The 225,000-nt window shown below is 37.0% G+C and overlaps 1 protein-coding gene and 18 long non-coding RNA genes across 43 annotated transcripts in view; 17 read left to right on the top strand and 2 right to left on the bottom strand.

Annotated features, from left to right (window-relative positions):
- add1 (adducin 1 (alpha)) overlaps positions 1-26,153 on the bottom strand; it is a 37,784-nt gene extending 11,631 nt beyond the window's left edge. For 2 of the 17 annotated variants that reach the window (XR_007927286.1, XM_051878476.1), the window contains exons 1-13: positions 25,949-26,153; positions 13,773-13,974; positions 12,831-12,993; positions 11,611-11,762; positions 11,436-11,516; positions 11,096-11,245; positions 10,633-10,776; positions 10,414-10,512; positions 9,909-10,082; positions 8,217-8,564; positions 2,868-2,963; positions 2,675-2,764; positions 2,546-2,563 (exon numbers count right to left, since the gene is read on the bottom strand). Coding sequence is in view for 16 of the 17 variants with exons in the window: in XM_051878476.1 (XP_051734436.1) it covers positions 2,546-2,563; positions 2,675-2,764; positions 2,868-2,963; positions 8,217-8,564; positions 9,909-10,082; positions 10,414-10,512; positions 10,633-10,776; positions 11,096-11,245; positions 11,436-11,516; positions 11,611-11,762; positions 12,831-12,993; positions 13,773-13,967 (1,710 nt within the window). In the remaining variant the exon portion in view is untranslated. The remainder of the gene's footprint in view (positions 1-2,545; positions 2,564-2,674; positions 2,765-2,867; positions 2,964-8,216; positions 8,565-9,908; positions 10,083-10,413; positions 10,513-10,632; positions 10,777-11,095; positions 11,246-11,435; positions 11,517-11,610; positions 11,763-12,830; positions 12,994-13,772; positions 13,975-25,948) is intronic. The other 15 variants (XM_051878477.1, XM_051878478.1, XM_051878471.1 and 12 more) reach the window with 12 other exon arrangements.
- A 2,185-nt stretch (positions 26,154-28,338) lies between these two features.
- Positions 28,339-31,679, top strand: LOC127503728 (uncharacterized). The gene is made up of 5 exons (XR_007927173.1): positions 28,339-28,622; positions 28,720-28,764; positions 28,963-29,178; positions 30,945-31,006; positions 31,081-31,679. It is a non-coding gene; the product is annotated as an uncharacterized LOC127503728 (long non-coding RNA).
- A 5,585-nt stretch (positions 31,680-37,264) lies between these two features.
- Positions 37,265-166,332, top strand: LOC127503639 (uncharacterized). 4 transcript variants are annotated; one of them, XR_007927151.1, is made up of 6 exons: positions 37,265-37,466; positions 38,134-38,867; positions 50,034-50,103; positions 50,905-51,084; positions 51,203-52,042; positions 165,870-166,332. It is a non-coding gene; the product is annotated as an uncharacterized LOC127503639 (long non-coding RNA). The 4 variants fall into 4 exon arrangements; XR_007927150.1 differs by having other exon boundaries at positions 51,203-52,106; positions 165,927-166,332; XR_007927149.1 differs by having other exon boundaries at positions 51,203-52,216; positions 166,037-166,332.
- LOC127503638 (uncharacterized) lies at positions 41,806-45,804 on the bottom strand. The gene is made up of 5 exons (XR_007927147.1): positions 44,680-45,804; positions 44,536-44,569; positions 44,135-44,282; positions 43,883-43,967; positions 41,806-42,695 (listed from the first exon to the last, which is right to left on the bottom strand). It is a non-coding gene; the product is annotated as an uncharacterized LOC127503638 (long non-coding RNA).
- Positions 56,207-57,946, top strand: LOC127503644 (uncharacterized). Its single transcript, XR_007927157.1, has 3 exons — positions 56,207-56,267; positions 56,671-56,862; positions 56,958-57,946. It is a non-coding gene; the product is annotated as an uncharacterized LOC127503644 (long non-coding RNA).
- LOC127503631 (uncharacterized) lies at positions 58,341-60,158 on the top strand. Its single transcript, XR_007927135.1, has 4 exons — positions 58,341-58,492; positions 58,635-58,769; positions 58,858-58,910; positions 59,006-60,158. It is a non-coding gene; the product is annotated as an uncharacterized LOC127503631 (long non-coding RNA).
- On the top strand, positions 77,590-83,149 carry LOC127503633 (uncharacterized). Of its 4 annotated transcripts, XR_007927139.1 has the most exons (5): positions 77,590-77,704; positions 77,887-78,098; positions 78,484-82,023; positions 82,154-82,207; positions 82,315-83,149. It is a non-coding gene; the product is annotated as an uncharacterized LOC127503633 (long non-coding RNA). The 4 variants fall into 4 exon arrangements; XR_007927138.1 differs by having other exon boundaries at positions 82,154-83,149; XR_007927140.1 differs by having other exon boundaries at positions 78,484-82,207; positions 82,871-83,149.
- Positions 89,700-93,390, top strand: LOC127503632 (uncharacterized). The gene is made up of 4 exons (XR_007927136.1): positions 89,700-89,793; positions 89,935-90,111; positions 90,484-90,530; positions 92,735-93,390. It is a non-coding gene; the product is annotated as an uncharacterized LOC127503632 (long non-coding RNA).
- Positions 99,733-101,965, top strand: LOC127503637 (uncharacterized). 2 transcript variants are annotated; one of them, XR_007927146.1, is made up of 4 exons: positions 99,733-100,994; positions 101,167-101,352; positions 101,473-101,515; positions 101,614-101,965. It is a non-coding gene; the product is annotated as an uncharacterized LOC127503637 (long non-coding RNA). The 2 variants fall into 2 exon arrangements; XR_007927145.1 differs by having other exon boundaries at positions 99,866-100,994; positions 101,640-101,965.
- LOC127503649 (uncharacterized) lies at positions 109,409-112,688 on the top strand. Its single transcript, XR_007927162.1, has 4 exons — positions 109,409-109,493; positions 109,881-110,076; positions 110,161-110,225; positions 110,314-112,688. It is a non-coding gene; the product is annotated as an uncharacterized LOC127503649 (long non-coding RNA).
- On the top strand, positions 113,233-114,347 carry LOC127503640 (uncharacterized). The gene is made up of 4 exons (XR_007927152.1): positions 113,233-113,355; positions 113,530-113,741; positions 113,936-113,982; positions 114,113-114,347. It is a non-coding gene; the product is annotated as an uncharacterized LOC127503640 (long non-coding RNA).
- Positions 131,678-135,806, top strand: LOC127503635 (uncharacterized). Its single transcript, XR_007927142.1, has 4 exons — positions 131,678-131,752; positions 131,906-132,103; positions 132,999-133,037; positions 135,360-135,806. It is a non-coding gene; the product is annotated as an uncharacterized LOC127503635 (long non-coding RNA).
- Positions 154,868-157,370, top strand: LOC127503653 (uncharacterized). The gene is made up of 2 exons (XR_007927166.1): positions 154,868-154,975; positions 155,143-157,370. It is a non-coding gene; the product is annotated as an uncharacterized LOC127503653 (long non-coding RNA).
- An 8,902-nt stretch (positions 166,333-175,234) lies between the features above and the next one.
- LOC127503647 (uncharacterized) lies at positions 175,235-178,767 on the top strand. Its single transcript, XR_007927160.1, has 4 exons — positions 175,235-175,365; positions 175,579-175,673; positions 175,880-176,060; positions 176,505-178,767. It is a non-coding gene; the product is annotated as an uncharacterized LOC127503647 (long non-coding RNA).
- A 7,480-nt stretch (positions 178,768-186,247) lies between these two features.
- On the top strand, positions 186,248-193,008 carry LOC127503652 (uncharacterized). The gene is made up of 3 exons (XR_007927165.1): positions 186,248-186,377; positions 190,814-190,994; positions 191,235-193,008. It is a non-coding gene; the product is annotated as an uncharacterized LOC127503652 (long non-coding RNA).
- A 6,045-nt stretch (positions 193,009-199,053) lies between these two features.
- Positions 199,054-200,170, top strand: LOC127503641 (uncharacterized). 2 transcript variants are annotated; one of them, XR_007927153.1, is made up of 3 exons: positions 199,054-199,120; positions 199,648-199,830; positions 199,926-200,170. It is a non-coding gene; the product is annotated as an uncharacterized LOC127503641 (long non-coding RNA). The 2 variants fall into 2 exon arrangements; XR_007927154.1 differs by having other exon boundaries at positions 199,074-199,120; positions 199,651-199,830.
- Positions 200,171-205,448: 5,278 nt separating this feature from the next.
- Positions 205,449-208,706, top strand: LOC127503648 (uncharacterized). The gene is made up of 3 exons (XR_007927161.1): positions 205,449-205,525; positions 205,672-207,090; positions 207,893-208,706. It is a non-coding gene; the product is annotated as an uncharacterized LOC127503648 (long non-coding RNA).
- A 1,515-nt stretch (positions 208,707-210,221) lies between these two features.
- Positions 210,222-212,600, top strand: LOC127503651 (uncharacterized). The gene is made up of 4 exons (XR_007927164.1): positions 210,222-210,278; positions 211,535-211,664; positions 211,909-212,098; positions 212,224-212,600. It is a non-coding gene; the product is annotated as an uncharacterized LOC127503651 (long non-coding RNA).
- An 8,240-nt stretch (positions 212,601-220,840) lies between these two features.
- LOC127503642 (uncharacterized) lies at positions 220,841-222,719 on the top strand. The gene is made up of 3 exons (XR_007927155.1): positions 220,841-220,966; positions 221,428-221,594; positions 222,006-222,719. It is a non-coding gene; the product is annotated as an uncharacterized LOC127503642 (long non-coding RNA).
- The last annotated feature ends 2,281 nt before the right edge of the window (positions 222,720-225,000 follow it).

Below are 225,000 nucleotides of genomic sequence, written 5' to 3'. Positions count from 1 at the left end.
AATCCTGAAGGCATTGATTAGCTGGTTCAGGTGTGTTTGATTAGGGTTGGAGCTAAACTCTGCAGGGCAGTGGCCCTCCAGGACCGAGTTTGCCCATCCCTGTTCTATATGAATGCAATCCAGACATGCTATATTTGCCATTTTGGCACTGCAATGTAAATTGTGTTGCTTCCATGCAATTTACAAGTCCTCTTCCAAGGCCTCATGGGATAGTAAAGTGTCTTTGTATGTATGTAAAGGCCTTTGCACACTGAGTCCGGAATTTTCACATGCATTTTTTCGTATTCGTGATCCTAAAAATTCGTCACGCACAGAGACCTTGCACACTGAGTGCGATGTGTATAATGAATCCGTTGCAAAAAAAACAAACAAAAAAACCTAAAATGAAGTCTTTAAGCAGTGAGCATGATTTAGTTGTCCTCTCTCTTCTTAAAAAGACAAAAAGAAAGAGGAAATACTGGGTACATCCAATCCTGAGATTGTGTAGAGATGAAGGAGAGTTCACCTCATCAAGGAGCTGCGTGATTATCTCGAGCGATTCAAAGTTTACTTCTGGATGTCAGTGCCTCAGTTTGATGCTTTGTTAGCAATACTGGCACATTCTATCTTTATATTCGGTCTCTTTCCACACTTTGTTTGTCATACAGTGCTACTGCTTTGTGCTGTAGACGACGTGGATCATCTGTCAGATGGCATTCGGGATTTTGGCATTCGCATACGGTGGCTCTGAATTGTCAAAACGTCTCTCAAAATACATGCCACGGATGCGAAAAAAAACACAGAAAATCGAACCTGATCCAAATTTTTTTTAATGACGGACGAAAGTTTCGGAGGCAGCGTGCAAACGCGATTGACATGACGCGAGGTCGTATTTATTTTTTAACGTGCGAAAATTTTGCATGCGAATTTGCAAAGGCCTTAACACTCACTTTTCATTGCCCAATCAGTTCCTTTCCACTTTACACAAAATAAAATACTGTATAAATGTATGTGTGAGTAACATTTATGAAATTGTATTTTAAATTCCATAGTTTTTACTATGTCTGCTTGAGGAAAAAAATAAAACAAATATCCCCATGGACATCCTCATAATCCACTCTTAGATGACCCTATTGTCACACTTCAGTTCCTACCATCTGGCTATTTTCACCCTTTACAGACATATCAACCGTACGGTCACGCATAGTTTTGGAAAGTCATGGCAAACGTGTTTCTGTATTTCTCTTATACTTCGCCGTATTTCTATTGTTTAGACTCTACCCTACTAACTACAACATTGTGGTTTGATTCCCTCCTTAACTGATACCATGTTTGACCCTATTATTCGCTGACCGATCAGCAACTTCATTCTTTCGTGTGACCGACTGAAACTGATGCTGTCACCTGAAAACTGAAAAGTTTTCAGTGCAGACAGTGGGGTGGGACAATAGAGCTATGGAAGATTTTTGTCTCATCTCCTCCTTTTGACTGATTTTTTTCACACTCAAAGTAAGGTCTACCGTACGGTTAAGAAATCACACACACATTCACACTCACACACACACACTTCATGCACACACACGCACGCTTCAAGCACACACACGCTCAAGCACACGCACACGATCCAGACATGCACAAAACATTTCCTAAAGAAGCGTATGGGCAGGCTGATGTCATGGCTCAGTCATGCACTGCAACACCAGAAACCAAACATATGTGTGCTAGTCAAACCACACACAGATTCATACTGCTGCTCCCATAATAACAACACGACCATGTGACTGGTCAGGAGAGATAGATATAAATTTATAAATGTTCAATATACGTGTTCTGCTGAAACCATATTCTACAGCCTGAAGATTTCTGGTTTGTAATAGTGTTGCTGCACTCGAGTGGTTTAGATGAATGATGGTTAGTGGCAAACACACACTTCTGCATCTGTAACACTCTTTTAAAGCATTTTAAAATGACTCCCACAGGGTATAAATGCAACCTCCACATGTATAAACATGTAAATTATTCAAGACAGATCTATCATGAACTCTGATGTTGTTGAGCGATGGTTTATGCTTCCGTTAAAACAGTCAGATATTATAATAGCTAACTAGAGTTAATATGGGATGTTAAATAATATCAGCATGTCAGACAGTGGTGTTTTTTGATAATTAAATGCATTGAAAGAAGACTTTTCAAATTGTTTTGAATTTTAAAAGAAATTCAACAGGAAAAATGCTTCCAAAAAAATAATGTGAATTACCAATAAATTAATGAATTATCTTGTAGTAAAATTAAAGATTTATTAAAGTAATATAAAAATATAATACGTAAAATAGTACACTACACAGACCAGACTAATAAATTAACTGGTCTAGATTAGCAGCACGGCAAACGTCATGTGAGACATGCAGAATTATTATTGCACGCGTGACAACAGTATCATCCTGTATAGTTTACAGTCAATGAACCAAACAAAATGAAAGAAAAAGGGCAAACATGGCACTGCAAACCAATCAAACCAAAAGAAAATGGACACAGCTCTGGCTTGCTGGTCATGTGATTTACTTACGTGCCATATAGTCACTCTCTGGGGTCAAAAGACACAATTAAACGTTACACACACTGAATTATAACGGTGGGAACAGAATATGTTGGATCTAATGGGAGGAACAGAAGTATGCAGATGAGAGAGACTCACCTGGACGAACGAACGGTCCACCATGGAACCTGTGAGCACCTGCGACTGAGGACCTGCCGTCTTTTTGTCCTGCAGATTCTGCTCACGGATCTGACGGAAGCAAAATCACTGACATCACGACAGCTGAAATGTGATAAAGTCACAGTACATTTAGGGAGTTGTTGCTCCCTCATCATTGAAAAAAGGTTCAGACCTTGTTGCGCATCTCTTGGACCTCTTTGGGGTTGGTGTTCATCGGGACAAACTGATTGGCCACAGCAGCCTGTCGGAGACTGTCCTCCTTAGTCCACTGAAATTATCAAAGCAAAGCCATTCAAATAAACCAAAACTTAAAATAAATATCCAAATTAAATATTTAAAAAAAAAAAAAAAAAAGAAGTTTAAATCATGCCTCTCAAACAATACGAAATAAACACAAAGCAGATCTGAAACATTACTGGTCAAATTATAATTGTCCACTGAGCAACGAACCAATGATGATGAACGTTTTGAAGAACTCTTAAGAATTCTAAAAATTCGAAATTTAAAATTCCTCTAATCCTCTGCGCACAAAAAGTAACTTTAGCAATGTAACATAATATTATACATTTCACCACAATAAATATGATTCTAAATCAGTTTACATCAGTGCAGGGCAGCCACGGCCCCCATCATCATTGATACTGCTGTTGGGCGTATAGTAAGGACAGAAAATGCTAAAAAAGGAAAGAAAAGAGCACAGACAGAAAAACAGAAGATTTAGGAGGATGAAAGACCACGAGGGAGGCAGGTGTGAGGTGGGGTGGTGAGGCAGAAGCTGGGTTTGTGTTTAGGCAGTGGACAGAGGCGTGAGTGGACAGCCAGAAAATCCCTTCAGCTACTGTAACACGACACACACACACACACACACACACACGGTTCAACATTAATGCTGTTCAGGACTACCACAAAAGCAAACCTGGACAACTGAAAATGTCAAATGAAGTTGCAGGCAAATATAGTAAGTCCCCCTGTAGTCAATAATTTTATGCCTTAAAACTAATCTTTGATCACCAAAATGAAAAAAATGTCTTCATGCCTTAAAATAGCTTGAATGTAACTCTACACCCTTGCCTCATTTAATATACGTGGATCAATGAATATGCAAATTAGCCCCGCCTCCACTCACACCCACCATCTTAGAGATCCACTCGGTCAACTTACTGAGGTAAACGCAGCATAATGGTATCGTTCTTCACAACATCGGACACATAATTAATATGATTAGCATTTGGCTTGACTATGTTATCAAACAGTTAATAACGTGTTGATAATGTTACACAAACCATGTTCTCGTTCGTGAGTCAGGCAGCTGTCTTCTAACAATCAGTATCCTTACAAACGCTTTAACAACTCAGAACGTCAGTGGAGAAAGACAGTTCATCATAACATCATACACCCGCCATATTGCTAAATCTACACGATTTTTCATATCAATAGAAAAATATCCCGGGATAACCTGGCTTCTCTCGAGACTCCCCTGCTGGTTTGCTGTTAATGATATGCTGAAGCCCGCCGGCATGGTGACGTGATTGGTTACAAGGTAGTTTGTGACGTCACAGACACCATCGATTTCAAACCGCGGGTCTTTTTTTCACTGCAGTTTTAAGGGGAAAATAATCAGCAATGGTGTTGACTTATGAATTTGCACATGGTTTGTCTTAAAGAATAACACCACGTAGACATATAAACAACATTAAAAACTTGATTTTCACCACAGGAACTGCTAAATCCTATTTAAGACATTTAGGACTTTAAGACTGAGTATTTTCTCCTTAAAACGACAGAGAGCCAAAGACAGTCTCAAATGTAGTTTGAAATCGCTGGTGTTTCTTGTAACCAATCATGTCAACGTGTGATCGTCAAGGAGTTCATCTCTGAGCTGCAGCGAGTGAGTGGAGGCGGGGCTAATTTGCATATTCATAGAACCATGTATATTAAATGAGGCAAGGATGTAGAATTACATTCAAGCTATTTCAAGGCATAAAGAATAGTTTTACCAAAGAAAAAATTTAAATGAGTAATTTTGGTGATCAAAGATGAGTTTAAAGAAATACAATTGTTGACTACAGGGGACTTTAAGCTGGTTTGAGACAATATGCATTGTGTGAAATATTTTTTTTTACAATCACTGAGACACATTTCTCAATATTTGGGTCACTTTTTTACTCCTAAGCAGTAAATTTCACATCTAAAGTGCACTTCATACATGTCACCCAAACAAACACACTTTGTTAAACACACTCATAAAACAATGACCTAAAGCACAAGAATGACACCTTTCCATTTATAATTCACTGTTACACAATGATCCATGTTTACATTACAGTACAAAATTATTCCTTAGTTTCCCCTGTTGTATAGCTGGTAATGAAACTGAAAGACTAACATCTGTGTAGGTTTCAGTTATATCCATTTGTTTTCATAGCATTTAATTTTTTAGATTTGGAATATATTTCAATATGGTTTTACTGTAGAAATGTAACAAATTGCTGTATTATTCAGAAAAAAGTATGCAAACATTGCCCTAAAGTTTCATAAAGTTTTTGTTGGTTGTGTTTGATGAGAAAATAATTTAATGTAATTTGAAAGATGTCATCATTTTAATGTATTTTGTGCCAAAGCAATAAAAATGATCCACGGTTTAGCCACAAAGACTGTGTGAAAAGTTTTGAAAAGTGACCCAAGTATTTAGAAATGTGTCCTAGCGATTGTAAAAAATACTATAAATATATTTATATAGTACTTTTCACAATGCACTTTGTCTCAAAGCAGCTTTAGGGAAAAATATAGCAGTAATAATGTCCTAAATAGGTCAACATTTAAACAACGATGTACTGATTGTAAACTTGACTTCTAAGATAACACAAGTAAATAAATTTGCAACTAAACAACAATTACACTGGTACACTTAAGTAACCGTGTCATAAATGTTTGATCTTGAACACTGAAAAAGTGACTTAATAATACACATTGGTTCTGCAAAGTTATTTTTGAGTAATTAAATAGTGATTGTATATGATTTGAGGAATCATTCATGTTGCTGCAGGTACTTGAGGTTTGATCAAAAGCGTAAGCAATAGAAAATGATCTGTTGTGTTTGTCTGAAGGGCAAGTACCTGTAAGATTAATGTCAAACCCTGCACACACACTTTAAGAGGAAGAAAACACTCATACACACACACAGACATGCGCACACACAGACACGCACACACACAGACACGCACACACACACAGACACGCAGACACGCACACACACACAGACACGCACACACACACAGACACGCACACACACACAGACACGCACACACACACAGACACGCACACACACACAGACACGCACACACACACACAGACACGCACACGCACACACAGACACACACTCTGTGAGGAAGGACAGAATTACGCCCAACTTTTCTTAAAACGTACAAAATAAACTTCAGTTTATGAAGTTTCAGCTTAAAGTTTCAGAGGTTTACTCCAAAAGCTCTGATACATGGATTCAAATAAAGATGAAGAGCAAGTACTAAATATTTCTGAAGCAAAGATAGTTAGCGTTTGGCCTGGGTAAGAATGGCATGAGTAGCCAATGAGTTACTTGCTTTTACCAAAATGAAATAAATGCTTTCAGCACGGAACCAAAAGTCATGAGGAAGGGTTTCCGTATGGGCGCTGGAGAAACGGGGCACATGGGATGAACACGTAAACATGAAATACTCACTGATCACGTTTAGAGCCCCACAACACAACACGCTCTCCCCCAACTAGAGACAATCGTTCGGAGAGTTAACAACCACTCATGAACCAATGTTTTTGCTTTCTTTTCTTTTTTGGATGAATTTGAAATTTGAAAGTTAAAATACACTCATGCGCAGGTGTTCAGGAAAAGGTAAATCCAATTCAGAAAGGAGGAAACTCACAAAAACAGAAAAGAAAAATTAAAAAGCCAACACAAATGTTTTTAAGCAGTTTTAAGGAAGGAAAGAACATGGAGTCATCAAACAGCAAGCCACGACTCCATAAATGTAAGCAGCCGAGCTTTTTCTCCCACAGAATGTGCGGCAAAATTCTGCTTTTTCTCTGATATTTCCAAAATTTCCTTTTCTTGGAAGCATTTTCATTTTCATTCTAGGTGAAAACTGTCAAAAAAAAAAAACCCTGAAGTAGTCATATTTCACCCAAACATTGAAAGTTAGTGATTTGAAGTCATTTTGACAGATTAAAATGTAACAAAAATATGAAAAGAATTTATATATTATATATATATATATATATATATATATAGAGAGAGAGAGAGAGAGATTACCTTTAATTTAAAAAAATCTAAATCTGGCCTTACACCATTAAAAATCTTTTCACATCAGTAAACAACTGGGGAAAAAGAGTCCTGGAGGAGTTGAAAACCATAAAAACCCATTAAAATATGACTTAAAGATATAATACCATTTTTTAATTATGACATTATATTCATGGCAATTAAGCACATTTGCCTAATTGCAAGTAGCCAACAAAATTAGGCTTAAATGTCATGAAAATAATGTCACAATGCAAAAATTAATGCATCTTAATGGTCCTAAAAGAAGGCTTTATTTTCTCTAAGCAAAACAGAATTTTATATTTTCCGTGATATTATGTTTTTGATGAAATATGACCATTTTTTGGTGAGATTCACCCGTCTGTTCACTCCAAAGATTTCCGATGCTTTTAGCTAAAGGTCATTTAACATACTACAAGTATTCGCGCTGTCTTCATCTAAGTGCACAGCAAGTACACAAATGGCTCTCTTCAAGGCTTTCTGTAATAGTTACTCGGTTTGCTCTGAGAACCGTTCATGTGGAGTAATGGCTCCATTAACACACAAACATTACAAGAGGTGCGAAATAAAGCAATAAATGAAACAAACAACAACAGAAACGGGAGGAAAATCCATAGCAGCAGTAAGGATTAGCCACACCCACTTTGCGCACATGCCACACCCTCCTGGTCCCCCAGGAGAACATCCACAATGCATCTGATCAATCATGCAACACAGCATGCACTGAGCAGCCGGAGAGAACCCTGACACCCCTTCGACCAATCGTGAGAGAGGGGGAGGAGCTTGCCACTGTGATTGACAGAGAGAAATCAGAGGAAGCAATGGAGAGATTTGCTTCCCACAGATCAGAACAGGTTATGATTAATAGGTTAGTTAAATTAAATAAGTGCAACCAAGCGATCAACTAGGGAAGTAGGGTGATATCTATTAGTTAATGTTTTTCTTTATTCACCTGTAGTGCCTTGTCTTAAGAGGTTAAAGGGAAAAAGTCAGCTGAGAGAGAAAAAAGCTGTATGTTTACAGGACGAAATGAGTCTAAATGACAATTTGCATTGGTTGTCAAACACTTTACTCGAAGAATAAGGCAGTCACGCCCAAAACCTCTTGGGTAAGGGGTGTTTTTGCCCTGTGTCGGGGTGCTAACCAGCTGCCCTCTCTAGCTCTGTAGCAGTACGTTTCTAAACTATGAACAATAAGGTTGGCACAGACCAAGCAGTTGGTAATACAGCTTGGCACGCAGACACCGGACGAGAGAGACTGCAGCAAGGGTTTCACGTGATCGTGTGTTATGTTCGTCCACACCTTAGTCTTCGCCTTGGGGCTACCGCTGCCGTCCTGCCCTTCCTCTGCCGATTCGTCGGGCCGCCCGGCGGCTAGCCAGCGGGTCTTATCCCGCTGCTGCCGCTGAAAGCTGTGCTTTAACGGGGAGCGCGCACCCGAGTCACTGTCGTCTGCGTATGAGTAGCCCGTGGCTGAAGGGGGAATCTCAACGTCACTGTATTTTTTAGCTTTATCACGCAGCGCCGGGCAACGGTACGGATAACCAGTCCTGTAGCCCTGTGGAGAGAGAGGTAGAGACACCCAATCAGGTTATAAGTCAAATATGTTCACAATAAACATTGTTTCAAAGCAGATTTACAGAAAATCATGATGTTGATATTTATAATATCTTCATGCTTGTTTCTGCCATGGAATAAAACAATTTAAAAGATAACTGCGACTTTTTCTCTCACAATTCTGCCTTTTCCCCTCACAATTGTGAGTTATAAAGTCAGAATTAAGAGATTTAAACAATTGCAAGTTATAAAGTCAGAATTTTGTGATATAAACTCCCAATTCTGAGAAAAAAAGTTTTTTTTTTTCCTCATAATTGGACTTTATAACTTGTAATTGCGAATTTATATCTCAGAATCGCAAGAAAAATGTCAGAATTGCGAGATATAAACTTGCAATTGCGAGATATAAACCCAATTGCGAGTTATAAAGTCAGAATTGCAAAATATAAATGCGCAATTGCGAGATATAAAGTCAGAATTGTGAGATATAAATGTGCAATTGCGAGTTATAAAGTCAGAAGTGAGAGTTATAAAGTCCAATTCTGAGGAATTTTTTTTCCCCCTCAGAATTGTAAGTTTATATCATGCAATTCTGAGAAAAAAAGTCAGCATTTTTATTTTTTATTCAGTGACAGAAACAAGCTTCCATATTCATCAGATTAGAGCTGGAAGATAATATAGTTACCTTTTGCAATGATATAAACAATCAAGCAGTTGAGATTTACTATACAGTATATATTGCTTTACATGAGTATATACTGTATGTATGGAGATATAGTTGGACATACTTATATATCAAACTTAATATAAAAGAGTTCTGTGATGATAATTACATTATGCAGCAAAATAAAAGTATATATAGCTTCATGTAAGTGTACTGTATATATGCAGATAAAGTTGGATATAATACATTTCCAACTTTATATATAGAGCTGTAATACAGTTTTTATTTCTTGCAATTTTGTGACGATATAAACAATCATGCAGCTGAGATTTGCTATATATTGCTCTATGCAGTGTTTCCCCACAGGACTTTTTGAGAGTAAAATAAATGAAAATAAATAATTCATAACTATTTTATTTTAATTTAAACTACAATAGGGAAATTACACTGCTTTTGATTAATTTCTTTACTTGTCAGAAGATAAACCCTTAAGCTTTTATTTTGGAGGAAAACTGCAGTTGAGCTTTTATTTTGGCGGAAAACACAGTATAAGCTAGTGAATGCTGTACATGCTGTCTGCAGATCCTTGCACCATTGTTGCGTTATTAAAAACCAAAGAAAAAGAAAAAAATTGGACAAACAATTATAAAGTAATAACAAAGAGTTTGTTCTCTCGCCTACCAGATTATCCAGCATCCTCATCAAGGCCTCAAACTCCTGCTCCCCGATCTGCCACTTCGGGTGCGAGCTCGACCCGTCTCCAGCCGGCTCCAGGTGGCGTGGGCGGGATTTATACTTGCCTGGGTCTAACATAACCAGGTTATCAGGACCACCCGCACTGGCAAGGGTGCGGACCTGGAATTTCAGACCGGAAAAACAGACATGGAATATTAACCCTATAAGGCCCACTGTATCTATAAATGATTAAAACTTTGTCGCACACAATCTCCTACAGTCCTTTTGTTGTCTGATTGATAGTTTATACCGTTTTAGCAAGTAAAAAACCTTTTAACATATTGTTCAAACGTCCACCTTCAGCTCGTGCTTCAAGTGTGTAATCAATAAACTATTCCATTTCAAAAAATTTAATTTTTCTGACTATATTGTTATGTCAAGCTTTACAGGGTTAAAGCCCAGCTGGAAACACAATCATTTCACACATAAAAAATGCTTAATTGTCGGCTACCTGAATCTCACAGGCTGTGACCAGGTTGTGAATGTAGTAAAACGCCTCTTCAACTGTTTCTCCAACAGACACCAGACCGTGATTCCTCAAAATCAACACCTGAACACACAAGCAATGATTTCAGTGCACACATTTACAGAACATAAAACTGGATAAACCTGAAGTTTGAACCCACACAGAAACTGATATAGCCGTGTAATCTGTGCGTGTATGAGGTACCTTGCTCTTGGGACCCAGGTTCTTCTGTATGAGGACGTTCTCCTCCTCGTCCACCAGGATACCGTGGTAATCGTGGTACGCCACCTCGCCCAGCGCCAGAGCCTCGGGTGAAATGGGCAGAAGACCACATTTCATAGCAGAAACCTGGAGGTTGAATTATTTGAATGATTAATATGAGGGTATATAACAGATAAATATAGCATGAAATAAATTTATCATAAAATATTGCAATGAAATGAGAGCATAAATAATGCAAAATGCATTTAATCATGATTTTTTTATTACAATCTATTAAAACGACATGAAACGCACCTCAAAATATAATGAAATGTTGCAATTTGGAAATTAAAATGGAACACAAATAAGATGCATGTAATTCTTCACAAATAAAAGCATTTTGACTGCATTGCAGTTGTTTTAGAAAAGTTTATTGTGAGATGATTTTTCATGAAACAGCTCGTACCGCGGCGCCAGCGGGCGTGTGAATATGCACTATGCACTTGACGTCAGGCCGGGCAGCATAGATGGCAGAGTGGAGGGTGAAGCCAGCCTGATTTACGCCCAGATTAGTGCTGCCGCGGTCTACGATCTCACCCTGCAGGTTGATCTTCACCTGAGGACACATTCAATGCTGTTAAATACACGTTACACAAATCACAGTCCAATTGCTACTACTAACTCAACTCTAACAACTTCATTTTCCTACAAGTATTATAATAATATCTGTAAGCATTTATAGTCTGATGCCAGTCACGTTTTGAGAGCCAATCAGATGGCTGAGGAAAAAACAAAGGCAGGGTTACCAGACTGGAGGCAGTGACTTCACTGTACAGAAGTCCAAAAGGGACAATCAGGAAACGCTCCTGTTCAGAGTTTAGCCGGACCTGAAGAGAAGGGAGAGAGATTTGAATGAATTCCCACATATCAAATGTCCTGCTGAGATGTGTTGTATATATATATATATTGTGACACACTCACAGTCAGGTGGTTGTAGATGAGCTGAGACCAGCCGAAAAGGTCGGCCAGGCGGTAAAACGCAGCAAGTTTACAGCGCAAGAGCTTCTCTCCCTTATCATAAGCGATGGAGTCTGAACCTCTCAGGTCATTGACCGGAGTCACCATCCCCAAACCTGAAAACACACACGTACGTTAGGACTGTTCCGCCATTACTACATAAACATATATAGGTGTAGCTTTCTTTAAAACATTAAAGTTGATGTTTAATGTAGTATTTTACTTTCAGTGAGGAACACCAGGGTTATTTTCATTAATTAAAACTAAAACCATAAAAAAAACATTTTTGTTACTTGAAATAAAAATAAACTAACTGAAATAAAAAAAAAAAAGTTATTTCTAATTTTCATTTAGTTTAACTTACTAAAAAGTACTAAAATGGCTAAAATTAATAAAAACAATATAAACAAATAAACAAAAACTAATACAAATGACAAAAACACACAGAATTACTAAAATGAACTAAAATAAAAATGGAAAATATAAAAATATATTTTTTAAATATTAGTACTAAGTATTAAAATTACTAAAACTAAAGAATTAATAAAAACAATATATACATATATTTTAAAAAAATAAAAATGACACAAACAACAAAATTACTAAAAACTAACTAAAATAATACAAAAAAATACAAATAAAAATTCCTAAAATGAACAAAAAAGGAAAATATAAAAATATTTATATTTTTTGAATATTAGTACTAATTATGAAAATGACTAAAACTGAAAAAATAAAACAATATATACATATTAAAAAAAAAAAAAAGACAAAAACAACAAAATTACTAAAACTATTAATAAAATATAAAAAACTAAAAATATTAGTACTAAGTACTAAAATAAAACTGTAAATATAATAAAAATGAAATATACTTATTTAAAAAAAAAAACGAATAAAAAAAATGACAGACATCAAAATGACAAAATTAAAACAGAAAAAAATAAAAATTAAATATTAATAAAAACTGTACTAGTATATTAATGAATAGACGGTCGATACATCAAGGCGTGACCTCTTAGCTTAATTAAAAAAAAAAACGCCTTTTTTTGCAGTAACGTGGAGTAGATTGTATATTTTTACTTTTTGGATTTATTATTATTTGTTGGATTTATGTTTATTAAAAAAAAGACACCTAAGAGTGTGAAATTTAGCAGCTTAATGCAGGACATTCCCATACTCACTCATGTTAAGGGCAGCCATGCCTCCCTGTGGGGCGGCGGGGTACATGGTGGGGACGCTGGTGGTCATGAAGTCAGCGATCTGCTGCAGGGCAAGCAAACTGGTGGGAGTTTTTCCCTTCTTCATCTGATCCTGGATCAGAGACTCCAGCTCATCACAGAACGCCTGAAACACAGGAAAACACACACACAATTACAGCCAGAACTATTCTGGATATGACTTGATGAATAATTTGTGTCTGGAGCACAAACAGTGTGGGACGAGTTACACACTGGAACATAATTATGATGCTTGGTGGTTAGTTCACCCAAAAATGAAATTTCTGTCATTAATTATTCACCCTCATGTCGATCCACACCCATAAGACTCAGATTTCATCAAAAATATCTTAATTTGTGTTCTGAAGATGAACGAAGGTCTTACGGGTGTGGAACGACATGAGGGTGAGTAATTAATGACAGAATTTTCATTGAACTAACCCTTGAATCTTGCACTTAAAGAGATTTGCTGAATGCTGATTTAAAATATTAGAGGGAACACTGACAGTGACTTCTTGATTGAAGAAGGTACTTGGCCAAAAAAGTATGAGAGCAGCAGGTTTCTCTCATTCCTTCAAGCACAGAGGACATTAAGAGAAAAGAAGGGGTAAAAATCAGCTGCCTTTCAATCGCTCCCTCGATTTCTGCCTGGATAAAGAGCATCTTTATTCTTCCCATGACTGTCTGCTTGCATAAACAGAATCCCCTCTGTGTTTACACACACATTCAGATGGACATATGATTGCTGGGCAGTCACGAGGGGGTTTACTGAGAGCTGAATGAACTTCCACCAGAAATATGAAGACGCCTTTCAACCTTTCAACCCAATCCAACCTTCTGACCAGTAGTGTACATGCTCATACATTATCATTTATGTATTTATATAAATGTGTGTTGTGTCCTCACTGGACTCTGTAGGATCATGGAGACTCTCTTCCGCTGCTCCATCATGTTGAAGTCCTGCCGCAGGTCCGGCGCCATGTTCCTCTCTCTCTGGTACTCCGGGCTGCTCTCGTCCACACGGTCGAAATAACGCTCCTTATGAGGGGGGTTGGTGGGAGGGGGGGCCGTCACCACCCCTGCACCTGAGTCTCCGTTCATCACACACCTGCAACAGAGGTCAAAGTTCAGAGGGGAATTCGAATACTTCAACTATGCACTAAAAACGAAAGTACATACTTACAAAAATGCTCTAGTTTTACTTTAAAATTACTCCATGAGACTTCTTTTGTAACAGTGTATTAATCGTCTTCCAAACTGTGTTTTTCTTTACCCTAAATCACTATGGTAAGCATATGGTAATAATCATTCGTCCATTCGTATTTACTGTAAGTAAAACAAAAAAGGTCAGTCTAATACTGTATACTCAAATTAAATACTCGAACCGAAAAGAATTTGCAAAAAGGTAAAGCAACAGAACCTGTAATAAAACATGAATCAACATAATTTGCATAGAATCACATTTTCTGTTCACAAAACAAACAAAATCTCTAAACAATTTACATCTTTGGACTACTTGCCTATAAACCGCCTTGTTAAGTTATAGTTTCCACTGTTATATAATATGAATAGCAATTATGTCTGATGTCAGCACTGCCAAACCTTTGCAGCACTCGTTAAAATAAAAATCTCAACAAGTCAAAACAATAGTGGCATATAAGCTACTTAACTGCTCATAAGATCCAAAATTATGTTTTTTTTTTTTTTGTTTGTTTTTTTTTTCAGATATCCGTCCGTGTTTTATTTTTGGGGGTGTTTTGATGTCATAAGTGACATTCGCACTGATAAGGCGATCATCTGATTAGATGATCATCGCCTGAAGCGATGATTACCAAAACAATGTTTCTCTTCAAGTAACTTGCAGTTTTATGCTTCAGCCACTAGAGAAACAAAAGTTTCATAGTGTAGCTTTAAAAAATGCATATTTTTTCCCCATTTGATTTTGAGGTGAAATACAATCTGGACATGAGATTGACCCGCTGAGAGCCTTTTTAAAACAAGGGCATGGGAGACAGAATGCTGCACAGCGGGAGTGTGTGAGTGGTCATAACGGGCCATTTACTATCGAGTGCTCTGGACATAATGTGCTTTCTTCGTCCATTAAGCAGAGTCAAGATGAACCTGCATTTAGCTCCAAAACTGATATGCAATTACCTGCACAAACTCCTTGTCAGCAATAAGACTTTATTTATGGTGAGAAGAAAGAATAACAAAAATCTATACAAAACATTTAAGATTAAAACAAGATAAAAATTCTAAAATATGTTTAGGTTTATGATTAGAAAGCCTTTAGTGTCGTGTACATATGCTCAAGAGTATCTGCAGGAGAATCAATGACACTGTAGGGCACAGAGAGAGAAGGAAAGGGAGTCAGCCTGTCTGACTCAGCATTATTGATCGTCTAATGTCGTTTGTGCGTCTAAGTGGTTTGTTGCTGATTGTAAGCTGATGTTTCTTAGCCACATGAACATGTACCCGCTGCTATGGAACATTTCTGTGTTCTACCTTAAACCAGAGCAGAACCTACAACACAACCTGCCCAATGCAGCACAGTATTACAGCATGAAGTCAACACTCACAGGCGGCTCATTTCAGCCCAGCACAGGAAATAACTGCAGCATTGAGTAATGAAACTCTGGAGCTCCGGACAGCTGCTCTGCTCTCAATCTGCAGACACTCCAGAGCCAGAAGATTCATTCGTCTTCTGCAATCCACTTATTTCAGTTTAAGCACCCTAAATGAGCCATTTTAATCAGTACAGAGGCAGAACTGTTAAGACATGTAAATGTGTTTCTCTGCATCTTAATGCCGGTTGATTTAAAATGAATGGAGAAAAGAAAGTGCATTTCATGCATTCTGACAGCAAGAATTCAATGCACTGATCACAGACTTTAATAGTTTTAACAATTACATTTGACTATTTTTGGGCTTTTTGTCTTTATTATAGTTAGAACTGTTTTAAAGGGGGATCAAAAGCGACAGATGAAGAAAAGGTGTGGCAGGGCTGCAAGATTTGGGGGGTAAAAATCTAATTGTAATTTTTCTGAAAAAATTTGATTTAAAATGTGATTTAAAAACTCCAGGTTTGCTGTGCTTGTTTGTAGGGCTGCACAATTATTATTATTACTATTAAAAATATTAAACAAAATAAGAAATGTTGCTACTGTAATATTGTACTGTAATAAATAAAAATTAAACCATGATTTTTCTGATAATTTCATTAAAATGCGACAAAAAACCCCCCTGAAAAAAATCAAGTCATGATCTTTCTGATAGAAATTGTGATAAATGCAAAAAAAAAAACAAAAAAACAAAACAAAAAACTGCTGTGCTTGTTTGTAGGAATGCACAATTATTAATAATATTAATATTATTATTATTATTAATATTACTACTACTACTACTACTACTACTATTAAAAATATTAAACAAAATAAGAAATGTTGCTACTGTAATATTTCGCTGTAAATTAAATAAAAAAAAAAAACATGATTTTTCTGATAAAAATTGTGATAAAATGCAATTTAAAAAAACTGCTGTGCTTGTTTGTAGGGCTTCACAATTATTGTTATTATTATTAAAAATAAACAAAATAAGAAATGTTACTACCGCAATATTTCGCTGCAAAATAAATAAAAATTAAACCATGATTTTTCTGGTAAAAATTTCATTAAAATGCAATAAAAAAAAATGCTGTGCTTGTTTGTAGGGCTGCACAATTTTTATTATTATTATTATTAAAAATATCAAACAAAATAAGAAGTGTTACTACTGTAATATTTCACTATAAAAAAAAATAAATAAAAAAAAATCAAGTCATGATCTTTCTGATAGAAATTGTGATAAAATGCAATAAAAAAAAAACTGCTGTGCTTGTTTATAGGGATGCAATTATTATTATTATTATTACTACTACTATTAAAAATATTAAACAAAATAAGAAATGTTGCTACTGTAATATTTCGCTGCAAAAGAAAAAAAAAAAAAAAATCCAAACCATGATTTTTTTTTTGATAGAAATTGTGATAAAATGCAGAAAAAAGCTGCTGTTTGTTGCGCTGCACAATTATTTATTGTTATTATTATTATTACTATTAGTATTAGAACAAAAGAAGTTAAACAAAATAAGAAATGTTGCTACTGTAATAAAATTCTCATTACAAGTTTGAGAAGATGGTTGGCACATGTTGCGTTCACAATCGCACATTATAAGTGCCCCAAACTCTCAGCACAAGCAGAGATGAGTTTGTGTGGAGCAGCATTTACTGCAAACCTCAAATGTCATTTAGAAATAGTGCTTAATACACCACAGCATCTGTCTCTCTCTCTCTCCAGAGTTTCCTCCCACTCTCTTTCAGAATGTGAATTACAGCGCAGCAGCGCAGCCCTTCTATGTTCATCTCCTTGGTAACTGCGCCGACACTGAGAGATGCTTTATTTTCCACCGTGATCACATAAAGGCCTCGGACGTGTTCAGATACAGAAGCCTCTTCATGCATAATTCTGAATAAACACTGGGATTTCGAGCACAAATAAAAGTCATCAGAGAATAAAGAACGCTATTTTTCCTGCACTCTGTCACTTCCTGATGAGAAAAGAAATACAATGACACCCCTCACAGAGAACAGACAATGATTGGAAACCCCTCCTGCTTCTGTTTGAACCAAAATACTCTCATTATCTCGGACTTCTGATAATATCCTGTGACTATCAACACTGAACTTTCCATGAAAATCCAACCAGTATTTCCCCTGCCAACTGGAACATAGTGCACCGATTGGTTTTCCGTTAGGCTTTTGATTGATTTTAGCATTAGTTGCAGACAAATGCAGTGACCCTTTAGGACCGAACAAAGCTTTTATCCCTAAATGACTCACAGTACAATCAGAATCGGTCCAGACACATGGAAGGAACATCTCCAATACGTATAAAGCGTGACACACCAAGCCGACGTCAAAAAACTAGCGGACATATTCACACATAATCATGTCGAGATGCCAGTATTGACGCTTATCCGCGTAAACATAGTCGGTTATGTCTTAAGTGAACCAAAACAGTTGAGAAATAAAACGCATGTGTAACAGTATATTGGATCCGTGCAGCTCTTAAAGTGACAGCAGCCTAATATTCCTGCTGCTGTCCGTTTTATTAATGTTAATCTACGAAAAAAAACAAAAAAACAAAAAAAAAAAACTACTCACTGCTCTTGACTGAATAACTTTTGTAACTTTAATAAGGATTAATCTATATTTAAAGGGTTAGTTCACACAAAAATGAAAATTTCTGACATTAATTACTAACACCCGTAAGACCTTCGTTCATCTTCAGAACACAAATTAAGATATTTTGATGAACTCCAAGAGTTTTTCTTTTATTCTCCCATAGAAAGCAACGAAATTACCATTTTCAAGTAGGGCTGCTCAATCGAATTTGTAATCGTGATTACAATTACGGATGCCACAATTATGTAATCATTCAAAGGCGCAATTACAAAAAAAAAGTCCACTTACATTATTCTGTGCTTAAGATATGTTTTGTTTTTTTTCTACAGGTTATCTTAATGGTTTTTCCCCATTGTTTTAATTTTAGTTTTAGTATAACATTATAATACCATACATATTTTTACTTTTTTTTTTTTTTTAAAGAAGAAACCAAACCAATGTATATTGATAATGAATAATGAATTAGCATAATGAATTAGCGTGTCGAATCCGCAGTTCGGAGCGCCAAAGTCACGTGATTTCAGCAGTTTGGCGGTTTGACACGTGATCCGAATCATGATTCGACACGCTGATTCATAACGCTCCGAAGCTTCATGAAGCAGTGTTTTGAAATCGGCCATCACTAAATAAGTCGTTATTTTGTTTTTTTTGGTGCACCAAAAATATTCTCGTGGCTTTATAATATTAATATTGAACCACTGTACTCACATGAACTGATTTAAATATGTTTTTAGTACCTTTATGGATCTTGAGAGAGGAAATGTCATTGCTGGCTATGCAGGCCTCAATGAGCCATCGGATTTCATCAAAAATATCTTAATTTGTGTTCCGAAGATTAACGAAGGTCTTACGGGTGTAAAACGGCACGAGGGTGAGTAATTAATGACAGAATTTTCATTTTTGGGTGAACTAACCCTTTAATGTTATAAAGGGACGAGAATACTTTTTGTGCACAAAAACAAAATAAAAATAAAAGACTTTATCGTTATTTTCCTTATATGTAAGGATTATTCAATTCAATTTGATGGAATTTTACTATTAATTGAAATAAGTAAATATTATTTAAAAGTGCATATTCTATTAATTTCCTATTGAGTTTTTTTAATAAATAATTTTATTTATTAAATGTTAGAATGTGTTTTAAATTAAAAATGATTAAACAAGCATGGTTTAATCAAAACCACAACTGTACCGACAATAAAAGTGCAATTATAATAAATAAAAGATCAAATGTACGTGCTATTTCTTCAGGAAATAGAAGGCTATTATTCTTCGAAAAATGCAAATGCATACATTTTTAGGATATTTAACATTTTGTGCATGCACTGTTGCAAATTTGCATTTTCTGGTTGTGCAACTTCCACAGTTGTGCAGATTGAATCTCATCATATTTAAAATAGCTTGTTTTTTTCCTTTCCCTGAAAATGCCATGAAATGCAGTCTTCCCCCAAAAACTGTGGAAAAACACGCCATTTTATGGCATTTTCGAGTAAAAGAAAACCAGTAGACAAACTTTTGGTGCATCCCTACATAAAGCTTGACCTCTTAAATCATTTTGCAGAGCTCATTTAACAGTAAAATGTTATCATAGCAGACAGAAGTGATGTTTATAGCTCAGAGATTTATAATATGGTGTTATATTAAGCTTGCGTATGTGTTAAGAGCACAGAGATGTGTAGGCATGACTGTAGTCGCTATGGAAACAAAATACATTTCCATGGAAACCTGTAGGATTATGTAATAGTATACGGTGACTCGTGGTCCTGTTTTCTGCCCACTCACTGAAACACTCACTCCTGAACACGCCGCATGATCAACATCTACAGTTTTATTATCTTTGACTCTTTACGGCCTCTCAGCCCCCGCGGTCATTTTATCTTTCGTTTTCCCTCTGGCCACATTTTAAGATTGAACTCTGGAAACATCTGGAAAGTTTCATTCATCGAGCAGGCAAACAGTCAGCAATATCGATTGCAAAATCGTCTAAACAATTGTGTTTCCCTTAAAATTCCAACAAATTCCATGGAGAAAATAAGAAAACTCCAACTGGAAAGTCCTGTAAAGCCACTGTAAATGAGCCAGATCTCGCTGCATGAATTTCCTGCGTCAATAATGGCTTCTTGACAGTTTCTAAATGGCAGTCAAATCCATCTCAGCCCACCAGCAGGCTCAGATGAAGGCCAAAGCCCATCCGAAAACCCGTTCCAGAACTCCCTGGCAGCCGTTAAACCGGACAGCAGGCGAACAGAGAGAGTCTGTCGTGGCTGAAAGCAGCCAAACAAACCAAGATCAGTTTATAAATGCATATATGACTGGAACACCTGCAGAGTTGGAGGAAGAGTGTGTCTTTCATATGGAGACAGAAAGACAGTGAAGACAGAAAACGTAAAAAACGTTGGAGGTTCTCAGAGGTCTGAACTACAAAATAAAATCTTAATTGCAGCAGGCACTGTTTAAAGGGTTAGTTCACCCAAAAATGAAAATAATGTCATGTATTACTCACCCTCATGCTGTTCCACACCCGTAAGACCTTCGTTCATCTACAGAACACAAATTAAGATATTTTTGATGAAATCTGATGGCTCAGTGAGGCCTGCATAGCCAGCAATGACATTTCCTCTCTCAAGATCCATTAATGTACTAAAAACATATTTAAATCAGTTCATGTGAGTACAGTGGTTCAATATTAATATTATAAAGCCACGAGAATATTTTTGGTGCGCCAAAAAAACAAAATAACGACTTATATAGTGATGGCTGATTTCAAAACACTGCTTCATGAAGCTTCGGAGCGTTATGAATCAGCGTGTCGAATCATGATTCAGATCGCGTGTCAAACCGCCAAACTGCTGAAATCACGTGAACCGCTGATTCGACACGCTGATTCATAACGCTCCGAAGCTTCATGAAGCAGTGTTTTGAAATCGGCCATCACTAAATAAGTCGTTATTTTGTTTTTTTGGCACACCAACAATATTCTCGTCGCTTTATAATATTAATATTGAACCACTGTACTCACATGAACTGATTTAAATATGCTTTTAGTACATTAATGGATCTTGAGAGAGGAAATGTCATTGCTGGCTATGCAGGCCTCACTGAGCCATCGGATTTCAACAAAAATATCTTAATTTGTGTTCTGTAGATGAACGAAGGTCTTACGGGTGTGGAACGGCATGAGGGTGAGTAATACATGACATTATTTTCATTTTTGGGTGAACTAACCCTTTAAGTTTGCCAGATTCACATCATTAGAGCATATCAAAAATAAAATAGAGGCCAGTGAACTACAACACTACCACAGTCTAAAGTGTCATGACCCCGTTTTATCACACTTCAGATTTGAAAAATATTTAAAAAACGGGGTCCAAAGTGTAGAGGGTGAGAAGAGGAGAGAAAACAAACAATAAAACACGAAATTAAAATCAAACGTCACTCAATTTTAGGATCAGGTGGGCTTTCTGTATCTTGTAAAAGTCTTGAATCTTTCTTTAAGCTGGTTCAACTGCACAAATTTGCATCTTATCACCAGCTCATAAGGAACTTCCTCATTGACCTAGTTTCCAGAAGAGAAGTGTGTGAATTATCTCACCCGTAACACTACACAGATGTGAGGGAGGGCGTGGAGCAGTGATCATGTGTGTGTGTGTGTGTGGGTGTGATCATATCATGTTTGGAGAGTGACGTTTCGTTTTAAAATTCAAAGATTCAAAACATGAAGATTTCCATTCTACAGTCAGTTCTTTGCTTGGTCAATGTCTGTTATTAGGCTGTAAGAACCTTAGAAATAATTGAGATCATTTGGCGAAGTGATATAACTGTAGCTGCCTGGAACTACTTTCAAGCATTTAACAGCCCTGTAATATAATCAACAATTACCCCCTACAAGCCACACTTCAGTACTGCACAATATGAATAACATTATGGCCATAATAATAACAGGCATAACATTATGACCACCTTCCTAATATTGTGTTGGTCCCCCTTTTGCTGCCAGAACAGCCCTGACCCGTCGAGGCATGGACTCCTCTAGTGAAAACGTGATTCATCAGACCAGGCCACCTTCTTCCATTGCTCCGTGGTCCAGTTCTGATGCTCACGTGTCCACTGTTGGCTCTTTCGGCGGTGGACAGGGGTCAGCATGGACACCTTGACTGGTCTGTGGCTATGCAGCTCCATACGCAACAAACTGATGCACTGTGTATTCTGACACCTTTCTATCAGAACCAGCATTAACTTCTTGAGCAATTTGAGCTACAGTAGCTCGTCTGCTGGATCGGACCACACGGATCAGCCTTCACTGAGCCTCGGCCGCCCATGACCCTGTCGCCGGTTCACAACTGTTCCTTCCTTGGAGCACTTTTGATGGATACTGACCACTGCAGACCAGGAACACCCCACAATCGCTGCAGTTTTGGAGATGCTCTGACCCAGTCGTCTAGCCATCACAATGTGTCCCTTGTCAAACTCGCTCAAATCCTTACGCTTGCACATTTTTCTGCTTCTAACTTTGAGGACAAAATGTTCACTTGCTGCCTAATATATCCACCCACTAACAGGTGCCGTGATGAAGAGATAATCAGTGTTATTCACTTCACCTGTCAGTGCTCATAATGTTGCGATATGCAATATTGCGACAATTCAGAGAGCTGCGAACTACCCGAACTAACTTGCCCTGAAATGTTTCTATCTGTACATTAATAAAGTTTGCCTATGTCTGAAAACTGTAACCACAGCACACACCAGCTGTTTAACATCTTAAATCACATGTTGTGTAATTTGTGGAATGTCATGGCACTGTCCGTCTGCATTATTCCTGGCACACAGCGGGGTCTAAATGTGGCCGTGGACCAGTAGATCTGAATAGTTCACATGAACTACATAACTCACATACACCAAACACAGAGAGATGGACTCCTACAAACAATCTTCCTTACGCTCTGCAAATATTTCAAATAACACCAATGGCCTGCTAAAATGAAATAAAGCTCTGATAACAGATTCTACAGCTCTGAAATCACTTTAGAAATAAAGCACATTGAAAATCCCCCATATACTTATGAATTATCAACTATAAACATATGAGCTGTGTTCCAGTACTTAGTGAGAAGCCTTGCTGTCTACATAGACCGCACCCTTTACACTCTACATACTGACAATAAATTATACTTTTATTTATCTGCCAATAAGTAATACTTTTCTGGTATTGAATGAATTAGAAGTATTTTGATAATCAACATTTCTCTGCGGTTTGTCACAATGCATTACAGGATTTCTTTCTCTGCAAACATTTCAAATAGCATTTTTTGATCAGGATCGCGCTTTAAACTGCTGCCCATGGAGGTTTAGTCTTTGAAAGAGAGCCGTGTTTTACTCTAGATGTTCTCCAACAGTTTAGCTCAAACGCTTAGCAAACAGCTGCACAAGCTACACAAACTATTTCCTGTTTAAGGCAACACAGCATTGCACATATGAAAATTTGAGTAACAGAAAGGGAGGAGAAAGGAAGAGGGGAAAAAGTTAAACAACATGAGATGAAAATGAGAAACACATTTTCGTGCCTCTAGAGGGTCGCGGGCGAGAGAACGAGTGTGCTGACTCACTGCTCACTCAATCCGCGGTTTCACCATCACACCTCTGAAACAAAAGTAATTGATAAAACTGATCACTTTAACACTAAACTCCTGATTGAATGAGCCACCATTATAATACGTCAACAAACACACACCTGTGAGCGCCCATTCTACAGTAAAGAGCTCCTATGCTATTTTTAAGGGGTGGTTGATTATGATTTATATGAGTTAAAAAAAAAAACTAAAGTATTTTCAACTTTAGTTAGTGTGTAATGTTGCTGTTTGAGCATAAACAACACCTGCAAAGTTACGACGCTCAAAGTTCAATGCAAAGAGAGATATTTTCTTTTACAGAAATCGCTGGTAGGGACTACAACAAGCTTCTTCCCGGGTTAGTGACATCACTAACCATAAAATTTACATAAACCCCGCCCCCGAGAACACACAACAAAGGGGGTGAGGCCATGTTGGGCTGCTTTAGAGAAGAGGAAGAGTTGTTGTAGTAGAGTGTTGTTGTCATGCCGTCATTTTACGTCGGACTGCTTCACAAACGAGGGTCAATTCAACACAAAAGATTAACATGACGGCACATTCAACTCCACAGCAACTACATAAATTTATCCACTAACCATTCAGAAACGTCTAAAAGTTGTAACTTCTTCCTGAGTCTCTCCATCAGTGTCGACTCCGGTTTGAACAATGTAAGGCTGAACACCGTTACTGACAATCCTCATTTTGGCTGCGTGAGATTCTCCAGCTTTGTTGTTGTTGAGCAACCGAAGCGTGAGCTGTTAAAGCTCCGCCCTCTTCTGGAAAGGGGGCCGGGAGCAGCAGCTCATTTGCATTTAAAGGGACACACACAAAAACGGTGTGTTTTTGCTCACACCCAAAAAGGGTCAAATTTGACAAGCTATAATAAATGATCTGTGGGGGATTTTGAGCTGAAACTTCACAGACACATTCTGGAGACACCAGAGATTTATGTTACATCTTGTGAAAGGGGCGTTATAGGTCCTCTTTAAAGGTTGCTAATTTTGTTTTGGAGTCTCCTACAATAGATTTAAATGCATTCAAGGTCAAAAACACTTTAATTTTCTCATAATATACATTGCACATCACCTCATTTCTCATGGAGTCTAAAACGGTTCGTTCGAAGATTCATTCTCTATAAACCCCGCCTTACCGAGAGCCTGCTCTGCTCTGATTGGTCAGACAGCCCAGTCTGTTCTGATTGGTGCATGTCAGAAACGAAATGCCTACTATCATATCTGAATTTCAGCTCTTCCTCAGCACTTAATATGCAGTGATACAAACAGTAAATATGGCGTTGGTTTTATTGTATCAAAAAAAAAAAAGCATATAGGCAAGTTTCAACAACTTTTGGCAATCGAAAAAAATACTAAAGAACTATATTAATCGGCTATATTAACTGAACTGCTTATTGATTAATGGCATTATTTATCATATTGATATTGCCACGGTTTTATAAAAGCACTAAGCTACTAGAAACACTGCAGCCCTACAGATCTGTAATGCCCTTATGGTACAAACCCTCAGACAGACGCTTCAGTCTTTCTGTTTCTCTGACTGACAGACTGTCAGAACACCAGAGACACATGCACGAGCCCAATCTGTGACCAGCACAAAAATACACACGTCCCACAACACAAGAGGCCTTATGATAATTAGTGATTAACCGATGATAAACTGATATATCAGACAGGCACGGCCTATAACTGTCTGGATGGCCACTTAGTGTCCATTCCAAGTTGAAAATGCGCTTTTTCATTTCTCAAAAGGAATAAAAAACTTCCTGATATGAATTTAATATTGCAGATGACATAACAAATATCACTTTAAAGTCAATGAAAATAAGCTGCGTTATCGACGCTCTTTCTAAAGTCAAAGAAATGCAACAAGAATTACCACATTGTGCAGAACACAAAATATTTCCAAATTTCAAAAGTGACTTTCAGTATTTTCATTTGTGCGCGTGCAGAGTTGCAGTGGCCCTCACGCGACTGTCCTGTCCAGAGCTCCCGGGTGCGCGCGCGTCCGTTCTCCTCTTTCTACACATAATAAACGTTACCGAGAGTCTCGATCATGGCAGAAAACGGTCAAATGACCTCCAAAACACAAAAAATGTCAAAACAGACACGATAAACGCGTATGTCCTGCAGAAAGCGAACGTTAACGCCACTAGCTCGCGCGCTAACGTTGAGGCCGCGCGACTAAACCCTGAGGAGAATAATCCAGAGAGAGAAAGGAAAGTAGAAAACAAACTTACGCTTATGTTGGGTCTAAATGTGCGGCTGGAATGCACAGCGACTCGGGGACAGGCGGGGAGCTTGAGGTTTTTCTCCGTGAGCGGGATTGTGTCCAGTATTTCTTTCTGCAACCGTTTGTTTCTGTCGGTGCGCGTCTCACAGACTGGGGCGCGGCGCTCTGGACTCGCTGAGGCGAAGAGGCTTCTGATTGGTCAGCGTCACTCGACGTTCCGCCCACCGCCTCAAAACAGAGCGTTTGATGTGAGCCGCCTACATACGTGATGGGCGGGGCCTGTCCGTCGCTTAAAAACAGTGAGCTCGGCGTGTGTAATCTGGTGTTGTGTGAGACTGCTGGGTGGGGTGTAGTTTAGCAGCCTATATGTTTTCCAGAATATCAGTATTTTTTTTAAACTGCACATCTATTATAGCTTATACTTATTAAGCTGAACCTTTATATTCTGTAATACATATATAAGTATGTACTAATTGTTTAAAAATCTACAGAGTGGAAGTTACAATGCATAGAGGTGATTTTAGGTAAATTGGGACACTTTTGCCATTGAGATGACTGGGAAAAATGTCCCAATTGTCCTGAATTAACCACATCTTTCAGAGAGAGAGAGAGAGAGAGAGAGAGAGAGAGAGAGTGTGTGTGTGTGTGTGTGTGTGTGAGAGAGAGAGAGAGAGAGAGAGTATGTGTGAAAGAGAGTCTGTGTGTGTGTGTGTGCATATATATATATATATATATATATATGTGTGTGTGTGTGTGTGTGTGAGAGTGTATGTGCATGTATATATATGTATATGTGTGTGTGTGTGTGTGTGAGAGTGTATGTGCGTGTATATATATGTATATGTATATGTGTGTGTGTGTGTGTGAGTCTGTGTGTGTGTGTGTGTGTATATATATATATGTGTGTGTGTGTATAAATATGTGTGTGTGAGAGAGAGAGAGTGTATGTGTGTGTTTGTGTGTGTGTGTGAGAGTCTGTGTGTGTGTGCGTGTGTGTGAGAGAGTCTGTGTGTGTGTGTGTATATATATATATATATGTGTGTGTGTGTATAAATATGTGTGTGTGAGAGAGAGAGTGTATGTGTGTGTTTGTGTGTGTGTGTGAGAGTCTGTGTGTGTGTGTGCGTGTGTGTGAGAGAGTCTGTGTGTGTGTGTATATATATATATATGTGTGTGTGTGTGTGTGTGAGAGAGAGTGTATGTGCGTGTATATATATGTATATGTGTGTATAAATATATGTGTGTGTGAGAGAGAGAGTGTATGTGTGTGTTTGTGTGTGTGTGTGAGAGTCTGTGTGTGTGTGTATATATATATATATATGTGTGTGTGTGTGTGTGAGAGAGAGTGTATGTGCGTGTATATATATGTATATGTGTGTATAAATATATGTGTGTGTGAGAGAGAGAGTGTATGTGTGTGTTTGTGTGTGTGTGTGAGAGTCTGTGTGTGTGTGTATATATATATATATGTGTGTGTGTGTGTGTGAGAGAGAGTGTATGTGCGTGTATATATATGTATATGTGTGTATAAATATATGTGTGTGTGAGTGTGTGTGTGTATGTGTGTATAAATATATGTGTGTGTGTGAGTGTATGTGCGTGTGTGTAATGCTGACAAAAAAAAAAAAAAATCGGTCATGGGTTTGATTCCAAAGGAATGCAAGAACAAATATAATACATAACTTAAATGCAATGTAAGTCCATTTCAATAAAAGTGTCTGCCAAATAAATATACATTTCAAGCAAAAAAAAAATATATATATATTCTTTGATTGTTGAAATATGATCTGCTTTGAAAGATTCATCCTACAATGCAAATATGCATCTCAGTTATCCAGGAAATTCACTATCTGCAAGCAGGACAGTTCAGTTGCTTCATAGTCACATGACCAAATTCAGGTTTGTGAGTTCTCAGGATCACCACATGAGGTCGCCACTCTACTCTACTGCATTTATCAGTGATCTATTATTTATGGATGACTGCTCTGAATGATGTCATTCACACACTCTGTTAGACTTCATTTGGCTGCTGTAGTTATTGTTCGGATTCCACTAAAGAATTATAAATCAATTTTGCATATGGAGTTTGCTGAGTTAGTTTCAGATGTGTGTTTTATGCTCATTTTCCTGCACATTTGTAGTTTGTTATGTGGTATCTCCCCAAAGATCTGATCCTGAATCAGTCTAAAAAGAACAGCTTTGACACCGAATTCAGCTCTGAGTGACCTTGAGATCTGTAGAGACGGGTTACACATGCAGTAGCAAAATAAACATTCCTGAAATGCAATGAATATTGCAAATACTTTGTGGAAAAAGAGATTTTTATTTGCTGATCAAAATGAACTCACTAAGTGATGTCATGATATTAAATGTCTTTATTCTTGCTGTGGACAAACCCTGTAATGAAATCAACTGCATCATCGGTTATTGTAAAATATTAACAAAGACAAGATTGATTTTAAAGGGAAAAAAGAGGCTAAACCAGTTCAGGCACATTCTGCATTCCTTCATGCGTCACAAAAGCTGTTTGATATATTTCCTGATGGATTCTGCTGTTCTCTGCTCTGATTATTATAAAATCTGATGTTTTAGTAGCCGTCTTCTCCGAGGATGTAAATGAAACAAAGCAAATCTGATGTAGGAGTTAAAATAGGAATAAATATTTCCAGATCTGGATCTGGGTGAGTGTTTTATCCTGTCATTTGTTTTGCATTTCTAGATCGCATTCAGATTACGATAATGCATAAGTCTGATTTAAATCAACTCTTTAAATTACAGACACTGCAGAATTCGAGCTGAAAGCATTCACTTGAGAATGAATTAGTATGTCGCTTTTTTGGTTTTTATTTGAATATGTTTCAAAGATCATTGTGTGTTTTTCAGCAAGAAAAAACAACTCTTTTTAGGAGTTAATAATCAATAATCACTCATTTGTGAACCTTTGATTAATTATATCTGACCTGTAAACAGTGAAGAATGTTATATATTTCTCTTACATAATATATATTTTGTGTTTTGCAGATGTTCTCTGAAACCTCAACATAAGAAAAATAAGACTTTATGCCAGTAATATGACAAGAAAACTAAACGTAGCTGAAGAAAAAGAAAAGAAGACAGATGAAGCCAAACCTGTGCAGAAGAAAAAAACAATGAATAGAGGAAAAGAAAATGTCTGTGGATTCAGAAAACATCGAAATCTGCAGCATAAAAACAGCCTCAACAAATATCGACCAAAGTGTAAGAAAGTTTGGGAGGAATTTGACATTGAACACAATATCTGGATATGATGTGGATGTTTATAAGATTTGTGCAGTGCAGATATACAAACCCGATTCCAAAAAAGTTGGGACACTGTACAAATTGTGAATAAAAAAGGAATGCAATGATGTGGAACTTTCAAATTTCAATATTTTATTCAGAATACAACATAGCAAATGTTTAAACTGAGAAAATGTATCATTTTAAGGGAAAATTAAGTTGATTTTAAATTTCATGGCATCAACACATCTCAAAAAAGTTGGGACAAGGCCATGTTTACCACTGTGTGGCATCCCCTCTTCTTTTTATAACAGTCTGCAAACGTCTGGGGACTGAGGAGACAAGTTGCTCAAGTTTAGGAATAGGAATGTTGTCCCATTCTTGTCTAATACAGGCTTCTAGTTGCTCAACTGTCTTAGGTCTTCTTTGTCGCATCTTCCTCTTTATGATGCGCCAAATGTTTTCTATGGGTGAAAGATCTGGACTGCAGGCTGGCCATTTCAGTACCCGGATCCTTCTTCTACGCAGCCATGATGTTGTAATTGATGCAGTATGTGGTCTGGCATTGTCATGTTGGAAAATGCAAGGTCTTCCCTGAAAGAGACGACGTCTGGATGGGAGCATATGTTGTTCTAGAACTTGGATATACCTTTCAGCATTGATGGTGCCTTTCCAGATGTGTAAGCTGCCCATGCCACACGCACCATACCATCAGAGATGCAGGCTTCTGAACTGAGCGCTGATAACAACTTGGGTTGTCCTTGTCCTCTTTAGTCCGGATGACATGGCGTCCCAGTTTTCCAAAAAGAACTTCAAATTTTGATTCGTCTGACCACAGAACAGTTTTCCACTTTGTCCACAGTCCATTTTAAATGAGCCTTGGCCCAGAGAAAACGCCTGCGCTTCTGGATCATGTTTAGATATGGCTTCTTTTTTGACCTATAGAGTTTTAGCCGGCAACGGCGAATGGCACGGTGGATTGTGTTCACCGACAATGTTTTCTGGAAGTATTCCTGAGCCCATGTTGTGATTTCCATTACAGTAGCATTCCTGTATGTGATGCAGTGCCGTCTAAGGGCCCGAAGATCACGGGCATCCAGTATGGTTTTCCGGCCTTGACCCTTACGCACAGAGATTGTTCCAGATTCTCTGAATCTTTGGATGATATTATGCACTGTAGATGATGATAACTTCAAACTCTTTGCAATTTTTCTCTGAGAAACTCCTTTCTGATATTGCTCCACTTTTTTTCGCAGCAGCATTGGGGGAATTGGTGATCCTCTGCCCATCTTGACTTCTGAGAGACACCGCCACTCTGAGAGGCTCTTTTTATACCCAATCATGTTGCCAATTGACCTAATAAGTTGCAAATTGGTCCTCCAGCTGTTCCTTATATGTACATTTAACTTTTCCGGCCTCTTATTGCTACCTGTCCCAACTTTTTTGGAATGTGTAGCTCTCATGAAATCCAAAATGAGCCAATATTTGGCATGACATTTCAAAATGTCTCACTTTCAACATTTGATATGTTATCTAAATTCTATTGTGAATAAAATATAAGTTTATAAGATTTGTAAATTATTGCATTCCTTTTTTATTCACAATTTGTACAGTGTCCCAACTTTTTTGGAATCGGGTTTGTATAATAAATGACTGTTCTTACCTTGGGCTTTTAGTTAAATTGAATGCATATAATTGAATGAAAACGAAATCCTGCGACTCACTCGAAGCTTGTTTGATTTCAGTCTCTGTTGATCCAGATGGACCTGCACAGCGTCGCTCTGGTGAAGAGAAATTCAGAGATGAGGTGAGAGATTCACTCATGATCATAGAATAAATCTGCACGTGTTTTGATTTCTAATATTGTATTTTTCTCTTCAGAAAGCAGCAGTTTTTCTCTTCTAACCGGCAGAATGTTCTTCATCACTTTCAGTCAATGATTCAGAATGAGACTGGAACACAAAACACTGATATTTTCCTCTGAAAACACTCTGTTTTTAAGTGTTCATGACTATCACTGTACTGTACTGTGTTAAACTGATTTAATTCAGTGTACTCAGGCAGACGATGTTAAAGAAGAAACACTGAGATCACATTTTCATTCTCTTTAAGCTGGTAGATCATGGCAGCAGTTGCACAAACTGTCTAGAGTTTTACCAGTTCTGTGACTTCAGGCACTTTATTCTGACATCTTTAAATGTGTCATTACTATACTTCAGTTTATGAGCTATTTTTATCCATCGGGTGTCGAGTGTCTCGTTCATGATCTCTGTTTTTGAGCTGCATGAAGCACATGATCAGCAGGGATTCATGTCTGTATTATTTGATTCTGTTGAACTCTTTGTGAAGGTCATGTAAGTGTATTTACTACATTACACTGTGTGTTTATACCTGAAAGTGTTCTCAGTCACAAATGTATTCTTAAATGTCTAAATGCTCATGTTTTTTTGCTTTGCTCAATAAACACTTAATTTAGCTCACAGACGTGGCTGTGTAACCTTATTTGACACAAATAGAACCGTCTATAGAATAAAAAGCAATCTTGATTAATACATGTGCTGGTAATTTAGAATTTACTATAGTGTTATTGTAATGAAATAAGTAGATTAGTGAAGTACATAGTATGGCCTTTAGTATGGAATGGTATTTAACTTGAATATGAATATGCTTATTTGAAATTAAATATGCAGATTTGAACTTCACACATCAAACTCAAATGTGTGTTCATCGAGTTCAGATGTTAATATTCTCTTACTGAGATGATGAACTCTTTTTGCTCTGCGGCTCCTGGAAACTGGTGTGATTAGTTTCTTCTACACAGGAGAGAAATGAGAAATAAAATACTTAAAATGCCTGTATTACAGCTGACATCTAGTGATTAAAAGTTGCTATAACTGGATCATCATCATCATCATCACTGTCTCTAATCTGAACTAAGAGGCTTTTGAGTTTGCAGTGAAATCTAGCTGCTCCATCTGGTGGTCAAAGATAGAAACAGACATTTATCTTCAGTTTCACAGACCAGACTTAAATCTAGTCTCAGACTAAATCACATGTTTGATCTGTTTAACTGAAAGCATATATTAAAATATGTCAGTGTCATTGTTTTGTCTCAAGATTCACACCAGTATTGGTTTTTTTTTCTTTTCTAAAACACGTTTATTAAAGCTACTTAAAGTATAACATTGCTACAATTTCAAGCAGCTGATGCTCCACATACAGGCTTCTAACCAAAGGCTAATTTGCAGCCCCAGTCCCTGGTTAGGCTTTTTTAACAACAATAAAACAATAAACACACAAAAAATTAGGCATAAAGTAAAAAATATAACAATAATAATAATAATAAAAAGAAAAGCTGATACAAATAATTAGCCTAACTCTTAATATTAATACTTTTAACACATTACAAAGAATACATATGTGAACTTATGATTTATAAAAATGTTTTTAACCACTATTTTTAAGACTGCTTACCATTATACATTTATAACAATAATATCTTACACTGTAAAAAATTGCTGTAAAAAGGCCAAATTTCCACAGTAACATGTTGTTTTCCATTAAAACAGTAATATACCGTAGAAAACAATGCATTCTGGGTAATATGTGATGTTTTCGAGAAAGTAGCCTACAGGAATATACTGTGAATTAACAGCATTCAAATTCGACACTCTGAGGCTGTGTTCCAAATCACACCCTATATCCTCATTCACTATTCCCTACGTTAGTTCACTAATGACAGAGTGAATGAAAACGGGTGTGTGAATTCAGACACCGATGAACACCTGCTGTTAAGAAGCAGAATCAATGAAGGAAAGAGAAACAACAAGAACAGAAAAAGATTAAATCAACTGAAGATAACACCTTCACTTATTACTAACCAGACTGACTTTATTTCTGTCAGACATCTACAGAAGTTCTTATTGAAAATTAACAGAGGTTTCGATGTTGTTTTATTGTTTCGTTTGATGTTACCATGATGGAGGTCAGTGTTTGCTTTAGTTGTACTCTTGACCCTTGATTATTTAACAGTAGTTTTTCTTTGGCTGCTGAAAATGTGTTTTCGTGACATATTTGTTATGGCAAAAAAGAAAATACGATCAGATAATGTTTACCAATTATTGGTGCTTGCAATCATCATTTTATGGCCTGATATTGATCTCATCAGAGTCAAATCTGTTATTATGCAGGTGATGTTTTATACTTTTCATATGGTATTCCTGTTGCTCTACACATAAGATCCATCAGTGCTGTTACAACCAGAAAATATGAAGGATATTTGAATACAGTTTGTGCTCAAAACATTTTGAGTCACACAGACATCAAGAATTGGCGTATGAATCACAACAATGGTGACAATCAAAAGCTTCATGCTGCAATGCATGCTGGGTACCAGCATCGTACTAAAATCATCCATGACTCCCAGCATGCATTGCGGCATGAATAAACAATGCAGCTGAATTGCCTGGTTATTTTCTTTAATTTTTACTGTTTGCCTTTATTTTTGCTGTTGTTTTTGTGTTGACTTTTAGTAGTGTGTTTTATGATGTTCAGAGTTGATATGTTCATCGTTTTTGTTGATTGTCACCGTTGTTGAGATTCATATGATGATTCTTGATGTCTTTGTGAATTCAAGTGATGCCATAGATTAAACATTTTTTGTAAATGATGAGTTAAAAAATTCTTAACTGTTTGCTCAGCACTGCTTCTTCCTTTGCTGTAGCATCACAATGTAATATAAAAGTAAATTTATAAAAAAAAAATAAGAAACATTATTGATAATGGATTAGATACTGGAAGTTCAGTGAATTAAGTGTTACATAATGATCACGTCATAATCAACAACACACTATTATATTTTCTCTTAGCTTCTTCACGTCATAACGTGTCTTAAAAAAAAAAAAAAAAACACATTTACAACAACCAAAGAGAAATTAATATTACAAGTCAAGTATCAAGAGCACAACTAAAGCGAGCACTGACCTCTATCATGGTAACGTCAAACGAAACAATAAAACAACATCTGCTAGTTCTCAATAAGAACTTCTGTAGACGTCTGACAGAAATAAAGTCAATCTGGTTAGTAATAAGTGAAGTTGCTAATATTATTTTTGTTGTTTAACCCTAGATATTGAGTGATTTAATGTCTTCTTTTATCTTCAGTGGATTTCATCTAAGGCTGTGGCTGGAAGTCAGTTGTAGTTCTTGTGTTTCTGATTGTCTTTTTTCTGTTCTTGTTTCTTTTCTTTCAGTGATTCTGCTTGTTAACAGCAGGTGTTTGTCACTAATTCTCAATCATCACTTAATAAATCACTGAATTATCTCATTAACTTTAACACTGCTTCAGTGTTACTCTAACACTCAGTAGTGTGGACACATACAAGTGTTCATTAAACACTGGGGGTTTTGTTGTGGCGTTTAAAGGGTTGAAGGTGTAAGATGAATAAACATGCACAGCGAAACACTTTTCTACAGTAATAAACTGTCAATTAATTTTACAGCAACAAACTGTAGAAAAACAATAATTTACTGGCAACTCAGTTGCCAATAGTTTTCTGTAAAATCATGAAAAAACAGCAATGTACTGTAAACCGTAACAGTCAAATTTATACGTTTTTAAGTTAATTTGACTAAAGTATTAGGTAAAGTTAATACAACTCAATAATTGATCAGAGTAAATATTGAATTGAAATGTGTTTTTATGTGTTTTTGCACTAGATGTTGGTGTTTAATGTTTTGTTGGGATTTAAAGAGTTTCTGTTGTCTGAGTTTTGTCAAAGTCCCTTTAAGACAAGTCATTTCTCTCGGCGGCCATCTTTGAAACGCCTCTCGGACATCCTGGGCATCATGCAGCTCCTATCTCTTTGAATGGGGAAACATCAAATTCTCCAAAGCTGTTTGCCAAGCTTTCGATTAAATTTCATATTTGAAATCACCAATGAAATCTGACAACAACTGTCTCATAATTTTTTTTCCAAACGCTCAAATCATGACAAAAAAACAGTATTTAAGCTGGATCAAGCTAATGCGCATGTGCAGACCTAAATGCACATTTCTTGTGCCTCGTTTCGGAGGTGCGCGTCTGACTGTTTCTATAGAAACCGGAGCTTCTAACGGCCGCTGCAGTGACGCGATGACTTAACAGGTCGGCGATTGGCACTTATTTTGAAGGCGGGACTTATTCCGCCATATTGAGCGTTACACTTTCTCCCATTCAAAACAATAGTCTTTGGTTTTGTGTGTCACCATTGTGCAGAAGAGTAGAGCCTGTGCTTCCGTCTGTTACATGTGCCCTGGGTCTGTGTTTCATTGTCTTCATATGGACTCCATTTCCCACAATCCCCCACCTAGGAACCAATCATGCACTCACACCTGTTTCCCATCAGTGACCCTTTATAAGCTGCACTCAAACAGACACTCATTGCTGAGTATTGTTTAGCCCTTTGTTTGCATTCTGTCTGTTGTCTTGCCTAGCCTTGCCTGTGTTTTTGACCCTGGGCCGATTCCTTGTTTATGATCGTTTGCTGCCTCCCTTGACCATTGCCTGGATTTTGGATTACTCTCTTGCCTTGCCTTCTTGTTTCTGTTTGCTGGTGTTTGACCTACTGTCTGTACGACTACGCTCTTATTAATAAAGCCGGCACGTGGATCTCTAACTCTGTCGTCCCGTTCCCATATGTTACACAGTCAGTGATGATCCAGAAACACTGCATGTTGCTTTATCTAAAGGCAGTAACCGTGTAGTTGCTGATGCAGTGACAATCTCTCAGCTAATTGTAATTGCACATGTGCTGTTATTAGCTAGCAGTTATCTGCAAGAGATTTAAGCTGACTTGATGTTTCCAGTTTTAATGAATTTGGTTATTTCTTTTTTTAGTGGATTCAAATGAAATAAGTTCAAGTGAATAATATGCTTATGTAGTTATAAATATAAGTTTGTGAATTTAAATGGCAGTCAGACAATTTAAGGCAGTCGATTTCTGCAAATGAAATTACTTGACGAGTTTTAATTGAGTGCATGGTATTTTTACAGCAACATACTGCAATGTAGATTACGGTAAAGAACTGTAAAATTAACAGTAAAGTATTGGCAGCTTTTTTGCCAGTAATTACCTGTAAATTCACAGGACAATTTTTTACAGTGCTGCTTGTATGTTTTTTTTCACAGTGTGATTTTTGGGGAATTGTATCGAATCCAATTAGGGTCAATTTGACCTTTAAACAGAAATCAAACCGTGGGTTAAGCAGCTTTTATAAATGTACCTTAGAAAAAAAAACATTACTGGTGTGAATCTTGAGACTAAATCAATGACACTGACATATTTTAAGATATGTTTTCAGTTAAACTGATCAAACATGTGGTTTAGTCTGGAACTTTAGGGTTAAACCTCTGTGACACCGGATAACCATATAATGACCTGAACTAATTTTTAAACCACAAGATGACCTCAGTATGAATTTGAAAAAGTTCCCTCACAAAACACTCCATTCACAAGTGAACCGCTCTCAAACACAACTTTCTGATGCTTTACGAAATTCAATGAAAAAAAAAAAATCCTCAAAATAAGAATCACAAGCATCAAAAGTACAAAAACTCCAGCATTGACTGTAGCATTAATGACTCATCTTCAATAACAAGTGAAGCTACAACAACCTTCCAACCGCACTCTCAACAGGAAATACACATACCTGAAAAAAGATGAAAGTGACACACAGACAGACACACTTCCTTGAACAACTTCCTGTACGCTCAATCTCATGCACTCTTTTTGCAAACCTCTAAACACATTCTCTCTCACTAAAACACACTTGTGTTGCAGAACAGTAAACACAAGCTGCAAAAGTTAAGCACAACTTCAACACAGTTGTCATCATTTACACACAACAGCTCAACATTGTTCACTCTTGTTTCTAATGATGTGATCAAACCAACTGTACAGAATATGAGTCCGTTCAGAAGAGAGCACAGGAGAACTGAATGATGATATGAACAATCTGAGAGGAACAGGAGGAGGAAGAAGAAGAAAATGAGCAAGGTGTGTGGTTAGATCGGTTTCCTCATCATTTCCAGTAATGATTCCACAGTGACAGTAGTGTATAGAGGCAGGTTAACACACATAACTAAACCAGATTAGTTTTGATTTGAAGGTCTCTTTAACTTTTCATCAAATCCCTTTTATAAAACTCAACATTCTGAAACTCAAACAGCAACATCAGAACAGATCTCAGAACTGCGGCGATGTTTCCTCTGTTCTGCTCATCACAAGGTGATTAAAACACTTTTATATTTATTTTGTGAAGAGTTTTTATTTATTTATTCATTACTGAAGTTACAGTACTGTAAAACTGAAATGTACAAATACACTTTAAATGTCTGACCAGTGGCAACACAGCAGAGATAGTAATAAATTATAATATAATATAATAGTAACAACAACAACAATCTGATGGCTGTGTTATTGGACTTATTTCATAAAGCATGGCAAACAAAAAGGTTTATGGTTCTTAGATAGAGCTTGTAAATTAGTGCCGCACGACTTCTATTGTTATGGTTCTATTGTTTTTTTACATCATGAATGTAGAAACATGTTTTATTCCTAAACTGGAACTGATGGACTGTAATTTACTGTCATGTTGTAATGAGAAGGAAAGAGATGTTTTGCACACAAGAAAGTTCTGGATGTGATTATCAGTGTTGATCTTGTGTAAATGAAGACAGAATGATGTTTTGGTGAAAGAGATCTGTGTTCATGCAGCTGAGAAAGATGATTTAAAGTGACGCTAAAACAATACAAAAATACAATAAACCAATTTACTTTCTTTGATTCTTTTCCTTGTATCTATAGAAGGATGAACAAGGACATGAGGAAAGGCTGATGCTGATGGTTAATGTTTACTGCACTTTCATTTTCCTCTCTTCTGTCGTTCTTCCAGCTGGACATCTTGATGTGTGTGATTGAACAGATATGGGCTGTAGAAAGAAAATCACACATCCAGAAAACTGCTGGAGCCTCAGAAATCACAGAGCAGCAGAAAACAAGAAGACAGAGAGAAAAATGGAGACACAAACCAGTGGATCACAAGAGAAAAGAGGACTGAGACTTCAGAGACACCACAGTATGTTGAGAATAAACCAGACTGTGAGGTTTTGATCATTATAGAATTTGCTATAGATGTAGTTATTGTTGGATGAAAAACCAGACTGAGGGTCTGTTTACAATGACACTGTTTTCAACACTTTTTTAATGCATTTTGGCCGTTCGTTTACTTGGCAACAGCATTTTGTATGCCTGAAAACACAAACTTTTGAAGTGCAAGTTTTTGAAAATGATACCGTTATCATTTCCGTGTAAACTACGAAAACATGAATTTGTGAATTTAATAAAGGATGTTTTATTAAAAAGGTCGGGAGCAACATGTTCAAATGATCAGCAATGAACGAGCAACATGTCTACCCAATTTGTATGAGTGGAGGCCTACACACACACACACACACACACACACACACACACAACTAGAGTTACAAACAAGAGCTACTCAGTGAAGATGTTTTCACCTCAGTCAGTAACAAGCTCTCTGAGATCTCGGCACCTGATGGCGCGATAACGGAGCACATTCTCTCAGAGATGATGGGAGACGAATTTCAACATAATATGCTGATAATAACGGTACGTTCTTAATTTATTCCATTATTTCTCTTGTGGCCCATACATGGGTCCTTGGTCAAAGACGAAAAAGTGTTTTCAAGCATCAAAACAATAAGTGTAATACAGCTTTGATTTGTTTTTCAGTACATCAGAACAGGGTCCTGATTCATTTGTTTTTTTTTCTGAGCAAAAGTTAAATATCATTCATTTTTACCATGATTTACAGAAGACACACACTAACATGTCATTCAGTGTAACAATCTTGTCAGGGATATTTACAAGAAATTACATTTATGCAGTATTAAAGACTAATTACTTTTACCTCAAATGCCTCAAATTTTACATGTTTAAACTTTACCACTATCCTTTTGCCTATTTGTCAGCAAGAACTTTTTACTCATTTAAAATGCAATAAAATTTAGTATGCTCACTTAATCTTTTATATATTTTAATGCGTACAGGTCATAATAAGTATGTTGTTTACATTTTTATATAAATAAAAGTGTTACACTCAGTGACAATGGAACATTATTTCACCCACATTTTGACATTTTATTCTCCCAAAACTGATTTGAAATCGTTTTACTTGCATTTAATGTGCTTTCTATGTATATTAAATCATTTTTGAAAATTTCTATTGATTGCGGACATCTAAATGTCTTTGACCCAAAATGAGAAGAATAATATTTCGTGTTAAACAGGTTGTTTTCTTTAAAGTCGGTGCTTCAGATAAAGCTGCTTTAATAATAGACCTTATTTAAAACTATTTTAAAGAGGAACTATTATCCTCATGGTGATGCGCTATGAAATTATTGCGGGGCAAATTTGTTATAATATTAATGTAGTAATAAAAGTAACCTAATATTAACAATAATAGACGTAACATGTAACAGCCTACATACATTGAAAATGCCAAATCCTCTTAATATTGCCAATATTTGACGATATCTCTGGCTATTGTCGATACATGATCATCGTCTGCAACCAGCACTGGGCAATATTGTACTAATACTGTAAATAATGAAATAATTTAAATAGCATTACACATTTCAGATTATGAACTCGTTTAAATTTTATCTTCAATGTCCAGTATTGTATATGCAGCACATATTCCAAACAAGAGAGACAAGTGTAAGATGTTTAGGGGCGTAGCCTTCATTTCAGAGTGAGGGACAGAAATGTCTGATGTTCACACGAAGTTAAACACTCGCTCCTTTCGACAGTCATGAGAGGAACATTAGCGTCTCATTTTTTTTGATGCAAATGATATTGAAGATGCTGCAAAGAAAGGGCTATTCTGCTTAGTTCGGTTGGGAGTCAGACATATGAGAAATTTGCTTAGCCCCGAGTCCGACAAACCAGGGGGGTGTGTCTTATGCGAAACAGTCCCTGGACTTTAATATGAATAAGATATTTCAGAATAATCATAACATCATTTCAGACGAGTCCGAAGATTATTCCAGTTATGAATTATGTGCATTATGTCCACCCTAGCGATACGAGTTAGGCCTACATTTATTCACATCTTGTGCAGTATCTTAAAATGTGCAGATGTAGTCGTTTTTTCCAATATGACTCATTTAAAATTCTGTTCTACTGACATTACTGCATGCATACGTTTCAGAAACCCAGAAAAGCGAATACCGGTCAAATGCAATGCATCATCGCATCCGTTTTATGGTCCATTTATTCAGCTTCTTAATGATTTTTAGTACATTTAACATAGATAAGCTATAGCAAGTTATTGACATTATTTCTGTTATACTTGATTTTTCTGAACATATGTACACGGGTTCTGTCTCGCGCACAGACGCGCCTTTGAAAGTATTTGGCTGCGGAAAGACGCGTTCGGCGTGTGCACTGCGCACTATCTAGTGGACTTTGGTTTTCAAGCACTCAATTCACTCTCGCATGGGCTGCTGTACAGTACACACACTGTCTGTGCCATCACAAATATTGGGCTGCACCCTCCTGATGACAAAAATTTCGCGGACGCCCGAAGTATATAGGCTACTTTGGGGTTAAGACCGTAATAGCGGCCCCCAATCCGCACGTGCATACCCAGACGCTACGCCACTGTTTTGAACCATACTATAGTAAAGTACTTTAATTTGTTGTGGTAATTCTATAGTTGCTGTGATAATTTAAAAACTAATATAAACAAATTACCCAATGCTGCAAGTTTTTTCTACAACTATAGAGTATAGTATACTACAATACACTACAGTTTACTGTAGTAAAAACTAAAGTATACTACAGTATTCATTACAGTTTATCAGTTCACTAGTTAATACTACAGTATGCTGTAGCATTCATTAACAAAGTGTTACTATAATATACAGTATACTACAATTTACTATATGGTTCAAAAACACTATAGTATTTACTATAAATTACTATATTATTTCTTCATGTAAGAAAGGGCATATTGAGAAAATGTGTAGAGTTGGCTTGCCCTCCACAAAGTTTATTAAGCCTAATGGGAGGAAGGAAATACAAGCCACAGCAGTCTAACACAGATCAGCTCATCACAGAAGACAACAGAAACAGCTGCCAAGACAAGAAATCTTCACTATGTACTCCCAGGTGAAAAAAAAAAAAAAGTGCTCTATTTTCACGCACTAATTTTATACTTAATATACTAAACTTCTTTAGTACTTCTTAAGATAATCTTAAGAACATCTACTCTAACATTGTACTCAACTGTGCCATTTTGGGACACCATGAACTAAAATGGGCTTTTGCCGTAAAATTTCCAAGTAAATTTTTCATTGTCATAACTTAATTCAGTTAAGTAAAGAGAACTTGTTGGTCAAGTTCTGGTAACTCAAAATTATTAGTTGGGTTAACTTATTATTAGTGTTCACATTACTAGGAAAATCTTAGGAAACCGATTGCCTTAAAATTTTCAAGTAAGCTGAACTAAAAAATATAAGTTAAGACAAAAAGCAGCAACAGATCTTAGGCAAAACATTATTTATTGCTCATTAATTTTCTTCAGACACTACAATGTACCAAACAATGCCATTCTGGCACCCCTAAATTCTAAACATTTTTCATTAATGTAACAATATGCATTAGAAATCATGACTGATGAATAAACCAATAATACTAACAGTCTTTTGACAAGAAACCGAATAGCTGACCATGAAACAAAAATCAATGTTAGCTTAATTTTGACAGTTTAAACTTTGGCAGGTGACAATTTAACACTTTAATTAAAAAGAATGTTGACTTTAGTGCACTGCAAGATTAAAGAGATAGTTCACAAAAAAATGAAATTCTCTCATCATTTACTCACCCTCATGACGTCACAAACCCATAAGACTTTGGTTAGACTTTGAAACATAAATGAAGATATTTTTAATGAAATCTGAGAGGTTTCTGTCCCTCCAACTGAAAGTCCAGGTAACCAAAACTTAAAAGACCAAAAAAGTTTTCCAGCCTGTTTTCTTTAAAAATATCTAAATTTGTGTTTGAAAGACTAACCAAAGTCAAACAACATGAGAGTGAAAAACTGATGACAGAATTTACATTTTTTTGTGAAGTAACCCTTTAATGATCTCAAACAGCCTTTGCTTACATCAACAGAAGGGTTTTAAGTGAATGTAGTTTTGGTTTCAGAGAATTGTGTCCAAGGGAAAGAAAAACTCCAAATTTGGCACATATCAGCCCAAAAATTAGTCACATGGCACCTGGAAGGTTTTCAAGTTCGTCCATGACAATGGCTCAGTCTAGAATAATGCTGTGCATGAAGACTCCAAATGTAGTTCTTGTGGAGGAAGAATCCTGGCTGTCTTCTGTTATCACGGTCAGAATCCTGAAGAAGGGCGTGTCACAATCACAGTCCTAATAAAAAGGGAACAGCAATATCACAATTCTGGTTACATTACAAATTAAAATCACAAATGTACATATAACACCAAGTCTACATACAACTAACAGAGATTAATTATGGTTGTTAAAGAGTTAGTTCACCCAAAAATGAAAATTTCTGTCATTAATTACTCACCCTCATGTCGTTCCACACCCGTAAGACCTTCGTTCATCTTCGGAACACAAATTAAGATATATTTGATGAAATCCGAGAGCTCTCTGACCTCTTCATAGACAGCAATTTAATTACCTCTTTCAAGGTCCAGAAAGGTAATAAAGACATTGTTAAAACAGTCATGTGACTGCAGTGGTTCAACCTTAATGTTATGAAGCGACGAGAATACTTTTTGTGCACAAAAACAAAAATAACGACTTCATTCAACAATCTCTTCTCTTCCCTGTCAGTCTCCTACTCTGTTGACGTAGTAAACACAGTCCACAGCTTCCGTGTTCTACGTCAGAATGCCGGCTCATTATTGGCTGGCTCCTGCATCAGCATCACACACGCGTCATGCTGATCACGTGAACAGCGTCGGCCAATACTGAGCTGGCATTCTGACGTAGAACCTGGAAGCACTGAACGTAAAGAGCGTAGGAGAATGAAATGGAAGAAAAGAAATTGTTGAATAAAGTCATTATTTTTGTTTTATTTTTGCGCACAAAAAGTATTCTTGCTGCTTCATAACATTAAGGTTGAACCACTGCAGTCACATGGACTATGTCTTTATTACCTTTCTCGACCTTGAAAGTGTTGATTATATTGCTGTCTATGGACGAGTCATACACCTCTCGTATTTCATCAAAAATATCTTAATTTGTGTGCCGAAGATGAACGAAGGTCTTACAGGTTTGGAACGACATGAAGCTGAGTAATTAATGACAGAAACTTCATTTTTGGGTGAACTAACCCTTTAAAGTATTGTCTGGAAGATAGACAAAATAAAAATAAAAAATAACTGTATAATGATGACAGAACTTGCATTTAACAAAATGCTGGAAAAAAAAAAAAAAAAAAAAAAAAAAAAAAAAAAAAATGAAACAAATGCAGAGTTTGTATGTCTGATCCAAGAAAAGAGAGTTAAATGAAGCATACTGAATGCCTATATGTAATGTGTTTGTGGGGAATCATAGTTTATAATGAAATATAAAGAGAAAGTTACCTGTCAGCACTATTTAAAAAAGGTTTCTTCTCCACGAATGAGAGGAAGGTCATGAAGAACTGTGCACTTAGCAGTGATGACAGTGCTGTGAAAAAAAAAAAAAAAATTAGAATGAAATATCAAATGAGCGAAAAAATCTAGTATAAAAAATTCAGTGACATCAGTGCCCTGATAAATCTTACAACATCGAATGAAATATAAAATTGAGCTAATACAGAATTTTGATTAAGAAAGAAGCATTGACAAGCTTACCATAGATATAATTTGCGCAATAAACTCTCTTCTCAGCTGCCACTTTCTTTGTTGCACAAATTTCCAGAAATCAAGCTGCAAGTTGATAAAGCGCTGAGAAGAACTGATTGAGGCTTCTGATTGTGATGTGATTGAAATCTGCATTGATCTGTGAAATAAAAGTTAAATGTACACTGGGTTCACAGTTAGTGTGTTCAATTCATACTTGTTTATTTTGTATCAACATGTTTAGAATGATTTCTTGTTTAATACCCCTTCAATGAATTAAATAACTTGAATGAACACAAACAGTCAGTGTGAAGGCATGGAATTGGACTAGTTCTGGTGCAGCTTCCATGTTTTAAGCGACATTGCTACAGTAGAGCTCTATTTTCAAAGGAAAAATACAGCAGGCTACTTACATTTCCAATGCATATCTCATTCCACAAACAGATCCTGCAAATTAAGAAAAATAGCCTTATATTAATCTACATGTCTCGTTCCACAAAACAAGCTCTGAAAATTAAATAATTCTTACTATATAGATTTAAATATTAATTACGAACCATTGTGTAGTCTTCAAACATTTTAATCTTAAGAAATCTAAAATAAAAAAATAAAAAATTATAACATCCCTGTAAAACACACCCAAACTAGCATCCAAATATAAATCATTAGTAAAGTTTTCCCCAGTATACATTGTACACATAATAAAAATATCTAAAACATAAAAAAACATTCCTTTATTCAAAACATGCAGCCAAAGACCAGTAACTTGCAAATGCTAACTGCTAATTTCAATTAGCACAATCAAATACAACTCAACAATTTCAATAATCTAACATCACACCCAGTATCACTGTGTAAGTTATTTAATCTGATTATATTACAATATCCATTAATGTATATTAAACCATTCAGAAATTTTAAAATATGACAAACAAGCAGCAACTCACCGTTCCATGCTTCTCCCCTCAGAATACGTTGCAAATTGACTCCACCTACAGGTAGAACTGCGCATGACCATTTAAAAAATTTCGTACTACTCATTATTTTAAGTAGAGGATAATTGAATCTATTGAGTTTAATATCTTTCAGTTCTAAAAAGTTGTCGTTACTTAGTTAAACTCAGTAAGGTCAACAAACTTACTCAAAATAAGTTAAAATCACTTCATTTTATTAGTAAGATCATCAGTTACATTTTACAGTGTAGTACATTTGAACCCATAGTGTACTATAAATGGTAACTAAATATATTTTTTTAAATACAAAGATAGTATATTAAAAGCACATTTTAGTTCATATTTCATCTCTCTCACAGAATAAGGCAGAAAATATACAGTAGCCTACCTATCAAAAGTTTGGAAACACTACAATTGTTTAATGTCTCTTCTGTTTACCGAGGCTGGATTTATTTAATCAAAAATGCAGTAAAAAAAACTGCAAGCAAGCAAGCAAATTTTATTTATATAGCACTTTTCTAAACAAATTAATGCAATTCAAAGTGCTTTACAGACAAGAAGGAACCAATAGATACAGCAATTAATAAAAGTAAAAAGAACAAAAATAAATAAATAAATAAAATAGACCCATGAAAATACATGAATAAGAATAAAATTTATAAAGATTACAATATGAAATAAAATACAACATTAAAAACGAAGCAAAACACAAAGTATAAAAAGGTTTCACAGGAAGGCCAGACTAAAAAGATATGGTTTTTAATTTAGATTTAAAACTATTAATGTTTTCAGCACATCTTATGTTCTCTGGAAGGTTGTTCCAGAGGTGAGGAGCATAACATCACTGAATGTTTTAGTTCTAATATGAGGTGCATTTAGAAGAGAAGAATCAGAAGAACTAAGAGTCCTTCTAGGTTCATATACTGTAAGCATTTTTCAAAGATAGTCTGGAGCAAGCCCGTGCAATGCCGTATGAACTAATTAAAGACTTTTAAAATCAATACGAAAACTAACAGGTAACCAGTGTATGACTTTAATACTGGTGTAATATGGCTTTTGTCAATATTGGATTAATTGTAATTGGTTAATTGTATTCTTTGGTAGACCAGAAAGAAGGGCATTACAATAGTCAAGCTGCTAGTTATAAATGCATGCATTAATTTTTCTGTGTTGCTCAGAGAGAGAAATGATCTTATTTTAGCAATGTTCTTGAGATGATAAAATGCTGTTTTGGTAATATTACGTACATGAGCTTTAAAATTAAGATCAGAATCAAAGACAAGTCCTAAGTTTTTTGCCACATGGCTTGGGTTTAATCCGAGTACATTTAGTTTAGGGATCAATTTCTCTCAATGCGCTTTTGATTCAATATAAGCAAAATTTCAGGTTTATCTTGGTTGAGTTGTAAGAAGTTTTGTGACATTTTATGTCTTTGATGCAATTTGCTAGTTAATCAATTTGCACCGGGTCATCAGGAGACAGCTGTGTGTCATCTGCATAACTATGAAAAGAAATGCCATGCCTCCTGATGAGGTGACCGAGAGGTAACATATTAAAAAGTAGTGGTCCTAAAACTGATCCCTGAGGAACCCCACATGGTACCTTGTAATATTCAGACAAGGTATTATTAATGGATACTACAAATGTTCTTTCACTAAGATATGATAAAAAACCATTTAAAACTGTTCCAGATAGACCAACATAGCCACTTAATCCAACGCATCAAACGCAGCACTCAAGTCAAGAAGCACCAGAACTGAAGGCCAATTTCTGTCAAGGTTTATGTTTATATCATGTACTAATAAGAGCGGTCTCTGTACTATGGTATTTTCTAAAACCAGACTGAAACATCTCTAGTTTCGAATTTGCATTTAAGAATGTACTCAACTGATTAAAAACTATTTTCTCTAATATTTTACTTAAAAATGTAAGGTTTGAGATGGGTCTATAATTACTAGGAGTTAAAATATCTGCGCTCCCTTTTTTGTACACAGGTTTTACAAGGGCAGATTTACTATCTCAAGGATATCAATAGATATGGAGTCAAAGATACTTTTAAAAAGAGAGAATTAGTAAACTTTCCATTTTGATAGTATTCTCTACAGTTAATAATGAAGGGAGCATAATTGACCGATTATCATGTATTGAACAGATTCCTGATCCAATGTTTATAACTTTATCTCTGAAGTAGCCAGCAAACTCTTCACATTTCGCATTTGGTAACTCAGAGCTATCAATTTTATGATTTATTAGTGAATCTATTGTATTAAATAATAATCAGGGGTTATTAATGTTTGCATTTATAAGGTTTGCGAAATAAGCTTGCCGCGTTCTATGAATTTCTTTATTGTAGGTCTTATTTATTGTAGGTTTATTTAAGTGAACTTCTAGTTTAGTTATCTGTAATATTGTGAAATAGTATAATTTAAAATGTCTATTTTCTATATATAGTAAAGTGTAATTTATTCCTGTTCAGCATCATTACTCCAGTCTTCAGTGTCACATGATCCTTCAGAAATCATTCTAATATGATGATTTGCTTCTCAAGAAATATTTCTGATTATAAGAAATGTTGGAAACAGTTGTGCTGCTTCAAATTTTTATGGAAAGCATACCATTCAACCATTTGTGGTAAGATTTAAAAACTTTTCTTCATCAAGGATGCATTCAATTTATCAAAAGTGACAGTGAAAACATTTATGTTGCAAAATATTTCTAATTAATAAATGTTAATAAATTAATGTAATAAATGCAAATAAATGTGGTTCAATGAACATTATTCACAAATGTAATTGTATCATGATTTCCACAACAGTTTTAAGCAACTGTTTTCAACACTGATAATAATCATAAATGTTTCTTGAGCATCAAATCATCATATCAGAATGATTTCTGAAGGATCATGTGACACTGAAGACTGGAGTAATGATGCTGAAAATTCAGCTTTGATCACAGGAATAAATTACACTTTACTATATATTCACATAGAAAACAGTTTTTTTAAATTTGTAATGATATTTCACAATATTACTGTTTTCACTGTAAAACAAAGTACTGGGGACAGTGCCCGCCTTACACTGCCGGAAATACATTTCACCACCTGTCTTGTGCAACCCATTTTGCATGCATGTAAGTATAGGTCATGATTTCTTCTGTTAAATCATTGTGCAACAAAACACTGTCAACACTAAACTTCAAAGATGACAAATGCATGTATTGTGCTTGATTGAAATGGTGTGCCTGAATGAGACAGAAGATATAGAGTATATAAATGAGGTTAAATGAACATCAATGGAGACTTTTGCTTGAGTCTCCTGCTTCTCACACTTGTCTCCTGAGACAAAATCCCTAAAAGTCTCACAATGGTCTCTTTTAAAGTTTCAGAAGAGATCTCAATGTCATCACACACTGTATTTTCTCCTTAGCTAGAGACTCGGAAACTCACATTTGTCTCCTCTTAAAGTTTAGTGAGAAAGTTATCAAAGTGTGCCCCAATATCCATAATTTCAGGTTAACATCACTCTTAATTGTTGATTCAGTAAGAAAACTGTAGTTTATGTGTATAGGTCACATCGTTTATTGTTGGAAATAGTAATGTATCAGATGCCGTTATTAGGTTAATTGTACAGGAAAGGAAACCTTTCTGAAAGGAACATTAAATGGCTTATGACTCAATCCTTGACTACAGTCTTTTACAATCGCTAGGAGACATTTCTCAATACTTAGGTCACTTTTTCAAAACTCTTCACACAGTTCTCCTAACCAACTTTCATCTTGGCACAGAGGTTAACTTCACATTCAAAATGCACCAAATCTACCAAAACACTTCACACATGTCTCAAATCAACTCATTCTTCCAGAACTCTAGCAAAGGTTTTCACTGAGCAAACACACTTTGTCACTCATAAAACATCAACCTAAAACAACTAACATCAGTTAGCATTATACAATGTTTTCTTTTTTTAAATTTCTTTACAAAACAAGAATGACACTCTCTACTGCTTATAATTCACTGCAGTTTATGTTACATGGTCCATGTTTACATTACAGAACAAAATTATTCCTAAGTTTCCCCTTTTGAATTGATGGTAATGAAATGGAAAGACTAATGCTTGTGTAGGTGTTCAGTTTCATCTAATTGTTTTGATAGTATTTGATTTTTTAGATTCAGAATATATTTCATAACTATTTTACTGTAGAAATGTAGCAAATTTCTGTCTTATTCAGTTTTGTATTATGTTATTGTTTTGAACTTTAACAGTTTTGAAAACAGTATGTAAGCATGTGCAAATTGGCCTGTACGTACAAAGAGTTTTGGCAGTTTCTGAGTGAGAAAAGAATTAATGAAATTTGAGAGATGTAGTCATTAAATGCATTTTGTGCCAAAGCAATGATAAATGATCCTCAGTTTAGCCCACATAGACTTCTGTTGTGCTCACTGTGTGAAGAGTTTTGCAAAAGTGATCTAAGTATTGAGAAATGTGTCCTAGCGTCTGTAAAAAACTGTAATTTGTTTATTATTGCATGTTATATATAGAAATGTTTGAGTTCACACACTTGACCAAAGTCTTTAGCTAAGGAGAAAAGTCTGAGAGTGTGATGTTATTGAGATCTCTTCTAAACTTGTGTTTGAAACAATGATTATGTTCAATGAAAATATGTCAAACTAGAATGAAAGCATGAGATCAGGATTGAAAGGAAAGAATAGCTGTGGTACAAGTGTGGAGTTTTGTACGGAGTTTTGTAAATGTACATCTTACTTGTGAAAATAGTGCCAAAGAGAATTAAAAAACTGTTAGACTCAATGGGCACGCGAACTCAGGAAAACCACATTATGACTGATTTCATACTCATTTTAATCAGAGTGTAGATGCCAAAGACCCCAGAATCAAACTTGAGTGTCTCAAAGCAGGAATCTGATGTGTCTCAAAGCTAATTTGATGCTGCATAATTTACAGCTTCAGACAACAACATCATCATCATCAGAGACCAGCCGTGGGTATTTCCATCTCTTCAGCTCATCACGAGGTGATTAAAACACTTTATCTTTAATTATGTTGTAAAGAGCTTTTCTTTAAATCTCAACAAAAGTATGTTTATAATGAAACTGAAATGTAAATCTGCATGGCACAACAATTACATTTTTTTAAACTGTTTACACACTGAAAGTGTTATTTGAGGCTTTACTCAGTGAAACATTCACTCATGAACTGAATCTTCAACTGCAAAACTACAAACACATTATCTGCTTTAAACTCAGTTTGAAATTGTAAAACGAACGTTTTTCAAAACTCTAAACACACAGTTCTCTGCGTTAGACACTCAGAACTAACAGCTCTTGTGTTTCACTTGGGAAACACCGACATTTACAGTCTTTTTCCAATCATAACAAGCATCGGTCGACACTGAAGCCACATTTTTAAAACTCTTCACACATTCAGTGAAACAGAAGTATATGTGGATAAACTGAATCATTTTCATTGCTTTCACACAAATTCCATTCAATGACATTTTCCAAAATCCTCGAGCACGTTTGTCATTCATTCTTCACCATCTGTGAAACACTATATATCTGCAGCAGATTTTTCCAGTGCTAACACACTGCGTTCAAAACTGATAAACATTCAGATCAGAATGATGAGAAACTCTGAGCATTTCTGCAGGAATTATATTGAAATATAAAATATTAGCAGAATATTTACAATGAAATTAAATAATAATTATTCCAAACACAACTAATTGGAGTTTCAGCTGAAAGTACCCAGGTGTCCTATTTTTAGTCTTTTTCACAGTAGTAGTTTTTTTTTTTCTTTTCTTTTTTTCTTCCAGTAATCTTTTGGTAAATCAGGATGGCTTCAGAAGGATTTTGTGTGGATCATGGATCAAGGAAGACACATTGGTGGGGAAAGAAGAGTGTCAGAGAGAGAGAGATACAAACTAAAGATCCAGGAGAGAAACAGATCCTCAGACGAGTCAGACGAAACAGCATTAACAGTGGAGCACCAAACTGTGAGTATTTCTGATGTTAAAAACAAAACACTGTTTATATTTCATCAGTAACTCTGTTTCATCACTTACTATCTTTAATTGAATGAGAGTTTTAACTAATGCCTGTTTGTGATTTCAGTTTCTCATGATCCAGAGATTGAGTCTGATGATTCAGAGACGCTCACAGATGAGGGGAAACACTCACTTGACATTTGATATTCAACAGTGTTTTGATCTGCATTGACACCCCTGTATGTGAACTGAACTGAGCTGGATGATGACATCACTGTTACTCCAGTGCTGATATATAGATAAATTAACTAAATTAATAACTATCGATTCTTACAACGGAATGAATCAATACTAAATTTACTTAAGATGGATAATGACACCATTTTCTTTAAGAGCTGCTTTGCAGCCAAAATTATATACCACTGTAAAGCTGCTTTGACACAATCTGCATTGTTAAAAGCGCTATAGAAATAAAGGTGACTTGACTGATCAGATAATGAAGTTCAAACTGAAGAACTGATACAGAAATCTGATGTGATATGAGTTGTATGTGTGTGTGTTTCCTCTTTAGATAGCTGTAGTTCCTGTCGTCTCACCAGCAGAAGTTTTTCTTCAGAAGTTGTTCAGTCACTGAATGAGTGTATATTAATTATAGTTTATATTTCAGTATTATTCAGTTCTGGCTCTAATAAGCAGTACAAGCGGTTGCACAGGATCAGCAGAGGAACATCTCACATTCACACAGTAATGACTGGATTGATAAAGTTTGCTTTTGTCAATCGATTTGATCATGTTTGAAAATAAAGAGATGGCACTAATATTACTGTAATGAACATGAACAGTGTTATTGTGGGCATTTTAAAATCAAATTTTAGATATTATTATCCCTCAAGCAGTTAAAAGTTTGATGTGAACAAAAGCAGCAGAAGTGATGAACAGAAGTGCAGATTCACTCTCTGACAGACAGGTGGCGCTCATATAACAGAAATACAGGGGCACATTTTCATCTTCACTTTCATTAAAACCTGAAGGTTAATTGAGTGAAATCATTAAATATGCATTCAAAGTGTTGCTATTATTACATATCTTCAATTAAAATATGGGGAATTAAATATGTAAATATTCATATTCCTGTACATGGGTAATAGAATAATTTTATCTTTGTCTGTCATCGGTTATTAAATTAGCACTTCTCGTGTTATAATAACTTCCTAAGATGAGTTGTTTGTTGTCACTTTGTATATAAGCATCTGCTAAATAAATATAATGTTTTTCCTGAATAAATATGATAGTTTTACAGTAAACAGATACAATCACTGCTTTTACTATAAAGCCATTTAAGAGAGTATATTTCTGCACATGTCAATCTAAAACGGTTACTAGAATGAATTATAAATAAATACGAACTACATTTATATTTTTAATGAAATTAATTTCACTTTTAATAAATCTGTACTGCTCCAAACCCTGATGATTCTAATGTTTAATTCACATCTATATTTTTAAAGTGATCGGAAGCATTACTGTGTGTCTCCCTCTACAGGCCATCATCAGAATCACAGTTAAACAGAGAAGCATTACTGAAGTCAGACTCAAGGATGTCAAATGTGAAAGTCAATCAGCTCATTATATCACATCAGTCCTGCTGATTTTGTTTTATTGAAGGTTTCAGTCATTTAATCAGAACCAAGATCAGTTTGGTTCCAGTGAATTCTGTGTTTAGAGCTTCATTTAAAGCCTCTGATCAGTGTTTAATATCTAATATCTGAAATTAGTGATAGGCACTTTATACAGGTTTTATAGCAGAGGCCATTACACAGCAAGTCTATCCCTCACAGCCTCACTTTCACACCTGTCATGGCGCTGCTCTGAATAAGGTCTATGCAATCATTTCTCTCGACGGCCATCTTTGAAGCGCCTCTCAGGCAGCTGTTCCAGTCATGCAAGTGCAGCTCCTATCTCTTTGATTCTCCAAAGATGTTCACCAAGCTTTTGGCTGTTTCTCAATATGCGTTCTTAAGCGATCTTGCGTCCTTGAGTTCTTGCTCTACGTTATCATCAACCGTCGAAGTTCAGTTCCAATACTCAAGAACGCAAGAACAGAGGACACATGAAAGTACCCAGATGTGTTCTTGATATCGAGGATGCATCGAATGCAGACTTGAGACAAAGAATATACACTAACAAGAAGCGACACTCAATAGAATGTTCCATTGAAACACCGGCGCCCAGCAGCAGCCCTACATTTCCGCCATTTTGGGGTGAAAGCGACTCGGCAGCCCACTAGTTTCTATGACAATATCAGCTGCTTTGTTAAAAAAAAAAAAAAAAAAAGTACATTAAAGCTGAAATCCAGCCTGAATGATGACAACACAGAATAAAATACTATCACTAGTGATCATCAGATCATTTTAACAGTTTATTTTACACACTTTGTGTTTAAGTCTTTTACTTTTTTCACAAAACCTTTGCTCTCTAGAAACCCAGTCAGTTTGGGTTAAAATTCTTTAAAAGATCTAGTATTAGCATTATAAACACTGAATTAATGCAAACATATGAAATTAAATTAAGGACATGCATCAGAGAAATTGGGAATGTTGGACAATAAATATATGAATATAACAGCTTGATTTTGCAGTGTTGTCTAATGTCCGTTAAAGCAAAAGTGTCCAAATGTGGGAATTATGTGATAACGGACACAGCAATGCATCATGTATTATAAGATCATTATGTTTGTAGTGTGATCCATTAAAACATACAATATATATATTTCAATTCAGACCTATACTATTATTACTAGTATTACTCCACTAGGTCTGAAATATATTGTTCGCTGCAAACATGATGATCTTAAATTTATTAATTTACTATTAATAAATGTGTAAAGTTGCATAAAATGGAAATACTCAATAAAGTAGGCTAACTACGTTACCTCAGATGGTTGAATGGCTGGATTCCACAACTGGTAAAATAAAACATATATAAGACAATACAACATTTACTGTAGGAGCCATACAATTTACTGATGATTTCATTTGAAAAATGTTCTTTCGCGCTTCTGATTTGGCAGTGAAATTCGCCGATTTTGGGTGCGTAAGATGTGAAGGATTCTATGGTCCAGTTAGTATTTTCACCCCAAAATGGCGGCCGCGCTGCCGGAGCGCCATCTAGTGGCTGTTGCCCAAAAAGTATCAGAGTGTCGCCTCTTGGGTTCTAAGGCTGTTTCTCAGTTCCAAGAGCATAGAGAACGGACTTGCGTTCTCGTGGAGTCCGGTCTTGCCAGGCGATCTTGAAAGAACAAACTCGGAAGGACGCGAGGACACAGAACGCATCATTTGAGAATTGAGATGTGCTGCGATCTTGTTGCTCAACTGACCGTCCCAGCATATTATAAGTAGTGGCTAATGCACAATAAATGCAATATAACATCACAAATAAATGTCATAACCTATTAAAAGACTTCTATCATAATATTATAGACATTGTTTTCATATAATTGTATATGTTTATTTTACTGCGTGTATTTCGACGCTTCAGTTAACGGTCATAAAGTGCGAGATAAGATGTGAGTAGCTAAACATGTCATATTTAACAGATGTTTTAAGATAGAAATGTTAAACAATCGACAAAGATAATCAGGGGTGCAAACTAATAAACTTTTGTCTAAATTCCCCATTTTTGAATAGGCTTAATTTACGTGATTCATGTCTAATGTAATTAGTAACTGACAATTTGAGGGGACAAGAAACATCGAAGCCGTTTTCATCATATTAGATTAATAATAAATGTGCACATATTGTGAATTAATTTAATAAACTTATTTACCTAGCTTTCCTGGTAGCCTTCAGTAAATTAACTTAAAATGATTCATAAAACATAAATATCAGTTGACCTTATGTTTACTTTCTTCACTGACAGATGAAAATGAAAAGACAGTCAAAGTTCAGCTTATAGATAAGGAGAAAGAGTGATGGAATGGAAATCATGAACGATGGAAACATGATTATAAACCTGCAGATAATAAACTCCAGCAGCTGCACATAAACGTCTCTCATTTATTAAAACATCAGTAACGGATGAACTGAAGCGGTTCAGAACAACAAGAGCTCAATACTGAATACTGCACTTCGTTTACATGTTGTTGTTCATTATATATCATTCGAACTGCACCAGATTTCTTTTCAGCAGACCAGGGTTCAGATGGCAGCGTTCACACTTGTTCAAATGAACCACATTAACAGAGCAATCGCACCATAGTTAGTTTAAATCGAATCAAACATGCCAAGTGTGAACACAGACTTAATTACTTTACACTTCCAGTCTTTCAGCTCAGATCTTTAACCTTCATGTTGTTTTCATGTGACCTTCTTTCTGTTGCCAGACACACTTTCTGAATGACATAAAAAGTAATACTTAATCTCCTACTCCTTGAATTCTTGTTTCTGTCTTAGCCAGCACTATCATAAAAACAATAACAGTAACCACAATATCTATAACAGTACAGAAACTATCATGGTAAAATTGATTGAGTAATTGTTTCCAATGTTTTAATGTTTAGGAGCACAGCGGTGATATTAGTCTTGACATCAACACAAGAAATATAACTGTTGTCACATTGACACATTCTGACCTGCTGGCAGCCCGAGGAAGTAAAAAAATTGAAATTAATTTTGACATTCCTTTAGCGTAGTGTCTATTGACTCACAAATTACTGAACTGCCAAAATTCTTTACCATGCATAAAAATGAATAACAGTGTGCCACAAAAGAGGTTTGAATCAACATATGAGGGAGAGATATTTTCATTTTTGGGGGAACTATCCCTTTAATCATGTGGTCAATATCAGGGGAAATGAGACATTAGTATTTTGATGCAGGTTTAATACATTAATCTTCCTTATAATATATTTCATTATTTTAGTGCACTTATTTTTCATCTGATATAAATATAAATTTACTAAAGAAACAATTTAATCTCTTTATTTTTTTTATCCATGAGCATATCAAAGCTCATATATCATTTAACTCTGTGATTCAGGTTATAGCCTGTGATAAAGTTGGTTCAGGGTTAATGTTTAAACACCATCTGACTTTATAAAAAGAGTTTGAGACGCTTGTCCAGAAGTCAAAGTGACTTGATCTGTGATTCTCCATGTGATTATACAGAAGACTGGTGTGGATCTCATGATTCTCGTAAGTCAGCTTTAAACTCATTAATGTTTATTAATAACACATGTATCAGGAAATAAGTTTAATATAATAATATAGTTTAATATTTAATATATTAGATATATTACAATAATATGAAGGTCTTTTGAAAGGTGTGTTTTTAGGATGAAAGTGTTTGTTCCAAAAATGTATATGATGTAATTTTTTATATTGAATTTATTACAATTAGGTATTTTGGTAAAACAATGATTTGACAATGCATGGTATTTTATGAAATTTTAAAATTTATGTCTATACAGAATTGAACTTTCAAAAATTTAAAAAGTTAAAAGTGTGACAACTTGCCCCAGTCTCAGAATACACATACTCAACTGTCTGCTTGTGTTAAACATGATTTATGTTCTTCATTTTGATCATTTTATGGCAGCAATACAGGTAGTAAATTTTTTTTTTTTTGGACTGGAGATGATGTGTGATGGACTGAATCTGAAGATTCAGAAACAACAGAACAACAAAAATCATGAAAACAGAGAGAAAAACTCACAATCTGAAGAATTAAAGAAGAAAAGATCCATGATGTTTTATCATCAGGACAGTGTGGAGCCAAAAAGACCAAACTGTGAGTATTTTAACATCAGAGTTTGAGTTCATACATCTGGAACTGTTTATAATGATATATTAAATGTCATGATCTATAATCTTTATTTTCTTCAGTCTGTCATGATGAAGCTGTAGAGAGTCATTCACTGAGAGACACTGACAGATGAAATATAAACCACTGACAGAAACTACTGACGTGTGCAGCTGGAACTGATGGAAGAAGAACTTTAATAAAGCAATAATAATAATAATAATAATAATAATAAAGGACACAAACAGGACAGAGATGTTGGATGAGACTACATCATCCCAGAGACTGTACAGGACGAGCGGAGCAAAGGACGGATGAATGGACCTTCAAAAGTGTGTTTTAGATCACACACATTTGACCTGTAAGAACATTTCATTTGTGTGATTTATGTAAATGTGAGTGATCTATACTGAAAAATACAGTCTCTGCTGAACCTTTATGCATCTGAACTAAGAAAGAAAAGCAAATCACACAGAAAAACAAGATCAAACTGAAATGGATTTTAGTTTCGAAAGGCCAGCATGTATCAGTATCAGTGGTAAAGAAAGCACTAAACTACGCCATCTGGAGGAAAATATGAGCCACTGCGTGTCAATGCATGTTGTCATAATCATCAGTAATACTGTAATTATGAATGTTGATATCAGTGAACACAGATCAGTTCAGATGTTTGGATCAGAGAATCAGGTGTGGAATCTGAATCTGTCCATCAAATCATACTCAATATTGTAAATCACTTTTTGTTTTTATTTATTTTTTTTTTTTACCGCAAAAACCATTCAGTGTGTGAAAGGTCATGGATGAACTCTGTTTCTACTGTATATCTGGAACACATGAGTCAGTGAAATAAAGAAATATAATAAATGGACAAATGTAGAAGTTTACAATATTTTAAAGCATAACATTTTCTTATTGTGTGTCAGTTATTCTGATGTTTGATGTGTTTGTTACGCTGAATCAGATCACATCAACATCTCAGAAATAATCCAGATCTAAACCTGCACTGTTTTGACCTTTGACCCCTGTAACACAGTGAAGTGTCGCCCTCTACAGGTGATCATCAGAATCACAGCAGGTTTCTGTGAGAGATCACCTGTGTGAGCTTCACCTGAACAAATCCAACATTATTTCAGCTCAACTGATCGATCATGAGCTACATGGGTTGGATAGGTACCGTGTGTTTCATACAGAGCACAGCTGTGTGTTTTTATGTCACATTGTTTTCTAACCACATCTAGACCAGAGGACCACAGCACTGCACATATGAATGACTCTGAATGAGGGTTTAAAATGAAAAAACACCTGATATCAAGTTATATTAGACAGATTTTCTTTTTACAGGTAAAATGGGCCCAAAAAGAGGTTAAACTGACACTGAAAAGTCAAAAATTGGAGAAGGACACAACACTAGAAGTATAGCGATCTGCTAACTGCACATAACCCCTTATCCTCACACAGGCCCCTCTAGAGGAGCGACTGCACGAGATGATAAAGTGTAATCAGCTCGAGCAGCAGCTCAGTGACGAGGCGTCGCTGTGAGTTTCTTTATAACCTTAAAGCTCCAAACACAACATCTCAGATCTGCAGTGGATATTAACCCTCTTCAGCTCGTCTCAAGGTGATTAAAACACTTTATCTCTTTATTTCAAAATAAATACAGTGTTAATGTAATGAAACTGAAATGTAATTCTGTTTTGCACAACATTTATTAACAAATGTCAAACTAACACTAAATAGTATCTCAATATGATTTGCCACAGAGAATTAAACATCAGGACAAAAGAGAAAGAGGAAAATGGCAAAGAAAGAGGACGAGATACAAACTAAAGATCCAGGAGAGAAACAGATCCCGAGACGAGTCAGACGAACCAGCATTAACAGTGGAGCACCAAACTGTGGGTCTTTAATATAAAACACTGTTATACTCTGGATAGCAAATTACTTTAACTGAATGAGGAACTAATGCCTTTATGTTTTTAATAGTTTCTCATGATCCAGAGGTTGAGTCTGACGATTCAGAGACGCTCACAGATGAGGTGAAACACTCACTGATCATATAATGAAATTCAAACTGTAGAACTGAATCACAAATCTGATGTGATATTGAGAGTTGTGTGTGTTTCCTCTTTAGAAAGCTGTGGTTCCTGTCGTCTCACCAGCAGAAAATTCTTCATCATGTTCAGTCACTGAATGAGGGTTAGTGTGCACTACATCCAGAAAGTATTCACAGCGCTTCACTTTTTCTAGCCTTATTCCAAAATGGATTAATGGACAAACAATACCCCATAATGGCAACGTGAAAGAAGTTTGTTTCAAATCTTTGCAAATTTATTAAAAATAAATAACGAAAAAAAATCACATGTAGTCACAGCCTTAAAATTGAGCTCAGGTGCTCCTGTTTCCACTGATCATCCTTGAGATGTTTCTACAACTTGACTGGAGTCCACCTGTGCTAAATTCAGTTGATTGGACATGATTTGGAAAGGCACACACCTGTCTATATAAGGTCCCACGGTTAGATGGCATGCAGCAATGTACAGAGACATCCTTGATGAAAACCTGCTCTAGAGCGCTCTGGACCTTAGACTGGGGTGAAGGTTTCTCTTCCAACAGGACAACGACCCTAAGCACACAGCCAAGATAACAAAGGAGTGGCTACGGGACAACTCTGTGAATGTCCAGACTTGAACCCGATTGAACATCTCTGGAGAGATCTGAAAATGGCTGCACACCGACACTCCCCATCTAACCTGATTTAGCTTGAGAGGTCCTGCAAATAAGAAGAATGGTAGGAACTGCCCAAAAATAGGTGTGCCAAGCTTGTAGCATCATACTCAAAAAGACTTGAGGCTGGAAATGGTGCCAAAGGTGCTTCAACAAAGTATTGAGCAAAGGCTGTGAATACTTTTGTACATGTGATTTTTGTAATTTTTAATAAATTTGCAAAGATTTCAAACAAACTTCTTTCACGTTGTCATTATGGGGTATTGTTTGTAGAATTTTGAGGAAAATAATGTATTTAATCCATTGTGGAATAAGGCTATAACATAACAAAATGTGGAAAAATTGAAGTGCTGTGAATACTTTCCGGATGCACTGTAATATTGTACTGGACATGATATTGTAAATCTATTACTAGAATTAATTGTAAATATGAATTAGATTTATTTTTTAATGAAATTAGTTTCACTAAAAAAACAAAAAACAAAATATGTACTGCTCTAGAAGAATAAACCTGATTGAAATGTTCAGAACATAAATAGATAAAAATCTTGAAACTTAAACTACTTGTTTGTGTATTTCTTTTCTCTTTCAATGGCCGAAGATGAGTGTTGATTGATCATCTTCATCACTGAAGCTTTAATAACTAATAAACACAAACTCACACACTGATGCAGGAATCAACATCAGACATTCACACAAATGCTTACAGACCCTGCTTCTACATTCAGAGATCTCACAGTCACTGAGATTCACCCTTCTGTTTCTCATTAAAACATTGACTTCGTCAGAGTGTCGCTCAGGAATTATGAATTCAAAAAGCCATTTGATAACGTCTGTGGAGTTTGTCTTGTTCAGGAACATTCTGTGATGGAGTTAAATGATAGAGATGTGTTTAATTGCTTTGTCCACAAAAATATAAAATCAAGAATTCTGCAATTTCATGTAAATATTCTCAGACCTAAAAGATTGTTTACACAAAAATACCTGATACACCCAAACTCAGATGCGGATATATTTATCAATAACAAATATATGATATAGAAAACAGAAAATAGAAGTGTCATCTAAAGCAAAATAAAATAAACTTCCCAAGGAAAGTCATAAACATGAAACACTGTTCAAATGTGCGCAGTGGTGATATCAGTCTTGACGTCAACAGAAGGGTTTGGCAGTCTGAAGAACCAGGGCCTAAAATTAACACTCACCAAGTGTCAAATGCGAGTAAAAATCTAAATTATATGAAATGGTGTCCATCACCAGCTGGCTGAATTCATATCACTGATATGAACATTCATAACTATTACTGTACAATGAGTTCTGCAGTGGCTCATATTTTCCTCCAGATGGCACAGTTTAGTGCTCTTTCTTTACCACTGATACATGTTGGCCTTTGAACCAAAATCCATTTCACTTTCAGTTCGATCTTGTTTTTCTGTGTGTGATTTGCTTTTCTTTCTTAGAGTGGATACACACAGTTTCAGCAATAAAAGTCTTTTCAGTGTACATAACTCACATTCACATACAAACAAAAGTTCCTTAGGTGGAACATTTGTGATTTGTGAAAAATTCTTGTCCTGTATAGAGTCTCTGGGAATGATGTAGCCTTATCCAACATCTCTGTCCCATTTTGGTCTTTTATTATTATTGGTTCAAAAAAGTTCCAGACAGAAATAGTCTGTTCACATTTCAGCTGTTTATTTATTCCAGGGAGAGGTTATTATGGTGACCATAAATCAGACATCCATGACATGTGGCGTCCCTCAAGGCTCAATCCTCGTACCGCTCCTGTTCAACCTATATATGCTGCCACTGAGCCAAATAATGAGACAGAACCAAACTGCCTATCACAGCTATGCAGATGACACCCAGATTTACCGCCCTAAGACCACTCGTCTAAGGAATTAGCAATAATTTAATAAATTAACTGCTGTTATAGCAGATAGAATTGAATTGAATTTATCAGAAGATTTAGAGAGGTGGTGGCGAGTTGTGGTGAGAAGCAACAGACAGGCACAAAGTTAAATTTGAAATTGAAATGTAATTTGTTCTTTTTTTGATGTAAAGTGAAAATAAACAAAATATAATAAAGTAAATTACAATGTCATATGAACAATATACAATAAAGACAAACTATGAATATTTCCCTTGAGTGCACTCTTCTTTTACCCCAAAAATATACACGGACTGGTCATTTCAATATCAGAAAGAAATAAAAAGAAAAAAAGAAAAAGGTATAAAAGAAATAATGTTTCTCTCAAAATATCACAGATGTTCCAATAAGGACTTCGATGTCAATCAAATGGGTTATGGGTAATCGTATACCATCAATAGTTCAATGTTCTGTAAAGTACTGATCATTTACTTCTCTTGCCGGTGTCCTGACATTTCATCATACCCGTCAGATTGTTCTACCCGGGCTTACTGCACGTGCGCACATCATTTTTGTCATGATAAATAACACAAAATTACTGTACTTGCATTATTGTAAGGGTAGGTTTAGTGTTGGGGTAGGTGTAGACATTAATAAAGCGCGTAAGTAACATTTATCTGATAAGTAACATTTTTCGCTATCGATTTATACTTGTTCTAACGATTAATGCTATATCATATTGTGCTACCACTACTGTACTTGCATTATTATAAGGGTAGGTTTAGGGTTGGGGTAGGTGTAGATGTTAATAAAGCCATAAACCATGTTAATATCACGATGGAAGCACAATCCGATAGGTAGCATTTTTCACTGTCAGATTTTGTTACCCACTGTTTCAATGGTTGGAAGCAAAATCAGACAGGGTAGCACAAATGATCAGAACACCGGTTCTGGTTTTTCAGTTCCCCTCTAGAAAGGGAACCTAATAGTTCTTTAGGTTTCGACTGTCTTGCTTTCATAAGGCAAGAACCAAAATTGAAAGAAAGTATATTATCCTCTGTATGATGTGTCGTTCTTCTTCCTCTGTAGCAGATTTGGTTGGCTCGCCATCAAATGTGAAGTTTCACAGGATGTCACAGAAGATCATGGGAGTATCACGAATCCATAGAATCAAGAAAGAAGAAAAAAGAAGGAGAAAAAAAAAAAAGAAAGAAAAAACACAAGGAAGTGAAAAAAAAAAACCTGGCCTCTGTATCAATTGTTGCAGGCGCGTGACCAACAATGACGTCAGTGAACTCTATAATCGATTTTACTTATACATAGACACGTGTCTCTTAATACACGACCAACAATGGCGTCGGTGAACTCTATGTTCGTTTTTGCTCTCACACAGGCGCGTGTGACCAGCAATGGAATCGGTGAACGAGTAAAATGTGTCTCAACAATATTCAATCGGCTTCTTCAGATACTGGATGGCTCGAAATAAATGAATTTAAAACTTTCGTACACTTTTCGGAGGGTTTTTAATCTACATTTCATCAAAATAGATCACGAAGATCAGATCACGTCTCTTCTGTCAATGCGCATGCTTGTCGACACGCAGGGTGCACGATGACAAAGAGCTCTCATTGGTCAATCCCTAATCTTCTAAATAGGATAAATTCACTAATTTTTAAATGTTTTTAATAACTTTAAAACTTCGTTTCAACTTTTATTGGAGAAATATGATGTTACTAAACTGTGAATAAATTAAATAATTCCCTTCAATTTCCCTTCATTTAACCCTGGTTACAACTGTTACTTGTTTATAAATCACTCAATGGTCTAGGACCTCAATACATTACAGATATGCTCTGAATATAAACAGATCACTCAGATCATCAGGATCACATCATTTAGAAATAACAAAGGTTCGCTCTAAACAAGGAGAGTCTTTTATTTATTATGCTACACTTGAAGCAGCTTCCAGAAGAGATGCTGTTTCCAGGAAGATTTGTCTGTAAGATATGATATGATACTTTATTGTCAGAACAAGTCTGAATTTTTTCTATGTTTCTATGTTTGCAACAATCAACATCTCTTACACAACATCACTTAATCCACACACACACAAAAAAAAAAACCCTGCCCTTGCTACATCCCATTGCACTGCTACAACACAGCACATTCACAATACTCTTGATTTATGATTAAGTGTCCTATTCAGCTCAAGAATCGCCTGATGCACAAATGAGTGTTTCAGCCTCACTTTTTTGAATCTTGGAACTCTGTACCTCCGATTTGATGGTAATAATTCAAACCCATTATGCAGGACATGATTAGGATCAGAAATTATATTATTAGCCAGTCTTAACAAATTATTATAATAAATTGAGTCATATAGCTTCTCTAGATGCTGGCCAACAATCCTTGAGCAGATTTTTAATTGATTAAACAACTTTGTTTTTAGCTTAACAGACAAACTTTTATACCAAATAGAGTTGCAATATTGCAGTACACTCATTATCACAGACATAAAGAATAACAGAAGAATCTGTTCTCTTACACCGAATGACCTAAGACGACGTAGAAAATAGATTCTCTGCTTTGTTCTTTTACAGAGAGCATCAATATGATCTTTCCATGATAACATATCATCAATCATCACACTCAAATACTTGCATGTTTTGACTTGTCTGATTTTTCCATTATGAATAAGAACAGGCATTTTATGAGTATCAGATGTAGACCCAAATATAATCTCTTCTGTTTTACTTGTGTTAATGACAAGATCATTATTCTCACACCACACAACCTAATTAGTCACACCCTGTTGATGAAATCTAGGGCTGTCTAAATCATTCAACACAGATATTAACACAGTGTCATCAGAATACTTTAAAATGTACTGATTTAACTTGTCAGTTCGACAGTCATCTGTATACAAGGTGAAAAGTATTGCAGAGCTGACACAACCTTGGGGTACTCCGACATTTGTTATGATAGCAGATGACAACGTTTTATTCACTTTAACTCTCTGAACTCCATTAGTGAGGAATGAGATATACCAACGAATCAAATGGGGATTTACACCCAACTGTACAAGTTTTGACACCAATGTGTCAACCTTTATGGTATTGAACGCAGAAACTCACTGACACTCAAACACATCTGATCCTGTTCAATCTGTTTATGAGGACATTAGTTTTAGAGAAAAGGAAAGTGCCGACAATGCAAACTTAAATCAGCCATTTTAGCAAAAAACAAAACAAAAACAAGAACTGGTTTGTTTATAGGCCACAGAATTGTGTACAGAATTTATCTGGTGGTCAGCAGTTTCTACAGCTTCACAGAATCACTTCCTCAGTTCACAGAGAACCCTTGATAAAACTGGTCAACAATGACAGAAAAGACATTGTTGGAAAACACAAGAGAAACTACAGCATGTTTGGTAGAAATTAATACATCTGAACATCAATCTCCTGCTTCATGTTTAACTGTTTTACTGCATACCGATCAACAGAAGAGACTGTTTGCCTGTAAAGAATCATGCGACGTGATGAGTTCATAAAATGTCCATAAAATGATCTAAATAACATCAACATGCATATAAACCACAAGGTATTACAGTTTTTCTCGATTGCTTAAACATTTCTTGAAACTATGCCTCATATTCTCAAAACAGTAAACACAAATCCATAACGTCTCATCCAATTCCCCAAACATCCTATTGTCAGGTCACAATGAAGCTCTACACTCAAAACCATTCATTCTTGCTGAAAAACCAAACTTTGCCCTCAGACATCACACACTACAACACAGTCTTACACACTGGTGAGAGAAATTCAAAACAATACTAAAAAAACCAGTAATAAGTTGTGTTGCTTGTGGTTCTTCCCCTCAAGGAAGTTTTCACATGATGAACACATGTATACATTTGCACATTTTCTATTCCCTAATGTACTGTACAGTACAATACACCAAACAACAACAAAAAATATTCTGCCCCAGCATCACGTCTTTGGTCTGGGACAGGCCAGAGAATCTCGTCAACATCACAGGCTGTACTGGCCCTATCCAGGCAGCGGGGGGAAAATCCTCTTGCATGCCTGATCCTCCCCTGGCACACATCAACTGAGATGTCTAGTCAGGCTTCTTCCATTCCATCGTCTCTGTGTCCTACAAAAATAGAAGATTACTGTAACTGTAACACATCCTTTTTACAAAATGGAAGCAGACAGAAACCCTATCTGTATGTAAGGCACTTTGATGCATGTGTTGTAACACTCAAAAGTTACAGTAGATACACTGAGGTACACCTGCCTGTTTTCCTCCCTGAAGGTTCTTATGATCGAGGCGATGGTAAAGCAACTTCAGTTTTGCTGAACTCATTGCCCAGCCTCCCTCATAATCATACCATGGACAAGGACATGGTCAACTAGTGGCACGAATTTCATCTGAGACTCCTTGTCTCCTTGCCCCTCATCCTCATCCTCTTCCTCCTCCTTCACCTCTTCCTCCACTCCTTACTGCTCTTGCTCATCCTCCTCCTCCTCCTCCTCTCTGGTGTCCTCAACCTTTTCAATCACGTCTCTCTGGATCTATTGTTCCAAACTGAATGAACTGACCGGGGCTCTTTTATCTCTCTCTATTGAAGGTTCTGATTGGTGTGTGATAAATTTTGACTCTTAGTGTTTCCACGTGGGTAACTGTGTGCTAACTGAGCTCAAGCTTTGCTGACTTGAGTGAACAATATTGAATGCTAGTGCTTTCTAAATGACCACATGGTGTAGGCAATGAGAAATGAAGGGATTTGTGTGTAGAGTTTTGCAGTGACAGTTCAACAAATCTGATTCATGTGTCAAAAAGGGGAATAGTGTTTATAGTTTAGGTAAATGGGTGTGATTTTTGATAAATTGCGTTATGGTTTTGAAATTTTAGTTCAAAAGCCTGGTTATAGTGTTTAAGCAATCGAGAAAAACTGTAAAGAGACAGCTTGCACAATGAAGTCGTTTACAAATGTGTATGCTGCAGCTCGGTATACACAACAATTGAAGATATTAGAAGACATGTTTGTTGTAAGAGTTTTATAGTAAAAATATAGCATATCAATTCTTCAAAAAGAACATAAAGAATGGCCTTCTCAGCTGCCATAGTTGCAACTCTTGCATCATCAGGATGTTCAACACACCACCGTTTCCTTTTAAAAAACGTTTTGCAACATTTTGTCTGGGCTGAACGCAGCCCAGGAAACAAACAAAGCAATGAAACATGAAGCATGAACAAAATAAACCATGAATACAAAACCAAAACTATACGTGTCAAGCAGGTGCTTTTATCTACTTACAAATAAGGAATATCACAAGTAATTTGTCACAGAGACACAATATTCATACATGAAGCTAGATTAGAAGAAAAGCAGGAGCAGAGGAGAAAAACAGGAAAAAAAAATTGTGGCAAGTTCCTTTTTTAAGGTTGTGAAGTGTCGTCAGTATTTTCTGTAATTCTTGCCACAGTTGATGTATTAAGTAACTCTTAACTCATTTCAGCATATTTAGAGTGCACAATTTCACTGCGTGATTTAGTCTATTAAAATGCATTTAGAATGCATCAGAATTCAAGATAAGGGGCAAAAATGACCCTGTATATCTTTCATATTTCATATTTTTGTAAGCCGTCGTTTCCACCGTTTCCACGGAAACCACTTTGCGTTCCACCTTCTCGTGCGCATGGAAAAGTATTGAAGATATACTGATAATTTATAATAACTGATGTTATTTAATGATACTATAGATAAAGTAATCTACAAAGTGCAGTCTAACGAAAACAACTGTTTTGCATAACGTGCCATGTTTGCTGTTCTCGCATTTACGAGACTTTGACCAGCGGATGTCGCTAGCGTGCCACGCCCTTCTGCTCTGCTGCGCTGCGCATGCGTAGAAGTTTCTCATTATTATGAGAAAGTTTCTCGTTATTATGAGAAACTAAGTCATTATTATAAGAAAGTTTCTCATTATTATGAGATACTAAGTCAAAATTAAGGAGAAAGTTTCTCATTATTACTAGAACGTTTCTCGTTATGAGAAACTAAGTCATTATTACGAGAAAGTTTCTCGTTATGAGAAACTAAGTCATTATTACGAGAAAGTTTCTCATTATTATGAGATACTAAGTCTAAGTATCATAATTAAGTACTAAGTATCATGCTCAGGTGCGTCTTTTACAGTTAGGCTGACGGCTGGGCCTTTGATCATTTTTTTTCTAAAGGCTGCCGTCTGGCTTGATAGTGAAAGTGTTTTTAGGCTTAAAAGAACTTTTTGATTTCATCCTTCTTCATGTATAAAAATAAGGAGGGAAAATCTTCGTTCTACGAGCCGCAGGAAGGTAAGCTGGGTCTATATTTTTGTATATAAAAAAATGTAGACCTTGTTTTTCCTGTATAGCTTTCCTGAGCATGTAGTCAGTAAAGTTAGAAGGGGTTCTTTTGGGCAAAATAACTGTAGCATTAGGTTGGCTAGTTTTCAAAACATGCAGGCCGCTTTATGGCCGCTTTTTTTGTAGCCTCCTATGTTAGAGTAGCTTCTCAGCTAATACTCTAGTTTGGTTTGAGTTAGCACTCATCACTTATTTGTGTGCAGGTCGGCTTTATCGGCCACCTGACACTGTTTGCTTGTAGTGCTTCATTTTCTCCTCATATTTGAAGGATTAAAAATGGAGCCCAAGCTTTGTTTGCCCCAGTAGGCCTTAGCTAGCGGCTAGGCTAGAGCTAGGTTTAGGTGCTTGTTTGTTACATCACCCTTATTATTACTATCCCTATGAGGTTGTATGGTTCCTAGTTCTGGCCTCCTCCTGAGGGAGTTGCTGGCCGTATGCCCATTTCCCCTTTGATATTATGTAGGTGCTATGGCTGAGGTTAACAGCTAAGGTTATAGGCTGTTATTAGCCTTCCTGTTGCTGCACTGTTAAAAATTGCTGTTAATTTACGGCAAAATTTTAACAGTATAATCCTGTTATATTAAAAAGCAGCGCATTACTGTTTTTTTGCGGTTGGTGAAATGACGTAGACAAATTTTAACGGCATTTTACCGTATTTATTCCACGAAGGAAAGAAAACAGTACTTAACAGTATTTTTGGAACTGAAAACTGCAGCGAGCACATGTGGATTTTCATCCGTCTTTACAATGTGATTTAACCGGTGAGTGCACCTTTGCCTTGCTCATTTTACACGAGATAGGCTACACGTTAATAACTGTGCAAATAACTGTAATAATTGTGGATGCTGAGCTTGTAACTGTTTTATACGTCCATTTCAGTGCCAAACCCGTCAACGTGCAAACTGCGTCACAGAGTGGAGCAGGATTTCTGATTCAGATATTTCCCGATTACAATGTGAGTTCAAAATATAAGTATTTCAAATATGATATCCTATAAACTCTTCTAGAAAAGAAAGCCTTTAACATCATAGCAACAAAGTAATATTGATGTATTTGTAGCCTAATGCGCTGAAATTGTCGTCATCTCGTTTGCTAATTTTAGCTTGAGATTTTTTCATTTATTGCCTAATATACATTTAGTTTATATTAGACAAAAAGATTTCAATAACGTTGTGCTTGCAAATTTGGGTAAGCTTGTTCTAATTTGTACATAACTGTATTATGAGGGGAGTTTTTCTTTACTAGTGTTGCTGTTTTGTTTCTTTAGTGTTGGCTGTATTTTGGATTGCTTCGATTTAAGTTAGCTTGATAGAATAAGTGGTGCGTTACAATACTCAGTAAGAATAATTCCTGTTCAATTTTTTTATGTTGATGGTTTGTATTGTAATGTTACTTTGCCCAGTACAGTATGCTAAAGGACATTTTATTTCAGTGGAGATTTTTTTGTTGTTGAGATTTTCGTGCCCAAAGACTGTCCATTTTGACTTGTCAGCATGTTTGCGTGTCAGTTATGTGGACACATGGAAAAAATTCAGTTGCCTTTTCTACTATAATTGATGGTGAGAGGTAAAGGTGGATATCACTGAAAATGATTTATCACACTGCTTAAAAGGGCATGTCACTCTTCGTCCCTCTTTAATGTGTGCTTTAAGATGGGAATAAAACTGAGTTAGTGTATCACATTTAGCACTACACAAGTCAACATGGCACGCAAAGTCTACTGCAGGGTACACATGTGATCTAGGCACCACCACAGAATCATTGTGGTGTCTGTAAAGATGTGATTTCAAAGCTGCTAATTTCACAAACTTCCTGTTACAGTCCTGGATGCAACAATGAAGAAACAAGTTAGGGATATTGCTGTGAATCCTCATGTGCTTCTCATAGGCCACTGACTATTAACTAATTGTTAATCTAATCTAAAAGTAATATGTAATTGTGGTTATGGGTTTTGAATTAATTTTGAATTAGTTAATAGTCATGTGCCTCAACAAGTAAAGTCATAACATGATACCTGTGTAAATCATTAGCTAATGATTAATGAAAGCAGACAACTGGAAGTTGAAATGCATGGCTTTGACCGATTGTGGTAATTAACACATTAATTTACATTATTAGTTAATATAATGTTATTGGGGAATTAATACATTATGACACATTTAACAATTTAATGATTACTTAATATATTAGTCATGTAGAATCTTCATTAGTTGCTGATGCAGTAATCATTAATAAATGGTTTACTTCTTCATAAGTCATACATTAACTCATGATTATCTGTGCATTAGTTAAGCATGAATTAATGCATATTAGCGCACCCGTATTGTAAAGTGTTACCTTAATTTCTATTCACATTCTCGTTATGTAAACATTTACCCACACTAATTCTGAATGTACGCATTTGTTTTTCAGGCGCTTCATTGGAATAAATCCTGAAAAAGGCACCAAGGGTGGACAAGTCTTATCAAAGCGGACAGGGAAGGTCGCCCACAAAAAGAAATCAGTCAACACTCGGGTTGCCAGTCTACTTAAGAAGCTAATGGACTTTGAGTGGGACTTCATATAAGTGAACCCACTCATTCACTAACATACCACACACAAACACCTCACACAATCTCTTCGAAAAACAACAAAAACATGCTTTTAAGTGTGTTAGTCACACAATTTTTTTCAGGTGTTCATTCTTGAATACCTAAATTTTGACTTCATTCTTCATTGAATTCTTTCTTCATTCAGTAATTCTTATTCACTAATAATTCAGTAATTCTTATTCACTCAGTAGTTCTCTGAGTCACTCATTTAGTTTTTTTCTAATGTTATATAAATGTTGTTTATTCAGTTAAACATTTTATTGTGAAGCTTAAGTTTTAGTCATTCCAATTGCATCAGCCACTAATTTTGAGAATATTTTGTGATTAAAGTGGCTTTTTTTTCTTTAAGTTTTTCAAAGTTTTAATAAAGCACATTTTGAAGTTACACTGCATTGTGTTAAATGTTTAATGTTTCAAAGGATATATTTGTACATTGTATTAAAACATGGTTTTAAAGCAAGACTTCTAAGGGTTTATAATTCATAAAATCTAGAAAAATAATTCCACCTTTTTTTCTTAGCAGTCCATTTCTCAATATAACAACATATTTGTAGCTTACAGTTAAAAAGTGCAAATAAACATTAATTAACTGTTAATGCTTTTGACAGTAATTTACTGTTAATGTAGAAAATAACAGCTTTATGCTGTATTTACAAAAACAGTAACAAACTGTAAATTTCAACAACAGCAAGACACTGTTAATTTAACAGTAACTTGCTGGCAACCGTGCTGCCAGTTACTTACTGTTTTTTAACGGGACAATTTTTAACAGTGTGTTTTTCCCAGGTGTTAGGCCCTTATCTTTGAGAAGATAAGTTATGCAGTACTGCTAGGCCCCACTTTGTAGAACTTTGTCATGCTTATAATGTCTTCGTATGAGCCCCTTGAATTATATTCAAGTTTGAGTATATGGTGCTAAATGTTTTTAGCTTTCGTTCTCAAGGGTTCAATACAGATCTCAGATCTGTTTTGTGAAAACATTAATCCTGTTTGGATGGCATGTATTACAAAGCATTTACCTTTGCTTTGGGTTCTAAGCTTTAGCCCTACATACTTTCATATATGTGAGCTTACTCTAGTGCTGCCACAGGTTAGCACCTGGTTCCGTGATAGCAGGCTGTGATTAGCCTCTATCTAAGAACGTGGTGTTTTGTTGTACTCCCGGTTAGGGTTTGTGTTCCACTGAGTGCATCACCTGTTGGATTGCACACTCAGGTTGAGTGTAGAGAGTCTTATTCTGGTTAGAATAGTATGATCTCTGTTAGCTCCCATTCGATCATGACCACAGCAGCTGTTTTACATATACTGTTAAGTCTGTTGGCTCTTTTTGATAGCCTCTTTCTGAGTACAGCTTGTATCTCGGGCGCTGTTGGTTTACGATCGCAAGTTTGCTCACGTATCTTAGCACTGCCTCAGGCTTATGCTCATGTTTGTTTGAGGTGGTAGGCCTTGTGGGCCTCCCTTAGACCATGATAGCATGTTTATTTGTACCATATACATTGCCTGTTGGAATGTGTAGGCTTAGCTCAGGTTGTGCAGCTAGTTACCCACAATTGGCTTGTTGGGTCTAGAGCTGGTCCCCTTTGAGCTTGGTCCCTATTTATGACCACTGGCTGGCGCCACATGGTGCTAAAAGTAGTAGGCCCTGCCAGGCCTCCTTTTCAGTTTTTATGTTGGCCCAGCTGGTTTGGTTATATTTAGACTCATTTCCATGGTTGAGTCTTGTTTGCTGACTCACACCGCCATCGGCCACTCCCACCTCTGTAGAGTAGGCCCTAGGTCAGGCCTCTCATAGAGCACTGTGGCGCAGTGTGTACTCCTCTTATCCAAGTGTTAAGGTGTCTTATCGAGTACTTGGCCTACTGGCTGGTTTAGTCATGAAGCTACCACTGGCTGATGCCCTGTGTTCATGGAGGTTGAAGGCCCCACAAGGGCCTCCTTTCAGTTTGCATGTTGGCACAGTTGTGTGTTGGTTTCTATGTGACTCATCACCATGGATGGGTCGTGATTGCCACTAGCTGACACCACGTGTTTCGAGTCGTAGGTCTTTGTAGGCCTCCTATGGAGCTTGGCTGTGTACTCCTCTCGTTTAGAGAGTAAAAGGTGCTTTTACTGAGTACATGTTCTGAGTGGCTTGCCTCTCAGGGTGAGTTCTTGTGTTAAAACCAGCTGGTTGTGTGGTTTTATGCATTTACTTCCTTGAGCATGGTCTCCTTTAGCTCTGGTTGAGCTAAGTAGTTACCTTGTTTTTAACTCGGTTCTATTTTGCTCCTAGAACTTTAGTGGCCGCTAGCTGACGCCGCGTGTGACAGGTAGGCCCTCGGGGCCTCCTTTGGGAACATGCTGGCATGTACCTTTTGCGTTTCTTTGACATTCTTTACTGAAGACAGTAAAAGGGACTTTATGTCGCTGGCTGGCCAGGGCTCCGGTTGACTTATTAACCTCCCTTGTAGTCGGTTTGTTCTGCCTGGAGCCTGATAACACTGCCACGAGCTGATGCCACGTGTCTGCTGAGGTTATAGGCCCATGGGGCCTTCTTTAGCACGTGATGGCGTACGCTATACTCCTCTTGCTTAAAGAGTAAAAAGGTTCTTTACCGAGTAAACTGTTCGCTGGATTGTGTTGGATGGACCGTTTTGTGGGCACTCACAGCTACTTAATTACATGGTTGGTCGTGCACCCGGCATGTTATGTTTTCAGGTGAGTGGTCTTATGGGCCACCCTGGAATACCGCCATGCGGTTTGAGTTTCTGCTGTGATATTTAGTTCTTCTAGAACTTTAGTTATGTTGAAGGCCCTTTTTTTCCGGCCTCCATGACTATGTGCATACAGTATGGTCTGTCTGTTAGGCTGAGCTTCGTACTTCCCTTTGGGTTGACTGTGTAATTGTGATTAGCTCCCTAAGCTGGTCATTGGTTGTAGACTTCTATGAAGTCTCCCGTTGAGACCAGCCCTAGGCTGGTTTGTGCTCCCCTGTACCAGGGTTTTTCTAGCGCACAGCCTCCTCAGTGCTTTAATCAGACACTGAGTAGATCCTAGGATGAGTGGATTATACTCCCCTCAATACGAGGGTTTATAGCGCTCAGCTGAGTTCTGCTCTCCAGGATGCCCATCTCTGCGCGTGGGTTTGAGTTGCTCACTGCTCTTTCACAGTCGCTCTTACCTGCTCTCTTCTCTGAAGAATGCGATTTGGAGATTCTGTGTATTAGACAGGGCTGGCCCAGACTAAGTTTGGCTTTCGCCAGATTAGTACGGCCTCCTTGGTGGCGCTGAGGGTGACTTTGTTCCCCTCTAGTGACTGGCCAGGGTTCCTTTTGGTTTCTTGGCCACATTCCCTTTAAGGGACCACTTTCCACGGAATGCTGGTCCTAGATGCTTTGAGCAGCCTTGGAAGGCTTTCTGCGGAAGGTCTCTTTTAGGCTCAGCTTGGGCTGTTGGCCGTAGGGAATGCTGTCACTGACAGCCTTGCGTGACCCGAAGGGGAGTTGCTCCCGGCATTTCTCTGAAACTGCCGGACGTTTGTCTGGTCATTTGGCATGCACTCTCCTTTAGCATGGCGGCGTGGGTATATCGTTCCCCATAGTGGTAAACGCAGAGTTGAAGTTCCCTTTCGAAAGGGAACGTCTCAGGTTACGTATGTAACCATGGTTCCCTGAGAACAGGGAACGAGACTCTGCGTTGCCCTGCCATGCTTCGGGCTGCCTGCTGAACAGTCCCTCAAGACGAGTAGGTGTCGACTGCTTCCTCAGGCGCTCCCTTTATACTCCGGGTTCGCGCTATGATGACGTCATAGACTGTCGCCGGCCAATAGGATTGGAGTGGTGTGATTCTTTGGCTTTCGGACACCTGTCACGAGTGACGGTTCCCCCCATAGCGGTAAACACAGAGTCTCGTTCCCTGTTCTCATTGAACCATGGTTACATACGTAACCTGAGATGTTTTATATTTTCAACATTTCAAAACATTATTTATGCATCTGTAACTGCTCTTGACTGATTAACTTTAATAAAGTTTAATCTATAGTTATAGTTAGCTATACATTAGATTACAATTTCTGTACCTGAAAATCTCCTGTTTAAACCTACATGAAAAACTTGAAAAGCACCGTTTATTTAACTTATATGTTTGTTCTGTTGTATTTATTTTTGCTATTACTCATAATTTGATTATTTGTTACTATTTTATTACTTACTGTTTAAGTGAGTTAATATAGTAGCTTTTGGTGTCATTACCCTATTTATTAAGGTTACATGTATCAAAAACAACAAAAACAATATAGGCTTTTTTTATAGGCCCATTTTCTTTTCTTTTTACTTTATTAATTTTTTGTTGTGGGGCAAGTGAAAATTTTGGCGGGGCAAATAAAAATCTGAACCACTGGCCCAACCGAGCCACTAGAAAAAATCCTTAGCGTTGAGCCCTGTAATTACAATATACATACATATATTAGCAATATACTACATTCAATACAATTCAGGGTTTGTACTGCACTACCGAAATTAACCGCTAGAGGGCGTATATGAAGCCCATATATCAGGGATCGCGAATTCTCCGTGACTCTGAGAAAAGGCTGCATCATCATCATTAATAGACAGGGCCACGGGGAAAATACGACAAATACTATTAACTTGACACTGATTAAAGGTGTTAACACTGCACAAAGTAACCACAAGCAAGGAAAAAAGAAAATACTAACTTAAATAAGTTTGTATCTTTGTTATATTTATGGCTGTCAGTACAGCGCGAATGCTGAGAACACGAAGGTGATAAACAACTCGATAATTTACATTAACCAAAGCTGTAACATGGCAGATAACTATACTAAAGGGCACAAATAAGTAAACAAACTTACATTTTATCATGAACGCACACATATAAGGTAAACTTTGAAGGTTAAGGTGTAGGACGATATGCTATATGTTCTGCGTGCTGCGCTGGCTGACTGTTCAGGAAGTTTCCTAGCTCGCCACCTAGTGTCCTTTCCAACATCACCAATAAGCTTGTCACTGATTTTTTTTTTAATAAACAATAACACATCTGACCAAAATTTCTCTGTGTGGGTACATAGCCAAAACAAGTGAATGAAATCCTCCTCAGCAGAATGACAGAAAGAACAATTCACTTCAATATCTGACTTATATTTCTTAAGAAAGGCTTTGGTCGGGTAACATTTGTGAATTAATTTAAATGTTATTTCTTTTACTTTATTAGTAAGCAGATACTTATGCGACAAGGACCACACTTTCTCCCACGGTAAATTCTCTACAATATTATTCCAATATGGTATTATATAAGGAATTGTCATTAACTCTCTCTGGAAGAGAGCTCTGATTTTAGAATTATTTTTATGTTGCTCTACAGAAAAGCACACATTTCCAATCATTGTGTCAGTTAGGTTCAAAGAGTGAGTACATGGCCATGGAAATGTAGAACCTTGCAACAGAAAAGACACACCAGAAGGAATAGCATTGAAAACAATAGCGTATTCACTAGTAGTTATAGGAATTTTATCTTTCTGTAAAAAATCTGAATAGTTATAAAGTCTGCCCTGTGAATTAAAAAGCTGTCCAACTAACAGAAGATCATTTTTAAACCAGCTGTCAAAGAAAAGTGACTTATTTTTGTAGAGAATATCCTTATTGTTCCATAAGTAATATCTGTGCGGAGAGAAGTTGTGTTTGTATATCAGGGACCAAGCCAAGAGCATCTGCTTATGGAAATTAGAGAGTTTGACAGGGATCTTTGTAATATTATAGTTACAAAGTAGCAGAAAATTCAGGCCACCAACATTAGAGAAAATATAGTTAGGGATAATATTCCAAAGTGAGGAGGGGTTATTAAGGAAATTTTTAAGCCAATTAATCTTAAAAGTGTTGTTTAAAGTAGTGAAATCTAAAAAAATCCAACCCCCCTTGTTTTAATGGATTCATCAGTACTGATTTTCTAATAAAATGGGTTTTATTTTTCCAAACAAAATTGTTTAACATGCTATCAGCCTTTTTTAATGTTCCTTTGTTCACCTCCAAGGAAAGAGCTGTATACGTTAGTCTCGACAATCCTTCAGCTTTAGAGAGTAAAATTCTTCCTTTTGTCTCTCTGCAACCAAGAATTTAGTTTCTTTTGGGTTTTCATTATTAGAGGATCGAAATTGAGTTTACATCTTATTTTTTGGTCTTTATTAATTACAATTCCTAAGTATGTAACTTGAACTTTCACAGGAATATTGCATATGGACAGAGCATTACAGCTTTTAACAGCTTGTCACTGATTGGTTATTTGGTTAAATCTCCTTAACAAGTATTGTGGTGTGAGTGTTTGTCTGAAAAGTGTTGAAATCACAAGTTAGTACAGGATTTTTCACAAGATTCCGCAAGTAAACATGACCAGAGGCGCCTGCATTCTCACGCACACAAAAACACCAACCAACCACAAAAACAATAACAGCTATTTGTTTATATTTATGCATCTTAATGAAATCTTTGTCACACTATGAACTGGGTGAAGTTATAATGAAGTTTACATGACACGAGCAAACCTCTTCACTCACTCACATGCAATTTTCATTCTGATTATTCTACAATAATTGAGGTTATTTTTACCACTATTATTCTGATTCCTCAAAGCGCAGCACATGATGAACTCACATACAGTAGACGTGTTTGTAGACAAGCTCCTCCAGCACACACAGATCTGTTCACTGGTTCTTTGGCCTATCCGTTACCGGCCTCAATCATTTTTCTGTTGACGTGCCTAAAAATGTCTCCATTTTGATGTTTTCGACCTTAATGTCACGCAACATGAACTTAGTTTTTTCAGTAGCCCAAAAAGCCACATGCGCACTTTGGGCAGACTGAAAAATGCCTGTAATTAATGTTTACATGCCTGCTTATAACTATTAAAATCAACATGCATAACATATTTTATGATTACGGTTGCAATGATTATGACGGTTTGTTGAAACCTGCAGACTATAAGACACCTTCTGGTACTCTTCAACAGCAGGATATCACGTACCATATATAAACCAGTAAAAATGCTGACAGCAGGGAAGAACACAATCTACCAATCAAATCCTAGTACAAGCTAGAGGAGGAGTTTAGGAAACTGAAAGGAGAAGTTTTGGAGAGTTATAAAGAAACGTTCTCACTTAAGTTTTCATATAAAAGCCTTTCTGAAGTGTGCGATTTCTCAGAGCTGCACAGGAGATTCATTCTTTTCAGCTCATCACAAGGTGATTAAATCACTTTATCTTTAATTGTTTTGTAAATTGATTTTTATTAATTCATTTAGGCTGTTTAAAACCAGACATTTGTGTTTCTGTTATAATGAAACATAAACCTGTATTACCCACCAATCATTAAATAATTTTAAACTTCACTCTAAACTGAACCTTCATATATATTTTTTTAACAGATTATACAACAGCAGAATGTACAAGAAATTAATGCACTGGAGAACATTTATGAAGAAACACAGACTGATGATAATAAAAAACACTGTATGGACAAGAGAGAAAGAGAAAATGGTGAACAAAAAAGATAAAAATTTACAATCTAATCATCCAAAACAGAAAAAGAGGCAGACTCTAGTCAGACAAAACAGCATTAACAGCGGCAAACCAAACCGTGAGTATTTATGATGTTTCAGATCAAACTCTGTTATATTTCATCATCAACAGCGTTTCATCTTCTCTGTGTCTGAATGTGTGAAATCAATTCTAAACTATAATTTTTCAGTCACTCTATAGGAAAATCATCATTTACACTTACAGTTATGGTCATAAGTTTATAATCTAGTTATTTTGTCTGGTGAACTATATGTAAACATCTGTTACTGTGCAAAATTCAGTTCTAGTCTGTTATGCTTATTTTACTTGTTTTGTTAAAAATACTCACATTTTGCAGATTCTGCAAGGTGTATGTAAATTTATAACCGGACAGATCATTCAAAGATTCATGAATCGATTAATGCACAGAATTATAATCAGATGTTTGTGTTTTTTATTCACAGTTTCTTGTGTAACACAGATTCATTCTGGTGTTTCAGAGTCACACAAGAGGTGAGACACACACATCATATACAGAGAATAAAAACTGTGCTGAACTGATGCACAAATCTGGTGCTATATTGATCTGTCTGTGTGTGTGTGTGTGTGTTACAGTTCTGAGTGTGTTTTCTCTTTTAGACTTACAGTATAAGATGAATGTGTTTGAATGGATTTTATATTGAACGGAGTCTTGTGGTGCCATCCCAAAGAGACACAAAATCACTTTCACAGACCTTTTCCTTGTCTGTTCTCTGCTCTCTAACTCAATCTGAGCAGCCTTTAGCCATCTTCAAGAAACTGCTAATGATGCATCTTTATCACCAACACTACACCCATTAATACTAACACTTACAATTCTATATCTGTATATCAATTTATTTTTTATATATTTAAAAAAAAAACTTGGTATGTGTACTGTGCTGGATTAACTGGGACCAGCGCCCTTGCATATTGTTGGTTTGATACTTCTTTTGTTCTCTTCATTTGTAAATCGCTTTGGACAAAAGAGTCTATTAAATGATTCAATGTAATAGAGTCTCATGAACACAGTCGAGCACAGAAGACCTACTGTACAGCCAAGGTCAGGATTTTCATTAAATAATACATTAAATTTCGGTTTGTTTTTTTACCAAACCCTACTGTATATTCCCAGAATACTTGGAATGTATGGCATCTGTTGCATTGGACCAATTTGTGACTCTTTTGCATCTTTTTTAAAGCTTGATACTGAGCTCTGTTTACTGTCATTATATGGACTAGAGCAGGACACTTTTTAAAAACTCTTCTTTTGTGGTTTGAAAAAGAAAGAAGGGCATGCTGCATTAGAACCCCAGGATGACTTCATTTTCTTTTTAGGGTGAACTATCCCTTTAAGAATATTTGGCCTGTACTTGCTTAACCTTTAATTAAAATATACTTGTAATTAAGTGTAATTAAGTGTAAGTGTAATTAAATGTAATTAAGTGTTCTAAGTATACTTGGCTTGTAGTTGTGTTTACACATTTCAATCATGACAACTGTTGTAAGATTGTTAGCATGGTAGACAATGTTAATGTATTTGGACTTGATGGAACATGACTGAGCTATGTATTTCAATGAGTTTACATACAGTCTTATAAACTGGCATTGTTTGAAAATATTGATTAAAGCAGAAATATTGCTAAAGTATGTGAATGTTTGTGTAGTCCACAGGTAGTGTACATAGGAATCTACTAACTCTTTCCCCACCATTGAGGGAATTTTCTGACATTTGTGACACAATGCTTCCCCGCCAATGACAGAATTTTCCGTCAATCCATGTTTTCACTGTTATATGGTAGGGGGCGCTATTACACATCTTCTGAAAGAGTACAGAATCTCCAGATCAAAACACAGGTGAAGAAGCAGAAACTGTGATGAAGCATTGCTGACGCTCATATAAAATAACATGATCATTAAACATTAAACAACATATAAATCAAAACTGCCTAATCTTACTGAATGAAATATCAAACCCATGAAGAGGAAATTATAGAGGAGTTTATAGATCGACTTTAACGAAAACGCAATGAAACTTACCCATATTCAAGTGTTGATAAAAAAGAAATTAATGAAGCTCAAATAAAATGGTTTGTTGTTTAAAATCAGAGGCTATGTTCTTTCTTTTGATATATTGTATGTTTAGATATTCCTACAAAAATATTGTGGCACTGGCTGGTATCTTTAAAAAAAGAAGGAAAAAAAAAAAAAAAAAATCTAATGATTTTATCTGCAAAAGCGTAAGTACTAAACAAAATATAGTTTTGGTGAAATAAAAATGTAATTCTTACATTGATCATAGGACTTTAGTGTGACTTGAGTTGACTGTGTTGCAAGCTTTATGTAACTGCTCACATGATTCCTCGAGTATATGACCGGGGCGCCTGCAGCAGAGCCTGGCCTGCAGGACTGTCATGCGCTGCACAAGAAAAAACAAAAAACAAAATCAAAACAAGCCACATTAGCCACATTATTTAAAGCTTTGCCCCACTGTAAACTGGGAAAGTTATACACTGTAGTATAGAAGTTAGACATTCTCAGTTTTGCTGAACAAAAAAAACATATGTTGTACATAAGATGTGGAAAAAAAGTAGGCCTATTTAAGAGGGTACTCGATCAAAAGAGTACACAGAACTACAAGCCAAGTATAATTAGAATACTTAATTATACTTTTAATTTGATTAATTCGAGACTATAGAATAGCAATTGCATTAAATAGAATTAATTTTTTTAATAGTGTTTGTTACCCTCTTTGACCACCAGATAGCGAAACTATGCAAACTCAAAAGTTTTCATATGCTCAGAATTAGGAATGTATAATTTTTTTATAAATCAATATTTTCAAACAATTTAAGTAGACATTTTATGTGGAAAAAAAGTAGGCCTATTTAAGAGGATACTCAATCAAGAGAGTACACAGAACTACAAGCCAGGTATAATTAGAATACTTAAATCTTTGGATCGATATATAATTAAAAGTATAATTGTGTACAAGTTCAGTTCAGCTCACATTTATTTGTACAGCGCTTTTCACAATAAATATAGTTTCAAATCAGCTTTACAGAAAACATTACACTACATATAAAATACAATCTCTACACAATACAAATGTACAGGCCAAATATACTTCAACTTTTCTGTCATTACAAGTCAAGGATACTTAAGTGTAATTAAGTATATAACTAAAAATATATTACTAAAAATACTTAAAAATGAAGAGATCATTGTATGTTGTGTAAGACAAAAGCTGAGATCAAGCACCCGGCAATAAAGCAATAAAACTCATCTAGAGAGAAGATCTAAAAGAATAGGACACTGCCTTGCCCAAACTCTCCTCACACATCCACCACCCCACCCTCCCCCCCACCCCACCCCACCCCTACACCCTTCCTTCCCATCCCACCCACCCCCACCCCCACACCCTTCCTTCCACCCCCACCCCCACCCCCCTACACCCCCACTTCCTTCCTTTCCCTCCCAGGCTCAAGTCACACAAAGTTCTCTAAGTTCTCTGTATCTATTGTTTTTTCACTTTCATGTTTGGTATCATTTTAAAGGTCTCAGTGCGATTGGTAAAATGGTCTCAATTTCACTTGTGTTATGAAAAACTTTGAAAACTCAGGAGAATTCTGTGCTCCTTTTGAGCTTAGCTGAGTGACTAACTTAACCATTCTGATCTGTGAAATCTTTCACAAATAATAACAGTGAACTTAGAGACTCAGGGAAGAGTTAGCTGACAAAACTGTACTGTGTTTTCACAAATAAAACTACTGATGTTAGGGACACCGGGAAAAGTTCTCTGACTAAAACTGCACTGTGAAAGACTTCACAAATCAGAGAGTGGACGGAGAAGAGCTTTACTTTGAAAAAAAGCAGTTCACGATGACACTGCGGTTCTAAGAGTCACATCCCATGGTTTCAGATGCTGTGGTCAGGTGTGTAAACAAGAAAGTCAGAAATGTGAGATTTTAAACATTGAGAAAAAGGTGAGAGTTGTTTATTGTTTATATTAGCAATTCTGAGAAACAAAACTATTCTGTGGCCAAAACAAACTTTTGGTTAAAACAGGAAGAGTTCACAGGTGGTTTCACTTTATGCTTATAAAACACTAAACAGCCAGAGCACAGATGTCAGAGCTGAGTGGATATTTCCTTTTTGGCTGATCACAAGGTAATTAAAATGCCTCTATCTTTAATTGTGCTGTAAAGAGCTTTTTATCAAATAATTTATTTAAATCTGGACATTTATGTTTGTATGTTTTGCTTCAAAAATTGCAGAATAACTAAATGGACAAAAGAGAAAGAGAAAAATGGTGAACAAAAAGGACAAAAATTTACAATCTAATAAATCAATACAGAAAAAGACACCGAGTCTAGTCAGACAAAACAGCATTAATAGTGGCAAACCAAACTGAGTATTTATGATGTTTCAGATCAAATACTTTCATATTTCATCATCAACAGTGTTTCATCTTCTCTGTGTCTGAATGTGTAAAATCAATTTTAAACTATATCTTTTTAGTCACTCTGTATTAACTATAAAGGAACAGCAAGTTTACAAATTGTTATATTGTCATGTGGACTATGCAAACATGTTATGTGAAATTCAGTTCAAATCTGTTATGCTTATAGTCAGGGCAGGACTTTTGTTTTAAAATCACATAGTATTAATTAAAATTATTACCATTTTGCAGATTCTGCCAGATGCATGTAAATTTATGTCCACAAATGCATGATGCTTTGATTCAAAGTGAAACTGATTCATGAATCAGTTCATTCAATCAAATGATACACTGCTGTTTGAGCTACATATGTTTGTGTTCTTCATTTCCAGTTTCTCACGTTGCACAGATTCATTCTGGTGTTTCAGTGAGTTGCAGAAGAGGTGAGACACTCACACATCACATACAGAGAATAAATAGAGTTGAAACTTTGTAGAACTGATGTTATATTGATCTTTGTGTGTTATATTTCTGAGAGTGTCTTTTCAGAAAGCAGCAGTTCTATTCATCTCACCTAAAAATATTCTTCATTTTACCTAAACTTCTTGTTTTGTGTTCATTTTCTCATTGTAATTGATCATTTAATTAATAAAAATCAGCAAGAGAGATAAGTGTTTCGACTGTCATTGATCAATGCTTCAGGTATCTGTCATGACTGGGAAAGACGTGAGCTTAACAAAAACAACATTTGTGAAGGTTCTCACGTATACCTTCCGTTTCTGCGGTTGAATTTGCAAGGTTGTTCCTCAGTAATGGGTATGAAAATCAAAAAGCCAGTGGATAACTTCTGTGCAGCTTGTCTGAAGAACATGTGAGAAATTTAGTGAAGATGTAAAAATGATAACAGTGATGGTACCAGCAGGACATTCAGCTCAAACACAAGGGCTGCATTTATTTGATTTTTAAAAAAAAAAAAACTACATCACTATGGTTCCACCATGACTAAAGAATGCCCTAAAATTCCAGCAGAAAAACACCATGAGCTGAAGCTACAGATGAAAACAAAAACAAATGATGTCACTTACACTGAGGAAAACAAAACAAAAACAAAAACTAAATAACCTGAACTGCGGAAAGCACCTCATAACTTTGCTCTGACATTTTAGTGAAGTCCCTAATAATAATTTCAGGAGGAGTGAACCCTTATAAACTTTCAATTAACTGCCGGAGCAAATAAGCATCCGTTCACCTTGCTCCAGCATCAGCTGTTTCAGCATCCCTCCACCTCCCCAAATCCACCAACAGAATTTAGGCATTTTGCTACCAGACTCATCTTCCAAGCATTATTAATCCCACTGGGGTTTATCTGCTTCCTCGAGCCCTCCACTGCAGACAAGCCAAACACGCTTAAAGATTAAATGGGCAAACAAACTCGTGAACTGAGGTTTATTTATGAGAAACAACTGAGAAATGTTAGAGAACATTATCTATTCACATCCTGCACTGCCGGTGTGACCACAAGTCTTATAAATGCAAATGAAAATTGTAATCAAATATATAAAACCATACATGGAAAATATCCATTTGACTAATATTTCAAATGAAACCTGTTCTTTTTTTATACAGTGTACATTTTTGTACCATATTGAGAACCACCATCATACGCTTATACCATGTTTTGAAATATATATATATATATATATGAAAAAAGGAAAACGTGAAACTGTGTTTATGTCAAAATATTTATTAATTTAGTGTATTCTTCTTTGATATCTTTACCTGTCTATCTTGATTGTGACAGTGAGGAAAAGCAGTGATGTGTCGCCCTCTACAGGCGATTATCAGTATCTGTGAGCAGAGCTTCTTTACTTTTTGACCAGCCTCAAGATTTTAATGCATTTAATTATTTTTAAATATTTGTAGAAATTAACTGATTTATCACTCACTGAACAAAACTTGTGCGTTTAATTATCATAGAAGCTAATTTCACACATTTTTAACAAAAACACAGCAGATCCACAATCACAGCAGACACTCTCCGGAATCACATTATCAAATTCCGGTAAGATCTGATTCTCTTCCATTAACTCATTAACTCTAGACGGACTTTAACGCCGTTTATTTTCATTTGCTGCAGAGACAGTTCATTTAATTCACTAAACTTTTGTACTGGTGAAATACAGTAATTGACCCTTCGCCGGGAGTTTGATTGACAAGCGATCTAACCAGTCATAACGCCCAATCCGCCATTTTGTCCGACAAAGCACTCAGGAGTTAAAAGATTAATCTCGGTGGACTTGAACTTGAAAAATGGTGTGTACTGACGTCTTTCCGTGTTTGAAACAACATTCCTTCTCATGTTCATTCATGTTTATGTGATGCTATAAATTAACTAGTAGGAAGAGATGATCGGTTCACGAGCCTCTTGAGCTGCTGCGCTACTGCAATCTGTCACGACATATTAAAGAGCCACAAAACGGTTTTTATTGTTCTTACAAAATGACACAATTTGAAAGCTGGGACTGTTTAATATCATAAGTAACCTGCTCTTTCTTGTCTGTCGTCGTGTTGTCAGTGTCCTCTTTGCTCCGCGATGTATTTTTCACTCTGTGTGGTGTAACAGAGCCATGGCTTGTCGGACAAAGCAACAGTAACTAAGGGTGTTGGGTCTTTGCGAAGGGTCAATTGCAACCAAAATACAACTTTGTGAAAAGTTGTAAAAAAGTTGTGTGTTTGCTGGGATTGCAGCGGCCTCATATTCGCTTCAAAAATGCTCTTCAGAAATCTGCGGGTGACGTCACGGACACTACGTCCATATTTTTTTTAATTTTTTTTTTTTTAAAGTCTGTGCTCGAGACTCAAGATGTCAGCGCCATGTTACATTCCCTTAGTTTCAAAGGGATATTGTCTCCAGTCCTGCTATTGTATCATTTTGGAATGGCTGTGTAGATGGTCTGTTGTGGAGTAAAATCTGGAAACTTCCTCATAAATATTTAATCACAAATAAAATCAAAGAAATTTCCTTTAAACTTATTTATAAATATTACCCTTGTAAATACTATCTTGTAAACAGATTTAATTTTGATACTGAAACATTTTGTGGTTTACATGTTGAAACATTATATCATTTATTTTGGAGGTGTCCTTACGTCCTTACTGTCCTTAGTTCGTTTTTGGTCAGATTTCTGTTCTTTTATTAAGGCTTTGAACTGTGCTTTAAAAATGTTTTATTGTTTTTTTTTTCTCCTATAACAAATGTTATCATAAGGAATATTACTTAATTAATCTGCTGCTTCTTTTAGCTAAATTTAGCATTCATAAATCTAAATTTGAGGGAAATAAGCCTTTTTTTAACTTTTATTTCTATCTTTTAATTTTTCTGGTTTATTTTATTTATATATTTGTCTTATAATTGTTTATTGAAGTTTATTTAATGTACCCCCTGACTGTAATTGTAATTATTTAAAACAATAATTATATATATATACACAGCCAAGCAGGTGGACTCAGAATATGGACGTAATGCGCAAAGTTTGATGCTAATAGTTTCCCAGTGAAATAGTGGCATAAAGTTGGCTTGACATTGGACGGTCGATATTCGCAAATTTAGGAATCGTCTCTAAAGTTACACACATTTCTAACTTAAATAGCATATGAAGAGAATGCCTTAGTCATGAAAGCAACTGTAAAGTGTTCATGTAGGTTTGAGGTATAATGCACACTTTTTAGATTCTTGATATTGAATAAAATAAACTGTCAAGTCATATGTACATATCGTTATTTCACTTAGCCAACTGTATGCTCATACACAAAATATACAATTGTAGCGCCCCCTACCTGTCTATGTTAATGAAGTAGGCCAGCGCACCAGATTCATTTACTATATGCCTACAGATGTTGAAGTTCGGCCCCTCTGATGTCACAGTGAAGTACTTCTCCTTTAAAAAGTTATTTATAATAAAATGTATATTCACATATAATAACATGACATGAATAAACTCTTGCGAATGAATAAAACTCTTAGATAAGAAACAAAAGGTAAATAATTTAATTAGACGGAAATAGAAAGTCAAAAATAGTTTAAATAGCCAAATTTGAGAATGTGATGTATTCACACAATCACAGTGACTTTAAATCTGACCAAATTACCACCAAAAAGGCAATATCTCAGGTAACAGACGTATGAAAGTGGTCTCTGTATCAAAACTGTATCAAAAGACAATCAATTGAACCAATTAACTCATTTGGACAGGCTTACTCACATTGAGTTTCAAACTATCACTTTGAATATTCAGTTGTTAAGCACACTGGATAACACAACATAAATGATTAAACACTGTGGGCCCACACACACACACACACACACACACACACAGACACACACACGCTGTTGCAGGCCTGGATCGTAGGTCGTGTTCGTGGTGGCCGGGAAACTGAAAAATGGCCCCTTCACTCTCCTGAGCACAAACAAATCAACAATAGAACCTCAGTTTCGTGTGCGAATCAAACCGCGATCCTGGACTCCTGTATTATGCTGCGTTCACGCCACCTTGTATTTACTGGAATCTTGAGATGACAACACATGACGTTATATTCTGAGTTGTTCTTGGACTGGGAATTATGTGTTTCTATGGCACCACTGTCAACGCTTAAATGAATCTACAGCGGCCACGTGGTACATCTGGGAGCTTTCAGAAAACTCCCAGCTTACAGCTTTTTACAAGCTAGAATCTCGTAACTACAGGAATTACGAGGCCGCGTGAACGCACCTCCCGCAGCTCCTCGGTCTCGCTCTCTCTCGCCCGCCGACAAAACGCACCTCCCACGTAGCCAAAGATACCCGCGATATTTGGGGCGCTATCTGGTCCTCAATGTCTCCCTCGTCGTGCAGGAAACAACAATGCTTACACTGGTCAATCTGTTCTGTTCAAATGTACTGCTAACTTAATAGTTCGGTTCAGATGAGTAACGTAAGGGGTACGGGGTATTAATAAAACAGACCGTACTCTTGACTGACCGATTAACAACTCTGGAATGTCGTATAAACACTGACAGCGAACTCACAATAAACAGGACTCGTGTGCGTCACACGCGATCTATATTACAGTTCAAGATTTTTCAAATTTGTAAACTTCTAAATCATTCAACACTCTTACCGCATACAGCGCGTCTATCGCATTGCCGCCTTGTCAATCACAGCTCTCAAACAACCACTCAAAATACATAACACATAGGTGAGGGTGGGACTTAACTCTCATGAACCAATAAAATAAAGAAAGACCTATCTTGTATGGCTTCTTTTTTGACCTATAGAGTTTTAGCCGGCAACGGCGAATGGCACGGTGGATTGTGTTCACCGACAATGTTTTCTGGAAGTATTCCTGAGCCCATGTTGTGATTTCCATTACAGTAGCATTCCTGTATGTGATGCAGTGCCGTCTAAGGGCCCGAAGATCACGGGCATCCAGTATGGTTTTCCGGCCTTGACCCTTACGCACAGAGATTGTTCCAGATTCTCTGAATCTTTGGATGATTTTATGCACTGTAGATGATGATAACTTCAAACTCTTTGCAATTTTTCTCTGAGAAACTCCTTTCTGATATTGCTCCACTATTTTTGGCCACAGCATTGGGGGAATTGGTGATCCTCTGCCCATCTTGACTTCTGAGAGACACTGCCACTCTGAGAGGCTCTTTTTATACCCAATCATGTTGCCAATTGACCTAATAAGTTGCAAATTGGTCCTCCAGCTGTTCCTTATATGTACATTTAACTTTTCCGGCCTCTTATTGCTACCTGTCCCAACTTTTTTGGAACGTGTAGCTCTCATGAAATCCAAAATGAGCCAATATTTGGCATGACATTTCAAAATGTCTCACTTTCAACATTTGATATGTTATCTATATTCTATTGTGAATAAAATATAAGTTTATGAGATTTGTAAATTATTGCATTCCTTTTTTATTCACAATTTGTACAGTGTCCCAACTTTTTTTGGAATCAGGTTTGTACATCTTCACTTGCTTATTGTAAAAAAGTTTATTATATGCAAAGTAAAAAAAAAAAAAAAAAAAAATTTTTTTTTTTACTTTGCATATTGAGTGCTGGGACTGAAAAGTTCAACCATTCTCTTTTGCTGCTCTTTTCTTTTTCTTTAAAAATGGTAAGTAAAGAAATCCCCTAGAAATCTTATGGAAATATTTAGGGATGCACCGATCCGCCTTTTTCGCTTCCGATACCGATCCGATATTCAAGTAATAATAATAATAAAAAAAAAGTGCTGAATTACCTAGTAAACTGTATGCCTCACTGTGTGGAAGAAACTGGGATCATTCTTTTGTGCAAGGTATCAGGCTTGACTTAAATATTACTTTCCTAACGTTGTAAAACATACAGATAACAAACAGACACAAATGTAGTGAATTATTTATTAAATAATTGTGCATCAGTGCAACAACTGTAAATAAACCAATAGCTTCACTAGCTTGGTAGACATTCAAAATAAACAGGAGTCCAAACCATGAGTCATAGATGAAGGAATCAGCTGTTTTTCATGAATGTTTGAGTCATACATGACAAACTAAATATATTTATATATAAATATAGGCTATACAATAAAATTAAAAGACATTTCTTTTAAATTTATAGCAGAGTTTTTTTAATGAGGCAGCAACATATGATATATAGGACAGAACAAAAAATGCTATTAACAATCGTTCATTGCGCAAAAGTATTATAATATGAACGGCTCCCATACAGAGCGGCACAAAGCGCTTATGCGCATCCCGTGTGCAGAATGATGCGCTTGAAGCATCATGGAAGCGCTCCGCATTGAAAGGTTCAAAGCACAAAGTGAAGATACACTGATGCGTATTGTATGACCTATTGATTTGAGAGTTTATTTTATTACATATCAAAAATCGACCATATACTATAATTTTACATTGTTTATATAAAAATATATAAAATATAAATATTTATATAAATATATTTATATAAAATAAATGAGCTCATGTGCTAGTTAAACAAATTATTATTATTATTTTTTAATTTTATTAAAAATAAACTAAAGTTGTGGAGTGTCATCAGCAGATATGGTGATAAACTAATTTCACAGACAGAGTGAGATTCTGTAAAAGAACAAACAAATTCTGCTCTTTCAGTGACAATAAAAAAAATAAAAGTATTGAGGGGGGAGGGTGGGACCAGAGGAGGAGCCAGAGGAGTTAACCTACTGTATAAAAGCAGAAGTTTCTCAGAGAGCTGATCTCTCAGAGCTGCGCTGGATGTTTTCGCTTTTCAGCTCATCACATGGTAATTAAAACACTTTATCTTTAATTGTTCTGTAAAGATATTTTGTAACATTTATTTATTTAAATCCAGACATTTATGTCTCTATTATAGTAAAACTAAAATATAAACCTGTGAAATGAACCACTGTATTCTTTTGGACAGATTATACAAAGGCAAAACGTATGAGAAATTACCACATGAGACAACATGTATGGAGAATCAGAAACTGCAGAATAATTAAACGTGACAAGAGAAAAATGGAGTTACAATCTAATGAACCAAAACAGAAAATGTTGACTCTAGTCAGACAAAGGAGCATTAACAGCGGCAAACCAAACTGTGAGTATTTATGATGTTTATGATCAAACTCTGTTATATTTCATCATCAACAGTGTTTCATCTTCTGTGTGTCTGAATGTATCAATTCTAAACCTTTCAGACACTATATATAGAAAAAGCATCATTTACACTTACAGTTGTGGTCATAAGTTTATACTTATTGTCTATTTCACCAAAATATATGAAATTCAGTTCATGTCTGTTATGCTTATTTTTATTGATTTTGTTAAAAATACTCACATTTTTGTATGTAAATTTAACCACAACTGTAAGCATTTGGCAGATGCTTTTATTTGAAAAGATAACGGACTTAAATGACTCCTCGAGCTACAAGAGTTGCTAATAGCTGATTTTCATGTTTTTCATTCATAGTTTCTTCTGTTTCACATTTTCATTCTGATGTCGGAGTCACAGAGGAGGTGAGACACTCACACTTCATATACAGAGAATAAAAAGAGTAAAAACTGATGCAGAAATCTGAAGTTGTATTGATCTTTGTGTTTTATTATTATTTTTTTTTTTTAGAAAGCAGCAGTTCTGTTCATCTGTTCATACAGTATAAAACTTGAATTTGTCTCTACCGCAACGCAAGGTCTTTACCGCAACACCTAAAAATGCTGCGGTAAAGATGTGTTGCAGGAATGACATTTTTGCCAATATTGCTGATAACTGGCAGCTAGCAAATTCTGATACATCAGTTTTGACTTTTAGCACCACATATACATGTATTCAACAGTGATATAATTTCATTTTTAAAATGTAGTTCAAAATACACAATTACTAAGCCGGAGGACACATAATAAATACTGAATAAGAAAAGAAGATCTTTATCTTAGTTTTCTGGATCTTGTGAGTGACCTAATGGGGATGGCCCAATCTGTAAGCCATGTGCTCAAGTGCTAATTTCTGCTTCCATAGAAACTAGATTTCTTTGGCTTTGAACAAATGTCATATTAAGAGTCTTTTCTCAGTGTTGCGGTAAGGACTCAAAAGTGTGGGACAGGTGTATTTAGATGAAAAAAAATCATATAAATGATTAGTAAACAAAAAAAAAAAAAGAACTTTAAGATGGTGTAAAGTAACATTTTTTATGAAACTAATTCATTTGAAATAATGTCTTATTGTAAAAGAATTAGCTAATCTCGGCATTGAAACCACAGGTATGGGACATGAGCAAAAACGGTGTTTGGACCTATAAATGCTTCATAATTTTTAATTAAATCATAATATTCATTTATTATTTTTTAAGTAAAGGTGTGTAATGAGACTGGGTTTATGTTTATGAAGCTTTAGATGACAAATTTTAACATAAACCTTAAATTTCACTACTGGGACTTAAAAGTGCCCGTAGTTGCAGAACCACCCATATATACACAATGGCATCTTGGCAAACAGCAAAACAAAAATGCAAACAAGAGGCAATATGCCCAAATTCTTTTCCCAATCCTGCTCCAGAGAGCCGGCATCCTGCAACCCTAATCAAACCCATCTAAACCCGCTAATCAAGGTCTTCAGAATGACCAGAAACCTCCAGTCAGGCGTGATGAAGTTTGGAGATAAACGCTGCATGACACTGATCCTTTAGCAGCAGGATTGGACACAAACAATCTGTGCAGTTTTGTTTAAATATGCTGAGATATTCACCCATTTTTCCATTGACATTGTTGAATTTGCAAGGCTTCAACTCAGTAATGGTTATGAAAATCAAAAGGTCATTTGATAGCATCTCTGCAGCCTGTCTGAAGATGTGAGCTACATTTAGTGAAGACTGACGTCAAAATGACACTGATGGCATCAGAAGAACATTCACAGTCTCAAACACAAAGAGACATATCAGTGTTAAAAATACATCACTGTGTGCCGCCTCCATGGAATAAACACCTACAACATGATCAGGCACTGGCTTTAACTGCAGTGCACATCTCAGTGTGTAGTTTCTGATGGGCTCTTGTTATTTCCCAGTGGTTTGATGATCATGTCTTATGGTGGATCAAGTTCAGTGTCTGAAGGAGTATTCAAAGTATGAAGTTGCACACAAACACCTACAGGAAACCCACAGATATGCTTCATATAACTGTGTGTTTGTGTGCAGGCTGCATGGAAGCGTCAGAAGCACAACACCCGCTCACGTGAATAGAGGCTCTGCCCACTCAGTGCATTACTGCTATGTACCGATATGGAACACACACTGTTTTGTTATATATCCATATAGTCCTATACACATACACACACACAAACAGTATTATCGTTACCTTTCTATATTTTTAACACGTAAGTGATGATATATAACTGCTCTGTGGCCGCTGTAACCCAATGCCTATTCAATTCACAAAAGTGCTATAATTAAAAATACTAGTATGTACATTCTTTCTGCTCAACTACCAAAACAAAGAGGTAAAATTGACCAGATACAAGTAAGGACATTATACAGCAGATATAATAAACTGTTCCATGTGTTTAAGGTTCTAATTGACACTGGTTTTAATTAAGAGAAAGAGAGAAAGAGAAAAACATCCACTAGACTTCCATTCAACTTGAAATCAACTGGTATTTGGGAGTTATTTAAGAGGGAATTATGAAGAATATGTGAGCAAATCTGTTTATGTTGAATCCACTATTTTAGCAGGAGAAAAAATTTGGATTAATGCGGAGACGGGTCAAGGAACTGCTGACAGAATTTATCTGGCGGTGAACGGTTTCTGAAGCCACAGAGTGATGATCACTGCCTCAACATCAGCCACAGACTAAAATGGAAATGCAAATGCATCAAGTAGTGGTGTCTGAAAGTGTAAACATCTGAACATCTGCTATGTGTTTAACTGTTTTACTGCATGACTGCCTGTAACGCATCATGTGATGTGATGAAATCTAAAAAAAACATGGTTTGAAAAAGAGAGACATTTTGTTGTCCAAAATTCATAACTTTTATTATGAGTGTGATCTAAAACTAATCTTGATCTTTTAATAACTATGAATGTGATCAGATGTGTGTGTATCTCTCTTGATCCAGACAGACAGATTGTGATCCTGATGTTCATTGAGACAGTAAATGTTTCTTACCAGAGGATCAGACGTCTTTCTGCTTCTTCAGATGATGGATGATGATGTTTCTAGAAAATGCAGAAAATCACAGATCAGTCATACAGTAAATGCATTATAATGACATTCACAAAAGACATTTCTTATTTAAAAAGATGTAAAAATGTAATAATCTTGGTTCAGAAGATACGTTAGTGAAAATTTCAATCTAAGATAATAAAACTCTCTGATTAAACAGTATGTTTGGTATGAAATGGCATACACAACATATTTTACTACGATTATGAAGGTTTGTTGAATCCTGCAGACATCAGGCACCTTCTGATACTGTTCAACAGCAGGATATACCGTTTTTGAACTTTGTTTCTGCTTTTAGTCAGCATGTTTTCGATATCAACATGCTCCAGACTGTCATCTCGGACCACACTGCTGCTTTTCAACCCCGATTCATTCCATATGAATTTCGTACATGAACACCTGACAAATAAACGCTACATCTACACAGGATTATATGATACAATTCTAAAATTGGGTAAATAGTGTAAAAATATGTTACACCTATCTTAACACCAATGCATAAATTTGCATATCATTTGCAATCATTAAATGATTATATCTGCATTAAATCAGCCACTGTCTCTCTGAATGTTAATATTTATGGAAACCATAGAGAAACATTGATGGAGCCCTAGAAATAAAAACATGCATTTAGAGATCAGTAAGTCACCTTTATTCTATATCACTTTTTACAATGCAGATTGTGTTTAGTATTGATTCATTCCATTGCAGAAATCAATAATTAGTTTATCTATATATCAGCACTGGAGAAAAGAGTGATATCGTCCAGCTCAGTTCAGTTCGCATATAATGGTGTCAGTGCGGGCAGATCAGTAATATTGTTGAATATTAAAAGCAGTAGGTGGGAAAAACACAATCCACCAATCAAATCCTACGCTCTAAAAAAATGCTGGGTTAAAAACAACCCAAGCTGGGTTGAAAATGGACAAACCCAGCTGTTGGGTTAAATGTTTGCTCAACCTGCTGGTCAGTTTTATTTAACCCAACTATTGTTTAAAAATGGCTAAAAGGCTGGCTTAAAATGAACAAAATAGGTTTCTGATCACAGATCTGTGGTGGATGTCTCCTCTTTTCTGCGCTTCATTGCTGCACTGAGGACATGCCTGGACGTCTCTTCAAACAGAGTGATACTTGCACATCTGTTTATACCCACGTGTTTCAGTGACGTCATTGTCAGAGGTTCAAGTTTAAGTATTTCTGGATTATAATAAAGACCGTTTTTGTTTCTCTACTGCTTCGTCGGACGCTTCTCTATAGCCACTGTTTTGTGACACAAAGCCACTTAAACATTTTTAGAATGAAAATAACTTTACTGTAACAAACCTGTTTAACTCCAGGGCTGCGGTCTGTTATGAGTCACCACATTTCGTGAGAAGTGTTATTATCTTTAATATTTCCATAATTTTAGGGAATTTCTTTACTTCTTTCATAGAAGTACCATTTTTAAAGAAAATAGCAGCAAAAGAGAAGATTTGAGCCTTTTTCAGTCCCAGCACTCAATATGCAAAGTAAAATTTCTGGAAACTTTTTTACAAGAAGCACATGATGATGCATGTACTTTTTTTAATGCATATGCATAAAACCTGAGCAAAAACTTTATTTTAATCAAAACAGTGGGATCTGCATTTGCATTTATATCGCTAATCATATTTTGTGCAATTTAAGTAAATCCAAATGTAAGCAGATATTTAATCAAACGAGACATCAATCCAGAAACACAGAGCCAAACACACGCTACATCATTATAAAGCAAAAATGACTGACAAAGACTGATTGAAAGACACATTATATAGACCAGAGGTCTTCAACCCTGCTCCTGGGGACCCACTGTCCTGGAAAGTTTATTTCCAACCTGCTTCAGCACACCTGCATGTGTAGTCTCAAGCCATCCTGAAGAGCTTGATTAGCTGCGTCAGGTGTGTTAGATTAGGCTTGGAGCTAAACTCTCCAGGATAGTGGGTCCCCAGGAGCAGGGTTGAAGACCTCTGATATAGACCTTATGTAGCTCCGCCCCTTTTCAGCGCTGCGCTCGTTGTCTTTTGACTTCCAGCTTGTATTTCCACAGCGATCTTATGCATTTATGAATGAACTGCTCATTTTAAAATCTTCCCGGTCTACTGACATTTGTTAAGACATCTGCTTTAAACATACAATGCTCATGATAACTTTTGTTAACTCTACAACAAGTAAATCCTCTTAATCAGCTAACTATTCTTTGACAGCAATGCCGTAGAAATGTACAAGGCTACCGCAAAACGGAAGTTCAAAGACAATTTTAAAAAGATGGCAGCGCGCTTGTTTTTCTGGCTATAGAGGGTATGCACGTGACGTCACCGTCGACCGTTACGACTGCGGTCACGCCCACTGAGTGGCACAAAGACTGAGTGGCAGCATTGGTTATCAGCGTGAATGCCGCGAAAAACACACAAAACACATCCAAAACGGGAAAGAGCTTTGTGATTGACTGTACAAATAGCTTTGACACAAAATCTGAGGTATATTTTTACAGACTGCTGAAAGCTACAGAAAAAAGAAGCAGATAGGTCACTGCAATTAACAGAAACAGCTGGACTCCAGCAGAGAAACATGGATTTGCAGTTATCATTTTGTGTCAAATTGTTGGATTTTGAGGTAAAATCATACCCTATATATTGTATTGTAATATATTGTGTTGACAACTCATCAATTAAATATTTACCATCTTATATTCTGCATAATTTTTAAATAAACACTGACAAAAACTATACAAGTTTTAGGGCTGGACAATATGACGATATATATAACATTGATATACGTGATTACTCGGATTTAACCTACCTATATTGTAGTTATATAACACGTTCACAGGCAGATTTGCTTTATGTGTTTCCCCCGGCGTCAAAATCAGGCACATATAAATGTCAGGAAACACGATTCCTGGCTGCATGTCAATATCCATGGATTAGGTTTCTTTGACAAGTTGTAAGGAACACTTTCGAGTCCAATCTTTAGTGTGATCATTTGTTTTACTCGCGTTTTCACAGTTTCCCCTATTAAATCCAGTCATGCAGCAGATTCTTTTGCCACTCAGTCGAGGGAGCACGTTCCGGCGGGAAAGTGACGTCAGTGCATACCCTCTATAGGCTGGGTTAACAATGTAATTGTGCACAGGTGGATATGATCAGTGTTGATGAGTCCGGGCAAAGGATTATGGGGGATGAAGTCCATGAATGAGTGGCAATGGTCTGGGGTGGAGGGCCCTCCGGTGACTATCTAGGGCACTCCAGCTGGTGATCGTGACAGCGTGTGCCTGATTTGTTTTTTGGTTTTGTAGATGGCAGGTGGAATTTTCTTTTTTTTCCCCATCCTTCTCTCTTATGTATTCATATATATTTAAGGTGCTTTTCACCCTTGTTTCGGCAGCTAGGGTAGCTTCCCACCTGTCACACATATATAGTTAGGCTATATTTATTCTTTAATTTTCATTAACCATTTTGTATTCAGTAGTTCCTGTGTTTCTTGGTTTCAGTTTCTGCGTCTCATTTGTTGTCATGGACATGTTTTAATAATCACAGGTGTTAATCATTAGTTCTCTCATTTGCCCTCTATTTTAGTTGCTGTTTTCTCTTCAGTTGTCGGATGATGTTTGTGTATAGTGCACACTGTTACACCTGAATGACTTCTTGATTATTAAACCTCGATTGTATTTTAAATCCTTCCTTCAGTCATCATCTTCTTCAGTATTGTTGGTGGGAGTAAGATGTAAATGTAATTCACTAATTGTGAACGTGTTTCACCTAATCCTGTATTTATTGAGGGGTTTATGGGTGTGAGTTTACCGTATGCAGTGAAGTGTCCCCTGTAATTATTTTTCCTTCCAGTTGGACAATCTGAGAAATTGCTGCCCCTATCAGCTGACTTGACTCAAGGTTGATGTCCTGAATAATTTAATCTGTTCAATAAAGAAACAAGAAGAGTAGTTATTTTCAATACAATCACTAAGTGGACACAAGATGTTATTGTGGTAGATTTCCCCTACGCACCTGACTTAAAGGGATAGTTCACCCAAAAATGAAAATTCTATCATCATTTACTCACCCTCATGTTGTTCCAAACCTGTATAAATTTCTTTGTTCTGTTGAACACAAAGGAAGATATTTTGAAAAATGTGGGAAACCGAACAGTTCTGGGGCACCATTGACTTCCATAGTATTTTTTTTCTACTATTGGAAGTCAATGGTGCCCCAAAGTAGCCAGGTTGCAAACATTCTTTAAAATATCTTTCTTTGTGTTCAACAGACCAAAGAAATTTATACAGATTAGGAACAACATCAGGGTGAGTAAATGATGACAGAATTTTCATTTTTGGTTGAACTATCTCTTTACGTTTACCTGGGTCATCTCTTAATTGACGCTTAAATAATTTATACTCTCGCATCTCCTATTCGACATCAGTCAAGGTCTTGACCCTTTTGAACACTATCACTTGGGAATAAGATCTCTAGTGTTCCTAACTTGCTGCGCAGCAAAACCCAGACAGACTATGCCTTATAATATGCTTTAATCACATCCGGAGGACCTTGTGTCAATCACAGAGAATCCCACCAGCTAAAAGAGTACAAGAGTTTATATAGGATAGGAGCATGGCAAAGCATACAATATGCTTTGTTCTTCATATGTTAAACCCTTCTGTTACTAAAGCAAGATCTGCCCAAATCATGTGTTTATTAGTTTGTTGGTTACTCAGTATGTCATGCAGCTCTTATATTTAGAGAATTGTCTAGTTTAATTTCCCCCTTTGTTATATTCAGATATGATTCAGACACACACTGTCTTTGGCCCAGGTTTGAGGATATTTAGGTTTCAAAATCATAAAAATGTTAATCCTGCAAGGAAAAGAAATGTTGGTTATGATTCATTTAAATATTCCATCACATTATACAGCGTTGTTATAGACGACAGTCATTATCAGAAATTATCAAACCTCAGGAATGTTTAAAGGATTAGTTCACTTTCAAATGAAAATTACTCCAAGCTTACTCACCCTCAAGCCATAGGTGTATGTGACTTTCTTCTTTCTGATGAACACAATCTGATATTAATAAATAATTATCTAACGCCTTCTGAAGCGAAGCGATGCGTTTGTATAAGAAAAATATCCATATTTAACAAGTTGTACTAAGACAGTGATATTAACAGACCAAACTCATAAACATCATAGTAAACAATAACCTATGTACAGCAAAGCAGATGAGCCCAGAATATGAACGCAATGCATTTAATTACATGTTAAGTGTTTTCCTCCCATAGAAAACCGTTATAAAGAAAAAGCTTTTTACATCGCTTAATGTAGCCTACTAAGTGACATTAAAAGATCAAATTCTGCACAAACCAATTTTTCAGTATAGTATGCTTTATTGGTATAGTGTTTACTAAGTTTGGTCTTTTAATGTCACTGTCTTAGTACATTAAGCCACGTTAAGCGTTTTCTTTATGGGAGGAAATTAAACGTGTTGCGTTCATATTATGGGCTCATCTGCTGAGGATTTATAGTTTATGGGCTGTTTTGATTTCGATAATCACATCTAGCAATGGAAAAGCATCGATGGCATCGATAAAAGATCTTGTGAAAATGAAACTAAAGTGATTATTGCCTCGGCCAGCAATGCAGTGGGGAGGACAATGCTTATACTCATTTTTGATTGAATTATTACTATTTTAAAATGTGAAAGCAGAGCAACCAATATGATAAACTATTATTTGACCCAAAATTTTTTCAAAACTTTACATTTGGGATATGGCTACTTTCACACTGCACAGCTGTCTGCATGTATGCAAACTTGAATAGAATAGTAATAGAGACTTTTTATTTAGGTATACTATATACAATATATACTAAAAAAAATTTTTAATGACTTTTAGGAGTGCTTTATGTAACTTCAAAGGGCTTCCTGTAAAATGACACCTAGATTTTGTATTTAGAGCACTGTATGTGGGTATGGGAAGCTTTTCAATTTGGGTACGCCAAATCCAGGCGGAAATGGTCCCAGTGCTTAGGAGGTTAATGATCAGGCGAGTTTAATATATGATGGTGGTCCGATATCTGGAAATCTGATCTTACTATCTGGGCTTTTGCTTACAATTTTAAACTAGTTTAGTTTAGATTTTAGTGTAGTTGAATTCTCTCTACAGTAAAGCAGCCCATTTAGTTTAATCTTGTTTACTTTACTTTACTTATACCCTCTGGAATAAAATGGCACAACCAGTTTAATTTAGTAAAATATAGTTTAGTTTAATTCTGTGCGCTGTTTGGTAAAGCAACAGTTTATTTTATTTTAGTTTATTTAGTCTAGTTCAGTAAAGCAACAATGCCCTCTGTCTGAAAAGTACAGTCAGTTTCCTTTCTTTCACTTCATTCTTTTTATCTCAGCCCGCCACCAGGTCATTTAGCATTGTTCAGCCGTCCGATGTGTTTCATGTCCTGTGGGAATTTCCTCACAACGACACAGAGTAAGATATCATGATGTACAATGAGGATTTTTAATTACCATGTTAATGGATAATACAAACTGATTTGTCAGTCCATAAGGCATGAACTAATTTGTATAAACTGTGAACAAATACTTTTAACCATATAATTTTGAAAATATATTAATAAATGTGTGACCATATAGTAAAATGTCTCCCTTGACTGTATGTGGTATTATTTCCGTATGTATGTTCATGTTGTGACAAATAGTAAAGACACGGAGATATGGGCATTTAATGTCAAAATATAGGCCTACATGAATTTAATCATTGCAAATCCTTGAACAAGTGAAACATGCATTTAAGCCAATGAGACATTTAACAACAGAAGGTGTATACGGTGATATTTCTGTCATGATGTGATGAACGAATTTATATTTATATATTAATATTAAGTGTTTATCTGCTATAGGCTATTGAATCTGTTCACGTCTTTCACATTTTATCATTAAAGGTTTTTTTTTTTTTTTTTGCATATTTATCGTGTTAATATTAAATAAATATTAATTAATAAAACTTATTCATTTCGTTTTCAGGGATGAAAAGACTGGTTCTTCTGCAGAAATGCCATATGGGCTTATCATTTTTAAGTGTTTTAAGATGATTATTTGTTGTTTGCTTGTTTTTATTTTATTATGAGCAGTTTAAATATGTTTTAAACCTATTATTTTAGAAATGTTTTTTAAATATCCTATTTGTTTTCATACAGAGAAACACACGTTTCACTTGTTCAAGGCTTTTTTTAAAATGGTTATTATTATTTGACATTAAACAGCCTACGTTACATAATCTAAGTAATTTTTTAAAGTAATCTTTAACTTGTACTGAAACTAGGCACTGGTACTGAAGCATAAATAAAAAATATTGAAAGAAAGAAAGAAACGGTTGTCTTTCTCTTTGCTTTTAAAGGGATAGTTCACCAAAAATGTATCATTCTCTCATCATACCCTTATGTTGTTCAAAACCTGTATTCTTTTGTTGGTAGAGCATAAAAGATTGTTGTTCTTTTGTGTACAGCAGAAAAAAGAACTGCATATGTAAAGGTGATGATGACAGGATTTTTATTTTTGTCCCTTTAAGAGCAGATAATGTGAGATAGAGCATTGTGTAATATGAAACCGTAAACAAAGGTGTGGCCTTCAGTATATATACACACATTCCTCCTGGAGTTTCAGCATTTAAAGCGCTCTCAAATTCGTCAGCTAAGATGTCAGAGCTGCAGTGGATATTTCCCTCACTTCACTTCAGCTCATCACAAGGTGATTAAAACACTTTTATCTTCAACCATTTTGTAAAAATTGTTTTAATATTTCAATCTGAACTGTTATGTATTATGTATAATAGTGAAACTGAAATGTAAATGTGTATTGCACAATAAACATTAACAAATGTCAAACATCACTTAACTGTATTTCATTTATTTTCCAACAGATATAAGCAAAAACAGAGTATTAGACTAATGAATGCATGGCAGGAATATATCTGGAGCATCACAAACTGCAGGAGAAGAACCAGACGAGAAAGAAAGAAAAATGTCAAGCAAAAAAAAGTTACAACCAAATAAACCAAAAATTATAATAGTGAGACGGAGGAGCATTAATAGTGGAAAACCAAACTGTGAGTATTTATGATGTTAAAGACAGAACACTTTCTCATCATCAACAGTTTCATATGATGCTGGAATATGTATTTCATCCACTCTATATGCCAATAATCAGATGATTGTGTGTTTAATAGTTTCTCGTGATGAAGACAGTTTCATTCTGACGTCTCAGATGAGGTAAGACTGATCAGAATAAATTATCATAGTTATCATTATCATACTAATAAAACTGTGTAGAACTGATGCAGAAATCTGACTGTGTGTGTGTGTTATAGATCTGAGAGTGTGTTTCTCTTTTCAGAAAGCAGCAGCTCCTTTCATCAAACCAGCAAAATACTCTTCATCAGTCAGTCAATAATTATGCAGTGTACGCTGTTTATTTTTTAGCATTATTATGTGTAGATATCTATAATATTTCATCTGGTCTTGCTTTAATTTATTTTCTGGTCTGTATTACTCTGTACAATTTTGCATTTTTATGTTTTAGCACTTCTGATGTTATTGACTTCCTGGGATGAATTGCTTTGTCTGATAAAAGAATCTGATAAATGTATAACTGTAAAAATGTAACTTTTGTAAAAATGACTTTTAGTATGATGAATAAATGACGATATAATGACGATATGATAAAAATGATGCATTTAGTATGATTTTTCCTGAATGAAAATGAGTTTTATAGTAATCATTGGTCAGTTTCTGAATCTTAATCTGAGGGTGCAGAGTTTACTAATGCATTTGAGTCAAACTGCTCCATGCTTGTTCATACAAAAACAGTTTTCTTAGTCACGATACTGCAACTTGGTAAGTCAGTGATAGACAGAAAACAAAAGGTCCCACATGATGTGCCACATGCTCCTTTCACTGAGCCTTTAGTTTGAATCTATCCTGACGCAGATTTGCAGAAATATAAGACTCCAACAGGTCATAATGACGAATCCAGAGTAAATCAAGTATAACATTTTATTTGTCAGGTAAAAATGTATCATTACCATTTACATAATTAAACAATTAGAAGCCAATTCAGAAAAAAATAAATACATAACATCAATTGCTCAAAGATGATGACTCCAAGACTAAGAAATGCATCACACAGTGGTGTGTGAGTGTTTCTAAGACATTCACCCATCACTGCATGGGGGTTCTGGCTAGAATTTCAAAATGATGGCTTTGCCACCTTCCCTTACCCAGACCAGAACAAAATTATTGTAAATATTTACTACACACCAACACCTGGTTTTGTGGGAGAGGAGAGGGTTATCAGATCTTGAAGAGACAACACCCAAAAAGGAGAACAGAATTCACCTAAATTTTCAATCTTTCTCATAATAGTGACATTCTTAGAACTTAGATCTTCATAGAACTTTCAGTGACTTGAGTCAGGGGGAAGGGAAGGGAATGGTTAAGGGAGATGCATAGATATGTGAGGAGAGAGGTTTGGGCAAGGCGGTGTCCTATAGTGATGTGACATTTGAGGCTTCGGAGCTTATGTCGAGCATAAATGGGCGTGCCAGATGAAGTCTCGATTCGAAGCTTAATGTAGAAATCACGTGACCAATGACAAACGAAGCCTCACTTTCTGCGAATCACGTGCACAATTCACTTTGCGTATTGAAATGCTCAAAACCCCCAGATCTTACTTTATGTGTAACTTTAGGTTTTCATTCAGACTTATTCAATCAAATTTTTAGATACCCAGTCATACAAGTAATATGAAGAATACAAATTATTTTAGGAAAATAAAATATTTGCCATATGCAATTCATATATGTGTACATTTATTCTTCTGTTACATCATATTGATATTCATACTGGCATTAAATGCCTGGATTAATGCTGAGACGGGTCAAGGACCTGTTGACAGAATTTATCTGGCAGTTAACAGTTTCTGTAGCCACAGGAAAGCCACTGCCTCAAAATCAGCTACAGACTAAAGTTGAACTGGAACTGCATCGAGTAGTGGTGTAAAAGATAAACACATATAACTGCTAAAACTGTAACACCAGAACATCGGTTGCCTGCTTCCTGTTCAACAGTTTTACTGCATGACTCTTGATCAACAGAGACTGTTTGCCTGTAAAGCATCATGTTTCACACAGAGAGACATTTTGTTGTCCAAATGTGTGAAAAACTCATAACTTTTATTAAACTGATTATTTTTATGGTATTATGAGTATCTAAAACAAATCTTGATCTTTTTTAACTACGAATATGATCAGATGTGTTTATCTCTCGATTCTGTTACGTCCTCGGATGTATTTAATATTATAGGCCTACTGTAATTTGTGGTTATGTTTTCTTTTTCCCTTTCGAGTTTCCCTCTCCTCATTGCTCCAGATTCTGGCTGCTAAACATCTAGGAAAGCGGATTGGCTCCTTTTTTGGCATTGCATCCTTTGAAAACGCGCTTCTGCGCAATACAAGGGAGGCGCGGCTCTGAGTGTGTGTTCTGCCGGGAGGATGCGTTGGCCTGTTGTAAAGTTGATCTAAGTGAAGTGAAGTAGCCTGTTGCATGTCTAACATTGTTTTCCAACTGGTTTTCCCACCATCTTTTTCTTTGGTTATTTTTGCTAATTCCCTGTTTAATATTGTGTCGGTATTAAAAGGTAATCTGTAAATATAGTAATGCCACTCTTGTAGGAAATGGGTGCCTATTTTTGTTTAAAAACTATATTTTCTCCTGGTTTTGAACAAATGGGGAGATAGGGAATTAGGATGTATTTTTGTTTAATTTTTTTTTTTTTTTTAGGATAAGATAGCCTTCTAAAAACAGCTAGTTTTTGTTTTTTTGTTATTTTGGCTCATGCCCATTTCTGAAGCTGATCTAGTGGCTTGTAAATGAAAGAAAATACTAATTGCTCCTACAATAAACTCAAACCTACGCTTTCCTTATGTGATGTTAGTGCTGTAGTACCAAAGACTATAGAATAACACAAGACATGTCACTCGTATTGTTTTGAATGGGATATGGCGGAATAAGTCCCGCCTTCTAAATAAGAGCCAATCGCCGACTGGTAAAGTCATCGTGTCACTGCAGCGACCGTTAGAAGCTCCGGTTCCTATAGAAACAGTCAGACACGCGCCTCTGAAATGAGGCACAAGAGATGCGCATTTAGGACTGGGCATGCGCATTTGCTTAATCCAGCCTGAAAAATACAGTTTTTTTTGTCATGATTCGAGCGTTTAGAAACAAAATTTCTGATAGGAGCACTTGAATGCCCGGGAGGCGTTTCAAAGATGGCTGCCAAGTGAAAGACTTTTCTTAAAGGGACTTTGGTAGTATTCGAGTCTGGACTCGAGATGTTTTTCTGTTGTCTCGGACTTACTGTCTTGGACTCACGTTGGTATATGCTCTCGGACTTGGTCATTGCGTCGCCAAAAGTTCTAGCTGGTCTAGACTGTCTGGCAGGTCAGTCTCACTTCTTTCCGATTCCGAGCTGATCCGTTTTGTTACCAGCAGCACAGGCAATAACGTCAGCTGCGTGTTCTCGCTCTCTTCTCCCCGACGGCGAAGTGACACACACCTGCGCGTGCGCCTCCTCTCTCTCACTCGTCTCATTCACTCCGGTTAAATAGTGCTTGTATAGAGTACCTCAGACAAAGCCACTGGAAGGCAAGCCTGCAACCTTTAGCCAAAAAAGCGTAACGGCTAATGCTAAAGCTCCTCTGGCGGTATGCAGGGAATGAGACCAGAGGCCGTTTTTTGAATGGATGTCAATGGATGAGAGGCTTCGCTATGCTGATTAAACAGCTTTTGTGGGGAAATAGCTAATCATTTAATTAATCGACAGCCTGTTTGCTAATCTTCAGCATGTTTTACACTAAACAATACTTTCGTTGGGAACTATATGTAGATTTTAGCTTGATAAAAATGTATTTTTTAAGAGAAGGCAGACTAGGGAATGTTGCGACTGATGTCACTGCCATCACGCGATAGGCTGAGAGGTGCCGCACGTGATTAAGTTAGCTGTTACGCTTTCTCCAATAGTAAGAGATACAGACCCTCTTATCTCCCTATTATATACAATCTCTGCCTCAGAGATGATGTGTTTTTGTATGCAAAACCCGGAAGCGAGTTAGCATTTTAGGACTTCCGGTTCCATCGCCCCGAAGTCAATGGGTTTTTTGAATGGGTTTTTGCTAAATCGCCTAAAGTTAGGTCTGTGGTTAACAAAGCCTCTAAATATTTTCACGTTTTGATTAATGACATAAAACACACCAGTTATAACCCGCTTGTGATTTTTTAAACGTTTATTGTGTCTTAAAAACGGCGGTTGCTAACAAGTTGCTAAAAGGGACTACTTCCTTTGGTGGGGACTTTAGACGTCATCATGACAAACAGGACATTTGGACAGCATTTCTCATGGAAAAGTGGATTCATACACAGTACAGATCATAATCAGCGAGCATGTTTTTAAGTTGTTTTTTAAATAAAGTTTGAGGAAGCTTGGTGGTGGTGACGTTGATCCGCGACCATGGTGTGCTGTAGTCCGTTTATAGCCTACTGTTAGCTTTTTATACCTGACCACTTTATTTAGGCTTCAAAATGTATAAATGTTGTGTTAACTTGTAAAGATTATCTTGATAGACAAAACGTGTAAGCGTCATAACCCTTTGTTAATCACAGAGCTTATTTTTTGCTATTTTCCAAAAGTCTATGGGAAAAATGCATAGGCTTTCGATCGAGGGAACCCGTGCGCCGCTAACTTCCGGGTTGGCCTACAAAAACACGTCATCTCTGAGGTACTCTACTGCACATAATTTTAGTCATTCCCGCAGGTTTCGCGTTCACACCAAAAGCACGTGCACCACTGATCTATATTAGTGGAGCGAACAAGCCACACTCAGTCTCAAACAGAGACAGAAGTCAAACAGATCACAAGTACCAAAATGAGTGGCTTACTGCGCTTAAAAGGTCAAATACATACAAAATTATGTCAAAATGCCCGTCTTGGTGATTATTCAGATAAATACAGTCAGTTTTGGATCATTAAATTCCTAAGAAATAGAACGCATGTTGTGTAACAGTATTGGGTCTGTTCATAAACTCTTAAAGTGACAGCAGTCCAATATTCCTGCTACTGTCTGTCATGTTATTTAAAGAACAAAAGACAAAGAAAATCACTTTTTGCTCTTGACTGAAGACGTTTTATAACTTTAATGGTAAGAATGAATCTGTATTTAATATTTACAATAACAGAAATTAAGGTAACCAATGTGTTATTTTACATTTGATTACTTTAATTTCTGTAGTATTTCTTACCTGAATAAAAACCTACTTAACCCGAAAAACTTAGTTTCATAGCTCTCTATTGCTTTCATTTGTGCTGTTGTTTGCAATTTTTTTTTATTTGTTCTTATTTTATTACTGAGTTTTACTTTTGTTTTTTTTTTTATGAAAATAAAACTTTGCGTTGAAGAAAAGCAGATTTTTGTTTGTATATGCTGTCAATTATAGTTCTTAGAAAGAAAATCAGAATCTGCAAAAATAGGTATCAGCAGATCACACTATCAAAAAATCGGAAATCGGAATCGGCCAAGAAAATTGCATCACAGCCTTTGCTCAATACTTTGTTGAAGCACCTTTGGCACCAATTCCAGCCTCAAGTCTTTTTGATTATGATGCTACAAGCTTGGCACAGCTATTTTTGGGCAGTTTCTCTCATTCTTCTTTGCAGGACCTCTCTAATTATTTCTGTTCAGAGGTTGTTTTAGAAATTCACTTCAATTAAAGAGACAGTAGAGTTTCACATTCAGCTTCAGTGTAAATAATATTTCACTCATTATCTAAAACATCTGCTGTTAGTATGAAGTAAATCACCTTGTGATGATCTGTGATGAATCACAATGTTGTACTTTTATCAGATTGTTTAGGTCAGGGGTGTCAGTCCTGTCAGTGTCCTGCAGAGTTTAGCTCCAGCTCATCTCAACACACCTGACTGGAAGATTCTAGAGCTTGATTATTTGTTCAGGTGTGTTTAACTGGGGTTGGAGCTGAACTCTGCAGACCCTCCAGGAGCAGGACTGGACAAAGTTTCAAACAGCATTTCCCTGTGAGAGACGGATTGTGACCTAAAGTGTTAGAGATCTTGGTCTACAGATCAGTGTGTTTCATTATGACAATCTCCAGCAGCTGCACATTTATTGTCTCTAATTAAACACCTGATTGACCCTTTTCACTTTTCCTGGTTTCTCAGAAGCAGAAGTCGTCATAGTTGGGTAAACTTCTACAGCGGTGAATGAAAGACTACATTAAATTTTTTTGTGTGTTCCGATTTGCTCAAATAGCAAAAGAAAAATTCCATAATAGTGTTTTCACAACTTTCAAAAAGAGGAAAAGAGAGAGAGCGCGACTGAAAATGGCAAACAGAAGAGAGAAAGATGTCATTTTTACTATCACTCACCCTCACAGCAGTGTTAACATGTTTTTTTGTTTTTTGTTTTTTTGTTTTGTTTTTTGTAATTGGATGCAAAATAATAAAGTATAGTGCTATAAATTTACATAAATTTTTTTCAAAAATGAAAATTTAAAAAAATAACTGTAGGAAGACAAATCATGACCATATTCCAGGATGACAATGTCAAGATTAATCAGACCCATGTTAAATGTTAAATGTTGTAAAGTTATTTCCATCAAAAAGTGCATCATTTTTTGGTCCAGATCTTGTATTGACAATGCAAGAGGTGAGCACTCTGTAAAGTCTCCTCCAGCACATCCCATAGACTTACAATGAAATTAAACTCTTGACCCAGAGGTGCCGATTCATGCGTAAAAATGAATCTTCATTCTACAAAACATTCTTTCACAATTTGATCCTGATGAATCTTGACATTGTCATCCTGGAATATGGTCATAATGTGTCTTGAAAATCTACACACTCCATCAATCAGGGTTAGAAGAACTGTTGCTAAACATATAACATGCTAGAAACATCATAATCACTGCAATGATGATCCAATCATAGACTCCTAAACATTTGCCTTTTTAAATCCAAACGGACAGTGTATAGACCTGTTAAAGCAAAATAGATCATGCGTTGAGTGTATTTTCTGACCTCTTGTGGAAGAAGATTACATGAATGGCATTTCATGACTGTTGCCACTAGATGGAGTAAAGCTCAATTTGGTGCAAATGAACTAAACATTGGGAAGAAAACTCCAGTCAGTTTACTTCTTTAATATTTAAACATAGATAGACCTGAGTGCATAATGACTTATAATGAAATACAATATAATTATACAGTATACAAACACAATATAATACAACTTAATGAAACACAAAGCAGTACAAATTGAAAAGATAATATTTTATTTAAAGGCTAATTAAATATGTAGAAAGAATTTTGTTATTTCTATAGAGAATGTGTGTTTGAATGATTTAGTCTGAGATAAAAACATGTTGGTGTGATTTCACATTTGTTTCTAACGATATTTCTGTCTGCAATGTGATTGAGAAATGCCCATCACGCATTACACAACTATGATGTCCTGACTTGTGTTGAAACTTGTCCTCAGTCATTTTGATTACACAGAAGTTGGATGTGTAACTGTATGAATACACTGATATATCAGATGATATTTGGCCTTTTTGAAAATAGCAGAAAAAAATAAAACAAAATAAAAAATAAATAAATAACTGTTTGCTTAGCTAAAAGAAGCACCATCTTTTTCTTCAGTCAACTGAAAATCTACTGACAATGTCAGTATACATCACTATTTATCAATGCATTATGAACATGTTCTCAAATAAATTCAAATTAGAGATTGTGTATATCCAGTTCTTCAGTTCGCTGTTGATTGTTGTCTGTGTTCTGTTCTACAAAACTCTCACATTTGAGTTTCCCTTTTTATTATTATCATTGCTATCATGATTTTGTTGTTAACTTTTTGATTTGGTTATTTTGATTTAGATCCTCGCCTCTACTCAACTCATTCCTGTAAAGTGTTGTGCAGCATCAGGGTGGAAGAAAAAATATGATTATAGATTCTGTTAAATCTGTACAAGCCCAAGCAGGTCTAGAGGGAGGGTGAATATGAACGAGTAAATCACAGATGATGTGAAAAGAAACTCCTTAATCTTAAGAGCACTCAACCTCAGACTACAACAACACAGATCTCAGATCTGCAGTAGAGATTCCCTCATCTCAGCTCATCACAAGGTAATTATAACACTTTCATCTTTAACTGTTTGAAAAAAAAAAAAAGTAACACTATAGTATGGGGAACACATATTCACTATTAACTATGACTTTTGCCTCAGTAAAGTTTAGGCATTGGGTAGGAATATGGAATGTAGAATAAGGTCATGCAGAATAAGGCATTAATATGTGCTTTATAAGTACTAACAAAAAGCCAATATCCTAGTAATATGCAAGCTAATAAGCAGCTAGTTAAAAGTGAGAACTGGACCCCATACTAAAGTCTTGCCAAAAAAGAAAAAAAGCATTTAAATCTAAAGTGATTTTAGTGTTTGTTTTATAGTGAAGCTGAAATGTAAATCTGTACCTCAAAACAATTTTCAACTTCATCTCTATTGATTGCAACAGATAATGCAAAAACAGAATTTAAAGAAAATTAATGCATGGCAGAAGATCTATGGAGCATCACAAACTGCAGGAGAATTAAAAATTAAGACAAGAGAGGAAGAGGAAAATGGCAAAGAAAGATTATGGGATACAAATCCAGGAGAGAAACAGATCCTGAGAGTCAGACGAAACAGCATTAACAGTGGAAAACCAAACTGTGAGTCTTTAATATAAAACACTGACTGTATTCATCAACACAAAACTATGAAGATAATCAGATGTTTGTGTGTTTAATGTCTAGTTTCTCAAGATCCAGACAGTTTCATTCTGATGTTTCAGATGACTCACATGTGACTCACAGATGAGGTGAGACACTCATTAATCACCGACTAAACAGAGTAACTTCTGTTATACTGACAGTTATGTGTTATTTTTGTGTTTTCTCTTCAAACAGGTGTAGTTCATTTTACCTGACCAGCAAAATATTTCTTAATATTCAATCACACATTACGCAATGCATATTTTATATTTCTTATATTTTAGCAATATTCAAAATAATATAGACCTAAATGATACATCAACTATCAGGTATATAGTTAAAGATATAGGGAATGTATGTCATAAATATATTTATATATAATGTCTCTTCACATCCTAATAGCTATCTATTATTATAGTTGTCTAAATATTAATAAACAAAAACATGCTAAAGTCTCAGGTCCATAAAATATTTGTCCAATCAGCTCTCACGTTTTCAAGTTTAGACAAGCTGTAAACATGTCTAAAAATTTTGACAGCAGGGGAAGGAGCAACGGACGAAAGGGACAGTTGCAAGTTTGTTTGAAAGCATTTATTTTTATAATTGAGGTGCCACTAGTGTTGCAGAAACTACATACTTAAAATCAGGTGCTATTACAGCTACGATATATCACGATAATGAATATACACAATATTGTTATCGTGGGAACTTCAAAATACCGTGAATAATTATTATTATGAATTATGAATATTTATACTTTAAAAATACTTTCCCCATCAACCGTATAAAATGCACAACACTGCTGTTTTCTGCGTCAAAAGAACACGCGCTCAGATGTAAACAAGCCCAACATGCATATGAAGCACATGGCGGAACGAGTGAAGGAGACGCGCTGAATGAAAGTGCACGTTCACTCTCTGACAGCAGAGGGCGCTGATGGAACAGCAGAAGTGCAGCGGTTACCCCAGAAACAAAACAACTGCGCTAGTGAACAGTTTTTAAAATGCTTCAAACAGCTATTCATTTTTTTGTAATCTCAATGTTGTTCATCACAGCACCAAATACTTAATACTTAAAGACTTAACAGGCTATTTACTTTCAAACTTAAACATTTTTATATTTTAATCTGGACTACAACATGCCCTAATGATTGAAAATGTTCTGATTATTTGTTATTGTTCTGTAACACTTAGTGACATAAGGCTTCATTAACAAATTCATTATTACCAAACTGACAATGAAAAATACTTATAAAGCAATAATTTAAACAACTTATTTAATGGACCTGAGCTAAAACTAACAATGATCAGTTGTATTTTTTAACATTAACGAAAAATAATAACTTCTGTAACAAATTGCTCATTCTTAATCTTAGTTAATGCATTAACTAATGTTAAATAATGAGACCTTATTGTAAAGTGTTAACTGTTGTTCTTTATAATTCTTTTGCACATGAAACATTTTACTTTAGATTTTTTTTTATGTATTGTATTGTGTTATTGTATTTAAATGTTCTTTCTGTTATAAGAACCTGTATGACAACACTTTTTTGCAACTTATTTCAATATCGTGATAATACCGTATACCGTGATGAAAGCTTCAGCATTTATCGCAACATGAAAATTTGATACCGTCACATGCCTAATTACAGCATAAGATGTGAATGAAGGAGTTTTCTGAAAGAATCTGATTATCACTGTAATCACTGTTTTTAATGCTTGAAAAGATGCTATATATAGGAGCAACAGTATTTATTTTTGCACATTTTTAAAACTGATTACAACATTTTAAAATAATAAAAATATGTATATGTTTTTTTTTTTTTAATGTAATGATTCTGTATTTGCCTGTGGCACACAGTCTTTCTATTTCAAAACTGCATATTTTGTTTAATGTGCACTTCCTTTGTAATTAACTGTGAAATTTATGAGTGCAAATCGTTTCTGTGCCAAATAGTTTTCAGTGTACTCCTCCTAACTGTTATTATCCTGATAAGCACAATTCACTTGTGAGTGGATGTATAATATCATACAAAAGGAATGATTGACAGGACTGAGTCAACCTGTGATTCAACAGCTTGGATCCATGCGGATCAGAGGAAAACACCTGCTGAACATGAACATTCTTGAGATTTATGGTTAGAAAGTGTTTTTTGGCACTATGTAACCTTCAAAACCCTCATGGCTTGTGATTCACTGTGATTCTCCATGTCATTACAAGAGCCTGCAGGTATCTGCAGGTAAAGACATTTCATGTTTTTAATAACTCATGCATCTATTTTGAATTACTGTAGCCTATAATGATGACAGTACACTGTAATATCTTTGCTTCATGTTTAGGTTTAATTGAGAACAGGCTAGTTGTCCCATTGGGAAGTTTTCACACAGCTTTAATTTCAACAACTAACTCAGGGCTTTGAGTCAAAAGTACATTTAGTCAATTTTTCATTTTCAAATAGCTCATTTTAAACTGAATTGAGATATTCTAAAGTACAATTTCAATAGCATCATATTTTTTTGTAATTGTTGTTTGATTAACACAATAAAACCCCTTTGACATCAAGACAAGAATCATTATTAGGGCTGTGACAATTCACTTATCTCATGAGACGATACACAATATTGGGTTCACAAGAACAAGACAAATCATGGGAGTTGTCGTCTTGGGAGTTGGGAGTTGTCATCCACAGCCGATGGAAAGCAATACGATGGGACGGGACATCATGTTCATGGATGAATGAGCTGATGTATTAAAGTTTTATTAAATGTCATCCTGGTGTAGCCTGTTGTTCTCTGCCCCTCAGTCCGTGTGGTTGTTCCACTGGTGGCAGCGATTTAATCCCTAATAATAATAATAATAACCCCTGTAGTAGAGTGTTGTTGTCATGCCGTCATTTTACGCCAGACTGATTCACAAACGAGGGTCAATTCAACGCTGGATTTGCAAAAGATTAACATGCTAGTCGATGAGTTGAATCAACTCCACAGCAACTACAGCACTTTCAAGTTTACTTATATTCATCACAATAGCAACCATTAAAAACACAATGATGGAGCCATAGAAACAAAAACCTAGTATTTAGAGGTCAGTAAACACACTGACAGCAATCAAATCCTAGTACAAGCCAGAACTGAACTGACAGGAGGCGTTCTCGCTGAAGTTTTCATGAAATCCTCTCTGAAGTTTGTGATTTCTCAGAGCTGCACAGGAGATTCATTCTTTTCAGTTCATCACAAGGTGAATAAAACACTTTCTATTTAATTGTTTTGTAAATTTATTTTTATTAATTCATTTAGCCTATTTAAATCCAGACATTTGTTTCTGTTATAATGAAACATAAACCTGTATTATCCACCAATCAACTATTTTTAAACTTCACTCTGAACTGAACCTCCATATATTTTTATACAGATTATACAACGGCAGAATGTACAAGAAATTAATGCACTGGAGAACATTTATGAAGAAACACAGACTGATGATAATAAAAAACACTGTATGGACAAGAGAGAAAGAGAAAATGGTGAACAAAAAAGACAAAAAGTTACAATCTAATGAACCAAAACAGAAAAAGAGGCAGACTCTAGTCAGACAAAACAGCATTAATAGTGGCAAACCAAACTGTGAGTATTTATGATGTTTCAGATCAAACTCTTTTATATTTCATTTTGCAGATTCTGAAAGGTGTATGTAAATTAACATACAGACACTTTTCTTCATAGCCTCATGAATCGATTCATGCATCTGAACCCATGATATGTTGTTTGAACTACAGAAATAATTGCTATAATCAGATGTTTGTGTTTTTTATTCACAGTTTCTTGTGTAACAGATTCATTCTGATGTTTCAGAGTCACACAAGAGGTGAGACACACACATCATATACAGAGAATAAAAAGTGAAAACTGATGCACAAATCTGGTGCTATATTAATCTTTGTGTGTATGTGTGTGTGTGTGTGTGTGTGTGTGTGTGTGTGGGTGTGTGTGTGTAGTTCTGAGAGTGTTTTCTCTTTTTAGAAAGCAGCAGTTCTGTTTATCTAACCTGCAATATATTGTATTTTTGTATTTTTCAGTAAATATTGATGTAATCAGTGTTTTGCTTTGTTGCTGATACATAGCCATTTAAAACATTTTTTAGAATGAATATAACTTTACTTTAACAGATCTGTACAACTCCAGAAAATAAACCCGTTCCAAACAAAAAACAATAAAAAAATCTAAACTTTTTCTTGTACTTTATTGTACTCTTTTGACATTACCTGGCAAGTGTTACAATCTTTATTAATTCCATAAGGTTTCAAGGGGATTTCCTTACTTCCCTTACTTTTTAGAAGTACTTACAATCTTATACTTGTAAACAAAGGATGTGAGTTTGAGTCTCAGTACCTGCAGAAAATAGGTGTGAGGAGTGAATGAACTGAGCTCTCTTCCACTCTCATTTCCCACAACTGAGCAAGACACTGAATCCCCAATCCCTTCCATGCACTACAGAAACCCGCTGCTCTGGGTGTGTGTGTGTGTGTGTGTGTGTGTGTGTGTGTGTGTATGTTCAATACTCACTGCTGTGTGTGTGTGCACTTGCATGGATGAAATGCAGAGCACAAATTGATACTTAGCTACACTTTCACTTTCATCTTACTTTAACTGAATGAGGGTTTTTACTGGGAATGCCTGTGTTTGTGATTTCATAGTTTCTCATGATCCAGAGATTGAGTCTGATGACTCAGATACGCTCACAGATGAGGTCAAACACTCACTGATCATATAATGAAGTTAAAACTGAAGAACTAATACACAAATATGTTATACTGAGAGTTGTTTTTTTTTTTTTGGTGAAACAACAGAAGAGGTTGAAGTGAAGCTGAACCAGCAAAGGTCGGACTCCAAATGAACTGATCAAAGATAATGTGGATAAAAACACAATCAAGTAAAGAATAGCTCCATCCATATGGGTTCTTAAAAGATTGATAAAGTCCAGTGTTGGGGAAAGTTACTTTGAGAAGTAATACATTACAATATTGCGTAATTCCTAACTAGTAACTAATTGTGTTAGTCAATTTTTTATGAAATGTAATGTGTTACATTACTTTTGCGTCACTTTTTCTCACCTGGGCTGGGCTTGCTTGTTTGTTTTTTAATAACAACAATTTTTGTTGCAAATGTAAAGGCTCTTTCACACCAAAACTGAAATAATAAGGCTGAAGGAAATGGAAATTCACGTGTGTACAGTAGAGGGCGCCGCTCAAGCAAACCTTTCAGCTGTGCTGCCATTCTGGAATACAGAAGAATAGGATACAGCAGAAGTTTTAACACTTACTTCACAAATAAAATAAAAAAATCTAGTCATTTTTGCTTATGGTTTAACTGAATCATCGAAGGTCAGCAGCAAGTACATTGATGGTCAATAAAATGAGATTAAATGCATAAAAATATTTGTTTTATTTAACATTTAATTATTGGAGGTTTGCATAGTATTCAGATTTTGCATTTTGCTTATTTTATTCATTGAGGAATTCTAAATCTTTTTTTGTGCAAGTGAGATGAGTAAATGCATATTCACATGTAGGGCCAGATTTACTAACAGGTTGCACCAGCGCAAACCCTCTTTTATACTGTTGGGATTTACTAAAGACACGCAGTGCAAAATTAAGGCTGAAAAGGCGTGGACTGAGTTGTTTTTGTGGCTGAACTTATTGCATATGCATTTGCAGGAGCTTCCCTTTCAGACGCAAAATTTATAGGAGGAGAGTATATTTAAATGAATCACTCAAGGCGATTTACTAATGTTTGCGCTAGTCAATTTACTGGTGTTTGCGCCATTATTTAACACCCAAAAAAGCATGTCTTAATTTTGTGACATGACTGCAATTGTTGCACCAGGAACTCTTAGTCATTTTATAGACAACTTTCCTGAAGTCTCCAGAAGGTGTGTCAAGTTCTCAGAGACTTTGCTAAGGTAAGGAAGGCTGAAGCTGAATGTCATGAAATGACGTTTAAAGGTTTAAAGGTTTTATGGACAGATAGATACAGTAGGTTGAGAGAGACTCTTGAGGAACCAGCACTAGTTCAAGTCAGACAACAAGTGTTGCGTCCTCTACTTTTGCCCCATTTTACCTGTATAAAAAAACCTGCCTAATAATTATGTACATCTGAATATTGGCATATTTCACTTTACGCCACTCATCAATGGAAGTTAAAGGGGCCCTTGGCCTGTTTGGTTACCCATATCATTCAAAGTATCTTCTTTTCAGCAGAAGAAAGAAATTCATACAGGTTTGGAACTACTTCAGGGTGAGAAAATGATGACAGAAAGTTGATTTTTGGACGAACTATCCTTAGCACAATTAAAACAAATATATTTATTTTATAGGGTACTGAAAACATGCTTTGTTTTCATTCATCCATCCACCCCTAAGTAGGGTCATGAGCTTAATTTTCATGGAGAACAAAATTTCTTATTTTTCTTTTGAATTTGGGGTGAATTATGCTACCTTCATGTGATATCAGAATTACCACAAATACGAGTTTCCTAGTTAAAAATTGGACATGAACGCATTCTCAAGTCGTATTTACCCCTGGGAAGCTCTGGGATAATTTTAATACCCATTTCCCAAGTTGGGTGGCCATAAACTTTAAACATTGGTTTAAAGGGATTCGAACCGTGGTCTCCGGCATGGGAGGCGGGCGTTCTAACCTCGACACTTACACTTGTGTTAAAGTTAATAAATAACCATTTTCAGCATATTGTATGCTTTATACACAGCGAAAATTGCCTGTATTTGACTGAAATTCCAGAATCGTCAGCAAGCGCAGTAAGTGTTTATATGATTGTGAGTGAATGGGGCGCTAAATATCTTTTTGGCTTTAAAAAGATTTTCCAAATAAATAGCCAAGAATAAACACGCTGTCCTCCGTGATTCCTGTTCTTTCAGACAACAAAGCACCTGAACGTGACGAGCTCGTAATCACGACTTCAGAAGAGGGAAGTAGGAAGTTTCAAATACCACGCTGCGGATAAAATATAAAAGCTGTTTTTATGCATGTTTGGCTTGAGTTTTTGTTGTATTTACACTGTTCTGACCAGCAGGGGTCACCAGCTTGTGGTGTTTCGAACGCTTCGAAACTATGAATCATTTTGCGAAGCAATTGGTTTAATTGATTCGAAGCTTTGAAAAGCTTCGTTTCTCCCATCACTAGATGAGCTGTTGTTGTTATTTTTCAATGGTTTGATAATCATGTTGATGCAGAAACTGAGGCAATGAGATCCAGGCAGCTGATGGAGTCGATGAAAAATTATTTCTTTATTAATAATGAAATATTACAATTGCCGAAAAAATTATTAACTGATAATGAAATTAAGATTGGAACCAAAAGGTACAACAATCATCAATTCTAGCATTTACAATTCTAAGAGTCTGAATTCTGAGTATAGAAATCTTGTCAGAAAAATATCAGAAGTGGCGCCACAGGCAGAGAGCCGAGAGAAAAGAGAAGAGGGAAAAAGGTGCCTGTTAACAAGAACAGGTTATATACACCCTCAAAATCTGTTAAGAGAGGTCAGCTGGAACTTTCCGTTGTTTTGGAGAATTTATGACATTTTATGGCTTCCTGTTATTGGGTGTTTTTATGGTCCTGTGACTGCTGACATTACCAGATAGTAAAAAAAAAAAGGTTTAACACATTTCAAATATCATGTCTTAGTGGAGCACAAAATACTATTGCAGGAAAAGATACATCGTGTGCACAGGAACATCAATTCTGAGAATAACTCGCTTCGGCAGAACATGGCAAGCATCCAAGGTCGACACAACCCTTTACCTCGAAACACTTAAAGATCACTTGAAAATGATAAACATACAAAATTCCACAGGTAAAAGAAAATACAATGAAGATCAAATAATAAATGAGTACAATAGGGAGTAAATATGTGATTATATGATAGAAATTGAGTACATAGAGTAAGATTATATGAATACTTGAAATCTAATGTAATATTAAAAAATCAGAAGCCATAAATGATATGGATGATTAATATAAGATATGAATAAAATGCATGAATATCAATATTGACCATTTTGGATCCACCAATGTCTTACGGTGGATCAGGATCAGTGTCTGGAGGAGAATTCAGTGTTCATTTCTCCAGCAGACGAGGAGCAGGATTCATCAGAGCTGAAGAGTGAGTGAAGATTCACACAAACACCTGCTTCAAACCACAGATATAATCCATCTAAACTGTGCGTTTGTGCGCTGGGGGGTATTCCAGAAAGCAGGTTATGTGACATAGCTGGGTACTTTTAGGGTATGTAAGTAGAGCCATAGCAACTTACTCTCTGGGCATAACCTAATCTGGAGCAGCTGATGTTCCAGGGATAGTTTGCTTAAGAGGTATTCAGATGCGTGTTATATATTTAATATAGTTATATTAATGTAACTAAATTTGTTTTATAGTTACATTATATATATATATATATATATATGTTATAATTTCTAAAACACATATGTGATATCTTATTAAAGGGTTAGTTCACCCCAAAATGAAAATTCTGTCATTTATTACTCACCCTCGTGCCGTTTCACACCCGTAAGACCTTCGTTAATCTTCGAAACGCAAATTGAGATATTTTTGTTTAAATCCGATGGCTCAGTGAGGCCTCCATAGCCAGCAATGACATTTCCTCTCTCAAGATCCATTAATGTACTAAAAACATATTTAAATCAGTTCATGTGAGTACAGTGGTTCAATATTAATATTATAAAGCCACGAGAATATTTTTGGTGCGCTAAAAAAAACAAAATAACGAAGCTTCGGAGCGTTATGAATCAACGTATCGAATCATGATTCGGAGCGCCAAAGTCATGTGATTTCAGCAGTTTGGTGGTTTGACACGCGATCCGAATCATGATTCGACACGCTGATTCATAACGCTCCGAAGCTTTGTTATTTTGTTTTTTTTGGCGCACCAAAAATATTCTCGTGGCTTTATAATATTAATATTGAACCACTGTACTCACATGAACTGATTTAAATATGCTTTTAGTACATTAATGGATCTTGAGAGAGGAAATGTCATTGCTGGCTATGCAGGCCTCACTGAGCCATCGGATTTCAACAAAAATATCTTAATTTGTGTTCTGAAGATGAACGAAGGTCTTACGGGTGTGGAACGACATGAGGGTGAGTAATTAATGACATTATTTTCATTTCTGGGTGAACTAACCCTTAAAATAATTAGCATCAAACAAACATAATTCTTATTCTCAGTGACTAAAGATTACTTATTAAATAAAAAGATTTAAAAAAAGATTGCACAACCACCCAATCGGTGGCAGTATAGTAGGTTATGTAAATCGCCATTAAACAAAAGAAGAAGAATGAAGTAGAATGGTGCACTTTTTCCAAAGAGTATAGAACCCAAGAGGCGACAGTCTGTTACTTTTTGGGCAACAGCCACTAGATGGCGCTCCGGTAGCGCGGCCGCCATTTTAGGGTGAAAATACTAACTGGCCCATAGAATACTTCACATCTTACGCACCCAAAATCGGCAAATTTCACTGCCAAATCAGAAGCGCAATAGAACAGTTTTTTAAATTAAGTCATCAGTAAATTGTATGGCTCCTACAGTAAATGTTGTATTGTCTTATATATGTTTTATTTTACCAGTTGTGGAATCTAACCATTCAACCATCTGAGGTAACGTAGTTAGCCTACTTTATTGAGTATTTCCATTTTAATCAACTTTACACATTTATTAATAGTAAATTAATAATTAATAAATTTAAGATCATCATGTTTGCAGCGAACAATATATTTCAGACGTAGTGGAGTAATACTAGTAATAATAGTATAGGTCTGAATTGAAATATATATATTGTATGTTTTAATGGATCACACTACAAACATAATGATCTTATAATACATGATGCATTGCTGTGTCCGTTATCACATAATTCCCACTTTTGGACACTTTTGCTTTAGACAACACTGCAAAATCAAGCTGTTATATTCATATATTTATTGTCCAACATTCCCAATTTTTCTGATGCATGTCCTTAATTTAATTTCATATGTTTGTATTAATTCAGTGTTTATAATGCTAATACTTGAACTTCAAAGAATTTTAACCCAAACTGACTGGGTTTCTAGAGAGCAAAGGTTTTGTGAAAAAAGTAGAAGACTTAAACACAAAGTCTGTAAAATAAACTGTTAAAATGATTTGATGATCGCTAGTGATAGTATTTTATTCTGTGTTGTCATCATTCAGGTTTGATTTCAGCTTTAATGTACTTTTTTTTTTTTTTAACAAAGCAGCTGATATTGCCATAGAAACTAGTGGACTGCCGACTCGCTTTCACCCCAAAATGGCGGAAACGCAGGGCCGCTGCTGGGCGCCGGTGTTGCAATGGAATGTTCTATTGAGTGTCGCTTCTTGTTAGTGTATAGCTATTCTTTGCTTTTTCTTAGCGTCTGTTTCCGTGGTGAATCATCGATTCGTCACTCGGTTGAGTCTTGTCTTAACCGGGAACATACTGTGGGTTGGCTGAACTTACTCCAGGACATGTTTTTGGAACCAGCACACCTCGAGTAAGCAAGGTTTGGGTTAATCAGCCGAGAGTTCAGGGTATATGTGACGGTAAGTTAACCTTGCTTTCTGGAATACCACCCAGATCTGCAGTCAGATACACAAACTCCGCCCACTCACCTTTATTAGTGCATTACCGCCACCTACTGCTGAGCACACACACTACACCCATTATTACATTAAACATAATTGTGATTTTATTATGATTTAATTAATAACACTATTTTTTAGATTTCCTAATTCTTGTAGTTTTTCCTTAATATTTCATATTGTATATCGAATATATGCATATACACATCAAGCAGTATTTTATATCCTATTATCTTTTTTATTACCTTTCTACATTTCAACGCTCAATTAAAAGTGATGAAATTGAAGAGATTATCAATTAATGAGTCTATGATTTAACTCAAGACTAAAGAATAACAATTGCATGAAATAGAATTAGGGCATCATAAATAAAATAAGTACTTGAATCTATTGCATATGTATTATTTTAATAGACAGAAGATTAGCCATTTCTAGCTTTGACCACTAGATGGCACAACTAGACTCAAGTGCCATTAGTTTCAGGTTAAAAGTGTGGTAGATTTACCCTACGCACCTGACTTAAGTTTCCCTGGGTCGTTCCTAATCGACGCCCCTAAAAATCGACGCTTAAATAATTTATACTCTAGCACGTATAATCCTAATCGACGTCGGCTGAGTCGGTCAACGTCTTGACTGAACACTATCACTTGGGAATAAGATCTCTAGTGTTCCTAACTTGCTGCACAGCAAAAAAAACAGACAGACTATGCCTTTGAATATGCTTTAATCACGGCTGGAGGACCTCATATCAATCACAGAGAATCCCACCAGCTAAAAGAGTACAAGAGTTTATATAGGATAGGAGCATGGCAAAGCATTATCATGTGTTTATTAGTTCACTGGTTACTCAATATCATGGGCTATTATATTTAGATAGTTCTCTAGCTGTCCCTAAGTTTATTTCCCCTTTTGTTTTATTCAGATATGATTCAGACACACACTGTCTTTGGCCCAGGTTTGAGGATATTTAGGTTTAAAATCATATAAATGTTAATCCTGCAAGGAAAAGAAATGTTAGTTATGATTAATTTAAAAATTCCATAACAGGAGACAGTGAAGAGAAATCAGAGATCTGATCTGAAGCTGAATGAGGATCATCATGTTTCACATATGAAGCAGAATCTCACTGACACTCATGAAAAATGTGATCTGCCTGAAACCAGATCATATTCCTCTACATGAACAGTTTTGTTTTGTGTGTATAGTTACTTTTGAGAGAAGAGGGGAAAAAGCTGACAAGGCTCATTTGCTGATGACTGTATATGTCAGTTTTAAACAGGATGTTTATTTAGAACAGAGGCACGGATTTGGTAGAGAAGATGACAGATGTGTTGATAACAGTAAACACGTGGAATGAAGACTTAGCTGGAGTGGGTAATAATGTCTCTTTTGCAGGGATGGCGAGGAGAAGACAGACTGGCAGACGGGAGTAGACAGAAGGCAGGTAATCCAGGTAAGTAGCGGGAGTCCAAGGTACGTATACAGGGTATATACAGGAATCATGGAGTTAAATTTAATACCTTTTAAGACCTTTTTTAAGACTTCTTTCATACATTTTAAGACCTCATCGCCACTTCAAGTTTAACCGGTTACATCAGCGACACTTTACTATATATTGATTGTAAGATAGCACAACTAAACAGTCTTAGTTTATGATAACTCCTTATCAATGCAACATAATTCAGAAGGGTGGGAACAAAGTACAAGAGAATTAATTGAGTGACTAACCCAATGCAAGGTTTATTAGAAAGAGAAACCAGAAACAAGAATTAGACCAATAAACAAAACAACTTACTGAAGAGGGAAAATAAAGCTCCGAGCATTTGTGCGATAGAGACCTGCATTTTGCGTCCCATAGCGGCTTTGTGGCTAGCACTTATCATGTGGGACTGGACAGCGTTGATCCTCATCAAGGCTACGCTAATTGCCTTCCGACACACAGAGCAGGACGCCTCACGGTTATTCCCAGAGACGGCCCTCACCCATGGCTCCAACTAGGGGTGCAACGGTTCAGTTTTTATCACGGTTTTAGGGTCACTGTTACGGTACGGTTCGGTATGTGCTATGTTCAGGGAAAAAAGGACTATGGTCAAATAAAAATAAAGAAAATAAAAATCAAACTGCAAGCAACAGCACAAATAAATACAATAGAGCAAAGATACAAAGGTTTCAGGTTTTTCTGGTATCAGTAGTTTTCAGGTATACAGAAACTGAATGAAGTAACGTTAGCTATTAAAACAACACTGCATAATCTTCACAAGATTAATCATTATTAATTATTAATTAAGTTACAAAAGCTATTTCATCAAGAGCAGTGAGTGATTTCCTTGTCTTTTGTTGTTTGATTAACATTAAAAACACACAGACAACAGGAATGCAAGGGCTGCTGTCTCTTTAAGACATAATGCACGGATCAGTACACTGACACTGAACACATGCGTTCTTTCTCGAGTGTATAAGTTCACTTAATAACCGACTATGTTTGCTAGGATACTCGCCAAGACGGGCATGTTGACAATTTGTGTGAATTTATCCATTCAAGCGCAAGACTTGAAAGAGAACTCAATGTTTGCACACTGTACACGCGCTTCGGATGAGTGCACAAATCTTCTCACAGCGCACGTGTAAGTTCTCTTTCATGCCTTGCGTTCGAATGTTTAAATTAGCCAGGCTTAAATGAGTTTAGTTTAAAGGCAGATAGCAATGTGTTCTGTTCAGGTCTCACCTGCGCTCGCGCGCTATCAACACTCGGATGATGACGGCGTAAATGACTGCTCATACAGAGCATACAGCACTCGCATTGAACAAAGTTTAGGGGAAGCCAGAATGCGTATCCATCGACAGAAACATACATTAGTCTAACAATGTCTGTTTTATTTATTTTCAACAAACCATATTATAGATGCGTATGCGTTGTCAGATATGAGATGAACCGAGGTGCAAGTGTGTGCCGAAACGTGTGTGGAGAACCGTTACACCCCTAGTTCCAACTCCTTATCCTCCAACCTTTTGCATGAAAACTTCTATTTTCCCATTAGTCAACGATGTTGCTTAACAACCTAGCGTGAAAGGACCTGTGCTATCAGTCAGTCAGTGAGCGCGGTAACAAATCTAGCGGGATTCTATAAATAAACTACACAGAATAAAACACACTATTCGCCTACGCAATGATTAAATTCAGGTAAACTTTAGCATACAACCTCTTTGGACAAATATACATAATGAAGATTATACAAAATGTAATACCTTGGAAAATGGCTTTTAATACTTTTTAAGGGCCTTAATTTTCTCTAAATTGATTTATCAACTTTTAATACTTTTTAAGACCCCGCGGACACCCTGGTATAACATTGCGCTAACCATAGATGAGACAGACAATGTGGTGGAGTGAACATGGGGCTTAAGTAGTGGTGTGCTCAAGAGTGCTAACAATGGTGATGGCTTTCAGGTGCAGGTGAATGGTGAGTGAGTGCAGGTGAGGAACCAGAGGGATGCTGGGAAATGGAGTCCGGGGAAGGTGAGACAGACAGTGACTGTGACAGTATAATGGTTGAAAGGCCATGTTAGGCAATAAACTAACATAGTAAAGGTAAAATAAATAAAAACTACTCACTATACTAGCTATATAAATGTTGTGGTGATAGCAGTGATACAATGAGAAGCACCAAACACATTTTGAGAAATAAAATAAAAGTGAATTATCTATAATCCTCAATTGGATGGAACTGGAATAAATACTTTTAATGTTGCGATCCTATTGGACTTATGATAGCAACCTGAATTGTAACCAAGCACTGTTGGCCAGAGGAGAACTGGCCCCCTGACTAAGCCTGGTTTCTCCCAAGGTTTTTTTCTCCATTTAAACACCTGTTTGCCACTTGTCTGCCACCTGATGTCACCTGATGGAGTTTGGGTTCCTTGCCGCTGTCGCCTCTGGCTTGCTTAGTCGGGGACACTTGACTTGACATTTGATATTCAACAGTGCTTTGATCTGCCTGCATTGACACTATTCTTTAAGAGCTGCTGTGCAGCCAAATAAAGTACCAGTTATCAATGTAAAGCTGCTTTCACACAATCTACATTGTAAAAAGCGCTATATAAATAAAGGTGACTTGACTTGACTATAATATGTCAAATCTCCTATAGATAGATTATTATTATATTATTATTATAGATTATTAGATTAATAAAGCAGTAGAAAGACTCACATCATTGTTCAGGCAGTGGTTACCAAAGTTTTTGAAGTCAAGGAATCACTTTAGAGTGTTTTTTTTTCATGGCACCCCAAACTAAATAAATCAATTAATTAATAAAAAATGAATGAATTAATAAAAATTCCATCTGCTTTTTATGGCACGATCCTCCTTGGTTTTTAAGTAAATTGTGACATTCTTTTACATTCTTCTTTTTAATATATATATTTTTCAGATTATGTTGTATCATTTCATAATTATGGGAGAAGGTTTTATCTGGCCTTGATATCAGCTTATCTGATCTCTCTGGTATTTAGATAAGAGGCTTGTCTTCAGTGATCTGTCTCCAGCATTACAATAGCACTTTATCTATTGATACTGCCTTCCAATAATGAATCATCTGTTTTTCTCAACTGAAAGGTGAATCATTAACATTTGTATTTTGTTAGCAGTGTGACTCTTTAGAACAAAACACTAAAGAGTTGTGTTTTCCTGGGGGCTTTCAGATTAAATCAAACCTGTTCAGCTTGAACCACTAGGTGTTTTTTTTTTTCCCAAAGAAATGGTTTGCTACAGTAATGGAAAAAAAAAAAATGACATTGAAACTGTTGATGTCTGTCTGTTTCTGTTAACCAGAGAATTTCCATGTGATGAGAAGGTGATGAGAAACTGCTGCTCATTGTTCATGGTTATGATTGTTTGAAGCCACTTTTGGGCAGATAATACACTCTTGAAAATAAAGGTTCCAAAAGGGGTTTTTCACAGTGATGCCATAGAACTATTTCTGGTTCCCCACAGAACCTTTCAGTGATCAGATTTAAAAATAACCATTTTTTCTTAGTGTGAAGAACATTTTAATAATCTAAAAGAACCTCTCTATAAAGAACCTTTTGTGGAATGGAAATATGTTGAAGATTCTTCATGGAACCATCAATGCCAATAAAAAAAACTTTATTTTTCAGAGAGTATCCTGTACAGTCAATCAAATGTTACATATTTCCCAGATTTTTATATAAATACTGTTTATGGAAATCTTTCACAAACTTCCTGATACCAGAGCAGATATATATCTGAAATAGTCAAATTTTCTCTTGAAGTTTGAAGTGTAGCAACTAGCCTGCAGTTTTGTTTATTGCGTTTGTCTAAACTTCATCCTCTGAGAAAACTTCTGATAAAACTTTACAGGAAACATAATGGGAAAAATCACGCAGACAAATAAAGAAATAAAACATCTGGGAATACACCTGAACCACCGGTTTCCTGTTTAATTATTTACTGCATGACTATAGAAAAAAATTTCCGCTGATAGTTATAGGAACTATGAAAACATTCCTCTGGTGTGAAATACTCTATTAAGACACTGATGGGGACATGACAACTTCCTCATTGTACAACATGAACAACAGCAGAACTGATATTTTCTAACATTTTTAATGTTATTTAAAGTACATTATGATAAATACTTTGATTGTTACATATACCTGCAACTAGGGGTTGAATAACTTTTTTTAAAGTCAACATTTATGTGATTAAAGTTGAGTCAATGTCAACTAGTTGATGATGACGTCATTAATGAACAAATAAGGGGCCTTTCACACAGAATGAAAAAACTTTTAGAAAACGCGTCTTGAGACCTTGTGTTTTTTCCCTATTTCACTGCCCGCGTTTCGCATTTTTGAAAGCAAAAATATGTTCTGTGTGAATGAACCCTAAGTCCGAACCTCGAGCACGGGTTGCCTTGTGCACAGCTATGGCATATGACACAGCACTGCCCACAAGCTTATTGCTCCTATTTAAGTTTATTTTATCAGTTCTTTTGTGTTTGGATCGTTATATTTCTCACAGATTTCTGCTCGTTCTAAATCAGACACAGATGAAGTAGCACAGAAAAGATTACATTTATATGAATGCATTAATGTGAGAGAGCGTGAATTTATTCTACCTGGCAGCGTCTCTCTACTAATAGTGAAGCGGTGGGTTTTAGTTACTAAGAAATATATGCTAGAACTTTTCAGTTTTTTACATACCCATCTATGTGCCAAAAACCCACTGAAATGGTCAAGTTGTGGCACATTAACTTTCTCTCAGTAGACTGTTCATAACATTCTATAGATGAATCAGTTTCACAGAAATTTGGAAGATTTTAACAATTTTAACAGCTTCTGAAGCTATAGCAAGAGTTCAAATATGAAGTATCATAATTACATGTTTGAAAAAAGTTTTGTGACTCCTAGGAAAGTGTGTTTGCTCTCCCCACACACTGTATTCACATCAATAAACCAAGATTTGCCTCACCTGGATTGTAATACATTTTCCTAATGTTATAACATGTGAAAAATAGTCATAGATTGATTAGTATCCTCTTGTGTTAGGGGCATATTTTACATTTACAATTATTCATTTTACAGATGTGTAGAAGTGCTCAAAATTCAAAGTTTCAGACATTGCTTAGAGCAGCATAAGCTAGAATAGGAGGGATTAAAGGAAATGAAAGCATATATTTTTTAATGATGAGGTTACTGCTCTCAAAAGAGATGAATTTTCAGCTGTTTTTTGAATATTGTAAGGGATTCTGCATTCCAGATGAAGGTGAGGAGATCATTCCACCAGCAAGGAACAGTGAACTAGAATGTCCTGGAGAGTGATTTTGTGCCTCTCTGTGATGGTACCACGAGCCTTTGTTCCTTTAGTGACCGCAGGCTTCTGGTAGGGATGTAGACTCGTAAGAGTGAGTGGAAGTAGTGGTGCTGAGCCTGTGGTAGATCTGTAAGCAAGCATCAATGTCTTGAACTTGATGCGAGCAGCAAGTGGTAGCCAGTGCAGAGAGATGAAGAGAGGTGTGACGTGGGCTCTTTTGGGCTCGATAAAGACAAGACGTGCTGCAGCGCTCTGAATCATTTGTAGAGGTTTGATTGTGCATGATGGCAGTCCGTCCAGAAGAGCATTGCAGTAATCAAGCCTAGAAATGACCAGGGCCTGAACGAGAATCTGTGTTGCATGTTGTGTTAGAAAGGGCCTGATCTTCCTGATGTTGTGTAGTGCAGATCTGCATGACCGAGCTGTCTTTGAAGGTCATCAAAGATTACTCCAAGATTTCCAGCTGACCTTGATGGGGTAATTGAAGATGTACCTAGCTGGATTGTGAAATCGTGCTGTAGAGCTGGATTGGCAGAGAAGACGAGAAGCTCAGTCTTTGCCAGGTTGAGCTGCAGATGATGTTCTTTCATCCACGCCGAGATGTCCACCAGACAGCTTGAGATTCGTGCAGCTACAGTGGGATCATCTGGTTGGAATGAAAGGAAGAGCTGTGTGTCATCAGCATAGCAATGGTAGGAGAAACCATGTGCCTGTATGATGGTACCAAGTGATGTAGTGTAAATGGAGAAGAGGAGAGGTCCAAGAACTGAACCCTGAGGAACCCCCGTGGTCAGTTGATGGGCTTTGGATACCTGAGATAGGATTCAAACTAGTGAAGTAGAGTACCTGTGATGCCCAGTGATGAGAGGGTGGACAGAAGGATCTGATGACCGTAAGTTTTCGAGCTGGCTTACATTAATGCGGAAGTTCTAAAGAACGCTCCCTGCATATAGCTCCTTGGTTGTTCGGTGAGAGGAAAGATGACACCTGGTTGAAAACAACCTGTTCAAGTGTTTTTCCTATGAATGGTAGGGGAGAGACAGGTCTGTAACTGTCTACAAGTGACGTGCTTAATGTGGGTTTTTTAAGCAGTGGGGTCTGCTTGAATGTTCAGGGAAAATGCCAGTGTGGAGAGATGTGTTGATAATGTGTGTAAGTGCTGGTAAAAGTGTAGGAGAGATGGCTTGTAGAAGGTGTGACGGAGAGGAGAGGGGAGGAGAAGTTTGGATACTTCTGTCTCAGTGAGGGGAGAGAATGAAGAGAGAAGATGTGTGGCTGTGGATGTGGTTGGACTGAGTTCCTGTGTGTGTGGAGCAGAGAACTGACTGCTGATGGTTGTTGTTTTGTCAGTGAAGAAATGATCAAAATCATCAGCAGTTAGGGAGGATGTGGGTGGTGGTGGAGTGGGACAGAGGAGAGAGTTGTATGTTTTGAAAAGTGTGCATGTATTTGAAGTGCTGTTGAACTTTTTGTGGAAATATGAAGATTTAGCAGCATGAACTTCAGCAGAAAAGGATGAGAGCAGAGATTGATAGCTACCTAGGTCAGATGGGTCTTTTGATTTGTGCCATTTTCTCTCTGCAGCCCTGAGTTTGGTCCGGCGTTCACAAAGAACATCAGATAAACAGGGGTTAGAGGGAGTAGCACGTGCAGACCTGGATGACAGAGGATAGATACTATCTAGAGAAGAAGTTAAAGTGGAAAATAAAGTGTCTGTTGCTGTATTCACATCCAGAGATGAGAACTGTGTGGGTGAAGGAAGGGAGGATGACACAACAGAGGAAAGATAAGAAGGAGAAAAAGAGCACAGGTTTCGTCTGAAGGAGGACTTAGTGGTGCACAAGTAGTAAATTGTAGATTAAAAGAAATTATCGGAAATGTGCACCAAAATAATGTCTGCGCAGTAGTTGCGTGTGTAAATTAGGTCAAGTTGGTTGCCTGATTTGTGACTACCTGTGGTGATGAGCTGAATAGAATCCTGGGTTAACATGTTTCACACTGTTCATACTTTATTTGGAGTTAACAATTAATCCAGATTGTTCATAATCTGCCATGTCACAGTATACATTCTACTACACCCTGGATTAATGTCCTTATTTGCATATATGCAGTGTCAACATTCAATTTGGACATGGTGCTGAACTGAGATCCCAATATTTTACTAACAGAGCTACCAATTTTCATGTAAAAATAAAATAATGATGCTGCCATCTTTCTAAAGTCATTTTACCCTCCTGTAATTTGCCTCAAATTTTCAGGTGAAAATTGTCATTTTGACCCGCCACTACAAAACAGCGTATTACTAAATAAATATTTATCCATGACATTTGGTAATATTTTGACTTTCTTCTTCATTTATGTATGTCTTTCACCAGAAATGTCTTTCACTATACTTGCTATTGTTTATTTATTTATTTTTAGTATTATTCTTATGGTATATTTTATACATTGCATTGTCTTGTTTTTATATTCTTGCATTTTCTTATATATTAAAGTTTTGTAGTTTTATTGTTTGTTCCCCTTTTACCCTGTTTTCTCGTGAGGAGGAACAAAATAAGAATTTCATTGTACCTGGTACATATGACAATGAATATCTTGCACTATCTTGAACTATTGAGAAAAGAAATTATCAAAATCGAGGACTGGTTGAGCTGACTCAGAATAACCCTAGGGAAGTACTGAATTGTAAGCATGTGGCTTGAGTGCTATGTGACTGAGCATCAGATCCTATGACCTCCTGCAGCAGGATTCTCATGGTATGTGAAAAACAAACAACACCAACAAAAAAACAGCTATTTCTTGACATTATTTTCATTCATCTAACTGCATTTCATTTTGTGTGAACACGTGACCTATAAACATTAAATCTACGAACAGCATAGCACTCGCTACTATTTAAAGCCCAAGTATACTTCATTTTCAGCTCCATCTCGTGTTTCAAAGTATACTCGACCATGGATGAGTGCAGACAAAGACTATAGGTATACAAAGATGGTCCTCTTACTTATAAATGAGAGAAAATGCAACGCACAATATGGCGGAATAAGTCCCGCCTCTAAATAAAACAGCCAATCGCTGACTGGTAAAGTCATTGCATCACTGCAGCTGCCCTTAGAAACTTCAGTTCCCATTGAAACCTGAGACTCCTGCTTTAAAACATATTTAATTATGAGTTTGGCAAGCATTTAAATAGATGGGACTAACTAGATATGGCTGCTTGAAATGCGGATGGACGCATTCGACACATGCACAGTACAATTGCTTTTTTATAGGCTATCAGAGGGCAGCAATGAGTTGTGTCATTTACAGGACGTTTTGCTCCGAAGGATAGAAGAAGAAAAGTAGCGTATCCGCCTTTGCATACAAAGTTTAGAACAAGAACCAAAACAAAAATTATGGAGAATGATATGCTGCTTTGTTTATGGTTTTCAATCACTCTTTCCACACTCTTCTTTGACTACTACACAGTACATCACAACTCCATCTCAACATTTACCTTGCGCATGTGTCGAAGTTTGGACTTTATCGACAAACGGAAGCATCACGAAGAGTTATTATATTCTCATTGAATCGCGGGAAACACAACCATGACAAGGAAAATTGACAGTTTAAAAAAAAAAAAATTATTTGCATACATGATTACTGACATGATTACTTGATTTAAAAATGTTAGAAATTCATATTGAAATGCTGGTGATCTCAGGATACACAGCTTCAAACTTTGCATACACGCCCCTGCTAATATGTGTAAGAAATAAATAATGATAGAGTGTTATATCAAATGATATTTGACCATTTCGAAAAAATTAATATCAGCCTGACTAAAAGTGTCTGTACTTTTTCAGTGCATTTATTCCTATTTGTCAATTCACAGCCCAATGAAGACATTTAGTTAGTTTTAGTTGAATTAATTAAATATGTGTTAAACTTATTTCAGTTAGGATATGATTTGCCATCATTATATCAGCATTAATTCACCCATATAGGGTTAACACACAAGCAACAAAGTCACAACAAGGAAGTATTTAAAGGGGAAGTACTTATAGTATTAAAAGGGGAACTTCATTCATATCAGCAGCAGAGATGTCAGATCTGTGGTAGAGATTCTCTCTTTTCAACTCATCACAAGGTGAATATAACACTTTATTTTTAATTATTTAGTAAAGAGATGTTTATTAATTAATACTTTTAAAAATGGACAATTATGTTTGTATTATAGTGAAACTGAAATGTACTGTAGACCTGTAAAGCAAAACCATATTAATTACATTTTTTAAAACAGATTATACGAAGGTAGGATGTAAATCAATGCAGTGGAGAACATGTATGGAGCATCACAGACTGCAGAATAATTAAACAAATGGACAAAAGAGAAAGAGAAAAATGGCGAACAAAAAGGACAAAAAGTTACAATGTAATGAGTTGAAAAAGACGCTGAGACTAGATCGACAAAACAGCATTAATAGTGGCAAACCAAACTGTGAGTATTTATGATGTTTAAAATATTTCATCATCAATAGTGTTTAACTTTCTTTGGAGTAAAACTGATTCTAAACTGTGCCTTTTCATTCATCTATATGAACTTTATAGGAAAAGTACTGTTCCGTCATTAATGAACAACTTCACAGGAACAAATGAGTAATGCAATATTAACATTCTAGTAACTACTATTAACTAACCACAAAAAAAAAAAAAAAAAAAAACTCTGATTTGGTAATACTTGAGTCATTACCAGTGTGTTACCATGATCTTCACTTTAGAATTAATTATACATTATGCATTATTCATATTAATTATGAACCTGTATATAGCAGTTCTTAGTAGTCCTCTGGGAGATATGAAAAAATAGTAGATTCTGATTGTAGTGAATAGTGAACTACCACACTCAACTTATCAGAGTTTCTTGTTAGTTAATAGTAGTTTCTAGAATGTTAATATTGCATTACTCATTTGTTGCTGTGTAGTTATTCATTAATTACAGAACAGTATTCTAAAGTGTTACCAATGCATTTACAGTTGTGGTCATAAGTTTACATATTCATAGTTATTATTTTGTATTAAGGACCATAAGTAAATATCTGTTATGTGAAATACAGTTCAAGTCTGTTGTGCTTATTCAGGGCAAGACTGAATAAAAACAACATATATTTATGATCCCTTCTTTTTTTGTTAAAAATAATTAACATTTTGCAGATTCTGCAAGGTGTATATAAATTTATTTCCACTACTGCATGCATTTGGCAGCTGCTTTTAATTAAAGTGACACTGATTCATGAATCAGTTCTTTCATTTACTAGGAATCAAATCCATTACATGCTCTGCTGTTTGAGCTATATAAATGCTATAATCAGATGTTTGTTTTTTTAAATTTCCAGTTTCTGACATTGCAGCGTTTCAGAAGAGTCACAGACGAGGTGAGAGATTTACACATGATATACAGAAACGTCTTAGGGTTATGCATGTAACCCTTGTTCCTCAACACTGCGTTAGTTACTGACACTAAAGCACTTGTGAAATCACACCAATCTATTGGTCAACAGCAGTCTGACGAGGTCACATGGAGCGCATGAGCTAACAAATGGGTGCCTGCATTACATGTCATCAGATTTCAATTGTCTGAAGGAAGACGCATAGGTATGTCCAAGCGTGGCTTCTTGTTTCTTTCTCAGGGAACCAGGGTTACATGTGTAATGCTAAGATGTTCCCTTTTGAGAAAATTTGACACTGCATCAGTTGCTGACACTATGGGGAAGTTATTACACACTATGCCATACTGAACAATATCTGCCTGTGTGCTGTGAAGGTCACCAAGCACAATCTATCAACCCATTCACACATTGGGGTGGGCGACAGATAAAAGAATGGGCTACTTCTTGTGACTTAGTCCACCTCAGGCTCCCAGCAGACCTAACATCAGAGGAGCATGCTGAACAACAGCATTGCTCTGGACCAGATAAGAATGTGGATCACCTAATCTCACCTTGACTTCATACTCTCACTTAACATTGGTCCATACTTTGATCCTATGCTAAACAACATCTGCCTCTACCTACCTACGATCCCACAACCGAAGCCACAGCACAGTTTCAGCAGACAAGGGGCCTGAACAAACACTTGACTGTCATCCTTTCAGAAAAGAGCTATGTGAGAGTGGTGCTTCCTCAACGCATTGTCAAACGCACTTGCTCTACTCCCAATGGCAATGTGAGAGTTTTCAAAGAGGATGAAATGCCAGGAGAGAGATAGCTCACAGGCACCCTCAACTGGGGCATCCTCAACTGGGGCATCCTCAACTGGGGCACCCTCAACTGGGGCATCCTCATCTGGGGCACCCTCAACTGGGGCATCCTCATCTGGGGCACCCTCATCTGGGGCACCCTCAACTGGGGCACCCTCATCTGGGGCATCCTCATCTGGGGCACCCTCAACTGGGGCACCCTCATCTGGGGCATCCTCATCTGGGGCACCCTCAACTGGGGCATCCTCAACTGGGGCACCCTCAACTGGGGCACCCTCAACTGGGGCACCCTCAACTGGGGCACCCTCATCTGGGGCATCCTCATCTGGGGCACCCTCAACTGGGGCATCCTCATCTGGGGCACCCTCAACTGGGGCATCCTCAACTGGGGCACCCTCAACTGGGGCATCCTCATCTGGGGCACCCTCATCTGGGGCATCCTCACGTATCGATGCTCAGCCCCACCACACAAGAATAGTTTGCCTGTGTGGGAGACACAATGCGAGCCGAATACAAATTCCTCCATTATCTCAACACCTCAATGTGGAGATCTGGAAAGAATGAAAGGCTCGAAGACTTATATATGTGGGGCAGCAGAGGAGGTGGATTATTAAAAGCATCTGCCTCAACTTTCTCTGCACATTTAATTCCTCAGAACTAGACACACCACATAATATCCTCTTAGCAAGGTTGGAATTGGCCGTAGAGCAACAGACTTACTGAGCCGGCATGAGAGCATTGATGTTTAATTAATATCTATTTTGGATTGGAAAAATTCGCAGAACAAGCTTCCAAATCTAAAAACAGGTCTTGAGAGCATTGGAGCTAGTAGGAGAAGACCAAATGAAAGAATACTCTCGTCAATCCCGATTTACTGCTTCTGCAGGACCCAAACCACGAGGTGCAGATGCTCGACTCTCATCCCTCAAGCGAGAGTCAAGCCAGGGCATAGCTACCACTTGAAGTAGTATCTAAATACATTTTTTAAATACAGAGATAGTATATTAAAAGCACATTTTAGTTCATATTTCATGGTGTCTCAAAATAGCACAGTTGAGTAGATGTTCTTAATTTTTAGAATTAAGAATTTTTAGTATATTAAGTATAAAATTAGTGCGCAAAAATAGAGCACTTTAAGTACATTATAGAAGTGTATTTTTTTTCACCTGGACCCACAGCGAATGCATCACAATGAATGCATTCAGCTTCCTCGAGAGCTGAATGCGCTCCTTGCAAACACTTGATTATCATCCCTCGAGAGAAAATCAAGCAAGAACAGACCTTTTATCTTTATAAGATTAACATGAACGCACACATGCTTCAGACCCCGGGTTCTATCGGATACGTCCCCATAGCGTCAGCAACTGATGCAGTGTTGAGTTCCATCGATAGGGAACCAAATAGAGTTACAACTGGGTAAAAATCATGCACAAATCTGATTTTAAATTGTTCTTTGTATGTGTTATACTAGTTCTGAGTGTTTTTCTTTTCTTTTTAGAAAGCAGCAGTTTTATTCACCTAACCAGCAAAATATTCTCCATCATCTTCAGTCACTGATTAAACAATATATATTTTAGCATTATTATTTATTATAATAATACAGATGCATGTAAAATCAACAAATATGAAGTCCATGGTTAAGAAAGACACTGTTACAGAATAGACTATATATAAATGTAAAATCCATTTATAAACATTCATCTTATATATAAGATGAAGGTGTATAAATGGATACTATATTTATATAGATATTGTATTTATAAGTGCATTTCATGACTACAGTACTTTTTTCTGAATGAATCTGACCTGTTTTTACTGTATGTGTAGCCACTTAAAACAGATAGTTTTTTTTAGAATTATTTTTACTGTAACAAATGTGTACAACTTCAATAAACCTGTTCCAAACCTCTTGTAAAAAATAAATACAATTTTTTTTGTGTGTTAATTTCCTTGTTGTGTATAGTATACTGTATATTGAGAGAGAGATTATAGAAGATGACTGCAGTGGTTCAACCTTAATGTTATGAATAGACGAGAATACTTTTTTGTGCGCAAAAAAACAACTTTATTTACCAATCTCTTCTCTTCTGTGTCATTCTCATTCGTTGTTTACATCCAGCGCTTCCAGGTTCTACGTCAGAATGCCGACTCATTATTGGCCGGCTTCTGCGTCAGCATCACATGCATGCGTCGTGCTAATCACATGATCAGCTTTGGCCAATACTGAGCCAGCGTTCTGACGTAGAAGCACTGGACATAAACAACATATGAGAATGATACAGAAGAGAAGAGATTGTTGAATAAAGTGGTTATTTTTGTTTTGTTTTTGCGCACAAAAAGTATTCTCGTTACTTCATAACATTAAGGTTGATCCACTGCAGTCACATGACTGTTTTAATGATGTCTTTAGTACTTTTCTGGACCTTAAATTATGGTATTACATTGCGTATGGGAGAAAAAAAAACTCTTGGATTTCATCAAAAATATCTTAATTTGTGTTCTGAAGATGAACGAAGGTCTTACGGGTGTAGAACGACATGAGGGTGAGTAATTAATGACAGAAATTCCATTTTTGGGTGAACTAACCCTATAAATTACAGAACAATTTCAAAATGAAGTAAATTTGAACATTTCACTCTTAAACTTCCAAAAGATTTGCTATTATAATAAAATCCAGCATGACTCTCTAGTCTTAAAACTGTGGCATGTACATTCTCAGAAAAATGTCATTTACAGAAGACAAGAATGAAATTGTGGGATATTCAGATAATATGAAAACACACTTCTGAGCTCTGACTGTACAAACTCAAGAAAATAATTCAGGAGAAGTGGAGTGAGATCTAGAGACACACATGGTTCAGTATGTCATACAGTGAAGTGTCTCTCTCTACTGGAGATAATCAGTATTACAGCAGATCATCAGCTGAGAGAAGATCACATGATCATCTGCTTCACATCAGACTTTAGAAGAGATGTCTGCTTACAGTTTATTTCACTGCAACTTTTAAATATAGTGAGTTCCTGGAGTAACTTTACATTTTGATCAGCCTCAATATTTTAATAAAATTAAAACATGATTAAAAAAGTAATTAGTAGCACTAATAAAGAGATAATATTCATCTGACAGTATTGTTCTCTGAACAGACTCTGCGGTTTAATAAAACATTTTTAACTAAAGCATAAACTTTAGTTTTGTCTCTAATCTAGGTAAACTGTTTCACCCGAGCATTACAACATCAGACATCAGACGCTCTCCCGGATCACATTTTCCAGTTCAGTTCCAGTTAAGATCTGAATCAGCCAATAGCGAGCCTGCAAGGGTGAAGTCACAGCAGCACAACACCAATCATTTAATATTATTAAAAAAAAAAATAAAAAAAAAATCATTGAAAAAGACACTGAAACGTTTTAATATTTTAATTTATTTTTAAAAATAGCTTTGCATTGTGCAAAATTACCACACGTTAGTACTGATGGTGTGGAATCTTTCTCTATTGATAAATGTCTCCTCATTTACAATTGGAGCAATGATGTGAACACGAGTTCATCAACGGCTCCAACAACTGCAGGGAAGACCACTATCAACATAACAGTGTCTTGCTTTTGCTGCATGGTTTGATGGTCAGTCAGACAGTCAATGAAGTGCCATAGACTAGTGGCCAAATGTGATGTCCAGCCATATGAAAACGGACATCTTCAACCTTAATTCAAATATTTTAAAAATGTGTTAAAAGATGTAAGCATATCGTGTAGCTGTGCTTGGAGTCAGTTTTGTCCACTATGTTTGGTGTGAGTTTATACTATTTAAGAGCTTACTGTTGACTGATGGGTCAGAGTCATCACCGCTGCACCACTACATTTTACTTCATGACTTCATGAAATAGTAAAAAGATAATTACTATTTCATTTCTACAGTCAGAGCATTGATTTGTAGAGTGGGAGAAGTTGTTACATTTAAAATTATAAAAAGTTTATTCAAAGTCATTAAATGTATTAAAATGCATTAAACAAATTATTGTTTAAGTAATATTTATTAAATTTATTTAAAGTTATTACATTTCTTATTAGGTCAGTTACAAAAAGAATTGATCAAGTTTATATCATTTTATCAACTCCATGTCATCATATAACTCAATACATCATATCTTCATTGGAGAGCGTGTGTCTCCTCCTCTCTGCTGCCATCTTGTTACTCTTAACTAGGTTAAGATCCCTCTCCAGCTCTTCTAAATAATTTAGGAGCAGTGACCTAGTTGAGACACCTAGGACCCTTTATGAATCCAACTTATTCTTAAGTCTAAGAATAAGAGTAAAATCACGTCATTCTTAGAATTTTGACACACTTAAGACTAAAATTTTACTCTGAGCAGCTTTATACATACGGGCCCAGATGCATTTCTAAATATCTTATAAATTTAAAACAATGTGTTTATTTCTAGTGTTCCATGATCCAGATGAGCCTGAAAAACTTCATTCTGATGTGAAAAGGGAGGAGAGAGTCTCACATCAAACCCTTCATCGCTGACGTCCATCAGCAGTTGCTGAAGACCTGAACATCATCACCACCACCAATCTAAAAGTAGCTCCTAAGTAGCCGATTTAGGAGAAACTCTTAATGGGCGTGTCAGTCCTAATTTTAGGATTCCTAAATTTTTGCTCTAAGAGTATTTCACAAAGCATTTTAGTGCTAAAACTAAAAGCACTATGTCTGTGAAACGTTAGGAGTAGTCCAGAGGACTCCTGAGTTTTATAGATTTTAATCTCTTTAATCTCTAGATTTTAATCTCTTCGCTTGAATTCCTCTTGAGACGCAGACATGTAAGAGGTAGACAATTAACTGAACATATACTAGTTTAATTAGTGACACTTAGCCTACATTTTAAAACCTTTATTTTAATATGGCAACATGGGCATTCTACAGTATTTCTATGATTAAATAGCTGACAGAGACTCCTCTCCATCAGCCAATCACTGTCATAGTTAGTGTGTTGACATCATCCATAGCGATGAGGTCAACCCCGCCCTTCCTCTTAGCTTAATACTTCTCTCTATTCCTTAGTAAAAGTTTGTCTCAGCAGCTTTGTGAATAGGTTTTAAGAGAAAACTCTTAACTAAGAACTTTTACTGCCATTTAGGAGAACTCTTAGTGGTAAGATAAAATGTTTTGTGAATACGGCCTGCATTTTGGAATGTAAAATGTTTGACCATTTACTGCACTTTATGCTTCTAGTTATTTCCCTGTAAAGGCTAATAAATAAAAATAAAAATTACACTTATGAAAGTAAGAAACTAGCTCACTTTCAAGCTGAAAAATAAAATAGCTATTTCTCTGTATATTTTTATATCCCTCCATTCCATTTATTTTAAATGCATTTAATACTCATATTTTCAACCTATTCTAAATTAATGCAACAATCTGTTCCTCTAGAATATGAATAAGAAGACAGTGAATAATTAATGTTCTTACATTTAATATTAAATCCTATTTACTTTTTTTTTTTTTTTTTTAATGTAAACAGTATCCATTTTTAAGTTGCTATAACTTTTACATTTCACACAAAATTCAAAATCACCAATATTATTTGTGAGTTCATAACAAAATACCATTAAAATAACTTGCATGAATATAACGCATTAAATAGAAGAATTTCAGTCAGTCATATTAATTTTCATTTGAGGTTTTGGTTCAGAGACAGTGAAGAGAAATCAGAGATCTGATATGAAGCTGAATGAGGATCATCAGCACAAACTCATTTACACACATATATATATATATATATATATATATATATATATATATTATATATATATATTATTACAGTATATTTATTACTGTAATACACAAAAGATTAGCAGTAGTTTCCATCTCTGTCCACTAGATGGCGCAACTGGGTTTTCAAACTCCAAGGCCTTTAGTTTGAGTCAGGTTACAGTTCTTCTCCTTTAGTTTGAGTCAGGTTACTGTTCTTCTCAGTCACTTTGGCACATTTACAGATTCATTTTTAACATTTGCAAACCAGTAAGTGCTTTTCTCTAAATCACTGTATTTGGGATATTGATCGCAGGATTCACAGTTACACTTTTACTGTTTTACTGTCAACAAATTACAGAACACAAGTCACTGTGATATGAAAATGTTAAAGATCAGACTTCTTTCACAGCAATATAAAAATAGGAAGGTCTACAGACAATTCCTTGGACTTCATGTCTTGGTTTGTGCTCTGACATGCACTGTTAACTGTGGGACCTTATATAGACAGGTGTGTGCCTTTCCAAATCATGTCCAATCAACTGAATTTAGCACAGGTGGACTCCAGTCAAGTTGTAGAAACATCAAGGATGATGAGTGGAAACAGGAGCACCTAAGCTCAAGTTTGAGTGTCACGGCAAAGGCTGTGAATACTTATGTACATGTGATTTTTCATTTTTTATTTTTAATAAATTTGCAAAGATTTCAAACAAACTTCTTTCACGTTGTCATTATGGGGTATTGTTTGTAGAATTTTGAGAAAAATAATGAGTTTAATCACTTTTGGAATAAGGCTGTAACATAAAATGTTAAGAAAAAAAGTGAAGCGCTGTGAATACTTTCTGGATGCACTGTACCTGAAACAGAGGATCTATCTATCTGCCTGTGTTTTATGATATACATATTTTCCACAAATTCTCATCCACATCGCAATGAATGTCTTCTTTTGCAATGCAATTCAGAATGAATTACACGTCCCCTTCATTAGTCAAGAGTCACCTGAGAACAATTCATTAAAGAAATGTATAGAAAATATAAACTATGACAGCTGGTTCAACTGTTTAAGCTGCTACAGTGGTGTGAAAAAGTGTTGGCCCCCTTCCTGATTTTTTATTTTTTTGCATGTTTGTCACACTTTAATGTTTCAGATCATCAAACAAATTTAAATATTAATAGGCAGATTGGATATTGTATGCTTGAGTTACAACCACTTCCTGTTTCATGATGATAATAACAACATGCTTTAGCACTCAGCTAAGTGTTTTAGCTAAGCAGGTTTAGTACTCAATTGCATATTTTAGTAAGTTGCTAGTAGTGCATTACAGTGTTAAACACGTCACTTCCTGTTGCCAGTGGGTGGTGCTATTACTATAACTGAATATTGTCATGTAGATGTGTTCAGGACAGTACTCTTATCAAACATGTGAAGTTTGGGGCAGATCAGACATTGTATGCCCGAGTTACAACAACTTCCTGTTTCATGGCGAATCATCAAACTTTGTCAGGCCACCACGGACACGCCCTTTAGCGAAAACTCTAGATCTTCACAATTTAACATCACAAAGACCTTTAGATTAGACTGACCAAATATGATGTTGATCTGATTAAAGCTGTAGGAGGAGTTCGTTGAAGTACAACGTCTGGAAATGGCAAAAACTGCGAAAATTCTGCAGAGAAAATTCAAAATATCTCACTTCCTGTTGGGTTTTCAGATTTTGCACCCAGGGACTTTTTTGTAGGTATTGGGCTGTTACATCTGTCTACCGAATTTCATAACTGTATGTGAAACGTAGCGCGAAGGGCGCTTAATAGAAATTTTGTAGGTGGCGCTATCGAGCCATTTTGCCACACCTAATTCTGAAACCCATATCAGACGTAAATTTTCACCACTTTTGACACTTGTGCAAAGTTTCATGAGTTTTTGAGCATGTTTAGGTCCTCAAAAATGCGATTCATTTTGGAGAAGAATAACTGACCGAGCAATTACAATAGGGTCCTCACACCATCGGTGCTCGGGCCATAAATATCAGGGGGAAAATATGAAACTAAAACGCCAGTAGGTGGCGGCATTTGACCGCCTTAATGATTGAGTCATTGAGTCATTCATTCAAACGATTTGTTCAAACGGCCGATTCATTCAAGAATGAGGCAGTTGTTTATGAATGGGTCACTGAATCTTTGATTCAACCGATTCGCTCAAAACGCTGAATCATTCAGTAAAGAAAGACGGCTGAGTGTTGCTGTGAGGTACGTGCACTATGGTTCTGCTGTGATCTTTGTTTGGAACTATTTTTGCTGCTGAAATAGTTCAATAAATAAGACGCAATATTGACTGTTTTTGTTCTATTAACTACTTGTTTATTGAACTGATGATTTTCAATCGTGATGGTAATGTAATCGGGAGGACAGCACTTTTGGTCGTGTGATGTATTGATATTATCATATGTTATAAATATAAAAACTCCACATTTTGAATTTTGACCACGTTAACTGAGTTTCTTTGTGTGTGCTGTTCTCATTTGTTTCGATTTCTGCACGAGATGAGCTGCACGAGCCTCAACAGCGCAAGGCCTACATTATTATCCACTATCGATCCCCATTTACACCAAATGTTAAAAAAAAATCAGAGTCATTCTCTAGTTTTTGGTGTAGTTTGGTCTAATTAGGATGGACTTGTGTTTTGGTGTTAATATAGTCTGTTTCATTAATAATAAATTAATACGGGATATTATTGTTTTGGTGATTCTGTTTCTCGGATCAAAAAAAATTTATGCCCCCCATGAAAGCGAAATCAACCACCGTTTTTAAGACACGATAAATGTAAAAAAAAAAAAAAAAATCACAAGCGGGTTATAACTGGTGTGTTTTATGTCATAGATCAAAACGTGAAAATATTTAGAGGCTTTGTTAACCACAGACCTTATTTCAGGCGATTTAGCAAAAACCCATTGACTTCGGGGAGATGGAACCGGAAGTCCTAAAATGCTAACTCGCTTCCGGGTTTTGCCTACAAAAACACGTCATCCCTGAGGTACTCTATAGAGGGTATGCACGTGACGTCACTGGGTGTTTTTAAATAAACTGACAAAAACTATACAAGTTTTAGGGCTGGACGATATAACACTGATATAAGTGATCACTCCGATCTAAACCTACCTAAAGCATTCACAGGCAGTGTAAAAAAGGCCACACACAGGTTATATTCATGTGACTTAGTTTCCCTTGTGATACACTAAAGTCAAAGAGTAGCCTATAGTACCCAAGGGGCGGAAGTCTTATCCTTTTTGGGTAACAGCCACTAGATGGCGCTCCGGTAGCACGGCCACCATTATGGGGTGAAAATACTAACTGGCCCATAGAACCCTTCACATCTTACGCACCCAAAATCGGCTAATTTCACAACCAAATCAGAAGCGCAAGAGAACATTTTTCAAATGAAATCATCAGTAAATTGTATGGCTCCTACAGTAAATGTTGTATTGTCTTATATATGTTTTATTTTACCAGTTGTGGAATCCAACCATTCATCCATCTGAGGTAACGTAGTTAGCCTACTTTATTGAGTATTTCCATTTTATGCAACTTTACACATTTATTAATAGTAAATTAATAATGAATGCATTTAAGATCATCATGTTTGCAGCGAACAATATATTTCAGACCCACTATCTGAATTGAAATAGCCTATATATATATATATATATATATATATATTGTATGTTTTAATGGATCACGCTACAAACATAATGATCTTATAATACATGATGCATTGCTGTGTCCGTTATCCCATAATTCCCACTTTTGGACACTTTTGCTTTAACATACAACACTGCAAAAACAAGCTGTTATTTTCTGTTATATATTTATTGTCCAACATTCCCAATTTTTCTGATACATTTCCTTAATTTAATTTCATAATATGTTGGTATTAATTCAGTGTTTATAATGCTAATACTTGAACTTCAAAGAATTTTAACCCAAACTGACTGGGTTTCTAGAGATAATAAACTGTTAAAAGGATTTGATGATCGCTAGTGATAGCATTTTATTCTGTGTTGTTATCATTCAGGTTGGATTTCAGCTTTAATGTTTTTTTGTTTTTTTTTAAACAAAGCAGCTGATATTGCCATAGAAACTAGTGGACTGCCGACTCGCTTTCACCCCAAAATGGCGGAAATGCAGGGCCGCTGCTGGGCGCCGGTGTTGCAATGGAATGTTCGATTGAGTGTCGCTTCTTATTAGTGTATATTCTTTGCTAAAGTTGACTCACACGCAGCATTCAGCGAGCCAATCAGCGCTCCGGATCAGATTGTGCTTCCAGCGTGATATTAACGTGGTTTATGGCTTTATTAACATCTACACCTACCCCAACCCTAAACCTACCCTTATAATAATGCAAGTACAGTAGTGGTAGCACAATATGATATAGCATTAATCGTTAGTTTATTAATGTCTACACCTACCCCAACAATAATGCAAATACAGTAATTTTGTGTTCCCTTTCAGTCGGTCACGTTCGACGTACGTCAGTAGTGACCGACGAATTGGGATATCGCTAGAGAGCCCTATCAGCTTCGAGTGAACTACAACAGGCCAATGAAGTTGGCGTGCGATATTTGCATAATGCGCACCGCCCCCGCCAGGTGGTATAAATAGGGGAGCAGATGCAATCGCACTCTGTCTTTCGCTTCGGAGCCAACCTGTGTGTTCCTGCTGTTAGTCTGAGAGTGACTTCGCAAGCCTTTGAAGAGCTTTTGTTCTACAGTGCTGGCTTTATGGCACCGTACAGCGAGGCCGCGAGCTTCCCAGAGTGAGCTTCTCGAGCTGTTATACAGCTCTCAACTGCTGTTTTCACAGCATTATTTGCCCCGTTGGTTTGCGATTTGGGCCGGTTCCTCTGTGTGTGTGACTCAGGGAGTGAAAAGTGTACCTGCAGTCACATCGCGGCTGTTCCCTGTGTGCTTCGGCACAAAGAACAAGAGCTTCTAAAAGAGCTTCACAGACAGACACTGCGTCTTTTTCAAGACGTCATTCTGTCTGTGCGTTTCTGGAGGCGGTCGTTTCCTATCCTCACTGACGGCCACAATCACTTTCTCTCATGTCTGCTTAGCGTGCTGAGACTGTGTTTGTGGGTGGTTCATATTCTCTTGTAAAAAAAGAGAGCATGCCCACGTCGGCGCGTTGTTCGTCTTGCCTTTCTCGTAAGGGCTTGAGCGCTCAGCGCGCCGTGTGCCGTCGAGCTGCCGGCTGACAGCGCGCGTTGCCATGGCAACCCAGCGCGTTGTTCGGCGCTCTAGATGCGTGGTCGAGACTCGAGTGCCTCAAACGAGGTGGAGTCCCCTCACCTATTCCCCGATCTAGTTTCTCTTTCTGAATCAGAAAAGTACTACTTTTGGTGAATAAGCCAGGGTGACCAGAGGATCACAGTGGGGCATTACCTGCCGAGCCAATCTCCGTGGGCCCCCCACTCCTCTAGCGCATCGCAAACATGCTGTGACTGTGTTCGTGGGTGGTTTATGTTTGGTAAAAACATGGCCACGTCGGCGCTCAGCGCCGTGTGTCGTTCAGTTAGACGACCACGTTCACTCTCTCACATGGCTGGTAGCTTCTGGGTGGATTGCTGGTCCTTCTCATGGGGGACCTAGCATCTTAGTCAGGGCTCCAGCAGAGGATCAGATGTCGACTGCTACATTGGAGAGAGGGTTGTTGGGCTCTGGACATGAAGATGAGGCTGAGCGTCCCACGGTTGTGATGTGCTCATGCTGAATCAGATTCAGAGTTAACGACCATGCTTTCCCGGGCCCCTGGGGGCGTGGTGTGACGCGTACTCGCCTTGCCCCGCCCCCTGTCTTAGCCTGGACGTGCATGAAAAACTTGGCAGTTTAGAAGCCTTTCTTGGTGCCAAATATGGAACACCAAAAGGGTCATATCTGCATTAAGTTTTTTCTCTCTCACTACCCTCTGTGGTGGGGTGGCAGTGCTACGGGCACACCACCTCTGCCCTGCATGGGTCTTGGCCCCCGGCAAGTCTGTGGAAGGCCAAAGCACTCATTGCATATGGGTAGTTCTGAGTCGGGGTTGAGCTACGCATGATGCAAGTCATAGCGCAGGCCCCTGGCCAGACAATGTCTACCATGGTGGTCCGGAAACACCCCTGGCTAGCCTTGCAGAGGTGTGTCATCGTCTAAGTACGCTTTCTCGATGCTCTCATCTCACAAGCTGGCCTAAAATCCAGCCCGCTCAGCCCGCAGCCAAGCCACTTGGCTAGCGAGAAGCGGTCCTGGAGAAACTGGTGACCTGGAGCTGAGGTAAACAGTTCTTCGGGAGACGATGCCCGCATCGCTCCCTCCCCGGAGGAGGGCCGGGTGGAGAATTTTGGTTTGTTCCGCCGCTGGCTCTCCGGAGACCAGCGGTGCCCACGGAGTAGAACTGTTTTCTGACCCTCCAGGTCCCAAGAGGGCGCGGCTGGCAGTGCGCGAGGCCCCACCTCGCCACTCTCAGCCCCCTCTCACTTCGCCAGCAGGTCCCAGTGTGTTGGTTGAGGCCGCCTCCCATGTGCCGTCTCCCATTCACACTGCCACCTTGCAGAGTCTGACCACACTACGGGCCGCTATGCCGTCCGAGTCGGGTCCAGCACTCTACCTCGCTGCCCCACGCCCGGTACGTCTGTGGTCCATTTGGTCCCGCTGGTTCGGTGTCTGGAAGCCTGGCTAGCGCTTTCCAGCCCGTCCCGCTGGCTCATTTGTACCATCAGACTCGGCTATGCGATTCAGTTCGCCCGGCGTCCCCCGGTGTTCAGGGGTGTCCATTACACTCGTGTGTCCCTGGACAATGCACCTGTTCTCTGGGCGGAGATTGCTGTCCTCCTGGCGAAGGATGCAGTCGAGCCGGTCCCTCCAGCCGATTTGAAGTCAGGGTTCTCCAGCCCCTACTTCATTGTACCCAAGAAGGGCGGTGGGCTACGGCCAATCCTGGATCTGCGTGTCCTGAATCGGTCCCTTCTCAGGCTGCCGTTCAAGATGCTTATGCAGAAGTGCATTTTCAAATGCATCCGTCCCCAGGATTGGTTTGCAGCGATCGACCTGAAGGACGCGTACTTTCATGTCTCGATTCTGCCTCGTCACAGACTCCTACGGTTTGCGTTCGAGGGTCGGGCATATCAGTACAAAGTCCTACCCTTCGGGCTGGCCCTGTCGCCCCGCGTCTTTACGAAGGTTGCGGAGGCGGCCATTGTTCCGCTCAAGGAACAGGGCGTTCGCATCTCAACTACCTCGACGACTGGCTCATCCTGGCCAGCTCGTGGGAGCAGTTGTGCGAACACGGGGACATGGTGTTAGCTCACCTCAGTCGGTTGGGTCTTCGGGTCAACTGGGACAAGAGCAAACTCTCCCCCGGGCAGAGGATCTCTTATCTCAGTAGGGAACTGGATTCGGTCGCCTGGACCGCGCGCCTCTCCGAGGAGCGCGTCCAGTCAGTGTTGACCTGCCTGAGTACGCTCAAGCGCAGGACGGCGGCCCCACTGAAACTCTTTCAGAGGCTCCTGGGGCATATGGCATCCGCAGCCGCAGTCATGCCGCTCGGATTGCTTCATATGAGGCCGCTTCAACACTGGCTCCGCGGCCGGGTCCCGAGATGGGCGTGGCAGCGCGGTACGTTCCGTGTCCCCGTGACACCGAACTGCTGTCGCACCCTCACCAAGTGGTCAGACTCTTCGTTCCTGCGGGCTGGAGTTCCCCTCGAACAAGTGTCCAGGCATGCTGTGGTCCACACAGATGCCTCTGCCACGGTGTGGGGGGCCACGTACAACGGGCATGCAGCATCGGGTCTGTGGACGGGGCCCCAACTGCATTGGCATATCAATTGCCTCGAGTTGCTAGCAGTACGTCTTGCACTGGGCCGCTTCCAGGAGCTGGTGACAGACAAGCACGTACTGGTCCGCTCGGACAACACTGCGGCCGTTGCGTACATCAACCATCAGGGTGGTCTACGCTCCCGCCGTATGTCGCAACTCGCCCGCCATCTCTTGCTATGGAGTCAGAAGCATCTGAGGTCGCTTCGTGCCATTCACGCCCCAGGCGTGCTCAACCGTGCAGCCGACGAGCTCTCACGGCAGCCTCCGCTTCCGGGCGAATGGCGACTCCGTCCCCAGGTGGTCCAGCTGATCTGGCAGCGCTTTGGCGAGGCACAGATAGATCTGTTCGCCTCCCGGAGACTGCCCACTGCCAGTTCTATTCCCTGACCGGCGGCACGCTCGGCATGGATGCCCTGGCAATCAGCTGGCCCCGGGGCCTACGCAAATATGCGTTTCCCCCAGTGAGCCTTCTCGCACAGCTCCTGTGCAAAGTCAGGGAGGACGAGGAGCAGGTCTTGTTAGTGGCTCCATACTGGCCCACTCGGACCTGGTTCTCGGACCTTACGCTCCTCGCGACAGCACCTCCCTGGCCCATTCCTCTGAGGAAGGACCTCCTGACTCAGAGACGGGGCACCCTCTGGCACCCGCGTCCCCACCTGTGGAAACTCCATGTGTGGTCCCTGGACGGGACGCGGAGGTTCTGAGTGATCTCCCGCAAGCGGTCGCAGACACCATCACTTCCGCTAGAGCTCCTTCTACGAGGAACCTCTATGCGCTGAAGTGGAACCTATTCGTCGAATGGTGTTCCTCTCAACCAGAGCGAGAGGACCCCCGATCATGTTCGGTCAGAACCGTGCTTTCCTTTCTGCAAGAGGGCCTGGAGCGAAGGCTGTCTCCCTCCACCCTCAAGGTGTATGTTGCCGCTGTCGCCGCACATCACTATGCAGTTGATGGTAAATCGCTAGGGAAGCACGATCTGATCGTCAGGTTCTTGAGGGGGGCGAGGAGACTAATCCTCCCTGGCCCCCCTCTGTACCCTCTTGGGATCTGACCCTGGTTCTTACATCTCTCCGGGGTCGTCCCTTCGAGCCTTTGCAATCAGTCGAGTTAAAAGTACTGTCCTAAAGACCGTCCTCCTGGTTGCATTGGCCTCGCTCAAGAGGGTAGGGGACCTGCACGCATTTTCGGTTGACGAATCGTGCCTGGAATTCGGGCCCGGTGACTCTCACGTTATCCTGAGACCCCGGCCTGGATATGTGCCCAAGGTTCCTACCACTCCCTTTCGAGATCAGGTAGTGAACCTGCAAGCGCTGCCTTCGGAGGAGGCAGACCCAGCCCTAGCTTTGCTCTCTCCCGTCCACGCTCTGCGCCTGTACGTGGACAGAACGCGAAGCTTTAGGACCTCAGATCAGCTCTTTGTCTGTTACGGAGGCCAGCAGAAGGGAAAGGCTGTCTCCAAGCAGAGGATGGCCCACTGGATAGTGGACGCCATCGCCCTGGCGTATGAGTCCCAGGGCGTGCCTTGCCCGCTCAGGTTGAGAGCCCACTACACCAGAGGAGTGGCCTCTTCCTGGGCGCTGGCGCACGGCTCCTCGCTGACAGATATCTGTAGAGCTGCGGGCTGGGCGACACCTAACACGTTCGCTAGATTCTATAGCCTTCGTGTAGAACCGGTATCTTCCCGTGTACTCGCTTCCACCAGCCGGTAGACGCGAAGAGCCCGTTCTAGTGTCGGCTTGCAATGCCACTCCCGCCCCCTGGGCCGGATACGTGCATCCTTTTTACTCCAGTCGAGTTCCCCGCTTGGCGAACCCTGTCGAGTTCCTCCGCCTCCCCCTTCGGCTCGGACATTGCGGAGTGTCTGATGCCAGGCCAAACCTCCGTCACCGACGTTGACGTTTGGCTGGGTTCCACATGTCGTGACCCCTCCACGTGAGCGGTCCCATGTGTGTATTTGTCCACGGTCAACTCCCTACGGCGAGCCCGTGTCTTTCCCTAGCAGAGCCAGCTCTGCTGTCACCTGTCAGATGAGTCTCCCCCCTACCCAGGTGGAGCCATCCCAGGGACTCCATATGCGTACTGCCCACGGCCAGTCCATATGTGTACTCTCCACGTAAATTCCTCCCCTACAGGTGGGTAGTGGTCTCCGCAGCGTCCCCTACGGGTTCGCTTCCCCAGTGTAGTCTAGTTTACTTAGTGGGTATATCGGAACAGCAGTAGACTCTCTCGGCGTAAGCTCGCCCCCTTCCCCGTCCCACTGGTGCGCCGGGTGGCTAGAGCTTGCGCTGGGCACTGGAAGGGGTTCATACTGTGGCGCTTTATTTGGGATCCCAATTCGTCGGTCACTACTGACGTACGTCGAACGTGACCGACTGAAAGGGAACGTCTCGGTTACGTATGTAACCCTCGTTCCCTGAAGGAGGGAACGGAGACGTACGTCCCGTCGCCACAGTTGCTGTACCCTCGCTGTAGTGCAGACTAGGTTGTCTCCTCAGCGAAAAACAGAGTGCGATTGCATCTGCTCCCCTATTTATACCACCTGGCGGGGGCGGTGCGCATTATGCAAATATCGCACGCCAACTTCATTGGCCTGTTGTAGTTCACTCGAAGCTGATAGGGCTCTCTAGCGATATCCCAATTCGTCGGTCACTACTGACGTACGTCTCCGTTCCCTCCTTCAGGGAACGAGGGTTACATACGTAACCGAGACGTTATTTATCATGATAAAAATTATCACGTGCAGTAAGCCCGGGTAGGACAATCTGACGGGTAGGATGAAATGTCAGGACACCTGTTGGAAAGTGACGTCAATGCATACCCTCTATACACGGACACTGAAGCTGGGGCTGAAATCGGTCATTTGCTCACACATTTACTAGTTTCTACATGAATGGCACATAGTGCACTATATAGAGAATAGGGAACGATTCAGACAGTCTAAATAGGCACTATGCTTTCCATTGACGCGAATGAAGACCGTTTTCACGTTAGCGCAACTAGTCTAATCTGACCCATTTGAATTCTGCACAGAATGCTGTATTTTAAAGCGATATAAAGGAAATTAGGAGGAGAAATGGTTAATGCTGGGCCTTTAAGTTTTGTAGAATTCCATTCACAATGTTGATGTGGTTACACGCGCTGCTGCTTCAGCCATCATATGGTAGAAAATGTCCAAATATAAGTGTTGAACAAGCTGACAGAAGTCGAGGGTGGAAAATGTAACTTTACTTTTAATGTTGTCTTTGTAAATATTCACTTTCCCATATGGCCACAGAGGAGAATCGGAGGGTCACATTCAGCGGACAGACACACTGTATTTTTTTTTTTTATATATATTTAATGTTATTTCAACAAATGACAACCAAAATCAAACTCATAGAAGCTTGTGAACAGTTTTGAAGTGGCTGTGTGCAAATTATACTCATTCACAATCTGAATGAGAGTCATACTTGCAAATGTAATTTTAATTATTAAACAAACAAAAAATACAAAACTTTCAAAAACACTCAGCTATGTGATTATTTTATTGAGAGATAGGCAGTGGGTTTAATCAGTAACATTATTAGATTATCGGCCCACTCCTCTCCCTTCGACGGGATTCTCATAAAAGCGTTCTGTTATCACACGCCAGCAGCCCTTACGAAAATTAAACAGGGGTTTACTACGAATAAAACAAATAAACAAAAAACATGGTTATTGTAGTTACTCCATGGTAACCACAAATTAACTATAATTCTGCTACAAAATCCATAGTTTACTATGGCATTTGTGTAGTTATACAAATGTTAATCAGGACAGGACAGAAAATCAAAATACTGCCCTTAACGTCACTAGCAGAAAGGCAGCGTGATATAAACAAACTCAGACTAGAACTGAACACGGTGTGACAGCTTCACATTCTCTATATCTACCTCCTCGATGGCAGTCAAATCTTTCAATTCAGTAGAAAAATCGCATAACATAACGATCACGTCCAACATATGTTGTGATCTTCTTTCTAAACCAGCACAGTACAGACTTTTCTCCATCTCTTCCATTCTAATTTTCTCTGCTTGCCCTCCACCTGAATTTCACGTGCAAAATGGGTGCAAAATCTTCACAACAACTTGTGGCATATGTGATGTTGATGGGCATCAGATGCAGAGTATGACAGGATACGGTTATAATCTTACTCAGAATGGTCCTCTGATTTCCTGGAAGTCAAAGAAACAGCCCACAGATGCTTTACATATGACACCGGCTGAAACCACACAAGACAGCATGTTTCTTGTAGGTGTTAAACAGCAGGAAAAACGATTGTCTGAACGAACTAGTACAAATCTGTGAAGATAACTAAGGTGTCATTGCTCTGTCAAAGAAGCCAGTGTGTCGACAGAGATGTAAACATGTTAATAGAGTCATTTCAGTCAATCAGCACTCAGTGATGTACATCAGTTTCAGTTTGGATCCAGCCTCTTAAGAAGACCTCAGATGACCAACACTTTTGAAGAGACGGCGCCAACTTCTGCGAGGACTTCAGAAGACGCAACATCTGGATCAACACGCACGTTCCCAAATTTCTATATATCCTAATTATTGTTAATATGTAATTCATTTTTCCAGGAGCTCTTTGCTTCTACCTTCAATTAAATTGCTAACAGTGATTGTACAACCCCAAATCAGAAAAAGTTGGGACAGTATGGAAAACACAAATAAAAAAAGAAAGTAGTGATTTCTAAATTTACTTTGACTTGAAATATTTTGTGTTCACATTGTCTGCAATGAAATACATGTTTTGTCTGGTCAGCTTAATTTCATTTGTAAATATACATCCTTTCCTGTCATTCAGACCTGCAACACATTCCAAAAAAGGTTGGGACAGGAGCAATTTAGGGCTAGTAATCAGGTAAATTGGTTAAATAATGATGTGATTTGAAACAGGTGATGTCAACAGGTGATTGTGATTATGATTTGGTACAAAAGCAGCATCCAAGAAAGGTCTAGCCCTTTAGGAGCAAAGATGGGCCGAGGATCGCCAGTTTGCCAACAAATATGTGCGAAAACTATTGAAATGTTTAAAAACAATGTTCCTCAAAGAAAGATAGGAAGACATTTGCTTATTTCACCTTCAACAGTGCATAACATAATTAAAAGATTCAAGGAATGTGGAGGAATTTCAGTGCGTAAAGGACAAGGGCGCAAGCCTAAGCTGAACAACCGTGATCTCCGATCCCTCAGGCGGCACTGCATCAAGAATCGTCAATCTATAAGCGATATCACCACATGGGCTCAGGACTACTTTGGCAAACCTTTGTCAAGTACCACAATACGTAGTTACATCTACAAATGCCAGTTAAAACTGTACTGTGCCAAAAGGAAGCCCTATGTTAACAGTGTCCAGAAGCGCCGTCGACTTCTCTGGGCTCGGAGGCATCTGGGATGGACCATCACACAGTGGAAACGTGTACTGTGGTCAGATGAATCAGTATTTCAGGTATTTTTGGGGAGAAATGGACGCCGTGTGTTCCGGACCAAAGAAGAAAATCATCCAGACTGTTACCAGCAACAAGTCCAAAAGCCAGGGTCTGTCATGGTATGGGGTTGTGTCAGTGCCCTTGGCAAAGGTAACTTGCACTTCTGTGATGGCACCATTAATGCTGAAAAGTACATAGAGATTTTGGAGCACAATATGCTGCCTTCAAGAAGACATCTTTTCCAGGGACGTCCTTGCATATTTCAACAAGATAATGCAAAACCACATTCTGCACACATTACAAAGTCCTGGCTGCGGAGGAAGAGGATACAGGTACTTGACTGGCCTGCCTGCAGTCCCGACCTGTCTCCAATAGAGAATGTGTGGCGCATTTTGAAGCGCAAAATGCGACAATGAAGACCCCGTACTGTTGCCCACCTTAAGACTTGTTTGCAGCAAGAATGGGACAAAATTACACCTGAAACACTTCATCACTTGGTGTCTTTAGTCCCTAAACGTCTTTTAAGTGTTGTGAAAAGGAATGGCAACATTACAAAGTGGTAAATGCTTTACTGTTCCAACTTTTTTTTTGAAATGTGTTGCAAGAACCAAAATAGGAATTTTGTTTTTTTTAAATAAATGACAATAAAAATCATGAGGAACACATTAAACAATGTGCTGTTGTATTGTCTGCAATGAAATACAAGTCGAAGTAAATTTAGAAATCATTTAAAATTTATTTGTGTTTTCCATACTGTCCCAACTTTTTCTGATTTTGGGGTTGTAAATTAATTGCCTAAATTATTACATTATTAGATAACTGCATTCTCTAAATTGTAATGTTGACATGCATTCTCTGTAAAGCTGCTTTGAAACGATATGTACACGATATGTGTGACAGTGAGTTTTTGTTTGGTATGTAAATGCAACCCGAGAAATACAAGACTGTGTTTATGGATTGTTATTTATTTTAATAGTATACTGTACAGTATGAGAGTAAGTGTTAACATATGTAATGTGTGTCCTCATATATGATCCTGTCATCCATAAATAGATATATGTGAAAAAATAAAGAGGTTACGGTTCGACAGAAAACGAGTGGTGTGTGTGTGTATTTTCCTATAAGTTAATATAAATATAGCGGTTATCTATCATGCAAATAGCTGCACCAACAACAGTAATTTACATTAAATAATGATCTGTTAATCACTACAGTTTTTTTTTTTTTTTTTCATTTTGGTACTATTTTCACAAGCAAACCGTACATTTTCAAAACTCTTAGTACTAATATCACAACATCAGAAGTGCACTTTTTACAAACATTTCAGCATAGCAGCTGTGTTAGTACAATACACAAAATATCTTTTCACAACACAAAATAAGTGTTTCATCTATATAAATGTTTCATTCACAGTAACTTCCTTTCATAAAGCTCTTACTATCAAAATAGATTATAACCACAAATGTTCAAAGTGTGTGTGTGTGTGTGTATGAGGTAGAGGAAACAGTCAATGACTGTATAACATCAGATTGATCAGCGATGCATCAGGAGAAGAGAGACAGATGCCATCAAATACAGCATTACAGTACGTCATGTGACACAGTAAACAGATTACCATGGTAGATACTGACACACTACTGTAACTCACCCTGAATACAGTATAGATTCAGTCATATACAGTGAGAACATTTACTGTATTGCAGCAAACTCTGTTCTACACAAAACCTCATGACCGTTTCATAACTTTTTGATAACACACTGAATAGACACTATTACAAACATTATGGATTTTATGTAACGTAAGTTAGGTACTTCAGAATCAAGTGCATGTGAATCAAATGATTAACATTTTTGCAGATTCTGCAAAGATAGTAGCGTTTACCCTCTTCGTGGCACCAAGCGGTGCCGCCCAGTTCCTCTTAGAACACTACCGGTTTCATCATGAGTCACATTCGTTGTCTGTGCATTTCTTTATAATCTGCTCCATACCTTCAGATCGTCCACCGTCATCAGATCTCAGATCTGCAGTGGGTATTTCCCACTCTTCAGCTCATCACGAGGTGATTATAATGCTTATCTGTTATTGTGTTTTAAAGAGCTTTTGTTCAAATCTCAACAAATATGTTTTTATTATAATGAAACTGAAATGTAAATCTGCATTGCAAAACAATTAAGCCTCTTAACAAACGCCAAACTTTAAACTGTTTCTCAATGTTTGTTTCCACAGGATATAATGCACAAACCAAATCTAAGAGAAATTAGTGCATGTCAACAGATCTGTGGAGCATCACAAACTGCTGGAGAATTAAACATCAGGACGAGAGAGAACAAGGAAAATGAAGCAGGAGAGAAACAGATCCTGAGACGAGTCAGACGGAGAAGCAGTGATGCTGACAGACCAAACTGTGAGTATTTATGATCTTTATGATAAACACTGTTTAGATCAAGGCCGGCTAAAGCCTTTATGGGCCCTAAGCAGAACTTTATTTGGGGGCCCTTCGATGCCGCCAGTACGATTGACAATTAGCTCTATTCACAAGATCACACAAATAATCAGATAGAGTAAAGGTTATGTGTATTTGGTGTGTTGTCCGAGGAGAGGCTCAGAGCTCAGTATTTGGCCTGAACCCAGAGTACTCCCTCCGTATCTCTAGTTAGGAAAGTAACCAGGCGAGTGTGAGGAGACGGGTGGAGGAGGGATGAAGAAAAATGTGGAGGAACACAGGTGAGTCAGCTGTATATTTATATGCCTTATCTCTTGCTGATTGATTAGGGAATTTGAACCCGGTTTAAAAACAGGACAAACACTATATTTGAAATGGCTTTCTGGCTTGCATCTTATCTTAAAATGATGGATGTCATTTTAAAAATATGGAAATTAGCAGAAATACGTTAATGCAGCCTCTTATTTACATGAGATAAAGTTTATATTTTTAATGTATATAATAGCCTACAGATTTTAAAATTGTACATTGTGCCACAATAACAACTCATTTCAAATGTTTTTCTCTTTCTCCTGTGATGAAATATTGTTCTTTTAAATACTTTCCAGCATTTCAGTAATAAAAGTGTACATCTTTAAAGTGCATCTAGATTACAGTGAAGCACAACAGCTATCGTACGGTGCTCCGCAATGGTCAAAAAGGATTCAAACGGTGAATTTTTAATTAATCTCCTCTTGTAAAGTCAGAGATGAGGACTGAATCATCACACAACCTTAGTGTTTATCAAAAAACAGATTTTTACGTGGGTGGTGGCAGAAAAACAGACATTCTGGATTCGCACAACAATAAAATCACAGACTAGCCCCTGTAAATGCTGAAAATACTTTATGAGAAACAATTACCATCTGAATATGGCTAATGCTTGATTATTCACACACTATAAATATAACATTATCAATTTTATCAGTTGTAGTTGTGTTTCTTACATGCCTGCCTGCATGTTTTTACCCTTCTACGTTTTTTTAATTGTAGCAAACCCACGAGTGGTCAGGTGTTCATTTGCACTTTAATATTCAAATTCTTACAGTACTGAGAGGCATATTTAATGTAGTGTACTGAGAAGTAGCTAAATAAACCAGCAGACAATTCGTTTACTGTAATCAAGTTACCCACTTCAATTACTTTTGGTTAAAAAAATTAGCAACATGCAAAAGTGCAAAACAATCAACTACAGTAAAATAACTTAAGATGTATTAACATTAAAGGGATAGTTCACCTAAAAATGAAAAATCATTCATCATTTTCTCACTCTCGAGTTGTTTTAAACCTGTTTCTTTCTTCTGCTGAACATTAAAAGTTATTTTAAAGAATGTGGGTATACAAACAGCTGCTTAGCTCACTTATGTCTTGGGCCGGCTCTGAATTACACATTACATATTTCATCACCAATTCTGTTTCATCACTTACTATCTTTAACTGAATGAGAGTTTTAACTAATGTCTGTTTGTGATTTCAGTTTCTCATGATCCAGAGATTGAGTCTGATCATTCAGAGACACTCACAGATGAGGGGAAACACTCACTGATCAGATAATGAAGTTCAAACTGATACAGAAATATGATGTGATATTTAGAGGTGTGTGTGTGTGTGTGTGTGTGTGTGTGTGTGTGTGTGTGTGTGTGTGTGTGTGTGTGTGTGTGTGTGTGTGGAGCTGTGCAGTGACTGACTGAAGGCGGCATGTGTGATTTTGGTGATTATAATAAAGAGATTCACCAAAAAAAGCTTTTATGAGGATGTTTGTCAATAAGCCACAGAATAAAAAGTTTGTGGTGTGAAAGATAATGGTAGTTTTTGAAACAACAGGTTGACAATTTCCTGTTTACACTAAGGAAATGAAACATTTTTGATGTACGGTCTAACGCTTACACTTTCTCATAATATTTTTCATTATTTCACTACAATGACTTGTTTTGTCCGTTGCAAATATAAATTTCCTACACAAACAATTTAATCTAATCTCTGTTGTCCTGTTTCTGCACAATTAATTTGTGATTGAATATATTAATAATGTCCCACAAAAGGAATGACTGACAGGAACAAATCAATCATTCAACAGCTATGAATGAAAAATACACTCAGGAAAAAAGGTCCAAGGTCACTCAAGTGGAACCCTTTCAAAGGAACACCACAGTACATTCTACCCATTTGAGGGAACAGATTAAAGTGTACTTATTAGTCAGTACCTTTTGAGAGGGAACCATCCCCGTGACAACTTTTTTTTTTACTTTTTTGTATGAGAGTCTGATAAACTGTTTTTAGGAGTATTAAAAAAAACAACAAAAAAAAACATTTAAGTGTCTTCTTGGCAAAATAATACTGTGATAATTCATGTTAATTTTGAAACTGTTGGTTGTTTTATAGTATTGTATTCTGAGTCGTGTGGCTGGTAGATTGATTCATTTTGTATTGTGAAACTGTATTTAATGAAACTGAAATGTGAGTAGAACATGTACAGTTGAAACGCTTTTGCTTTTTTTACATTACCACAAAAAAAAAAACTATACAGCAAAACAAGTTTACTTATATAGCAAATTTCATACACATGGTATCCAAAGTGCTTTACATGAAAAGGATTTTTAAAAAGAATCATAAAAATATCACGTGGATAGAAATAAGAACAAAGAACAAGACACTGATTAAAATTTAAATGTATTAAAACAGTTAAAAAGAGACACAGATATAATATAAAGTGCAGTCAGTCGGCTGTACTGTGTTCAGTCAGTAAATGTACAGCTAAACAGAAGTGTTTTGAGTCTGGATCTGAATACTGTTGGAGCTCATCTGAGGGTCAGTTAAATAGTCATTATGTTAAGACTATGTCTTAAGTAGTACACTAGACCAAAATACATTTATATGTAACTGACTCAAAACAGTTATGAACGGTCTTAAACTGTTCATGCCTCCAAACTTAAAGATTCCAAAATATAAAAATACAATCAAATTAATATATATAAATAACACTAAATAAAAATCTGCAAAGAGCAAAGAAAAATACAAATGTATGGCATTGTAGCCCAAAGATTTGCATGAACAGTCTTTATATTGTCCATTCAAATTGGCTGATTTTGTGAGCTGGAAACAGATATGGAAATCAAAACCCCATTTCATAACATCTGAACTTAAAGGTTGATGATAACATGACCACACATACACTAGCAGAACATTTACAATCATAAACACAAAGTGCTGCATCTTCTGATTACCAGAACATGTGAAAAAAAACATTACTGCGGTGTAACCCTGATCCAGCGAACATCTAACACCTTTCATTTCATTGTATTCATTCTTCTGCATGTATTTTTATTGTTTTGATGTCCACATATTCTTGTTCAAGACATTACGCTGTAGAATTTCTGTCACAAAGAATTAGCAAATATTATTACTATTATTTTTTAAATTAATATATTTCTAATGCTGTTTGGCCAAAAACAAGGATTTGATCTTGCGGTGTAACAACAACAATCACCAGGCTTTTGGCGCCCTCTGCAGGCATTTGTTATAATACATAACATTTCAGGGGAATAGACTCTTGATGCGTTTAAATATGAAGTAGCTTGTTTTGGTTAATTTAAGAAAAAATCTACAGATGCAAAGAGACGGATGTAGTAGGCTTAAAACAAACACCATCTAAATGTGTATTTTGGAAGTTTTCTTTCCATTAGAGTAAAAAGACACGGAGGCAAAAATAGACCAGAATCTCAAATTGTCACAGTGTAGAAAACATGCACAGAGATTCCTTCGCTGTTGCCTGCTCTTGTGATAAACCTAGTGAACACTAAAGAAGACCATTTAACTGAAAGCACATCTCGCCCTCGAGGGGCGCGTCAATCGATCGCTTAACGCCGTTGCGGAGGTTCTATTTTTCCGGTAAAATCACAAAATAAATGCACACAAACATGTCCCTGCTGTTGATATACAACCATTGATGGACATCTTTGCAAAAAAAATCTATGCGAGGGCGCATTGGAATACGCAACCTTTGATACTGTTAACAATTCTACCACTAGACCACTAGGGAAATCGAATATTAGGTGTGGACTTATTCTGTACTTATCCTGTATTTATTCATTAAATTATTCATTATTTATTCATTAAATTGAAGAATCTCGGAATTAACAATATATTGTATTATGACACTATCACAGTTCTCAATGTACTATTGAAATTGATTTCTGGACATCATAATGTTATTTTTTTTTCTACAATTGTTATTGTACATATCTGATATAGCATAACATAGATCAGATCCTTCCTATCGGAGCTTTCCACACAAATTCTTGTCCAAGCTCTTGTTCTATCCAGACTGGACTATTGTAATGCTCTCTCGGCAGGCCTTCCAGCATGCACTTTCAAGCCTCTGCAACTGATCCAGAATGCTGCAGCAAGACTGGTCTTTAACGAACCGAAGAGAGCGCATGTCACACCTCTCTTCATCAGTTTGCATTGGCTGCCAGTAGCTGCTTGCATCCAATTCAAGGCTCTAATGTTTGCCTACAGAACATCCACTGGCTCTGCACCACTATACCTAAACTCACTACTTCAGACTTATGCGCCCTCCAAAAGCTTGTGTTCTGCAAGTGAACGGAGTCTTGTGGTGCCATCCCAAAGGAGCACAAAATCACTCTCACGGACCTTCTCCGGGTCGGTTCCTGGTTGGTGGAATGACCTACCACGCTCTATCCGAGAGTCTTTAGCCATTTTCAAAAAACTGCTAAACACATATCTTTTTCGTCAACACTTGACCCAGTAATAGTAGCACTTACTTTTATTTATATTTTACTTTTCTTTTTTCTCTTTCTCCATCTATTTGTGTATTAAAAAAAAAAAAAAAAAAAAACCTTGCTACGAGCACTTTACTGATGAAACTGCTGTGCACTTACATACTGTTGTGCTCATGTTGATTTGAATGCTTCTACTATTCTCATTTGTAAGTCGCATTGGAGAAAAGTGTCTGCTAAATGACTAAATGTAAATGTAAATAAAAACTGAATTAAACAAGCTAATAAAAGTCTGTCCTAGAGATGCAGACACACATTTATAAATATAAAATGATCAGATGTGTGTTTGTGCATTAACACTTTCATTGTCTCCACGGCTCATTCAGTGGCCTATTACACTCAGATCATCTTTTACAGTAATATAAGAGATCTGAGTACACTTTGCACATCATGTGCTTTTATCTGACACAATTAGGACATTTAAGCAGCTTTTATGAATATGTCTTCGAAAAAAACATTACTGATGTGAATCTTGAGACAAAACACTTACACTGACATATTTAAAGGGTTAGTTCACCCAAAAATGAAAATTCTGTCATTTATTACTCACGCTCATGTCGTTCCACACCCGTAAGACCTTCGTTAATCTTCAGAACACAAATTAAGATATTTTTGTTGAAATCTGATGGCTCAGTGAGGCCTGCATAGCCAGCAATGACATTTCCTCTCTCAAGATCCATTAATGTACTAAAAACATATTTAAATCAGTTCATGTGAGTACAGTGGTTCAATATTAATATTATAAAGCCACGAGAATATTTTTTGTGTGCCAAAAAAACAAAATACGTGGAACGGCATGACGGCGAGTAATAAATTACATTATCTTCATTTTTGGGTGAACTAACAATTCAAGATGTGCTTTCAGTTAAACAGCTCAAACATGCATTTTAGCCCGGAACTTTAGCCTTAAGCCTTATCCGGGTCCGGGCAACCATATAATGACCTGAATTAGTGTTTAAACCACAGAATGACCTCATTATGAATTGTAAAAAGTTCCCTCGCAAAATGCTCCTCCCACTCTCAAACAACTTTGATGCTTTATGAAATTCAATTAGGAGAAAATATATTCTTCAAAATAGTATCAAAAGTAAAAAACAAAAAACAAAAAAAAACATTAAATGTAGTATTAACAGCTTATTTTCATTGTTAAGCGAGGCTACAACCTTTCAATTCAATTCACATTTATTTGTATAGCGCTTTTCACAATACATATTGTTTCAAAGCAGCTTTACAGAGAATGCATGTCAACATTACAATTTGGAGAATGCAGTTAGCTAATAATGTAATAATTTAGGCAATTAATATACAATCACTGTTAGCAATTTAATGGAGGAGCAAAGAGCTCCTGGAAAAATGAATTACATATTAACAATAATTAGGATATATAGAAATTTGCGAATGTGCGTGTTGATCCAGATGTTGCATCTTCTAAAGTCAAAGCACAGAGTTGGCGCCGTCTCTTCAAAAGTTTTAGTCATCATTTTAGTCATCATTTCAACAAGATGAAAACGACACCCAGAGACACACATTTCCTTAAACAACTTTGCCTATTTTCTGTATAAGCTGTCTCATGCACTCTTTTTGCAAAACTTTAAACACATTCTCTGTTGCTAAAACTTTTTCTCATTATTTCCTGATGTGAACATAGCAATGGTAGTTATATAGGACTACCATATGAACCTACCATAAGAAGGCTGGGTTTATAACACATATAATATAATATAATATAATATAATATAATATAATATAATATAATATAATAAGAAAAACAACAAAAAAAAAAAAAAAAAAAATCTGGTGGCTGTGGGATTTGTTAGTTATTGGACTTATTTCATATGTGAACAAAAAGGCTTACTGTAGCAACTCTAATGTAATAACTGCACATAATGTAATAAGTATTACATTATTATTGTAATAAAATGTTCATAATGTAATAATTCTCAAAACATAAAATCTTGAGCTCATAATGTAATAATTTTTACATTGAGTAATTTATTACATTATATACACTCACCAAAATGTCATATTTTCATAATTGTAATAGCTTTTAAAACATAAAAAAACATTAGTATTCCCTTACAATTTACAAAATCATCTTTCTTTGATTCCTCTGTCCTTTCCTCGTATCTATATAGAGGGATGAACAAGGACATGAGGAAAGGCTGATGCTGATGGTTAATGTTTACTGCACTTTCATTTTCCTCTCTTCTGTCGTTCTTTCAGCTGGACATCTTCATGTTCTGATACTACATTAATCTGACTTTAATGAATTAGTTCACTTTCAAATGAAAATTAGCCCAAGCTTTACTCGCTCTCAAGCCATCCTAGGTGTATATGACTTTCTTCTTTCTGATGAACACAATCAGAGAAATATTAATAAATATCCTGACACATCTGAGCTTTATAATGGCAGTGAACAGAGGTCACGAGTATGAAGCTGAAGAAAGTGTCTCCATCCACATCCATCTATCATAAACATACTCACACAGCCTTCTGAAGCGATGTGTTTGTGTAAAAAAATATCCATATTTAACAAGTTATGAAGTAAAATATCTTGCTTCCGCCAGACTGCCCTCTGTATTTAACTTACGAGGAAAGTGTAAAACTCTCAGTTCAGAAAGCTTACACTATAGCCTACGCCTTCCCTATTCAACTTACGGAAAAAGCTTAACGGACACGACGCCAGTTTACACTTTCTTCATAACTTGAATACAGAAGGCGATCTGGTGGAAGCTAGATATTTTACTTTCTTAAATATGGATATGTTTTTTATACAAACACATCGCTTCTCTTCAGAAGGCCTTTATTAACCTTCTGGAGCTGTGTGGAGTACGTTTATAATGGATGGATGTGGATGGAGACACTTCAGCTCATACTCGTTGATCCCGTTCACTGCCATTATACAGATCGGATGTGTCAGAATATTTATTCATATTTCTCAGATTGTGTTCATCAGAAAGAAGGGAACCATCATTGGGAAAACACTCTGTTCAAAATGCAAAACTCATCTGGCAATTGTAGGCACTTACATACACACCTGAAAACACTTGCACAGAAAACAGAACACCGCCTCAGCACTACAAATAGGCCTCAGGTAAGCCATTTTGAGAACTTTGCAAGCATGGAGGCAATGAGAGTCAGAGTAAGAGAGAGGACAAAGAGAGAGAGAGGAGCCGGACGTGGAAGAGGAAGAGGACAAAGACGAGGACCAGTGCGGAGACGTGTATCAGATGACATCAGGGCTACTCTGGTGGACCATGTGATAAATCATGGCCTGTCCATGAGGGAGGCTGGGCAAAGAGTCCACCCTAACCTCAGTTGCTACACGGTAGCATCGATAATAAGGACATTATATGTAAAGGAATACCATTGTGATGTTACAGTACTGTGTACAGTTTGAAAGTACAGTATGTGAAAAAGAACCTAACCAATGACAACTTGTGGTGGCATTTTCTACAGAATGGTTGGATGACCTCCTCAAGGTGGTGCGAGAAAATAATGCAATCCGACTTTGAGTTGCAACAATGCATAATTGCAAATAGAAATGTATTCAACAATATCAACAGGGTCAGCATTTCTGCACTAAATCGCATCCTACAGAAACATAAGCAGCTGTACAGGGTCCATTTGAGAGGAACAGTGTCAGGGTCAAGGATCTGCACCATGATTATGTGCAGGTATGTGTCACTTTACATACTATAAATTGTGATTTGGGAATGAGGGTTTATGCTGTCACCTGCCCTGCCTGTAGCTTGTAGTTTTTGTCTATACTGACCCAACCCAGCCCCTACTTGTGTGAAAATATAGACATTGTAGTTACTGTATGTGTTTTCAGTAACACTATTCAATATTTTCTGTTACAGACAGTTCTGGATTTTGATGCCGCCGAACTGCCACATGAGTTCATCTACGTGGATGAGGCAGGCTTCAATCTGGCCAAAACCAGGCGTCGGGGCTGTAACTGCTGGACAAAGGGCTGTTGTAAATGTCTCTGGGCGGCGTGGGGGAAATATCACCTTGTGTGCTGCAATTAGTGTCCAAGGAGTCCACTCTAGGTCCATACAATACAGGACAGATCATTGCATTTCTTGTGCAGGACAGACCACAGCAGCCCAGGTTTGTTGTTTGTCATCTGGGATAATGTTAGTTTCCACCGGGCTGCTCTGGTCCGAGATTGGTTCAACAACCATAATACCTGGTTATTATACCTGCCTCCTTTCTAAAGGCAATCTAGGAATTCTTTTCAGCGTGGCGGTGGAAAGTATATGATTGGCAAGCACACACTCGCATGACTCTTCTGCAAGCAAATCTGTGGCCAGATCCCCCCAAGCCCCCAAATTCTGCAAAAAAAAAAAAGTGTGTAAGCAATAGGCAAAAACTGTAAAACACTTATCTTTAATTGTCTTGTAAAGAGCATTTCTTTAAATCTCAACAAAAATAATTATAATAAAACAAATATAAATCTGCATGGCACAGCAATTACCATTTTTTTAAACGGTTTACACACTAGAAGTGTTATTTGAGGCTTTACTCAGTGAAACATTCACTCATGAACTGAATCTTCAGAGCAAGTCTGCAAAACTACAAACATTTTCTGCTTTACGTTAGACATTCAGAACTAACAGCTCTTGTGTTTCATTTGGGAAACACCGACATTTACAGGTCTTTTTCCATTCCTAACAAGCATCGGCCGAAACTGAAACTCTTCACACATTCAGTGAACCAGTTTATGTGGATAAACTGTGAATAATTTTTCATTGCTTTCACTCAAAATCCATTCAATGATGACATTTTCCAAAATCCTCGAGCACGTTTGTCATTCATTCTTCACCATCTGTGAAACACTATATATCTGCAGCAGATTTTTCCAGTGCTAACACACTGTGTTCAAAACTGATAAACATTCAGATCAGAATGATGAGAAACTCTGAGCATTTCTGCAGGAATTATATTGAAATATAACACCTCAGCAGAATATTTACAATGAAATTAAATAAAAATTATTCCAAACACAACTAATTGGAGTTTCAGCTGAAAGTACCCAGGTGTCCTATTTCAGTCTCTCTTACAGTAGTAGTTTTTTTTTTCTCCAGTAAACATTTGAGTCTGATGAGAGACGCTCACAGATGAGGTGAAACACTTACTGATCATATAATGAAACTGAAACTGTAGAACTGAATCACAAATCTGATGTGATATTGAGAGTTGTGTGTGTTATGTCTGTGGGTGTTTTCCCTTTAGAAAGCTGTGGATCTGTCGTCTCACCAGCAGAAGTTTTTCAAACTTCTTTTCCAGAAGTTGTTCAGTCACTGAATGAGTGTATATTATTTATAGTTTATATTTCAGTATTATTCAGCTCTGGCTCTAATAAGCAGCATAAGCAGTTGCACAGGATCAGCAGAGGAACATCTCACATTCACACAGTAATGACTGGATTGATAAAGTTTGCTTTTGTCAATCGATTTGATCATGTGTGAAAATAAAGAGATGGCACTAATATTACTGTAATGAACATGAACAGTGTTATTGAGCATTTAAAAATACATAATCAGATTTCAGATATGATTATCTGAATTGTTTACATTCTGTTTCCTCGACCAGTTAAAAGTTTGATGTGAACAAAAGCAGCAGAAGTGATGAACAGAAGTGCAGATTCACTCTCTGACTGACAGGTGGCGCTCATGAAACAGAAATACAGCTGCACATTTTCATCTTCACTTTCATTAAAGGTTAATTGAGTGAAATCATTAAATATGCATTCAAAGTGTTGCTATTATTACATATCTTCAATTAAAATATGGGCAATTAAATATGTAAATATTCATATTCCTGTACATAGGTCATAGAATAATTTTTTTTATCTTTGTCTGTCAATTAGCACTTCTCGTGTTATAATAACTTCCTAAGATGAGTTGTTTGTTGTCACTTTGTATATAAACGTCTGCTAAATAAATATGTTTTTCCTGAATAAATATGATAGTTTTACAGTAAACAGATATAATCACTGCTTTTACTATAAAGCCATTTAAGAGAGTATATTTCTGCACATGTCAATCTAAAACGGTTACTAGAATGAATTATAAATAAATATGAACTACATTTATATTTTAAATGAAATTAATTTCACTTTTAATAAATCTGTACTGCTCCAAACCCTGATGCTTCTAATGTTTAATTCACATCTATATTTTTAAAGTGATCGGAAGCATTACTGTGTGTCTCCCTCTACAGGCCATCATCAGAATCACAGTTAAACAGAGAAGCATTACTGAAGTCAGACTCAAGGATGTCAAATGTGAAAGTCAATCAGCTCATTATATCACATCAGTCCTGCTGATTTTGTTTTATTGAAGGTTTCAGTCATTTAATCAGAATCAAGATCAGTTTGGTTCCAGTGAACACACCATGACATCAAACTAAAGGAAGGGGCTTGATATAAAATGTCTTCTATGATGTTTGAATGTGTAAAATCAACTAAAACTGTAATTTCATCCACTCTAGAAGTGGAGTGATCTTTGTGTCTGTATTTCTCAGTTTCTAATGATCAGGGCAGTTTGAGGTGAGATACTGATCTATACAGAGATGAAACTGTAGAAATGAAGCACAAATCTGATGAGAGTTACTGTATGTGTGTTATCTCTCAGCAGAACCAGCAAAATATTCTTCATCACTGTCAGTCACTGATTATACAGTGAATGTATTACATCTCTTATATTTTAGCATTATTATATTGATTCACTAAATCTAAATTTAAAATAAGTCCACATTTTCTTCCATTTATTCCTGTTCTTGTCTGTAGTAGCCTGCTATTTTATTTTATTTATTTATTTTTTTGGGGGGGGCACTTTTCATGTTATTGTCCTTAAAAGGTGTAATGTGTACATTTTAGGAGGATCTATTGACAGAAATGCAATATAATATAGGCCTACATAACTGTTTTCAGTGGTGTATAAAGACCTTACATAATGAACCGTTATGTTTTTATTATCTTAGAATGAGCCGTTTCTATCTACATACACCACGGGTCCCCTTACATCAAAGTCCCCTTTTTGCGCCGTCATGTTTCTACAGTAGCCCTAAACGGACAAACTGCTCTACAGAGTGCGTTTGATTGACAGGCTACTCTCTAAAGTCTCCGACGACGACATCTTTGTCCTGTGTTGGCCACCGTAGCTTCTCCATATTGAAATTCACAACCTCACCACTAGATGCCGCTAAAATTTACACACTGCACCTTTAAGATGAAAATGTAAAATAAGAGGTCAAACCAAATGTATTCAGACACCTTGAACATTTCATTCATTAATACAGTTTATTCACTATAGTTTAAAAAAAAAAATGGTAATAAAATATGACAAGATCTCAGAGTTAAACTGTGTCAGAAAAAAATAATCTTAATTATGTCAGATAACACTTAAGCAAAACATGGTCAGATCAAAGTGTCTGAATAATTTTTGTTCCCAAATTTTTATCAATTTTACTGGTAGTCCAATACAGAATTTTTGGGTATAATATGTCACAGTTTACTTTATTTTGCTATCTTCACTTACAGAAATGAACTATAGTGTCCTGCACCCACTAGTAAAAATATATAAAAAAATTATATCTAGTGTCTGAATAATTTTTGATTTATGAATTTTTTACAGTTAGAGTTTCAGTAATCACTGTAATAATTATACTGTAATGTACTGTTATCATGATTGTTTAGTCATTTAAGACTTACACTTGAAACTTACATTTTATTCTAATAACAATAATGAACTAGAATTGACTGTTTTTTAGAATTAATTTTATTGTGCTACTTTAGAGGAGAATGACACACAAACTCTTCTAAATTCCACAACAGATTTATTGTGTTTGCACACACTTGGCGAATGAAGCTCATTCTGATTCTGCATTTTCTGCAAGGATCCAGTATGTCTGAACAGGTTCTGCCGCAGTAACAGAGCGTGAGAGTGTGACAGAAGTGCTCTGCTAGGCTGGGCAAGATCAGACATTAGATAAAAGACTAATGCCATGTTAAAAGCCTCTGGTGATTTCATATCTTTAGCTGAATCTGAAAGTCCCGTTAGATTCATAGAGGTTTGTTGTTACTCCCCACAAGTACTTGAGAGGGAAGGGAAGAAGAGTATGAGAAGGAATTGAATGAGGAAATTGAGAGAGGTGGAGAGTGTTGTGAAACTATTTACACCAGAGCGTTTTTCTCATCATTGTCTTTGCTGTAAACAGTTCTCAAGTCAAACTGTCTCAAGGAAACTGAATCTCTCCTTGACCTTCATTTTGTAGTTGTGAACTCTTGAGTATACTGTAACATGCTTTTCATTTAGAGTTTTCTTTGACCTTTTTGGCTTTTGCAGTTTGACTACTGTATTTATACAGTGTGTGTGCTTATACAACCACCCCGCGACATAACACCGGAGCAAACAAATTAAAAATAGCGACGTGTTTTGTACGAGTTTTCATGTTCAGTGTTTTTGGTCCGTTGTCACCCCTGCTTGCACTATGGACCTCCAAGCAGTTAAACTTTTGTGCCTTAAGCAGGGAGAACGCTCCCTCAACGAACAATTAGAGAAATCTTGGGATTTCGCCCATCAAACCACCATCCCGGACGACTGCCAGTGCAGGTTCCTGCGCGTCAGTCTCAATGCTGCTTCACGTTGCACAGTTGTCCAGGGAGGTTCCTCGAGGGAGCTTTGCGACATATGTGGAGTGGGTGCAGGTGTCCTGTGGATAAGTTCAGGCCTCTGAGGGCGCCCCCTCCTGGGGTGGAGCAAACCAGACCTGCTACCCCACAGAGCCCTCAGGAAATCAATTTGTTAACCACGCCGCCTACGTCGATTCGGGGCACAATGGTTTCCAATGAGCCCAAACCTCAATGTCTGCCAATAAACAATGCTCTTCTTAGAGAGGCCTGTAGAAACATCGATTCGGTTAAACCCTGCCATGAATTTGCTTCAGGGCACCGAGTCTGCCTTCTGTAAATATGTCAGTGATCATCCTCGAGAGGCTGGACCCTCTACTAAATTACCTGGACACCTGAGAAACATTACCCAACAAACCTCAATCTAAAGGACGACTACTTTCATATCTCCATCTTTCCGGAACACAGGAAGTTCCTGAGGTTTGCTTTCGGGGGCGAAGCATACCAGTATCAGGTTCTGCCATTTGGCCTAGCACTCTCCCCATGCACTTTCACAAACTGCATGGATGCAGCCCTAGCGCCTCTCAGACTTCAAGGCACACGAGTTCTTAACTATATAGACGACTGGCTAGTGTTAGCCCAGTGTCAGGAGCTGGCGGCCAGGAGTTGCCAGGAGAACAGTACTTGCCTGACTGCATTGTGCCAAGTGTAAAGTTTGGTGGAGGGGGGATTATGGTGTGGGGTTGTTTTTCAGGGGTTGGGCTTGGACCCTTAGTTCCAGTGAAAGGAACTCTTAATGCTTCAGCATACCAAGACATTTTGGACAATATCATGCTCCCAACTTTGTGGGAACAGTTTGGGGATGACCCCTTCCTGTTCCAACATGACTACACACCAGTGCACAAAGCAAAGTCCATAAAGACATGGATGAGCGAGTTTGGTGTGGAGGAACTTGACTGGCCTGACCTCAACCCGATAGAACACCTTTGGGATGAATTAGAGCGGAGACTGTGAGCCAGGCCTTCTCACCAACATCACTGCCTGACCTCACAAATCTTCTAGAAGAATGGTCAAAAATTCCCATAAACACACTCCTAAACCTTGTGGAAAGCCAGCTGCTTGAATGTTTCTCTTTGTACATGCACAGTATTTATGTGAAAGCATTTTTATAGTTTGTATTTTTTTTAAGTTATGTATAGGTAACTATTTATATATATTTATAGTCAGACTCTCTCAGTAGGTTAGTTTTGTATAGGTTTATACTTTACTTCATTGTTGTTTATGTCTGTATTTATGTAGCACCGTGGTCCTGTGAGGAATGACATGACAACACATTTAGCGGAGTGACAATAAAGCTCAACTTTAACTTTTTAGTATTCACTAGTAAAAGTATATATATATATATATATATATATATATATATATATATATATATATATATATATATATATATATCCTGCTGTATATACAATAAATCACAAATCTGTATACCACATTATTATTTTACTTATAATTTTTTTTTAGTTTTACTTATTTAAATGTTCTTTCTGTTCTCATGTCATATGTATGTGTGTATGTATGTATCAAGAAAAAAACAACAACAAATTCCTCGTGTGTTTGTGCACACCTGGTGAATAAAGCTCATTCTGATTTGATGTGAGTGTGCAGTGGAGCAAGAATGAAAATACACATAAATGTCCACATGATATTTCATTTGGATTCTCATCAAGCTACAAAATGGCAAGACAGAATGAGAAAGAAATCTAGTTTTAATTTTTAATCTACTTTCGAGGAAAATAGAATTAATCATATCACTCCTTTCAGTAGATAAAAGCAACCCAATTCTCCCTAGCCTCTGTATTTTTTCTGTATTTGTATCTTCATAACCTCTTTACAGTGAAAGGGATGGGTAGATGTAGTTAACTTCATGTTGAAGCAGGTTTCGAAAATCACATCTACATTCTGAAGGCATGGGAAGTTCTGGAATCTATCCAGTGAATTTTTCTTTTATGCAACTGTCATTCCACAAACTGTTGATTAAGCTCTTGCTTTTTTATCTTCATGCTGAAGCAGATTTCATAAGTCACATCTACATTCTTAGGGTGTGGGAAGTTCTGGAAACCCATCCAATGAGTCTTTTTCCTTTTTTAATGCATGCAACCGATATTCCACTCACTGTTGATTGTGCTCTTGCTTCGCTTCCAGTCCATCTCTTTAATGCTGCTTTGTATTGCACTTGGTGATGTAAGGCTTGGATGCAGCTGCTCGGCCATGGAAACCCATTCCATGAAGCTCTCTACACATAATCTAATCTGAAGGCCACACAAAGGCTACGTAAATATAAAGAATGAAACACAGTTTATATTCAAGTGATCCATGCGCTGTCCTAATATACTGTAGCGTTCTCAGACAATAACAAGGTGAAAAGGGGTGTTTATTTGGGCTGTTTTCGGGCACAACCCACGCCGCATACACCCTGACTTGAACAGGGAACCGCACTTGAAACAGCGAGGCACTCTTCTGCCCCCTCCACCCCACTTTCCCACACATACACACCAGGGTGGAGCCTTTTCCCATATTCAACCCAATCATTCAATAACAGGTAATACAGTTACTAATAACACAAAAATGAAAAAAGTTCAAAATAAACATCAAATTCCTTGTCATCTGCAACACAACATATTTAGAACATGTTACAATACAATTAAGTTATGTTTATCTCTTTCTCACTATCTCCTTCTCTATCAAGCGCTAATGTTAGTCTGTTTTAGAAGTAATGTTTTCCTTTGAATTAGATGCATATAAGTGGACATGGCATCACTGCAATTGTGCGCTTGGCGAAGCAGCTTTACGGGCACAAACAAATAAACACAGCAGAGCAAGACGCAAGCTCAGTGGTCAGACATGTCCATCAAGTGCATGTTTACACAGAAAAACAATGGAATGGAAAAAACCTCAAACCTCTTTTTCCGTGTTTAAGTGCTATAATCGGGTCCCCGGTGCATCTACCAAATCAGAAAACCTAAAAAAGGACAACCCAGTAATTTTGTTTTGTTAAGCCTTTCTCTGCAAGCATGTGGGGAAAAAAAACGAGCCGTTCAGATTTCGCTCTCCTAGTGACGCCATTTTCTTTTTCGCAAGCGACAACGGTGTACCAGTAACACTGGTCCTGGAGAGTTTAGCTACAACACTGATCAAACACACTTGAATGTCTTCAGGATTACTAAAGTTACGTAAATGAAGGTGAGTTGTGTCAAAGCAAAACTCTGCAGGACAGCAGCACTCGAGAACGACCGTCCCTGAGCTTGTGATATGTCTCAGCTTATCACTGATCTGTTAACGGCTATAATAGAAAACATACGAGTCTCCTGGCATCTGAGCCACTAAAGATACAGTGGTGTAATTTTATTTATGAAGGGAATGTGTCCAGATAAATTTATATACCAGTATGTGCAAGTCATTTTACACCAGATTGCTTGGCACACGTTCATCAGTAAAACACAGGATTTGCACAGAAGTTGATTCTTAAAGATGGATTGATACCAACTGTTCATGATCCAATTTCATATATATTTCATGATGTTTACAAATTTTCTAAATGTGTTTCATAGCATGTTGCTAATGTACTGTTAAATGTGGCTAAAGTTCCCATTGTTTCTTAATGTTGTTATGGCAAAATGCCATATATGGTCTGTATCCTGTTGTGATGTTGGGTCGGGCTGGTGCTGGGCCATGTTAATAAAGACGCACATTGATTCAGATCATGCTTCTTTATGGCATAGTACACAAACATGGTATCAGAAGTAAGCACTAGATCCTGAACATGGCCTCAAACAGCATTCCTGCCCCTGAGAGCATGCGGATGTCGGGGGATATATAAAAAAAATTGGGATAATTTCAGAGTGGAATTCAAAGACTCTGAACTAGCTACCGGGCTGATTGAGAGGCCCAAAGAGGTGAGAGCGGTAGCACTGCTGCGATTAATGGGCAATGAATGTCAGCATATCTACAGTCCTAATATTGTGTTGAGCGAGGAACAAATGAAGGATCCGAAAGCCGTACTTTGGGAGACTACTTCAAGCCTGGGAAAAATGTGATCTATGAAAGGTACATGTTCAGGTGTTGCAAGCAGGAAGTGGACGAGCCTATAGACAGCTTTCTCACGAGGCTGTGGGAGCGAACATCAACCTGTGAATACAGGGAGTTCAAATTTGAAATGATTTGTGATATACTTGTTCTGGACATTACCAATGAGTACACCAGGCGACACCTGTTGTGTGAACGTGAGCTGACTTTGTCACAGTCTGTGGAAATATGCCAACTGGCAGAAGCGACGGAACAATGAGTAAAAGCAATCGACAGCACAATCAGTGACACTGAATACTGCACAAATGCACAGAGCCTGAAATGCCAGAATGTTGAAGTAAACAATGAGCAAACACTCAGGACTCTGTTGCCACAATGCTTTGCCTGGGGCGATTTCACACCGAATGCATCGTAAAGCTATTACAAGTAATAGAAGCTATTACTCTGGCGTGACATATGTCAGCGGCTAGGACTGAAATTCCCATCCCAGGGGAGCTTCACAGACTGGTTGCATGCTCAGACACACCTCTCACAAAGCAACAATTAACTTACAACTGTGTGTTGCCAGTGCAATGCGCCCATGCATGGAATGTGCCGGTGGCCTTAAAAGCCAGAGTGAAAGAACAGCTGGATAAGTACATGAGAGATGGACACATCACAAATGTCACTGAACCTACACCATTGATAAGCAACATGGTAGTCATAGCCAAGCCAGACAAAGTAAGAATATGTATAGACCCAAAACACCTGAATCAAGCACTTCAAAGATCTCACTACCACACGCCAACACTGGAAGACGTTCTGTATAAACTACCCAAATCTGTTCACACTGGTGGACGTTCACGATGCCTTCCTACACTGAAAACTGGACAATGAAAGCAGCCTTATGACAACTTTCTGGACACCACGGGGGTGGAGGAGATGGTGTACACTGCCCTTCGGCATTTCTGTGGCACCAGAAATCTATCAGTGTAAGCAACACGAGCTGTTGATGGGACTCGGAGGCATTGAACCCATAGCGGATGACATATTGCGATGACGAAATTCCATTACAACAGAGCCAAAGACCTCCCACAGCTTAACATCGGCAAACACTTCAGAATGCCTGGAGACCGCATGGGCCGGTGACGGAGAGGACAGTGTGTGGGAAAGGTGAATCCGTGGTCTTATGTGGTGGATGTAGATGGCACATTACAGGCACAACCGTGTGGATTTGTGGAGGGCTGAGCGCTCCGGCCAGTTTAATCAGCATGAGGCAGGGATGAAGGAGAGCAGACAGGGCTCAGTGGCTAGTGTTGGTGAAACAGTAACATCGGACATCACAGAATGTCTGCCAGAGCAAGTTCAGGAACGAAGGCTGTCAGTGCCTAACTTTTCCTGTATTGTTTATTCCTCAGTGTATTGGAATCACAGCTTGGGGTTCGGGGAGCACAAGTTCATCCGCATTTAAAGGTACACACACCAAATCAGCGCGTTTTTCTCCCACCTAAAAATAGGCAGTTAAAACATGGTATAATCAAAAATTCATGGGGTATTTGAGCTGAAACTTCACAGCTACATTCAGGGGACACCTGAGACTTGACTTATAAACCTAAAAGATGTAATACACCTTTAAGGTTTAGCGCAACAAAATGAACAAATATATTGCATGATTATGTGTGTCATGATGAGTGTGATGAGTGTGTCATGAGTGTGTCATGCAAATATATTGCATGACACACTCACTCATAGTACATTATTCAAATATAGGTGATAGCACAAATATATGCACAGCCATCTGCTTTTGTACTCCGTAAAGAAAATAAATGAACATGCTGTTGCATTTTTAATAAGTTTTGAGGCTGTTATTTTGTGGTATTTGCTGACAATTTGTCGTTTCATCAGAGGAGCTCTACGGTTTGTGTTGGAGACTACTTGTCCACGCATGGAAGAGAATTTATACAATGCAAAAATTCATAAAATTACATAAACGATGATACAGTTTTAACCAGTGTTTGTTGAGGTGCAGTTAGATTCCACAGACTCACAGAGCAGATTCATATCTAAGCTGGAATTTTTTTTGTTTGCCAGAGAAATCGCTGGGTCTTGCCTATCCACCCCTGAAAAAAAGTTCTGGTTACGCCCCTGCATACTTGGCCTTCACATATCACTTCCACTTTCAATTAATAGGTAATAAATGGTAGTGTTTAGATTTGAGCTGCTCTCTTTATTCTCCTTGTTTCAACAGGTGTGCCAATAAGTTGGGCGGACCTCCACACGTCAAAACCCAGTATAAAAACAGCGAGCACAGGAGTGTAGAGTCAGACAGTCACTGAAATCTCTGCAGCTGCTGACGGACACCAGGATTCTCACTGTGGACCTTTTATTTCTGCTCGACCTTTTCTTTATACATTCAGTGAGATTTTATAAACCCTCTGGATTGTTCATCTCTCTTCTCACAGGTGAGAAACATGTTGCTAAATACATCATTTCATTATTGTTATACTTTACCAAGGAGCTTTATTTTCATATGGAAGACATATTAATGCCGGATTTTTTGCTATTTTATCAGAAATATTTTAATAGCTGCCAATTTAAATTATTAAATGTTTGTAATATTGTAACAGTGTACTCATTGTTTGTCTCTATATTCATTGTTTCATTGTTTAAATTAGATGGAAATACATACTCCAGCCACTGTATTTAAATTGATGATCCAGTCGGAGCTGTAAAGTGTCATTCTGATGAATCAAATTTGATCAAACATGAGGTGAGAAAACTGTTTATAATCAGGATTCACACATTAAATCACATTTATATATTTGATGTTTAATCAACAGCTTTATTAATGTCTATTATGAACATTGTAGTGTTAATATCAGATTGATATTATTCCTGTCGATCAGGAATTGATCTGATGTCTCGTGATATGATGTTATATCGCTTTAATTAAACTCTGTGTGTGTGATTGAACAGATTCAGATGGAGCAGAGAAAGAAAATCACACATCCAGAAAACTGCTGGAGCCTCAGAAATCACAGAGCAGCAGAAAACAAGAAGACAGAGAGAAAAATGGAGACACAAACCAGTGGATCACAAGAGGAAAGAGGACAGAGACGTGAGAGATGCAGCAGTATGGAGAGAGTAAGGCCAAACTGTAAGTGTTTGTTCATTATGAAACTTTAATCATTTTCTGTCAAATATGATTGATAACACAGAGTTTGTATTGGCGGTACGGTTCTGTTCTGGACAAGAACTCCCTCCCTCAGCATGATAAGATCAGGGAGAGCAGCGATAACCCCCTGTGGGTAACAGAACACAACCAACATAAATGTATTTCAGATTTCATTAATGGTCAATATTTTAAATGTACAACATAATTTAAGAAAAATGAGTATGATTCAAAGAGGAATATCAGAAGGTCAAATCTTGACGGGACGACAGGAGGGTAATTAGCTCCTGAGCAACGCTTGATCATTTTAGTTTTGTTTATTTTTACTAGTCAAACCCATTCTTCAGACTTTCTCCACTTATTGAAGCTTTTCTTAGATGTGTGATCAAGAATGATATCCCATAAATTCAATATATTTGTGATTTCTAGTGTCATGTGATCCAGACGAGCCTGTAAAGATTGATTCTGATGTCAAAAGTGAGGAGAGACTCTCTCATCAAAACCTTCATCACTGACGTCCATCAGCAAACGCTGAAGTCCTGAACATCACCACCATCATCATCTTCATCATCACCATCTTCATCATCATCATCACCACCGTCTTCATCATCATCACCACCATCACAATCATCACCACCATCACATCACAATCATCACCATCATCATCACCATCACCATCACCACCGTCATCACAATCACCACCATCATCTTCATCATCATCGGTCTGCTCTCTCCTGTCTTCTGGAATCTTCTACAGACTCATCTGAGCTCAAACACTCTCATCAAGAGCTTCTTTCTCAGGAGGTTTACACAACACCGTTTTCAACTAAAACTTTTTATTCATTTTAGCTGTTCATTTACACGACAACAGCGTTTTGGTGGCCTGAAAACGCAAACCTTTGAAAACGGGTTTCAAAATGCAAGTTTTTGAAAACGATACCGTTATCATCTCCGTGTAAACTACAAAAACACGGATCTGTGAAAACGGTGATGTCATGCACATGCGTATTACATGTTTAATCTATCCACATTATTTTTCAACCCCGAAATACGGTGTTTTCTGTGAATGTTTGAGACTTCTGATTTATTCGCCGCTGCAGGGAAATAATGAGAAGAATTTGAAGGTGCAGAAAACTGTAAAAATAAGCTGGATAGACGTGTGTGTTTGGTGTGAGTGCTCTGTAAGAGAATGTGTTTGCGCAGGTGCGTAATCTTCCATCACCATCTACTGGTCTGGCCTGTGTAATACAGCATTTTTAGTCATTTTTGTGGATCCATGTGAACGGATTGATAACGTTGTCATCTGTACAAAGAAAAACTTTTCCGTTTTTAGTACTTCGTTGTACCCTCAGTCTGAACTCTCATTGTTCTCCATCTACTGTAAATATTTCCCTGTCTCTGATGATGGTGATTGATGATGTACTGGATATAAGACAGAGAGAAAGACTCTCAGACGTTCAGACTCTCACTCACTCCTACAAACAGCTCAGTGTGTTCAGTTCACTGGAGCAGCAGGAGTTTGATCGTGTGAAACTGAAGGAACAACACCAGGAGAACAAGCAAACTCCTCACAGAAGTTTAAATAAATGTCTTTTAAGAGCCTCTGAAAAACATCAAAACTCCTATTTATGATATAATAGTGTGTTTAATCAACATCGATATATCAATAAACCAAATCCAGATTTATGATTGTGAAGGAATTCATACATTTCTGAAATAAAGTGCAGTATAGAGTCAGATCAGAGCTCCTGTAATACAGTGAAGTGTCTCCCTCTACTGGTGATCATCAGAGTTAAAGATCTACACTGATATTTCACACTAACATGAAAACACACACAGTGTTTCTTAGAAATCATTAAACAGGGACAGTTCATTAGGAAGCAGAACTAAACACAAAGATGTCAGATTTCAGTCCAACAGTTCACTAAATATAGATCTGTTTTCTCAAATGTGGTGAATTGAGTGTTTGTGTGTGTTGGTGGAGCTCATGGTTTGATGATCTGACAGAATCATGTTTATTCTCAGATTGATTCATTCTTCATCATCACACTAAACCACACAGAAGATCTGTTTCTGAAGATCACTTTCTTTAAAACTACAAACACTAAATGAAGTGAATAATTCATGTTCTTACCAGAGATTTCTGGATTCGTCTGATGATGATGATGATGATGATGTTTCATATCAAATCTCCATAATCTTCAAAACTGAAGAATATTCATAAAATCATGGATTAGTGATGAATGCTTTTTACACTGAGTCTTACATAATACATTTCCATAATAATCAATTTTAAAAGATGTGTTAGAAAGGATGAAATATACAGTATAGTTTCACATTCAGCTTCAGTTTAAATAATATTTCACTCATTATCTGCTGTGAGAATGAGGTAAATCACCTTGTGATGATGATGATGAACTTTCCTCTGATTGTTTATGAGTCTCAAACATCATTTCCCTGTGAGAGATGAATTGTTTCGTGTTTCAGATCTGGATCTACAGGTTTGTTTCAGCGTCTCTTCATGATAAACTCCAGCAGCTGCACAGTTAAACATCTCTCATTAAACACCTGATCTCCATCAGCAGCTCATTAGTGCCATTAAAATACATTTTTAAATCTTGTTTTGATGTATTTTTTGAGGCTCTTTTAAAAGAACTTTATTTGATGATGATGTTTTATATCAAGTAAATGTCACTCTTGAAAATAAAGGCATTTAAAATAAAAATTAAGGCATTGTGAATAAATATCAGATTGTGTTTTATATTTATAATAACACACAGAATATTCAGTGCAGTTTCCATCTTTGTCCACTAGATGTCAGAAGTAGATTTGAGGTGAAACTCAAAGGCCTTTAGTTTCAGATTCAGAGACAGTGAAGAGAAATCAGAGATCTGATCTGAAGCTGAATGAGGATCATCATGTGTCACATATGAAGCTCATCTGGATCACATTATATTACAGGATCAGTCTAGAATCACATTCATGAGATCATTAAATATGACAAGATTTTAAAAAAGGACACGATCATGAAAACAGATTGATATCAGACGAGTGTGAACAGAATAATATCTGAAAGATCATGTGAAACAATGAAGACAGTTTGAACATGTATAGTTCTGCTGTAATGGAAACTATGGACTCATATTCATGATAATGTTCTGCTGACAGAAGAGATTCAATAACACACAACAAACCTAGAATGATCAATAGAGAAATAATAGAGAAACAGGTGTAGAAATAGAAATAAATCATCTGCAGAATTCATCAAATCTTCACAGCAGATCTCTATTGTTCAGTAAACAGATTCACATCATTGTTCTTGTAGTTGCTGCACTTTCTGAATAATGATGTGAATGATGTAAATAATTTCGTACTATAAGAATATCCTGTAAGTTTCAGAAAACTTCCTTGTTAGTCCAATAAAAGCTTTTATTGACACCAGACCCAGAGAACGACTGATCCTGTCATAGATGGTGAAACTCCGCCTTCACAGAAGAAATCGACGCCTATTTCATCATTGCAGCGTTAGCCCCGCCCACTGGTGTGTTTGTGAGATGAGGAGAGAAGAGCGATACAGGACTAAAATAACATTACCTTTCAAAGGATCCTAATGCAGGAATATGGTTATTTATTTTCAACAATATGAATGTCTCAGTTGAGCTTTATTTATTTGTATTCGGTACATTTCACTGTAGATTCTTCGGTAAATCAATCGTATTTTGGCGCAAACAGACTTTTACGATATGGACTCGACAGTAATGCAACAACATGTCAGTAACTGTGTTAATTCTAATGCCTGATCTGATATTAATGATTCATGTACAGTCAGATGATCTTTGTCTGTGTGTCAGTAAATCAAACCAGTCACTAAACGCTCAACTTCACCTTGTTTCTTTTAGTAGGATGAAAATAATCTGTTATTTAAACTCTGATTAAATTATACAAAGAAAGCAATCAAAGAATGCTCCCTTGACAGTCGCTGGAGCTGTCAATCAAACAGTGTGAGTTTATCAGTAACTGAGTTCTGGACTCCCATTTTATTCAACGAATCTCTTAGTTACATTGTGTTTGCACTGTTAGTGATGATGAAAGCATTCGTTAGTGTGCAGGAATTGAGTTGTAATGACGAGATCACTGCTTTCATGAGCTCAACAACATGTCTGTGATCGACTACAGTGTTCATCACTGCAACCTTTCATGCCACGATCTGAATATAATGCCATAGATCTAAATGTAATGCAACACTTTTCACGATTAGTTAACCTTGAGAGCTGTAAAATGTGCTACAAGTTTTCAAGAGAGTAATACTTTTATTTCATATGCAAAGATGTCAGCCAATCACAGCAGTGGGCGTTTACACTGAAGTCTCACAGCAGACACGCCCCTTAAAACAGAGTGTTCAAATTAGAGGCTAAAATGCCTTTTATTTCTAAATTATGACAATTTTTGATGTAAAAAGCATACTAACATTATAAGTGCACCCCAAAACAATCCAGTTCATGACCCCTTTAAATTAAAACTATAGAATATGTGAGTGAGAATGTGAGGAGGCGGTTAGAGGTTTTTCTGGTTATGTCAAGTGAGGCCCTTTGGAAAAACACAGATTATGAACAAGCTCCTTTCACTATTTCTCTACGCTATTTCCCCAGTATTTTGGGTTGTTTCCATAAAGCTACAGTAAGTTCCATGAACTACTGACTCTTCTGTTCTGGTGACACAGCAGTGATACGGTTAAAACGTCAGCAGGGTTTGAACATTAGTGAGGTCTGGGGTATTTTGTCTGAAACTTTTTGCCATTCTACACTTTGGGTACGTTCTCTCTGGTCTGTCTGTTTGTTAAATTAGACCTTGTTTATTGCATCACAATTTATTAATACTTTACTATAGGCTAGGTAATATTATTATTTGTTTATTATTCTTGTAACAACATTATTACTGTAATCATTTTAATAAGCATTGCTATATCAATGATAAATGATAAGAACTTAGATAAGACTTAAAAGAACTTAAAAACCTGCAGACATGTTACTTGTTCAGATGACATTTTCCAGTGAAAATTCTTATTTTAAAAGCTTTAAAAATTCTCATCAGTTTTCAATATTTTTTATATATCTTTTGAGCTGCTATTGTTGCTGAATATGAAGCTTTATACTATATACAACACTGAGTGCTGATTCAGAGTCGCCAGATATTGAAGTTTCTCTGAATGACCAATTCAATCCTCAGTGACCTCGTGTCAACAGAAATCAAAACTTTTAACTTTCCGCTAAGATCTTTATTTCTTCATGAGAGAACAGATTAGATTGTTTTCTTTATATTTCTTGTTTAAATTAGATGGAAATTATGAGTAAATGAAGACGCAAACAAGTGAAAACATGACCTTTGTGAAGATTGTCAGATGGAGCAGCTTTAATAATATAAGACCGAACTGTGAGGAAAACAATCACTCATAATTCAATCAGTAAATGATTGAGGGAATCATCTGTTTATGAAATATATATGCCATTTAATTTGTCCATATGTTAATTCTGCAAATGGTAGTTGCTCTGATTAATATTGTGATAAATGATTTCATATGTGGTCCCCTGATATGATAATTCCACACATACAAACACAGAATAACCACACAAAGCAATTCTGAACCATGCAGAGTATACATATGTAAGGTTTTTTAAATTAGAAATTTTAAACTATGAAAGGTTTTTAAATTAGACTGAGGAAATGATAATATTGCTCCTACATTGGTATTCAGAGCGATAATTAACTTACACCATATACATACACTGCAGCTGGCAACAAGTTATCATCTTTATTATTTTCTCGCTGAGCTGTGTTGTTATATGTGGTAGTTTACTTGATCTGTCCATATTTAAACTGAAGATAATCAGATGTCTGTTTCTTCATTCAGTCTCTATTAGGAAGAGGTAGGAATGACTCTGTTAACTGGTTGTAAGTTGCAGTCACTACAGGACGTCAGTCACAACTCAGGGAGACAGAATCTGGTTGATGTAGATTTACTGGAGTAATTAGGATTCAGAATTAGCAATCAGCATGGTATGGCACACAGGGATTTCTTTCTTCCAAACTACACAAAATGCGCTGTGTATACAGGTGTGAAGGTGTGGTTCTAAAATAAACAGAAAGAAGGAATAATTACTAACTGCAATATTATAACAAAATAGTACAGCATTAGACTCACATGCTAGGGCATTAGAACAATATTGAAATGATATAAGGATAATATAAATTAGAAGTAGGTCAACAATTCTCTGTATAAAGTAATCAGTTGCAGCAATTAAATGATTACAGCATGAATAGTGACTGTTAATAATTACATAGCGATAGACAAAATGACATACAAATGACGTCTTTCACTAACAGTCACTATTAGCTTAGCTTAAGGATGAGTCATAACTTATTACGATACTAAACAGTGAATAGAACGATCACAAAGTAACCTTAATAATAGACAGCGCACTTACATGTCGTCATTGACGCACACCAACTAGAACCAAATGCTAACAGTCCAAATCTGAACAAAGATTCTGGCAATTTTCTCCTAACGCCACCGGAGTTCTGGCTGATGCAATACTTGCACTGAACTTTTACGTTTCACGTACAGGTATGAAAATCGGTTGTAACTCAGGCATACAATGTCAGATCTGCCCCAAACTTCACACTATTGATAATCCTAATGGCCTGAACACATCTACATGGCAATATTCAGTTAAGCACCACCTGTTGGCAGCAGGAAGTGTGGCACTTTGAAATAACTTTGCCATAATTCTCCTGTATTTACTCACTTAAATGCATGTCGGCCACTGTTCACTGTTCCTGAGGCCAACGGGTGGCCTTTCATCGCTGCTTGCAGCTTTAATAGCACTTCTCTCTCCATCTATCTAAAAAAAAAAAAAAAAAAGTGCCAAGAGCACTTTGCTGGATAAACTGGAGCTTAATTAACCTTGTTTGTTTTTTCTTATTTGCAGCTTATTTGTCTTGTAGCAGTTCCTGGATGTTTCTCCTGCATTTAAGCTGATGCAGCACATAGTCTAAGTTCATAAGTGTGCTTGAGAAGATGTTTGTGTCATAATTCAGTTCATGATGTTCTGTAATGAATGAGTGTTGGTGACAGAACTGCACAAATGTTCATTATTAATACTGATACTGCCAGCTGATCAAACCTGTGCTCAGGAACTACATTCATATAACATCTAAGGCTAAATGTAGCTCTAAACTGATTGAATTAGTTGGTGATTGACACTAAACAATAGAAAGTCAGTCTGTAAATGTCACTGACATGTTGATAACTAATAATCAGAATGCTCTCAGGTACATGTAAATGCTACTGTATTAGTCAGTGTGGTTTTGCTTATTGCGTGTTATTCTGAGACGTGTGAGTATGAGACTGAGGGAAAACCACCGTAACTTTGATTCACTTCTCAAAAGAGAGCCGTGTAATTCATGTCTCTTCCGAAGATTAAGAGATCGTTATGAAAAATATCATGAAATTAAATGCATTTACAAAGCAGGAATAAACACTGCTGTAGTGAAAGATTGAGAAGGCAACTGAAAGAAAATATCTGACTATATCAATGCATGTGAATCAAAGAAATATGCCTCATAATTTATAGGTCTAATATAATAGTTTCACAATGAGCTTAAATAAATACACAAGCTTAATTTGTTTAAAAGCTTTATATATTAATTCATGTATTATATCAATTTAAAAGCAAAGTTTAATATTAATTGTCAATTAATATATTATATGAATTATACATAATTATAATTATAATTCATATAATATAAATATAATAAATAATTGGCAGCAAAAGATGAGTAATTTTGTCTCTAACATGTTTGGAGTGAGAGATACAGGGGGAGTGGCTTTATTGCATCAGATACATGTCACTTTAGTCACAGCTGATTGGTCGAGTGTTGGTTTGCGATCTCTAGTGTAAGTTACCATAGCAATGAAAACCATGAGCCCAAAAAAACAGAGTTCGCTCAAACTAATCTCAAACTTACCGTTGTAGAAACTGAAACCGGCTTTGTACAACAGGCCACAGAAACTACAAAAATGAGGTGAGACTCACACTTCACATACAGAGACTGAATAGATCAAACTCTGTAGAACTGACACTGACACTTGTGATATCCATAGAAAGTGTTTTCTCTTTAGAAAGCTGCTAAACCGAAGAATAATCACCAAATTCACTTTCTTCATTCTGTGCATGTTTTTATGAGTCTCTGTGAATGAAGCTTTACAGTATGTTACTGTACTGTATGATTTAAGACGCTGATAATAATTATTTATTATTAGAACACAATGTAGTTTAAGCTGAAGAAAATACAGAAATATGAACTGGAATGAAATGATTTTTTTAGAATCAATTTCACCATAGTGAATCTGTACTAAAGAATAACACTGGTTACACTTCTTGTACAAATAAATATGAATCACTGAAATGCTTTGTGTTTATTTTCATCTTTGTGTTTCTATGAAAAAATGTGTTTTTCCATCAGTGAAGCTTTTTATCACTTTGAGATCAGACTGATATTAGTGCTGGTGTTTCAGACATGAGACCCACGAAAGAAGCAAATCTGATGATGAAACACTTTGTTGTATGATTTTGTTTTATATGTTCTATTGCAGAACTGAAACATGACAAGTAATGCATTTCTTTTCTTTCTTTTTGTGCCGTGTTTTAGACAGCAAACTCATTCTCTGAACCAAATTCTCAAAGGCCAATTTTGGGTTCAGGCGCCAGGAGTAAAAACCACCACAGTTATTAAACTGAATTCATAATTATCAAAGACAGTTTTTTAAATCATCTTATTGAAATCTTCTTGAATCTGTTGTTCAAATACCTAAATTTAATTTAACCAGTTACTTTAATCAATCACAATTCTACAGACTGTTGCCAATGAAACTTTTTCAACCATCAAAAAGCCATTTTTAAACAGCAAAAGTGGAACAGAAGCTGCATTTATGTATTTTTGGTGGGGAAAAAGCACATCATATTCTGGCTACAGACAAAACAAGCTAAGAACCGTTAACCGTAAATTTGTTTATTGCTTTTTACGGATTAGAAAAAATTAACATTGATTATTTCAGTAGCATGAAAAACAAGAAAAGCATGAAAAGCAGAGACTGCGCAGTGAGTTGTGCTGACAGAGCGATTTGGTGAAGAGAAAACTTCTGAATAATGTCACATTCATGAAATTGTGTGAATAACACACGGCACCTGTGAACATCTGAGCACATGTGCACTTTGATCAGAGCGGGAATAATGAGATTAAGGTGTTCGGCGTACACCACCTAGTTAATGTGATCATGGTTACTACGATTATGAGCTTAATCGCATTACTTTAATCAAAGTATTGCTTTTACATGAGGTAAATTTTAATTGCAATATTGCCAAAATCCCATTAATATTATTATGAGGGTGCATGTAAACACACTGAATTATGTAACATGAACAAATCTACAGTAAATGTAATGCTCAATCTTCATATTTATAGGTAATGCTTCATATTACGGGTAAACTACTTTCTTTGACCCCCCAACAAGGGATCGAGCTTTCATTAGGGGGGTCAAATCCACCCAAACCCCCCCGTAATTCACACCCTGGGTAAGCCTTGTCTGTGTAATGCACATATAATGCACTTAATTAATGTTTAAACCACAGGATGACATCACTACAAATTGGAAAACGTTCCCTAACAAAACACACTATTTACACGTGAACCGCTCTCAAACACAACTTTCTGATGCTTTATGAAATTCAATGAGAAAACATATTCCTCACAATAAGAATCACAAGCATCAAAAGTACAAAAAAAGACCCCAGCATTAAATGTACAGTAACATTAACGGTTCATTTTCATTGCCGAACAGGGCTACAACAACCTTCCAACAGAACTTTTAATAGAGAATAACCCATAAACCTGCACACCGAGAGCACACTGTGATCAAACCAACTGTACAGAATATGAGTCCGTTCAGAAGAGAGCACAGGTGAACTGAATGATGATATGAACAATCTGAGAGGAAGAGGAGGAAGAGCAAGGTGTGAAAGTGTTGCTAGATCGACACACTAGAAGGTTTTCTCCTCATTTCCTGTAATGTGACCACAGTGACGGTAGTGTATAGAGGCGGGTCTATAACATTAGTTTTGATTTGACGGTGTCTTTAGCTTTTCATCAGAGCCCTTTTATAAAACTTTTTCTGAAACTCAAACAGCAACATCAGCACAGATTTCGGAGTTGCGTCGATGTTTCCTCTTTCCTGCTCATCACAAGGTGATTAAAACACTATTTATTTTGTGAAGTTTTTATTTATTCATTACAGAAGGTACAGTACTGCACACTTTAAATGTCAGTGGCAACAAAGCCTAAAACTTATTTAATGTTTTTACACCTTTTACATCATGAAAGTAGAAACATGTTTTATTCCTGAACTGGAACTGATGGACTGTAATTTACTGTCATGTTGTAATGAGAAGGAAAGAGATGTTTTGCACACAAGAAAGTTCTGGATGTGATTATCAGTGTTGATCTTGTGTAAATGAAGACAGAATGATGTTTTGGTGAAAGAGATCTGTGTTCATGCAGCTGAGAAAGATGATTTAAAGTGACGCTTGACTTTAATAATTGGGTCAATGATGTGACGGTTCATTTTTTTTTTTTTTTGTCCAAAGGCCTTAATAATAATTAAAAACAAAGATATGACATCCAAAGTATGTAAGGTAGTACAACTAGATCTCTTTTATTGAATACAGAAGGTTTTAATTATATTTTGCAACATATAAAGATATTTTAAAGATTTTGAAGTGTCAAAAGGTCATTTGGGTCAGCCATTTTATTTGTGATTAAAATATCTTAAAATGTAATAAATGTATATATTTTTTTATTCTGGCATGATTTTATAACATCATATATCAACATACAAAATGGTGTTAAAATTATGTGTAGAAGTTGTTGCTTTGTTATGAGAAAGAATGTCTGGAAAAATGAATTTCATTGATGTCATTTGGAGTAACCAATATAAAGAAACCATTTTGGATCAAGTCATGTGGTCAGTATCATGTGACAGGATGTGACATCATTCAGACACCTGCAAAGGACCACATGGTCATGAAGCAAAGTAACTAACTCTCTCTTAACTATTTGAAAAATTCATGTTTTCCCTTGATTATACGCATGTCCCGAAACATCAGGTCATTCGGTACAATCGCTATAAAACATGGAAATGTTGTAATATTTTAAAAACTTGTTCTAAATATAAAATGTTTGATTGATTGTCCTTTTGCATATCAGCCTGTTAGCATTGTTTGAAAATATCGTCATTCGGTAAAACTGAAATTTTTGTTAAACCGAATGACTTTTTTGGTGAAAAATTTTGTCCATCTTGTAAAAAAAAAAATGCCAAAAGCAGTGTTAATAGATTATAAAAACCACATAATCTCATTGTTAACACTTAATAAAACATCAGAATTAATTTTATCTCCATTATGTTTTTTTTTAATTTATTCGTCAATGACCCAGCTACAAAAATACAATAAACCAATTTACAAAATCAAATTTCTTTGATTCCTCCGTCCTTTTTCCTTTCCTCATATCTATATAGAGGGATGAACAAGGACATGAGGAAAGGCTGATGCTGATGGTTAATGTTTACTGCACTTTCATTTTCCTCTCTTCTGTCGTTCTTTCAGCTGGACATCTTCATGTTCTGATACTACATTAATCTGGCTTTAAAGGAATAGTTCACTTTCAAATGAAAATTAGCTCAAGCTTTACTCACTCTCAAGCTATCCTAGGTGTTTATGACTTCTTTCTGAAGAACACAATCAGAGTTATATTAATATCCTGACACATCTGAGCTTTATAATGGCAGTGAACGGGACCAGTGAGTATGCTTCCATCCACATCCATCCATCATAAATATGTGCTCCACACAGCTCTGGGGGGTTAATAAATGCCTTCTGATCCATTTCCCTTTCGAAGGGAACTCGCACTGCGTCAGCAACGCTTTGCGGAATGCCTCGCGTGAATGCTTCTGAGCACGTGTGTCAACTAATCCAATGATGAAAGTGCCTTTTAGAATGGAGCAGCTTCTCGTGCCCCTCCTCATAAATACGGGGGGCCGGGAAGACATTCTCAGCAGAAGCCTTCAAAGCAGAAGCCAGATCTGAGGACTGTGCTTCAAGCTAAGAGGGCTTCAGGCCAAACGCGTCAGACGCCCCCTTGCGGGATGGAGCAGCTAACACCTCAAGCATACGGTGCCCGTTCCATCTTGTTGCCCTCAGGGGACCGTTCTGCCAACCCCGCCACCCTTGGTGCCTTGGGGTGTAGCGGTTTCCAGCGAGCTTATGGTGCAGCGATCCCTCGACACTGCGTCACACTTGCACTCTCTGAGGAGAGACAATAAGCAGTTGAAAAGGTTGTTTCCTGCCAGTACACTTCAAGTCATCGGAGTGACTGCATTAACTACACCAGAGACCAGTCTCGAGAGACCGGTCCCCTTAGTAGATTTTCTGGTAGAATGGAAACGTCGGAGGATGGAGGCCTCTGAGGGGCCCAACTCATAGAGTCTGGTCTCTCAACTGAAGTTTTGGAGACCATACTTCACTCCAGAGCTCCATCCACAAGGAAACTTTACGCCCTGAAGTGGAAACTTTTCACTTCTTGGTGTGATATGCAACCATTAGATCCAGTAAACTGCCCAGTCGGTTCAGTGCTTGATTTCTTACAAGATCGCTTTTCATCAGGGCTAAACCCATCTACACTAAAGGTGTACGTGTCAGCTATTTCTGCCAATCGTGCTCCTTTGGATTGGACAACTGTGGGGAGAAACCCATTGATAACCCGTTTCCTTCGTGGTACTTTGAGGCTGAGGCCTGCAACACGTACCAGGGTTCCTGCTTGGGACATGCCCATTGTTTTAGAAAGTCAAGAAAAGAGCACTGGACACATATGTCCACAGAACTGCCCTGTGGAGGAAATCAGATCAGTTATTTGTTTGTTTTGGGCTGCATAATAGGGGGCGTCCTGCATCCAAACAAACAGTCAGCAAGTGGATAGCCGAGGCTATTTCACTGGCTTATGAGGTTTCTGGTTAGCCATGTTTCTTGGCTGTCAGAGCTCACTCTACTAGGAGTATGGCGGCCTGCAAGGCTTTAATTTCGGGGGTTTCCCTCAAAGAAGTTTGTGATGTGGCAGGGTGGTCCTCTCCGCTCACGTTTGTGAGATATTATAACCTCGATATGGATGCTGCTCCAGGCTCGCAGGTGCTTGTTGTTTATTATGCATAGTTCATACAGACAGGTATTGTCACAGACACGCCAGGCTCCAACGTCACCCAATCACAGCGCACTCCATCACCAGAGTACTGATCACATGCACCTGCACTCAATCAGCACTCCAATTAGTCACGAGTTAAAAGACACTCACACGCACTCAGTCACTGTCCGGTCTCGTTCGCATCAAGACTTACCTTCATGCTTACCTCATGGACTCCTGTATACTACTTACCTGTCTCCAGCATGTTCCAAGTTTCCTTCTGTGTCTCCCGCCTTCATGTGAGTTATCCAGTGTCTTTTCTGCTCTGCTTCACCAGCCATTCGTCAGCCATCCCAGCTCACCATCGCTGCAACACAAGGACAGTATCATTATTCTACCAGTCACCATTCACCTGCTATATTACTGTTTACTTACCTGCACTCCTGTTGTCTCTGCTTGTTGTTAAATAAACACCCAATACCTGTTATCCATTGTCTCCGACCCTTCTGTATTGTAACAGGTATTTGCAAGCATGGCATTTTGGTAGGTCATTCCTCAAAGCGTTGCTGACGCAGTGTGAGTTCCCTTCGAAAGGGAATGTCTCAGGTTATGTGTATAACCATAGTTCCCTGAGAATAGGGAACGAGACACTGCGTCCCTTTGCCATACTTCCTGCATCCCTGTGATCAACTTACTTTGGAATTCTGAAGCTAAATCCGGTCTGGCCGGGTGTGCCTTTATCTTTTCCTGGTCGTGACGTCACCTGCCCGTGATGTTCACTCTCACCATTGGATTAGTTGACACACGTGCTCAGAAGCGTTCACGCGAGACGTTGTCCAAAGCATTGCTGATGCAGTGTCTTGTTCCCTATTCTCAGGGAACTATGGTTATATGCATAACCTGAGACATTTTAACAAGCTATAAAGTAAAATATCTAGCTTCCGCCATACCGCCTTCCGTATTCAACTTACAAAGAAAGTGTAAAACTCTCACAGTTCAAAACACTTACACTACGTCCTACGCCTTCCCTATTCAACTTACGGAAAAAGTGTAACTGAAGCGACACAAGTTAAGCTTTTTTCGCAAGTTGAATATGGAAGGTGGTCTGGTGGAAGCGAGATAATTTTCTTTATAACTTGTTAAATATGGGTATTTTTCTTACACATACACACCGCTTCACTTCAGAAGGCCTTTATTAACCGTCCGGAGCCATGTGGAGTATGTTTATGATGGATGGATGCACTTTCTTCAGCTCATACTCATTGGTCCCGTTCACTGCCATTATAAAGCTCAGATGCGTCAGGATATTTATTAATATATCTCAGATTGTGTTCATCAGAAAGAAGAAAGTCATATACACCTAGGATGGCTTGAGGGTGAGTAAAGCTTGGGGTAATTTTCATTTGAAAGTGAATTAATCTTTTAACAAAACTGTCTTCTGTGTGATTGAACAGATTCAGATGGAGTGGAGAAAGAAAATCACACATCCAGAAAACTGCTGGAGCCTCAGAAATCACAGAGCAGCAGAAAACAAGAAGACAGAGAGAAAAATGGAGACACAAACCAGTGGATCACAAGAGAAAAGAGGACAGAGACTTGTTAGATGTGAGAGTATGGAGAGAGTAAGGCCAAGCTGTGAGTGTTTGATCATTATGGAACTTGCTAGATGTAGTTATTATTATTTTTACACTTTACGACACATTCAGAGAGATTCATCAGACTTTCTGCAGTCTGAATATAGAATAGCTTATTGAAAGTTCACAGATGTGTGATTGTGTTTAATTGACAGAAAGTGTTATAGATTGAGAATATAAAAACAAACCCAAAACAATGAGGATAATATGATATATATTTGTGTATATTTGTGATTTCTAGTGTCATGTGATCCAGATGATCCTGTAAATATTCATTCTGATGTCAAAACTGAGGAGAGATTCTCTCATCAAAACCCTTCATCAGGTTTTCAAGATCACACAACATCAGATACAAGCAGCTGAAGACTAGAACATCATCATCATCATCACAGACTACACCCATCTCCTGCATTCTGGAAGCTTTTACAAACTAATGACCAAAAAAAAAAAAAAAAACTACTAAAACAGTTTTCACTACACCATTTTCAGCTAAAAACATAAAACTTTTTAATGCGTTTTGGGTGCCTGAAAATGCAAACTTTTGAAAACGAGTTTCAGAGTGTAAATTTTTGAAAAGAATATCGTTATCGCCTCAGTGTCAACTACAAAAACATGAATATGTGAAAACGTTGACGTCATGTACATGTGTATTGCGCGTTCAGTCTATACGCGAGTAGTTTTCTTTACAAAGTGACATTGCCATCTACTGGCCTGGCAGCAGAATACAGCGATTTTAGTTGTTTCCGTGGATTGTTTTGATAATGTTGTCTGTTATATGAAAAACGCAAAGGAAAAACGTTTAATGGACAGTTTCTTCCTCAGATCAGTGTCTTCATCCTGCTCAGATGCTGCACTTTACTGACACACCAGTGTTTGATAGTGAACACTTGAACATGCTTTATATAAGATAGAGAAACACTCTGAACAGACGGCTGGTCCACTGTAGAGAAACACACATTTATACCTTTATGTCTTCAGTTCACTGGAGAACTAACTGTTTTTATGCGTTTCTAGTCATGAAGTGAGCAAGATATATATATATGCGACACCTCTCAGCCTATCGTGTCACCGTTCAAAACTCCTCCCTGTGTACCACCAATTCGTACCGCCTGTCCCGCCAGTTAGCATTAGCCATTATGCTTTTTTGGCTAAAGGTTGCAGGCTTGCCTTCCAGTGGCTTTGACATTACGGCACATTTGCTTCAACTGCTTCAGTGTTTCACAAAGGCTCGATCTGCCCATCACTATTCATAATACTGATAATCACCATAGTTCAAGAGCTGGGCAGAGGGAAATCTGCTGGGCTGATGAAAAACCAGGTGAGCTTCTCCAAGCTGGAATTAAACCCCTTTCCCGCCATCTCCATCAACTCACTGTGACTCAAACATCATCAGCACCCTGTTGAGAGCAGCGCCCTCTGGTGGAGATCAAGAACACTCCAACTGCGGGATGTAACAATAGGACAAATTAAATAGAATTAGATATTTTTCAGAATTACTTTTTACAGTTAATTGCACTATAATGAATATGTACTACCAAGAATTACACTTCTTGATATCCTTCCCCTTTGTGTGATCAGTGTCGATCTCATCTGAACATGTTTCAGGTCAATTCCAAATCAAGCAGCTTATAATCAATGCGGCGAATTAGTGTGGGTTTTTATTTCAAGAACTTGAATATGAAGTGAAATCCGTGTGAATTCACTAAATCCTGGATTACACAATTAATTAGCTCCTGAGCAATGTGATAAAGCTGCGGAGGCAAAACTCTGATGCTTTTTGGGTAACAGCCACTAGGTGGCGCTTTGGTAGTCATATATACTAGCTTATTTAATTTTTATTAATTTGTTCATTTAAATATCATTTTGTTGTAATATTGTTAATTGTTTATTTCTTTGAGTGTGTGCTCTCTATAGGTGAGAGAAAAAATGTTTAAAGGATATGCCACCCCTGACAGGAGGGGGCGCTGGTGCAAGAGCATACAGTTTTTTGACCGTACACATGGAGCAAACCTGAAAGCGGGCTTTAAGTTGTTTGTTTTATGCTACAATGCATCTTGATTTAATAAACTTCAGTTATTGTTTTGAAACATAAACAAGCCTCTCTGGATCTATTCATGCTACTTTGCATGCGTCAGGAGTATTGCATCATCACCTCCCACAGTGGCCAAGAAACAAGGGACAAAATTGGAAATTTGAAGCTTGTTTTACCACTACTGACTTGAGTGTGATGACTAGATTCTAACCAATGTTGACTACTGTTGCAGAGTGTGTGATTTACCACAAACATTCAAGGAAGTTATGAGTTCAAGTGAGACCATGAAAGGGGGATTCCATGTTAAACTTAAGTACCTAAAGAGTAGTATAGCATCCTTTATATCGCCAAAAAGTCTTTAGTTTTATCATATTTATAAAGGATACATACCCTGTACCGAGTCTTTCCGAAAACAGCCGAGTGCCTGGAGGCGTGTCGTGTGAGCGGAGACAGAGTGCTGAGCTGTCACGAGCACGCGCAGCTTTTGCGTAGCGATCGTCTGCAAGCTATCAATGGTCAACTAAACGGATGTATCTAAACACACAATACACCATCGCATTATCCCTGGATAACTTTTGAATCACTATAATGAATATAGCGTTATAGTGAATGATGAATAATGAATTTATGAATTCACTACGTTCGTGTTGTTTACATTATATGCACTTAGACACCTATTGCCAACAAAACAGACATTTGAAGCAGTTTTACTCTCCACCTGCGGTTCTGACTCATGACCGGGATCATTATCGCTGTGACCGCTCCATCTTTCAGTTTCAAACGATCTGTAAATCCAGTAGAACTGGGCCTTGTTTATGAAACCATAAGCACCGATCCTGAGGGCTCGAGCAGCCACGAAAAACACAAGATATTCTCCATTCATTTTAACCAATAAAAAAGTCATTGAAACTATCAGTTTCTATGGTTATTTTAATAACAAATATGGAGAGCATACATTTTTAAAACTCTTAGTACTAATATCACAACATCAAAAGTGCACTTTTTACAATCATTTCAGCATAGCAGCTGTGTTAGTACAATACACAAAATCACAAAGTATCTTTTCACTACACACAGCTCTTAATGCATCGTGTTTCCTTCTGGAGCATCAGTGAATGTTTGAACCTTTTTTAATAGTTGTGTTTGAGTCCTTCAGTTGTTCTCAGTGTGAAAAGATGGATCTCAAAATCATACAGTCATACAGATTAAAGTTTAATCACCGAACACATCTTTATAAAAGTTCACAATGCTGTTGCAGATTAAATATAATGTGGATAACATTGAATAAATATCTTTTCGTCAGGTTAGATACTGATTATTAATCACTCAAACCCCTTTATCTAAACAGTCAGAGTTGCATAAAAAGTTTAGCGCTTCAAAATGTTTAGCGATATTAGCCAAGTTTCCATCCGGTTTTTGTGCTGTTTTGTTATCGACAAAGCAAATATGCGCAAAACAATATTTGCGAAATTTGCCGTTTGGAGGCTGTTTCCATCCAGTTGGCCTTTTACCGATAAAATAGTGTGCGTGATGATGTCATCCCTAAAAAAAAAGAATTGTCGTAAAAGTTTTTTTATATCGCTAAAAAAAAAATCTGCTCGAGCCGTTTCCATACATTAATTTGAATATGTCGCAAATTCATAGCTATATTATTATATATTGTCGCCCGGAAATAAAACCTTCTCATTGGTCAGGTCAACCCTAAGAGGTGTGACTTTGACCAGAGGTTAAAAGCCAGTGCACAACGCTCCTCCCTCTCTCTCTCTTGTTGATCTGACCAAAACTGCATCGGTGAGGGGGCTTCTGCTTAGGCCTACAAGGCCTAGGCCTGGGTCAGCCCTGCCCCCAGCAATGTGCTTAACTAGGAGAGAAAAGGACTCTTTCCTACTAAGATTCAAATTAACCATGCAAGTTTGTTATCGCTTCTTCATTCAATACAGAAGATATCGATTGCAACTTCAGCACCATCGGACTGAACCCTCAGGACTTTCTACTGCAATGGTTTATTTGGGACGCTCCTCAAAAGAGGCTGAGGCCTAATGCAAGTATCGTACGATATACTAAATTGCTGCTAGTTAGTTAAAATTGTGAGTTTTATGATGATGGTTTGTGGTTTCTTCATAGCTCCTCCTGTTTCCCACTTCCGGTTTCACTCTATTATTCATCATTTTACCCATTTATGTGTGACGTGTGTGTATGTATGTGTTTGTCAGTTTAGTTATGTGTTTGTGATTTAGTTCATAAAACTTGTGCATACATATTTGGTTATGTCTCCCCGTCTGTGAATAAATTGGCTCTTGAATGATCAGATCTTATTACAGATCTAAGCACTGTAAATGCTAAGAAAGAATTATTTTTCTGTAGCCATGAAAAATACCATTCTCTTAGAATTAATTAATAATCGATTCTGAGTGTTTACAGGATGAACTGATCCATCGATTGTAACGTTAATGTAGCTACATCAAGTTAATCTGATTAACTGATTCAAATAATTCATAATTAATCATAATAATAATTATTAATATTTCCCCTTTGAGCTAATATCGCTACATGCGCAATCGCTCAGCTCCCACAACACTCGGTCCTGCTCTGCTTCTTACTACAGTAACGTTAATAATCTCATCCATGAACATGATTTCTTCCTGAGTCCTATCCCAGTTGTTTCCACCGGCTGTGATGTGAAGACCACATGTCCCAAGATTCCACGCTCAAACTTGCCATCATCAAGCTACGCCTTTGTTTTGAATAGGCCTCTAGCGACCTCTAGCGGACAGAAATCTTACATACTGCACCTTTAAGTCTTTGCATATTGCTAAATTTTTTCTCTAAGAGTATTTCACAAAGCATTTTAGCGCTAAAACTAGCTCCTAAATCTGTGAAACGTTAGTGGTCAAGAGGACTCCTGAACTGATCAGAACACCAGCTGACTACATAGTTAACACTGCAGTGCACACTATATATCTGCTCATCAGTGGTTTCTGACTATCATAACACAATAAAACAGTAAATATAGTATAAATCATAATGAGAAATATAGCAGCACCCTTAAACCAAAACTTTCATGCCACACCATCTAAGCCTGTATGTCATCATAAGCAGTGTTAAGAGCATAACGATAAAAACAGCATTAGCACGGCGGCCACACCTCACACACACACACACACACACACACACGTGATCACTGACAGACGAAACACCATCAAATCAGCAGGACAGTAGTGGACAGTATGTAAAAACAATGCTTGGTCAGTCTGGCTCAAGGGCCACATAAACCACATGAAATAAACAAGAGTGACTTGTGAATTATGATTTATTCATTTTCATTATTGCGCATGTGTATGTATTAATTAGACATGGCTGTACCTGAACACTGTAGGGGAGGTAGACGTTGTTGATGAAGAAATGGCTGAATTAACGTTAGCACTGAAAACACTGTTCAGCTCGACTGAACTCGAGGTTGATGGCTCCATCTTAATTCTCTTCCTCCTGCGGCTGCCCACGACGTCTTTTTGACACGAACTTCAGTAGTTGCTCGTTTTCATTTTAGTTTAACATACCTAACGTCAGCCAAACCCTCTGTGAAATGTGCTTGGTGTGAGGGGAATCTCAAAACCTGCTAGATGTTAAATATAAATGTTCTTTTTAGGCTAGATGAGCCAATGCGCATGTGCGGTCCTCTAACTGCAGTGACGCAATGACTTTATCAATCACCGATTGGCTCTTTTATTTAGAAGGCGGGACTTATTCTGCCATATTGCCCGGTTCACTTCGGTATTTTCCCGAGTGTAGACTATATAATAAGGGTCGTGAAATAGTGCCTAATATAGTATTAACTCTACTTTTGTTTTGCAAGAATAATGCACAGCATCAAGATCTTCTCATCTGCATCTGTCTCCGCTTGTCAATGTCAACATGTTTGAGATGACCAATCAAATCAAAGTAGGCGGGGCTTTAGTTTAAGTGAGCGCGAATTCCAGCGCAACTCGACGCTTCAGTTAACGGTCATAAAGTGCGAGATAAGATGTAAGTAGCTAAACATGTCATATTTAACAGATGTTTTAAGATAGAAATGTTAAACAATCGACAAAGATAATCAGGGGTGCAAACTAATAAACTTTTGTCTAAATCCCCCATTTTAAATAAAAAAAAAAAAGGCTTAATTTACATGATTCATATCTAATGTAATAATAAGTAAATGACAGTTTGAGGGGACAAGAAACATTATCGAAGCCGTTTTCATCATGTTAGACTATGAATGTGTATATATTGTGAATTAATTTAATAAACCTAGTTACCTATCTTACCTGGTAGCCTTCAGTAAATTAACTTAAAATGATTCATAAAACATAAATATCAGTTGACCTTATGTTTACTTTCTTCACTGACAGAGGAAAATGAAAAGACAGTCAAAGTTCAGCTTATAGATAAGGAGAAAGAGTGATGGAATGGAAATCATGAACGATGGAAACATGATTATAAACCTGCAGATAATAAACTCCAGCAGCTGCACATAAACGTCTCTCATTTATTAAAACATCAGTAACGGATGAACTGAAGCGGTTCAGAACAACAAGAGCTCAATACTGAATACTGCAGTTCGTTTACATGTTGTTGTTCATTATATATCATTCGGACTGCACCAGATTTCTTTTCAGCAGACCAGGGTTCAGATGGCAGCGTTCACACTTGTTCAAATGAACCACATTAACAGAGCAATCGCACCAGAGTTAGTTTAAATCGAATCAAACATGCCAAGTGTGAACACAGACTTAATTACTTTACACTTCCAGTCTTTCAGCTCAGATCTTTAACCTTCATGTTGTTTTCAAGTGACCTTCTTTCTGTTACCAGACACACTTTCTGAATGACATAAAAATAATGTTTTTAAGGTCTTGAATTGTTGCCAGCACTGTTATAAAAAATAAATATCTATAACAGTAGAAACTATCATGGTAAAATTGATTGTTTCCAATTGTTTTTAATAATTACAATTTTAGACCCCGCCCACATATACAGAGGCTCCACCCATAGAAAAGTTTTGACTATTTGACTTTAATAAAATAATCTCGAATACTTCTCTATATAGTACATGAAAAACAGTGTGCAAACAGAGCAGTATATCCAAATTCATAGTATTCAAAAAACAGTAAGTGTAAATTACCCTGATCACCTACTTTCGGTGAGATTCTGAAGTGCATACGATGGACACTTTACTATCCCATGAGGCCACGGGAGAGGATTTGTGAATGAAGCTGAAGGGACGTAACTGACGCTGGTAGGTCATGTGACAGTAACAATATGGTGGATGTAGTCCCAGACAGCAACAGAATGTGGCCCAGATCCGGCCCACATCTGGTACATGTGGATTACATGCGGACCAGATGTGGACCAGATCTGGGCCGACACTTGCTGTCTGGGGTACGTCCAAATTCATTCATAGTACATGTATTTGTACTTTATAGAATATCTTTTTCAACCATCATGAAGTACATTTAAATTCAAATGAAGTACCTTTTGTCTTTTTGTCCAACATGCACAGACATGATCATGTGAATCTGATATTTGTTCTGAAAGTCATGATCTTCTCCATATCAAAACAGCATAAGATTTCTGGTGCAAATGTTGCACTTTAAAAATAAATACATAAAAATAAACAAATAAATAAATAACAGTGTGCCACAAAAGAGGTTTAAAAAAAAAAAAAAAAACACATGAGGGTGAGATATTTTCATTTTTTGGGAACTATCCCTTTAATCGTGTGGCCAATATCAGGGGAAATGAGACATTATTATTTTGGTCTAATGTATGAACCTTCTTAAAATAAATGTCATTATTTCAGTGCACTGATTCTTCATCTGTTGCAAATATAAATTCACTAAAGAAATAATTTAATCTCTTTATTTTTTTTATCCATGAGCATATCAAAGCTCATATATCATTTAACTCTGTGATTCAGGTTATAGCCTGTGATAAAGTTGGTTCAGGGTTAATGTTTAAACACACTCTGACTTCTTTTGACATTTGTGATGATTAACCAGACGTCAGTGTCTTGATCTGTGATTATACAGAAGACTGGTGTGGATCTCATGCTTCTTGTAAGTCAGCTTTAAACTAATTTTATGTTTATTAATAACACATGTATCAGGAAAATAAGTTTAATTATAATAATATGATTTGATATTTAATATATTAGAAATGTTATATATTAGAATAATATGAAAGTCTTTTGAAAGGTTGAACTGTACTAATAGGACATTAGTATTTATTGCAATTAGGTCTTTTGGTAAAACAATGATTTGACAAATGCATGCTAATATTTCATAATCATTGTCCATAAACAGCAAAATGTCTGTTAGATAAACTGTTTCTTGTTTTCCTGGATAGTAAATGTTCAGAGTTCAACAGTGGGAATTTTTACATTTACAGTGTATTTCTATATACAGAATTAAACTTTCAAAAATGATTTGACTTTACTAAGTTAAAAGTGTGACAACTTGCCCCAGGCTCTGAATACATCAACTGACACTCGACTGTCTGCTTGTGTTAAACATGATTTATCTGAAAGGGTTCTGAATTTAGACTATTTTTGGCAGCAATACAAATAATCGTTTTTTTCCCCAAGCAGAGAGAATAAAGGTTAATGGACCGGAGATGATGTGTGACGGACCAAATCTGAAGATTCAGAAGCAACTGAACAACAAAAACCAGGAGAACAGAGAGAAAAACTCACAATCTGAAGAATTAAAGAAGAAAAGATCCATGATGTTTTATCATCAGGACAGTGTGGAGCCAAAAAGACCAAACTGTGAGTATTTTAACATCAGAGTTTGAGTTCATACATCTGGAGCTTTTTATAAAGATTTATTAAATGTCATGATCTATAATCTTTATTTTCTTCAGTCTGTCATGATGAAGCTGTAGAGAGTCATTCACTGAGAGACACTGACAGATGAAATATAAACCACTGACAGAAACTACTGACGTGTGCAGCTGGAACTGATGGAAGAAGAACTTTAATAAAGCAATAATAATCATAATAATAAAGGACACAAACAGGACAGAGATGTTGGATGAGACTACATCATCCTAGAGACTCTGTACAGGACGAGCGGAGCGAAGGACGGATGAATGGACCTTCAAAAGTGTGTTTTTCACAGATCACACACATTTGACCTGTAAGAACATTTCATTTCTGTGATTTATGTAAATGTGAGTGATCTATACTGAAAAATACAGTCTCTGCTGAACCTTTATGCATCTGATCTAAGAAAGAAAAGCAAATCACACAGAAAAACAAGATCAAACTGAAAGTGAAATGAATTTTGTTTCAAGAGCAGTAAACTACGCCATCTGGAGGAAAATATGAGCGTGTCAATGCATGTTGTCATAATCATCAGTAATACTGTAATTATGAATGTTGATATCAGTGAACACAGATCTGGAATCAGTTCAGATGTTTGGATCAGAGAACTGAACTGGATTCAGTGTGGAATCTGAATCTGTCCATCAAATCATATTCAATTTTTTAAATCATTTTATAAGTTATCTGTTTGCTTTTATTTATTATTTTTTACTGCAAAAACCATTCAGTGTGTGAAAGATCATGGCTGTATCAAAGTCTGTTTTATATCTGGAACACATAAATCAATGAGATAAAGAAATGGAAAAAAAATGGATTATTATTGTATTATTCTTATTGTGTCTCAGTTATTCTGTTTGATGTGTTTGTTACGCTGAATCTGGAGCAGCGATCACATCAACATCTCTCAAATAATCCAGATCTATGTACATGAAGGACTTCAAACCTGCACTGTTTTGACCTTTGACCCCTGTAATACAGTGAAGTGTCGCCCTCTACAGGTGATCATCAGAATCACAGCAGGTGAGTCTAGCACTGGCCGGGTATACGATCTCACATTCACAAACTCGTCAGTGTTGGTCATTAGACAGAGGCGACTGACTAATATTCTAGAGGCCGAGCCCACTTTGCTCATTCTAGAATACATTATTTAGGCCCCATAGATCTGAACACACTCAATTAAATTATTAAATGAATCAAATTATTAAATTATTTAGGTCAAAACTAGAACAGGCTCGCAGGGACACGCACAGACATTCAGGGGGGCAGCGGCTCAAGTGGAAAAAAGGCACTTCTAAAAAAACCAAAAAAACAATATATTAACACAACTCTGATTTCATTAACAATTTATTTTAATTCCCTCACACTCACGCAGTTGTTTTATACTCAACAGATTTCTACAAAATAATCAGTTCACACAGAGATGATGGTCTTCTTTAGCGTTCACTAGGTTTATCACAAGAGCAGGCACCAGTGAAGGAAACTCTGCCACAGTGTGCATGTTTTCTACACTGCTATTTTCAACTATCTAGTGGACAATTTGAGATTTGTCTATTTTTGCTTCCATGTCTTTTTACTCTAATGGAAAGAAAACTTCCAAAATACACATTTAGATGGTGTTTGTTTTAAGCCTACTACATCCGTCTCTTTGCATCTGTAGATTTTTTCTTAAATTAACCAAAACAAGCTACTTCATATTTAAACGCATCAAGAGTCTATTCCCCTGAAATGTTATGTATTATAACAAATGCCTGCAGAGGGCGCCAAAAGCCTGGTGATTGTTGTTGTTACGCCGCATGATCAAATCCTTGTTTTTGGCCAAACAGCATTTAAGTAAGCAATAAGGTACGAGAGGCTGTGCTGTATCGTGAATAAGTCACAGATGAAGGGTGGTGTTAGGTATGACGTGAAGCGGAGTAACCCCTTCAGCTGACTTATTCACGATACAGCACTAGCCTCGAGTACTTTATTGCTTTTATAAAACGTTACCACACAATACAAATATTAAAGCCAAAAATATGAATCAATGCAACTTTCATGAAATAAACTTTTTCTAAAATCCTTCCTTCCACCCAAAAATAGTCCCTGACCGTGAACAGCAACAGAAATTACATTTTCACTCCATTAGATGGTGGCAAAGACTGTGTTTATAAGTGTGTCAGTCAGTAGAAAAGACTTTTATATTGAAAAGACTGAATTGTTTTGAAAACGGAACAAGACGCAACTGCTAACAAATGCTTTGACTAGTGCTGTCAGTCACGGGAAAAAACCCTTAAATGTTAAAAGGACAAGATATTACATCGGACATTTAAACAGATTTTTTATTATGAACATAATACTGACCTGAAGGAAAATGCTAAATCTGAATGCAAGTAATAAACTCACTCACAACACTCTTCTACATAATACAGTAAGCTTCAATGAACAATATCAATTGAGAACAAACTGTTTACGTTGCTAAGAGTGTTGTGTAGTGATACACAGAACCGTTGGGTGAAGCGGTTATAGCCGTGTTTTATCGTGAATCAAAGACAGGTTTATCAGAATCAAAGACAGGAACTAACCGTTAAAAAATATAGGCTAATATTAATTTAAATAATAATAATAATCGGCCACTTCTTTATGATAAAAATGCTACAGCCACTGTAATGTCTTGAACAAGAATATGTGGACATCAAAATATGCAAATGCAGAGCAAGTTCTTAAACTTTTATTATTGTATTCTTCTGTGTAAGTGTAGGTTTAAAAAGGATACCACTATGCTATGCTGTATTATGATTTCTAATGGTTTTAATAAATCATGCATCCTTAAAAATAATGCGGTTCATGGATCTGCATCCGTGGAATGCTCCACTTCTGGTACAGATATCTTTACCATGGCTCAAAACGCAATGCATAGACATTAAAATAACTGAAATTATAATATGACATAAATTGCATTAGTATCAATAGCACATTAAAATAATGCAATTATAATATGACATAAATTGCATTAGTATCAAATCAGGCAGATGCATTGCTGGTGGAGAAATTATTAACGCGGCGTTAAACACGTAGGCTATAAACAATCTCAATAGCCAAAACTTTCACATGTTTGTGAACATACATATAGGCTACCTGAAAGTGATGCACAGGATTAATCTTGGGATTTTTTTTTTTTTTTTTTTTACTTTTTCGCTTCTCATTGCCAGATAGTTGTTATCTTTTCCAGGGGTCAGGCAGCAGCACACCTGAGGTGGGACGTGCTCGCCTGCAGGAATGAATGGCGTTGTGTGTGTCCACCTCAAGCCCCCCTTGATGACTGTGTGCACGTGTCTGCAGCCTCGTCTCTGTATCTCCTTGACTTGTTTTTTGCTCACTGTTTTGCTATTATTCTCATGCTAAGACTCGTTCCCTGAACTGAATAGACAATCAGAGTTCCCTCTCGCCCGACGCCGATTCTACATACTGAATAATCCCCAAAAAACCCAGACAGTGTCTGACTAGAGCCAAAGGTGCAGAACACACCGGAAAAATTTAGAACTGATGGGAAAACACGTCCTGAAGCTTTAGATAAAGTTACAATCACTTTAGCTTTCAACATTATCTTTAGTAAAAAATAAATATTATCAAAGCCATTGACGTAGGCAAAGTTATTTAAGTTGCATGTTTAAATAGATGGACAGTGGAAGAACATACTGTAGAAACACTGTAATAGTTAATGCACTTCTGTACAGAAGAGAGAGGGTAAAACACCTTATCTAGTATCTGAGTGTGTGAATGTGTGCAGAAAAAGAAAGGGATGGTGGTGCTGGCGCTCAGGTGTGCACGAGCAGCAGGGTAAAAACCTTTAGTCTGTCGTGTGAGGGCATGATGATACCTGTGCTGTGTGTGGAAGTGGCAGAATAAACACTTCTCTATTTGATCAACAGTTATTTTTCTTTCTTATTCCCTGAACAAAGCATTAACATGGAACACAAACACTGAAATGAAACCAAAGGGCCATAAAACTGAACAGATGATGATCTAGAAAGGGAAAAGCACGTTAATATCTCTTAATTCTGGTTTGAGCAATAGTTCAGATTGTACATTAGAATACTTTAATATCTCTATTGTTCACCACAATTCTATTCAGTTTATAAGCTGTCAGAAGAGACCAAACATGATGTAGTTTTCAGGATTTTATCTAACGCATTTCTCAGGTGATGTCTTTGCTGGACTTGACCTGAATCACTGGTTGAAGATTTTAATAAATCTTGTACTTTCACACTTGATGAAGTCGCTCCACTTAAGTTTAAGAGGATTAAAGGTGTTTCACAGTCTTGATTAAACGACGTCACTCGCGCTCTCAGACGAGTGCAGAAAAGCTGAGCGTAAGTGGAAACGAGACAAGCTTCAGGTCTGTAGATGTCAGATGGCAGATGTAGTCTCCAAGATGAAGTGCTCCAGCTGTAAGCTGGATTCTCTCTCTCCACGTCTCTTTAAAGAAGTTTTTATGACTTTTAGTTCCAGTGTGACGCTATAATTAGCAGCTCATTAGCAAGTGGAAACAGGCAATTCTACATGGCAACTCCAGACCGATCTCCAAACTGTCAAAGATCTTGGAGAGAGTTGTTTATTCCCAGCTCTACTCCAGTCTAAATACATTTAACATTTTAGATACATTTCAGTCTGGTTTCAGATGTTTACACAGCACTGAATCTGCATTATTGAAGGTCACCAATGATATTTTACTCTCCATAGATTCAGGTTCGCCTGTTGATTTATTGGATCTCAGTGCCGCGTTTGATACAGTTGACCATAATATTCTTCTAAATCGTTTAGGCTGGGCATCGAGGGGACGACCTCCAGTTATCTAAAAGAAAAGGACATTCACTGTAAATTTAGGCAACTTGTCTTCTACACCAGCTCAGCTGCAATGTGGTGTCCCTCAAGGGTCAGTTTTAGGACCATTGTTATTTTCATTGTACATGCTTTCTCTGAGCTTTATTTTTCAGAAATACAGCATATCTTATCACTGTTATGCTGACAATTCCCAATATTATTTCCCAGTGAGTATAGACAAAAATCGCTCATCTGAGAATGCCTTAAATTGTTTTAAAGATATTAAACATTGGTTGGCAAATAATTTCTTACAATTAAATGAGAACAAAACTGAAATCTTGGGCTCCTCCTTTTCTCTCTTACCCGTTATCGTTGAACATACAAGATCATGTGAGGAATCTCAGAGTGATTTTTGACTCATCTCTAATTTTCAATAAGCAGATCATTTTCATGATTCATGATTTTCATTCTTAATCTGGATTTTCTTAACCCTAATCTTCAGATTTCTTCTTCTTTATTCCTGTTTTACTTTATATTTTCTTTCTGTATAATTTATTGCATTCTGTGCAGAGAGTCGTATCAATCATTTCACTACATGTCGTTCTGTGTTTGCGTAAGCCATAAAATAAGAAATGGAATTGGAATGCACACATCTGGCATTATTCCAAAACTGTTTTGACTCTAATCCAAGACCATGTTGGCACAAACTCTCAGGTATGCAGTTTATCTGTTGGCTATGATCTTAGGAGGAGTTCTCTGAATTTTCCCTCGTGTTGCTATAAATGCTCAAGCTCTCAGAGCTGCAGACAGTGGAGATTCCCTCGAGAGCTCATCACCGGTAATTAAAACACTTTATCTTTAATTGTTTATTAACCTATTTTACACTGTTTTTACTATGAAACTAAAATGTAAATCTGAATTGCACAAGAATCTCTGATACGTGGCAAACTTTACTTTAATTCTGAATTGTACATTTTGCAACAGAAATAAATAGCAGAAGATGGATCATCAGAAACTGCCGGAATCAGAAAATAAAGAGCAAAGAGGACGAGATTCATCTGAAGAAGTAGAGAAACAGATCCTGACACGAGCTCGACGGGACAGCATTGATGACAAGAGACCAAAATGTGAGTATCTTATCCAGTTTTACATATACTCTATGAAATGTGCAACAATCAATCAGTTATCGGTGATCATAACTAAATTCAGGGCTTAATTGCAGGAGGCTTGAAATCAATCGAAGCGTGATATCATGGACACTAAATGGTGAATTATTGGCAACTGTAAGCATTCGTGATTTCACAGATTCATGAGAGACTGTAATATGACGGTTTTAAAAATATAAATATGAAATATGTATGAAGTGTAAGGTGTGTTTTCTAGGATCATACACAGTTTCAAAGGTCCTTTAAAAATACATTTTGGGGATTGAAAGTGGCTGATCTTAATGTTAAAACTAGGGGGAGACCGGAGTCAACTGTAACATCTCAAATTACACCAATTTTATCTCTCTCTGCATGCCAGAGGACAAACTTCTGAGTCATACTTGATAGAATTTTTCTGCAAAGACTCATTTTTGATTTTTCCTCATACTGTCTAAACCATTAATGTCTATGAATTTAAATGTGTCTTGTTTTGATGACCATTCTGTTGTCTAACATTTGATATCTTTGTCTATCTAGCAGAGCTTGTCACGGGGTGGTTCAGTCACGACTCTATCAAAGTCCAGCTTAGTAAGGACATCAGAACACATTATTGTTTCCAGTAATTTAAGAAAAGTGTTTTGTGTTCAGTTTAAATATCTATGTATACTCTAAATATTGTAGTGTGGTAACGTAGTCCAGTAAAGTCTTTTGCCTCTCAATCTGGAGACCAGGGTTCATTCTCATGTTTATGAATCAGAAGTTGTCTTAACTTTAAATACTGCCATACCGGCGTAAGATCAACAGATTTATTAACATATTTACTATTGTTTTTGGCTTGTAATAGTAGCATGGAAACTCAATATGGAAAATAATAGTTTTTTTTCTAATAATGTGATAAAGTTTTATTGTGTTCAGAACTATAGCCTGTTCAATCAATAATGTGACTCTAACATTGCTTGTAAAAACATCTGGTGACTGTTAACAAGTAGAACACAGATACAAGTTACTGACATAAAAATTGTATTAAAATATTTCAGAAGGTTTTTGAGTAATGACGACATGACCAAAATTTGTTACGTTTGTCCCCGTCTCTCCTATCATTGATCGTTCTCTGCCTCAAATTTATTGATTTACAGTAAAAAAATGTAACATTTATCCACTATATATGAACTGCATGAAAACAATAATATATTTGTGTTTTTAATTATTAGTTTCTCGAGATTCAGTCTGATGTTTCAAAGAGACACTCACAGATGAGGTGAGACACTGACTGATTATACAGAGAATTAATAGATCTGAACTGATGCAGAAACACTGACAGTTCTGTTAGAAAGCAGCAAGAAACTGAAACTGAAAAAAAATAATGTGCACTTAATCTTAAAAGTTTGATTTGATAGAAGTCAAATATTTAATAAAAATAATTTATTTTATAATACAACTGCATAATGACAATAGTACTAATAATAATATCTTGGTTTTTTATTTTCACATGATGAACCATCATGGTTTTGTTTTGGCAGAAATTCTGATGTGTGTTTCACATTATTGGATCAGATCTTTACCTGAAATCAATCATATTGTACTTTTATTTTATTTTATTTTTTTAACCCTGGTGCTCTTCACGTGTCAGTCAAAAATGTTTTTTTTCAATGAAATGAATGTACTATATTTTTGTTCAATTATGTTTTTTAATTAATATTTATGAATCAATATTTTTTTATTTAATATTATTGTATTTTTAGGGGATTTTATGGTACTAAATTATATTTATCCAGTAGTTATAATCCATTTATTCACTTTTGCAGCATAGACAAATGAAATTTCCAGCTTAAACTGTCATAAATCTAGAATGTTTTGAAGCACATCCTGAAGTTTGGTCTCTTTTTAAAGACGACACATGGCAGATTATTGCTGAAGTGAAAACAGTTTAAAAAAGGAACTTAAAAGTTAAAGAATTTTATGTTTATTGTCATGAATTAACTTAAGATGGATACTGACACCATTTTCTTTAACACGTTCACACAGTTCTGATTCTCTTCTTTTTTATGCATGGAAAGTAGCCACTGATGAAGATGAAGAAAGAAAAGATGAAGAAGATGAAGAAGAAAAAGAAGATGTATCGTCAGCTGTGAGAATAAGTGTTTATGAAAAACAAAGATGAATGAAGTGTATATATTTAAATTGCAGCTTTTGTAATTTCATAAATGCACTAATCAATAGTGCAATATAGATTTTTCTTAGATTTATCAAGCAGTCAAAGACTAAACTGTTTTTCACTGCAATGTAAATTTGCTTCAAGTGTCTTCAAGTTCAGTGTTTGATCGTGTCTGTATGTTTACATATTTAAAACACTTCTATAGTTTTGATTTCATTTGATTTTGTATATTTTTAAAGATATTAAATATTTAATAGTACAGTATTCATTAGTGAATGTACATTAATAAAAGTTAACAGATCAGTTCTTGCACTTTTTATGGCAATGAATGTGTATGAAAGTATTTGATATTTGTAAATATAGCACATGTTTTTCTGAATTTGATAGTTTTATAGTAATCACTGATGTCGTCACTGTATCTCCGTTACTGTGTGATTGTATAGAGTTGTTTAAGAATTTATAGACTTGGTCATTTTGAAGCTACAGATCTTAAATATGATGATCCTCTTGTGAAGAAACACCTTCCTAAAATATAAACATCTGTGGTTGTGAATAAAGAAATGACATTATTTCTCTCTGAAATCTGAGATGTTCAACCTCTTACAGACCCTGAACAGCAGTTTGAAAACCTCTGGTTTAAGACACAGATGTGATTATTTCTGTAAGATGTTCTGAAGTGGTTCATTTCAATCATAATAAAGATGCCTAGAAGAAAACAACTGTCATTAACTGAAATTCTTGGACCAGATCAGACAAGAACACACAAACTCCTCCACACATCTACTGCAGAAACACTTCTGCTTTAGCAGCCCTCTAAAGTCTAAATATATTTAACACTAAATTAAAAGATTCACAGTTAAAGATATAGCTGCAAGGAGCAAATCACAATACAAACATATGAAATCCTAGTTATGGAAATCAGAAACCTGTTTGATAACTTCTGTGCAGCTTGTCTGAAGATCCTGTGAGCTGAATTCAGTGAAGATTGATGTCAGAACGACTAATATGACACTGATGGCACCAGCAGATCATTCAAAACTTCAGATCATTACTGACACATTATAGAAACACATTATGACCCTTCATCATTTCATTTGTTGGCCTGCATTGAAAACCCTTTTGATTCCTCACTTATATTCACACAGGTTTGTCTACTGTAATATCTTTATATACTGTAATATCTTTATATACTGTAATATCTTTATTTACTGTAATATCTTTGGTGCAGCCCAAATGCTTCTGCTTTAACGGAGAACGCCCTCTACTGGTCACACACATTCACATCTACCATGCCTTTATATTGTACAGATTTTATACAGGCTGGAAAAAAATGAGCTGTTCTGAAAAGCCATCGATTGGTCGAGTCACTACAGAATATTTCTAGCACTAAAAGACTTTGAGTAAATCTAGTTTCCATCTCTGTCCACTAGATGGCGCAACTAGATTTTCTCAAACTCTATGGCCCAGTTCGTCTTCCTGGTTTAAAAAGGAAATATTTCCATTATTGTGGCCTGGAAGTTTTTGATTTAAAAGAATTAGTTCATCTACAATTAGCTGGATAAAACATGTCTCTGTCTGTAGTAATGATTCAATAAATCCCCAATGCCATATTAGGTGGTCTAGATTTTCTTTTAAAATGCAGTTTCTCCTCTTCTAAATGACCCATTTCTCTCTCTTTACTTGATTGGAAACTGTGTTATGAGCAACTTTTCTCCTCACAAAGAAATTCTTTTGAACAATTTGAATATTTTAATTCATGGAAAAACACTATTTATTAACAAGTGTTATGACAGAGGTTTTTGTTTCTGATATTTAATAATGGAGAATGAAGAATTTATGACTTTGTATATCTTCATGGTTATATCATGGTTACTCCCTGAAAAATAAAATAAGAGAGGTACACTTTAAGATTCTACATAATGTCTATCCAAACTCCCAAACTGCCTCTTTTTTATCTCTTTAACTTGTGTGTATTCTGCAAAGTTGAGGAAGAAACTTTACCTCATTTATTCTACCATTGAAATCAGGGTAAATCTCGTTGGGAGGACTTCAGTTGCTCGGCTATTTGTCTTATTTTATGCTTCGTCGAACATGTGACTATTGTACATGTGATTCCTGCAGTAGGTTACTGAGCAGATTGCACACGCATGCAGTGTCGCTCTGTCTGAACTGGTAACTAGTGACGTTTGTAAAAGACAGAGGTGGAGTTAAACCTTCAGACTGTATAAAAGCTGTCTAGTTTCTGATCTCAGAGCTGCGCTGGATGTTTCCTCTTTTCAGCTCACCACAAGGTAATTAAAACACCTCATCTTTACTTGTTCTGTAAAGAGATTTTTTTAAATTTATTTAAATCCAAACATTTATGTCTCTATTACAGTAAAACTGAAATGTAACCCTGTGCTGCACAACAATCATTATATCAATCATTTTAAATTCACTCATATTTTGAACAGATAAACCAAAGGCAAAATGTATGAGAAATGAACGTGTGGAGAATCACAAACCGCAGAATAATTAAACATATGACAAGAGAGAAAGAGAAAATGGTGAACAAAAAGGTACGATAAAATAAAACAGAAAATGTCACTGAGTCTAGTCAGACAAAACTGCATTAATAGAGACACATCAAACGGAGTATTTATGATGTTTAATATTATATTTCATCATCAACAGTGTTTCATCTTCTCTGTGTCTGAATGTGTAAAATCAATTCTATAAGTTTTCATTCATTCTTTATATAGGAAGAGCCTCATTTACATTATATAAATTAGTAACATTATTCACTCTACATAAACTATATAGGAAAATAAACACTTGTGGTCATAAGTTTACATATTTTGCCTTGTGGACTATATAAACTTCTGTTATGTGATGCTTATTCAGGGCAAGACTGAATAAAAAGTAACAATGTTTTACGATCCCTTTTATTTTATTAAAAATATTCACATTTAGCAGATTCTGTGAGATGTATGTGAATTTATATTCACAACTGTTTGCATTTGGCAGATGCTTTCATTCAAAGACACGGATTTATGAATCTGTTCATGCAAACAAACCCACGATACGCTGTTTTAGCTACAGGAATTATAATCAGATGTTTGTGTTCTTTCAGTATTTGGATTTCATGTTTTTCTGAATGAATCTGATCTGAATCTTTTACAGTAATCAATGATGTAATCAGTGTTTTTACTGTATGTTACTGTACTGAATATATAGCAAAATAATCTAGGCATCTCTGAAGCATTAGTTCACCTGTCCTGACTTGATAAACCAAACCCAAACAATTATTACTTCAACTGGTTTACGCTGCTCTCTCTCTCCACTCGATTCTCCAAATACAAACGGATTTAAAGGGAGGAGAAACACGGATCACTTGTAACAATCACTCCATATAAGAACCGAACAGAGAATTATCTGCTGCTTCTGCTTGTTCAAATTGGTTAATTAAAATGAGCTAAAGCAACACAATTGCTATACATTTTGTCCTAACTTAATTTGATTGTGTTCCATTAACTCAACCTGCTCGTAATCACGTCATTATCTATAGGCACAGCTGATTGGTTCCTGCTGTATCTGCAGCCAATGATCTTGCGTGCTCAACCTTCAAAATACTTTGGTAGCATTGCCTTCAGAAACCCTCCACCTTCCCCAGCTCCACCTGTATAGATCTGCTTCAGGTAATTCATGTACGCTATATTGTACAGCAGCAGCATGTCTTACTTGTTCACAGCAGTGTGTCGTGTGTGTTTTAGCAGCAATAACAGCAGCAGCAGATCTATTCCACCAAGACCAAACATATCAACATTGTCACACATTACCATGCCAAACACTCCGAGAGATGTCATGACTGAACTAAATTATACACCCGTGTGATATGATGTTATATCGCTATAATTAAACTCTGTGTGTCTGATTGAACAGATTCAGATGGAGTGGAGAAAGAAAATCACACATCCAGAAAACTGCTGGAGCCTCAGAAATCACAGAGCAGCAGAAAACAAGAAGACAGAGAGAAAAACTGACTCCAGAAATGAAACACAAACCAGCAGATCACAAGAGAGAAGAAGACAGAGACTTGATAGATGTGAGAGTATGGAGAAAAAGCCAACCTGTGAGTGTTTGTTCATTATGAAACTCATAATTCATCACATTTTAGTTTGTTTTAAATTGAGAACATAATCCCATAAATTCAAAACAATGTATGACAATAATCTGATGTATATTTGTGATTTCTAGTCTAATGTGATCCAGACGAGCCTGTAGAGTTTGATTCTGATGTCAAAATTAAGTTGAGACTCTTACAACAAATCCTTCATCATGTTCTCAAGAACATCACAGAGTTCAGATACCAGCAGCTGAAGACCTGAACATCTTCATCATCATCATCAGACTACAGTCTGTTCAGATCCTGGACTCTTACAGACTCATCTGATCACTAACAACATGATATATGAACAGCTTCTTTATTTTATACTGTACAAACTGTATATTCTGTAATTTAGTATGTATGTAGTATGTGAATTAGTATGTTTTTTAAGCCATTTGGTTTATGTTGTAATACCCATGTCATTATACACATTTGTACACATTTGTACATAACCATTGACTTGATATTTAAGACAGCATTACATTTTATAATGCTTGCCTTCGTGTACTTGTATATCATTTTTTCTGACTTCAGTCACATGGCATTTATACTGTAGTTCAGATGAGTGACAGTTCTGATGCTCACATGTCCACTGTTGGCTCTTTCAGCGGTGGACAGGGGTCAGCATGGTCACCCTGACTGGTCTGCGGCTATGCGGCTCCATACGCAACAAACTGATGCACTGTGTACTCTGACACCTTTCTATCAGAACCAGCATTAACTTCTTGAGCAATTTGATCTACAGTAGCTCGTCTGTTGGATCGGACCACACGGGTCAGCCTTCACTGAGCCTCGGCCGCCCATGACCCTGTCACCGGTTCACAACTGTTCCTCCTTGGAGCACTTTTGATAGATACTGACCACTGCAGACCGGGAACACCCCACAAGAGCTGCAGTTTTGGAGATGCTCTGACCCAGTCGTCTAGCCATCACAATGTGGCCCTTGTCAAACTCGCTCAAATCCTTACGCTTGCCCATTTTTCCTGCTTCTAACACATCAACTTTGAGGACAAAATGCTCACTTGCTGCCTAATATATCCCACCCACTAACAGGTGCCGTGATGAAGAGATGATCAGTGTTATTCACTTCACCTGTCAGTGCTCATAATGTTATGCCTGATCGGTTTATGCCTGTTTATGCCTCAAATTTACTCACTGAGAGAGTAAACGTTAATACTTAGTGAGAAAAATGTGTTTTTCCATCAATGAAGCTTTTAATAACTTTGAGATCAGTTATGACTGATGTTTCTACACTTATATTTCTACACTGCTCCCTTCAACACTCAATTCTGGTTCCTCAATCGTGCCATCTAGTGGTGTGTTATTGCACAACAACAGTTACAACTGATAGCAGGCCGCTCAAGCGGGTCATTTTGAGGTAATAAAATATGTCAAATTAATATTTTACACTGAATTATTTACTTATATGGCAAGCAGCTGCATAATAATCAGGGCTCATTTCGCAGTGAGGTCTTGTATAGTTTCTGTTGCAGAACAATTTTCTGACTGCACACTGTCCTTCAGTCTTCTGTGCCTTCATTTTATAATGCCGGGCCCCCAGAGGTCACGACCCCCAGTTTGGGAAGCACTAGATGATGAAGTGTAGTCAACTCAAGCCAGCAGCTCAGTGAAGAGGTGTCGTCTGTGTTTCATCAGGCGTTCCCAAATTCAGACACAACAGATCTCAGAGCTGCAGTGCACATTATTTCAGCTCATCACAAGGTGATTAAAACACAATATGGGTTTGGTCCAAGGAAAGTAATTTTGACACGCTTCCAGCGCTGTATATTTTGTGACTATTACTGAAATATGTATTGAGTAATGTGAGTCAGTCTGTCTGTCAACAGGCCACGCCCCGACAGCACATCTACCTGACATACAGTTACCTAAAGCAGGTAATCAGAAGGTGAGATATCATTTTCATTTTTGTATGAACCATGCCTTTAATCATGTGACTAATATCAGGAATGAGGCATTAGTATTTTGATGTAGGGCCTAATGCATCTTTTCATAATAAACTTCTATTGTTTTAGTACAGTGATTTCTTTTGTCTGTAGCAAATATACATTTCCTAAACACTTCAATCTGTGTATTCCTCCTAACTGTTATTATTCTGATAAGCACAATTCATTCAAATTAACACTCGCCAAGTAAAAATCGACTTTGGTGATTATATGAAACAGTGTCCATCACCAGCTGGACGAATTTAACTCTGAGATCACTGATTATTATTATAAATTAACACCCGACCACTAGAAAAGGTAAAAACATGCCAGGCAGACGTGGGTACGGTGTAATCTACACAGCTACAACTAATAAAATTAATAATGGGTGTTTTAGATTTATAGTGTATGAATAATCAAGCATTGAGCACCGAGGGGCCCCCAAATAAAATTCTACTTAAAATATCTGTTTTTTTTTTATAAATCGATATTTTCAAGCAGTGCAAGTTTATAAAACTGTATACAAAACTATGCAAAAGGCTTTAATAGTTTACTCAAAGGATTAAACACTACTGAAGATCACAGACTCAGGAGAACGGTGAGTACAGTGATGAAACAGATTATTATCCAACAGGGTGAAATTATAAAGCAAATGAAGCAAATCACAACAACCAGAGTGGATGAGGATAGAAACAGGTAAGGGAACCACACACACCTTGATGATTGCTGAAGATGATAATGTCTCTTATCTTTGTAGGAGTTGAGCAAACAAGAAAAGAGGAGATGGGAATCAAGGGAGGCAGGAACATGTGAATGGAGCACAGGGAGAGGATACAGGTATGTAGATCCAGGTGAGTAGTGAGTAAAAATTCACATAGTCCAAGTTAGTAACAGGTGTGTGATTGGGAAGTGCATGCAGGTGATTATCAGAGAGGATTGTGGGAAATGTAATGCACAAAAGGAAGCAGGCATGGTGACTGTGACAACTACAAGCCTAGTATACTTTCTTATTTTTACTTTAAAAGAAGTAGACTAGCCTAATAGCACACTTAAATAAACTTCTTTTTTTGTAAGGGTAATCAGAAATTGAGGAACAAGTTAAATGATTTGTCGTGCAAACCTAACTTTTTTTAGTAGATAAGTTAGCTAACTAGTCGTACAACTGAATTTTTTTACACACTCAGTTTCTCTTTACTATACATGCTCGGTTTCTCAGGCAGGTGTAGATGATGTCAGGCCACTCAACCAGAGATCGTCCATCCACTGAGTGAGCGTGTACGGGTCGGTCAATCTGGTCAATCTTGACTTGCCCAATAATTATATTATCATTATAATTATTTCATGGCTGAAGATCTATGGAGAACTGCAGGAGAACTGAACATCAGGACAAGAGAGAAAGAGAAAAATGGCAAAGAAAGAGGATGAGAAACAAACTACTGAAGCAGGAGAGAAACAGATCCTGAGACAAAACAGCATTAACAGCGGAAAACCAAACTGTATTTATGATAAAACACTGTTACTATTGTCTTTCATCTTCTCTGGTGTCTGAATGTGTCAAATCAATCCTGAACTATCATTTCATCTGCTATATAAACTATATGAAGATTATCAGACACTTGTGTTTTAGTTTTCATGATCCAGACAAACCTGCTTGATATTTCACAAATGAGGCTTAGAGGCAGGTACGGTATTTGCATCTCTAAACAAACCAGAACATGTTTCTAAGAGCTTGGGCGTGACTCTAAAGCTTAAAGCTTCTGTGTTTTAGTTCCTCGTGATTCAGACGGACCTGCAGAGATTCATTCTGATGTTTCTTAGATGAGGTGAGACACTGATCATGTACAGAATAGAGTAACTGTGTAGAAGTGGTGTAGAAATCTGATGTTACACTGACAGTGTTTTCTCTATAAGTAACTTTGCACCTACATGTCAACTAACTCTCAGAGTATTAATAAACTGTTAGGGTGTTGGGTTTGAGTTAGTAGAATAAGTTGACATTTAGATGTTGAGGAACATCAAAATAAAGAGTCAGCAGATATTAAACACACAGTCTACTAATACTCTAATGACACTATTGACATGAAGTTGCAAAGTTACTTATTGGTTAGTAAAATACTAACAAAATATGTTACCGAATTAAACATATTTTATACTAAATTAAAAATCTGAGATAAAAATATAGCTGCAAAAAGCAAAGCACAATACAAATGTATGGCTTTAGCCCGGAGATTTACATGTTCAGCTTTGGTTATTTTGTTTAAATAGCCAAAGAGTGGCTGATCTTGTAAACCTGTAGCAGTTATGGAAATCAAAACCCTACAACAGCTGACTATTACATTTATTTAACAAATAAATGAATATTTAGACAGGAAAAATGCCGGTACATTGCAATTTGCAAGTTAACTTATCTAAAGGTTGATGTCAAAAAGACAACATGATCACACTGGTTACACTAGAAGAACATTTACAATCATAAACACAAAGTGATGCATCTTTTGATTACCAGAAAGTGTGAAAAACACATACTGTGTCACTCTGATCAAATCAATGTCTGAAGTCTGCATTTGACAATCAAAAAATAATGCAACTACTGTTCATCTTTACACTTCATTGTTCATTTCATAGCCAAGCTCTCAAACATTTACTATTGCACCAAAAAAAATGAAAATTATTCCATGATTTACTCACCCTCAATCCATCCTAGGTGTATATGACTTTCTTCTTTCAGACGAACACAATCTGAGTTATTTTTAAAAATATCCTGGCTCTTCCAAACTTTATAATGGGAGTGAATGGGGCTCAAGATTTTGAAGGCCTAAAAAGTGCATCTGTCCATCATAAACTCCAGGGAGGCCTTCTGAAGTGAACCAATGTGTTCTTGTGAGAAAAATATCCATATTTATAACTTTATAAACTATAATAACCAGCTTCCGGTAAACATCCGTATGCATGTCGACTTACAGTGGAAGCGTAATCTCTGATGAACAAGTGTTACAATAATCCACACTCGACATTTGTCATGAAAATAATGCCATAGAAATGGCCTCAAACGATTTATAAAAACCAGAAGAAAGACATGTCTGAAAGCTGCATTCGTTTTTTCCTTATTGTTTAAAATGAATGAAGAACATCTTGTGTTTTTTCTGTGGGTGCTCGACCATGAATAGAATAATCCACCTATTAATAGAAAAATTAAATTGAAATTACTGGTACTGAAAACATGCTTAATTTTCATACAATATATAATTTTATATTTTTCATGGGTGAAATTAGAACTGGACATGTTTTTATAAGATTCACCTTTCTGTTTGTCAAATGTCATTCAGTATTATGTAAGCGCTCTTATTGTTATTTCAGGTTGATCTAGTAGTTTGATGATCATACGGTGGATCAGATTTAGTGTCTCGGGGTGAGTTCAGAGTTCATTTCTAGGAACTAACTGTGGAAACTAAGTTTGATCTAAAGTGTATTTCTGCGGGAATCACATTACTAACTGCAGTCAAATATCTGCTGGAGTCACATTCACAGATCACCTGTTCACTGTATTTGTACATAAGTGCCTCCCATTGATGAGCACAGAGTGCCTACAATGAGAGCAAAAAGAGTGGAGTGGTTTAGAACCAGTGGAAAAAACCCTCAAGGCCATAACAGGCTGTGTGTGGGTGTGTCGTGTTACCTGTGTGGATCCTGAACGGAATCTGGAGTGGAATGCTGATTTAATGATGGTATGACTGACATTTGTACAGATGGTTATCAGACAAATATCAGCTGATTTATCAGGCTGTCATTATTTCAGTCATTGTACACTCAAGGCATCTTACAAAATCACCTTAACTTGATATATAAAATAGGTAACACTTTACAATAAGGTTTATTAGTTAGCATTAGTTAACTACATTATTTAACATGAACTAATAATGAACTCCACTTATACAGCATTTATTAATCTTTGTTAATGTTAATTTCAACATTTATTAATACATGATTAAAATCTTGTTAATGCACTGTGAACTAACATGAACAAACAATGAACAACTGTATTTTCATTTACTAACCTTAACGAAGATGAGTAATTACAGTAATAAATGTATTGCTCATGCTTAGTTCATGTTAGTTAATATATTAACTAATGATCCTTATTGTAAAGTGTTACCATAAAATATATGTAGTCTGTGCAGTATTTTCTCTTTTTGTCTCCTTGTTTAATGATCCTAATTGTGCTTCTCTGTTCATTTGTTCATCTTTATTTTAGTGTGTCTGGTTTAAGCACCAAACTTTCACAGTGTTCACACTGAACAGATTTGTTCATATTCTTCAGACTTCTTTCCTTTTTGTAACCCGTAACATTCTCACATCTGTCCCAAAACCCTTCTGAACACATTACATCACAGGTGTATTATTATTTTAATAACTGCTGCTTTTCTTTATAGAGCTGATCTGATCAAGATGACAATAAATCAGTGATTGGTTTTGGCTGTAAAGATCCTGAATGGAGCTTCTGTAGAGTTTTCCTCCATAGATTCACTCTGAGAGAATATTAGAGCACAGGATTGATCAATAAGAGATCAGTTGATCTCTTACTCCTCTCACACACATCTGTGTCATTTACTTCACAGCACACATGTGTTACGTGTGGGTTGAAGTAGAGATGAGGCATTCACAGAAATCCACAATAGAAAGGTATTTATTAAACGAAGGAGATAAACACAACCAAACACACCTAGAATAACATTAAGAACAGACAAGGAGTGCAGGGAGTGAGTCCAATATAAAGGGTGTGCAGATGATCAGGTCCAGGTGCAGGTGATGAGTGCTGATGGGGAGATGACGAGGAAGTGAGTGCAGGTGATGAAACAGGAGGATCATGGGAAATGGAGTCCGGGAACGAAGGGAACTGTGACAGTACCTCCCCCTCCCGGTAGGTGCGGCCTTGCGCTGTTGATGGAACAACCGGGGAGGGGGAGTGGGCGCCCTGGAGACCTCACACAGCTGCAGGGAGAGGAGCGGACGGGAACGGAGGTCTCCAGGGCGGGTCTAGGAGTTCAGGCAGCCATGGCGGGTCAGGAGCCGTGGGCGGCCATGTTGGGTCAGGAGCCGTGGGCGGCCATGTTGGGTCAGGAGCTGTGAGCGGCCATGTTGGGTCAGGAGCTGTGGGCGGCCATGTTGGGTCAGGAGCTGTGGGCGGCCATGGCGGGTCAGGAGCTGTGGGCGGCCATGGCAGGACTGGAGCCTTAGCAGGCCATGGCGACACTGAAACCCCGCCCATGAGTCCCCCACCCACGGGTACATGAGCCATCAATGAACGAAGGGAACTGTGACAACATGATGTGCTTTACGTGCTATCTGTGTGTTTCTAACATGTAACTACATCATGTTTGGTCTCTTCTGACAGCTTATAATCTAAATAGAACTGCTGAACTTAATAGAGTTATTAAAGTATAAGTTCAATCTAGGATTTATTGCTCAAAAATATGAATGCACTTTCCCCCCTCTATATTAGCACTCATCTGCCTTCAGGTTTATGGTATTTTTATGTTTCATTGGTTTTAGTGTTGACTGCTAATATAATATACAGTGCAATAATACAGAGTTACACTAACACATTGAAAAACAGGTTAGTCCTTTGAGTTGAAGGAAGTTCTTTCTGCAAAAAGTATTTTAAACTTATCAAGAGGGTGTGGATCCACAGCTTCAGATCGATGATATCATGAAAACTGTCAATCTCAGAGTACAAAACACCAAAACATGATCATTTTACTGGCAATGATATAAATAGCAAAATAGTCATTCTGGCTGCTCAATAATTCTCAATAATATCTAAAAGAAAATTAACTTAAACTCTAATGTAATGACATGACTTTAGGCTGTCTGTCTGAGCGTCATGTCACATTGACATTTATACTTGGCAAAAACACCAGTCCCACTAAACACTCTGCCGTCCGGAATGAAAGGAGGAAGTACAACTTGTTTTTTGTGATATTCTCCTGGGACCCAGAAATGGACTTTTGTCCTCTGTAGTGGACATTATATTTTAGTGATTTTCTCTGACATCATACATGGCACAGTTTTTGGATGTCCTGTAAAGAGTACATTCAGGGTTTGCAGAGATAACAAATTTTTAGAGGTTTCACCATGACAACAACAACTTCTTGTTCTTTAAATATGATTGAAAATGAAAATTAGCACTCTTATGGAAATATGATTCTGTTACGAAACAGGACATTGATTTCATACATGACCTCTGTAGAGGACACCAGGACTTAAATCATGTTTATCAGGCATTTTAGGAGATGCAACAAGTGAATAGGGAAAGAAATTATATATCAATATTCCTATTAATTATTATATATTATCATGAAAATGTTGCCAATTATTGCTCCCATTATTACACTTCTTTTTTCATTGCATGTTGCTCCAAGAACACATTAATATGCAAATTAGATACAGTGTATTGTATTGAACGGGAAAATCCATGTATGGCTATTTTACCCACATATTGCATAAAGTAAAATGGTATATCAATTAATTCCACTATATCTTTCATAACATAGTTGAGAATCATCTCCATACAAAGTTTGGTTAAAAACAATCCTGAAGCCTAAAAATTGAGGATAGGAAGATGACTCTCAGTAGTGAAACACTGCGTCAGAGCTGATCCAACCAAACCAGCCTAACCAGTTACAAGATGGAAAGGGGAGGAGAAACATGACAACTCCAGGTATAAAAGTATAAAAGCAGGTGTAAAGCAGAGTTTGGCTGTAGACAGAAATCTCTGCAGCTGCTGACGGACACCAGGATTCTCACTGTGGACCTTTATTTCTGCAGGACTTCTTCATTATACATATTCAGGTTCTCTGGAACGGATTTTCCCACATCTCTCTTCTCAAAGGTGAGAAACATGTTTATAAATACATGATTTCATTATAGCTTAATTTACTGAAGAGATTTATCACCAAACATTTTCATATGAATGACTGGATTATTTGTAGTTTCTTCAGAAATGATTTAATAGCTGTAATATTGTGATCTAATGTGATCATCGTTTGTCTCTATATTCCTTGTTCTATGGTTTAAATTCGGAAGAAACACATGAAGACAAACAGACGTTCAGACGATCAGCTGCAGTGAAACGAGAGTAGATAATAAATATCAGTCAAGATACAAACAGTGAATATTAGGAAATCAATGTCACATACTGTATGTTATGAGCCTTATTAAGATTTATTATAAAGATTTATTACATTTTTAACAGCAAATCTAATCGCACAGCTGCTTGATCAGGACTTTGATTTGACTTTATCTGAAATTGCAGTGACTGTGATAACTAAAACTCTGTGTGTGATTGAACAGGAACAAATGTAGTGGAGAAAGAAAAAACTGCTGGAGCCTCAGAAATCACAGAGCAGCAGAAAACAAGAAGACAGAGAGAAAAATGGAGACACAAACCAGTGAATCAAAAAAGAGAAGAAGACAGAGACTTCAGAGATGTGGCAGTATGAACAGAATAAACCCACAATGTGAGTGTTTGATCATTATGGAACTTTATTCTTTCTTTAATCTTGCTAGATTTACTGTTGTTTTCTTAAGACTGTCATAAAGTGTCACATTCAACAGATTCATCAGACTTTCTGCAGTCACAGATGAATGAAACATTTACAGATGTGTGTGGAAATGACAGAACGGTTATTGATTGATAAACTTCTCAGTTAAAATTGTATGAGAGGTTCATCTGATATATATATTCAAGTGTTGCGCAGAATGACGTCCAGCTCCAGCTCTTTTGATCTAAGGGGTGGGGTTATGTTTAGTGATGGGTGGAGTTATGTTTAGTGATTGGGTAATGGGCAGGATTAGGGTGTGGCCGGCCGCTCTAGCTCCACCCACTGGTTCTGCAGTGAACAGCCTCTCTATATACGTGTGATTTCTAGTTTCAGGTGATCCAGACGAGCCTGTAAAGATTCATTCTGATAATCAAAACCCTTCAGGATGTTCTGAAGAACAGTACAGAGTTCAGAGTTCAGCTGCTGAAGACCTGAACATCATCATCATCATCATCAGTAGTCTGTTCAGATCCTGGACTGTTTTTCAGACTCATCTGATCACAAACAGACAGACTAATGAACGTGTTCTTCCTCAGATCAGTGTCTGATAACTGGGTTTATTCCTGCTCTCTTTACTGACGACATTTGATCTGCATCTTCGTCATACAGAGACTTTTTGTGTTTTACAAAATATGTGTTTTGCACTGCCTCATACATTTGATGTATTATTTATGTTTATATTCCTGTATATTGTGACATATTTCCTAGATTATATATTTCTCTTTAAATAGAGAAATATAACATTTATTAAATCATCTTTTTTCATCCTATTAAATTTATGCAATATCCATTAATAGCTTAATATATTTCATGCAGTGTTATTTTAGTACTATTATAAAATAAAACAAATAGTTTAGTTAGAGCAACGGCAGAGACTGTTTATTTTCCCCACAACATATTTTATTTTCTTACAAGAAGACGATCTCCGTCCCTCTTTTCTGTGTTCTGTTGTTTTTTGTATATATTTTGTAAATAATCATTTGGTTGTATTACACTACTGCACTGTAAATATGATTATTAAAGAGTTATTATGAAAAATCATATCTTTGTCTGTGCTTGATTCATTTCAACATTTAAGCTTTTGGTCACTGAACATATCTTTATTTAATTTGGTTTTCTTATTTTACATTTTCATCTACATGTAACATTCTCTAATATCCACAGACATCTAAAGAGAGATGAAAGAATCACATGAAGCATGTTTCTGTTGTTAGTTACATGAGATTTACTGACTCAAAAGCTTATACTGGCCTCAAATGATTGTAAAAACATAAAATCTGTTGAAATAAAATACTATTTAACATGATATTTGTATGTTGCTTGTACATGAAGAAATTCAAACATGTCTAAAATTAATGAACACTTTAAATATATCAATTAAGAATAATATTGCTCTAATAAAGTGATGTGTCTCCCTCTACAGGAGATGAATATAAATGAAGTTTTGAACAGGAACATCAATAATAAACATTTACAGTTTTCCGTTTATCAAGGAGCGCAGATGCATCTACTTTAATATTTTAATAAAGTAACAAGAGTTTAATAGAAAATATTAGACAGTTTTTCTAATTATGTGAATCTTTATTGAAGTCAAACACAAAGATGAAGGTTTCAGCAATTTTCTATATGAGAACCAGTATCTCTTTAGATTCCTCTCCTATCCTCTAAGAAAGAGAAAAACAGGGAATGAAGTGAATAATTGATGTTCTTCCAGAGACTCTTTCTGGATTCATCTGATGATGTTTCATAATAATTAACTCTGATAAAGTCCATCAGCTGCTCATTTAATCATCTCTGATTTATGAACACTGATTGACATCAGCAGCTCATTAGAGACTTTAATGAGAACTGAAGCTGATCAGAACAACAACAGATCAATACTTACTGAACACTGCAGTTTACATTAAATATCTATAATACATTAAATATAAAATTACATTAAATATCTATAATAACACACAGAATATTCAGTGCAGTTTCCATCTTTGTCCACTAGATGTCAGAAGTAGATTTGAGGTGAAACTCAAAGGCCTTTAGTTTCAGATTCAGAGACAGTGAAGAGAAATCAGAGATCTGATCTGAAGCTGAATGAGGATCATCATGTGTCACATATGAAGCTCATCTGGATCACATTATATTACAGGATCAGTCTAGAATCACATTCATGAGATCATTAAATATGACAAGATTTTAAAAAAGGACACGATCATGAAAACAGATTGATATCAGACGAGTGTGAACAGAATAATGTCTGAAAGATCATGTGAAACAATGAAGACAGTTTGAACATGTATAGTTCTGCTGTAATGGAAACTATGGACTCATATTCATGATAATGTTCTGCTGACAGAAGAGATTCAATAACACACAACAAACCTAGAACGATCAATAGAGAAATAATAGAGAAACAGGTGTAGAAATAGAAATAAATCATCTGCAGAATTCCTCAAATCTTCACAGCAGATCTCTATTGTTCAGTAAACAGATTCACATCATTGTTCTTGTAGTTGCTGCACTTTCTGAATAATAAATAATTTCCACATGAACATGAAGATCATCTGACTGACTTTGACACGTTTATATTGTCAGTGGTGAAACACTAAAGATGCTCCGATCGGGATTTTTACAGCCAAAACCCATCAGTACTGTCATCTTGATCAGCAGAGGGGTAGGGGTGTGTGTGTGTGTGTGTAGTGGTGTGTGTGTGTGTGTGTAGGGGTGTGTGTGTGTGTGTGTGTAGGGGTGTGTGTGTGGGTGTGTGTAGGGGTGTGTGTGTGGGTGTGTGTAGGGGTGTGTGTGTGTGTGTGTGTAGGGGTGTGTGTGTGTAGGTGTGTGTGTGTGTGTAGGGGTGTGTGTGTGTAGGTGTGTGTGTGTGTGTAGGGGTGTGTGTGTGTAGGGGTGTGTGTGTGTGTAGGGGTGTGTGTGTGTGTAGGGGTGTGTGTGTGTGTGTGTGTGTGTGTGTGTAGGGGTGTGTGTGTGTGTGTGTGTGTGTGTGTGTAGGGGTGTGTGTGTGTGTGTGTGTGTGTGTGTGTGTGTGTGTGTGTGTGTGTGTGTGTGTGTGTGTGTGTGTGTGTGTGTGTGTGTGTGTGTGTGTGTAGGGGTGTGTGTGTGTGTGTGTGTGTAGGGGTGTGTGTGTGTGTGTGTAGGGGTGTGTGTGTGTGTGTGTAGGGGTGTGTGTGTGTGTGTGTGTGTAGGGGTGTGTGTGTGTGTGTGTGTGTAGGGGTGTGTGTGTGTGTGTGTAGGGGTGTGTGTGTGTGTGTGTGTGTGTGTGTGTGTGTGTGTGTGTGTGTGTGTGTGTGTGTGTGTGTGTGTGTAGGGGTGT

This window comes from Ctenopharyngodon idella, chromosome 21 (genome assembly GCF_019924925.1).
Source record: "Ctenopharyngodon idella isolate HZGC_01 chromosome 21, HZGC01, whole genome shotgun sequence".
Taxonomy (NCBI): domain Eukaryota; kingdom Metazoa; phylum Chordata; class Actinopteri; order Cypriniformes; family Xenocyprididae; genus Ctenopharyngodon; species Ctenopharyngodon idella.
The sequence above is the reverse complement of the archived record's forward strand: the minus strand, read 5'-3'. Positions and strand labels throughout refer to the sequence as shown.